Source organism: Triturus cristatus, chromosome 7 (assembly GCF_964204655.1).
Source record: "Triturus cristatus chromosome 7, aTriCri1.1, whole genome shotgun sequence".
NCBI classification, from domain to species: domain Eukaryota; kingdom Metazoa; phylum Chordata; class Amphibia; order Caudata; family Salamandridae; genus Triturus; species Triturus cristatus.
Genome location: NC_140590.1, coordinates 1,178,169,829 through 1,178,458,186, shown reverse-complemented (window position 1 = coordinate 1,178,458,186; position 288,358 = coordinate 1,178,169,829). Strand labels below are relative to the sequence as shown.

Here is a 288,358-nt window from a genome sequence, read left to right as displayed (position 1 = left end):
CTGGCAAACGGGGATCACAGAAATGGGCAGCAGTCTCAATCAGGTCGGATTGTTCAGACAATGGCCCCAACAGTCTCAGTGGCTCCCTATAGGCATATGGGAGTCACAGGGGCATAACGCAAGTGCCTGTAGCACCTGCAGGGCAAGGGGACCCCAAAATCCTCCACCCCACGGCCAATGATTATTTGTGCAGTATGGAGACTCTGGGACCCCTGTTCGCATACGCCCTATCCTTTTACGTCACGCCACTCGAGGGGAGGGGGCTGGGGTCACAGGCACAGGTGACAGCCCACAGTCTATGTTGCACAGGTGTCGGCCTGACAGTCACAGTGGCATCGGACAACGCTTCCCAGTAGTCCCAGTGGCCCTTCCTGGCACACAGGAGTCAGGCAATGGCCTCCAACTTCATAGTAGCTCCTATGGGGGCTGCTGACTTCCGCAAGGCAGCCGGCAGGTCTCTCGCAACACTGGTCCCGACCGGAACGGGCACCTCACACTCTGCTTGCCAGGATCCACCTGTCAGAATCTCAACTGGGTCTTGCCCCACACAGGCTCTCACCCCCTTAAAGGGCAAGCTGGTCTTGGCAGGCCGCCAGGCAGAAGGTTGGTGCTTCAAGCACACTGCAAGTGTTCTTGGCTTCTGTTTGATGGCCCTTACTGAGATGGAAGACTGGCAGAACTTGGTCACCAGTCCTGGTTCCAGTAGAAAGAACGCTTGGCCATCTTCCCTTTCCTGATGAGATGGTGATATTCATCAAAGTATGGGGCTTATGCTCCCACCTTTAAGGTCCAAATCCACATGCATATGTGATTTAGTGTCTGGCCTGTGAAATTCGTGTTGGGGGTGTCAGCTCCTTTGATGTGCACTCTCTTCTGCAAGGCCCTTTGTCAAAGGACAGCCTGCCAAAACGGTAATAGCTCCAGTTCTGAGTGACCCACAACACAGGCCAAGGGAGTAACTGGGGATCTCAGCATGCCCTCAATAATCACTGAAATAAGCCCTATAAAGGTTCGAAGAACTAAGCCTTCCTCTCTATCAAGATTCCCCGGTAGTCCCAACCTTATCAGTCCCACCATCTCCCTGACAATGAGCCCAGGCCCCACTGAACTGTAACTCTTCCTCGAATGAAAGACACTTTTGTTGTGCACAGAGGATGCTCTACACCTCTCCCTTCACTGTGTGTGTTCCACCCCAGTTCCTAGGAATGTCAGTAATACACATCTCCAGTTGAGGGGGGGAGGGGGGGGGGTGAAGTCCTCACCTCTCCAGCCTTTCCAGGACCTGAAGCATCCAAAATGGAACCCACAGGTCTCCATGTTATGTTCCAATTACATGCACACAAATGCAGCCCAGCACACACATGCAAGTGTCATGCAGTGTCCGGCGGTACATGCAATCAGTGCAGGCCAAGAGTAAGTTAAGTATGCAGGTGGTAGGATTTGGAACCTCTGGAACTACAGATGGCCGTGCATGCAAAAGCTACGGGTAGCAGAAATGAAATCGAGTCACCCCTAGAGAACACTGTCCTCTCAAGAGGAGAGAAAACTATACTGAGATCAATTAATGCACCTCGTGAAAAGTCGGAACAGAAATTCAATCAAATAGAAGTTGCTAGGAATAGTGGAGAGAAAGTTTGAAGGCCTAGCTGACCGAGTGTACAAACTGGAGCAGGCAACAGCACACAATTGTGAGCAATTTAGTCCGTGATAGTGGAAACGGTAGAGTTTAAACAGAGTGCCATTTCTGGACTGGTGTGCTGGAACTCAGCATTTGACAGTATTGTTGCCGGATGACTAAAAACCTTTAAAAATGAAAAGACACAGACTCCTCTTTGACAGTGTAAAGACAGCTCTTTACTATCGCGACAGGGAGACTGACCCTTCCTCACACAGGCAGCTCAGTTTATGCACAGTTGAACAATGAGGGTTAGAGGAGACCAGAAGTAGATCATTTAATCAGTTACAGATTAATATATGCCAATGGTAAGAAAGATGAAGTCCCCCTGTGATCCTTGACTTTAGCCTAATTCAATACATAGCCTTTATTGCGGTTTCTAACAATGCTTAAAAACGTAGCCATTCTTTATTCGTGAATGTATGTGTGCTCGTGGTAAATGCTGCTTTAGGGTGTGTGTGCTTTATCATTGTGCACCTATGACCTCCGTGTGTTCTAAGCTAATTGGATTTCCTGCACCAATTGTCTAATAATGTTACAGTTTATTGGCAAACATGAAGGCCGTACCGGTGAGCCTGTGTGGTAAAGACATTAATTCTTTCATGCTTGCTGAACACGAGTTGGACATTAACTGAAGCACTTTCAAGTTACTCATTCCATTGTGTCCTCAAGTGAATTCTTCACCTTTCTCTCGTAAGCACACGATTTGCGCCTACGATAGTCTTTAACCATGGACAGCTGTGTGCTTTCTGCTGGTATCTGTTGTCGCGCTATCATTTTTTACATTTTCTACTGTGTTCATATTTGACATTTCCTACAACAATATGCTATGGGGACATCACCTTAGGATACTGGGACTTCCTATGACAGGGAAGGAGATCCTTTGAAAAATGATGGGGTATTTAGAGTATGGACCAATGGGGACAATACGCAAAGCCTATAGGTTACCAGTGAGAAGAGTATAGTCGACTGTAAGAAGCCCGGTGATGGCTGTCTTGTATTCCCCAGCGAGCCGAGAGACTTCTAACAGCAGTGCTGAGCGTAAAGAGTGTGGAGTTTGCTAATCGTTGACTACTATTCTTCAGGAGCGGCTCCTCCCCAATGGCGGAGGAGCGTCGCCCCACTGTCTCAGACCCAGCAGTAAAAAAATAAAACAATACTTCATTATTGTTTTAATTTTAATCCGCTGGCTCAGCCAGCATGTGTAGAGAGGGGTGGGGCCAGGGCATAGGGGGCGGGGGAGGAGTGCTATATGCACTCTCTGTGTTCATGTGTGTTTAGCCAGCTGTCTCAGGCTGACCAAAACACACATGCGCACTTAGATTTCTCTAACCCAGCTGTATTGAACAGCCGGGTTAGAGAAACCCCACAGACTCCCTGACCTGAGCAGAGCGTCCTTCCAGCCCGCTCAGGAAAATCCCCGTGCTGCTCTGCAGCGCGGAGATTGGACAGGGAGTTTGTGATGTAGTCACAGTGTCTGCTGTGACAAGGAAGTCCCAGCACCGAGGCACGACACGGGAGGCAGCCGGCAGCAGGTAAGTTACATTTTTTGAATTTAAAAAAAATATATTGTTATTGTCCCCTCTTCCCCGTGCCCCCTCCGTGCTTCCCCTCTCCCATGCTCGCCCTCGCACCCACAAGCGCACCCCTCGCCCGACCACTTTTAGTATGTGGCAGCCTCCAATGCTCTTCTTTCCTGACATGAGCCCCTTCACCCTAGTAAGGAAGCGAGAGCCTAAGGAAGATCGTAGGGCTGTCGCAGTTAAAGGCATCCAAGCATCTGTTGTGTTCCCAATACAGCTTAGGATGACCCACCTGAGCAAAAGATATGTGTTTTGCCTGTCGTCTGTGGAGGGTCTAGCGGGGAATGGCGAACAAGGAGTTGAGTATATTGTTTACAGGGGTAGTAGAACTTTCTTAGGTGGGTAATGGTGTGATTGGCCGACCTTTGTTTGTTTGGGTAGTATTTCTCAAGTGGGAGTGATAAGAATGTTGGGTCTAGAACTGCGATCAATTTAATTATGATGTCACTCTGCTGCCCTTAGTCTTCCCCTCTTTAGGGTCTCTTTGAGCCTCTGAGTTTTGTTTGTTTTATGTAGTGGTAAAGTGACTTTGTTTTAATCTTTCTGTGACGGTCACTATTGTTTTCTAGGGTCAACTTTCTCCATGAATGGCAATGTACTGTTATTTGCTGCTGAGACTATATTGATTAGGCATGGCTCTGAGCTCCTGTTTCTAATTAAAACAAGCATTGGCAAAGACAATAGGTCTTGCCTATGTGAGAGCTATTGACTTGGCAATGTATTTTAGCCATTATGTACACCAGTGTTGCTGATGTTCAGCATGGCAAAATGTTAGTGGTGTGGAGTGGGGTAGATTGGGGTAGAGTGGAATGGGGTAGATTGCAAAAGCGTGTAGTAGGGTAGATTAGAGTAGAGTGGAGTGGGGGTAGAGTGCGATAGAATGGAGTGGGATGGACTGGAGTAGACTGGAGTGGGGTAGAGTGGAGCGGGGAATTGGCTAGATTAATGGGGTAGATTGGATTGGAGTGGGGTAGATTGTAGTAGAGTAGATTGGAGTGCGGTAGATAGGAGTAGGGTAGATTGGGATGTATTGGGTAGATTAGAGTGGAGTGGGGTAGTTTGGGGAAGAGTGGAGTTGGGTAGAATGGAGTGGAGTCAGGCAGATTAGAGTGGAGTGGGGTAGATTAAATTGGGCTAGATTGGATGGATTGTAGCAGGGTAAAATGGAATTCAGTTGGCGTAGATTGGGGTAGTTTGGAGTGGGGTAGATTGGGCTGGAGGGAGTGGGGTAGATTGGAGTGGTGTGGGGTAGAGTGAGGAAGATTGAAGTGGAGTGGAGTAGATTGGAGTCAGGTACATTGAATTGGGTTAGGCGGGGATGAAGTGGGGTAGGTTGGAGTGGAGTGGGGTAGGTTGTATTGGAGTGGGGTAGATTGGATTGGAGTGGGGTAGATCAGGGTAGTATGGAGTGGGATATACTGGGGTAGATTGGGGAAGTGGAGAGTGCAGTAAATTGGGGTAGATTGGAGTGGGGTAGATTGAAGTGGAGAGGAGTAGATTGGAGTGGGGTAGATTAGAGTTGAGTGGGTTAGAGTTGAGTGGGGTAGATTGGAGTGGGATAGATTGGGTGGGTTATGGTAGGGTAGTTTGGAGTGAAGTGGGGCAGACTGGAGTGAGATAGATAGGAGTGGGGTAGTTTGGAGTGAGGTAGATTGGAGTGGAGTCAGGTAGATTGGAGTGGAGTGGAGTTGGATAGAGTGCTGTGGAGTAGATAGCGATGGGGTGGGGCAGATTGGAGTGGGGTAGATTGGGTTAAGGTGGGGTAGATTGGAGTGAAGTAGATTGGGGTATATTGGAGAGGGGTGAATTGGAGTAGGGAAGTTTGGGGTGGAGTGGGGTAGGGAAGATTGGACTGGAGTGGGGAAATTTAGGTGACATGTGGTAGACTGGAGTGAAGGGGAGTGGGGTAAACTGGGAGGAGTGGAATGGAGTGTGGTAGAATGGGTAGAGTGGAGTGGGGTAAATTGGGTGGATTGCAGTAGGGTAGCATGGGTAAACTGGGTAGAGTGGGTAAACTAGGCAGAGTAGAATGGAGTGTGGTAGATAGGGTAGAGTGGAGTGGGGTAAATTGGGTGTATTGGAGTAGAGTGGAGTGGAGTAGATTGGAGTGGAGTGGAGTTGGATAGATTGGAGTGGAGTCGAGAATGGAGTGAAGTGAGATTGCGGAAGAGTGGAGTACACAGGAGTATGGAGTGTAGCGGGGTAGATTAGGGTGGAGTGAAGTGGGGTAGATTGAGTGGATTAGAGTAGAGTAGATTGAAATGATTAGGATAGATCATAATGGGTAAGATTGGAGTGGGGAAGATTGAAGAGGGATGATTGGAGTGGGATAGTCTGAAGTGGGGTAAATTGGAGGGGAGCAGAGTAGATTGGAGTGTGGTATAATGGAGTGAAGAGGGATGATTGGATAGGGGTTGACTGGGGTAGCTTGGACCAGAGTGGGGTAGATTTGAGTGGAGTGGGTTAAATTGGAGTGGGGTAGAGTGAAGTGGGGTAGACTGGGGTGGCATGGAGTAGGGTGGGACTGGTAAATTGGGGTGGGATAGAGTGGAGTGGGGTAGATTGGAGTGGGGTAGAGTGGAGTGGGGTAAGTGCCATGGAGTGGAGGGGCAAAGAGTGGAGTGGTGTGTTGTGTTGTGCAGTGAGTGGTGTAGATTAGAGTGGTGTGGACTCACCTGGCGTGTCATAGAGTGTCTTAGAGTGGAAGGGCGTAGAGTAGAGTGGCATGTTGTAGAGTGGAATATCATAGAATGGATTGGCGTGACATAGATTGGAGTGGAGTGGCATATTGTGGAGTATGCATGGTGTGGTAGCGCACTGCCATTACAGACAACATATTTTCTGTTGATATGACCATTAAATTTGTACCGAAAAACAGTTTTACCTTACACAAACGATAATGTGTTCAAAGGTCATCACCTAGTGTATTGATGTGTTTGGATCGTTTTCAATATCTGTTACCACCGTACTTCAGAATTATAAAAAAAAAGTGCTTCATTTGTACTCATTCTGATATATTCTGAAACATCAGCACAGTTCATTTTTTTGTGTGGCAAAAAAAAACATCCTGCACCCTCTCCTCTTACAATGATACTCAGCAGAATTGTCACATAAATTCTCTCTCATTAAAGTCAGACAAAGAAAAGTAAGCACCAAGTTCCCTAGGAAGAGAGAGTTTGACATTTAACCTCTGTCTTTCAATGCACAGCAAATGTGACAAGAACAAGATTCAAAGGCCTGTTTGCAGAAAGCGAGTTCGTGGAAGAATACAGTAAACAAGTTGTGAACAATAGGAGGTACAAACTCAAGCTGGACAGCCAAAAGCAAATAAAGCCAGCAAATAGAAAGCCAGAAAGTGCGAGTTACAAAGTCAATGGTATGCAACGGGAAGAATGCATTCTTAGGTCATCTTTCTGAGTGTCCCCAAGATGTCTTTAGCAAACCAGGCAGCTGCGCTGTCTTGTAGGCTTTGACCTGATGATTTAAACCTAAAAGTAGGTCTCCAGAATTCACTGATATATAGAATTGTATAGTCAAAGGACATGATTATGAGTTTAGATGTTATTTTCACACATAATACATAACGATATCACGGGGTATGTTATTTATCATGTGTGATAAATAACACTTATCACAAGTTTGTGGGGAATAACATGCAGATGTTGGTGTTTAATGCACCAAAATCGGCATGGTGCAGTAAATAACGTACAATTTTCCCTACTAAATTTCAGTAGGTTTAACCTACCGAAATGTAATGGCAACTGAGGTATTTAATGCATCTGATAATTATAGGATGAATTAAATACAGCCAAAGTCGTAATTCCAGCCCATGAGTGAACAGGGTTTTGCCCAAGGATCAGAATTTGCAGGCCCACTCGAAATAAAGACCGAAGTGCCAGATGTACGACCCTACCAATTTGCGAGTCACAAATTTGTGACTTGCAATTTGTAACTCGCAAATAGGAATGTACAACAGTGTCTCGGACACTGTTTGCGATTCCTAATGGGGTCGCAAATTGCCTGCCTAATTAATATTCATGAGGCAGGTGCAATTTGCGACCCCATTAGGAATGACTAGCACTCCCAGGGATGGTGGCCTGCTGGAAAACGGGATGTTCTTAAAAAAGAAAAATTAAACGTTACTGTTTCATTTTTAAGAGTAGGCAGTGGTCCGTGGGACCACTGGCTGCTCTTAAAAAATATTTCCAATGCCAGTTACAAAGGGGAAGGGGACCCCTTCCTATTTGTGAGTGGGTTACCACCTATTTGAAATGGGTGGTAAACTGCGAGTATTTTGCGGCTGCAAAACAATTTTACATTGAAGTGCGAGTTGCTATTAGGAAGGGACGCCCTTGGCACGCCCCTTCCTAAAAGTGAGTCGCAAACCCTATTTTGCGAGTCGCTAATAGGTTAGCGACTAGAAAAATAGCGTTCGTAAATAGGGCAGACCTATTTTGCTATCACAAACAGGCCGATTTCCCGTTAGCGAGTGCAATAAATAATCACACATCTGGCCCAAAGACTGTTAGCCGCAGATTTCTTGATGGGTTCATATTGTACAAATTGGTTTTTTATTGTAAAATGCCTACATTTTCCTACAAGTTGCCTGAGGATCTTAAAATGTATAGTGAGGTAGGTGCAGTTAATTGTATGTTCCTTCTTTAAAAACAAACGAAGCAAAATCAACCGAAACACTATTGATTTTAAGAATGAGTATCCTTAAAATCAATAGTGTTTTGGTTAATACTGTTTTTTTTTGTTTTTAAATGAAAAATTATTATTTTTAATTTTACTGTCCTAGCAATCGCAAACTTCAGTACATTTAGAAGACATTCAGGCTTTGCCAAAATGCTTCTATTGTGGGTGACACAAGTACTAAATTATCAGCATAAAAGTGCCTCTTAGGGCCAGATCTAGAGTTTGGCGGACAGTACTCCATCCGTAAATGTTTTTAGGTCTCGCTGAGCCAGCGCATGCGCTGCTCTGTGAGACATTTAGTAGGTGGGTTTTGAAAGTGCTACCCCATGCTTTGGCTGGTCTAGCGCTTGCGTTCACCCGAGTGTGCACGCGCGCAGCCGCCATCTGTCTTTCACGGGTCATTAAGTGTGTGGACGCTGCAGCTGCTTTCACTTTTGGAGCCGCCGTCCACTCGCTCCGCCCTGTCCGTGTCTAGACCCTCTCTCTGCTCAGGCACTCAGCGCATCGCTCGCGGGCACACAGAAAGCGTGTGGACGCTGCAGCTGCTTTCACTTTTGCAGCCGCGCGCCCAGTTACTCCGCCCTGTCCGTGTCCATGTTGAAGTTCGCTTGTTTATTTTGAAAGAGAGTAACAGCACTTCTCATGAGAGACATACTACTTTTAAATGGAGAGTACCGGCACTTTTCAGTAACAAGCGGTACTCTGGTACCTGCAATTCTAATCTTCCATTTCAGTCACCGCATGGTGTTGATCTGAGCTGCCTCTGGGAATGGAACCGCGAGCCCCGCGTTTCAAAAGTAGCCGCTTTGGCCGCTGCGCCACAATGCAGCACCAAGGATGTTTCGTTTAGCTGTTCTGATGGTACTGTATGGAAGGTAGAGCTGGATGTGCAGGGTTTCACGTTCGTGACCTGTCGATTATCCCAAAGGGCACTAAGTCATGGATGCCTGAAAGAAGCTGTCAACAGAAAGGTGCGCTCCATGCATAACGCTTTCCACCTGCATGTTAATAAGTAAATACATGCCCGGTAGATGGCAGTGTTGCCTTTCTCTTCGTTATGCAACGGAGGCGCTCCCAAGAAACGTCAGCCTCCATTTGTAAATGACAATGTATCTCACTGTTTGCCAGCAGGAGCAGAGGTGCCAAACTCTGCAACTGTAGGAGGCACCCGACTGCTGCATGCCAATAGAGGTGAGACTCGCTGGCGCCTCCCCTCCTACACACCCGGCCGCTATCAGAGGTGTCACCTCCTCAACAGGAGGCAGGCGGAGAGCATGACAATACAGCGCGCTGCCGGGGAGGGGCAGCGCATGCAAGGCCCGCTTCCACGGGAAGACCCCACATCACAGGAAGTCCGGGGCGCTTCACCTGCATCCAGGCGCGCAACACCCATTGGACTCAAAGGGCTTCAGCCCCCCCCCCCGTCGTGTGTGGCAGCCCGGGATGAGACACTGTTGTATATATATGAATAGTACTGTAAGTGTAGCGTGACCTTCACGAGCGGTTCTTTCACGCTCGTGGAGATCACGCGGTCTGTGTTGTTTCAAGTATGAGGGTGGAGAGTGTGAACATTAGAATCGTTGGTGAGCATTAATGCTATGAGCCTTGGAGAGTGATGACTTGGAATAAACCTCGCTCCTACTACAATCAAGTTGTCTTGTCTTACTTATGCATTTAAGTGGATAACAGGATACTTCCCTACACTGGCGACGAGCGGGCACGAACCGGGTCAAATTCGGAAGGATTTGGAGATTTAAAGTGATTTCGGGAAAAAAAAAGAAGGAGGAACCTGTATGTCCACTCATCGTGATGTGATATGATCAGAGTAATAAGGGTGGAAACGGAACAAGTTAAGACGGCAATCTTGATTTGGTAAATCTTGACGGATTATAAATAAAGAAATTAATGAATCGCGTGGAAAAGACGGAAAAAAAAATTGGGAGTGAGATACATTACAAGGAAAGATACAGCAGCAGTTTTGTGCAACATCTACCGTGAATTGGAAGAACACAGCTGCAGCCTGTATTGATTTGAATCAAGCGATCGGAGTTCTTGGAGGATTTCTACGAGTCCCTACCACGTAAGGTCGTGTTGCGATCACGTGAAGTAACGCGGAAAAGGTCATTCCGTGTTGCCATCACAACACGTTGCAAACCTCATTTTTGATTGGAGCACTTTGCAGCCCTTGGTGAGCCTCCGCCCCGTAAGGTCAAGTTGCGATCACGTGATCTAACGCGTCAATGTCATTCCGCGTTACCATCACGACGCGTTACAAATATTTCCCTTGATCCTCTGCACCTGGAATAATATACTCCGAGGGAGAGAGGGAAACGACTGACTCGCACGAAGACAGGCAAACACATGGAAGCAATCGTCCTCATTTCATTAAAAAAAAAAAAGAGGTAAAAATGATATCGTGTGTGTGGGAAGGAGCAGTTTAAAGAAGCACCTTACAATAGTTGCCTGGAGGGGAATTTGACTCGTATTTATTTTATTTATTTTTTTGAAGACATTGCTTTGCAGTGTAAAAAAGCATGTCAGGCATTGTACCGCCCCCTTCCTTTCTATCATCGTCAGGTGACCCTCCCATGCCATGGGAGGTCTGGAAACCTGTATTTTTGGCTTATGTTGAGGTTCTTGAAGGGGATGATTGTGAACCAGAAAGGAAATTATCTTTATTGAAACATTGTCTTGGGGGTTTTGGTCTAAAGGAATTTACTACACTTCCTGCTTTAATCAATCCTGGCAGAATAAATGTATACCAGTATGCTTCATCTCAATTAAATATTCGTTTTGGAAAAAAAAAAACGTAGTAATGGAAAGATTAATCTTCTATTCACGGAAACAACGTCCTGATGAGTCAATTGAGGATTATGTTTCTGCCCTAAGGTCACTGGCAAGCTCATGTGCTTTTGAACGTATTTCATATGAACAAGTTTTGAGAGACCAAATCCTTATGCAAACCAATAGTAAGAAGGTTCAAGAGAAATTATGGTCCACTTCTGATTTATCGTTAAATGCTGCCATTGATATTGCTAAATCCATAGAACACTCAGAAGAATTCGTAAAAGAGATCAGAGGTAATGAAAAAGGAGATATATTCAGTATCAACAAAGATTCAAAGGAACATGTCAAACAGAAAAAAAATTTAAGTCAGAGAAGTGACCATACAAATAAGTATGAGAACAAAAATAAGAGCCAAAGCACCGGTCCAGATAAAAGGAATTCTTCTCTACAATGTTTTAGGTGTGGGAGTTCAAATCATTTAGCAAATTTTAAGGGTTGTCCAGCTTGTGACAAAGTGTGTTCAAAATGTAATAAGAAGGGGGATTTCGGTAAATATTGCAAAACTTATATGAGGAAAGTAAACCACATACAGTGGTTAGATGATGAATATAACTCTCACAGTAATGATGAAAATGAAAATGAGATCAATACGGTGATCAATATTTGTAGTGAGGATGGGAAATCGAAGTTTCCATCGAGTATAATTAATGTTGATGGGAAAAGTTTGAAATTTCTTGTTGATTCATGTGCTTTGTACTCAATTATTTCAGCGACAATATTCAATGAGAATTGGCCTAATAGGCTACTTATCCATCCTGATGTATCTCCAGGAGGTTACACTGGTCATAAAATTGATCTGATAGGTTATTTCAATGCAGACATAGCGTTTTCAGGACAACGTACTTTTGGAAAAATTTATGTAGCAAAGTCAGGAGAATCTTTATTAGGGTGGCCACATCAATATGAATTGGGAATTAAACTTGATCCGAGAGCAAATCCTCCTGTTTTTGCAATAGAGTCTGGCTCCCGGTGTGGGTCAGATGTGGTGGATAAATTGACTAGTGAATTTCCGAGTGTTTTTAGCGGGAAACTGGGGAAATACATAGGTTTTGAACATGTGATAAAACTTCATGAGAATACAGTTCCCATTAGACATAAAGTAAGGAATGTTCCACTTTCTTACAGGAATAAATTGAGTGTCATGTGAAAAAAATCTCTGTAATGATGGTATCATAGAACCCATAGAGTCTTCCCCATGGGTTTCTCCCATAGTCATTTCGTTAAAATCTTCCGGGGAACTCCGTTTGTGTGTTGTCTTACGCAGTCTAAATCGCGTAATTTGGGTAGATGCTCATCCTCTTCCCAATTTACATGAAATGGTATCCAGCTTAGGCAATGCACAAGTATTTTCGTGCATTGACTTAGCGAGTGCTTACCATCAGGTAAGTCTTTCAGAGGACTCTAAGAATTTCACAGCATTTATTACCCCGGATGGGTTATTTAGATACTGTCGCATGCCATTTGGATTAGCTAGTGCAGCCTCAGTTTTCCAGAGATTAATGAAGGAAACCTTGGAGGGATTATCAGGAGCAATAGCTTTTCAGGACGATATTCTGGTTTATGGGAAGAATGATGTGGAACATGATAGAAATCTCTATAATGTAATAGCGGCACTAGCTAGGAAAGGTCTTACTCTGCGATTGGACAAATGCAAGTTGAAAGCGAGGGAAGTAGAGTATTTTGGACACACGATTAGCGGAAAGGGTATTAAACCAAAGCAGAAACATATTCAAAGTATCATTAATGCACCAGTACCGTCATCAAAAGAACAGTTAGTTGCCTTCCTTGGGCTGACCGAATTTTATGCTAAATTTATTCCAAATTATTCAGTTAAGGTTGACCCTTTCAGATGTTTACTAAAAAAAAATGCAAAGTTCATATGGTCAGAAAACATGACTCACGCATTTGAGAATCTGAAAAAGTTCATAGTAAATGCACCTTGTTTGAAACCTTTTGTTCCGGGGGAAAAGTGCATAGTCATGGTAGATGCAAGTAACTTGGGACTAGGAGGTGTTTTGATACAAAAGGACAATTGTAATGAATGGATTGTAGCCTACGCATCTAGAGCATTAAGAGATGCAGAAAAAAAATATTCTGTGATTGAGAGAGAGCTTCTTGCTTGTGTATGGGGTGCAGAACATTTTAGAAGTTTTCTGTGGGGGACCGAGTTTATTATCAAAACTGACCATAAGCCCCTTGTGTTCTTAATGTCCCCTGGAGGTGGTAGATCAATGTCAGCACGATTAGCAAGATTATCCTCAAGATTACAATCATTTCGGTTCAGTATTGAGTACGTTCAAGGGAAAGCAAATATGCATGCAGATTGTATGTCAAGGCTACCTATTGATGGTGAGGAAAATTACCAAGATGATGACTGTGAGGTGGCATTCACTACACATGATTTGAATTTAATACATGGTATGGGGGAGAATTTAAGAGAGGAGGATTGGATGTTGGAAATGGAGAAAGACAATGAATTGAAAGTGGTAAAGAGATACATTGTGCAAGGTTGGCCAGAAGTAAGGAAAGTGTCGGGTGACATGATGAGTTTTGCAAAAATTCAAGAAGAATTAGCACTTGAAAATGGATTGGTCATGAGGGGGGACAAAATGGTTCCACCTTTTGGTCTCAGGAATACAATCATGGAGATCGGTCACGAGGGCCATCTTGGAATTTCATTCACTAGAAGACGTGTTAGGGAAGCATTTTGGTGGCCTGGTATAGATTCATCCATCGAACAATTCGTAAGCAAATGCAGTAATTGTTCCAGTAGTGACAAATCTGCTGTTCCCTTACGGGTGGAATCTCATCCTGTTTCTTATCCCGGTGGTCGATGGAGGAAATTGGGTCTTGATATTATTGGTCCTTTTCAAGTTTTGCCTAAGGATAAATGTTTTGGTATTGTACTTATTGATTATTTTTCGAAGTGGCCAGAAGTTAAGATGGTTAAAGAAGTCACCACACAGAGTGTTATTGAATTTTTAGATGAGACATTTTGTAGGGAAGGCATTCCGCAAGAAATAGTCACGGACAATGGGCCTCAATTTATCAGTAAGGAGATGGAGGCATTTTTGGAGAAATGTAACGTAAAACATAGGAGAATAGCCGTTTTCCATCCAGAAGCAAATGGTCAGGTGGAACGGTTTAATCGTGTTGTTAAGGAAGCGATACAGTTGTCTTTAAAAGGGGGCTTGAATTGGAGCAATGCATTGCAATCCATGTTATTGTCTTACAGGACGTCTCCAAATTCGGTAACGCTGGCTAGTCCATTCGAATTGTTGAGGGGACGTAAACCAAGTACTAGTTTGGTACCATGGTGGTTGAGAAAAAATTGGGATGATAAGAAATTCAATGCCATTGATTATGAAGTTGTTAAGCAAAGGGTTGAAGAGCAAAAAGGAAGAATGAAATCTTTTATGGATAAGAAAAGAGGCACCTGTAGTAAAGCAAAAGTTGTAGTTGGCGATTTTGTTCGGGTGAAGAGGAAGGAAAGTGTTCCTAAAGGTTCACAGTGTTGGTCAGATCCAAAGAGGGTAATAAAAGTGTTTAACAGTGCTGTACGTATAGAGGGAGGAAGTGTCTGGAATTTGAATAGGATTTCGTTGTTTAAGGGTGTTTCTCATTCAGCTAAAAGTGTTGGCAGGGCACAAGTCCTAAAAAAAGAAGTGGTGGGACGCTCCAAGTTAGGTGGTGTCACCGGAAGTGACCTCACAGCCGGAAGTGACGTCACGAGATGGAGTCCCCACTAATTAACAAAGGTTAGAAGGCGATGGGGGCAGGTTCAAAGGGAAAAGGAGAATGTTTATGTTGGAATTAGTCACCGTATTGACACTCAAAGGAGCGGGGAAATTAAAGATGCGCTTGTTCGGTGCGTATTTATTGCCCACAGTAAATTTGCCGGTCTCCGTCTGAAATGCATAAACACATACTGACCTTTTCTAATATACGGCCACGAGCGCCCGTCTGTCATACTGAACAGCTCCATCAACGTGAAACAACTTAAAGAGCTCTGTTCGCCCCCTCTCGACAATAGAAGGTTAGGTTTGGTGAGTGCTGAGCGCGCGCGCAGGCTCGGGTACCGGCTCCATCTTTTGGGCAGGGTGGACGGCGTCCACCCGGTAAAAACCCGGTAAAATAAGTGGGGGGACGCCGTCCACCCGCGTGGTACCCCGACTCGAGCCCTGAGTGTTGGGATGAGCCGACATGTAATTGAAGATCACAATGAACAACAACCTCATTGTTCAAATTGGGGTGGTGAATCAAGGGGAAAAAGAGAACATCGTTACCCAGGAAGATTCAAGGATTATGCCATGTGTTAGTTAGAAAGGAAAAAAAAAAGAAAAGGGGGAAGATGTGTTGTGTATATATATGAATAGTACTGAAAGTGTAGTGTGACCTTCACGAGCGGTTCTTTCACGCTCGTGGAGATCACGCGGTCTGTGTTGTTTCAAGTATGAGGGTGGAGAGTGTGAACGTTGGAATCGTTGGTGAGCATTAATGTTATGAGCCTTGGAGAGTGATGACTTGGAATAAACCTCGCTCCTACTACAATCAAGTTGTCTTGTCTTACTTATGCATTTAAGTGGATAACAGGATACTTCCCTACAGACACCTTCCCGGGCAAAAAAGCAGCCGCACCCGAGCACTTCACAGGTCTTTAAAAGACTATTTGCATGTTAATGAGGCCTTGCTGTTGTTTCACCCCTTCTAAGAGCCCCTGCAGCTCCACTCAAAGTTCAGCCCCCCCCCCCCGAAATTTTTGCTCAGCCCCCCCCCCCGAAATTTGGCTCTAGTTGCGCCTCTGCCTGCATCCAGGGGCTGCAGGCATGGGCATGACAATGAGCGCCTGCCTGTCAAATGCATGACGCCCTCCACACCCCTTTTCAGCAGCATCAAACAATTACCTTTTCCGTGCCCTCGAAGCACGCTTTTTTTTTAGTAGAAAGCACCTGCTCCATTGAAGTCCTGGGTGACTCTCCGTGCAATTTTCTCAGTGACTCTTTGAAATTGCAACCGCTTCCGTTTACATGCACATAGTTTGGCATCACTTCCACTATTTGTGCTTACGTCACCGAATGATATGCGTAACCGCAGGCGCCCATTCATTCGCCTTTAAAACTTTTTTTTTTGCATTTACGTTCTCTGTAATGTCTTCAGTTCCAATTTTCTAGGAATAAATAGTAGAAACCCCTGCTTAAGCCAGATATACAATTGAAGCGCTCAATTTATTTTTTGTGAGCGTACGCTCGGGTTGGTTTGTTCTATTTATTACTTTATGATTTTTTCACAGGCAGGAGAAAAATAATAGTCACAAAATAAGTAACATTTTAAAAAAGGTCCTTGTTATTGAATGTATTAAAGTAAATGTTTTAGCGAATATAAGTTTAATTATAATTTTATATGTTTTATTGTTGATGGTTAAGAGGGGCATATCGATGTTTTTGTGGGTATTAAACTGCCTAATAAACTATAATGTTGAAATTAGAATACGCAGAGGGGAACTAAATGTCATCGTTACACGTGTCAATCATTTCCTGCCGTGGTACTTCAGTCTGTTTAAGAGATGCGTGAAAACATGTGTTCTGTGCAGAATTAACAGCAATGTTTTATTTCTGTTTACAAACGTTTACAGACTGTCGTCCTTTGTTCAAAGCGAAATCATTTTGTCAGCTGCCCTGGGCTTCTTATCACTGTGTCCTGGCAGGCTCAGGCAGGTTTTCCAGCAGAAATATAAGGCCCCAATTGTGTGAGAGCAGTGACAGGGCAGCCAGCAGATCCGGTGTGACTGAATGCTGCAAACACACAGCGAACGAGGACACATTTTTGCTGTATCACTAGACTGTGCTTTCCAGGACTTTCTGTACTCACCTCAGCAGGTTAATGCGCATGCTGCAGCGACTCAACGCTAGCCTTTAGGTAGTGGGTTATATTAAATGCGTGCATCCGTTATTAGAACTATGTTAAAAGAACAGTTATTGTTATATGTGGCCGCCTCCTGGCATTACTTCCGGACTCACATTAATGGCGGCTGTTTACCTCCACCTAGATTTTCATCCCCTGCTTAGAGGTATTTGTATAGTGTATACACACGCGCAGGCTATGTGCTCCCCGACACACAGTGGAGAGACCAGTATTACAATTGCAGCTTCCTTTTAAAATCTCTGAAATTTGGTAATTGCCCGACTCCATCTTTGCATAATTCAGGTCGACTGAAACACACAGGCAGCCTGTAAAATGAAACCATGAGTCCCACAGCAAGCGTGACTACACAGAAAATAAAGCTGAGACAGACCCGTGAAATGCAACCTAGCACTGCGAGTGAATGTTTTGTAATGACATTTGCGCCACATCAAAATAGCAAAAAAGACATTTGCACCAACTGACCACAACAAAAACAGCATTTTGAACTGGCTAGTCTGTGATCATTTTACTGCAAATTTTGGCATCAAAGGCGTTGGCACCCATGAAGGAAATCAAATGGCCGCTGCTTTTGGATAAGAATGATACACTTAGGGCCTGATTACAAGTTTGGCGGTGCAGCAGCGGGTCGGCCCTACCACAGCACCGCCAAACCCATGTTCGGGCCGCTTGCAAGATTCCGAGTGTTTCTCGTGTCTGGCGGGCTTATTTTTTTGATGATCTCACAGCGGTGCCCTGAAAATGAGCACCGCTATTGCAACGTCAAAAACAGTTCCTGTACCGCATGGACTGTAAAGTTTGCAGGAACTGTGGTGCATGCACATAGGGGGGCATATGTTGTGCTCCCCTGCATGCACCCCAGGGTGCAGAGGCACTTTTGTTTCCTCTCTGCCACGGTTTTAGTGGAGGAGGAACTGCCATGAAAACCGTACGGAGATGAAACTCGTAATATGCTTGGCAGAACCTCGGCAGCCCCGCCAAGCATATGGCGGCCTCCTGACTGCTGCAATACCACCAGGGAATGGCGGGTGCAGCGAGGCAAAGGCGGCCTGACCGCCCAAATTGTAATAGGGCGGTCGGAGGACCACCACTGCCATGCCCCCATGAGTTGGCGGTCCTCGGACCGCCAGGCTCAGCAGTAAAATGTGTAAAAAGCAGCACATTGATTCACTGACACGTCAATAGGGTACAAATCAGCCATGTTATGAACACAGCAGTGCAGGCTTAATTTGTGGCCAACACCTGTTCCTGAGCGTGACATCGAAGCCAGTCAGCTCCAAAAATAGGCTGCTAATTGGTTGATAAACATGGCCATGCATTTGTACCATCACCACCATGCTGGTCTGAAGACAGACATGCCTGTCCTTTCCTTTATCCACTGTCTGACCTGTGAGCTGTCGGTGTACAATGAGCGCAGGTTTCACCACATGCCCTCACCTCTGGGGACGTGCTACCACTGTAGTCATTTTTAACACACTCTATATATCAAACAAGTAAGATAAAAGGATAATGTTAGCATTCTGCTGCAAAAAACGCTACTCATTTGAACCGTTTGACACACTGAAGACTTCTCTGTCATGCAGGTATCGGCGCTGCCCAGATGCTGTGAACACATATTGGCTGAATGGCTGATGGAGTGGGGTCCAGAAGGAGGCACAATGACCTTGTGCCAATGGCGTGAAATGTGGAACCCTACGTATACAGTGCTCATGTGCTATAATCTGTTCCTTAAATTGAAAACATTCTGGAACCCCACTGTCCTCTTTTACCCCACAACACATATCATGGACCTAAGCAGAGACAGTCCAATTCTGAGGTGAAGTGTGTTAAATTCTTCAGAAATGTTTTCTTATTTTTGTGGGAAAATAGGGCAGAATCTGAACGAATCACTATGAAAAATAATATTAATGTTTTGTAGATCAGTGTCAAAAATAATGATTAAAGTAGGCCAATCTGTGCTCACCATATTTATTTGTAACCTTCATCAGTTTTTAGAAGACAAGCTAACTGGAGTATATAGAGTTTCTGTCTGCATGCCCCCTTCCACGCCCACCCATTGCTTATCCCAGCCTGCAACCCTGCTGAGCGCCTATTAAAATTAATGAATGTCTCAGTAAGTGCTGCAGTTTTGCTGTTCAATGTTAATAGCTGCCCCTCCCCCTGCTCTGTCTCTATTGCCCCAGCACTTCCTCCTTCCTCTCTACATGCACGCCCTCTGTTTCTTAATACACACAGAGACAGAAAGCTTCAAAATAAGCAGACATGTTTCAAATTGTATTTAGAATGCGTGAGAAACTACAAAAATAGCTTTTTCATAGAAAAATGCCTGTCACGGGTAAGACATAGACACGAGACCACAAGCCAATGCACAGATAGATGTCCAAAAAGATGAAAGTCTAGGTAACAAAGTGAAAACAAGCATTGGCATAGCCAATAGGTCTCGCTTTTGGGACTTTATATAAGTTGATGTTGATGTTGTTGCACCAAGCATATTGTGCTGCATAACTAAATACTTATAAGGTCCCAAAAGCGAGACCTATTGGCTATGCCAATGCTTGTTTTCTTGAGCCAGCAGGACCAATTGCTTCATTTATTTTCCTTATTGCATTTATTATTTTTAGATGTTTATTTAAATCTGTAGAAACCTTAAAATGGTCTATTAGAAAAGATAATTTGCGTTTTAAGGAAAAATATTTTTTTGTTCTTGTTATTTCTACTTAATAGATGACAGGTGGGAATATTTTTTAACTGGGATTTAAAAACGACCCTCTCTTTCCACAGTCATGCACGGCCAGATGCCTCACATCATGGCTTCGGAGTCCAAAATCTTTCTTGCAGCCCAACAACGTCTCTTGCCCATCTGTGAATTTTATAATCTGTATTACCTCAGAATGATTGTTCTGCTAATGATAGATTCTGATGAGTTACATATATGCCAGAATCGGAATAAATTAAGCCTAGAAGTGCTTGCATGTTTGCGCCACATTCCCAGCGCTGCCGACACACCCATGGGCTTCAAACATGGTATAGATTAGCACAATTAAAAAAAAAAACGTGCGTTTCCTTGATTGCATCATGTAGCCATAATGCCATTTTTGGAAGCCCAAGGTTGATTTTACAAGTAGAATGGTTTATTGGTTCATGCAAAATGAGGTTATGATTTTATTAAAAATAATTTTCTCACTGATGGACGTCTGTATTCTTTCATTTAGACTAGCACCGAAGAGTTTCCATATTGTGCTACTCGGAATAGGGGATTTGGACCTATATAATACAGTACTAAGGGCAGACCATTGCATTTTCCATTTGCTTCAGTTTTTAGGTTTTTTATTGCTAGAGCTATTAGATAATCAAGTACTGTATGCAATCTTTTTTATGCGCTGTTGTAGTGTATTTAAGTTTGACATTTGTGATCCCTGGTTTTTGGGGACTCGCCTAGCAAATTCCCTGAAGCGTGTTTGCCATCTATTGCCACAGCTGAGGTCCAGCTGTCTTTTTATGTATGCATTTTACTGTTGCGAATTTTACTTTTACCTCAAACTATTTACTTGTGTACAGATACAAGAGGTGTTAGACGGGAGCTGCTGTATTAGAACTCTGGTAGGAAAAATAAATCTGCTTTCACAAACATCTGTCCTGCACTGCCCTCTTATGGACAAAAATGAGCATAGCACCCTGTTCAGCGTTTTGTTTAAAGGTCTCTCCTGCAGAAGAGCTTTTGTTGTTTGTCGAAGACCTATTGTGTATTTGTGGAGAATACTAATACTTACAGTGGGTTTTAGGTCAGTCCGTTCCTTTCTATTGGTTGGCCTTATTCTCAATCTCAGTCGCTTGCTTCTTATTCAATGTTTTTCTTTCCTCTTCTTCTGTTGGTTCCTCCTCTGGAGCACAACTTCTTAACTCTCCTGTTGATTGGATATTTTTTATCTTTCCTCTGCTTATATTTCGTGAACTTCTTTTTCTTTCAGCTCTCATGCAAGGGCATTTTTTCTTGTTCTCTTCCTCATGCGCTGCTTCCCCTCTAAAATCCCTTTGTTGATCACTCCTCCCCATAACACATTCCCACCCCATCACTGCATTGGGCTTCTTTTTTTTCTATTTCTATTTCATATAGCTCCTTCCCTGCACACAGCTCTTTTGTTGCTCTCCCCATTGCTGCCAACAGTCACGCCTCCCCATGTTGCTTATCTTTCCATGTCCCACTTACAAGCCAATTAAATAAATAAAAATCTAGTTTTGAGTGATCAACAGTTGTAACCTAAAGCCAGGCCGCTCCGCCATTCCTTTCCGAAAAACAGCACAGTGGCTCACTTTTTATGCTTTTTGTGTTATTTACCATTCCAAGATGGGCATCCACCATCCATCATCTTGGAATGGTAAATAAAAACAAAAATCAAAATGGCCACCACATCAGGACAGATGCGTAGATGTTGACAATAGGGTCGTGGTAGCATCATGACGAATACATCTGCATGCATGGTGTTGCATATATGTGTATGCCTCATTGTAGGGAGTTTTTAAAAATATTTTGTATTATTTGTTTTTGTTTATGTAGCCTCCTGGGCTCTGCGCCACTCCCCATGCTGTCGCTGCCCAGCACCTCATGACTGCTGCTAACTAGCAGCCTGAGGCCGCCAGTTCAGTCCCGCTGTCGGCTGGCCAGGTTTTTTGGTATTTTGCATTTTGTTGCTGTTATTTCCTGTAATTTTGGTTTTATCTGCTTTGCAGTTCATTGCTCTATTTTAGTTCTGTATTTTCTGCTTCTGTATTTTGCTTTCAGTATTATGCACTCTGTTTTTTGTACCTTGCCCTGCATTCTGTCCAGTGTCAGCTCCCGCTGTTTTTCTCCCACTCAATGCCCTCACACCTCCCTGCTAGCCCTTCCCACCTCCCAGGACTACTTATGCAGTCCACAGTGCAGCTGTGCCGCCGGGACGGCGAAGGTACACTAAAGGCAAGCCCGTCTGCGCCCAGCGTCCCTGGATCGCACCCAGTGACAGGAAGTCTGCCCCTTCGCAGTCCCATAGATACTCCATCGCAGATCTCCGTGCCCTGGACGCAACAACAACTGCTGCCTTGCATTGCCTCGCTCCACAGCCTGACCTGTCACCTGCATCCACTGCTGATTCACCTCCACACCAGCACCGGCCACCATCGCATCTACCAGCGCCACGCCAACCCCGGAAGCCGAAACCTCCATGGGACAACTCAGCTGCCTCCTGGTCAACGCTAGATCAAACTGCAAACACGCCACCAAAGCCTGGGACATCATATGCACCTGTGCCCCCAATGTGACCTTCATTACAGAGATCTGGCTCACCACCACATCAGTTCCATCTCCACAGCAATACCCATCGGCTACAAGATGAAACATTGTGACCACACCAGACACTGAGGTGGCATCACCATCGTACACAAGGAATCAATCCCCTGCACCATCACCGATGACAACATCACAGCCATTATAGAACACATGAACTTTCACTTAAACACCAACGACAAAACCACCATCAAAGGCTCCCTCACACACAGACCACCAGGACTGCAAACCGGCCTCAGCAACGCCATTGCTGAATTCATTGCCACGCTCGCCCTCAAATCTGAACGCTACAGCCTCCTGGAAGACCTCAATTTCCACCTGGACGACCCCACTGGCACCAACTCCACTGATCTCCTGGAAGGATTGAACAACATTGGCCTCAAGAAGCTGGTCACAGACCCCATGCACAAAGCAGGAAACATGCTGGACCCCATCTTCATGTCCAGCAACAGAATCAGATACAGCCACATCTTGGAACTCACCTGGTCGGAAACACTCTATTGTACACTTCACCCTCGCTGGACCTCCCCACACCACCCCCAAATGCCTCAGCGCCCCCTTTCACAACTGGACCAAGGTCACGCATCACCAATGGACTGACACCCTCAGCATCACAGAGCCCTACGTCACTACCAATGTGGACCAGGCAGTAGAGAACTTCAACACCTGGAACACTAGTGCTGCTGATCGATTCGCTCCCACCATACCTGCCAAAACACACAGACCTACCAAACGAGCCACCTGGTATACCCTGTAACTTAGCACGTCAAAGCGCAGATGCAAACAACTGGAAAGAAAATGGCGCACCAGCAGGAACCACACCGACCGGGCCACCTTTAAGTCAGCCCTCAACACCTACCACTGCCAGCTCAAAGCTACCAAAAAAGGAGGCCCTGACTCACCGGTTCGAAACCAACACCAACCAAACCAAAGCTACCAAAAAAGGAGGCCCTGACTCACCAGTTCGAAACCAACACCAACCAAACCAAAGAATTCTTCAGCATTGTCAGAGAGTTCACCTGCCCGTCAGTCACTGAAAACTCGATCCCCTCCTCACAGTAATTCTGCGACATACTCACAGACCACTTCCACAACAATATAGAAACCATCTACAGAAACTTTGATCCCCAACCCACCGACCTCCTCAGCATCCCATCGACCACCAGCGCCGACCACCCACTTACTACATGGTAACAGCTCAGCACACCGAACACAAACACTCTAAGGAACTCCATCCTCTTAGGAGCACCCACCAATCCATGCCCCAATGGACTTTTTAACCTCGGAAGAGAGAGATCAGCCTCCAGCTCACCACCATCCTCAACTCCTCCCTCCATTACCACAGCCACCTTTCCCGATGCCTGGAAACACACAGAGGTGAGACCCCTCCTCAAGAAACCCTCTGCAGAACATAGCAAGCTCCAGAACTACCGTCCCATCTCACTGCTCCCATTTTACACCAAAGATCTGGAGAAGGCCATCAACCACCAACTCACCAAACATGTGGAGCACTGCGGAGTGAATCAATGGTTCCACCAGGAAGTATACATTAACTCAGTTAACATTATGTAAACATATAACATCAACACATAAAACAACCTTTCACATATCCATAACCTAAAGAAAGTCCTTACCAAACTAAAGCTAAGATTTGCTTTCACCACTGGCATAGTCCTTTAGCATTAACTTCCATCCAATGCAACCCTTGCGATAAAATCCTAATTTGTCCAAAATATAGGGGCCTAGTCACAAACTGCATTTTGTAGTACATAGTACTAGTACTGCAAAATACTATTAACAAACCTTGCAGTGGAGGTCTAAGCCTCAACCCTCCTATCTTTTATGTATGGAAATCTGTGCCCCGACTGCAGAAATCTCTGCACACATAAGTATACACTTTAGTAGTAAATGGGAAGGTGACAGAGGGGAATAGCTGGAAAATGGGAAATATTTACTACTAAAGATAGCTGGAAAATTGGGAATATTTACTACTAAAGGAAAGGGGGCAAAAGAGGATAAGGAGTGGTTAAGAGAGGGTTAGAGAGGGACATAACACCCACAAGAGAGTAAGCCCAATGCTATTCACACACTTTCCTTCTATAATTACTACAGCCAAAAAGGACCCAAAAAAGTTGTAAATGTACACCAGCTAATAGCTGGAGTAGGTCCAACACCACACATGGCCAACCACTGGCACAGCAACACCTTTTGATAGTAAATAACGAATGTGGGGCCTTAAAATAAAACTCCATAGGTAGTAATGTTAAAAGAAATTACATTGTTTAAACTATTTAGCTATTTACGATTGACTGTAATTCTAATTTATATCAAAATAATTAAATTACTTATAATTATATACTTCACTTTTAATAGCTTTTAATACAAAATAAACAGATATATTTTGTGAGTTTGTGGAGGAACTATTATCTCAATTTAAACTACACAGAAATTAAGGTATTTTCATTTACTATAGTCTAAATATTTAAATATTTTATTTAAAATGAAGTTATTAAGGCTATCACAATGTTAATATTGATATGCCTTTAAAATAAATAAATACGATTAACATTAATAATTAAACAAATATATTTTTATCAATTTTTTAAACCTTCAATAAACTTTGAAACTTTTCCCCATTCTTCTCTATATGGAGATGTCCACCTTGATTGTGGAGGTCTTTGCCAAATGTGCAGAGCATCAAATATGGTTGTACACTCACTAGTGGTACCTGTGCAGTCATATTTGATGTTTTTACTGATGCCACTCCCATTTCAGGATGTAGGAACATACAAGTCAACACTTGTAATTAACTGTACACTCATAAATAGTGAATAGCCAGAAGAAGTACGTTTACTCAAAAATGTAAGAGCAAATTTGCTTGCAGTACATTTGCACATGCAAATGTACCTTTGTGAATAGGTTTAATAATTTTTAAACAACATAATCCTCATTCTTTTTCTGTTTTTCCATGCAACTCCTAGACTGCTGCTGTGCAGCTCTACTAGAACTGCTGTCCCTGGTATACCCAATGTTTGCAAACATTCCAAGGAAAAAACAGCCCATCAAATAATCTGACGCTGCATGGCGCATAAGTGGGTGAGCATTGGGCTCACCCGCTTTTAGAAATCTCCCTCTGGCCTATCACAAATGCTGAGAAACGACCATTTGAGAAAATACCTTCATCGCCACACACACTGGCCTGGCCTCAACCAGTAGAGATTAGTAGCACACCCTGGCCTGGAGTGTTATAAAAACTACCCAAACGTGCCAAACTACTGGGAGGAATATGTGGACTCCCTCTCACATGATTAAAAAAACTCTCCCTCTTTCCCCAAGGGTAGAGTAGAATTAAGATTTAATGTCCCCCATTCCACATTGGCAAAGGAGTGAGTAGGACATTTGGACTCCGGTCTGGCTTTGTCCAAATGTGGTTGTTTACGTGTCTCCAGCCCCTTCCTGTACTGCGCAAGTGCAATACGGAGGGGGTAATTGCTACATACTTGTAAGCTCCCCCCTCATGTGTTATCTAAATGCTAGGTGAGGGTAATTGCCTTGTCAAAGGTGTATCCTTTAGTTTGTGCATAAAGCCCCTCCTCCTTGGGCAAGGATGAGGTGTTGGGTTTCCAAAAAAGAAAGGCAGAACACCAGATGCTATATGACACAGCAGCTGTCTGGGGCACATACCAGCCGCCCTGATCCCAGTTTGTAATTGCAGTCAGGCCACAGGGGACACTGATGAGCCCTCCAAAGCTTCCCAGGCCCTCATTTCTTGCCTTGGTGCCTGATCCTCCCTGGACACAGCATTCTGAGGACCACATAACTCCACGATCAGTTAATGTAACTCCCCCGAGGCAGAAAAGTGTAGGGGCACATATCTTTTAAATGGCTGGCCACAGTTGGGATTTCGATCTGTGGGGCCTCCACGGGATCCGTGAAACCCACGGGTTCCCAGTTTAACTCAGGACTGGGATTTGGATTTAGGATCCAACTGAGAATCAGAACTACAATGTGTCCAGTAAACGGAATGCTAGAAAGATGGGGTCACCTGTTTCTAAACCACTCTGAGCATCCGTATGCAACTGTGAATTATCCTAAGACATGGGTAAGAAAGGAAACACCAAGCCCCTGTAAGCTTGGTGCAGGCCCATGCACAGAGTGAGCGATAGTGTGAGGCGGGTAGTATTGAGGTGGGTTATGGTTGTTGATATCAGTGCGTGTGGAGTGGATGTCGTGTCGTACGCCAATGATGCTCATTTGATACTTGGGCTTGATACATCTCCTGTCCAGAGTCAGGGTATCGACATTCTTGCCTAGAGGCCTCCCAGGCGAGGAGGCGGAATAACTTTCAGAGACTGAATGTTTTTAAGATGGAAGTGAATGGTCTGGGTCATGTACCCCCTCTCGCTCTGGCCTGTGGTATGGGAGGTGCTCCACTATCCGCCCTCAAGGTTTAGAGCTTCAGTGTCCTTCTAGATACTAAATTGAGTGTAAGAGGACTTGTCAATATAGTTGGCTCTCAAGCTCCCATTCGATGATATTTACGATTCGTTCCCCAACATCTGAGGTCGGCAGGGGTGAGGGCTCGAATTCTTTCTAGGATTGGTAATGCCCAAGCGTGTTATTTGGATCTCCCTTTCTCTGCTATTTAGTAACTGGGAGGAGTCCACAATATGGCAGTTTGGTTATTCCATCATTTCTGGAAATTTGGATGGGTGTCTGAAGCACATAGAGGTGTTCACTGCCACCTAGTATTACAATAAACTAGTTTATGTTCCTATATGTTGCCCACAGAGCCTTCTATAGACGTTGCCCCATGGCATCCAAGATACATTCCAAAGATACACCCCTATGACTCCATCTTGTTGTTCCACAGTTCAGGTATAGCAGTGGAGTGGCAGATCAATTTCTGTCATGGTTCCACAACTCTGCTGCAGGCTACCATTGAGATACATGAAACTGCTACCCATGAATCAGTCCGCACAGCATTTAAGACATATCACGTTTCCTGGAGCTTTTGCCATATGGGTTTGCCCTTGAGCTGGGAAACATTTTTATCACAAAGATGCCATTGGGTGAATCTGCAGTTTCAAAACGTCTTCGCTCACTTAGAGTAATAAAGGAGCCCCCTCTCGCAATGTATAAGGTCTCTTCCAGGTCTTGAACACTCTTTCAAAGCAGATGTCTTTGGACCAGTTCAGGCCACTTGGGCTGCAAGGCCTTCCTGGCTCCTGGGCAGTTTACCCCTAACAAACCATATCTATGCAAGCTTCATTCTATTGGGCAGGCTTTGTTCCTGTGGTCAATTGTCAGCTCTTCTTCTTGCAGTGGGCAGTACAGCTGCCCCTCCTTTTAGGCAGGTCACAGGCAGCAGGGTTTCTTTCGGACTCCTTGACTTGGTCTTAGACTTGAAAGAAACAGCAACCCATAGATTCTGGCTCCTCTTAAACATTCCTGTGTATTTGTGCAGCAGAGCTTCTACTTGAACCTGAAACAAAATACAACCAGTATTTACCTAAAATTGGTGGTATTGGCGGGAAGTTAAGGTGCATCTCCTCTAACGTTGGCAAGAGAGAAAAGGAAACAAGCACCAACAGATATGGGAAAGTGGTTCCCGTAATAAATCGACCAGACACTCTAGACAATGGGCCAATTGTACGTAGCAAAGAAAACAGTCAGAACACCGCGGCCTCAGCCACGCGTGTTCCGACATCGCAAGCCCTACCACGCTTGACTTAACCATGCATATGCCATAACCACGCATATGCGTGGTCAAGGCATATGCGTGGTCACGTTGCTGGCTGGTGGAAGGGCAGGAAGAGGAAGGATCGTGATGCGAGGTGGTGAGGTAAGTGGGGTTTTGGGGGGTGAGGGGTAGTTTTGGGAGCTGGGGGTCGGGTCGTTTTTAGGGCTTGGGGGTCAGAAATTTTAGGGCTCAGGGCAGGGGATGGGGTGGGGGGTAGTTTGTTTGGGTTGGGCAGTTTTGGGGGCTGGGGGGTCGGAGTAGTTTGGGGGTAGTTTGTTTGGGTTGGGGTAGTTTTAGGGGCTGGGGGGGTCGGGGTAGTTTTCAGGGCTGGGGAGGTCAGGAGTGTTAGGGCTCAAGGCAGAGGCCAGAAAAGGGACAGTTTTGAGGCTGCGGGGGCAGGGGGTAGGTGGGGTAGTGTTTAGGGGTGGGGGCTGGTTTTAGGGCTCAAGGAGGGGGGCTGGGGTTGGAGTACTTTTTAGGAAGCTGAGTTTTAGGGCTTAGGGCAGGGGACAGAGGAATTGTCAGCTTACAGGTCGAGGGGACAGTTGGGCTGGGGCAGGGGGTGGTGCATGTTCTCCACAGGCTGTATTATACATGCCCAGCCTCCCAGCCCCTGTCTGAGCGCCGAGCCGTGGTGCTCAGACCAGTCACAGAGCTGCTTAAGGCAGCGTTGCGATTGGTAAGGAGATTCTGGGAGGCTCAGTGCTTCCTGGTGGAGGAGAAGCAGCGTTTGCGAAGGCAACTCCAGTACGTTTGCTTTTCTTTCTTTCGTTTTCTTTCCTGACTTGCCCCTACCCCAATCATCCTTTTGCAACGCTGAGAAGGGGTACCAGGAACAGGGCTCAAGCTAGCAGACACCCTACCCAGCACAGAGATCCCATGCCGCATGGTGCTCGAACACATACATGGTCATTTGGATAGGCCAAAGGGCTCCTCTTCTTGAATAGGGATTGGATGAGGGAGTAAAAAAAGGTCGAGCAATCTGGCTTTAGCTTGCAAGATAAACATTCCATACCTGCATTATTGTAGCTTTTGTGTGATTAGCATTTTTATGCTCTCCCCGAAAAAAAAAACAGAATTCATAAATCTTGTGCAGAAATTGGTGAAGTAACAAGAGTTCCGAAATATATTCCCCATTTCAAATGTTTAAAAATGCTATAATACTAGCAGATATCAGTAACATTAGATGGGATATTACCACGCTTTTTTCCCCAGGCCTGTCGTTATAAGGGCCGTAGTGCTCCGAGCTGTCTGTTCTGCAAGAGTATGATCTTCCTTGCTGAAGAGGTTAATGTTTGCTTAATACTGTAGAATCTGGTGAGTTGCTTTCAGTACTGCTTGGGTGTTATGGGTGATAGGCTTTGCTATATACAGTGTTTCTGTTTCATTCACTTAGGTGTGACGTTTCCCTTGGCTTGATGGGTGACCGCTGTTGTATCTGGGCTCACTTTGAGCTGTTTTGGTCTTTTAGATGTGTGTGTCTACACGTGTGTGCCCGTGTACCCGTTCCCATTTAGCTTCTTGTTCAGCTAAGACATTAACCACTGCCCACTATGGTTTGAAGAGTTGTAATGTTGGGGGATAGGGCCGGACTGGCCGTAGTGGGCACCAGGCATTTCCCCGGTGGGCCGGAAGGGTAGGGGCCTGTTTTGGACCGGTGGGGGCCGTTTTTGTTACTGGAGGCCAGTTTTGCAGCAGTGTTGCAAAATTGGCCCCCAGTGACAAAAGCGCACGCAGCAGCAGGATTCCCGCCAGTACACCCGCACCCCCCTGCTACTCCCCCCACCCAGGGTCGGTCGGACCTAATTGCCGGGGCTGGTTTGCAATCCCAGTACGGCCCTGTTGGGGGACCATCTCTTTGTCTACTAAATAAGGTTTTAGTGCCGTGGTGTACTCGTGAGGGTGTGGGATGGGCTGTTTAATGCATTTTGTTGGATCTGTGAACACAAGTGGAGAGCAGTGGTTTGTATTAATGGAAGCATGGTTGCCAAGCATTTGGCTTTTGTGCTGCAGACTGCCAGGCTCTAGTGCACTGCTGGATCTGTGAATTGATTATGGACTGGGTGAAGTTTGCTTCCAGGGAACAGGCTATTTTGGGGGGAAACGTGCTTGATGTCAGCCAAAAATAAAAATTCTAAGGGGCATATTACCAAGGACAAGCGATAATTATCGCTAAACGCACTTAGCGCGATTTAAATTATCGCCGGCTATCACTGCATCGCCGTGTCAGCGGCGTATTAGCAACGCTTAGCTGACAGGCGATGTGAAATCCTGCGATAGACTGCGATAATGAGCATTAACGTGTGAAATCCTGTGATGATTTCACAGCGCTAATGCCAAGCTTGGTAATGGGGGAGTGTGGACTCAGCCTTACAATCCACCTCCCATAGGCATAAATTGTAAGTCAGGTTTTTTTCTGGCATTGGAATCATGCGATAATGGGGGCTTAGCGCGCGTTTTGTTATCGCTTCGCAGTCCAGGGGCAGCGTTGTTGATACAGCGATGTTGGTTTTGCGAGCATTTTACATGTTGACTTAGGAGGGAACGCCTGCTTTGCATCTCATTAGCGATATTTATCGCTGTCATGAGAAGCGTTACAAAATCGGCTGCTAACATGCGCTGAAGCATGTTACCGCCGCCTTGTTAATAGGGTGATAAGAATATCGCCGCTTTAACGGCAAAAGGTGCTGCTAAAGCGGCGATAATGCCCTTGATAATATTCCCCTTAATTCCATATTTGTAAAGCACGACTTGTCACCCCTAAGGGTAAGCTATTGCCCAGAGTCACATGATGCTGAGCTGCGCTGCTGCTGGCTTTAAAACGCGAGCCCCATGCTCCAGAGTCAGTCACTCTGGCCACTGCGCCACACCTCTGGTGTGATGGATCTGGAAATAGTAACTATAACAAGTAGGTTGTGCAGTTGTTGTGCATCACGTTGCTAGTTATTTGGCTTCATGGTAGGCTGTGTCTAAAATGCTGTTGGGTTTGTAAGCATTTGTTAACCTTTAGCCAGTGGCGCCTTCTCCGCTAAGGTGGAGGAGCGTCACCCCACTAGTATCGCCCCACTGCCCTCTGAGCAATTAATTAACGAAAAATAAAATGAGAATAATGCATTGATACTATCATTTTATTTTTCTGTACTTGCTGAGTTCTCGGGCGGGGCTGTGCAAAGCAGGGGGAGGAGTGGTGATCACTTAAGTACGCTTGACGGTTTGGCTGGCCGTCTTGGGCCGGCCAAACAGTCATGCGCACTTTGCATGTTCTCCACCGGGTTGTAATGCAGAGTCTGGGTGGAGAACATGCACAGGCTCATAGTCCCCATCTGGGCGCTGAACCATGGCGCTCAGACCAATCACAACGCTGCTGTCGTGGTGACAGCAGCGTTACAATTTGCTTAGGGGAAGCCTGTGTGCTTCCTGCTTCCATTCCGGGTTTCAGAAGAGATGAGGAGAGGCGGCGTACCGGAGACCTTACCCAGGTAAGTGATTTTTTTTATTCCTTCCCCCAGCCCCGCTTCACCACCCCCGTTCAGTTGTAGCCGCCACTGCCTTTAGCTATGATTTATCAACATTAGGTTTTGCGGAACTCCACTATTTCATATATTTGTAGGGCTGTATTGGTTTTGTGGAGAACACATTGTGCTGTTTGGTAGTGTCACACTGTCAGGTACATGGCTTCGATGTGGTGCTGTGTGTCTGCTTAAAGTGTTCTGCTGATTTTGACCCTTAGTGTGTGTTATCTTGGCTGAGGTGGCGAGCACTGAGATATGGCTCTGCAGGATTCAGTGTGCTAAAGCATTTGGCGTTTTTCAAGTCGCAGGTTGAGGTATGACATGCAATGCATTACTTTCTTTTGGAGTATCTCCATGAATAAATACTTGCTAGGAATCAATACGTTAGCGCCTTTCACATGAGGAAACAGCGGATGGTGCTGTGTTCGTAGCAATGGGATGCTCCAAAGAGTACCAACCAATATGATAGGAGGAGAGAGATGATGGGTTTGGTGGGCCGGAGATCCGACAGATGTTCATTATGAAGAAATAGGGTACACCTGATCTGAAACACAGGGTGTCCTTCTTCTGGTTTGAATTTGTAAATGTTTGATATCCATGTTGTAACAGCTCTATGGTTTTTCAGAACTTTTGCCCGTGCACTATTTTGTGCAGTGGAAAGGGTGTGCAGTTGCTGCTTCTGCTCCCACCAGTTCTTCATGTGCAATGCAGACTTGGACTGTTGCTGCTGAGATTCAAGACTCGGGGGCATATTTACAAGCCCCTAACGCCACCAGAGCGTCACTTTTTCTGACTTTTTTTGCTCTCAACCTAATATTTACAAGGTGGCGTTAAGCCACCTAACATGGCTTAACGCCACTTTGTAAATATTCCCCTTTCCGTAGCAGTCTGGTGCGGAAAGGGGCAGGCAATGGGCGTCCGCCACAACACCCATTGCGTTTGGACACTGCCCTATATTTGCAAGGTATGGGCCAGCGCCAAAAATAAGATCTGGTAATACCTGGTCTTAAACAGGCGATACAGGCAAAAATGGTGTATTTTGTTCTTTCCATGTGTGCTAGAATGCAGCACACAAAGAAACAGCAAATCACCTGTGAAGATTGTTTATGTGCAGGAAGGTGTCCCTTCCTGCACATAAACAATGCCCCAGCAGCACAGGCAACATGGCGCAAGAGTGCCTGCGGTGGCGCTAGGCAGCTTTTTCAGCGCCAGCACTAGGAGAAATGCAGGGATGCTCTGTATTTTTGTAAATACAGCGCATCCCTGCATTTAAAAAATGTTGGAGAGAGCCTTTAGCAATTTTGGAGCACCACGGCACTCCATAATGTTTTTGTAAATATCCCCCTCGGTGAGTTACTCAAAACAAGGCCCTCAAGAAGCAGGCTCAGGAAGAGGGCCCCTGAAAGGATAAAGTAGTCCGAGAGGGAGGGTGAGGGTTATGAGAAGCAAGTGGCAAAGGAAACACTGGCATGTCTTCTCTTCCAGGCCTTAAGGAACATAAGATGGCGGACGGTAATCTGAGGGTTCAGTAGGAAAAGGTGTAGTTCCGGATTCACATCTCCATTAATAAGTCCGTGAGGCCCACGGAGTTGCAGCTCGACCAAGAAGGATCCTGGGCAGAAGAACATGTGTAGTAATCCTCTTACTCCACAGACAATGTCAGATTTTTTTTTTTTTTTAAACAAATTTTATTGTGTCCATTTAGCCATCACCTTGCAGAGCTCTGTAATCCAGAAACGTCTGCCATATCCTTTATACATTTACATACAGGCAACAGACGATTGTATATTCAAAAACCCCCAACTACCCTTCCCGAATCTCCCCCCTCCTCCCCAACACCCTGTGATCGCACTTCCTCCAATTTCAGATTATTTTATAGTGTAGATTTATAGTGACAATATCATTTCATTTGCATCACTATTTTTTCTGACAAGTCTAGACCGAAGTTCACAACTTTGCGTACTATGTACCCAATCTACTCTATAGCTCCCAATGATGTGGGACTTGAGCCTCTGGCTCCCGGAGACGATTTTCTTGAGTGAGAGGGAGTGGTAGGAATAAAAGACCAGATGCACTATCATAGTTGTCACAAAAGTGGATGCAAATTGTGCACCTAATTTGTCGCCAATAGCAAGGGATTGCAGAACAACATGCCTAATGAATATTAATTTGGTAGGTTGCTATGTTGGGATCCCCTGTGAATGGATACAAGCACAGTAATGGTGGCCAGGAATGGTTTGCAGATGGAATTGCGGTCACAAACCATTGATGCACTGCACACCGAATTGTAATTTGGAAGGAACAACCCTTTTATGCCCCTTCCAAATAGAGAATTAGTGCGGGTCGCAAAACCCATTTTACAAGTTCGAAAAACTTTTCAGACTCATAAAATCGGTTTTGTACAGAAGAAACAGCCATTTTGTAGTTACAAACCCTGAGATTTTGCAAACCACGGGGTTGCAAGGGCAAAATTGCTGTGTGCATTTGGCTCGAAGTTCTCAACAGCAGGTCAAGGCAACTAGAGAATCATAACAATATTGGATGCCAGTCAAAGCCAGGTCTCTAATCCTCCTACACGTCACCAGTCTTAAGCCAGTTAGCATGTTGTATGGAATGTACGTTTTCTCGCACATGATGACATTTCTCCTCCTGATCTCCTCTCTGACACAGTCCAAAGTCAACAGGACACTCCGCGATCCTGAAGGTACATGAGAAAATATATTCATGTCACAAGGAGGATGACAGCCGATAGAAAGTGATCTCAAAAACACTTTTTTTGCAGTATAAATAGCCACTCACCGGTACGGTGTTCAAATTACCCTGTCACTGGAGAACAAAGGGCCCGATTCACAGAACTAACTTAAGACAAAATTCTAAACTTACTACTTTTGGTATTCACAGAAGTTAGGATTTTGTCTTAAGTTTGTCTTAAGACAAACTTAAGACAGACTTAAGACAGTCTTAAGACAGACTTAAGACAGACTTAAGACAGACCTAAGTTAGGATTTTGTCTTAAGTTTGTCTTAAGTCTGTCTTAAGTCTGTCTTAAGTCTGTCTTAAGACTGTCTTAAGTCTGTCTTAAGTTTGTCTTAAGACAAACTTAAGACAAAATCCTAACTTCTGTGAATACCAAAAGTAGTAAGTTTAGGATTTTGTCTTAAGTTGGTTCTGTGAATCGGCCCCAAAGTTTCCAGTCCTAGTAAAAAAAAAAAAATGAAGTATGAGGCCCGCAGTCATGGCTTACCTCAGTTCAAACAACCAGAAATTGATGCTTTTGTTCTGTTTGTTGACCATGTCACCATTAAAATCTTAAAGGTTCAAACCTGCCCTGATTTTCATAGACTTGACAATAGTCACATAGTACTCATTTTGCTGGTGGTGCCCGGGCCCCAATCATGAGGTGGGAGCGTACAATCTCTGTGCAAGCATGCACCCTAAGGCACTGAGAGAGCTTGAAGCCAACCTGCATATAGCGTCACACAAGGAAGGATTCAAGTCAAAATCCAAATCTGATATCCCTTCCAAGGTAAGATACCTTATGATGTTAAATATACCCTTATGTAGTTGATCTCCCCTTAGGGAGGAATACCTATGGTGTCTGCACCATTGCTTCTCATCAAAACCAATACAGTAAACACAACAAAAAGGGCTTTCAAGCAGAGTGGTTGGAAGTCCTCTTCTGTACTTAAACCCATTTTGCAAAAACTATAGCTGTCTAAGACAAATTTACCCTCCGTGAGTTACTGCTGAAGCTCTAAACCTCTAACGGACCTCCAAAAGGTTCTTTGGTGGGGATGGTGCCATCCGACTCAGAGGTGGTGCTGGCCATCTTGGCCCCAGGCAAGTGCACTCTACCTTTGTCTCTGGCTTGATCATGCCACTGGAGTTAACACTATTTAGGTCTGAGAGGCTACCCACCTAGGTTTCACCGTCCACTGCATCGGCCATGGTCCCTCATAGCACTGCTACTCATATCTGCCTGTTAGGGCTGGGTATAGATTACATAGCAAACTACATACAATTACGCACAGGGGAACCCTGAAATGCACTGTTGCAAATCACATGCCGAATATTTCAACTCCAGATACTGAGCCCTATCAAATCCGGTTTCATAACCGTCAACATAGAATTCTTCTGACTTGCATGAGAGTGATCACAGTGCATCGCTTGGTTGCTTTCCCTAAACCTTTGCTTTATATTACCCATTGCTTGTGTGTTCGTGATTCTTGTTCTTGACAATCGACGATTCATTTTCTGATCTTTTTCAAATTTTATGTGCTCATTGGGAGGTGATATTTGGTTCCCATTTTGAGAAGTGATAATGTTCGGCAATGCAGGCAAGAATTGATTTTCATTTAATTGCTGCCGTCAGTTCAGGTGAGTTGGGATGGTGTAAAGATCATCCAAACTGTGATAAGAATGAGAAAGGATTTATTATAATTGAATCAATTCATGTTGATGAATTGTTTGATATCCCTGCCTACTACTGTTTCTTGTCCTGACAACCTTGTTTTTATATATAGCCATTGATTAACGTGGTTTTTGTAATGTGTACCATGATTTTAAGTGAATGCTGAGAGTTTTATACATTATTCTTTATTATGTATTTATTTCTTTTATGGTGAAAAGTTTTAAATGAATAAAGAACTTTATACGATACGACTCTCCCATGCATAAATCGCTGTCAGTCTGACACTACAATATAGGAACTTACCACCGACCTTTAAATGGCAACAGTAATTCCAGGTTCTGAGACAGTCCATCAGACATTGACCTTAAAGAACTCCTGATCGAGGTGAAAACCAGACTCAAATATATCGATCCTCACCTCCTGATTGGACCGTATAAAACAACATGTAGATAAACATGAGGATAGACTTGACCATTAAGAAACTAGAGTCTCCAATGTGGACAACGTCCAATCTGAGTCCAAGGAACACATGCTGAGAATAGATAAAGGCCTGGATATTTTAAAGGCTAAATATGAGGAGTTGGAAGTGCTGTCGTGCCGGAGTAACCTCCGAATTGTTGGCCTTCCAGAATCCACTGCCATCAACAAAATGGAGGACTTTGTGGAAACCCTACTGCGTGAATTTTTCGGTGAGGCCTTGTTCCTGGCCTTCATAGTGGAACAAGCACATTGTTGTTGGGGCCGCGCCACGTCCCATTGTGGTAAAACTACTGAATTACAGAGACTGTGACACCATCCTGCACCTCTCCCATGACAGATGAACTATTGCCTATCAAGGAAGCGAGCTATCATTCTATCCCAACTTCACCTTATCTGTCCAGGCTGCATGTCGGGAATTCCTCCCAGCCAAAAGGATCCTTCAAAAGACAAACATACCCTACGCTCTCATGTACTCGGCAAAACTATGCATTTTGTTCGAAGAGAAGCCACACCACTTCACAGATGCCAAGTCCGCCCCCTAAAGTTCACCAAGCACATCCAGAGGATCTCCCTGTGAATCTTCAGGCAATCCTCTCGGCAAAAATTACGGTGGGACACTTCACGAGCTTCCCAGAGAGCCAGCCTGGTTGACATGCCTGGAGGCAGGCGGCGATGGACGGTTCCCTTACACCCGAGCCGCTGGACTGTGGGATGTCTCCCTCCTTGTTTTTCTATTGTAACGTTGGGATGAAGGGAGGGAATGTTCTTCTTAACCTGGGACTTGGGTTGGAGTGGGCGGTGGGAGGGTTTGGGTTGTTAATTTCTTTGCTGTCTGCAATTGTATTGTTCTTCCCCCCTTTCCCCAGCACAATCTACTGCGCCACCTTCCTCCCCTCACAGAGTATGCTTCTAAAGATATAGCTATGCCCGACTCCAGCATCCTATCCCTCCAGGGCCATGACCTCCACTAAGTGCCTTACATGGAACATCCGTGGCCTGAATGACTACAGAAAAGCCCACTTGGTACATGTGTACCTCAAACAACACCAAGTAGATACCTGTTTCCTTCCGGAACTACACCTCACTCAGCCCCTAGCATGGGGCTATGCGCACGCTGGTGCGGGGAGATACACACTTTTTTATATTCCATTAATGCTAGAGGTATTGCCATATTGCAACGTAGAGGCCTGCAGTGGTAGATTCGCTGTGCCATCTGTGGAGATAGTGGTAGGAACGTGCTGATTGCCAGTACTCTGCACCGCCAACCAGTTATATTAGCCGCTGTCTATAGCCCTAACACGGATGACCCGGAAGGTTTTAAGTGAGATCTGGCGATTGCTATCCAGTCTTGGACCTGGAGCAATTATATGGTGAGGTGACTTCAATGTTGCACTGGATGAGCAGCTCGACAGGTTCGGAACCTCTAGATATTCACACCCTCGTGCTGCGTTGACCCTTAACACTCTTATACACGGCAACTGCTTACATGACATCTGGTGACACATGCATACTACCACTACAGAGGGCACCTGTATCACGGCCCACCATAATGCATGGTCCAGGATTGACTATTGGCTGGTCTCGCGGGATGACCAGAACTGGGTCGCACACATATCACATCTCCGTCACACTCTCTCCGACCATGCCCCTGCTATGCTGGAGATCCCGATCCCCCTATCGGTTCCCTGTGCTCTTTACTTGGCATCTATCCTCTGGAGCGCTTCGCGACGCAGCTTTCAGCAAGGATATCCACACCGCCCTAACAGAATTCTGCACACACAATGTGGGCTCCGTGGATTTCTCATCCACACTCTAGGAGGCATTTAAGGTGGTCGTCCGAGGTGTGTGCATCGCTAAGCAATCTGGGGTGCTCAAGGCTATATGCGGACAACTCGCCCTCTTGGAATGGGAAGCCCTGGCCTTAGAATAGGAATATTTCTGCTCCCACAGCATGGCTACGCTGGCTGAGAAATTGGGGGCAGATTGGAGGAATTCTCTGATGAAGCCACGTGAGACACACACTATCTAGACAGCGAGGCGTGCACTCATCATTACGGGGAGGGCGATCACCCATGTAGGAAACTTGCTGGCTTATTGTGCAAGCCGCAAGATTCTACATATGTGGCTGAACTGCAAGATGATCATCAAGTCCTCCAGTCCAAAACAAACAAAAAAAGGCATTCCAGGTTAGGTGAAATCACCCCCCACACTCTCTGTGTGCGCCACGCCCCAAGCAGTGCACCCCAGACCTTTCCAGCACTGTTTCTCAGCAAACACCCATCCCTTGTGCACGGGTCCTACTCATCGCAATCTTTTCCCGGCCAACCCACTGTGTGCACTGGTCATCCTACACTAGTGGACTCCCCCAGTGGTATACTCCAGAATCCTGACCTCCAATAGTGTGTGCCCTCTCCACTCATCCATCCGTGAGGTATGCCGGAGCAGTCAGATTAGCTAGTGGTCCTGCAAGCGTCAGCTGTTGTAGGGGCTTGGAAGATGAGGAGGCCTTCCAGTGGGAGTTTGGTGTTGCACTGCTGAAAGAGCCTCTGGGTGCCAGTTGCTACTGTTTGCATAGCACGGATGGTTATTGATGAAGGTAACAATCCCTACTTGCAAGTGAGTTTTCATGGGGAGAGTTGTTTGCTGTACCACTTTGGTGTAGGGTGCAAAGATTTACGTTGAGAGGTGATGCGACATAAAAAAAGAATCCACCAATCAGTGCCCCTGACAACAGAGGATAAAGGAAAGCCCGATGGGCTGGGAACCTACAACATGGTAGCAGAAAAGTGGTGGTACACACCCGGGGAGTAGGAAAACTACTACTGCTTACATTATTTAATATCTAAGAGGCTCTGGGTGAGCTGGGACACACCACTGTAACGAAGCCTGAGTCACATCACGCGAATTCTCGTACATATTCCCATAGTAGAAAGTCAATACATCCTTTAAACAGAAAGATTCAAATACAGCTGAATAATAGGTCCTTCAAAAACCATACTACCTTCAAAATAATAAGTCTGATAAGTGGTAATTGTCTCACAACCCTTTAAACAGAGTCTACCTCCAGCCATACTAGATTCAAATCAACAAACGTCATTCTGTACCGGACTATAAGTGGTTTTCTAATCAGTCCTCAAACTTGCTTCACAGTTTTCGAATAGTTCCCCTCAAGTCATTCTTATCAAGATGGAGGATGAGCTTGTGTAAACACTGTCAAGGCATGCACAGAGAAAAGATATACTTTCTCCCATCTGACCGATGCTGCAGGGTCAAAATATTTTACACCTATAAATGTAATACAAGACGTTTACAGAAATAAAAAAAGACATTACATTGGTATTATAGAATCTACACAGCAAGGAAGCGTGTACAGCGACATACCTGACAATTGACTTCAAGCACAGAAGATTGCAGCTGTAGAGGAACGTATAATGATTTTGTCACTGCAGCACCACCTCAGCCCCAGCACAGCACCACTTTAACATCAGCACAGCCTCACCTCAGCACCAGCATAGGCCCACCTCAGCAGCAACTCCATACCAATGCAGCACCACCTCAGCACCAGCGCAGCACCACCTTAACATCAGCACAGCCTCATCTCAGCACCAGCATAGCCCCACCTCAGCAGCAACTCCATACCAATGCAGCACCTACTCAGCATCAGCACAGCATCACCTCAGCACGGCACCAACTCAGCATCACTCATCACCACCAGAGCATCACTAAGCACCACCGGAGCATCACTCACACAGCACCTTCTAAGGATCAGCACAGCACCACCGGAGCATCAGTGCATCACCAGTGCAGTCCCACCTCAGCAGCAACTCTGCACCAATGGAGCACCATCTCAGCATCAGCACAGCATCACCTCAGCGCGGCACCAACTCAGCATCACTCATCACCACATGAGCATAAGCGCAGCACCACCACCTCAACATGACTCAGCACCACCAGAGCATCACTCAGCACCACCGGAGCATCACTCAGCACCACCACTGCATCACTCACACAGCGCCATCTCAGGATCAGCACAGCACCACCTCCTCATCAGTGCATCACCAGTGCAGTCCCACCTCAGCAGCAACTCTGCACCAACGGAACAACATCTCAGCATCACCTCAGCACAGCACCAACTCAGCATCACTCATAACCACCTGAGCACGAGGGCAGCACCACCACCTGAACATGAGTGAGCAGCACGACATCAACATGACTCAGCACCACCACAGCATCAGCACAGTACAACCACCTCAGCATCAGCACAGCATCACCTCCTCATCAGTGCAGCACCACCTCGGCAGCAGTGCAGCACCACCTCAACAACAGCACAGCACCATCTCAGCATCAGCACAGCACCACCTTCACATCAGTGCACCGCCAGGAGCTCAGCCCCACCTGAGCACCAGCACAGCCTCAGTAGCAACTCAGCATTACTTCAGCATCAGAGCAACACCACCTCAGCATCACTCAGCCCCAGCGCAGCATCACCTCAGCCCCAGCACAGCACTACCTCAGCACCAGCTCAGGCCCACCGCACTACCTCAGCACCAGAACGGCACCACCTCTGCACCAGCACTCCCTCACTACCAGTGCAGCACTACCTCAGCATCAGTGCATCATCACCACCTCAGCATCAGTGTAGCACCTACACAGAATCACTCAGCGCCACCACAGCATCATTCAGCACCACCACAGCACCAGCACAGCATCTCCTCAGCATCACACACCACCTGAGCATCAGCACAGCATCACCTCTGCAACAGCGCACCACCACCAGCGCAGTATCAACTCAGTATCACTTAGCACCACCTGAGCACCAGCACAGTACCACCTGAGCACCACCAGAGCATCACTCAGCACCACCTCAGTATCACTCAGCACCACCTCAGCACCAGTGCAGCACCACTTCAGCATCAGCACAGTACAACCACCTCAGCATCAGCACAGCATCACCTCCTCATCAGTGCAGCACCACCTCAGCAGCAGTGCAGCACCACCTCACCAACAGCACAGCACCATCTCAGCATCAGTACAGCACCACCTTCACATCAGTGCACCGCCAGGAGCTCAGCCCCACCTGAGCACCAGCACAGCCTCAGTAGCAACTCAGCATTACTTCAGCATCAGAGCAACACCACCTCAGCATCACTCAGCCCCAGCGCAGCATCACCTCAGCCCCAGCACAGCACTACCTCGGCACCAGCTCAGGCCCACCGCACTACCTCAGCACCAGAACGGCACCACCTCTGCACCAGCACTCCCTCACTACCAGTGCAGCACTACCTCAGCATCAGAGCATCATCACCACCTCAGCATCAGTGTAGCACCTACACAGCATCACTCAGCGCCACCACAGCATCACTCAGCACCACCACAGCATCTCCTCAGCATCACACACCACCTGAGCATCAGCACAGCATCACCTCTGCAACAGCGCACCACCACCAGCGCAGTATCAACTCAGTATCACTTAGCACCACCTGAGCACCAGCACAGTACCACCTGAGCACCACCAGAGCATCACTCAGCACCACCTCAGTATCACTCAGCACCACCTCAGCACCAGTGCAGCACCACTTCAGCATCAGCACAGCACCACCTCAGCAGCAGAAAAGCATCACCTCAACATCAGTACAGCACCATCTCAGCATCAGCACAGCACCATCACCACATCAGTACGCCACCACTAGCGCAGCCCCACCTCAGCACCAGGGCAGCCCTACATCAGCAGCAATTCAGCGTCAACACAGCACCACTTGAGCATCGTCTAAGCACAGCACCAACTCTGCATCACTCAGCACCACCTAAGCACCACCGCCTCAGCATGACTCAGCACAACCCCAGCATGACTCAGCACAACCTCCGCATCAGTGCACCACCACCAGTGCAGTCCCACCTCAGCAACAGCACTGCACCACCTCAGCACAACTCCACACAACCTCAGCATCAGATGCACCACCTCAGCACAACTCCACACAACCTCAGCATCAGCGGAGCATCACCTCAGCACCACTCATCACCACCTGATCACGAGTGCAGCACCACTACCTCAACATGACTCAGGAGCACCACCTCAACCTGACTCAGCACCACTACAGCATCACTCAGCACCGCCACAGCAACACCTCACCAGCAGCACAGCATCACCACCTCATCAGTTCACCACCAGTGCAGCACCACCTCAGCAGCAGTGCAGCACCAGCAGAGCATCACTCAGCACCAGCACAGCATCTCCTCAGCATCAGCACAGAACCACCTCTGCAACAGTGCACCACCACCAGTGCAGCATCAACTCAACATCACTTAACACCACCTGAGCACCAGTACAGCACCAGCTGAGCACCACCAAAGCATCACTCAGCACCACCTCAGTATCATTCATCACACCTGAGCACCACCTCTGCACAAGCACACTACCACCTCATTATCACTCCGCACCACCTCAGCACCAGCTCAGCACCATCTCATCATCAGCTCAGCTCCACCTCAGCACCACCACAGTATAAGCACAGCACCACCTCCTGATCAGAACACCACCACCATTGCGGCACCACCTCAGCACCAGTGCAGCACCATCTCAGCATCAACAAAGCATCACCTCAACATCAGCACTGCACCATCTCAGCACCAGCACAGCACCACCCCCACATCAGTGACCCACCACCTGTGCAGCCCTACCTGAGCACCAGCGCAGCCCTACCTCTGCAGCAATTCATCACCAATGCAGCACCACTTCAGCACCACTTCAGCAACATCTCAGCACAGCACCAACTTGGCATCACTCAGCACCTCCTGAGCACCAGCGAAGCACCACCACCTCAGCATGACTCAGCACCACCCCGTCATCACTCAGCATCACCTGAGCTCCATCACAGCACCACATTAGCATCGGCACAGCACACCTCCTCAATAGTGCACCACCACCGATGGAGCTCCAAATCTGAATCAGCTCTGCACACCTCAGCACCACCTCAACATCAGCACTGCACCATCTTAGCATCAGCACAGCACCACCATCCACACCACTGCACTAGCAGTAGCACAGCCCCACCTCAGCACCAGCGCAGCACCACCTAAGCAGCAACTCAGCATCAAGGCAGCACCAGTACACCATCACCACAGTATCAGCATGGCATTGCCTCTGCAGAGCATCAACTCAGAATCATTCAGCACCACCTGAGAAACAGCGCAGCACCACCACCTCAGCATGACTCAGCTCCAGCACAGCATCACACAGCCCCACCTCAGCTTCACTCAGTACCTCCTCATCATCTCCTCGGCATCACTGAACACTACCACACCACCACCTCAGCATCAGCACAGCACCACCTCCACATCAGTATATAACCATCAGCACATCAACTCCGCATCAGTGCACCAACGCCTCAGTATCAGCACAGCACCACTTCAGCATTAGCAGAGCACCTCATCACCAGTGCAGCACCAACTCAGCACCACTGAGCACCACCTGAGCACCAGTACAGCACTACCTGACCACCACCAATGCATCACTCAGCACCACCTGAGCACCCCCTCCGCACAAGCACACCACCAACTCAGAAACCACCTCAGTATCACTCAGCACAAGTGCAGCATCAGTAGCACAGCATCAGCACAGCACCACCTCAGCATCAGTGCAACACCACTTGAGCACCACCACAGCACAAAGTTATCCTAACAGCTAGGGCGGTCGACCTCGAATCTGGGGAACTGGGTTTGAGTCTCGGTAATGAAGCTGAACATCCTGTGATTCCGGGCAAATCACTTAATCCCCCTGTGCCTAACAAAAATGAATGTGTGTCCTCATGTAATGTAACTGCTGCTATGTAAAGCGCTCTGATACCCGATTCGGGTCAAGTTCGCGCTATATAAAACTCTGCCACCTCCTCATCATTGCACCAACACTAGTGCAGCACCAGTTCAGCATCAGCGCAGCACCACCTCAGAACCAGTGCAGCACCACCTCAACACCAGCACAGCACCATCTCCGCATCAGCACAGCACCACCTTAGCATCCACCCAGCACCACCTCAACATCAGCACAGCACCATCTCAGCACAGCACCACATCAGCATCCACACAGCACCACCTCCTCATCAGTACACCACCACCTCGACATCAGCACAGAACCACCTCCGCATCAGTGCACAAACACCAGCGCAGCCCCAACTCAACACCAGCACAGCACCATCTCAGCATCCGCAAAGCACCACCTCAGCATCCACACAGCACCACCTCTGCATCAGTGCACCACCTCAACGCCAGCACAGCACCATCTCAGCATCAGCACAACACCACCTCAGCATCCGCACAGCACCACCTTTGCATCAGTGCACCCCCTCAACATCAGCACACCACCATCTCAGCATCAGCATAGCACCAGCACAGCCCTACCTCAGCAGCAATTTACCAACGCAGCACCACTTTGGCATCAGCGCAGCACCACCTCAGCGTCTGCGCAGCATCACCTCAGGTCAGCACCAACTCAGCATTAGTCAGCACCACCTGAGCACCAGTGCAACAACAACGCATAACTCAGCACAACGTCAGCATCACTCTGCACCACCTAAGTATCACTCAGCATCACCTCGGTACCAGTACACCACCACCTTAGCATCACTCAGTATCACCTGAGTAGCATTCAGCATCACCTGATCATCAGCTCTGCACCAGCATACTACCACCTCAGCACCACCTCAGTCTGCCCTCGGAATATGACATCTGTTGATTCTTCCCTAGTGTCTGTCTGCTGCTCATGTTGTAATTCAGGTACTGTATCCCAACCTCCACCCATAACAAAAAAAGTATAACAAACAAACATTAGAACAGGCAGGAAGAAGTTGCCAGCATTGCAAAGGGTTATGTCTCTTTTTTGTTTGTACCCATGATCTCCACTCAATAAAGAAATTAAATAAAAAAAATAAAAAAAGACAAAAAAACAGAATACATTTTTTATGTTAATTCTTTTTTAATAGGGTCGTTCAGTTGTACATAATGTCTTCTTGGTTATATATAAGGTAACAAAAATCCTTATAACTTTTCAACAAGCTGCACAGCAGCCACACTGCTCTACACCATAGCTTAAAGACATTGGCTAAGCCAATAGCTCTGGCTAAACACTTCAAAGGTCCCAAAGGCGAGACCTACTGGCTACAACAATGCTTGTTTGACTGCACGCAACTACATGGAAGTCTTTAGCTTACTGACTCATTGAAATATAAAAGCCATAGCAAGATTCCAGTTGAGCCCGTTGAACCACAGGACAGAGAGTCCAACACAACCTTACACCAGAGGGAAATGGTATTACGTTTGGGAAATGAGGAACAGGGACCACAACTTCAGTTTCTTGATCACAAACTGCAAGAAGGGTTCAAATGAATTTAAATCAAGGAAATAATAATTTAGTTTCTAATATTGTAAGGCATTCATCTCCTTTTTAGATTCTACCCTCAGCTATAATCACAATCAATATTAGGCGACGACTAAACTGTTTTCAATAGTAAAAGTGTTACTTTGCTAAATGACAATTTGTTACATTGTATATGGTGACACCAATCCTGTTTTTACATACAATATTAGCACTCATAATTGTTAGAATACCTCTACCAACATATTAGCTAGTAAGATCTCATTTATTTCACACCACCTTAAATAAACAAGGGAACAAGGGATTCAGTATGCGACAAACCCATTTCAGTACAAAGCTCCAAAAGGCAAAAATTAAATTAGTTAGCCAATTTTTAAAACATTCTACGCAAAAAGCAAAAATAATTAAGGGCAAAGTTGTGATGGCATATTTTTGGGAAAGAAAGTATTCGTTTTTTTACTTCACACGCCAATGTCTGGAGATGACAAAGTAACTAAGAAAAGTACCATTCCCAAATTAAAAAAAATAACTGTTATGTCTATTTATCATATTTGTGAACGTTCCTCTGAAGAGGTAGTGGAAATTTGTTCTTCAACAACATACAGAGGAGAAAGCAATTGAGAAAACTCAGGACCATGTAGAAAAATATAATTGTTAAGCGAACAGGTAGTGCCAGAGAAAGTTTGGTCTCCAGAATTACAATTGCTTACAGAACTATCTTTTAACACTTTAATGTAGCGTACACAGACAGAGACACAGGAAATACGGCATCAGGAAAAACTAAAGATCTTACTCCAGACACAATTACAAAACAAAATATAATCTATGGTTTTAGGAAAAACAATATTGAATAATCAGGGAAATTTCATTGAGAATAACTAATACCAACATTTTAAAGAGAGCGAGGGGAAGGGTAAAGTAAGCAATAATGCATCTGGAGAGAGTGTGCAAAGTGACGTTTCATATAGAGGGTACCGCAGAAGAACACAAAGATTAAATCAGTTTAATCGATTCCTGACAGTTCATAGGAATTTAGACAAAAGGCACGCTAGCTTCTTAACTCACAAGCAATAGGAAGAAAATACAGATAAAAAAACAGAAAAATCGAATTTCTTATTTAGGTGTACAGAATCAGCATTTCTTGGACTTGAAAGTAAGAGATGCTAAAACGTAAGTACCAAAATTGTTGTCCTTCTTATCACCCGCCCAACTACGTAGAACCCACCTTCCAAAAATGATTTGGGAAAACAATGTACACCGTTATCACACAAAGATTTATATCAAAGCGCAAAACGATTTCTAACAGATATAACTTAACAAAAGACGGCAACTACAACAAAGATGGATATGAAATTTCCAAACACATAAAAATATATTTGTGCCTACAACCCTATTAAGCTTGAAAGAGACCAATCAAAGGTTAATTCTAGGAGCACAAACAAAGAACGTCAGCAGTTTGGATATGTAACTGTCTCTTTGCACCGATTGCATGCTAATCTTTGCACCTAATTATAAAAGCTATGGCCTCCATGACACTGTGAATAGAGAAACAATGTTAAAACTACTAAAGAACTAGCATTAGCACACATACAATCTATGGATACATTGTCTGTTGAATTTATATCACAATTAAACCCCTCAACAGAGTTGGAAAATGGTCTTGCTCTGAGAATATGGAACGCTCTTCTATCCTGAAATCAGATCTAACCCTTCGACCTCCTCATTCAAAAAATAAGTTAAAAGGTTGCTCCTGAAAAACTACCTGAAACAATAGACTTGTAGTCACTGAGTCTGACTTTTATTTCTTGCTTACAGCCCTGGTCTACTTTTCTACTAAAAAAACAAGCACAATCCTGGGGTCTGGAGAGAACACACAAAAGAATAGAAGAAGACACTGACAATATCACACAGATCTAACTGTGGGATAATTCCTTTTTAGGACGAAATTCCTCACCCACCAAAGGTGGCATGCTTCATCATTTGGGATTCTCCTCTCAGACGAAACCTAGTTCCTCTGAGGGCTACAACCCCCTCTCTGAGAGGGAGGAGCACAGGGATGTTTTCAGATCTGCTCAACTTGGATTTACTAAATCCACTAAATGAGAGAAAAAGTATGAGTGAGGGCACACTATCACACATTCACACATTCAATAACAGCTCTTGTAATAATTGTTAAGAAAATCTTGCATTCATACGCTGGTAACAAGGAGTGGGTTTCACTGTACGTTTTCTGATACCATGTAGTTGGGTTGGCTACATATAGCTGAACAATAAAGTAGGCACTCTCTATGGTATCTGCACCACACATCCAATAACAACATGAGCCACAATGTTATTAATATTTTACATCCAGACTTTATTAACAAGAAATTAGGTGGAGGGTATATTGGCAATATGGCATCCATATCCTCTCACATATTCGATACCTTTGTATGCCATTTTTTGTTGGAAAAAACAGGCTTTTGAAGGACTCGTTTTTCCTTGCTGGCCCCCGTTTTTACAAACTGGTAGTGGTATGTTTAGATGTAGGCATCGTTTATCACTGCACATCAGGCTTTACAAGTTTTAGCCCGTCTTTTTGTTGCTAACGAGCAGTCGGTATCCACGTCAGTTTGCTTGATGGCATTATATTAAACTGTGGTTCACATTGAAAAGATACAGTATTCTAACCACATAACGTTAAGGAGTAGGTTTTACTACATATCCCGGCAGGCTCTGTACGTTTCACGCATGCATGTAAGATTAGTATGACAGCGTCACGGTTCCGAGTTAAGCTTCACGGAGATCGTATTTAAACTGTGACCCTACTGGCGTCTTTCACCTCCGGTCGCTGGCTCTGTACCACTTGGGGTATCGACGGATAGGTGAGTGTTGTAGGACTAAACGCTTGTAGTTAGAATTCATTGTTCCCTTCACTGTAGTTTGAATGAACTTGGAGTTTATTTTATATGGATTTATCTCTCTTTATGACTCATGTTTGCTCACTTTTCTAATTGTCGTGTGATAATACACGCTTGAACAGCGCTTCGTTTGACACGTGCACCCTACTCACTTCTTTATAGAGCGGTGCCCCCTATACTGAGCTGTCGCCAGGTTAAGGTGAAACCTTCTACCCAGTTGTTACGGGTAAGGAATTGATGTTTATATAATTGTCTACACACATATAGGGTGTATGATGTAAGGAGAGGAATCTTGTTGATCCCACTTGCATTCTAAGTGTTCTTTCTTTGTAGGCCACTGACTTTATTACATATGTGTCTATATCTCTTCCCACTAGGTACAGTCACCTTTCTGAGAACAAGAACCAGAAGTGCCTTTGGTTCCGTATTTGATTTAATTCTATTTTTCTTTTGAAAACACATCACTTAGCAGCTGCATCAATAGGGTCCTGACGAAAGCCTTGACACAATTATGCGTTGTTATGGCTAACATGTTGACCACACCAATTCATCTGACACATGCGGTTTAAATCCATACCGCAGGTGCACTGTTTTTAATCCTGGCAGCGAAAATATATGAATTAATGATGTATTGTATTCTCTCTAGCTAGTTTTAACATCACTTCCTTCACGTTACTTTTTCTTTCGCGCTGCGCTCTCACTCATACTTTTTCTCTCATTTAGTGGATTTAGTAAATCCAAGTTGAGTAGATCTGAAAACATCCCTGTGCTCCATCCCTGTACTGAATTGGGGATGTAATCCTGTGCAGGTCTTAAAACTTTCCCTAGGACCCTCCTTCCACATTTTCCTCTGTTTATTCTACTTTTCTACTATACAATTTTGTTACTTTATATCTATTATGCTGCTGGCTGTTCTTTATCGCATTTTGTACGTTTAACTTCTTGTATGTATAGTATTTACACCTTAACCTGCTTATTTTGTCTGCTTCTCTTTACAGCGCTCTGATAGCCTGACGGGTCATGTTCGTGCTATATAAAACTTTTCAAATAAATAAATAAATGACAATTGGTTAAAAAGTTACGTTTGCTACAGGAACATAAAATCACATTCACAAAGTTGGTAATTAGTATGTTAGAAATTGAGCCTGCAAACTATTCTGCACTTCTAAGGAGGGAGTCTCCAAATATAAAACAGAGCAAATGAATTGAAGGAAGATACTGCTACATTATAAAATCCTCAAGGCCTTGCATATAATAAAGATCGCATGAGAAAATTGCATTCAGCTATCTCAACCACTCACAATAAGCAGAATTTACAAAAATGATGATTGGTCTTTGATAGTTGGGACACTGACAAACCCCAAAATAAAATCAGAACTACACAAACTAAATCAACAAATTTAAAAACAAATCTTAATGAAAGGCGATGTACATCTGCAACAACTTAATTTTTTCCTCTCTCGTGGAATGTAGCTGGGATACATACATTAACTGAAAGTATAGCAGCAATACCTTTTATTCAAATGTTAGAGCTGATTTGTCTTTACAGCTGTGGCCCAAAGAACAGTTTGTACTTCCTCAACACAACTCATGGATTAAACATGCCATAGAATTAAGTGACACAGAAGACTGTTGGGGGCCTAGAAATTCTAATATCATGCCTGAAATATAACTGACATTTAATATCTGTTGATTCAGATTACATCATGGCACTCAAAATACAACTCCACAAAACCACAAAGAACATCATGAACTTCATATTGTATAATGCCTATATTCCTCTAGACAAGGTACATTAGCAATAATGCAAACACTCTTACTAAAACATATTATAAAACAATTAGTTAGTCAAGACGATCTTAATCAGGTAGCGACGTAATTGAAATGAAGTGTCAGGCCTACGAAATAATATTCTAGAAGTTTTTGAAGTACTTAGAATAGAATGAGACATCCAAGAAATTAGTTCAATGTTCACAGACAAAAGAAATAGAAGTGCACAATTCTTGACCAAAATGCTTTTAACCACAAATGTAAATATTAATGGTCAGATACCCAAGCAAAAGCAATGCATTTAGTAGAGTCTAAGGAAACCACCTAGATTATAACTTAGTTACACCGTCTTTACAAAAAACAAGTTAAGTAAGAACTCTATAAGAGGATAGGGGGTGACTGTCATCCTCAATCAGTCAAATTTGAGCAGGAAATAAATGAAACACAACCATATAACGCTAAAGGGTTGGTGGAAGAATCAATTGCTATGAGGAGGCTTAAATGGACAAAGGATGCCAGTGAATAATATATGCAAGGTGGGAGGCAAATCAAAGAGTACAGATGGACAAGAATATCGATTACTGAAACAGGAAGGGAGAAAAGCAAATCTGGGAAAACATACTAGCATCATTATTGAATGACCCTTTAAAAGAAAATCTTGAGAAAAGAATACTAAAGAAAGATCTTAATGAGAGAGGAACAAACCGATGGTATACACCAGAATTGAATCTTCAGAAAACAATTTTAAATTGACTAATAAGAGGGCGGAAAGTATGTAATCAAGGGGACTTAAATAGAGACCTCATCAAAATTAAAAGTGCTATAAAAAAGAATGCTGGGAGGCAAAAAGTAATTTTTAAATAAAAAGCTGGGATGCTATAAGAAGGTGGTCTAAAAACTCATGATTCAATGAGCTTCTAGCATTTAACAGCTAAACTGTACAACATTGAAAGCAATTATGATGCTAATGCAACCCATGCGGTGACAAGGACAGCATAGGTAACACATCTGCCCTATGATGCATCAGCAAACGTTTGGAAACTCAGTATGGATTGTAGCGCAACTACTGGGATAAGGGAAAATATGGTCTCTCAGAAAGTAAAACTGTAAGGAACCACAGGGTACGAGGCCAGAACAGAATTTCCTACAAAATAATAAATATTTTGGGTGAGGCCTCTTCCAGCACTGTTTGGACTTGCCTAGAATCTGAAGTGATACTGGATTCATGGAAAGGGTCAATTGTACATTTCCTCTAAAGAAAATGAAACTGAGAACAGCTAAAAGATTATAGAACTATAGTTCAACTAGATTTTAAAGCTAATGGTCTGCCAAAATTGTTCTTGAATTAGAGGAATGGTTGTGTCAAGCAAATTTATAACCAATTTTTCAAATAGATTTTAGAAGACGATCTGAGACTAAGGAGAACATTGTGACAATAAATGTAGGCACGGAAAGCTGTAGAAAAAAGCCTGACGTTTATGCAGAGCTCTGGTTGCAACTTACACCTTGGGGAATTTCCCCTTTTGTTTTAAAGGTTAGTCAGCTGTTATGTACTGAAACTTGGGTGAGGATTAAATACAGATATGGTAAAAGAGTTAGCAAAAAGCATCCAACGAACAGAGGCTTCAAACAAGGATGTGTTTAAATCGGCCTTGGCTGTCAGTGCTTCCAGACGCTATGTTTCTAAGCGCCTGCCCCAGAGTTTTTTTAGCACATTGCATGATTGAGAGAGGAAAGAGATATTGGAGAGTAAGCAATAGGGCAGGAGAGAGAAAATGAGATGCGGCCGATGAAGATGGCTGGTATTTAGGTAGAGAATGGGAATAGAACGATACAGGTTACAGTCTGGTGGCGGGAAGTTAGAGAACAGGGGTCAAAGAAAAGAAAGAGATGGGTGTGGAAAAGAAGACAGTGTGCGATGAAAAGGTGAGAGAACAGAGTATATGAGATAGAGTGTTGAGTGAGACAAAAGGGTGTGGGAAGAATGTGTATTTGAGGAGAACAGTGGATGAATGCTTACGAAAGTTAGAGAGACAGCGTGTGGCAGACACATTTCGGTGGAAAGAAATACTAGGAGATTGCCTATGGCATTGCCAGCAGGATATGTCATATTACCTCTACAAGCATATATGTGGCACCAATGAGAGAGGGGTCATACAGAAAATGCCCCTTAATCTATTTTGGCAAACATCCTTCAGTTTGGGTTTATAAGGCACATGGGACTAGGAAACAGCACCCTGGCAATGTGGGCTCCAAACGGCGCAAATGTGTGTAATTAATACTAACTCTGTTTCCTCCAACTCTCTACTTTTGTGACCCCATTGCCCGGAGGCCACCCCACACAAGGCCAAGAAATAACAAATGAAAAGGAGCGTTCAATTCTATACAGGATTATCTGTTACAAAATCAACAGATGGTTAAACTGTTCTTTCTATACAGGATTATTTGTTACAAAATCAACAGATGGTTAAACTGTTCTTTCTATACAGGATTGTTAGTTACAAAATCAACAGATGGTTAAACTGTTCTTTCTATACAGGATTATTTGTTACAAAATCAACAGATGGTTAAACTGTTCTCCAGCAATAGATCAAGTAGTCATAATGTAACAGATAATCCTGTATAGAACTGAACACTCCTTTTCACAAGGCATATGGGTAGTCTTCCTGTGCATGGACAGCACTGCTCAGAGCTGGCCACTACTCTCCACAGTGGCTTGTGCAGCGCTGTCCAAGTCTTGTGATACCTGCCTGACTATGAACGCTGCATACAATCACTTGTCCTGTACCCTTTAAGTTGAGCTGTGTTCACGGGCTCTGGGGAGCATACCTCCACCCACTCCCTTTGGTGTCTGCTTCCTGTAACCAGTCCTGTGGGGTGGCAGCAGTGCTAATGAAAGCTGCTCTTAAAGGGAATGGTAGCATTCTGGGTGATGGGCAGAGAGAGCAGCAGGACTAGCATGGCATAACAGCAACACGAGTTACACCAGTGACAGCTCGACTCACAGGGAAGCTTGTGCAGGTGTTGTTCTGCTACACCGATTCTCTATAGAAAGGAAGCTTGCACTGCTGCTGCTTAATATGTACCTTTACTGTGAGGGAGGAAAGCATACCCTGATTTAGTTGTACTGTAGGACTGTGATTTAATCTTGCACTGTTGCAGCAACCACGAGTACATGTTGTTTACTGACACAATAGCTTGCACTGCTTCTGTCCCTGCTATGCATGTCCTCTGAAGACGGTCTCTTTGCTTGCCAGGCATCCCAATGACAAGAGATAGAGGATCTGTAACAGACCAAAACAAGCATTGGCATAGCCAATAGGTCTCGCCTTTGGGACCATATAAGTGGTTAGCCATGCAGCACACAAGCCGCGAGTTTACAAACATCAGAAAGAAGACAGAGCAACCAGTCACATTTCGTTTAATAGTGGTAGTTGCGCTGGACAATTTTTCAACCACGTGTGCTTGAGGCTTTGCGCTTATAAATTGATTTAAATTTTAATTATAACATATTCAGCCTGTTCTAACGCAATTTATCTCCACGAGGTCTGACACTGCTTGGGAAGCCTAGGTGGAAGGAAGGAAGGAGCGAAGATAATACTAACTGGTGCTCATGTACATCTTTGGGTGGAGTTCGCAATAAATACGAGCAATATAAAACTGCAAGCTGATCAAGTGCCCTTAGGACGTCTTTGTTGGCATGTGTGTACTACACACACGTTACATATATATGTGCATACCGACATTACATTGAGCGACTGAATAAATATAAACTTCAGTTGTGAGAACACATGACTGCCCTTGTAGGCAATCAACCCAGCTCCCGTATCTCGAAATGTGCAGCATCCTCAGATCCCGAGGGAAGCCCCTTACCACAAGAGATCATGCACGATAGCGCCTAGGTAGGGACAGGGAAGAACGGGTGTGAAGAGGGGAAGAAGAAAGGAAGACTGGGAGTGAGGGGAGAAAGAAGACGAGAAAGAGAGCGCGAAAAGGCGAACCGGGGAGAGAGCGTGGGTGTGGGAGAAGGAGAGGAGGGAAAGGAGTCCATATAGTGGTGAGAGGAAGAAGAGAAGGAAAAAGAGTGAAGGTGATGCAGTGGGTGTTAGAGAAGAGAGGGGAGCAAAAGAAAGAGGAAAGGGACAAAATGTGGGTATGAGAGAGAGTAGCAGGGAAACAGAAAGGGCAAGAAACGGGGCGACTGAAAAGAGAGGAGAGAGGCAGAGGAAAGAGAAGAAAGACAGATTACCCTGGTCACTACAAGTACAATAAAGGCAGTGGGAGAGGGAAACAGTGGGAAGGAGGAGAACGCAGGAGAGAGGATGCAAGAAGGGTGTCCCATAAAACTACATTTCTCGTCACATTGTGAGTATTCCTTTAACCGTCAGCTTCCCCCACAGCCCTTTGCACAACACGTGAATCGTTCTAAAGTGGCAGACTGCCATCAGGTGTTGGCGCTAATTCAGTTAATTGATTTCTGATGTGTGCCATTTCCCACGCTCACAGCAGGCAAGGCCAAGCCCTGGAAAGCAGAGTTTAGAGGTGAAGCGCAACAGTGTAAGAAGCACAACTATAATGAAACAAGCATTGGAATAGCCAATAGGTCTCGCCTTTGGGACCTTATAAATATTTGGTTATCCAGCATAACATCCTTGGTGCAACAACATCAACTGTTGCATGGCTAAACACTTATAAGGTCCCAAAGGCAAGACTTATTGGCTATGCCAATGCTTTTTAAATGGAAGGTTTCATGTTTTTAGCCAAATAGAATCATAGGGTTGGCAAGGAAGTATGTGGAGACTGTTGTCTGTTTCAGAAGAGAAGCACCTTATTGTATAGTTGATGTTCTTTGTTCTGCATTCGATAAGTTGAATGTGTGTAATTGAACCCTGGAGGGGCAGGTGGTAGAAGCAGCTGCACCACTGGATGAGTGGACCTGCATCAACCAACCACTGGAATTATATTAAGACTTTACAGAGGTCATCGTTCTCCTGTATACAACAGAGACCCTAAGTATTGAGAGTGAGACGTTTAACGTGCAGGAGACACAAAGCAAATCCTTTTTTTTTAAACGATGCGAGTTGTACAGGAAATTACAAGAATATTCACGCATCTCGTTTGTGCCACCCCTCCCCCAACCACTTGCGATTTAAATAAACACAAAAGCCATCTAGCCTAGGTTGCACACCCGTCAATCTGTTGACATTGAAATGAAGGTAAAATCAGACGTTTAAATTGGTCCCCATTAAGGTCTATGGAGACATTTTGCTGGTCAGAAAGGGTGAATATAAGCGAGGAGGGTGACTCTCACTAATTAGGGTGAGTTGACAGGTCTATAATGTCATGTACAGGCTGGCTAATAGAGCATCATGTGTACTGACCCTCCGCGGGTGCAAATGGACCACGGTATACCCTCGAACCTTCCAGGATTAACGTGGTGTGGGCAAGCCTGCTGGCCAGGTGCTGGGTTGAACAGCAGATCAGTATCCAGTAACTCTAGACATAAACAAAAGGACTATACCACTACGTCCTACTCACTACAGTAAAGCCGTGCAGATGCCAGCGCCATTTTAAGAAGAAACGCTTTTCATCTTAATTGGGCTAACACTGAAGAAAACCACTCATACACTACTACTTCATGTTTTCTTTTATCAATTTTGAATTTGTTTTATTAATATACGGCTACGTAGTACAAAAAGAACCTAATACCTAATATTTAGTGAACAAGTATAAACAATATTGAACTACTTTAAAAAAAGTGTTGTCTGTTTTCTAAATTGATATATTACGCCACATTTTATGTATCCCTGTGTATTACATTCTATGAAAATAGGCATGAGATGGCTGCACCTTTCGCTCTGCTGCAAATTACCTGGGTTCTGTGACGAAAACACGTCTGTGCGAGCCATGGCGCATTCTCAGATATTACTTTGAAAGAGTGGCAGCGCACAGATTCGTCGAAGGAGAAGCTGCTGCTCCTCTGGCATGTTGATCTAAAGGACTTGAGCTGCCCCAGACATGGATGTCACAGGGCGTGACCGGGGGACAATTCTACAAGGTGAAGTAGTAATTTTCTGTGAATTTAAGAGGTATGGTTGAGAGTGCGTTGCAGAGTGAAAAAAGACAAGCTGATCTCGAGAGGCTTAAAGGCTGAAAGGGAGACACAATACACCGTTTTAAATCTACTGTTCGCATTACAAACACACACGTTGTTTCAGTCTTTCTGATTGTGTAACACACTTATTACCACGATGTTTCAGCTATTATAGACTACATAATGGAAGAAAGACTCCGAGGATGGAGAAGAGGTACCTGGAAGGAAAGGGTATACGACAATCTTTTGAGTTTAATGGCATAAGAACTCAAATTTTCATTATAGCTTGGGTGATGAAAACGAATTCTGTGAAACACTCGGAGTCTGTGATACTTAAGGGCACAGTGAGCTTGTGCCACAACGCAGATGTGCATTACTGCCCACCATCTAAGCCCGGGAGTTGTGTGCGCGCGCTAAAAGAACAAAAAGGATGCGAGTGGTGCGCGTGCGCGATGGGAAAAGTGAAAGCAGGCTGGCGAGTGATGTGCGATGTGCGCGCACCATGATGAGGGAGGAAAGCCAGATGGTGCCTCCGCTCATCATTGTGGGCGTAACCGCACACTCTATGCCACCCGGTCGGACTTTTGAAACCCACTCACTAAATGTCTCGCCAGAGCAGCGCATGCGCTAGCTCAGGCGAGACCTATAAAGCAAGGAAAGCACCTACCTTATACGCACTTTAACTTTTCCATGTACAATCATAATTTAACTGAAGTGCCTCTTTAAATAAGACCATCCCATCCTGAGGAAATATATTAACTTAACAACAGTGAGGAAACTGATTATGTAACCGTTATCGTAACAGAAATAAGATTCAAATACATTAAATAAAATCTTTAGTTCGGGGCATTCTTTACAAATTTGACAAACAGATGTCAGTTGTCTGAGGTCAGTTGAGATAAGATTAATCGGAATTAACAACCACTTGAGAAACACGAGACATCTAGAAATGCACAACTGAAAAAGGTCAAGTGTTCAAGTATAAAATCAAAACCACAACCTGAACTGTAGCACCTTAGTCGGGTTTCTAAATGGACTCCTTCACCGATGTTAAGCGTGGCTGCATTGAAATAACACAAGCATTGCACTGCCAATAGGTTTCGACTATGTGAGACCTACTGGCGTTGAAATATTTTTTTCGACATGTTGCTCGTGCACGATGCTCTGCAACATGGCATAAAGTAAACAAAAAAAGCAGCACTTTTTGTTTACGTCAAGGTATGTTACACATCAGCTAGCGCTGCTCTAAAAATAATCGAAAAAAACACACTGACAACGCCAATTGGTCTCTCATAGGTGAAACCTACTGGCTATACCAAAGCTTGTTCATGTTTAGTAAGGTCTGTCTTCTTAAACGTTGGTGTCACGTTTATTATTTTCCGAAAGGTCTGCTAATTAATATATCCTACTATTTTCAGGCTACTTGCCATTATTTTGTCACATACTACGATAATGAGAATATAGATAGCAATTCAAGATAATGCGAGGCAACACAGCATCTCCCAGAAGCTTTCTCTTCCTTGACTGCGACTAGTACTTGAGGCCACGGCTTCAGGGCCTACGAAGAACCAAGAGGCGTGGGACAAGGATGCTGGGACGCCAGTTCTCGGTTACTACCCGCACGCCTCCACTGTGAAGTACTTACCGTCAGTGACTGCCCCCATGTTGACGGCATCCAGCGAGCATCAGGGGAACCCGGTACCCACAATTCAGTGGTACACGAGAGCAGCGAAGTCTCTGAGTCCCGCCCCCGCGATGCTCCTCCTCTTCGAGCCCTGGCACCACCCCTCTTACTTCCAAGCAGTTCACCGCGAGCACTATGAACCTGTGTGTGGTAGAGTTAAGTGGGACTAGTTATAAGAAGTTCGAGTTAGCTTAGAGGATTACTGTGCCTCCTAAGGAGGATTGTGTATAATGCATAGCCCAAAGTCTTGAATTTTATGAGACCTGTTTGTGGTAATAAGCATTTATAATGGACCAGAATCACGCTTGTTTTGCGAAAATGGTCACAATTAGACATGCCTGATGTGCCCAGAAAGGAATCAGAAGCCTGCACATGTTACAAGGGCTTAGTTAACTACTCGCTATATCAGTTTAAGGGGGGTGCTACAGAAGCAGATTCTATTGTTTTATGGCACTTCCTAACTTTTATCTTGAGCCCGCAGGTCAACGTAAGTCAGAAGTAGAAAGGGTGACAGAGAGGAAGAAAAAGATTAAAATGGCAAAGAAAACATAGGATAGAGGCAAATGAAGTGAGACAGCATAAAGGAAAGAAAGTACAATGCAAATAATGAACAAAGGAAGGAAATAGAAGCATGCGGGAAAGAGAGTAGAAGAGTACATAGGGAATAAGAAAACAATGTAAAAGAAGAAAAAAGAAGGAAAAGTGCAAACTAAAACAAGCATTGGCTGCGCGGCCGTGAAAGCGATCGCGCTAAGAAGCAGCAGCTGTTTTCAAGCACACTCGTGCTTGTGGCACCATCCGCCTTGCGGAAGCAAGCAACAGCCAATTAGCATGCGTGCCGCTGCTCGCTCCCGCAAGGTGGATGCCGCCACAAGCATGAGTGTGTGCTTGAAAATGAGCAGAGCGACGGCTAAAGGCCCTCCTATGCAGCGCATGCGCACTGTGTAGGCGAGACCTGAAAAGCTGCATGTTGACAGTGGCGGCTGGTTAACTTTTAAAGCAGTGATCATAAATCGGTCCCAAACCACAAAGAAGCAGATTTACCGAGGCAAATATGCCTAAAATCCTTCAGAATTTCTTCCTCCTACATCAGAAAAATTGTGGAATAAAATTGAACAAAGCGGTCCACTTTACAGCATATCTCTCAAATACAATGGTTGACACATCATTAATTTAACAGGCACACCTGTAACATCCCAGCGCTTTCATCATTGTCAAGTAAGACTGACCTTCTCCAAGGGTGTACAGGTAAAGGAAGGATAGATCCCTCCTCACGAACACAGAACGTTATAGAAAACTGAGCTGAACAGGCTTTAACAGCACGATTTTTCTTAGAGATTTGTTTTTAAACATATGTACTGTGAGCATATATAGAATCCTTCCTCACTTCCACATTTCACTTTCTTTCCTTTTCCCCATTCTGGCTGTTCCTATCAGACTGTTGCCCTCTGACCATCTACTTGGAAGGGGCAGGATGGGAAAATGCAAAAATAACCATATCGGGTAATGAATGCTCTCTGGCACCAGAGAATCGCAACTCACCATGAAGCGTCACTGAAATACTTCATTTTCTCAAAGTTGTTCCTTTCTCATGATGCTATCACGGCTCAGTTGGTGCCTCAAAGCACTATCAAGGGAGCGAGGAGATAGAGGAAGAGAAAGAAAATAATCGGCTAACATAGTGTCTACAGTGAAAGCAACAGACCACAGGAGCTTAAGTAAGCAGCAGTAAACAGGTCAAAATCTTGTCTAATGAGTTAGGACTTGAGAGATGTCCTGAATTTTAGAAACCTATCTTCATTGCATGGGGGTAAGGAGCAAAGTCCAGAGGCACGAGCCCTCATAATGTAATAAATTATCCTCAAAACATTTGTATCTCATCTGATGTATGAAAAAACTGCTTTGTGCAGCTGACCATAGGCATCTAGTCAGCCAGTTGGACAACAGCAAATTGGAGAAATAGGGTATGCAGATTTGTAGAGTGCACTATCACCCGGGAGGGTATCCCGGTGCTGAGGAATGTGCTCGGCCTTTGAGGACCATGGGCTCTTGAACTCGATTCTTGTTTGACTGATATTCAACAAGGGATTATCAGTCAAGGAGCTATAGGAGTGGTGTCATCAGATACTCATATTCAGTATTAGCCCCAATGGTCTGATGCTGCTGTAACGCAGCGTGAGTCAGCACCTCCACGCTGTGATGCATACATGCATGCTGTGACCTTGCTTTGGGGGACAGAGTGGGTGGAAAACTCTGCAACAGTGGGCCGATATTGTAGCACTGCTGCAAAACCGGCACCCTGTACCAAAAATGCCCCTCACCATTCCAAAACCGTCCCTCACCCTTCTGGCCCACCGAGAAAACGCACGGTGCCCGCTATGGTCGGTCCGGCCCTGACCCTGAATAATGCAATAATAGCAATAGTTTAACGTATATATGGAATGAATATATGATGTTACAACGCAAATAATTACAACGCATGCTTTTACAATGCAGTTTTTACATTGTAACTACCATTACATCGCATGATTTTACAACGCATGTCATTACAACGCATTTTTTAAAACTACCATTACAACGCATACCATTACAACGCATACCATTACAATGCATACCATTACAACGCATAAACTTTTAGGGCAACAGTAGGGTAAGTGTTGGATAGTGTAGGGGTAAAAATTACTATTTCCACTCCAGTGAGTGCAACAGTAGGGAAAGTGTTGGATAGTGTAGGGGTAAAAATGACTATTACCATGTACCCCAAAACCCATACCCACCCTAAAACTAAAAAAATCTCCATTACTTACCTTACAATGCATTGCAATGGCATGCGCTGTAATGGTATGCTTTGTAATAGCATGCGTTGTAGTGACATGCATTGTAATGGCATGTGTTGTAATGGCATGCGATGTAAAGGCAGTCGCAATATAACAGTTGCGTTGTAAAGGTAGTGCGTTGTAATGACTGCATTGTAATGGATGTTTCCCATCTGAAACCCCGCCGCCATCCCTCAATAACATGCTGAGTTACTTCAAGTGTCTGGGAATGCACCTTGCATTCAGACAACTCACTCCTCATTCTCGCCCCCTAACTTTCACACTCACCCTGCACTCACAGTGATCACCATGCATTACCACCATTCACCCTGAACTTACAGCGATCACAATGCACTCACACTGATCACCCTGCACTCACAGTGACCACACTGCACTTATGCCACTCGCAGTGAACTCACACCGTTCTTCCTCCACTTACCCTGTGGTCACATGAGCACACTGTTCACTCTGCACTCAAAATGATCACTCTGCACTCACAATGCACTTGCGCTGTTCACCCTGTACCTCACCCTGCAGTCACACGAATAGCGCCGCTGCTACCGGATGAGGTGGTACGTCAGGGGGCAGGGCGGAGAGGAATCCAATAAAAAAAAAGACTTACCTTTAACGATTGGATGGCTGCCGCCTCTCCTCCGTCCTCTTCATCTTCCTGTTCTGGCAATGCAGCACTGTGATTGGTATGAGTCCCGTGGATCTGCACTCAGACTGGAACAGGTAGCCTGTGCATGTTCCTCATCAGGATGTGTAATGCAGCCTGGTAGGAACTTGCAAAGTGCGCATGATCTACTGTTTGGTCAGCCCAAGAGGGCCTGCCAAACAGTTCATGCGCACTTAGGGAGTGCACACCACTCCTCCCCTGCTCTGGCCAGCCGCGCCCTGCCCCACCACTGACTTCAATAGGGAAAATAAAATGATAATAACGATACGTTATAAATTTATTTTTCCGTTTGAGCAGTGGGGCGACGTTCATCTGCCTTAACAGAGGAGCCGCCACTGCTGCCCTCATGTGACACTTTACTCACCTGTCCCCCTCACTGCTCACTTTGCAATCTCCCTCAAACAAGCCCGTCACTAACCATACATTCATTCATCCCACTCTGCACTTACATCTGCACCCAAATTGATATGGTCACTCACCCTGCAGTCACTCCTCTCACCCTACTCTCACACTTGCATCGCTCACCGGGCACTAATGTGCCTGCTACAAAGAACAAGTACCATGCAGATCACAGAAATGAGTGTGAGTAAATTAAGAGTGGTCCTATAAAACAAATGAAATGTTTGTCAGAAAGGGGCTATAGAGAGATGAGGAGCATTGTTGGTGAGTGGTAGTGATGAAATTCATGGAGGAGGAGCGCCAAAAAAGACTGTTGCACCGTGCACAACCAGTGCTCGGGCCAGCCCTGGCTTGGAGTCTGTGCCCCCCCCCCCCCACCGAAGTTTGGTTCTAGTTGCGCCTCTGCTGGCAACAAGGACAGATCCGGACCCACAATATGGTCTCCTCGACTTTCTGCCACCTGTTTGTCCAGTACAGCCTGCGCCACAAGCCCCACATCGCGCTGCCCTCATCTCATCTATGTGAGTGTGTGCTCTGTGCTTACAAACGCTTGTGCCTTCACCATATTAAACTGTACAGGCTGGCGTGTGCAGCATCGGGTGCAAGCGCCGCTCTCAACATGGGCACCCTCACTCCGATGACCCGGCGACGCCCACCTCCATAGCCTAGCACGACCCCTCTTCTAACCCTGAGTTTGCATCTTTCTGTACACTCTACCAGTATTCCAGCCTTCCTGCCCGGCACTCTTCGCCGTACCCCTGCTGCGCAATCTCCAGCTCTTTATCCTATGCCACCATGAGTGCCAACCTCCAAGGCAATGCGCAGGCCTCATCTCCGCCCGTGCTGTGGGTATCACAGTGCTTGATTGGTAAAAAAAAATAAGTGCAAGGGCCCTCGTCAAGAGGCCACTGAAGCTAGCACCTCGCACTGCCTCTGCCAGCGCTTCTAACAGTACCAACTCAACTACTAACCATCTCCGCCTACAAGTCAGACCCCCCGGCATATTGCGGCATGGATTAGCTAATTTAGCAGCACAAATATGGAAATTTAGCGGCACAAATATTGAAATTTAGCGGCATGTTTGCGGCACTTTATTTTATTTTCAGCCTGCAATCAATGGAAACTGTTTTAGCAGAGTATTGCACTTTGAAATAGGCATGTTTAAAGTGTCTGCAGCTCTACGGAAGCACAGCTCCAGGCCTAACCTCGTGGGAGGGAGTTGTATTTCTCCCTGGGATGTTCTAGTGCCCATGTATCCACCCCTGCAGGGGTAACAAGCGCTATATAAATGCAAACCTTTTTCCCTCTTCCATCCCTCTGCTATCCTTCTGAAACCAAATAACTGACTAACCTATCCACCACTCAAATTACTTTCATATTTCACTATACTAATTCAACAGTAATCCTTCTTGGGTTCCGGAGTAGCGTGCTATTTGCCGAAAAAGCGCTTTTATGCCTCATCAGGGTTAGTAACCGCTATATAAATGCAATTACAAAACTATGACCTCCCTTGCGTAAGGTTTTGGGAGACAGTGCACCCTGGCAACCCATTAAGGGGAACACTATGTAACTTTTTTTGTAGGCCAGGGCAGTTCTTTTGTCGCTCTGACATAAAAACTAACAATTGTGCTCCCGGTGTGGGTAGAAAGCCATTGTCTGTATTCCTGAATGTATGGCGAGAGCAGAGGGGTGCTGTTAATGAGCTGAAGTGGATCCAGAGCGCAGGGAGTATGCATTCCCCAAGCCCCATAGGTCATCAAGCCATTCCTAATTAGCCCCATCACCTTGTGTCATTTCTGTCTGGGTGGTGTCGCATCTGGGGGGATTGGCAAGGAATTTAAAAACCTGTGCTGTCCCCCAGGTAATCCTCTTTTGTCCTCTTCACCTCTGGATCAGAAGAAAAAAAGGAGAGGTAGAGGACACGCCGGTCTCCACTTATGACTCTGCTTGATGTTATCAAGTGACTGTCTATGTTCTGTGTGCTCAAGGGTGACTCTCCTTGTAACCGGAGGCAGGGCACTTTCTTTTACTATGAGACACTGACATTTGTAGTTGGCCTAGGTAGAATTCTTCAGAGTTGGAGAACAATTCCCTGAATTATAGGATCAACCAGTAGACCGTTTGGTGGGGGTGTGTTGGGGAGGGGGGGTTTGCCCGTGTCAAAAGAGATCATTTTTATGCCATAAACCCCCTTCATTTGAAGTTTCTTTTCAATATCCATGAAGGTTTGAGCTAGGCACAGGGACTGGTTGTAGAGTGAGGTGGGTGTTGAATAGCATTTCAGGCCTACCCTGGGGATGCCCACACTACATGACCTCGTACAGATGATTCCGGAAGCGGTTTCCTGGTTACTGGTTCTGTAACTGTACAAACTGTATTCAACTGCAGGTAATGTGCTTGTCTGAGTAAATCTTATGGAAATATTTCATGGCGGTGGGAATCTGACCCGTGGGGGGAGGGTGTAAATATTGTACATTTGTCAAATGCTATGTCATCATTATGTGCATCGTCACGATATGTAACGTGTTTTTCATTCCTTATGCCTGTGGTTTCATTTGGCTGGCCTGCAGCATTTCACATAAAACCAGGCCACACTATTTTTGTAGATCTGAATTTCTGTCAAAAGGTGTTTGCTCTGGCGTAACAGTAGTAAATTACTTGTTGGTTGTTTTCTTATTGAAACTTTTTATTTTTCTGGTGCAACCCAAGAAAACGACAGACGTGCGCCACTCCTGTTGTATAAACGTACCCAATATTGCTATTAAATGGAACCGCTATTCACCACTTCGCCACGGGGTGATAGGCTTAGCCTTTTTGCTTAACCATAGATTATTATTGTATGAAATACCACAAAAAGTGGTATTTCATAATAATAATCTATTCCAGGCACATTCCTTCAATTTCGCGGGCACCTTTGTAAAAATCACGGCATTTTTACAAAAGTGCCGATGTCACGGCAAATCGCGAAATTCTGGAGGGTCTGTGAAAATGTAGACTATTTAAGGCCACCCAAAGCTATAAGAATAGCTTGCGTGGTCAGGTATTAGTCATTTTTTAATGTATGTTGAATTACTAAACAACTGTTGTAGAACACATAACAAAATTAGGCTATAAGCGCCGCCATGTAGCGGGGTGTCATAAAATCGGCAAATCGTGAAATTCTGGAGGGTCTGACAAGTGTGAAAATGTAGACTTTTTAAGGCCACCCAAAGCTATAAGAATAGCTTGGGTGGTCAGGTATTAGTCATTTTTTAATGTATGGTAAATTACAAAACAACTGTTGTAGAACACATCACAAAATTAGGCTATCAGCGCCGCCATGTGGTGGGGTGTCATAAAATCCGGTGTTGACAGTTAAGAGCCGGTGCCAAGCACCAGAAACCACCGGCTCAAATTAAGCACTGGGTAGAACGTCCAACCCACTACCCTCCTTCAGTGAACTCTGCGACTCAATCCCCACCGTGCCTCGGTGGCTCACCTTGAAGACAATTTCAAAGCCACCAAGGAAGCCAATGGCAAGACAAAACACTTCCTCCTGCTACACTATGCTGGGGAAGAGATCTTCAAGTTGTTTTGCAACCTACCCAACACCGGTGCTGACGATGACTACAACTGCACTATCACTGCCCTAAATGCGCCCTTTGACCCTCAGATTAACCCTGATTTTGAGTGATTTAAGTTGCATCAAGCTCGCCAGCAGGAATGCGAATCCATCAACCTCTTCTACGCTCACCTGTGTGAGATGTCAAGCACGACCATGGAGGATCATCCCCAGAAGAAAGTGCGCGCCCAGATCATACAGGGTTGACGGTTGGCTACGTTGAGACGTCACATCCTCCGCCAGCCCAGCCTGTCCCTTGATGACATCCTCACGCTCGCTTGCTCTCATGAGCTCTCCAACGATCGTGCTGAACATATTGAGTTGATGTTTCAAAAGCTTTCCACCACACCAGAGCCAGCCCACGGCCCATCAAAGTCAAAACGGCCGCTGCCCTCACCAGAGGACCTCCCCGCTAGCCCAAATCCTGAGCTAAGTTCAGGTAACTGCCTGCAAGACCAATGACTGTGGTCTCCTTACCCGCTTCACAACTGCCCAGGCAGGGGCAAGACCTGCTCCACGTGCCTTCGGCCAAACCATTTTGCCAAAGTCTGCAGAGGGGATGCCGGTTGTTCGCTCCCCGAGGCTCCAGCATGCCATGCCCACAAGGAGTGAGAACAGTCACCCATGACCTTATGCCCGCTCTGGAAAGCCTACTACCCACCTTCGGGTCAGGGCAGGATGATGTCTAAGTCGAGGAAGAGTACAACATCTTCCTCATCTCCTTTTCTCTGATGACAGGACACCCACTGCGCCAAATCCAATCCACCTGCCAGGTCCTCATCAAGGACACTCCTATCCACTGGCTCATCACACAGGTGCCTCTGAAAACATTACCAAACAATGGCACTTTAACACCCTGGTCCATGACCCTTACCTATGGCCCACTTCAGCACGCATCTTTGCATATGGGAGCAAGGTTGGGTGGCATTTTCACCTGTGTAATGTCTTATGGTGCTCACTCATTCCCAGCCACGTTCTTCGTCACCTCCACAGACTCGGAAATACTCATCAGTTGCAACACAGCTTATCAACTTCAATGTATTAATTTTACCACAGCCCTGGGCAACTTCTCAGAAGAAGTAGATAGACTCCTCCTTGAGTTTCCCCGTCTGTCCACCGGCCTCGGCTGCCAAAAGAGTCCACCCAGCTCACTTCGCATTGACCCCCAATCGCCTGATTGCACTCCGCCAACACAGAATTGCTTTCCATCTCTGTCCAGCAGTGGAGGCAGAGCTTCAGAAACTGGAATAGATGGGGGTCAATAAAAAGGTGTCTGGACCCACCCCATGGGTGTCTCCCATGAGTGTCGTCAACAAGCCCAAGCAACCAGGCTGCATCCGGGTCAGCATAGACATGCGCCTGCCCAACACGGCAATTAAAAGAGAACAGCATATATCACTCACTACTGATGACCTCATAGCTCACATCAACAAATCAACCTGATTCTCTAAATTAGAACTGAACTCAGGCTAACACCAGCTTGAGCTCCACGAGAACAGCAGGTATATTACCATTTTCTACACTCATGTTGGCCTCTGCCTCTACCGCTGGCTCAACTTTGGGATATCCTCAGCTGCAGAAGTATTCCACAATGCTATCCATGACATTTTGACAGGCCTCAATGGCGTCATGAACGCTAGCGATGACATCCTCATCCATGCACTCACTCATGACAGCCACCGGCACCGCCTACATGCTGCCCTCTCCAAGATAGAATCTGCAGGCCTCATCCTCAACCAGCCAAAATGCCAGTTCTTCCAACAAGAGATGGGGCTCTTCAGCTATATCTTTTCCTAAGACGGTGCCAAGGTCAACCTGTCCAAGTGCATCGACATAAAAGAGGCTGCAACTCTATCATCAATAGCTGAAGTTCAAAGTTCTTGGGCCTTGCAACCTATTGCGGTAGATTCATCCCCAACTTAGCAACACTGGCAGGCCTGCTGAAACACCTTACCAAAGCATCACTATCATGGGGGTGGATCTAACAGAGGAAAATGCTTTCCAAGCAATCAAGGAGGCACTCCTCCAAGACACTGTTACTGTTTGCTTTGACCTTGCCAAAGGCTCAGAGCTGTTAGTTGATGCCAGCCCCATTGGTCTGGGAGCCGTACTCATGAAACACCCGAGGCGACCGCTGGGCCCCGGTCTCCTTCGCCAGAATAGTTCTCACAGAGATGGAAAAACACTATGCACACATCGAAAAAGAAGCCCTCGCCCTCAAGGGGAGCTGTCATAATTTCTACCTTTATTTGTATGGCTGCCCCTTCAGAGTCATCACAGACCACAAGCTGCTGCTGTCTCTGTTTGCTGGGACTGCCTCACATCTGCCGCCCAGGATCGAGAAATGGGCCTGCAGCTTCAAAAGTACCAATTCGCAGTGGAATACAAACACGGGTGTGGCAACTCAGCCAGCTGCCTTTCTAGACATCTATGACAGGCAGCGAGGAATCAAACCGCCCTTACGCTTGAAGCAGATGAATACGCCTGCTGGGTGGCGAGCTCGCCTGTCCTAACACCATCTCTCTTCAAGGTATTGTTGAAGCCACCACACTGGATCATGCACTCAAAAAAGGTGCAGGAGGCTGCGCACTCTAGGAAGCGGAAGAACTTCCTCCAGGATCTCAGGAAGTATGACGACATCACCCAAGAGGAGTTGACTGCCCTCTGGAAGGTCCTCCAAGAGCTGAGTGCTGCGGCATCAGGCCCCTTCGTGCGTGTACACAGAATCATTGTCCCTTGGTCACTGCAACCGACAATGTTAACTCTAGCACACAGCAGGGGCGAGGCCGAACTGTCGACTGTCATGGCCACACTGGGATGAAGCTCTGGAAGCAACAGCCCATACTGAGGGCAGCGGCATCCATCACAGCCTCAACTGACCAATAATGGGGAGATTTTGTGTCCACATAACCCAGGGAATGCAGCGATCCTGTTACCCATGACTGGGACCCCCTCCGGTCGCCTAATGTTGCAGCGGTGAGGGCGTGGTCCAGTCCGTCTCAGAGGCCCTGCTGCAATAGGAGCAGCGGGTGAGCCTGAGGCTGGTGCTATGGTGCCTCACTGGGCTCCTCCCTACCTTTCTACAGTACCTCCAGACCTGCAGAGTGGGTTGCGGCAGCTCGGAAGCCATCACGACCCACTTCGGAAGCACCGTGACAACAGGGGCCATAGGTGAGCCTGAAGCGGTATCAAAGATGTACCACTGTCCCCCCTGCTGGGCCGGGATCACTAGCGGCTCTTGCACCTGACGGACCCTTCTATGCTGAGACCTGTAGAGGCCTGAGTGAGCGCGTCCACATGCTCGGCCAATGGGGCTGGGCGCGGCCTGTGTCTCCATCTGCCATGGCTGGCCTCCCTCTGCATGGTAAGGCCTGGTGCACAGAATCCAGCTTCTCCCTATCTGCAGGGCAACACCGCCCTGACACATGCCTGCCGCAGGGTTTTTGCCGCTGACCGTGGCCCCCGCAGGGGGCCACTAGAGCGGTCGGCGCCCTAGTGTCGCCTGGGCACCGGTCACCCCTCCCCGCCCCCTCCTGGGGGGCAGGGACTCCGGCCGGTGTCCCCCCCCTCTCTTACCTGCCCGGAAGTGACGCGAGGAGCGTCACTTCCGGGACTCCTCTGGGCGTGGGGGGAGGCTATATAGCCCTCCCCCACCATGCCGGTGACCTCTTGTTGCCCCGCACGCCTCATGGAGGGGCCGCTTGTCGTCCTGTCCCGTCTCATCGTCATCCTCGGACTGGTAGTGCCTCGTGCGCCTTTGCGCGACATCGCTCACGGTGAGTGCGGCTCCACCCCCCCCCGCCCCGTCCCTGGGCCTGTCCCAGGTGGTTCAGGGGCCATGGTACGTCCTGCCATGGGCGGGGTGCGAGCTCGCTGCAGGCGCGCGTGGCGGGGATGTGGGCACTTTATTTGTGCCAGGCGAGTGCCCCTCGTAGAGCAGTGCTGGGCGGTGCGTGGCTGCTCGAGGTGTCCTCCGGAGCGGCCCTTGGTATTTGGCGGCAGTGTGGGGGTTAATCAGTTTTGCAGCGGGGCCCCCCCCCCCCTCCCGAGCTGCGGATGGCGGCCGTGTCCCAGGGCCTTCCCAGAACAAGAGGACATGGCTGGGGCTCTGGGAACTTTGCCAATGTCCGGCGCATTGAATCCTTGCATACCCTGCCGGCATCGGAGCTGTACCGGGTGCTCGCGGGGGTGCTGGGAGGGACAGGGATGGAAACAACAGATGTGGTTAGGTGGTAACGGGCTGACCCTGGTCCCCCCCCCCCTGTTGGGCCCCGACTTCGGCATATTACCACTAGAACGTGTAGGATGGGACAAACTGTAATTTGCCAGTCCCTTACGTTCTTGGGCCCCCGCCGGTGGGGTATTACCGGGGCTGCGCGGTCGGGGGCTCCTCTCACCGCTCTTCCATTATCGGGCACTGGAAGCTCTAGAGGCGATGCAGCACGGAGCGGGCCTGACCGCCAGGCGACGAACCGCACCTGGGAGCCGGCCTCAGCTGCCATGCTGAGAGCCCGGCGCGGCGCTACCCGTGTGGCGGGGCTCCTTGTTCATAGCGAGGTTCCTGATGCGGGTGTTTCATAGCTGGACCCTTTGGGAGGGAACGCCTGGCGTGGGGGCGATGGTAAGCCCGGGGTTATGCCTTTAGCAGGGGTAGGCCTGTGGCCAGCCTCCACAAATACGCACTCCTTCGCCAGTGCACTCGGTACAACTCACAAGGAGCTGTTGTGAAGGTAAAAGGCTGGCAGAGTGCCAGCCGTCCAGGCTGTATAACCAGCTGAACTGGTTCGGAGCTGGTCTTCGTCTCCTCCATTCACGAGGTGGAAGGCGTTGGGCCCGATTATTCCCCCCCCCCATTTCATCCTGCCCCCGGCCAGGAACCGTACAGACCGGGGGCAGGGGGCACGGGTCAGAGCGAGGGAGAGAGGATGGCATGAACCAGTGTGGCAATTGTTTTTAGGTCGTGTCATCCTCGGCTGGCATTGTGGAGATCTAGCGCCGAAGCCACATCTTTGCCTAGCAAGCGCGACTTTGGTGCAGGAAACCAGGGTTAGAGCCTCGAGGTCGCGTCCTGCGATTTTGGGAAAATCACTTAATCTCCCCGTGTCTGAATATGTAATGTAAATACTGTCCTCATGCGCAGCCGAAGACTTTAGTGCAGGAAACCAGGGTTAGAGCCTCGAGGTCGCGTCCTGTGATCCCGGGCTAATCACTTATCTCCACGTGCCTGCATATGTAATATAAATACGGTACTCATGTGCAGCCGTCGACTCTGGTGCAGGAAACCAGGTTTCGAGCCTCGAGGTCGCGTCCTGTGATCATGGGCAAATCACTTAATCTCCCCGTGCCTGAATAGGTAATGTAAATACGGTGCTCAATGTGCAACTGCTCACTTTGGTGCAGGAAACCAGGGTTCGAGACTCGAGGTCGCGTCCTGTGATTCTAGGCAAATCACTTAATCTCCCCCCGTGCCTGAATATGTAATGTAAATGCGGTACTCATGTACAGCGCACCAATACCTTCGGGTCGAGTCCACGCTATATAAAAGATGCACGAGCAACATTGTAAATGTTGAGAGCAACATTCCCGGCAGCAGTTGGGCAAGTGACCGGAGAAGAGAGGCATTTTGCCACGTGATTTGCAACGGTGCCTGATCTTGAGCACCACCTGCGGCTTGATTCACTACTTTATAAGAGGGAGTTTGTGATGCACATTTAAGGATGCCTTGCAGACTGAATGTCTAATCTAGAATGTGTTGCTTCTAGTACAGAAGACAGTCACTAGTTCTAGGCTTGCTTATGTTGCAAATGGTACGCCACCGGTTGGCACGGTGGCTATGTTGTACCATCACTAAGCCTGAAAGAAGTGGAAATATGGAGGAGATATGATGGAATTAATTTCCGTCGTCGTGTACTGCACTGTTTGACTAATATTAGGCCATAGATGAGCATGTCTATTTAACAACAGTCCCACGTGTTTGAGCAGCCACGACATGAACCATGCTTCGCAGACGCCTTCACACATGCACACAATTTGTTAAAATTCGTTATAGGACCACTCAATGCAAATACAGTTAGGGGTACAGACCGAGAGGGAGTTCTTTCCAAATTATGGGGTTGACTGTGGGAGCCATCGAGAGAATTCGAACTATACCGGCAGATTGCATCACAGGTCCCGCTGCCCTAACCTTTTTCTGAAATGTGCATGGGTAGGCTGTTATTGTTATTGTTTTCTCGGCATCCAAACACCCAATGCTTAAGGCCTCACGCTCCCAATCGCATTAGCCTTGGGCAGGGCGGACCATAGTGGGGATAGCCCTAACATAGAACGGTCATTGGGCTATGTGAGGAAACAGTTAAACATGGAACGCTGCTCACAGTCCAAAAGAGGTTTGCTATAAGTCCGCAAATCTGCCCCTGCAATGTGCGTATGTTGGCCTTTATCTGAGCACGGTGTTAAGATGGGATTGACACATAAAGGAGCAATTTACAGCTGTTTTGTCCTTTTGTGTGCATGTGTGGCTCATGGGGGGTGTCCATGAACCCGGGGTGTGGCAAGTGGCGCAGTCTGTGGGCTACTGCTAGCCAGGCCTTTCAGTAACGGTCACCATTGTCCAACTAGTCAGAGCTACGAATTGTATGGCATATAGACTACCGTTCATGGGTATGTTTGTGTAATTACTGATATCGATAGGTCTTCTGCATCTGCATGGTTTGGTTTTGCTCGCAAGAAAGTGCCAGTCATAGGCCCTTAACTGTCACTCATAGTTGCACAGATATGGTGAAAATCACACATAGCAAACTGAAACCTAGCCACCCAGGTGGGTGGCTAGCTCTTGGAGGGCAACACAACCGAGCTAGAATGGTGGTTTATTATCTAATGCAAATGGAAGCATTGATTAAGCCAAAAGATGGGTGTAGCTTAGGGTCCCAATCGTATTGAATACAGGGATGCATTGACATAGCGGCAAAAGACTAAGTTGCCACTAAATAGCGCAAACTAAGGCCAATATCACAGGACAAAGTTTACCGGTGGAATTTGACCAAGTGGTTGCTGGTGCGCCGCACGTGAGCGAATTGCAAACTGGCGCTGGGGACAGCCTGCCACGAGTTGGTGCTGTCTGTCTATTGTAGAGATGACCCAACAGGTATGGATCAATGCACTTGGCATTAAAATCGCTTTTTCCAGCTGAACAAGCCATTCGTATAGTTTTGGAGGGCTTGGAATAGGCGCAAGTATCATGCTTGCACGAGTATCAGGGTTGGTTGTGGTGTTACTATGATGGACAGCATGGCAGGAGCAAGGTGTGGTGCGATAGGAAGTGGCCGCCTGCCATGAGTCCTGGCATGTAGACGCACAATTGTCAGATGTTCTGTAGAACTGCCTTGCGGTATGAAGCGGGCGCGTATGCCAATTTCTAGTTTTTCGCAATTGGGTTCTCTAGGTACATTTTGCCGTGAATAGCTCTAGGTCGGAGATTGTGTGTTACTCTGCCTACAGTTGGCATTGCGGTACGTCTGCCTTGGTGGTAACCAGACAGGGTATTTGACCTTGACTTTGAGGAGCGATTCATTCAATGCTTTTCTTCATAGAACTATTCTCACCGATGTTATTTCAGTGTTTTGGAGGGTACCTCGGTCTCCAACCCACCAATAGTTCATTGTTAATCCGATGACTTGCTGTCCACCGGTCCTTGTTCAAGACCGCCTCATGGCGCCCGAGTTAAATCATGGACCATGTAGGTTTCAATTGTTCAATACCAGTTCTGTCTGGGCAATCAACCCGATCGGGTCGCAAGTGATCACTCAGTTGGTCATTGTTTCCCAGAACCCCCGCCCCAGCATCTGTGCAGGTCAGTGGGAACAAGAGGGGCCTCCAGAGAGGTACACCTTCTCTTTAGTTGTGTGGGTCCCAAAAAAGGCAGGGACTGTACATCTCCCATCAGGGGGCCTTAAACCATAGCGGGTTCTCCTTGGAAGTGGCACGGCTGTGTTCAGCTGTCCGTTTGTTTGCAATATATCGAGGTGTGCATTTAAACGCAAGGTGCTCGCTCGCATTAATGGTGGCCGTCGCACACGTGATGTGCGTGTGAGGGGAACCACCACGGCCTGGCGGCAACCCACAAATGTATTTGGCTGGGTGGTTTGTCCAAGCAATGCAGCGAGAAGCAGGGCGGGGCCTGTGCTTGGCCCTGCGCAGGCCTGATGTTGCGGGACGGGGAGGGCCGTGCCGCCCCACCCCCTCCTACCACGTTTATTTCTGTGGAATTGGCTGCGCCGCCGGGGCAGGTGTCACTGCACTTCCCGTGCTTTGCTGACCCGGTGGCCTTACGATTACTCTGCGACGCTCCGTCACTGGGGAACATGTTTCCGGGGGCTTGCCATGCAGACGGTTCATGCGCGGGCAAACGATTTGCCTACAGCCTCGGCATCATAAGAGGGCCCCCATTCCCACACTTGGTAGTGTAAGCGGAATCGACCGAACACTAGATTAACCGGGAATCCAAGTATCACTGCATGCCAAGAGGGGTCTCGCGGTAGGAGCAGTGGGCACTGCGTGACTAACTTCTGTCTAGGATGCGGCCTGGAATTTTAGAAGGCACAACATTGCACAGTGTAGGCTGTTTGTACAGCGCTCTGTGGGGTGTCAGGCAGAGAACATTAACATGGTACTACCTACATGCCACGTTATTTAGTATAACGTCAGTTGCATAGCAACGCAGTGCCCAATGCACAAGCCATGGGCGAGCTTGCTATACATTGAAGGGAGACACTTAAGGCTTATTCAACACAGAAAGGGGACAGTCCCACCATTTCAGAATGGAAGCATTTTCGAAATGCTACGCGGCAAAGTCAAAATTGTGGCTTCGGTCATCTTCTACAACCAACAAGCCTTGTTAAGCCATTGGTACTGGGGTGTTGTAGGTGTAGTGTGGTCTTGTAATATACATTTGGAGGCCATGTAAGAAGCCGCAAAATACCAGCCGGCAGCCCACTGAGCTTAGCACCAAACCAAGGATTAGGCCTTTATGAGGAACATCCGCTGGCACCATATAGAAACAGGTCCAGATGTACACTGGGGGGGGGCATTCCCCTGCAACCAAAGGCAGGTTTCGGGTTGCTTCAGTTAAGACCTATCCACCCGCGCTTTAGCCAGGGCGGCATGTGGGTGGTGTAGTTGTCATATAACAAGTGTGCGGTGGTTCAAAAAGTTGGGTAAACACTACGTTAGAGCCTTATGGCGACAGGGCATTATTGACCATTCAGCATTCCCAACATTCAGGATAGGGCCGGTATTTGCACTTGTCTGCCCCCAAGGTTATCCTTCTATGGGTTAGAACCTGAGACTTGAAGGGGCATCTCCTGCTCCGGTGTCCCAAATATGTTGATAATCTACGCTGGGGTGGAGGTACCATGAAGGTCCGGACTACGACTGGGTTTCCCCCAAGCGATGGGATCAATCTAGGTGGGACCACGAAGTCTACAGTTCTTGGGAAGCATCCAGCTGTAGGGCAGTTAGCGATAGATAAGTATCAGCGAGTGGGTAACAGACACCAGCTCTTCAGCAACACCGTGCCCTGGGAGCACGCGCGCTGCGCAAACACAGAGCTCCAACCATAAGGGGGCCGAGTAGCAAAAAACAAGTAAATAGGTTTAATAGGCGGGCCTCTGGCCTTACAGCTGTGTGAAATCACTATCATTCAGAGGTAGGCCCAGGTGAGAATGGGGCGTTTCTTAATGTCCGGATGACCATTGCGGTTTGTGGTATCTCCCAGCGGAGCCACTGGTCGTGTACTGCAGCTGCAGGAAAATGGGAACCTGGGATACAGAGACTTTTACCTCGCTTGGCGGGATGCGGTCAGCCAACATATTGTGCTGCCGTCCCAATAACTGGGGTATCAGCCGGTCAAACACAAGGGGACATTATGTCAATAGAACATTTGGCACGCCCAGTGTGTAACTAGAACTAAAAACTTCAACGGAGCAGGAATTTGGCACCGCTGGGGATGCTCCGGGTTGGCGGTGGGCACCCCTCTGCCACCCTCCTACCTGGGAGCATGCTAGGAGGGGGTGAAGTAGGACTTAGTCAATCCTTAATGCTTGAACCATACCGCAGATAGTGCGCACTGCTTAAACCAGACAGATTCCCGAAACTGGGATGCCTAGGGGGTTTCACCACAGAGGGAACTGAAGGGGCATAATTCCCATAAGGAATAAGGGATGCATGGCAAGGGCAAGAGGGCCCCTTGCCCATGGTTACGCGCTGTCAGCTATGAACACTCCTGTGCGTCAGGATTTAGCAAATAAAGGGGACGGTTCAAAGGTTAAGCAAAACCCTTCTCGCCATAATAGCCAAAGCAGGCAGGCGGGTGGGGGAGTGGTCACCTAGCAAGTGGGCTGCTGTCCCATGGATGGGCACGCAGGTTCAGGCACACTTGGTGCTAGGAGGGCGGCAGCTAGGTGAGATCATCAAATAGATGGGGCTTTGTGAGCTTGGGTGCCGGCATCCACCCGCCCAGATTTGGCTCGGGGCGGAGGCAAGTGAAGCGGTGTAACTTTCCCGCATGGGGTGAACAGTTCTTGGCACAACTTCTCAGGCCTAACGGGTCCTTTGTTCAGCAGACACTATCTGACCCAGGATAGCGTCTAGGGATTTGGGATATAGATGGGGCCATCTATAACCAGCAGGGACGGTTCTCTTTTATCTGGAGTGCAGGAAGCTCTAGACAGGAGAGGTTGCAGGTAAGACTATAGCGGTTTTGGTGGGGGCTCTGGCGGCGACGGTAGCCGCCTCCAGAGCTGTGGCGGAGTTACAGGGCGATCTGGAAGCAGGCCGGTACCAAGGGTACCTCTGCGCGGCACCATAGGGGGTGCCAGAGCCAAATCCGAGGAGCCTCATGGGAGGGTCCCGGAAGCCGTGTCGGCGCCCCGCTAGTCCTTCGGGTGGTTGTGGGCCTGAACAACTGGGGGGTTTGCTATGCTACGCTCCGCCCCGGGGAGGGGCGTGAGTAGAAGTTACCAACGGTCATGTGATCCTGGAAGAGAATCACTTGGACGGCAGCAAAGGCGGGGTTCGCCCCAGTGCTGCCCGGCTCATCAGGCGGGCAGGCGGCCCAGTTGGTTGCCTGCCCTTGGATCGCCCGTAAGATAACCCACCTATTACATAACGGTGTATGTAATAAACCTGCAGCATTTTGTACCCAACCAAGCAGTCTGAGTGTGTGTTATTATTGGGTAATGTATTTTGTTGGAGGGGGGACTGAGGGGTGCCAATGGCGATACTATGGTGGCTTGCAGCTGGGGTGCCTGATCGTTCCACCGCAGTGAGTACACATCTTCAGCACTCCCCCTGCTTCCACTGGCTGCACAACTTGTTGCTCGCTCTATTGTCGTGCCTCTCTGCCCGCGCTGATCGCAGCAGCGCATTCGACCCCGCCGACAGCCTCCTGCACAAGCCCCACCTGCCGACTTCTGTCAGCCGGGGAAGGAGGTGCTTGAGGACATCAAAGGGGAGAGGTCCGCGAGGGAGAAGCGCTTTGTGTTCCGTTATGGACCCTCGCCAGGCCTCCCTTGGATTCACTGTTTCGTTCCCTGTACTTACCTCCATTCCTGCACAAGTCACTTTTTCTTTTGTAACGTATCGTTTGCTACCTCTTGTATTTTATTTGCTCTTGATACTTGCACAATTGTCACTATTGCCTCTTGTAACGTAAAGTTTGTTTTTGTAACATGCTCACTTGTAATTTTTCTCCTTATGTATCATTACTTTGCCTATTGTGAAGCGCTCTGACACCTTCGGGTAAAGTCCGTGCTATATAAAAACGCATTAAATAAATAAATAAATAAAAAATCAGCGCCAGGGAGTAGAGACGTCTTTGGCGTTCCTCTCCTGGCGTCTTCAGGTATCTGTTGATTCCGGTTTGCTGCTCCTTCTTCCAGGGCATAGTTTCAGCGTCGGCGCTTCTTTGCCGGCCAGCCTCATTCTTTTCTCACTTTGAGCAGCTTTCTCTAACGCTGCCATTATGATACCTGCATGTTTAAAAATACAAGAAAAGGCGGTATTTTAAGAATTATGGTTCTTGGCTAAGGTAGGAGAAAAGCTATTTAAGTGTTCTGTGGCAACCAATATACTTATCTGAGTTTTTACTCCGTCATTGTTGTGGAGTGTATTCTCTGCCCTGAACTTGTTTTGCTTCATCACTGCTTCATCTCTCTTGCTGCAAAACAAAAAAAGAGATTGATTTTAACCACTTATTCCTGATTGTACTTACCCATTCTGACCCTGCACCTTTTTTGTGCAACATTTTTTCCTTCTCCTGACTAGGAAAATAATTTTGTTTTTTTTCCTAGTTCTCAGGCGATATATGTATTTTTTCTTGGGTCTGATGAGTCCGAATGGTGGTTGCCGTTAAGGTTAGTATGTTTCACGCTTATCATTGTTTAAAGTTTGAATTCTGAAGTCCATATAAATAATAAGGGTATGTTTACTTTTAGATACTCTCTGTGAGTCTGACGTTTTAGTTGTTCAATGTCTCCTTAATACTACTGGTAGAACATTCAACAGGTGGATCCCTAGAGTAGCCAAAATGTCTTTATAATAGTCTCATAGTTCTAAACTCATACTTACGTTTGTGTCTTTTCCCATTAGGAAACATTGCGACACCACACCAGACAGACCCATGGATTCTACTCCTTTTCGCTTTCCTTGTTTTGTTTCCCTCTCTTCTCTTCTTTTGCTTTGACTCTGTTGGGCGAAGGAGGTGGGTGAGGGAAGTTGGGACCCAGTATCTGTTCCGTCCACTTCGCTCCTGCGGAAAACCCAGGTGAGCCTCACATCCATAATACCCAGGGGTGTGAAGCAGCACCATCACCACTGCTTTGCTGCCCCTTGGCTGTTTCATGAACTGCATCAGCAGCTACGTCATCACCCTGCTTGCCTCCTCATTGACACTGCCTCCTGGGGGCACCCCATATGTGGTCCCCTCCCTTGCCGTTCAGGGTCTGAGCAGGGAGCATTTTCTGCAGTAGTGTTTCAAGCCACCTCTCCTTGCACCGCCCTCCTGTTCGTCACCTGGCGCTCCTCACCTGCAATTCCTGGTATCTCTCCAGGAACTTCTCAGTCATTGGTCGCGGAGACCCTAAATAGCGCAGGCTTACATTTGATCGGGCTAAATCAACGGGCCGTCCTGGACCCTCGAGGACGACAATGACTCGGTTGGTCACGCTGACCCCCACCAAGGGTATGCCCTCAATCCTGGTGGAATGAAGGTCGGCTTCCGTGCCATCGATGCACGTTTTGACATCCTCTGTCCCGGCTCGACAGTGTGGGGGAGCTCCTAGACTGCATGGCACTCGTATTGATGCCACGTAGGAGCGGGTCTCCATCCTGGAGGACACCACAGCTTTTTTGACTCGTAGGCAGGAGAAAACAGAATGTCTCTTAAAAGATGTTACCATTAAAAATGAGGATTTGGAGGCACGCTCGCACCGGAACAATATCCGCATCTTTGGCCAGGTGGATTCGACCAATATAGGACGCCCTGAAAATTTTGTGGAATCTTTGCTTACCAAACTATTTTGCGCCCAACACTTCTCCTCCACCTTTATAGTGGAAAGTGCCCACAGATCCTTAGGCCCACGTCCACCCCCAGGAGCATCTCCTTGGGGCATGTCTCTTAAATTACAGAGACCGGGATACTGCACTTCGACTGGCCCAAGAGAAAACTCCTTTGTAGTACCAGGAGCCGTAATTTCAATGTATCCCGACTTCACCCTTGCTGTGCAGGAGGCACAACGGAAATTCACAGGCACAAAGCCACTGCTTAGGAAGCATGGACTGAAATACAGTATGTTATACCCAGCTAGATTCAGGTTGGTGACGGAAGGTAAACCATGCTTCTTTGACTCTCCGGACGATGTCCTCACTTTCTGCAAGCGGCTGGGTCACCGCAGTCCCTCACTGACCCGCACCACCCCGGAGTTCTCCTCCCCAGATGTTAACAGCTCTGCCAGTGCCGACCTTTTCAATCCCGGCTGAACAGCTTTGACGCCCTTGTGTGGGGTGTGCCACTTTGCTGCTGATGTTTTGCAATGTGCTATCGCTAATGTATAATTTATGCCTTACCTCTCCCTGCATGCCACTGGCTGCTACCCTTCACTATATAGTTAAACATTGCATTTCAAAATGGGCACCAAGTTCTGATGCATTGTCCCACCCCCCAAGGATGTTTTCACATTTCGATCGGTTGGGTACCTTCTACACAGGATGGGTCTTGTTGGGATTCACATGGATCTTTTTACCTAGTGTGGGTGGGTCACCTGGGGTTTCAGTATGATTGTTTGCGTTCTGACTTCTCTTTTCCTTTTTCTATTTCTCTTTTGTATCAGATGAGATGGGGACAAGTAACAATTACTGTATTAGACTAGGCATGACTTCTCAATACCGTGATGAGGGTCACTAACCGCTCTGTGGACCTGTGTCTAAAAGCGGGGTCATTTATATAAGACAGACTCTATTTTCAGTTTTTTTATATGTTCATTTATTTTCCACACATCTAAAGACTGTCCTCCCAACTAATATTCTCCTCCTCGTTCTTTCTTCTTTCCATGTGACAGGGAGTTAGGGACCACAGGATCTTTCTTCGGCCATCGGAACAAAATATAAAGGCAATTGATAAGCGTACAAATCTTATGCCTTCAATTATTTGGGTTTTCAAGGGGAAGATGTTGTTAATGTGGAGAGTTCTCCTAGAAAGAAAATGTACTTCCTATCCCTTCACGTCCACCACGTGATAAGGTTTTTTCCAACGGTAGAAACACTGACAGAGAAAAAAAACAGACAATGCAGTCCATTAAGTTTTAAAAGAAAACTCTGACTACCTTCTAGGTACAATTGTTAACCCTTTAATTAATCACTCATTGGGTTCACAACAATATCTCTTAAAAATAATAAAGAAATGAGGACTGTCTTAATTCCCTCACCATAGCGATCAGAGAGAGATGTTTCATCACGAAGAATGGCTATGAGAAAAAAATATATATATATATTTTCTTAAAGCAAAGTAAACCCACTTCCCCACAACTCATGTAAATTTAGGCTTTTCCTAGTGGGAGTCCTCTCCCCTCCCGTTTGCTATGCCTCCCCAGGAATTGCGACCGTACCTAGCTGAGCCACGCTCCTCCTAGTGCACGGTTGGGCAAAGCGTATGTCCAGTGGCCTCCTGTGGTGGTTTCCCCTCGTCGGGTCTTCAACCGGGTCAGTCTTCTTGTAGGCCTGGCAATTCGGTGTCGTTCTCTCAAGCAAGACTTGTTGATCTGGTCCCTCTGTAACGTATTTGATTTCTTGCAACAATTTCTCTTCCTTTCTTTCTCTTGTTTCTCTTCCGGCTGTCTCCAGGCCGGCGTCTGACATTTGCCTTGAAGTTGATGGGGATTTAAAGGGTCTGCGTCCCGTATCGTCTATGGGAGTTACTTCCCACTTCTTGTCTGTAGTACCAATGGTGGCATTTCCTTCCTAATTTCTTGTTTTTTCTGCCTGACCTTTCACAGCATTCTGCAGATGAGGGATTTAGAGTCCGGTACAGTTCAACCCATCCAGGGCCATGATGGGTCATTCTCCAACTCTTCAGGGGGATTCACATAATCCTTACCCTTGTGACAACCTGAAACTTCTCATCTGGAACATCCGTGGGTTGAATAAACCTCGGAAGGGCATACTGGTACTATCATATCTTACCAGACACTGTATCAAAAAGGCATTGCTGCAGGAGACGCAGCCCCTGTCATCTCACTCCTTTGCCACATCCTGGGGACCAGACTGATACTTTGCTAGCTATAGCTTACTTCAGAGGATTCTGCATACTCATACATAAAACACTCCCATGTATGCACCATATCGCTATAGCTGACGATCAAGGCCGCTATCTTTTGGTGACGGGGACAATTCTGGGGCGGACGCTTCTTTTCCTAAACCTGTATGCCCCCAATATCAAAGACACTCTTTTCTACAAAAGCATATCTGCTATTTAAGACAAGTTTGAGGCGGATGTCATCATCATGGGTGGTGACCTGAACCTACTTCTAGACCCTGCCCTGGACTCTTCCAGTACCTGCCCCGGTGGCAATCCCCACTCTCTAAGGACTCTTCAAGACACAATCCATAACTATGCTCTTAAGGACATCTGGTGTTTTCACCATCCCACCACTCCAGGCTATATATTTTACTGCGCGCCACACGCACTTTGGATGCAGTTGGACTATTGGTTCGTCTCGGCCGGGGGTACCCCTTGGCCTTGGGATATACAAGTACTACCGCACACTCTCAGACCACGCACCAGTTTGGTTGCTAATCACTCTTCTGTATGTTGGGGGTTGGGAGCATCGTTGGTCCTTTCCCTCGTCCGCTCTGCTGGATGAAGTTTTCCGCTCCGACCTACAGGATGCCATAACTGAGTACTTTGAGATCAACACAGGCTCTATCAACTGATACACTGCCCTCTGAGATGCCTTCAATGTATATATTCGCTGTATTTGAATTTCGAAACCCACTGGGGTGCTGCATGATATTTGTGGCAACCTGGCACATGTGAAGGCCATGCTTGGGGACATCGATAGAGAGAATATCCCTCAACCCTCCCCGGCATCTCTACATAAACACTCAGTCCTGCTAGAGGAATTCCGTGTTCTGGCCGATAGAGAGGTCTCCTTCCATGGCAAATACCCAGCAGCATGATGTTATGGTGAGGGCGAACGCTGACTCACCTCCTGTGCCCTTCTCGAGGTACGGGACACATTGCGGAACTTGTCCTTGATGACGGCACCAGAATCACAAATAATGAGAGTATAATACACTAAATAGTCTCATATTATACATCTTTATATACTTCCCGCCTGTTGTCCGAGCCTGCGGAGCGCCAGTCCTACCTTAAGGAGATTTCCATGGTCTGGCTTACTACTGGCCAATCGGAGTTTCCGAGTGAACCAGTCTCTGCTGAGGAAATAGCCCAGGCGATTGACTCTTTGGATGGCTCTGAGGCCCTCGGCCTTGATGGCCTCACTGGCGCCTTCTACAAAGCATACAAAAACATCTTGATCCCACATCTAGTGGAGGTTTACACAGCGGTCCTTGAGAACGGGATACTCCCGCCCACTATGTGAGAGGGGGCAATCTCCCTGTTGCTCAAACCCGGAAAATACCCCACACGCTGTTCATCCTACAGGCTACTCTCATTAGTCAATTTTGACAATAAAATCCTGGTTAAAGCAAAGGCTCACAGATTATCGTTCCTGCCTGAACAAGTGCTTTCTCCTGTGCAGTCTGGTTTTATACCTCACAGGTCCACCTCACTCATTCTTCATGCTGTCTTCTCCGTTCTGAATAGGGTGTCTCCGGACACATCGGCTGTGGTCGCACTTTTGAATGCGGAGAAAGGCATTCAACTTCATAGAATGGCTTTTCCTTCTTGGGACATTGCGGAAACGTGCCATTCTTGACAGATTCACGGCCCTCATTTCATTGTTATATTCCAACTCTACAGCTCGTATTCATATCAATGGCTCCATTTTGAAGCCTTTTACTATATCAGGCAGGGCCGCCCGTTCTCACCTTTATTATTATAGCCATGGACCCCTTAATACACCACCTACAGGAGCACCATATGCATCGGGGTCTCTAATTTAAACCCGAACCGCTACTTATTTCAATGTATGCTGATGACATTCGGTTGTTCATTCGGCACCCCTCTGACAACCTGACCCCTATAGTGCGAGAAATTGTCCAGTTTAGAGACCTATCTGGCCTACTCATCTATTGGGTGAAATCTGAACTGTTTCCCCTCACTGACACTACCACTTCCCCCATTCGTGAATACCCTATTGAATGGCTCACGACTCCACTAAATACCTGAGTATTGTCTTACATAAAGACAGGAAACAAGCCATTTGTTTAAATTATGGTCCTGCCATGGACAGACTCTCGACACAAGTAGATCGCTGGATACAACTCCCCCTTTTCATGGCGGGCCACATCGCTAACATAAAAATGATGGTCCTCCCTCACTTTTTATATTTATTTGCACATATCCCTCCCTATTCCTTTGATGAATTATTTCTTTCTGATGCTGCATAACCTACTTCTGAAGTTGGTATGGGCGGGCCACAGACCCCGGGTTGCCTGGGGCACCCTCACTCTCCCATATGATTGTGGCAGCTTTGCCATTCCAGATTTCCACATCTATTTCTTAGTCGCCCAAGCTCATTTTGCATATTATTAGTTTCACCCACATGCCCGACTGCCCTACGCCAGACCGGAACAAAATCTAACGGATCCTACACCCTGAAATACCCTGCTGCCGCAGGGTCTTAAGCTGGACCCCACGAATATCCGAACTTTGTCAACCACCTGCTGGGCATGGAAAAGGTTTTGGGTGGTACGCTGGGCTTTAACTTTCTATATTCTCCTGAACTCCCCATGTTTCCAAATCCTTGGCCACCACTAACATCTGAAAAGCTAGTACAATGCACCTTGACCCAGCATGGTCTTCACACCTTTGGGGATCTGTTCCCCGACGGACACGCCTTATCACTCACCACTGATGCTACTTTTACTGACATTACATTCATGGATAGATTTATCTTTAATAAATGTAATGGTACATTACGATCTTGCATGCCTTCATACCCCTTTGCCCCAGACAACTTTCTCCCTCTCACTCTCTTGATAGAGGGCCCGGACAGGTCACACCTGATCACCAATCTCTACCGTGCGTGCATGGCTTTAAAACACACTAACTATGGGGGGGGGGTGCAACGACGCTGGGAGGAAGACCTGGGTCAACCATTACCCAAAAAGATTGGGCCTTCTGCTGTGTGCAGATTAAATTAGCATCCCTCAATCACCGCCACAAACTGCTCCGTTTCCGATTCTTCACCACTCCTGCTGGATTTACCAAGAATGTCCCCTCCAGGTCATCCCTATGTCTTATATGCCGATTCCCCGGAGCGGATTTCCCCCACTTGACTTCGACCTGTCCAGCTATCACAACATACTGGTCTGAATTGTTCAGTGCCCTCTCTCACATGATCTCCCTAACATTAAACCCCTTGCCTTCTTTAGAATTGTTGGGCAATGTTTAACCCGTCCCTAAAACAGATTACAGCTTTACTGCCATTGCTTAATTAGTAGCGAAACAAGAGATCACAATTCGCTGGGGCAATGCCTGGATATGAAGCATGACATACTGTGACCTAACTAGCGAGGTCTACACCATATTACAACCTCCCTCTGCCAGAGCCAAGGACATAAGGAGCCTCTTCATTCATACCTGGTTCACTCTGACTCCACGGTGTCTACACCTCTAGCACTCATGCGTGCCCTATCCACAGGTCACACCAGCCAAGATACGGCTACATGACTACCTACCTACTATCACATCTTCTTTCCTCTCTGTGGGCCTCCCCACTATCCCCCTATTTAAACTCCGATCTTGTTTTTTCCTTTCTCTTTTAGCAATGTAATGTAGCTACAATTGATGGTGAAGTCGAGATATGCTTATAGAAAAACACCATGATGTCTTGGACCTAGTCTCCTACTCTTTTCTTGAATAGTAACTCTGAGAAATTGTTAAATAAAGCTTTAATAAAAACAACTCTAGCACATAGTGGCCATCAAGGTGCCACGTAGACCAAATGAGGCAGAAATTATGGTTCCCTGCCTTAGATGCTGAGGATGATCAAATGGTTGCACGGTGTCCCTGGTGCAGGCCTGAAAGCTACCGGACAAACCTCTCCCGAATCCTGACAGCGGTGTACGGGGCCATGGTGTTAAATCACCATGGATTTTGGGAGTCTAACGGCCAGCCAGCACATGCTGCTCAGACACTTTCTCCAAACTCTCCATTGTTGAGATCTTACAAGCGATGTCATTGTCCACACCAGGAGCCTCGACAAGGTCTTCGCCATCTTTGGCGTCCTCACACTTTTAAGAGCGATAATGAGGCCCCATTTTATAGTTTGGATTTGAAGGAATACCTACAAGTCTTAGCCAATGAACACAGGAAGATCATGGACTGGTGGCAGCAAGCCAACGGAGAGGTGGCAAAGCTATACGCACCCTCAACCATCCGGATCGGGTGTGCACAGCAAGTCGACATTGAGGAAGCACTCCACAAAGCCCTTAGAGGATACAGACGAACTCACAATAGCAGAACTCACAGAGCACCAGCCGACACCATGTTTAGATATGCCGTCTGGGACAACATACTCCATGCATCAACATGGACCCCAGAACTGGTTGATGTTGTAGCCACACAGTTAAGGAGAACGAAGAACAATGACAGAGTCAGCCAAGCATGCCACGCCAAAACTTCAGACATCTGTGAGGGAGACTGGGTCTTGGTGCGAGTCCGACATCCTTGAGGGAAGTGCTGACTCCCCTTTGAAGTCCACCCACTTCTTGTGGTCGCCTGAAAGGGCACAATGGTGACTGCCAGAAACAACTCAGGCTGCATCACAAGAAATATATCCGCTATCACCAAATGGCGCCATCCAATTGCATGCCACAAAGATCGTCGATCCCCCTAAAACACTCAGGTGACCAGAGAAGAATCGCACAACAATGAAGTTGATCAACCAAGTCACAGTCCTGAGCCACCTACCGTAAGCCCACCTACCAAAGGGAAACACCATCTGCTGAAACACCCAAGCCCACTAGGATGTCTCCACCGACCAGGAATCACCCCTACAACCTGAGGCACCAGATCACAAGACCTAAATGACTTGAGGACTGCATGTGTGAGGAGAGCCTGCAAAGCCTAGTGAAGTGTATACATTTCTTTAAAGTATTTCTTTGAAGTCTTCTCCTACGTGTGTTTACATTCTAGAATAGTTTGTCCTCGCAGATGGTACCTGCCATGATAAACATGTATGAATGTTTAGCCCAAGCCTGTGTTCTCGTTCAGTGGGATAGGAATGCTTCTGCCTGGCAGTTGCAGTTGGATTCTCCTTGAACGAGGACGCACTCCCGTGGGTTACTGCTTCTGGAAATAAACGAAGTTGAAGAAAAGTATTCAAGTTTCCGGATTTTTCATTTCGACTCACTTTACATCTAGTTATCATCACGACTGGCCCGCAGAACCCAAGGGGTTCCACGCACAATGCTTGGACTATATCATCTTGTCTTGGTTGAAAGTTTTGGAGGAATGTCACAGCGTGAGGCTGCGCCTCCATGCTGTGAAGCATACGCGCACTCATGCCCTGACCTCGCGTTGGAGGTCAGGGTGAGTTAATAAAGAGAGATGAACCCCGCCCATATGCGTGTTCTAAAATCGGACTTAAACCAGCACTTTGGCCTACCGTTTCAATTATTTAGCGCAAGCGCCCCAAGCCTGACGGCTGGGCCTGGGCCATTACCACAGCTGCCTCGCATCCAAACACCAAGATTGTTAAAAGTGACTACCGGCTAGCCTGTGAATGCCAGAAAAGCCAATATAACGACAAGCACCCTCAGCAGATACCTGTTTTATTCTGTAGGAATAGTCACCAAATACCAGAATTGCCAGTCAATACTTTGACTTGCCTGTTGTGGGTGTATGGACTTTATTCCATGTTTTTGACCCAGCCCACGGCATCACTCTCCGATCATTGTGTATGATCAGTGTCACTCATAACAAACTACAAGTGATAAAAGGGCACAAACCAGAGCTGATGACAAGGGAAGATAAGGCTGGACACGTTGCACGATAAACCTCAAAACGAAGCTCCGCTCTATTGTTTTCCTCTCTTCTTAGTACTGGCAGCAACCATTCCCATCTTATCGGAAACTGGATCAGCCAATGGAAATGTCACACTTTGCCTATGACGCGAAAGGCTGGGCACTTAGATTTAGACGGGAGCGTCTCCTGCTGCGGGCTGGGGCTGCGGCTGCTTGTGAGTTGGTGGAGGGCCACTGAACTCGAGAGGATAGAAAGTCTAGTTAGCCCACACTGGATAATGTGTTCGTCGGAGAAATGTCAACTAAAGTTCGTCCTCCTTCACACATACAGCAGTCGCCCGAAGCGAAACGCTGCCGCCACCTCTCCTACTGCCTCCCTTACTCCCATGCACCTGGAGCCCCTACGCCGACACGACGCAGCTAACTTATTCCAAGTCCGTAATTAGCTCAATTTTTATTACCCGCCCGATGAGCCCACCCCCCAATTTTGCCAGTTTGCAGGCTGGGCGGCTCTAAGACAATGTTTACAAACCCTAGAAGCACGTGCGGAATCAACAACCAATGAGCGCTTCGATATAATTGTGTAGCGTACTAGGATTGGATGAAGTGTCGCCAGCGTTCCAATCCCGGGTCACCATACATATGACCACTCCCTCCGATTTCCAGAACACGATCAGGCATGGCATTGGCTGTTATGCGACCCGGAAGTACTGTCTTTACGGAGCACGGACATTGGGCTGTATGTACGTGCGGTCCGTGTAAGTGGTGGCCATGTGGTTATCTTGGTGAAAAAGACCCGTCCATTTGAATAGAAGGAATTCTTAAGCGGAGCCAAAATGAAGCTGGTCAGCAAGGACATCGAGAAAGACAATACCGGGTGAGGGATCGCGTCCATAGAACCCTAAAAGATGCAAATGTCAAAAGTGTTGTCAGTCTCCTACACCACTGGATTGCAGTTTGGCACCGTGAATGATGTTGGGCGATCATTATACTTCCAGCATGGGTGCCAGACTTCCTATCGAAGGTTTTCTCGATGCTGGCATGATGTGCACAGCTGCCACGTTTTCAGTTTTCTTCTGCGTGACGTTTCCTTAATTTCGATGTGCTCATATATGGTTTTGAGTTTGCTTATGTGTGACCTTTTCATATCTTTACTCTGCCAGTTATTTACATTTTCTGGCCTATGTGTGACACTTTGTAGCTAACTCAGTTTTTAGCATCCATCATAAAAATGCAACCCGACGACGACAGGTATCGTATATTCCGTAGCCACTTCTAGCATCGCGATTTCCATGCGAACATCGCTTCCATGTCCCGTACTAGTATCCCCTCATGGCTGCACTGATACCCTCCTGGTTCTAAACAAACACAACGTCATCCAGTTGCCTTGCAAATATTGGCTTCCTACCGGCTTGCCTGCAGGTACGAGCTGCCACGTAAAAAGTTTGCAGGATTTGGCGCCACTGGCTGAATTCTTGTTTTGAAACACAGATCATCCAATGTTGTGAATTGCTGCTTTGGGGACTACCTATAGTAAATCAGAAGTTTACCTTGCAGATGTCACTGAGGGGTGCAGTTCTCCTATAGTTCCACAACCTCCTTCATTAGAGTTTTATAAATGTAACTGTTATGTTATATTGATTTGTATAGCGCACTAATCACCTGACAGGGTATCCAGGTGCTTGGGTGGGCGAAGAGCCAAGTAGGTCTTCAGCTTCTTGTGGAACTCAAGAAGTGACGAGGAAGCTCTTATGTGGTGAGGTAGGTCGTTCCATGTCTTTGGGTGTGATGTAGGAGAATGAGCGACCTCCAGTTTTACTTTTGCGGATGCAGGTTTGTGTGACAGTGAGGCAGAATGTAGGTGTCTAGTGGGTTGGTGAAAGTGTATGCGTCTGTTTAGGTATTTCGGTCCTGTGTTGTGTAGGACTTTGGAATGTGTTCGTCAGAAGTTTGAATTGGCTGCACTTGTGAATGGGAGCCAGTAAAGCTTCCTGAGGTGCAGTATGATGTGGGTGTGGCGTGGAAAGTAGGGTATGAGTCTTGCACAGTGTTCTGGATGGTCTGGAGTCTGTGTAGGAGTTGTTTGGAGAATCCGGCATAGAAGGTGTTGCCGTAGTCCAGCCTGCTTGTGATGAGTGCTTGTGTGACAGTCCGTCTGGTGTTCTGAGGCAATCATTTGAAGATCTTTTGCAGCATGCGTAGGATGTGGAAGGCGTAGGCGCACACTGCGTTAATTAATGTCCTACAATAGTATGTTATCTAGTTAGTACTTTGCAGATACATTATGGTACTTGTAGACCTTTAGATTTGCTAAAACCAGATTTGGAGAACACAATATTGACAAAATATATTTTTAATGTTCGTAATTTGAGTCTAGAGGTTCAACTGACGGATACTTTCCATCTTAAACAATGTATTTTGTGTGCAATCCTGCTCCTAAAGAAATATGATTTGTATGTATGATAGTCACTTCGCTCCATATCACAACATGGTTGATAAAATAAATACAGGAACTAGAAACACAATGCCTAGATGATACAGAGTGAGGAGTTTCCCTACATGTGATATTGATCAAACCAGCATGTAAACTGCACAGACAACTGGGAAGTTGGTGCTGGAGGCACTTGCTTTGAGTGTCAAATTTCATGCTACAGGGACGGCTGGTAACCTTTTGGGCCAAAGTTAGATTTGCCAGTGGTTCAGCGTTTCAATTTTTATGACTCCCTCATACATACTTTGTGACACAGATGATAGGTTTTAGGTCGAGCCTAGCAGCCGCGCACATGCGCTGCTCGCTCTGCGAGGCATGCTCTAGTAGAGTATGCACTGGAAACCCCTCCCACTCACCGCCCATATTTTAATTAGCTTGTGTCATTGTCCTTCATAAACGCTGGCTTCCAATTTATCATGAGGCTTGTTAGTCCCGCCTTGGTACCACCTTATCTCCATTTGTTCCTGCCCATAAGGACGGGACCTTGGCTCGTTACACGGTCTGCTTTATCTAGTAGGTGAGCACTATTTAGGTCTCGCCTGAGCGCTAGCGCATGCACTAGCTCAGGCGAGACCTTTAGTAAGCAGGTTTTCAAAGTGCTACTAGAGTGGCCTAAAGCCTGCGTGCATGTGAGCGTGAATGTGCACAGGCCTCTCCTTTTGTGCGCACCACTTGCGTGTTGTTGTTTTTTTGCGCGTACACGCGCATACAACTCCCGGGCTTGTTGCTCGCGCTTCTTGTTTTATAAGCGTCTTAAGGCTTCATGAAATCCAATTTGAGAGGCCCGTCACTCTGTCATTTGATCTCGTCACTTAGTCAAGTCTTGCTCACGAGCCCGCGACAGGGCAGCTGAGCCTTCTCATGAAGCTGTCGTCATCCCTGAAGTGTCACCACGGGCCGCTCGAATCAGATGTTGCATGTTTTTTAAGAACTGGAAAAGCAGCTCCGCCACATCAATCGTTGAGTATGAACTAAATAGACTTGTACCCCTTAAAATATATTATCCCCTTTTTTTATTGCTTCGATCCCTAACGGCTTTATCATTGACAGTCGTAAAAGGAAAATATTCACCAAACTCTCAAAGGGCAAGTACAAAATTAAATTATATTTGGGCAGCTGTAACCTTTTAAAACGATCAGATTCCAGTTAATGTATTTCTTCCTGTTCCGAGTGCTGCCATGGTGTTTGATGGTGGGAAGCGGTCCAAAGGCCATTGAGAGATAATAAATTCACTTGAAATTTCACCCTCAGGCAGGCATTGATGCACCGGAGGCCCTCATTTACCGCGGCTGACCCGAGAACCTTGTCGCATACAACGGTCACTTCTGGTTGAGCATGGCGTGCGCCGTCTATCTTCTCTGATGCATGGAGTGACAGCTAAAACATGGCGCTGCACATAAACAATCATCTGAGTATAAACAAGCATTTGCAATGCAATAGGTGGCGGAGAACATGGCGGCCGCGAGTTAAGCGGTCGCTGCTGCGTCTGTGGTTTCTCCCGCTCTTGCTGCTGCTTGGCGCTTAATGTGCCCACAAGGGAGTGGAAATGCCCTAAAGTAAATCAGCATACTTTTCCTACCTGGTGAGCGTCCAGGGATGTGTGTTGATGCCGCGATTGCCTTCCCTCGCTGCTGCTCCGGATCTAAGGAGGGGCTGGAGATCGGCAGCGCGTCGGCTGCTCTGCGGCGGTTTCCCCCGAGGTGTATCCGGGGGTAGGAGTGGCAGAGTCAGCACCTGGAGGGCAGCGGGAGCATTCAAACTGGAGGCAGAGGTGGTGGCAAATTGCGAGGGCATCAAAACATGCTGGCGTGCCCCTGAAGGTTTGGAGGAAGCTTTGGCAGGGGGTGGCAAGATGAGGGCAGTTATAATTGAACTGGGGGAGGGAGTGTGTGAGGGCGAGGGGAGCAAAGGTATTAAAAGCATTAAAGGCAGCAAAAAAAGTAAAACTAAGGCTGAAGGTTCACGTCTGGAAAAACATGACCGCTCCCTCTCTGCTCCATATTATTTGAGACGAAAGGGTTTCCCCCCCCCGTTCCGCCTCCCACCCACATAAAAAACAGTAATAAAGGAAATAAGGGGAAGGAGTCAAGGCAGATGGAAGCAAAGCTTGACAGTGGCATTGAGGTGAGCAAGTTTGATAAAACAAGCAGACCACAAAAAAATTTGAGGGCCAAATCGGATTTATTCATCAAACGTGGTACCCCATGCAAGCTGGACCCACAAGTGGACGTACACGCGGGTAAAGAGGGAGGGGTATTAAGAGATAACATCAAAATACCCCCTGGCAACAAGGAGATCCCTGTTGGGAAGTCTGCGGAGAACATTGAGGATAGTTCTGCTCCCTATCGGGTACATAAGGGAAAAGGCCTAAAAAATATAAGGAAAAAAGGTCCTCTCTCAGATGCTAAAATTAAAGTGACCCCCTCGTTGAGGTCATACTTTAAGGTTTTGCCTCAAGTTTTAGACGTGGCAATGCAGGGGAAAGCTCTTAGGGCTGACAGCGCCTCGCCAGTCTTGGAGATACAGCCTCAGTCCCTGTCTCACCTCCATTCTAAAATGGCAGCAGAGACTTCGTTCTTGATTGACCTTCACCCTTTGTTAAATACGGGCACAGATCTTTTGTCCATCTCTGGTCTGCCCCCAAATTTACCGGTTGCACATATTGAGTTGAAAGACAAACCGCAGGGGGGTCAGCTCCCTCAGCCGAATGAATCCGTTGCGCCAGATACACCAGTAACCTCTGGAATCCACGAGATTTTGGCCTCAAATCATCGCCCAGTAGATGAAGTTGCTGTTACTGATGCCATTTTTGGAGGAGTAGTAGCGACAGCGGAAGAGGCAAATGTGGGCGCGGAAATGCCCCTAAGTGATAAACCCTCTCCAGAAACCTCATTAGAACGACTATTTTATGCAATGGCTTCCGACATCAAAAAAGGTTTTGCTACTTCAGAGTCTAACCAGGGAGACATCGGAATCTTTTGTGAGACTCTGGAGAAAAAATGAGACATCTTAAACTCCAGGACGGGGGTACTAGAAAATACGGTGGAAGAACTTAAAACTGACCTGGGAGCAGCCAAAGAGGACATTTCCTTACTTAAAATAGAGGAGGCGGCACTTGGCGACCGAATGGAGTCTTTAGAAAACTACTCCAGGCGCAATAATTTACGCCTTTTGAAGGTGCCGGAAGGAAAAGAGGGGGAGGACTTAAAATCTTTTATTGTGTCCCTCATCAAGGAAGTGGTACAGATTGACGCATCAGAAAAAGAGCTGAGGCGAGATATACAGAGAGTACACAGACCCTTTTAGGAGGAATCCTCAACGGACGAAGCCAAGAAAAATTCTTATAAACTTCCTCACCTTTGAATTAAAAGAAAAAATATTATCTGCCGCCCTGAAATTGAAATCACTGAAATCTAGAGACTTTATTTTTGAGATTAGATCTGACCTTTCGCGTGTTACTCTGGATCGTCAATGGGAGTTGGGAAAGAGAATGGAAGACTTTAAAAAGCTGGGGGCTGTTGTCCAACTCAAATTCCCAGCTCAATTAAGGATTATGCTTAATAATAAGATGCACAACGCTCGAACAGTGTAGGAGGCGGATGATCTTTTAGAAAGTTTAAAATAAACTCTCTACATGCTAAAGAATGTAGTTATGCCTTACATTTGCCGGCTTCCCTATGATTGAGGCACTATAGGTTTTATACGAGTGCAGCAAAAATTAAGATTGGGTTTATGCCTAACCACTTGGGTTCTCACCGGGTATATACATTTGAGTTATATTAATTTTTCCTTTTTGGATATACTTATTCATTTAGCACTAGCATTTTCACAAATTAAAAGTAAAAATTTAGGCAGAGCGGGGGTTCACCGGCGGGTAGAGCCTGGGTTCCAGGTAAATGGGGTTTGGGTTCTCCAAGGGGGGAGGGATAGGGGTAGCACGGGTTAGGGAGCAGAGGGGCATTAAAAAAGAAAAAATAATCCTCATTCGTCTTTTAGGCTTATCATACTATTGTCTCCGTTTTAGGTCAGGCATTAATTTCCTGCAGGTGGAGGTAGAGTTGCATGATGGTCTCCTCAATCCTCCATGAAATTGCTTCAAATCTTATCATGGAATGTGAATGGCCTCCGAGTTGAGAACCGGAGAGAATTTTTTTTGCAATACCTGAGAGATTCACCTGCACAAATAATTGTCCTACAAGAAACCCATCTCACAAAAAAGAAATTACTGATCTATGCCAAAAACTTAGATGGGTGGAACACTGCTTCTGTTCTGAGCAATCGGCCAATGTTAGAGGGGTTGCCATATTGGTTAAAAGACAAGCCAACGTTAGCCCCTTAGATGTTAAGACAGATTCTAGTGGTAGATGGGTTATAGTAACGATCTTGGTGGAAGGTACTCCCATTAATATAGTTGGCTATTACGGTCCTAATCAGGATGATCCTTCAATTTTTTCAAATCTATTGGGGCTCCCGGATAAGAAAAACTTTGCTGGGGACTTTAATATAGTTTTGAATCCGTTATTGGATAAATCCCAAAATAGCAGAGCTAATGCCCTGTCCAAATCCAGAGCCTTTTTAAAAATAATTATGAAACAACATGCGCTAATAGATGTCTGGAGGGAGAGGTCGGGTAACTAACTGGGTGTATCCTTTTACAACAAAAAATATAGCCATAAATCCAGGATAGACTACATCTTGATTAGCCATGAGTTAAGAAGTCATGACTCCTCACCTATCGGATCATGCAGCCATTTGGATGATTTGCAATTTTGTGGGGAAAGCTCAGCAAAAGGTCTGGTCATTTGACCGCACAATCCTTTTAGATAAAGAGATTAGTTATCTATCTCAGGAGATAAAAATCTTTTTGGATACCAATGTTGGTTCAGCTGATGTTACTCTGGTTTGGGACACCTTAAAATCTCTCGTCTAAAAATAGGATGTATAGGGAGGAAATTTCACTCATAGAGTCCCAAATGAAGGAGGTAGAAAAAGGTATCAGGGAAGAGTTAGATCAGGAGAGTAATCAAATACTAATAGCTAAATTGGAATCCTTGAAAGCGCTTCTGGACAGTATAGTTCAGGTTAGAATTTCTAACAGGTGGGAGGTGAGCAGGCTTGCCCACTTTGAGTATGGTGAGGGAGCTGGCAAATTACTTGCCTGGAAGGCCAAATCAGATTGGGCGCGACATCACATACAAGAAATAAACGTTGCAGATTCTAACACACCAACAAGCAATGAAGATAGGATAGAGGATGCCTTCCACACCTTCTTTAGGGAACTGTATGACGAAGATAATAACATAGATATTATTACGGCTAGAGACTGGTTGAATTCGGTCCACCTCCCAACCCTGAAATCTACTCAACAGGATAGCCTAAAGGTGGAAATTTCACAACAGGAGGTGAGGAAGGCACTCTTCGCCTGTAAAACTGGCAAGGCGGCCGGACCGGATGGCCTTCCGGCTGATGTTTACAAATCTCTGGGCGAAGAGATAATTCCATTCTTGACCATACTCTTCAATAATATTCTAGTAGACGGGGTAAAACCACCAACGTCGTGGGGAGATGCTAACATCACTTTAATCTTAAAATCAGGTAAACCCCCCCCCCCCCCCACTAATTGTGAGTCATACAGACCCATATCACTCCTTAACTCTGATTATAAGATCTTTACTAGGATCTTGACTGATAGGTTAGGAGTAGTGGCAGGAGACCTGCTGCATACCGACCAGAAGGGCTTTTTAGAAGGTAGAAATCTCTTCGATCTTACGCACGACCTGATAGGTGCGATTGATTTCTGCTCAAATTTCACTGTACCACTGGCTGCTATGACGCTTGACGCAACAAAAGCCTTCGATAGGGTGAGTTGGATTTATCTGGCTGCCGTCCTCGAGAAATTTAACTTTGGCCCAAGATTTTGCCGAATCATTAAACTTATATATACCAACCCTTCGGCAAGGCTGATAGTGAATAATAAACTAACCAAGCCTTTCAGCATAAAGAGAGGAACAAGACAGGGCTGCCCCCTTTCCCCTGCCCCCTTTCCCCCCCTCCTATTCAATCTGTATATAGAGCCATTTGCTAAAAGTCTCGGGGAGGAATCGGGCCATATTACCATTCAAAAGTCTCATATGGGAGAGGAAGGTGGCCCTGTATGCAGACAACATTTTAATCTTGTCGTCCGACTTAGAAACATCATTTCCTCAAGTCATCAGGCTAGCCGAGAAGTTTGGTAGAATTTATGACTTGGAACTTGCCAAAGGGTCGATATCATACCACGGATGAGATGAGGTATCTGGGAGTTAAAATCGTCCCAAAAATTGAGGTGATAGCCAGAGTGAATCTTCTTAACATCCTTAAAGAGAGTCAAAAACAAATGAGATCATGGGCTCACCTCCCTTTGACCATTTTAGGAAGGGTTAACCTGATTAAAATGGTAATTCTACCAAGGGTAACCTTTCTGTTTAATAACATCCCATTACATTTTGAAAAACATCTGATAGATAGATTCCAGCAGGCAATAGATTCATTTGTGTGGGCTTATAAAGCAACCAGGATCTCCTGGAAAAAACTAAGACAGAGAAGAGAAAAGGGTGGTCTCGCTCTCCCTGATGTCCAGTATTATGCGTGGGCTTTTCAATTAACCCACTCAAGAATGCTGTTGAAATCCCCAGATTCATCAGATAGAGGAAAGATGTTCACAGCAATGTTACATCAGGCAGGGCTTCCCTATGAAGGTTTTCTTTTTAAATATGGAGACAAAAAATTCTTCAAAAAGTTAGGCTGAAGGTTCTTTGGGGCGCAGTTCAAATTTGGACCAGAATTAAAATCCTAACTGGTCTGGAGTATTACTTAAGATTCGCTCCACTATGGGATAGTCCGGGGACCCCAAGTTGTCTTAAAGACATGTTGGCCATACCATTAAAATCTGCAGGTCTATCAACATGGGGAGACTTAACGGAGGATGGTTCTCTCCTTTCTTGGGCGACCCTTGATGATAAATTGGAAGGTAGAATCTCCAGATTTAAATATTTACAGTTAAACAGTTGGGTTCAAAATTGTAAAAAATCGATAGGGTGCGGGAGTGACCTTGAAGAACATCTTGTTAAAAAGCCACCAGCCAAAAAGGAGGTAGCCTTTTTTTTATTGGGCAATTGAGGAGTCTATAGACGGGGACTTCAGACTAGCAGGCGAGCTATGGGAAGAATTGATTCCGGAGGAGAATTGGGTGGAATTAAGGCGGGTCTCTTATAGCACCTTGTTTTTAGTTGTGAAACCAGCCTGGCTAAGAAGAAATCATTATTTCCCCACACATAGGGCCTATTTGTCCCCGGCTAGGCTTACAAAGATGTCCAACGGTCCACCGGCCAGATGTAAAAAATGCAGTATGGAAAGGGCCCCCGACACACACATGTTCTGGACTTGCCTTGCTATTTCTGAATTCTGGCAAAAAGTGAGCTCTACTTTAAAATCCATTCTAGGCTACCCAGTACATATAACTCTTAGTCTAATAATTTTAGGCATTCAATCTGATATCACTGGCCATACCAGAGGGTTTCTTTTTTTGCCATTTTGCTGGCCAGACGAGAAATTTGCAAGAAATGGGCTGCAGTCCTGCCTCTCACACATTCAGAATGGCTCTCATCTGTGTATAAAACATCTAAAATAGACTTGATCAGATTAAAAAATAGTAAGAAGAGTGCCATATGGGACTGCCTGTTAAATTGGTCTTCGGCCTAGTTCTCCACAAAACCAATTGGTCTCTTTCCTATGATTAAGCCTTTTGGGAAGCTCTCAGATTGAGTCGTAGTCCTCAGTCTTTTGAATTCCTTGGAGAGCATGACTCACCCTCTCACTAATCAACGAGAGGTTAACAACGAGTACGAAGCAGAGGAACCACTGGTAGGTGGACAATATAGAGATGGGGCAGTACCCCTTAAAACCTACCTCTCTAAAATGAGAAGCAGTGGCGACCTGTGGACTACCGGTTTGTTGGGTTCTGAGGCGAATGAAAAAAAAAAAAACAATGCAATAGGTCTCGCATTTACGCAAGTTTGAGCTGTTGACATTGCAAATAACAATGCCTTTTATTTTTGTTTTCTTTTAAAAAACCTAAATAAAAGGCATTGTTATTTACAATGCCAATAGCTTAAACTCGCATAACTGCGAGACCTATTGCATTGCAAATGCTTGTTTTGTTATTGATACTGATGGGGACAGTGGCAAACGCTTGCTTGTAATTGCATTGTGCCAGGCGTGCTTTCACTTTGAAGCTAGTACTGTAAGGGACAGCAGCTATTCTTTTAAGTGAGAGCGCGCATGGTGCACTGCAAATACAAACAAGTAGCCGTCAAAACAACAAAGGCGCGAAACAACGCAACACTGACTTCAGCAATGGCGTCTACTTGTTTGTATTTGGAGCATGCCATGTGCGCTTTCACTTAAAAGAATAGCTGCCGTCTCTCGCCGTACTCTCCTCAAAGTGAAAGCATGCCTGGCACACTGTAAATACAAATAAGCGGCCGTCAATGCCGGTGTTCACACTTTAGCCACGCTTCTGTTTTGCAGATATTTCTTTATTTTTCATGACTTATGTAGCAAGGATTTGTAGAGATCAAAAAGTTTTGGAACCGTTGTAAACTGCTGGGGTAACACAAGTGTATAACTACATTGATTGCGCCGATGCTTGCAGCCATGGCCTCCTCTAAATTTCCTGGTGGATATGGGGGGAATGTTGCTGATCTTGCCACCTTTTCCGGGTCTCAACTGAGCTGTGGGGGTAGAGGAGAGGTGGGTTCTTAAAAGCTGCGCGCTGTGCCTGGTCGGGTCTTTAAAAATCCAAGACAGCCAGGGAAGGAGCAGGTCCTGGAGCACCACTTTGGGCCGCTTTCTCCTGCAGTCATCTTGTTCCTCCCAGGGCTGCGTGGAGACCGAAAGGGGCAGAGATTGTGGCTGTGTCTCTGTTGGTTGCACAGTTCCACTGTGGTATGTGGTGCTTCTCGCTGATCTCAGAGAATGAAAGCAGCGCTGGAGCTCAGGAGGGTGGCAGGAAGTGAGGTATAATAAAAGTAATAAAAGACCCAGGAACCTTTGCTAATTTGATCAACTATAAATATAAAAATGGAATAAATTGTGATTTAAAGCCCACTGTGCTATGATCGGGGCTTTTATTTAAAAGATTGAGCTGCATCTTTCCTGCAAATTTATTTGTCCTCCATTTTTTTTTCCTGTAAGAATTAAAAACACACCCTGTTGTGCTTTAGTTGAATCCGTGCAAGTGCTTGCATCTTAGACCTCTTGTTTATAAAGACGTGTTTCACTGTTTGTAATGATTATGTGCTAGAAAAAAGGGATGGCGTCCTAATCCCTTGGAGGGTTGTCATCTTTTTTTAGAGACCCATTAATAGTTCAGATAAATATGCTCTCTGAAATAACCCACACATATGCTGATGTTGCCACCTTTTCCGGGTTGCTTTTACGCAAATTTAAGCTATTGGGATTGTAAATGCCAATGCCTTTTATTTATGTTTTAAAAACGAAAATAAAAGGCATTGTCATTTACAATGCCAATAGCTCAAACTCTCGTAAGTGCGAGACCTATTGCATTGCAAATGCTTGTTGTGTTTTTAGAATGGGTTTCTTTATATTCCCCTCCAATGGCCCAGCAGAGACTCAACTCCTGGTATATTGGACAGAGCACAGACAATATAAAATCCATTATGTCTGGACAATCAGAACAACAGCCTATGCTAGTCTCCATGGAAACTTCTCACTTCTCAAACCCGGTCTCTGCAGGGCAACCCCGTAGGTCTCGAGATGACAGCTTGCACTGGCTGTAAATTACACTGCTGTATTAGAGCACCTCGAGCTGTGTCTAGTTTGCATGACTAATGCCTTTCAGTGCGGTGATGCAGTGTCAGGCACTGAAATGTGTTTGTCTGACCCATAATGCATGGTACTTGGCTGGACTGTACAAAGTGGCCAACTTTCAATTACCACTTTGCAGAACACTGTGCATGTGCGCATTAAGTAGAAGACGTTTGTTGCGGAGCCAGTGTGACTGCGTATCATGGGGCATTTTCCTGGAGTTTCACTCCGTTACCACTTCCATTTAGTCAGCCCCTTTGTTATGAAGGTTCATGGTCAATGAAGGCAGTAACTATGTGATAATAACGTTTCAGTAAGGTATAACAGAACAAAATTAAGAAGATAAAATCTGAAAAACAATTATAATTAGTAAGGGATAAAATCATTGACTTCTGCAGGGACCTCTAATGACCAATTGCATTTAAATATGGGACACAAGATCCTTGCAAAAGATGATTGGCATCACTAACAGTGATGGCATCAGAACATACAAGGAGACTAACATCGTCATAACATATATCAGAACTCCCGGGTGCATTTGATGAACTCAAGGTACTAACTTCAGCACTACTGTCAACCGGACAATAGTCTAACCAAAAATAAGTTCCAGCTTGCTCCACTATTTTAGATTTCTTGAGGATGTCCTTTTGCTGTGGGTTGAGCACAATTGAACCTTGATACCACCATACACTTTCCATCGGATAATTTACCACATTCAAATTTGGTGCTAAAGCAGATTGTATGCTTTCTTTCGAGACTCGTTAGTGCGCTCAATTTGGTCATTGAAATATGGACAATATAAGAGTACCTCTACTTAAACCCATAATATTTAATAAGCACAAAATACCTCCACACCAGTTGCCCCATTGTCTGACACCAGTTGTTTTAGAACACCTTCAATGCAAAATATTTTTAACCAAAAATTCAAAAACGGCACCTGAGGTTGGACTGTCCCAAGAACAAATGTTGCACGTTTTTTTAAAAGTAATCTGTTAAAACAGTCAGCTTCCTCTTATCATATGCTAAAGAGTTGTAACATTTAACTAAGTCAATATAAATATACCATGACCTTTGTGGGAGCCGATCCCTAATATTTTGAACTACCCAATTTTTTACAAAATCAATTTGACTCCAAAATCTCCAATAGATTTAGCCGTACAATACTCTTCAGAAAAATATATACTTTAATAGGATAAAACAGAATAAATGTGGAAGCATCAATTGCCAAGTTCTAGAATAAAAATAAGAGCTGCTGACTCAAGAGCTGGGGATCCCAGTTCGAGTCTCGGTCGCGCAACATCCTCTTATGCTATGCAAATCACTTAATCTCTCTGGGTGATAAATTGTTATATAAATATACTGCAATAGTAAAAGGCAAATCTTTATGAAAGTATATTTCCACCAAGCGGGTGTTAACAGTATTTTAGCAGTGGGAAACTCATCAGAGAAGCAATTGAGGAACAAGCATTAGTAAATGCAGGAAAAAATGCAACAGCCAATAGAAATGGAGGAAAGGTAAGTGGCATACACAGGAACCAATGAGAATCCAGGAAAGAGAGGAGGCTGGATGCGAGTCCTTTTTAAGTTTATATTTAAACAATAGATTTCTCAAGCAAAGAGCAAGTGAAATCTAATGACCCACATGGTTTTAAAACCCAGGCGTTTTATACGCAATTCACTCAAGCTATTAATAGTTTGGAAATTCAGCATGGTATGATCATGGTTAGGGTTGAATTAGCAAATCAGAAACAGCCACGTTATGTTTTAAAAACTTTAGTACTGACCCATTTCTTAAGGTAAGAGAAGTCCTCCACCTACCCCCTCAGCAACTGCGATCCGGAGATGTTCAGCACAAAATGAATCATTTCTTGCACAAACGCTCATAGAATTAGTACATCTACAACAAAACCTCCAGCAAAAGTCCTTGAAAATTAAACTATGGGTACATGATGGAAACTTCATTCACAATACACACTTTCTAACGTGGTTGTTCATCTTTAATCTTTAACGTCATTTACTAGGTCCTCCACAGAAAAAAAGAGGAGTAATGGTTTGCAGTACGACACCGATTGGAAGGGTGAAAGAGCAGGAGTAAGATAAGCAGAACACCAGAAACTGCATCCATATTGAAATAAATGTTGTCTCGCATAAAAATGTGGCATAACTACTTAACAGAATTAATTACATTTCAAAGCAATCTTGTAAATGTTTTCAAGTGCAATACCAATAATTCATTGGTTACGACTTTGTGCATCATAGAAAATCATTAATTTTCATCCAATATTTACACATTTGTAAAAAAAAAAAAGCTACACCTACCAGGAAAAGTTGGCAAATCCATTGATTCTTTGATTAATTTCCAATGTTTATTGGAAAGTACACTTTAATTACATTTAATAACACCCGCATCCCCGTTAACATTCATTAATGGCCACCAATAGTGACTTCTGATGAGTTTGTTGGCCGTGGTCATCCAGGGTGTCCACTCTGAGCTTTTTTATTTAGTTTTTTACTGAGTGCATCAGGCGCTACAAATAAGAACACATGCTCTATGCCCATGCATTATGTACATCGAGGGCTTTTGATCGGTTAGTAACTTAATGTTTTTGACCTAAAAGCAACATTTAAGCCCTTCCACGGCCCACACACAAGCAGTTGCTTCTCTCTCATTCGTACTGTAATGAACTTCTGAGCCGCTAAGCATACGAGAAAAAAAGCCACTGTATGCTCTTGTTTACCAACTAAGCACAGCCCCAAAGCCTATTGAACTGTCAACTGTGACATCAAAAGTTTTGAGCGCAAGCGTATTTGCAGTCATGCACTGAACAGGATTAAAAGCTTGATCTTGCTCTATTCCCAAATGAAATGCTGTAGCTTCCTCTGTAACTTTCTCAGACGTTCAACTTAATGAGGATAGTCTTGAACAAACCTCACATAGTTTTCTGTTAAGCCTAAGAAGATCTAACAACATCTTTATCATGTTGGTTGTCTGCCATTTTAGTGGCATCAGTGCCATCTGTCTTGGGTATTATGCCATTTTCAATTATGGTATGATTCAAATGATCTAACTCTTATTTCTTAAATTTGCATTTATCAATGCTAACTGCCATTCTTTCATCTTTCAATAATTTTAAAATGTTGTCTAATAATTTGTGTCTCAAGATTGTAGCATAAACTAATTAAGAATCCTGAAAGATTTAAGTTAATTCCTTGCATGCCCCAAAGTAATATATCTGTAAGTTGCTGGAAAATGATGGCTGCTGAGGCCAGCCTAGGAGGTAATCGGAGATATCTTTACACCTCAAGACTCTGGCTAATTCCGCCTGATGGTAGGCTCATTTTAATACACTACCTCACTCAAGGATTTAAAAAAGAAATGGCGATGCCAAGAGAGAATCTGGAGGTCTGAATACAACGCAGTCACGAAAAGGAAATGTAAAGAACTGATACAGAAGTACAAATCCCTAATAATCATAAAGACCAGATACTTCACAGACGGGATCAGGTCTGTAGCAAATTCATCAAGGTAGCGGTTGCAAACTGTTCACAAACTTTCTCCCCCATGCCCCCCCCGTTCCCCACAAACAATTCCTCCATCCCAGGGGATGTGTGAAAGCCTTGCCAAATTCTTTAAGAATAAAGTAGAGATTGTTTATCAAGATACTACTCCTATGAGACTGGGCTATTTTTCCACACCACATGCAACACCTCATGAAGTGGAATATCCTGTGCTTGAGGAATTCCCAACGATCTCTAAAGATAACTTGGGTAGCCTCCTAGGTCGCACAAAGTCAGGCACCCCTACAGATCCCTGTCCTGCTACTATCTTCCTTGTGTTAGGTGACTACTTCGAACCATATCTTATACAACTGTTTAATACAGTTTTAGCATCAGGTGTGTTTCCTACAGACTGGTAGAAAGCCTCCAATCGGCCTCTCCTGAAAAACCCACACTTGATTACTTGGAGGAAAAGAATTATTGGCCCATTGCTAGACTGCCTAGCCTATCCAAAATGTTAGAAGAACACCTGAATACTGACCTCACCATCCACCTGGAGCAGAATCGCATTCTTTTTTTTTTAAAAAACATCTTTTTATTGATTCTAATAAACAAACAGTCGGCAAGTCATCAATAGTTGAGATATGGCATGATTGTGTACATTCTTTCTCAGGGATATAGAACAAATGCAGTAGGCAATATTTGTGATGGTTCAGATATTCAAGGTGACAGGGTTACATTGTCGCGGGGAGCAGTTGGTGCAACACATCTCTCCTCTATAGGCATTCCACTTAGCCCAGACTCTGGACCATTTTTGGGGGCACCCTCTTGCGACATAGACCGTTTTCTCACAGAACATGCACCAGTCAATGTTTCGCTTCCAAGCTACAATAGTAGGGGGTACCAGTCCTCCCCATAATTGAGCTATGTCTCTTTTGACCACAATAGCTCCTAGTGTGACCCACAGCTGCTCCGCCCCTCCCAGATCAGTGGGTTCCCAGACATTAAGGAGACCTCGTTTGGCCTTGGGGCGGACAGATTTGTGCAAAACCTCACTCGCTCACTCGTGATCCCATGTATCCCCCTCCAATACCTTTGAATTTTCTCACACTCCCAAAGGATGTGCATAAATGTGGCCACTTGTCCACAGCCTCGCCTGCAGTGTGCGCCGTCGCCCCGCCCCATGCGGACCATCTGCGGTCCCGTGATGTATACCCTGTGTAGTATTTTCAACTGTACCAAACGGAGTCGCACAGAGACCGCGATCTCTCGGGGGGGGGGGGGGACGGGGAGGCCACTGCTTCCCTCCACTCCTCATCATGCAACAGGAGACCATCCGCCTCCCACGACTCCCGCAGCTTGGCCAGGGGAACCGGCATGTTGTTTACCAGTTTTTTGTAGGTCAATGAAATTGCCTTCTGTGGCAACAGCCCATCCAATAGCCTATCCTCCAGGGGGGAGGGGTCAGGGAGGGTGGAGTCCCCAGTGATTACGGTGGTTAACGCATGTCCGATTTGTAAGTATCGGAAAAATTCAGAGTCTGCTAGTTCGTATTGCTGTTTCAACTGGCAACTGAGTATCAGAATCACATTCTTGACGCATGCCAATTTGGCTTTAGGAAAGGAGACAGTACTGAGACTGCGCTGGTCACTGTCTCAGAAGAGGTTAGGGAAGTCCTGGACCGTGGAAGAAAGGCAGACGGTGGTCTTGTTGGACCTATCCACAGCTTTTGACGCGGTATGTCATGATAACTTAAAGCAGACTGTGTGACATAGGAATTCACAGTCTGGCTCTAAGCCTATTCTCGTTCCTAGATAATAGAGAGCAAACCATTAGCATGGCGACTCATACCTCAGAACCTTTCACCCTACCATGTGGTGATCCACAGGGATCATTGCTGAGTCTGACACTTTTTAATAGTTATATGACTCCCCTGATGAAACAAATTCAATCTTTTGGCTTCTCCACGGTATCCTACGCAATTGACACTCAAATTGTGATCTCTGTGGAGGAGAACTGGGAGAAAGTCTCTGCTAGATTAAATGCATCCATGACTGCAGCAACAGGCTGGATGGGCTCCCAGGCCCTGAAAGTGGGTGCCGATAAAACTGAGGTTCTTCTATTCGTACAAGACCCCTCCTTTTGGAATTCATCCTGGTGGCCGCAATCTTTAGGATCCTTGCCATGCCCAGTCACCAAAGTTACCTCAATGCCAATCTCGCATTTAGGGACCAGGCAAACCATCTCACATCATCCCTTCTTCTTGATCCTGAAAATTCTCAAGAAATTCCTCTCTTCAGTGGTCGTTGCACTTGTCCTATCAAGGTTAGACTATTGAAACACCCAGTACAGGGGAGCTCAGCGAAGGCATCCTAACAAGACTGCAGAGGCTACAGGATGCCACTGTCCGTCCTTTTACCAAGTCAATAGGTTTGATCACGTTCTCAAAGACAGACAAAACCTGCACTAGCTCCCTGTTAAAAAGAGGGTAGCCTTTAAGGCACTCTGTTTAACACTCAGAGCTCTCCATCAGCAAGGCCCAGAGTTTTTCAGAAAGAAACTCTCTTGGTACACCCCTACAAGAGTACTGAGGTAATCATCGGCCAATAAAGTACAGATCCCTTTTATCAAGAAAGTGTCTTGGGGAGTTTGGTCTACAGTGCTGCTAAGTTATGGAACCGGAATTCGAGGACCCAAGGCAACCACTCTACATTTAGCAAATCATTTAAGACTTGGCTCTTCACTCTCCCCTTATAGTTTTATTCCATTGTTACCCTTAAGAAATTCAGGGCCAAGACGCCCAAGGGCAGACACTGCGCTCTATACATTTAAAATCAAATTAATCAAATCAAATTGCCTAATAGAGAAAACATGTGCAACATCCACAGCTGACCGAACTTCATGGATTTTTGAGAGAGGATGCCAATCCATAACTATTTTCTCATTAAGAGAATGCAAATCCACACAGATTGATCTTGGCAGTTTTTTTGTTGTTGTTTTTAAAAATAAAATTTTTGGGCTGAACCCATTCTGAAGAATCTGTGGATTCAATGATCCCTTCTTCAAATATGGTATCGGGAGCTTTTTAAGGTTCCCCTTCACTCTTAAAGGTGCTGACCGAACCTTATGAATGACTGTACAGCTCACTTTAAGCTACATTTTCTGCTTACGGCCACTTACATGCACAACACGAGTTTCAAATACTTCCTTGTGTTTCTCCAGAATGTACTTATTTTATATCATTTACCATGAGTATTGAAATGGGGAAATCCATTTTCCCAAGGGTCCGAGCAGTCAGTACCTGGCCTCAGTATGATGCTGAATCTCCCCAAATATTGCAATCCTACAATATCTCTACTCCTTTTGCAACATAATTTTTTTGTTGAAATAGAATGACCCATGAATTCAGGACTGTTTGCAAAATAACCAAGCATAGCTATGTTAGCAGTTTGTAGAGCGCATGGTTACTCCATTACGGAGTGTCCCAGGGCTTAATTCCAGTAGATCAAGAGGGGGACTGGGCTGCCTCTACTGGTGGTTTGACCTTCTCTTAAACAGCCAGGTTTTTAGGCGTTTTCGGAAGGACGCTTATAAAGGCTCTAGTCTGAGATGCAAAGCAAGTAAGTTCCACTGTTTGGCTGCCAGGTGCCTAAAAGAACTACCACCATCATATCACATCACAAGGTGAGCGTGATCATCGGCCTCAAGTTATAACAATTCTTGCCAACACCCCGCGTCATCAGGAGCTTGCCTACACCCACGTAGGTTGCTATACGGAGAATTTAAAACAAATGAAATGGTCAGTTGATGCGGCACCCCTCTTGATGATAAAATGCAGAACATTATTAAGCCAACTTTCAGATATTGAATTCTCTCCTACTAGCAGCTGGGCTAGTTTTACCAACCAACTACTAGAAGCAGTTCCATTAAAGAGGAGCACTGAGCAGCACATATCTCGACCACACATTTCACCTGCATTAAAAAAACGAAAGTTACGTAGAAACCATGCCCTTCGGGAATCCAGGAAGAGCCCAGGTAATAAAATCAACTTTAACAATTACAAGCAAGCTCAAGCTGCCTTCAAGCTCGCAGTACGCAGAGTAAAACAAGTGGCTTGGATCAATTTTGGCTGATTCTTCTCTACCAAAGTAAGAAACCAAACTCCAAGCAATTCTGGTCTCTTGTAAATAGGGGGCAGCGAGGTGGAAGTAGCTATGGCAGTGCAAACATCAGTGCTAAGGAATGGTCATCCTTTTTATCATCTCATTTTAAGATCAACATCAACAAAATCGCCAGCCCCAAATTACCTAGTATAGCAAACGTAAATGTATCCTCCACGGAGACTACGAAGCCAACTTGCCCGGCCCTAGCCTCTGTCATTAGTCCTCTTGAAGAACCAGTAAATGGGGCTTGTGGGGACAACATCGACTCACCCTTTGAGTCCACCGTGACACCGGAAGAACTAAACCACAAGATTCTACGTTTAATAAAGAAAGCCAGAGCTGATGGTGCACCTGGGCCAAACGGTCTCCCCCAGGCCTTGTTTAAATCGGAAGCTGAATTCTGGACAGTCCATCTGACCCCCTTGTTTTCTTACTGCAGGCTAAACAACACTGTTCCTGAGTCCTGGAGAGGTGCTATCATTCATCCCATCCACAAGAGCGGGAAGAGAAACAACCCCAGTAACTATCGAATGATTGCACTCTTAGATGTTGAGTCTAAATATTATGCCAGCATCTTGTTAGAAGAGCTGCTGGCCTGGGCCACCGAAACAAAGCGCCTCCCCTTAAATCAGACTGGTTTCGTGGCCTACTCTGGCACAACAACCAACCTACTAACCCTGTCTGTTTTGATAGAGAAAGCATCAGTCCAACAAACCCAACTGCACTGCTGTTTCGTAGATTTTAAAGCAGCCTTCGACCGAGTACCCCGGGGTTTACTGTGGAAAAAATGAAGGTCCTGGGGCGTACCCCGGCCTCTGCTTCTCGCAATAGTTGAACTCTATTCTGATACATGGATTAGAATCAAGCTGGGTGAAGGCTCCCATGTCTCTAGGAAGATCGAGACGAGTAGCGGAGTAAAACAAGGCTGCGTGCTGGCTCCACTCCATTTTAACCTGTTTATATGGGATCTCTCGCAAATTCTTGATAGTGTTAACTGCCTCCCACCTCAATTGGACGGAGTACGTATCAGCAACCTCCTATACGCTGATGACCTGGTGCTGCTTAGCCATACGAAAGTGGGCCTACAGAGGCTACTTGATGAACTGCTTGCTCCCTTATACTACAAGCAACTTCTTAGAGTTGAACAAAAACTATTTCATTTGGGAAGCTAAAGAAGATGCGTGGGGGGTGGCACTTTAACAACGAAAAAATTGACTCGACACCACACTACAAATACCTGGGAATGTTTCTTGACACCAGAAGCTCATTTGTCAAAAAGAAAGAAGCACTGAGGACCAAAGCCTTGACCCTTGAAGTTGCTGCCACGAAATTGTCTAAAAAAACTGCTTGGTCCTAGTTTAATTCCAATGTTAAAAGTGATGAAGGTGAAGATAATTAACACATTGACGTATGGCCATGAGATCACGAAGGGTACGACATAAACTAATAATCAACATTTGTTAACGTGCATTTCATCTGCCAAAGTCTGCATCGCCAGCACAAGTTCGCCTCGAACTAGGTCTATCTGACCATCACGGCGTACAGGCCGGCAAATTTATTAAGTTTTGCAACAGATTGCGCAATGCCCAGGAGAGTTCCTTGGAGGCCAGACTCTGGCAAGAAATCCAGAACAGCCACGCCAATCACAAATATCGGCTTCACCTGAATCATAGTTTACAACTACTCGGTGTCAAGGAATTTTGGGGAACAAATCCCTCCCAGTCTGCATTGAAAGCAGTCATCAAGAAGAGCATCAGGTTGTGGTCCTTTCACTCGGATAAGGCAATATTGTCAAAAAGGAAACACGCCTGGGCAGTGATTACACATTTTAAACCAGGAGTTGTACTTTTTTATTTATCAAGGACGTTCGCACTTTATTGGAAAAGAAAGTTCCTGGCTCTAAGGATGGGTGAATGGCCTTTTTTAAAGAACCTCCAAGAATGGCGCATACCAGATAATCACACCCAATGCAGGCTGTGCGGCTACCATACTGAAGGAATGGAACACATAGTTTGCCTATGTCCCGCAACGCTCACTGTCAGACGACTTCACTGCGAGATGAATAGATTAGGCTCGGAATTCGATCATGCCGCTAAGCCGTAATAGCAGCCCTAAACCCGGACAACACGAAGCTGAATATAGGGTTAACAAAACTTGTCACCAAGGCACAAAAACTGCTGGAAGTCATTGGCGCTTCCAACCACTCCTCATTATGGCAGTGTGGCACTCCATCCCTGGGTCAAGTAACTTCTTTCCAACCACCATCAATCTGCTGACCCCAACCGGGTACCCGAGTCGATCACTAACTGCCAAGTAGCTCTGTATAGTTTTAAGTAAAACGTTAACTTTGTACCTTTTTGCAATTTTATACAGTGCTTGTTTTTTAAAGAATGTGCTACAAGTGTTTTTATATTGTAAGGGTTTTAATTAACCAACAATAAAGTTATTATATATACAAAAAAAAAAAAAACTACCACCAAGGCGCTTTCCATTGAATTTGGGAACGCCAACCAATCCTGCACCAGCTGATCTTAGACAGCGTTTTGGGTGATATGGTAAGATCATAAGAAGAAGATTACTTGGGCCTTTGCTCTGCAGGATTTTGTGAACATAGCATAGGGCTTTAAAGCATTGACCTATCCAACCAACCAAAAATCTGATATAATCGTAGTGAGTCCAAATCTATCATAACAGTCATGCCTACACTATCAATTTGAACCGGTCATAAGGGACACTTAAACCTATTAACTGGCTTGTTCATACATTCATCTTCAACAGTAAATACCAAATTGTAAATTAAAATGTGTTTAGCATCTTTAACTGCGTTAACATTTACACACATAGTACATCACCCACTCCTACAGAAACCCTGAAAAAGTCAGTCTATCTTACACCAGTTACATCCTTTTCCAATTTCAGGACAATTGCAAATATTTATTAAGTGCAGCTTAGATGAACAATTATAGCACATACATTTTTCTTGCCATTGTTTATGCTTGTCTCTGTCCTATACAGCACATACTGAAGTTGTTGCAAATGAGTCCTCCGTTCCTAATGCCTTTAAAGACACTCTCTCTTTCCATCCCTTTAGCTGTGGTTAAAACGTCTGCTAAAGTAGGATTACAACATAGTAAAAGTCGCTTTTGGATCTTTTTGAGGCATGATTAATAGAAATTGGTTACAAATGTAAATGTCAACAATATCTCCAAATTCACAAGATGCTGCCGGGGTTCTCAAAGTGTTATGTATTTCTCAATTGATCGTCAAAAGATTGTCAAAAATCTCCTGTCCTACATCTACTAACAGTCCAAACAACAAAACCTTTTTACTTTCAGATACAAATACTTTGCCATTAATAGATATTAAATACTTCTCAGATGCACATTGCTACTATTTCCATTTGTGACTAGGTGTGCCAGGATTTTATTGCAAAGAATTTGGTTGGTTAAAACTGTGTCCTATCCATGTCCATCTCAGTAATAGATTAATAATACAAATACGGACTACGCATGCTGCTACTGTGGTACTCTTTTCTTTATTTTTTATTTATAGTCGACACATGGTGCCTGCCAGAAGGTGCATGGATGTTTGGGGGGGCTCCACAGATGTCCCCCATGCCTTTTAGTGGAGAGAGTGGGCCCTGCTAGGGGACCCCCAATGTCAGTTTCCCTCTGCCTTTCTATGGCAGTCAGACCACCATAGAAAGGCAGACCAAAAGGGACATCGTAATCTCCACTGTGGTGTCTGCGAAGGCATCTCTCTTATTGTAGGGATTGCATTCCGTCAGGCTCCTTGAGTCCGTCTGAACAGCAGTGGTCGGTCCCTCCGCACACTGCCTCCAACTGCAGCATCATAATGCAGCGGGTGGAACGCAGGGGCAGATGTCGGTTAGATCTCCGACTGACATCGTAATCAGACCATATATTTCTTTTACACTTGTCAGGCCACATTATACAGCCACAGGTTCAACCACAAGGGGTCCCTGTACCTTTATGATGAAGAACAAATGACTCAATTTTAGGAATGCTTATAAACACCATAAGTTTCCTCAGGTCACGTTGTATACACACTAGGAAACATAGGGTTATTTTGAATAACTTATGTTTGGGGGGCTGCCGGTAAACCTGCAGCTCCCCACAACACTTGTGTAACAAGTTGGTGGTACCCCTGCCCGGATTGGGGCACAATAAGCTGGAAAGAATATGTAAATTAGCCACAAAGGGCATTTAGGGAGCAGTGAATAATAAATGACCTGCTCTGGCTGCTTATTTATTAAACCTTTTGGCAGCCTTGCACCACTTTTTTTATTTTATTATTTATTTATTTATTGTTTTTTGATACCAAAATCCCACTCTGGACACACCACTGCAACATCTTTCTTTGGGGGGACCTTGGAGGGTGCCCCAAGCCCTGTCATCTCCCAGCACACAGCCCCTATCCCCTGCGAGCCGGCAACCAATTTGTTTGTGCTCCTACTGGGCGGGAGTTGCCTTCTTTCTTTCTTGTTTTATGGGGCTATATTGCAGATGTTTGCTTTTCTGGGTAAGGTTTGGCTGGGGGCCTGAGCTAATCGACCTCCTGAGTTAGACTTACTAGCTCTGCCCATCATATCCTTTGAAATACTGTCTTTGCTGTAGAGTATCAGCGAGACTTCTGAAGATGGTCTGTGTGTGGGGTTGGGGTTGCCTTCTCAACTTTCGAAATCGTTTAACAGCGGTTAGTAAGGTTGAGAAATGGTGAGGTTGTCTTCTGCTTTTCCCAAGTCTAGCTCGTGGGTGAGTTTCGCCAAGCTGTTGTCTTCACGGCTCACTTCATGCACTGCCTCTTTCCATGTGGCTCTTTAAACTTTCTTTGGCTGCGTTTCGATTTGTTTGAATTTTTTTTTTACAGCCCACGCTGGGATGTGAACCGGTCACTGTAGAGGAGGAGGGAGATCTGCTCTCTCTCTGCTAGAATCGCCTGTAGGTGTACAGTGGAGTTCCCCGTGGGTCTTTGCATGCTTTGAACGAAAGCTTTAATGAACTAAATGAAATGATCCCCTGTGGTTTTGAGGGGACCAAGCCTTAATTCCAGAGTATTGCTCTTGTTGTTTTGGGTCGCAACAATAATGTTAACCTTTCCTTTCAGGGCATTCAAGCAAAAAACAACTTCTTGTGGTAATTTACATGCTAAAGCCTAGGGCTATAACCCCTGCCTCTTACCCCTCTATGTAGCCGAAGCCCCTAATTCCCTCCACACAAACTATTTCTCCTTCTCAGATGCAAAATAAGTGCAGATAAGCCTGACAATGCTTCAATCCATGGCAGCACAGCACCTAGGATAATATGCTGCATTACTAACCACTTATAAGATCCCAAAGGCGAGACCTGTTGGCTATGCCAATGCTTGTTTAGTTTCTCCCCCGGTCTTTAGGTTGTCCCGCAGGTCCTCAAATAAACGTGGATATTACATTTTGACCACAGGTAGGGTCCCTCTGAGACCCCTCCCACAAGGCCTAGGTGTCGGGTTATCTCTACCATGCCCCCTTATTTCTTTTTTGTTCGACAATTTCCTGACATGAGACACAATCCCCAAGTCATATAATTGCCTCTGCAACCTTTCTGGTAATTTTGAGGCCAGCCACTCAGAGCACTCGCTCAACCAACCAGGAGACTTGAATTTTTGGACTGCTGCTTAATTGTCAAAATATCTAAAACTGTTACACCATAATTTCTCAAACTACTGTACGGATTCTCAACGAATTATAAAAAGTACAGTTTCTGGTTAGAGATCTAGCTTTGCGCCAAATTTGGTGTAATTCCATTCAGCCATTTTGGCTGTAGTGCTGTCAAAATTCCCTATTGAAATTGCATGGTGGAAAACCGTGTTTTGGGACATCTCTTTTTCTCATTCCATCTCATCTCACCACAAAACTTTCCCAGAAGAAGCTGAAGTGGATGAACTATATTCTGGAAACTTTCATGAAGATTCGTCAAATAGCAACAAATTATTAGAAAAACAAAATGCGCTCTTCCTATAGAAAGTCGGATCTAACTGTAACTACACAGTGGCGTGGCGACTGCCACTGTGCGATAGAAATATAATTTTTACTTGCCACCAGGGTGCCTCTCATGATGAATAATGAGATTACAGTTTGTTCTCTCTCATTTAAGGAGAAAGGTTAAAACGGGGTAACAAAATGTTAGAAGCCCTATGAAGTGTTTTGTTGACTGTTTAAAACACATGGTAGTAATGTACACATGGGAAGGTGCAAAGCTTTTGCTCTTATATAGAGTTCAAATCACTTGTATGTTGTCAGCTATTGGGTAAAAAATATTTGCTTTCATTGTCTGACCTACCTTTATTTCATCGGTTGGTATATCTAGACTCTGGTTGTACTGTAAATCATGTAAATTAAACTACACAGAGGGTACAAAGGGTTTCCCATCACTTACTGCTGCAGGTTTTAATAATAGAAAATATGACTCGCCATACTGAGACTAACTTTTTTTTCTTTTTTTTGGTTATTCTCTTCTCTCCCCCCTTTTCTGGTCATCGCCAGACAAGTGACGTTGATCCCAGATGAAGCTGAAGACATGTGGCACACATACAACCTGCTGCAAGTGGGCGACAGCCTGCGTGCCTCCACCATCCGGTATGTTGAGAGCATTTTGAGGGGAGAGACTAATGACCAGCATTGCTCCACTATCGCATAAGGTTTGGGGGGAGGCAGCATCAACAACTGCACCATCAGATGTGAAATAACCAATAACTCCACCCTGATCTCAGATCTGTCAGAGACTCTGATGCCATTCTTTCTAAACTGAGCTTTTCTTTGCCACTGACCTTCTGATAGTAGGATGCCTTTTAAAACTCATTTGATTTCCACAATGCAGAATCATGCCTCCATGTTCTGCTCAGGGCAACAATTAGAAAAAGTGATTTGTTGATTAGAACGACGCTGGTATACAACTAAAATCCAGGAAATAAGGCAAATTATCATACTCGGAACAAATTCCTAAGCCCAACAACGTAAACTAAGCTTTTTGTCTGCTTCTAGAGAAGTGTATTTTGGGTTTTCTATAAACTTTTCAACCATGTATCTGGAGAATCCTTTTCCCCTTCTCAGGCATCATGAGATGGGCGGAATTAATGTTTATTCAGAAAACCCTGGATAGCAGAACCATTTATTCAGTTTCACTTCACAGTGGTCTTGGACTGGCCCAAATCTGCTGCTCTCTGCTTTCAGCCAGTATCTCAAATGACCAGTTGTTTTCTTATTAAAAAGAGCTGTTCGGGCTCCTCTTTGGATAGCTGCCCTGGTTGACTACTCAAGCAGCTACCTGAGATAATTGCCTCTCTTGTACCCGCTACTAATTAATTCAGCGTTAGCTCTGGGTAAAGTTACCTTCTCCAGTATTTGGGGTGTCTTTCATAGATTCACATGCTTGAATATTCCCCGTCGTCGAAGTGGGAGTCCCACGGTTTATATAAAAAGCAATAAGTATCATGTATATATATATATATACATACATAACCACATAAGAGTATATACATATCCAAATAAACTTTATATATATATAGTTCAAATAACATATCAAGTTAAAATACCATAGGATAGCATTGAGACATAAGAAAGCATTGAGAAAAAAGAATCACTATACTGACATATCACTGTCATTTTATAGTCCAAACTCCAGCCAATCAGGCGCTAGCACCCTCTAGAACCTTCTCCTCAGAGGCTCAGACCCTCAGATTTTCTACCGCACGTCGTGTGAAGGGAGTCTCCCTGAGCTCTGCTCAGTTCTTGATCTGGTTTGAGGTTTTTTGTCTCTCATCATGTCTACAAGTAAGAAATCTCTTTTCCGTCCATGTTCATCTTGCGGAAAGTCAAGACTTTTCTCTGAGGATCCCCATGAGAAATGTATTTATTGTCTGTATCCTGATCATAAGGTGGCCAACTGTAAGATCTGCAGAACCTTCTCTCAAAAAACTTTGAAAGATAGAGAAGGTCGCCTTTTAATATGGCTTCAAAAACTAAAGGAGACAGATAACCCCCTTTCTGAGGTGGAGAGTGTAGCCTCTATCAAGACAGGAGTCTCTTCAAAGCGTAGAAGTGTCCAGGACTTGCCATCTCCTTTTCTAAAAAAGAAGAGACTTCATCTTGAGGAAGTGTCTACAGGCAAAGTCTCTGTTACCACGCCAGCGCCCCCGAGACTTAGCTCTCAGGCGTCTATGACTCCGTCAGTACATGTTTCCAGTCAGAAACGTTCAAAACCGTCGACGGGCCCGTCGACGGCTCCTCCGTCGACGAGATCGGCTACTTCATCAGCCTCGTCGACGACGGTGACGACGGTATCGAGCAGATATCCTTCGTCGACGACGATGACTTCGTCGACGTCTTCACCGTCGACGGTAGTATGTGTTTCCCTGAAAACTATCTCGTCGACGATACCACTCACCTCTTCGTCGACGACTGGGAAGCTGGAGCTTCCGTCGACGTTTACAACTCCGTCGACGATGGTTAAAAAGAAGAAGAGGAAGTCTTCATCGTCGACGACAGCCTCGTCGACGGCAGCCACCCCGTCGACGGTAGCCACCCCGTCGACGGTAGCCACCCCGTCGACGGTAGCCACCCCGTCGACGGCAGCCACCCCGTCGACGGCAGCCACCCTGTCGATGGCAGCCTCCTCGTCGACGGCAGCCTCCTCGTCGACGGCAGCTCCGTCGTCGACTACTTCGTCGACGATCGCCTCGACGACGGTGGGGTCAAATTTTGCGACAATGCCATTGGTGCCAATGTCAACGCCAGCACCGGGGTCTGTGGACGGCTCCTTGCTGCTACGTCGTAAGGCTGTACTAGACCCAGTTATGTTGCCACCGGGACCTCGACCACCCCGTCAACTATTTCCTTTGGGGGATGAGGACGATTCTGATTCGGATGAGGGCGATCAGTCTGCTTTTCCGGATGCTCATAGTCCCTCTGAGCTCCATATAAAGTGCCAAGACTTTGAGGAGGATGACTACTACGATCAGGAACAAGAGCAACATCCCCCTGCTCCGGTTCCTATGGTGCAGCTTCCTGTGCGGCTTATTTCCAACCTCCAATACATGTTGGAAGATTATAATCGTCGCTTTCCAGCATCCTCTCAAAGTTCTCCACGTGAAGCGCCATCTGAGGTTCCACCTCCTCCTATATTGCCGACGATACCTACGCCCTCCACACCTGCACTGCCTTCCAATGCAGCGGATGATAATATGGATAATCTAGATACGGAAGAGGGTGAGCTTCCGGAGGACGACTCTATGGCGGACTGGGATGACTACCAAATCAATTCGCCCGCATCACCGCCAAGGTCGCCAGTCAACTCGCCACCTGTCGACATAACAGGGTTCCATCAGCTGATGGAAAGAGCAGCGCAACGCTTTCACCTTCCCATGGTGGTTAGGGAAGAGGACTGTTTCTTGTACGATTTCAAGTCCCAGCCTCAGAAACAAGTACGAGCTGTGCCCATTATAGACTTCATATGGAATGAAGGTATAAAGTTAATGAAAACGCCTAATTCTATTCCGGCGGTGCTCCCACGCCTGGAGAAAAAGTACAAAGCTCCGGATTCTTCCCCAGCCTGCTTGGTGTCTCAACCTAAGCCGGACTCAGTGATTACACAAGCGGCACAGCGCCGCTCCAAAAATCCATCATCTCCAATGTCGGCGCCTCCGGATCGCGACGGCCGTCGCCTGGATGCCATCGGCAAGAAGTTCTCAACCATGGCGTCAACAACGGTCCGGGCTGCGAATTCTTTGGCAATCCTCGGCCGTTACGATAGACAGATGTGGTCGGACATGGCTGCTCTGGTCAAGCTTATACCGGAAGATTCTAGAGCGGAAGCTCAAAAGATCCTGCAAGAGGGTGAGAGGGCGTCATCCGAGATCATTGACTGCTCTGTTGACATCGCATCCACCGGTTTCCGTCAATTGGCGGGAGCAGCTGTCCTAAGAAGACAGGGTTGGCTTCGATCAACCTCATTTCGGCAAGAGGTCCAGGCTAAGATTTTGGACATGCCGTATGACGGAGAGTCATTATTCGGCCAGCATGTGGAAGATGCTTTGCAAACCATAAAAAAGGACACGGATACGGCTCGTTCCCTCGGCACTCTTCAGTTTAGGAAGCAGCCCTTTCGAGGTGCGCGCGGCCGCGGCACCTCCTCATCTTTTCGTGGGTCCTCTTCCCAGTACCGCTCCTACAACCAAGGGCAACAGCGGTACTCTTCACAACCACAGCAGTCCTACAGACAGCAAGCTGGCAAATCATATAGAGGGAAGTCAAATTACAGGGGGAATTCAACCAAAAAACAGTGACTGTGTACGGCAGAAGTTCCCTTTTCCCAGTTGTCCTCTAGTTCCTGTTGGAGGAAAAATCTCCCAGTTCTTTTCAACTTGGTCCTCAATCACTTCGGACCGCTGGGTTCTGGATATTATTTCAAGGGGCCACGCCCTAGAGTTTGTGAAGGTTCCTCCACGCACCCCTCCATCCGGACCTCCTCCCGCCCATCTCAAAGAACTTTTCAATCAGATCCAGATAATGTTAAACAAGGGTGCCATCGAAGTGGTTCCGAAATATCAAAGAGGGTTGGGGTTCTATTCCCGTTTTTTCCTCATACTAAAGAAATCAGGGGAGTGGCGTCCCATCCTCGATCTAAGGTTGCTCAACAAATTTCTCAAGACCCAGTCCTTCCGAATGCTCACATTAAAGGACATCCTCCAATTCTTCTCTCAGGAGGATTTCATGACAACGATCGATCTGCAGGATGCATATTTCCATGTGCCCATTCTGCCACGCCACAGGAAATACCTACGATTTCGAGTGGGTCACAAAGATTACCAATTCAAAGTCCTACCCTTCGGACTCTGCTCAGCCCCACAGGTCTTTACAAAATTCCTGGCCCCGGTGGTGGCTCATTTACGGCAAGCGGGTATTCAAATATACCCTTACCTGGACGATTGTCTCATCAAATCTCAATCCTCCCACCAAGCGGCCCTCGATACCCAGCGCTGTCTCGATCTGTTCCAGTCCCTGGGTTTGTCGATCAATGTGCGAAAATCTCAACTCACGCCGACTACGTGCAAGACTTTTCTCGGCGCTTCTATCAATACGAGCACAGCCATGGCTTTCGCTTCAGCAGAGCGTCAAGAACGGATTCAACAGCTTGCAAGCTCCATCGCAGCAAAGCAGTCAGTTTCAGTCCGCACATTGAAATCCTTTCTGGGAATGGCATCCTCCTGCATCGCTTTGATCCCTCATTGCAGACTAAAGAGTCGTATCATTCAGGAGGAATTAGACAAGCAGTGGCGCCAGGTTTCCGGTTCCTTCAACGATCAGCTCGTGGTGTCACCCCGCATGGCTCAAGCGCTGCATTGGTGGACCCGTCCTGCCAACATCGCAGCAGGAACCTCTTTTCTGTTGACAACCCCAGAACTCGTCCTTACCACGGACGCATCCATGGAGGGTTGGGGCGCACATTTTCAAGATCTATCCGTCAAGGGCCAATGGTCAACGGCTCAACGTTGCTGGCACATCAACAGATTGGAACTGATGGCCATTTTCTTGGCGTTGAAATCCTTCCGCCTCTAGTTCCAGGGGAAGTCAGTCCTCATTCAGACGGACAACACCACTTGCATGCACTACCTGAACAAACAGGGCGGGACAAGATCTCCACTGCTCTCCCGTCTGGCGCAGAGGATTTGGAGTTGGGCCATACTCCATCAGATAACGTTACAGGCAATTCATCTGCCCGGCATTTCCAATACTCTGGCGGATGCACTCAGTCGGTCAGCATCATCAACCCACGAGTGGGAGTTACATCAACCGACTCTGGAATTTGTCTTCAACCTCTGGGGTCACCCGACAATCGACCTCTTCGCAACCCCTCAGAATACAAAATGCCGGTCCTACGCAAGCTGGTTTCCCCACAAAGGGTCATGCGGAAATGCCCTTTCGATCAATTGGTACGGGATATTTGCGTACGCTTTTCCGCCGATTCCTCTGATTCTGCGAGTGTTGCGGAAGATGAGACAACAACCGTGCCATGTACTCCTCATAGCTCCACGGTGGCCTCGGCAAGCATGGTTTTCGGAGTTGCTTCTCCTATCCCAATGCGAGCCCATCCTTCTTCACCTGAAGCCGGATCTGCTGACAATGAACAATGGTCGGATATGCCATCCGAATCCCAGCTCTCTCAGCTTGTCGGCTTGGAACCTGAGCACCTTGAATTTGCTCATTTGAACATTCCTCCAGCCTGCAGGGAGGTGTTAGCTAAAGCAAGAGCTCCATCCACAGTGAAAACGTATAAGCTCAAATGGAAGCGATTTTGTCTTTGGTGTGCTTCCGCCCACATACATCCTGTGCACGCTCCCCCAGAACACATTCTGCCGTTCTTCCTACAACTAGCGCAGTCTGGATTATCGCATTCTACCTTAAAGGTCTTTCTAGCGGCAATATCTCGCTTCCGACAAGACGGCTCGTCCTCTCTCTATTCATCCAGAGTCATACAGCAATTTTTCAAGGGTCTCTTCCGAATGTTCCCGCCCATCCGGCGTCCTCCACCCACGTGGCGCCTGAACATCGTGCTGGCTCAGCTCATGAAGGCGCCCTTCGAACCTATCCACTCAGCGGATGTCAAATTTTTAACTTGGAAAGTGGCCCTCCTCCTTGCTCTGACCTCTTCCCGCAGAGTCAGTGACATTCACGCCTTTACAATAAAACCTCCGTTCCTTCAATTCAGATCGGACTGTGTCATTCTCCGCACTAATCCGGTTTTTATACCTAAAGTGCCATCCGATTTCCATCTTAACGAACCAGTGCTCTTAAAAACTTTTTTCCCGCATCCACAAACTCCGGCGGAGCAAAGCTTACACTCTCTGGACTTGAAGAGATGTCTTAAATTCTACATTAGCAGAACTCAATCCTTTCGCAAATCTGACCAGTTGTTTGTGGCCTACGGGCGTGCTTGCAAAGGGCAATCGGTCACCAAACCCACGATTGCCCGTTGGGTTTCATCAGCAATCTCTTTTTGCCATCAAAGGGCTGGTAAGCCTCTGTCTTCGGGAGTGAGAGCTCATTCAACGAGGGCTATATCATCTTCCACTGCCCTGTTCGCTGGTGTGCCCATCCATCAGATATGCCGGGCGGCTACGTGGTCCAGCAGGCACACGTTTACGAAGCACTACTGTCTGGAATCCATTAATGAAGCAGACACGGCTGTGGGACAGGCAGTTCTACGGAATCTGTTTAAATAAGGTGAGCCTCTGCTACTTCCCACCTCCTGGGATATTCTTAATTGCGTTCTAAATACATTGTCATTGTATTTCATGCAATATCAATACGGCTTGGTCAGCCGAATACTGTTTTACTGCTTACTATTCTATTCAAGCATGTGAATCTATGAAAGACACCCCAAATACTGGAGAAGAACAAATGTTACTTACCTGTAAACTGTGGTTCTCCAGTATTGGTGTCTTTCATAGATTCACATGCGACCCACCCTCCTCCCCTCAGAGGCTCTCTTCTCCTCTTTCGGCTCTTTGGTCACTCTCGTGCTCGAAAATCTGAGGGTCTGAGCCTCTGAGGAGAAGGTTCTAGAGGGTGCTAGCGCCTGATTGGCTGGAGTTTGGACTATAAAATGACAGTGATATGTCAGTAAAGTGATTCTTTTTTCTCAATGCTTTCTTATGTCTCAATGCTATCCTATGGTATTTTAACTTGATATGTTATTTGAACTATATATATATATAAAGTTTATTTGGATATGCATATACTCTTATGTGGTTATGTATGTATATATATATACATGATACTTATTGCTTTTTATATATACCGTGGGACTCCCACTTCGACGACGGGGAATATTCAAGCATGTGAATCTATGAAAGACACCAATACTGGAGAACTACAGTTTACAGGTAAGTAACATTTGTTCTTACGGTATAAAGGCAATAGTATACCAGCCTCTTAAAAAATCTTCAGAATGCAGACAGTTTTGCTGATTTCGAATTTCCCCTCCCATGGAAAGGTCATTGAAAGTAACAACAATTTGTGGATTCACATAGTCTCCTTCACGCTTGTCAAACTACTTTAGGCCAAAGCACAATATTAAATAAGTTCTTCTGACCTGCCAATGAGCTGTGTTAGGATGACCTGCTACAAAACTGTACAGATGTTTGCCCTTTCTTCTAATAAATAGTTGGACAGTGAGTTTTGAGAATGGTGGAGGTCTGTGCTGCCTTAGTCGGGGGCTGGACAGGTGAGTATGTCTCCTTGGTACATCATGGGCGGTGGGAGAATACCTTCCTAATTACTTTACTCAAATAGTAAATGACATACAGGTTTGCACAGGAACAAAGCCAGGTTCATGCCGACCCAACTGTCTCTGATACATAACCTCAAATAGATTAAAAGGTTGAGCATGGGGTGAACTGGAAAACAAAGTTCTCCTATGCTGTTTTGTCGGAAGATTATGTGATAGCCCTAATGAGATTGATTGAAGTTCTTAGAAGGTCTTTGTGAACTGTGTGTGTTTGTGGAATGAGAGGAGGCTAAGGGACTTAGTAATGTCATGTTGTATAATTGCAAAGTAATTATACACCCTAGGTATATTCACAGTGCTCCTAGTAATTGAAGAGAATTTCTGGGGAGGTAACCTGTTGTGTTTTCGTGCCCCTTACACCATAAGGATGCTTTAAATGCCTATGGGGGACTGAGGGAAGGAGATGGCTCCATTAACTGACCACTTTAGTATGCTGTCTTATCCTCTTACGTGCCCATGGCTATTTGTGTTTTTGTGTGGGGGAAAAAAGTCAGGTTTTTGCTATTCAAAATCAAAACTATAGATTTTGCAGAAGTTGTTCCTCTAGAGCAGTGATTCTTAACCTTATGACTTCTGTGGACCCACACTTAAGCATTACTGGAATCCTGAGACCCCAAATGAATAATTATAGGAATCCGGGGACCCCAGCCTAAGACATTACATTTGAACCGCAAAACACAAAATTACAGAAATAAGCTTTCATCGTGCAAATGATGACATTTTGTATTTAATTCACAATTAAATATAGAAAACAAATCCAAATTTTAATTCCATTTGGTACGTTGGAGCTTTTCTAAATTCAATTAAGGCTACCCATCGTCCATTCTGTATTCTATTTGATGCAGTTGTACTGCTCCCACAAATGAATCTGAGGAAACCAACTTAATTTTTAGCCTCCAATTTCAAATTCCTCCACATTTACAGAACATTTTAACATTTCCAATATAAAATGTTGCTACTTTATTTATGTGCACTTTATTAGTCTGTTAATAGCCTTTTAGTTTTCAAGCAGTGTGTGAACAGGCGTCGTGGACCCCCAGGGGTCCCTGGACCACAGGTTAAGAACCACTGCTCTAGAGGGATTTAGAGAGCAGACTACCCATGCTTCCATCACTCATAGTACAGGTGTCGCCCATACAGCTGCAGTACAATCTTTTCTCTTTCTCTGACACGCACATGCACACACACACACACACCACACACACACCACTCACTCCCCCCCCCCCACACACACACCCTACCGCCCCCTCCCCCCCCCACACCAGAATGGAACAAAACTGTTCTTGCCAAATACCTTGGTACCTATTCAAAAATCAATGGGGGGGTGTGAAGCTTTTAGGCGTTCCACTCCGCTTCCCTCGTAACGCAACACCGAATCAAGGAGAGTGGAATATAACAATTTGAAAATGAGGATTCCCAACTGGTTCTCTAGTAGGATACTCAACAGTGATGTTTGGTCGGTTGTGTGTTTTTCACTGACGTACTAATGACTGAAAGTAACAGTTTCCTGTATTAAGCATCTGTCCGCGTCTAGAAAAGCGCGGCCGGGAAGGGCTTTTCGAGACGCGACCAGATCCTTAATACGGAAACCGCTAACTTTCCATCTACCGCTAGGACCCCATCCATCTACCATTAGGAAAAAGACATAATGTCCAAAAAGACTCTCCATGTAAGAAAGTACTCCTGAAATCTGGAAAATATCCTGTATCCTAAAAGAGAGATCCGGAGAACTTGTTCATGGTCCTGACGAAAGCCAATGACCCAAGAGGGCGCAAATATGGCTGAAACATGTTGACCAGTTTCTTTCCCTTTTTTTTAAACCGATGTGAGGGATACCTAATCACTCCCCATAACAGATCGCATATCGTTTTTAACCTTGCCCCTATCTCAAATATATCTTTGAATAAATTGTTTAAAGATGGTAGGCAATTTTTAAGTACCTTTTTTGGAAAGGATCCCTCAAATGTCTCGGACACAAGTCGTCTGCCCCTGGTGCAGGAGAGACCCAATGATGTTACTTCCAGTTATTAGTACATCAGTGGAAAACACCACCAACCGAACATCACTGTTGAGGGTCTTACTAGAGAACCAGTTTGGGATCCTCATTTTCATATGGTTTTCTTCCACTCTCCTTGATTCGGTGTTGCAAATACCTTAGTACACTATAGCAAGCAGCAATGAACATGTAACTCGCACACAAAACAAGGGCAGCAACAATGAAAGCTCCTCATGCGCATATCATACAGGTACAATAATGGCAGCAGTTCAATCAACCCTCACTTATAGTAGAAGTACAGAACAGGCAGGAGAAATGCCAGCTTCTTGAAATCACAAAAGGGCCATCATGATAGTAGGCCTCCTAAGTTTCCCTCACAAAGAAACAGCATGTATAATTTTCTGCACAATTTTCACCCACCAACCAGCTACAGCTCGAGAAGCAGTCATGCGCACTTCCCTCACAGAGAATGTGTAGAGTAGTTATACTCCAAGTACGGCACGGGGGCTGCATGTGCCCCTCCGAATCTTTACATGTGGCCCTCCGGACCTTTACATGTGGCCCCTCTGGTAAACAACAGCGCTGGGCTGCTGTTTCATTGAGGGAGCACTAATATTCCAGAAGATGTTAAAGGGACAAGCATTTATTTCCAACTAAACTAACTTATTAACTAAAGTAAAAGAAAAGAAGTAGAGGTGTCCTGCAACACCTAACTTTAGGACCACATTCTTTTTTTAAAGACCTCTTGCAACAAACATGAAAAAAATGTGAAAGTCTCGAATAAAATCCCTTAAAGTGCATTTCTTTAACATGCAGAAACGTTTCACCTTAGTATATAAGGGCATTGAGAAGTATATATATATTTTTTTACACAATAGTTAGCAAACATGAATTTAGAAGCATTCATGCTCCCTCCCCCCAAACCTTGGCATCAATGCAAATAGTGAACTAAGAGGTAAGTCAGTTGTTATATTCACCGTGTGAGTGGCCTGGGTTGCTATTATACGTCGCCAATACCTGCCACCCTGCTGGCATCAATGCAGGCCTCGTCACACAACAGGCCAAACTAGAGAGGTGGCCCCACAATCAAAGGGAACAGGGCACTACTCGACAGTAGAGGAAACATCTTTTCCCTTTGAGGACTGAAGTTTTTATACACAATCATTCACCATCACCACATGGTTGCATTCCACTACACTGGGCTAGATATACTTATTCGAACCCCCAACTAGTTACCAATATACCACCAAATTAGAGCTATAACATCACCAATTTAAAAAAATATATATAATTTTCTTATAATATCATAAATTCAATTTATACACATTGCTTAAAAACAAGACACATGAAAATAAAACAATTCAACTATAACATATACACTAAAAACCTATATACTCAACAAGTAAATATAAAAGAGACAATTGATGTAATAAAGAAGACCACGAGTCCTAACAGGGAGTCCCTATTGCACATTTGTTAAAGTGTTGTTGCATAATCTGATCTGACTTTGAGCATACACTTAGTATCCTGGTGAATACAAAACTTCATTCATCCCAGTGATTCCTCGTGATCGGATCCAGTTTATCTTTGCGTTGACACGTTTCGGTTGATGTTATTAAATTAATCTCACCTTCTTCAGGACAACTAGATAAGGTTTTTTTTCACTCCCATATCGAAGTAGTACATGTATAAATAATCACTATTGGTGGTGTCCACCCAGATATTAATATAATAAATAGTGTGACTTTATAGTCTGGGTCATCGACCTCACCACCTTGCAGAAGGACCTCTCTTTTGTTTCTTCATAAAAATTGAATTGAATGAGGTATTTATAAAGCGCTAACTGCCACTCCGAAGGCGCATTCTGGCGATGGTTTGGAGGTGAGAAGAAGCTCAGGCGATCTTAAATGTGTGAAAGACAGAATTCATCTGAGGATCCGAATATCCAAGTTTTCAGTGCCTTCCTATATTGTGTTTCAGTTTTTAAACAATCTCAGAGGAATTGTCAACAAGTTCCAGGCTTTGGTACCCAAGACGGCCATTGTTTTGCCTTCCTTTGTTTTGCATCTAAAACTGGGTGGTTTGAGGAGGTTAGCTGACGAGGACCTAAGGGTCCTGGTTGTAATGTAGGGGGTGAACCTTGACGAGAGGTACTTTGGTCCCAGTTTAAGTGAGGCTCTAAAGGTGATTAGGAGCATCTTAGAGTACTCTCTTATGCAGCGGAAGCCAATGAAGGGTTTTTAAGGCTGCAGATGCAGAGGACCTCTCCAAGTTTTGGGCCACGTGTTCTCTGTAATCCAAAGAGTGTAATTTTTACACTTGACGGTTTTATTGGGATACCCCTAGATGGGGGTTTGTAATATTTCCTCCTCCTGCCCACATACGGTTCCAGGTGAATATCATCAAATATTAGGAACAAGTCCCTTCCATCTGTGCAACCGCGGCTCCTCCGATAAAAATTGAAAATGTTTGTGAGTACCTATGTTGTAGATCATGTATAGATTGTGTATACTTTACTCCTAAGCAGAGCCATGACAGCTTCTTTTTACTCTCTTGCGTGCAGTAGTAGCACAACAATCTATCACACATGGCATGTCTAGTGTTCAGTGATGTGGCATGATTTGAATAGAGGTTATCTATGAAATCTTGAGGCTCAAGGCCTTGCCCTGCAATCTTGATTGAGTGGTTAATTTGAATTTTCCTTTCTTTTGCCTCTTGTGTTCTAGAAAGGTGCAAACCGAATCGGTGACAGGTAGCGTGGGCAGCAACCGGGTGCGGACAACATTGACTATCTGCGTAGAGACTATAGACTTTGACACACAGGCCTGTCAGCTACGGGTGAAGGGTACCAACATTCAGGAGAACGACTATGTGAAGGTGAGCAATGGACATTTGGATGCCCAATGGGAGAGGCACCAACAACCAGTGGATGGATTGAGGTCAGGGAGGCCAGTAAGCTATCGTCGTGTATCCAAGTGAGTCCATGGTGGGGATGGCATTAGAAGTATAGAAAGGAGATAGTACTTTTGTGAGAACACATTTTGTGTCAGTAACTGAGCTCGGATTAGATGTGGGGGAAGTTGCCATTAGAGGTGAGCTTGCCTTGCAGTATCACTTTGACTCACTATTGGCAACAACAAATTATTGGGGTTGAATGCATTGACCGTTTTACTTGACCCCGCTGGCAAGTAAATTTTACTGTTGCAGGGATTGTACCTTTGAAAGTCAGAAGTCCGTGACATGGTCCTGACCTCTCTGGTGTGTTTTTCGTGTGCTGAGATCAAAACCAGTCATTCTGAATCCTAGCATTCAAATGCTGTGTTTCAAATCTCTATTTGTGTAACTTTAGCGATTACCTAAGCGAACTTGTGTGACTAGTCAAACTGTTATCTGTACTTTATCATTTGCATGTTTGCCTCTGACTGTTCCCCAGCAATACAAACCATTCAGTCACATATCTGCCTAAAGGCCCAATGCCAAGGGTAAACCCCTCAGCCAATTCTTGATTATTAGCAAACAGCACTTCACTTGCTGAAATGTTTAAGACCAACTTGTAATGGAGAAAAGCAAATCTGTCAAAAGGCAGTGCGCTGTGAGTAAACAGCCTGAACTGTGTTACTGTGTCACACATGGGATATGGCTACTTAGCAGTACTGCAGTCACCTGTCCGAATCATCTCTGAAAAGTCAGCAGAGTGTAGCATGTGATGGTATGGCCATTGATAGGATGGCAGGAGTGATGCATTGATGATCACATGCCAGGATCACCCTTAAGATGCGAGTAGGGAAAGAGTAGCAATCCTTGCATGTGAAAGGCTAGAAGACCTTGTTCAGATTCAAATATATGACACAAAGTTTAATAGGATGAGGCACAGTCAGTCATGTGTTAGAACCATCTCTGAAAGGCTGACTGAACCATGGATGAATTTATCCCATGTCGGCCTTGCAATAGAAATGGCGATAGAGTTCAGGCAGGGTCTGGTGTGTCTCATGCACTCTCACACATCTAGATCCCTGTGCCCCAGGACTATACTGCATTACATGTTTAAAAAATAAAGCAATACATGTACTCAGAGTCATGCCTACCTGACTAGCTCACCGGCTTAGTAGTGCTAATCAGTAGGTCATCCTGATCGAGGGGGTGTTAACACCCTCTACCCGTGCAGTCTTTGTTTCTGACCTCCTGAGGGCAAAGGCCCTCACCCTGGGAGATCAGAAATCTTTCTCGGGTGGCGGGCTGGCAGAGACCAGTCAGCCTACACACACCTCTAAGGTGCCCTCTGTGTGCACGTATTCACAAATTCACCACTGTAATCACGGTGGGTTTGTGAATACGAGATGTTTGAATCCATTCTCTGTGAACCCATCATATAACTGGTGAACTCCATTTTCACCAGTGCCCAGCACATTTTCTAAAATGGCTTCCTTGTTCACTTGTACTGGCAGTAATCAAACAGACCAGTTCAGGGGCATATCTGCTCAGGCAGGTATGCCCTCACATGTAGTATTAAGCACCCTGCCTTTTGTCTGCAAAGCCTGCTGTAGGAGTGACTTACAAATACTATATGCCGTGCTATGGGACATGACACACAGGGAAGTGTGTCATGCCATGTTTTCACTTTTGTCAGCACCAAAACACACAGCCTGTGATGGCAGGCAAGCATGAGTTTGGTGAGTGGTCCCTAAGGGAGCCACAATTCGTGCTGCAGCCCTTGCGGGACACTCTTTAGTACCCCAGACCCTCGGTACCCGGAGTACCACTTACTAGGGACTTGCAGGGGGTGCTAAAGGTATTGCCAATTAGGGAAAACAATTGTACCGTTTTGGAAAAGAGAGCAGGCCCTGGGGACCAGGTTAACAGGAACCCAGTGCACTTTCAGTAGAAATCACATCATGTATGAGGCAAAATGTGGGGGTGACCATGTCACAGAGGAGTACTTTCCTACAAGTAACAATTAGAATTTTATACTTTGCACATCTGCATATATGGTTTACACTAAGGTAACTTTTCATGTGTATTTATTTTAACAAAGGGTATTTCACCAAAACCAAGATAGACAAAGTAATATTTCTGCAGCATGGTAAAATCACATTGACCGTCTGACTATTATAAGAGTTGTTTCCTGTGTAAAGTAATTTGTATATGCAATATCTGAGGTAGTAAAAAGTGTTTTTCTCCTTTTGGTTTTACAGTACTGAGGTACTAAACGTGAATGTACTGTGGTAATAAACTTGAAATTGACCTTTACACTGTAGTAATAAATGTGGGAATGTACGTGACGTGTATGTGTAGAGAGAGAGAGATAGATAGTAAAGGTTACGTTGAAAATTGAAAAGCGCCCTTAGAATCTGCATTTAGGATATGCAATGCATGATGTGCACCTTAATGCGTACCCCGTGGCATGTTATCCTATTGGTTGACCTTCTTTTTAGATCTGGCTTGAACGTGACAATGCAGCAATCACCACACTTTGTGATCTACAGAAAAAGAGCTTTCAGAAGCACTGCTGAGAGCAGGGCTTTGGCTCCATCACAATGTTAATTAACTCTAGTATATATTTGATTGTAGAGGAATTGTATGCTTCAGCTGAAAGTCCTTTTACTATGCCACTTTTGCCTTGTGGGAATGTGTATGTTCAACACAGCAGTACTGAGTTTGTTATGGAAACAAGCTATTGATCAATGCTATTGGCCTGATTTTGTTTATTATAAAATGCTCCAATCAAGACAGTAGGGGACACACCACCCTCCTCCTTCTCTTCCTTCTTCCTTCTTTCTTCTTCCTCTTCCAGAGATAGTATGGGTGCCAACAGGAAGAATACAATCAAATAGGGCAAATAGAGACTCGCCCTAAAAAGTTAATTTATTGCAAAAATATATTTTATTCAGTGTAATGTTAGATTACAAACCCGCTGTAGCACAAAATGTGTACAAACATGCAGAGAGATTTCTATCTTTTCTGTAATGGCCCACAGCATGCAAAGACAAACTTTGCCATCAATATCTCCTTTCTGCTGATTTACCGCTCCTTTTTTTTAGACAAAATCAGAAGAAAAAGTAAGATTTTTTTTTTCTTTGTTTAAACTGCAGCCGTAAATATGCTGTCACATGCCTTTCACCTTGGCCACTGTCAACAGTCCATTTGATATTACACCTCGAATGTAATAAGGAAATTGGAGACCGGATTTAATACAGGGATTGCAGGCTCCCTTGTATGCTATACAGTAAAATACAACCCTATACAGGCACACTTAACATACTCCTTAAGAAAACAGAGACATTCAGACCCCTTAATAATGCAGGCACACACAGACTCATTATGAATTAGGTTGACTGGAGGCCTGTTGGGCCTAGTAACTTTATTAAATTACTGGACTAGTAGGTCTAATGGCATTGTTATTGTTTTTTTCCCCCCCTCAGGCCTGGGTCAAGCCAGCCAGTTCATAATAGTAGTGGAGCGAGGCGTCTGGGTTGGCCCTAAAAGTCAAACTTTGAGTCATCAGAAGAATCGTAGTGTAAACAGCATAGTCTGTTTATTTAACGTTTGTAAATGGGTCATTAAGTTATATTATTCCACTGAGCAACATTTGTTAAAACAAGTATTGGTAAAGCCAATTGATCTTGCTTTAATGTCCCAGTTGATCTAAACATAGGCCTTGACAAATGCTGTTTGCATGCATTGTATGCATGAATGCCATAAACATGTTAAAACAAGCCCTGCTCACTTTGCCAAGGCTGGCTAAAAAAATAATAAAAGATTAGTTTCTGTAATTGATGTATAGAGGAGATAAGAAGAAGAAGACTATTTATTGTATGCTTAGTTAATAAAAAACCATTGCATTAAAAGGTACATTAAAATAGAGCAAACAATCTGTATATAACTAAATAAAACAGACCGTGTTTCCACGTCATTATCTCGTTCATGTAAGATGCTGAGTCCGTCTGTAAATTTTCTTCATTCCGGACCTGTAAAATCAAGTCTCTTATAAAAGTTCTATGTGTATATAATCACAATCTCTGGTAGAGTTATTTTTCCGTTGTACGTAATTTGTTTCAATTTAAATTTACAGTGGGCGAAGGACTTTGTACTTATGATAGTCAGATGAAAATATTAAAACAATCAATTAGCACTTTCCAGTAAAAAAACGCTTAAAAATATATATAAAAGTTCACAGGAGGTTATTAGTTGCTGTCCTTTATCTCGATGTTGTATTCCTTGTCTGTCGCCTTTAGTTTCTTTCTCGCCGCATCCAGGAAGCGAATTAGACAGCAGGCCAGCTGGAGCCAGAGGAGATAAGGAATTGAATGTGACCAAAAGCGTGATGATTGAGCGTACTTTTCAGATGTAAAATAGTTCGTAATCTATTCCAATGGAAGCATTCCTATGCACAATTTAAATAAGCAATATTATAATTTTGGAGTGATATAGTCTTTGAACATACACTGATTGGTTGCCTTTGAAATGCTGAATAAGTACAGGGTTCAATCAAGTTAACTTGGAAAATAAATGCTTGCACATGTCAAATCGAGCAGACCTTATTTATAAATTTGTTGGAAATATAAGGTAGACAACATTAAACAGAGCACTGTATGTCCATCCAGTACAACTTGGAGATGCAATCTAGTTGAACCTCAGAGTTCACAACTACATCTGATTCTTCTGAAACAATATTCCACACCACAATAAAACACACCAAACTAACACCCACTCAACACTACTAATGTCTACAAGACATATGATCAAACATACACATGAAAGTATCCTTTTCTTCCATGTGCACTACTGATTATCCATCTTAACATACCAGAAATTGGACTCCAGGCTGTGACGGGATCCCCAGGTGTGAAGATATCTGACCTCCATACAGCACAGCATGGCCTTCCAAATGGCTGACTGTACACAGTCCTAGTCTCAATAATAGAACTGTGATGATACTCTTCAGAGGGGAGAAAAGCACAAGAGAGAATGCAAAGCATAAAGCAATCTAGCAAACTGTTTGAATAAAAAAATCCAATTGTGTTGTTTCGTTTCCATGGTGTAAAGTTAGTTGCAGGTAAGACTGAGCAGCCTCTTCACGTTTTATTATCAATTGTCCCCTCTAAATTAAACAAAACGTTTTCAGGAGATCTTCTACACCTCAAAGGCGACAATTAAATACATCAGTAAATGAAAGTGGCCAGAGGTGCCAAAGCACTAGCTGCCTGCTGATAGTCATTCAGTGTGGCAGATCTGTGAAATGCGTTAGTTATGCCATACGGTTGTTCAATATTTAAACTGGAGTGGGACTTGATGAAGTTCAAAGAAAACACACGTATTTTGGAATTGACTTTACCAAGTATCACATACTTTCCATTTTTGATTTGTTTAACAGACTTGCTTTCTTTCCAAAACTCAAAACTTCTCTAGGTACTGCAGGTATTATTCAGTACCCAAGATGCTGGATTTAGATTTGAAGTTGGTCAGCAGTTCCAAGGGACTGAGGAAGAGGTAGACATTTGGCCCAAGCCAGACTCAGCCTTTGTGCATCAAGAAAACTCAGTTAGGTTGAGGCTCATGGGGTCTTGTGGACTGATCTGTTTTTCAGGGACCAGATTAGGGGCACATGGGGCATAACCAATTTTATCAAGGTCATGCAGCAAGTTGATGATAGAGCCAGGGTTAGGGGCACAAGAGGGATGGGGCTTGTCTGAAGTCACTCGAGGTTTGAAGAGAGAGGACAGGCCCTGCAACCCCTATTCACTAGGTATATTTGTGCAATGGAAGAGGCTTCTGCATGCAAGTGCCTTAGTCTGGAACAAGGAACCTTAAGGATAATATTTCCAGTAAAAATAGGGTGAGAGTGACAGTCAGCTATGATCTGTACTTCTGTTCCATCAATGCATGTTCCCATTGTGCCATTTTCAGATGGGGGCTTACCACACAATTGAGCTGGAGCCCAACCGCAAGTTCACTCTGGCCAAGAAGCAGTGGGACAGTGTGGTGCTGGAGCGGATAGGTGAGTGTGACCGAAGCGTTGTGAATACACCAATATATGGCACGTGTAGCTGAGTGATGTGTGGGGCAGCAGAGTACAGCCGAGCATGGCACACACTATTGAGTTTGTCGCAGTGTGGGATTGCTGCAGGTTGGTGAGAGTAGCAGCACATGGATAACTGTTAAAGAAATTATTTTGAGCCTACTGCTGGAGTGGGGTAGACACATCCTAGTAGTAACTACTGAATAATGCAGCCTCCTATTAATCTTTTTAATATCTGTATCCTTCCTTTCCTGTCACTTGTTGCTTATTCTCCTTTACGTCCTCTGCCTTTACTTTCCGTCACCTTGCTCCATTGCCCCATTCGTTCTTTTACCTCCATTGATTCCCAATATACATGTTTCTTCCCGCTCCTTTCCACCAACCTAGACATGTTTAGATTCCAATGACTCCCCACAGGGCGTGAGATTAGAACCTGTCACCATTGTGGTCACCTGCCTGTTCTCTGGCTTCTTTTAGAGCTGTCCTTCAGGGCTGAATATCATGCTCTCGATTCTGTTTCTAAAAGAGGGCCCACTTGTCAGGCTTCTGCCTCCAGAGCTTCATTCAGTATTGCACTTGTGAACATCAGAGCAGGGCATGTTTCACTACTTGGTCTTTGAAAACATTGAAATGCATTGCAGTTTTCTGGCATAGTGTGGCTGGTTCAGTGAATTATTTCAGATGTTATGAAACGTTGTCTACTCCTTCAGAGGTCTGCATTCAATCAAATGTGAATGAATGTGCCTGGAAACGTATTCAGTTTTGATCTCAACATGCAACAAGAACTTTTCTGATTCCACCCACCATCTCTCTATGGAACTGGTTTTAATGGCCCCAGTTGTCAGACCGATTCTACACATCTTTTCATCAATTAGTTATGAATTCATGTTCAACCATCAGTCAGGGAACCGCCTTCCAAAGGGAAGTTTTATCTTGCATCTAACTAAATGGACGGGTTGGCTCCGAGTACACTCTTTACAAAAATGATGATTCTTTTATTACTTGTGAATAGTTCTCACTTTATTAGGGTATCCCAGGGTAGGGTATTACAATGCAAGATGGAACCAACTGGCCCAACTGGAACTGTTATTCAAACTAAGTGATGCCAATAATAACAGTCTTATAACCTTCTGGCTACAATTAAAGTAACCAGGAAGAATCTGTTAGAGAGAGGCTCAAGAGAACTAGCTATTTATGTTTACATTGGGTTTTAGAGTCAAGAGTGCATCATTTAAGATTCTCTTTGATAAAAATTCTTTTTTTAGGTCGAGCCTAGAGCAGCGCATGCGCTGCTTGCTCGACTTTTAGTTAAGGGGTAAAAGAAAATGCTGCTATGGAGCTAGAGCTTGAGTGCATGTGCGCGGCCGCGCGCTTTGCGTATCTCTCTTTGCGCTTCAATTCCCTCCCCCACCACAGATCTCGTCACTCTGCTGGCCTCATTAAGTGCATCGCGATCACTTTCACACACAACTCCCGGGCTTCTCTTGTTGCATTAGTTTGTCAGATCAAGGGTCAGATTAAAAATTACCCTAACCAATGCAAACTTGTTTTATCTTGTCCCAGGTGAAGACATGGCTTGGCAGTTCGGGCTGGACTGTTCCCATGAGGCACAGGGTCAGACTGATTTGCATATGGCCATGTCTGAACTGGGGTGGCAGAGTGGGCTAAAGAACGGTGATGGATTAAACCCAGATCAGTTGACTGGGGGTGAGTGCTTGCAATGTTCAACACTCCGTCCATCATTTCCTTTGGTTTTTGCTTTGTTCGCGGGTATGCTCAGACGTGAGTCCCTTGCTCACTTTGCCACTGGATTCAAGCAAGCCTGGCTGAAGACGGCTGAAATGCCAGAAACCGGTCCTAGGAAGCTTGTTTCCGGTCCAGGGAAGACATGGCCTGGCAGTTCGGGCTGGACTGTTCCCATGAGGCACAGGGTCAGACTGATTTGCATATGGCCATGTCTGAACTGGGGTGGCAGAGTGGGCTAAAGAACGGTGATGGATTAAACCCAGATCAGTTGACTGGGGGTGAGTGCTTGCAATGTTCAACACTCCGTCCATCATTTCCTTTGGTTTTTGCTGCGGTATACTCTACCCATCCACTGGGTGTTATGTAAGATAAGGCTGCCAGCTGACTGGCTCTTCTCAAACCCCGGCTGTTCTTCATTTCGGGTAATCAAGAAGCTTTCACACTTTCTTACCGACGAGTCTAACATCTGAGCTCAGAGTCTGCAGACCCCCCTGTCCCGTTTGGAGCTCCCAAGCCTTAGATAGGCAGTTATGTCTGCCTGGGCCCTGCCTGTCAACGGAGATACGGTCTCGTGCACCTCCCTCCGCCTGCTGGCTCTGCTCTGTTTCTTCCACACACATTGCCTGTTGTGTGTGAGAGGGAGCCCTCGCCAGGACACTGGCTGTTCTGCTTTCAAGAAAAGGCTTCTCTAAACAGGTTTATATATTTACGGTTATACTATCTGTTTCATTTTATTTGTATGGATGCGCACTCCAATGAGAAGTCGCTAAACATAGGACCAGAAACGGCAAATTTAAGTTAGTTATTATGGTAAGTTCATGGGAAATACATATTTTGTCGCTTTAACAGCAAACATATTGGAATTAACATCTTCCTGATGCTCTTTGGCTTTTTCTTGGGATATATAAGTTTTCTGTAGCATTACTCTATTTCTTTAAAGGCGCCATTTAGTGAATGATTTCCCAAAAAGTCTTACACCCCAAATGAGCTTCATCAAACCTAGACATTTCAGAGCCTTTACTGTTGGACATTGTGGATGATGTAGATTTGGTTTAGGAGAGATTCAGCCTCTTAGGAATCTGGTTCCAGGCAGAGGGCAGGCTTCCACTAATGATGCAAGAACAGCCCTTTATAGGTCTCGCCTGAGACAGTGCATGCTCTGTCTCTTGCAAGACGTTTTTGTTATCTTACAGGACGGAGAGGTGCGGGGGGGGGGCTTAGAGGCCTCCCGTTGCTTACCAGTGGCTGGTTTTATTGTTACTCTCATTTTGTTTTTTATTATTGGTCAGCTTCCATAGGCTTCCTTCCTCATCCTCTTTGACTTTGTCCCTCCCCTGGAGCATTGATGTATTACTTGTATCCTTCCACTGCATATTTTCTCAGGTGCTATTTTTATAATTTTGTTAAACACTCTACTGTGTTTTTCAGCTATCTCCCTTTTGTACTTCTCCCCCCGTACTCCTCTTGCCTGCTGACCCGCCTTTGTCCATCTGCTTGCCCCAGCTCCTCTCTCCCAACTTCCATTGTCCATCTACTTGCCCCCGACTCTCCCTCCCATTCTCCGTTGTCCCTCTGCGTGCCCACTGTCCTTCCCCTCCACCTTCCATTGTCCGTCTACCATCTACCTACCACCAGCCCCGCCAGCTCACCCTTTGTTGTGTGTGTGCTACCTTCATTGCCCATCGCTTGCCCGGAGTTACTCCGACACACACTCCATTGCCCATATGCCCGCGACCTTGCCTCCCGCCTTTAGTGTTGCCTCCCTCTCTCTGTGATGCCTCGGGGGAGCAATAAAAAATGCTATGGTGTGGCTAGTTCTGGTCCCATCATAGCACTTTTTAAAATTATGTTTAGCCATGCTGAACAGCAGATGCACTGCTGTACAACATGGCTAGAAAGCATTAACAAAGACAATAGTATTGGTTGGCGTGACCTAATGGCTTTGCCAAAGCTTTTTTCATTCTGACCAAATACCCACAGAGTGTCTTGTGTATTGATTTTTACTACAGTATAGCTCAGAAGGGGAACAAGAAACTCTGTGAGTGTCTAAGAAGGTTTAGAAAGAAATGTATGTGTAATATCAATAATATTAATAACAATAAAAACAGTAATGCTATTAATCATTATTACACGGGATTCCACAAACTGACTTGAATGTCTTCTCTTAATTGACTGATGATACAATTAGCCTACTAAATGAGACTTGTTTTATCAACCTCTATTTGGACAAAGTGGAAGTGAGCTCTGCTGGGATTTCAATCTCTGACCTTCCATACCACATATGTTTCTGCAGTGGTTTAGGAACCATCCATGGGAACTGTGCAGAGAGGAGAAACATTAAGGAGGCTAAAATTTGGGAACCCGAGACCCAATGAAGTGAGCAGCAATGTCGCCATGGCGCGAGTCCTGATGCAACTCACTAAAAAAATCATACTACCCATAGAATTATGAATAAGTGTTTGCGCAAGCCCTCTGAATGTATTACAACACCTGAGAACAGCTTTCCAACTAAATAAGCAAAGAAACCAAAGTGGGAAAACATTACTTACGTTATAAAAAGTAATGCATATGATGCGTGCTGATTTGCCACGGCCAGAGAGACTCCAATTTAAGAATTTGGAGCGAGGACAGCAACTATCAAACGTTTATCAATATGGGAAGTCTTCAAAACTTTAAAAATGCACTCCTTATGCCTGAGAAAAGCTTTATGAGTTTGTCACTTAGGGCCTTAGTTTGAAATTGGCAGGCAGGCTACTCCATCAAATATTTGGTGGTTATTCCTCCCCTGTAGTATAAATCCAATGTAGCCTATGGCACGTATATTAAGGTGGACAGGATATCTGCTAGTTTGTGACACCGTATTCCATCTGCCAAACTTAAAACAAGCATTGGCGTAGCCAATAGGTCTCACCTTTGGGACCTTATAAGTTTTTAGCCATGCAACAGTTGATGTTGTTGCACCAAGGATATTGTACTGCATAACTAAATACTTATAAGGTTCCAAAAGCGAGACCTATTGGCTATGCCGATGCTTGTTTTCTTTACAAAATGCATCCTTAAGTATGTAGTCCAGTAGTTTTCAGAGAATCATTGATGCAATGAATACAGTCCTTTTTTAAATTCCGCAGCTACGTTAAAGTTCTTTTGAAAGAAGAAATGTATGTGTGTTTCATTCCGACTTCACTTTTGACATAGCAAGACTTCATCATATTTTTTAATTTGAATGTATGAAAGTGCCCTCTGGTTTAATGAGTGAACCTGAGACCCATCCTGCCTCTGAAAAAGTGTTTCTCACCTCTCACTAACACTGTCTACCTCCCCACAACTCTAACATTGCTTTCATCTGCCACCACATGAGCAGATGTGTGGCTAGTGTGTTATTTGTAACTCTTAGGTACCATTCTACTCATAACCATCCCCTTATTTGTCATTTCCTCTTTAATCAGAGCAAGCCTGTGACCCAGCCTTCGGTGCGGATGTAGCTGCTGTGGTGATGCAGGAAGGTCTCGCCAACATCTGTTTGGTGACGCCCAGCATGACGCTGCTGCGGGCCAAAGTGGAGACCACCATCCCTAGAAAACGGAGGGGAAATTGCACGCAGCATGATAAGGTAAAGGAGATTGTTGTTAGGGAGCCTTCCCTGGGGGATATATTTGGGCAAGCATCCCTCATAGCGTGGTGAGGAAGAGCTTTTGCTCTGTATTGTCTGAGGTGGGGTATGTGTTGCACACTGAGGCTGGAGAAAAGATGTGATAGATAGCTTTATTGTACCTGGTTCCAGAAGCCTCCATCCTTAATGCTAAGTTCTGTTAATTGGGTTTCCGCAGATAGCAGTGGCTATAGTAGTACCTCACTAGCCAGTTATATTAAAATGTAGTTCTTTTCTAAAGCAAACTATGTTGCTGAAAAGCAGAAATGTAAGAATAACATGAGCATAATGCATTAAGCTGGAAGACAGGAAGTGGATCATAAACAGTTATGAATGAAATATCTAGCACCTTGCTTCCGCCTCTCCTGCCACAAAAATACTAAGTATGTAATTCAGTGGCATTCAATCCATCAGCAACTGATGCTTTGTCAACTGAATCTGCAGCAAGATCTGGTAGCGGCCTCAAATTCTACACATTTTGCAGAGCAGGGTTGGCATTTGGAGGAGTGCTTGGCTAGGTGATGCACCAGGTGAAGTAACACCCGCCACAGCCTTTCTTGAGTGCATGAAACCAACAGAGCAGCCAGTGATGCTACTACTAGGATGGACATGATTCTGGGAGAGTGGAGCTTGGAAAAGGTGGCAGCGGTGTGCTCCGAGGCTCTACCAAAGTGTGATGTATCCTGTGCATGATTACATCTAAAGACAAGCTGGCACTAGGGTGTGGGCACTAAACCAGACCTTGAGTGACTGTTGCTGCATCTGAGCTTGGTCTTCCTTGATATTCCTGCTGTCCAGACCCTTTGGTGGAATAGTACTGTGCAGTTGCAGCTTCAAGGCATTAATAGGTATACTGCAGGTTGAAGAGTTGCTCTGATGCACTGCCAGATGTGACTTGGATGATTCTGATTTCGATAATCTCTTCCCAATGCCCCACAAGTCCCTAACTATCACCTAACGCCACCAAAGGGGTGCTTGGCTGCACACCATTGATTTGTGTGCAGTATGGTGTAAACCCAACATCACTGAATCACAGGCCTAATCTAATTGGTTTTAACCCAGCAGGCATGATTTAGGAAAGTTATCCACTCTAGCCACAAGGATAACTCGGAATGCTTTACGCCAGTTGCTCTGAAGAAGTGAAGTGACCTGATGATATTTGCTTAGTAAAGGCCTGTGATCCAGTGGCCAATCCCGCATACCCCTGAGGCAGATAAAGAACAGTCTTATAAGTAAGCAAGCATGCATTGGCAAAGCTAATAGATTTCGCCTTTCAATGACATTACATGACCTTTTGACTTTGCCACCGTTTGCCGATGTGGAAGAGCAACTGGGAACATAGGTCTGGGAGGCAGTGAAGAAGTTGGAATTGGAGGGTTTGACAAATATGTTTTTTTTTAAGCCACCTAAAGAGGGAGGGGGAATGCAACATACCAGCTTGAAGAGATGTGGGGAGCAACACAGAGAGCAAGGGGGAAGAGGTATTTGAACGGAAGCAGCACAAGACAATGCATGCACTCTGATTAGTGCTGAAATCAAAAGAAAACTCTACTTTTCTAAATGTGAACTGGGAAAGGATACAAGTCAGCCCATCAAAGGCATGGTAAAGAATGTGCTCCCAGGGAAGGACAAATGCAAGAAATAACATTGATTAAGAAGCAAGCTATTGTTATTGAGTTCTCTTGCATTCTGTTTCCCTGATATTGTACCCTACGTTGTGTTAGTTTGTAATATAACAACAAATGCTGAAGGCATGCAGGTGTTTCAAGAGCTGTTGTAAAAGTACCTTCGCACAGTGCAAAACCAGTAGTATTTTTCAGGCTCATAGTATTGCAGTTAGATAACACCTCATGTTGTGGTACAATACAATCGCTGTGAAAAGGATCTAGGCAGGCTTTTTGATTGGTTTTTAAAAAGAAATGTGAATGCAGGAGAGTGAAGAAGCGGCAGTAGCAGAGGCTCATCTGCAAAACCAATGTGCTTGTGAAAAATAAATCGGGGGCGTGGGCCTCTTCTAAGTGTAGAACATGGTAGTCTTCTTCCCCTCCATTTTACTCTGTGTTTACAGGAACAAACACGCTTTGGAAAAGTCAATAGGTTCACAATGCTTGCTTGTTCCTGTAAACAGGTTCTGTTGTGTTATTGTATGTTCTGTTCTGATATTTGTTATATGGTATGTTATATGATCTATGATATGTTATATAAGTTATATTATATGAAATATGTTATGGTATGTGGTCTAGTGGAACAAATTATCCATGAGGGTATCCAAGCTTAAGACTGAAGGTTTTGAGTGTCCTCTCCGGTGAGTTACTCAAAGAGATGGATCTTCAACTTCTTGTGGTATTCAAGAAGTGAGGAGGAGGCCCTGTAGTGTGGAAGGAGGTTGTTATAGGTCGTGGGTACAATTTAGGACAAAGCTATACTTTTCTGCTTTTGAGGATAAGGGGCGGGTAAGTGAGATAGATGTTAAGCATAGGCATCTGATGGGTTGGTGGAAGTGAAGGCGGTGAAAACTGGGGGACTCCGCAGATCAGATTCTTGGGTTCCAAAGTGTAGGGTGGTAGTTTGACTCCCTATGTTCTTCCTGTGAGGAATGAGCTTATCCAGTTGAGGGCCAGTCCTTGGATGCCTCTGTTGCATAGTTTGCTGTTGGGTGTGTGGTGGGAGACTGTATCAAAAGCGTTTGAGTAGGATGAGCGCTGCGGTTTCTCCACGGTCCAGTATTGTGCCAATGTCATCTGTGGCCTCTATGTGTGATGTTTTTGTGCTGTAGTGGCTCTGGAAACCTGACTGGGTATGGTATAGTAGGTTGTGTCGTTCAAGGTGCTTGGTGAGTTCTTTATTGATGGCCTTCTCCATCACTTTGGCTGGGTATGGGAGCAAGGAGATGGGTCAATCGTTGCTCAGTTCTCTGGGGTCGGCTTATGGTTTTTTGAGGAGTTTTTTGTGGGGGGGAATTTTATATAGCGCAAACTCAACCTGATGGTGTCAAAACGCTTTACATGAGCACCATTTGCGTTACAGATGGACACATTCATTTTGTTAGGCACGGGGAGATTATATGATTTGCCCAGAATCACAAGATGTTGAGCGTCCCTTCCGAGACTCAAACCTGATTCCCCAGCTTCGAGGTCGACCGTTCTAGCCGTTAGGCCACATTCTCTCCAAACTTGCAACATGCCTTACTGCTCTGGATCCTCTGCAGTTTGTTGAGAATTACCTAAGGGAGGCAAGGATAAATAGCGTTAATTGTAATTGCCTCCAAACCGAAGAATGGCTCTGAAGAAGAAAGAGCCAAGACTAGAGGTACATGGAAATAAACTACACTAGTAGCCTGCTATACATCACTCTCAAACACCGTTTGTCAGCACAAGGCCTGAGAGATACGGCACAACACCATGTTGTGTTATCAATACATCTAATGCTCATAGAAAGATACACACATGGATGAATGAGTTAGCTGAAGGCATCATGGGATCTGAACAAAGAATTGAATTGCACATGAGCGGAGGTAACTGACCATCACATTCAGTAACCTGTTTCAAGACATCAAACTCTCCACCGCTGGGGGGGGGGAGGGGAGTCTCAAACATTTATGAGTATGTGAACGAATACTACAGGTAAAGTATAAATCCCTAGGCAATATAATCAAAAAGTATATAATCTGTCGATATATATGCGCCCCTCTGGTGCACTTTTATTTCCAAAATTCAGAGTGCAACAAAACCTAAACAACACTTACTAAATTTAAAAACAATCATTTAATGACATGTTAAAAAACATTTAAAAATACATTAAAAAATATATATAAATGTTAAAACAAATTATAACTCTTTTTCATCCATAAACACAATTACATAAGTAACAATTCTTGGTGGCAGACAGGTTGAATCTTTTTTTGACGCGCGTTTCGACGCAAACTGCATCTTCATCAGGAAAAAGCCACACGTACACTTTAATTATATCTCCTCTGTGATTCTCAACAATGAAAGACTGTATTTCCTTCAGTTTGTAATTCGATATGTATTGGTTAAACACTGATGAGGGTCTTTAGTCGCGAGGATTATAGATCTATTCCTTTATTTTCTAGTGTCCCAACGAAAGATTTTGTTTATTAAAACCCAGAATACGATTCAATGGATAAGGGTTACTGTTTATTTAGTCCGTCTTTGAATGATAGATAACTTTATATTCAATTTATGAGGAACGATGTTTTCTTATTAGAAAGCAATCATTTCTATACGGCTATGTCCGGGTTATTTCAGACCATACATCCAGACTCTGGTCAGCCTCCAAAGTAGCAACTCATCGACAGCCGGTCCGATAAATCCGTTCATGAACTAATACTACAGGACCACTCCTTTAACAGACTATTACATGAATTTGTGAATCGGCCAATGGTGGCATTTGTAAGTGATGGGGCATAAATTTACGTATGACTTTTATAAAGTGAGCGACGCGAGCAGGCTTAATGAACAAACACGGGGCCCAGAGTGGATCCTCCTGCCCAGAAAAAATTGAAAGAAGATAGGCAAATAGTGAATTTTAAAGCAAATTAATTTAATGATAAAGCAAGGCTTATAAAGCAGTGGGAACTTATAGTCTTGAAATATTAAACACATTAAAATCTGCCCCATATCACACTGAATTAATATGCTCAACAGTTACTGTAATTTGCTAATTAAACAGCGCGACAATTTCAGCCCTTTAAAATGTGTGGTTGCCCAGTGTCTTGCACTGCATGCGGCATCAATTTTGGAAAAAATGCTCTAACCAGGTTTAGCAAAGTATCCACAGCTGCTGGCTGCAATCTGTCATATAGAAGTATGCCCCGACCAGTCTTTAAGTGGGATAAAAATAGTGGGGGCTCTCTAAAAGTTAACATGTAAAATACATTTCTGTGATTCCCATAGTGTGGCACCCGACTATTATTTTGGTCTGAGATGTAATTGCATCCAGATATACACTTAAAACCTGTCAGTACGTTTGACTTTGTCAATGGTTGTTAGCTATTTAGGGTGAATGATTAAAACAATAATTTGTTATAAAAAAATTTACATTGGAAAGGTTTCCATTCTGAAATTGTGAGTGTGAATTAAATAGTATTAAGGGCTGTGGAAGGAGTTTTGACCCTCAGGTATGTGCGCTTTATTAGATATGTATGCTCTTTTTCTCTCCATATCTAGTACATTTGCACATCTCCAACCACCTTTGTTTCCTCTTCAGCATGCTCTTTTCACTCTTCCTCGAATGCATTTCCTCGCATCTCCCTCACTTCACCACGTCCAAGCACACACTGCACTCACTCACATTTAAACATTTTTTTTTCCTTTTGCCTTGTAAATATTTTGACATCTGTGTATCCCCTTCACACACATTTCCACAGAATTTAAATTGCAACTGGAATTCATGACCATTGTTATGTGTGCTTTGCAGAGAGGCCAGCCCACTGACAGGCACGTTGCTATGGCTTCTGCCTCAGCATGCGAGCTCTCAATCAAAACCCCTTACACAGCTCAAAGTATGCATGGAAGAAAATGCAGAAACACAACATGATAAAATAGCTAACTCTTGGGGAAATGCAAAATTAAGTAAACCATAAGAGAGGAACTAAATTGCTGACGTGCATTGCCTTAACGTTTTTAACATTCATTGTTAGTAAATCAATCCATGTTTTTGGCATTAATGTTAAGGGCATGAAATTGGGCCAGTTTTATCTTCATACAGCAGGTACCTGTCTTTACTATAAGCACATATATCTCCCTTTGCGCTTGACTCTGATATTTGGATCAACTTCACAAGGGAATCCTGCTTGTCTTTTGGATTATTTCCCTGGGGAACAAATATAGCAGCTCCCCTTCTAAAAGGGCCAGCAATGTGCAACCAGGGCCTGGTGTGTCACAGTGAGGGAGGTTAGCGTGACCAGGGGCTCTCAGCACAATTTACATAACACAGTATTAGCTTTATAACTCTTACCATTGCTATCAAAATGCATGTGCCTGCACCCACTCCTATGTGTGACAAATGGAAAAGGGTGGGATCCATGCCTGCGAATGACGGAACGGCTGCCCTCACGCAGGGACGGAGCCTCTGACCCCCAAAACAGTGACATTGAAAGCGTCCATGTCCTATAGTGGATACTACCACAGACTACAATGGCAATGAAGGGCTTTAGAACGGTAAGCCAGGCATTGTGCGTCACAGTGCAGAAGGTTGATTTGCTGCTTGGCTTCCATCTCCTGCTCCAGAGCGAGGCAGGGAGGCAGCCTGGGACAGACAACCCAGATTTAGATTTGTTTAGAGATAACGATTGCATCTTTAAATAAATCGATCTATTTAATTGTGTGCAGGAATGTGTAGAAATTTCAGTGGGGCACAGCCCCAGAGCCTCAATAAAGAAACGTCTCCATAGAGCCTATGTCTTCATGCATACTGGAGTTAAAGGGCACAGCATGAAACAGCTATTTGCTCAGAAAAGCTGTATTAGATTGTAGGAATCCAGATTTCACAGCTCAGTCTGCCATCCTTATCGCGATTGCTTCAGCTGTGGAGCAGAACTTTTGTTAGCAAAATTCCTCAATTACAGATATGGGGTGATGATCTGAAAGCAGCCAGAGCAATTGGTTACATTTTTCAACATGAATCTAAAAACTCACCACGCCTAAATTTCAGTGTGGTGAGATGCAATTGACCCAGCATAACCTGCTCTAGAAGAAAAATAACTATATGTGGATTTTTGTATTCTAGAAAGTGTGATAGTAATAAAAGCGGGGACACGTTCCTTAACTGATCTGGAATAAAATATGCTTTAGAGCGAGCACCGGCAAAGGAACCATAGTAACAAAAATCAAATGGTTTGAGAGCAATGAAGTGGGTTTGAGTGAAAGATTAGGTCTTTAGGAAGAGAGATGCAAGAACCATTGCTGGTGGTGATGGATGGACAGAAAGCAGAGTTGTTTCTTTGCAATATAATGTTATTGGGATGGTAGCCGTTAACTGTCTTGGGTAAAGCTGAAGAAATGTGTTGAGCTAAACGCAGTGTGTGAGGTGTATTATATGGTGTGGTGGTGCAACTTCAATGTGTAATACACTTCAATCTCTTTAGGATGCTTAGGTTTTGTCTGTCAAACCCTCAGCTCAACCCTGGGCAGCTGTGGCACTGAGGAGCAAGGCTTGCACATAGGAACATGTGTAAAGCATTTAAACTGCAGCAAAACAAAGAAAAAATCGACAAAACACTCAAGAAATCCAACGCTAATTTAAGAAAATAGATTGTATTTTGATAAGAATTTTGATACTAGAACAAATAAGATCCACCAGAGGGTCCCAGAAATGTGGATTTTGCAAGTAATAATAAATCAAAGCAATTTCACTCAACCACGAACAAGCCTTGGCAAAGTCTATGAATTGGACACTTAGACACTTTTTCAAGAAAACTTAGGTAAGTGTGTCTGCGGTTGGTTAGAAGTACTTGTGGTGACCAACTCCAGCAGGGAGCTAGTCACGGGGACCAGCAAGGTCCTTATGAACAGTTACATTTACAGAAGTAGTCCTTCAGCAGTTCCGGACATTTTATCCACGTTGCAATGGATTCCTATGGAGTGGTCCTGATGCAAGGGATGTCTCTGTGCTGTGACCAGGAGGCCAGTCGGTTGGCCCTTGGAGTCTCTTGGCTTGACTGGGTTCTGGGGACAACTCCTTCCTTGAGCAGGACATGGCAGGTGCAGGACATGGCAGGCACAGTCCCTCTCTTCGCTAGCCACCAGGTGCAGTCTTCGTTGGTGCAGCCTCTCTTTGTTGGTCTCTCGGGCAGCATGTCAGACCTCCTTCGGTCCTTCTTCCAAGTTGGTCGAGATGTGAGGTCTGGGTGCCAGAAGTGCCACCGTTACGCCCTGTAAGTGCCCTCAGGACTGGATGCGTTTGGTAGTTAATGGGCTTCCAGGTTATCTCCCACCTGGTTACCACTTCCTGTGGAGTGTGGCATCTGGCTATCCCAGGATGCACCACTCTGCCCACTCCCAAGACCTCTCTCTATCTGTTCAGGCCTCATTAGATCCCCCCCTCCCTCCTCCGGGGTGTGGCTATCTCAGAGCAACACGCCCTTGGGGAAACCAGTATGGCAACTGGTTTCCCCTTTCTACTCCCCAAGCCACCCTGTCTACCTCAACCGTGGGGCAGCCCTCCCTCCCTGCTGTTGCACATCTGCCCTTCAAAGGCAGCTTCACCTATGAAGCCTGCCATTTGGGGCTCACACCCAAGGAGGGCGGTGATATCTCCCTGGTCTGCAATCCCTCATTGTTCTTCTGTCTGAGAGCTTTTGGCACATCTCTCCAGGAGGGCAGAAATATGTCTTGTGGTACTGGCTTCATGTGTGCCTTGGAAGGCACAGAAGTTTTAAAAGCAACAAAGTGACAGCTTTGCGAAAGCTGCACAGTGCAACAAGTTACATTAATTTTGAATTGAAATACAAGTCTGGTTTAAGTAGCAGTTGTTTGATACCTTGGAGTGCCCACTTTGGTCGCACTGTTTAGGAGTTAGCACAGCTGAGGGGTCTGCAGACAACCCTGTACATGCAAATTTGTCAACCAAGTATTTCCACAATAAATATTTTAGTTTTGTGTGTAAGATACATGTCCTGCTGTGTCATGTGTTGCACCATGCCTTTAGGACTTGATATTTATTATAGGAAAACAATGGTTCTGTCGGGTATGGGTAAAACAATCGCTTTGTTGAAAGAATGAATCAAGGAAAAAAGGAGAATCAATCAAGTTGACCACACAATCTCAAAGTACAAATCAAGATCAGGCTTGTTTTGAAAGATGTAATGTCATTCTTTATATATAAATTGCATCATTTATATGAAGAAGCACAAATGACATTGGAAATGCAGGATTACCAAGGTAGTAGACTGTAAAGTGAGTCAGTGAATTTGTGACAAGGTGACATAAGTGACCAAATTGTGCATAATATATACAGTGAACGAATGCAGGAAAGACTTTTTATATACACAATATACAAGAGGAGGGCCAGTATCGAGGACAAACAATGACTCTGTTTCATGGATAAATCAAAAATTGTATGAAAAACAGGTCTCGCACTGGTCCTAACAATTTTCGTCGACGTTTCAACCCAATATAAGCGACTTTGAATCGTCATGCAGGGTCTTCATCAGGACATTAAAATAAACGATGGCAACCTGCAAGAGCAAGTAAAGTGCGTGTCAAAAGTGTGTTGTGATTATTTAATTGTGTGATCCCGAATGATAAGGGCCATCACTCACCTAGCCAGTGATCTAGGATGGCCTGGCAGACAAACGTTCATGCGTAGAGAAACAGAGCGCCTCATCAAATGTGGTCTCTGTAAGTCAAAGTAAAAACGCGTGTTGCCGTCAGTAAACAACATAAGGTCTGAGCCTATTCAGTTGTGAGGCTAAGAATAATGGTTAACAGTAATGGCCTCTATGTAGACCGGTTCAAGAAATTAAGCGATTCAATCATCCGTTTACGGAAGTTGTGAGGCTAAGATTAATGGTTAAAAGTAATGGCCTCTAAGTGGACCGGTTCAAGAAATTAAGCTATTCAATCATCCGTTTAAGGAAGAGGAAAACAACTTCAGTGCTAAAAGAGACGCTCACCTTAGACGGCGTAGTTCATTTAAATGAGGCCGACTCCAGTGAATAAATCGCGTCGGAACCGATCCGAGTTCTACTTCCTATTTTAATCTGAAAGGATAAATATTCAATCAGGATTGTTCACGAACGGGCAGGGCCGGGGGCACTGGTTATGGGGACGATGTCTTACTTGGGAAGAAAAGCGGTAACGACTCACGCTGCAGCTACTCCTGTCTCAGTCGGGAGAAGCCGCAACTGACAGGCAGGCTGCTACATAAAGGTGAGCCGGGCTGTCCTGTCTGACGTCGACATGGTGACGTGTAAGGGGCGTTGCCTAGCAACCATGGTCGCATCAGGGAAATACGGCAGCTGGGGCGAGGCGCGCGCTATGCTGACGTAGACTGACAAACATGTCAATCAGCATAATTACTAAGCGAATGAACAGATCGTGTGTTACTAGCATGGAAACTAAGCGAATAGACAGATCGTGTGCTATAGAAATAGTTATGTCGAATTGTGTAGTAATGCGGGCTACTCTCTCGCTATCGGAAGTCAGCAGAGTGGTGTGTCAGTAGGGTTGCGTAGCAACCACGGTCGCATCGGTGAGCCGAGGCAGCTGAGGCAGAGCGCGCGCTATACTGACGTGGACCGACAAACAACGTGTCCAACAGCAGGGTTAGCAAGATTACAAAGTGAACGGATCGTGTGCTTTTGTGCAGTATTGCGGGCTGCTCTCTCACGTGGGAGGTGATGAGGCAATTGGAAGTAAAGCGGTATGCCGAAGGAGTTTGGCAACTTAGATCATACGTAGCCAACGCAACAAATGTGTACAGACGCATGTATGCATCGAGATGCAATTGGTACAGAATGACAAACACATAAGTTATTATTTACAACACATGTGCCTAATAGGGCAGGTATGAAGACATAAATCGAGCACAATTTAAACACAATTTGAGATCTGTCTTAAAGTCCCATGTGAGAGTGCCAGTAAATCACAAGGTAAGGTACAAAATGAAAACATGAACAACTCATATATACACACTGCAGATGAGCCTAGGGTTGTGCGACATGGGGTGCAAGGAGAAGTGTCATAGTTGCCCCATCTCCCTGGATGTTTCCTCGAGGCTGTTAAGCCCTTGCTGGACAGTATTGAGGAAATGGATCCATCTACACTCTTTTCTCTTCAGATTCACAGCTATTGATCCCCCTCTTGGCGCAAGATTGACCTTCTCTAGCACCCACCATTTCAATTCTTCAGGTAGATGGCTTAGTGCCAAAAAATGATCCACCATGGGGGCCCCTTGCGTTCTGCATCTGATACGGCTCATGTGTTGTAGAATCCTCACTTTTATTTTTTGTGTTGTTTGTCCCGCGTATAAGAGATCACAAGGACATCTTATCACATATATTAAATTGGAGCTGTTGCAATTCGTGAAAGTTCTGTCATTATGGGTGAAGGAACTTGATAGGCCTGCCAGAGGGGTGACTTGCACACATATACAGGGGAAGTGGTGGCTTTTCCATTGCTTTCAATGGCAAAGTCGGGCTAACAGTGCACGACTACTTTACCAGCCGGCAGTGGTGGACTGGGGGACCTGTTTACTTGGGGACCTCCAGGGTAGCACAATCAGGGCTGCAAGCCCTGGGTACCCTTCCAACTTACTTGCCCTGGGTTCCAGGGTACGACTTACTAGGGACTTCTAGATAAGTTAGCCCTTTCCAGTTGGATATAGCGCATTCGACATACACTTTAGGGTCATGGCACTGAGGGCTGGTTAGAAGGCCTCCGTGCACTCCCAGATTTGATAAACCAGCAGCATCAGTCGAAAAACTTGGGGATGACCATACAAAAAGATGCATTTCCTTACAGTGTTTTTTTATTCCCAAAAAATGCAAGCCGAGCTGATATTTTTCATGTTCATGCAACTCTTTGGGATTTAAACATGATTCAATAGCTGGTTTAATTGTCTATGTAAGTACATCAGCACAGTGTATGGCGCGAAACCAGTGCTTCTCAACTTTTTTTGTAGAACCTAGAACCAATTTTTAGAACGAAACGTTTGCGGCCCACCTAGCTTTAATCAACATGAGGAGAGCAATTTTTTCAATGTAAGTAAACCACTATGTGGTAGCTCACTGTCATTTACAGACAGCACATTTTCAATTGAAATGGATACCTAATATGCACAGACAAACAGATTTACTGATAAAACTATATTGCACACAAATGATAATGTGTGGAAATCGGCTTTCAGTTACTATTTATCATTTGTGTCTTGATTTGTTTTGATCCTATTAAAATCTTTGTTTCCATCACACTTCAGAATTACAAAACATTGTTCATTTTTGCTTTCCTAACTTCTGAATGTGTACAGTTCATTTACAGTTATTTACATTTTGTTATGCGTTACAAAAAATGACATCCTACAGCCTTTCCTCTTACACTTCTGTGCCACAAGCAAGATTGGCACATAATTCCCTTCACTTTTCTTTCTTTCACTGCAAATTGAGAGTAGTTTGTAAAGGATACTCCCCATGTTAAAAATAAGCAGCAGTTTGTCAGAAGACATAGCATGGCATATGGCCTCTGTCTGTGAAGCACATCAAATGTGAGAAGATAAATACAGAATTTAAAGATATCTTTATTTCTTGCTTGGGTTTCGCAACTCACCAAAAATCAGCTCACGAACTGCCCTAAATAATACCTGTTTTCTGAATGTCAATGATCCTGACAAAGCAACTAGATGAGTTCAGGTATTATATACCTGTCTAGTACACCAAGTGATAAGATGTGGTCTAGTCCTTAACTCAACATCATGTGATTGTGGTCAAATTACTTAATCTCCTTCTGCCTAAATGTTTGTAAAGAGATGTTTATGTCATCCCTGCTTGATATACATGATCTTGTAGATCGACTCTAAACCTCTCATGCAATGTACAGTGATGCATTGCGTCACAGCCAGTTTTGCACTATATAAATATCAGTACATGCAAACATGTACGGGCCTCAACTTCAACAGGCCAAATTGTAGAACAGGATTCAACTCTTTAACACCTGCTCAACAAAAAATGGCCTATCACTTTAGTCTTGTGGCTTTGGGATATCACTTCCACCCCAATGTTTAGTAATGTTTTTTTCTTCACCATGGGAACATCTTGGACTGTCAGTAACAAACAAAATATTCCTTCCTCTGGGAAGGATCTGAGGAGACCGATACAATTTTCATATCTGGATTTTGATCTTGTAAAGAAATCATGCATATAGGAAACATTTGATCTTTTTTTATTTAATACATCCATTTGGGGCTGAAAGTCACCATTAATTAAAATTTGCCTTGCAAGTCCCACTTTAATTCTATCCCGAAGGGAGAAACAAAGATGGAAATGGTGCTTATAGGAAATGGTATTTATCGGTATTGCACTTTAATGACAAAATATTGATGCAGACTCATTAATGGATGTAGTAGCCACACTGTCCCAAAATGCATTTGATTTTGAACCACATTTTTGCTTTAGGATGTCCAATCTCCTTTAATCCTTTCTAATAAGATCAGGAATATATATCTGAAATATATATCTGAAAATTCTATTGTTTTCCTAGCCGCAATGCTGCTGTACTGATGGCCTGCGTGGTCTATATTTCTTTAGAGCAGCATAGAGACATGGAAAAATATCCTTACCAAGCTGCATATTGTACTTTATCATGAATATTGCCACTTGAGGGTCAAGGGGACTTTGACGAATTTGAAGAGGCTATGAAGATAGAAACAAGATTCAAACCTAATGTTAGTGTAGCTTTAGACAGATACAGCCTCTGTTCTAGGGCACAATGAGAGGGTGAATCATTTGATTGATGTTTGACCTCATTGAGAATCTTGTCAATGCCATTAATTTTGGTAGTGTGGTAGATGAAATATGTGGGGACTAGATTGTTGATAATGTCATTAGTAAAATAAAAAAAGCAACTACAAAAAAGAGCAATTGTAGGTCTGGAGAGATTCTAAATTACAAGAAACCATAGCAACAGCTAAAGCCGTTGAACAGTCAGAGAAGTGGATGCAAACTACTGAGGAGGGGAAGAATGCATTAAACGAACAGAAATTTGCAGTGTGGGTGGGACTTATAATCACTTAGAGTATAACAAATCTAAGGGGGGGGGCAAAGGATTGATATGCTAAAAGTGTGGAAGAAACAGCCATTTAGCGATTTCTAAATTTTTTCCTGCAGTTGATAAAGAATTCAAGTTACGTGGGAGATTCAGACATTTTGCCACAGTATGTAGGGAATAGAAAAATCCTAAAATGAGGAAAGGAAATGTGGCTTGCATGAGTTTAAATGATGAAAGTAAAAATATTTGCAGTTCTATCTGATGTGAATGTCTATTTGAAGAGGCAAATGGTATTGTCAGCAAGTGAGTGAGAAGTCAGCAAGTGTGTGAGTGCCGATTTGTTCTCCACCGAAATAAACTTTGGAACTCCTAGCAGATTTTGGTTCTCTGTGGACCATTATTACAAGGGAGACCTGATTCTAGAATATCATATTGAACCATCTGATATTTTAGCAGAATCCTAAATAGTACCAAGATTGATATGGTAGGAATCCCTAGAGTTAGTTTGATATTCAAGGAAATGAGTGCTGACCGAAAATTATATGTAGCGAGCAAAGAGATTATTGTGCTGTGTTAGAAAGATCTGTGTAAATTGGGCATTGTATTAAACACCAGGAACACAGCACAATTGCTTGTGGTTAATGATTCAGACAAGGGAAATTGGATGACAGCAATTTCCAAATGTTGATTTTTGGAGAATTTGGGATTATTAAAAGGGTTTTCGCACCAAATGAAACTGAGAAGACACTATGTCTACAAAACAGAAGTGCCTGTGAATGCCAGCAATGACTTGAAAATCCTTTAGAAAAATGTTATCAAGGAAGGTATGATTGAAGGGATATACTCATCACAAAGGGTATCTCCTAAAACTCTAGCTAGAAAAAAGGATAAAAGCTTGAGTTTTTGTGTGGACCTTAGAGTAACCAAAGCAAATATTATTACTAATTGTAATCATCTGCCAAATATAAATGTGTTAATTTTCTACTTTGAAAGGAGCCAAGTGGTTTTTCGACATTGGATCCGCGCTCTGCATACCATCAAGCTTTATTGACTCCTGAGCCCAGGAATCTTCATGTTTTTCTAATACCATTTGGCTTGTATCAATTTAAAAGGATGCCTTTTGGGTTAGCCTTGGCTGCCTCAGTTTTTCAAAGAGCTGTGTTCCACATTTTCAAGACAATATCATTATTTACTGTAGTTCTGAAAAACACATTAACCTCATGAAGGAAGTGTACAAATGTCTAAAAAGACATGGTTATTTCACAACAAAGTCGAATGTTTGGGACACGGTTTGTCTGGAAATGAGATGGCACCAACATCTTCTCTGGTTGATTCTATTAAAGGACGTCCCACCTCCTAACAATAAGGAGAAAATGCTTTCCCTTCACAGGTCTTTGTGAATATTCTAGTACATTTGTCAGTAATTTTGCAGAAAGAACGGAGCCTATCAAGTAGTTACTAGTGAAGAATATTGAGATTTTGTGGTGAGATACACAACAAAAGGCATTCTAACAAGCAAAAAAGAATATTATTGAGGCACCAATCCTTAAACTTTTCAGTGTGGGAAAGCAATGTGTATAAACTCTGGGTGTAAGTTTGTATGGAGTTGGGACTGTCCTATCACAAAGAGCAGGGAAGCAGAAGTAGAATGTGGGTCCAGGAATTTGAATACTGCAGAGAGGAGATATATGGTAATTGAAAAAGAATTGTTGGCATGTGCATGGACAATGGAGAATTTTCAAAACTATGTGCGTGGTACTTGGTTCCTTTGAAGTGTGAATCACAAGCCGCTAGTTCCCATTTCTTGTCCAGGAAGCAGGTGGAATGCAACTACTAAATTAGGATCTTTGTTGCAAGCGTATTGTTTCGCTGTGGAGTATGTGCCTTGTAAAATAAGTGTGACACCTGATTGTCTTTCAGTATTACCTTTAGAAGTTTCTAGCATAGATGGCAAATTTGACAATAAAAAGGATGTCGAAGTATTGGAAACATTATGAGAAATAATTTCTCCAGTTGTGAGAGCTGTCTGTAAAGAAGACTGAAAAATAAGGAGGATGAATTGAGTTGCAAAGTTAAGGATCGCGGTGTGGAAGGTTGGCCAGAATGAAAATATATTACTACAGAAACTTGTTGCTCCATTAAGTATGTGACAAAGAATTCTTCAAGTGGCCTATGAAGTACATTCAGGTGTGCATTCCTTTAAAAGAAGACTTGGAGAACTTTTTTGGTGGCCTTGCATTGATAAGAACAGCTGTGTAAGAGAATGTCCAGAGTGTGTAAGTGGTGACAGGATGGTTAAACCTAACTCTCTGCCCCTCAATCCAACCTGGGAAGAAATTGCATTTGATATTTCAGGTCCATGCCATAATTTGCCAGCTAATGCCAGATTTGCAATAGTATTAGTAGATCAGCGTTCCAAATGGCCTGAAGTAAAAATTTGTAGGAAAGGCCACAACTAGTGTCATATTGAATTTCTTTAAAGACATCTTCAGTAGAGAAGGACACCTAGGTTCCCTAGTTACAGATAATGGCATATAACGTAAGTCGCAAATGAGATGGAAGAGTTCCTGATGTGGAATGAAACATGTTACTACTGCCTTACATCTGTGTAACCATCCAGGGGAAAGACTTGACGGGGTTCTCAAAGATTGCATAGAATGGGCACACACTTTTGAGCATGAGTGAAAGGATTTAGGAAGAGAAAAATTGTGGTTTTACAGAATTACCCCTCATACCGTCACTTAAATAAGTCCCTTCCAATTACTGAACAGTAGAGAGCCAGTCACCAAATTGAAACTCTAGTGGTTCAGGGAGATGAGCTCTAAAAGTTCTGTTAGTTGCAACCAGGATGTAGTAGCTAAGAAAATAGCAACAAGACTGGAATGGATTAAAACAAGTTTGACTGTGGTAATCATATGAGAACTCCAGATGTTGAAGTGGTAGACTGGGTAAGAATTTTAAAACCAAGTTGGGTCAAAATAGGAGATTCTAAATGTGATACTTAATTTAGGACTGTGAAGGTGAATCCTCACAAAGGTGTGACTCAAGATAGTTATTTATGGAATGTCAGGTGTATTATGAAGAGTGAAATGAAGGAGTTTCCCAGTAAAACCATGGAAGGGTCCTTCTTGTTGAGGATTGATTTTTAGCTGAGTCCTTATACACGAGATAATAGGACTGGTAATGATGTTCATGACTGAGATTCCAGTGCTGCTTTGCTTGATGAAAATACCAGTTTCCCTGGGGAATGTACCAGTCATCAAAAGGACATTTTAGCTCTGGATAAGGATGCAGTGGCCAACAAAGTTAAGCGTGATGGCAGAGTTAAGACTTGGTTGGTAAAACTTAGTTGGTATTATCCATTTTTTTGTACATTTTTCACCATACACATTTTTATTGATTTTTAATTCATATTTTGTATTGGTTTTATTGTTACTAGTTTCATACATTGTTTCTTCATTTAGAAAGGGAGATGTGTTTTATACTGAGTGTTAGTTATTCTTCTATATTAACTACTGAGGAATATATTTCTTTAATAACTTTTTATTGCTTTTTGATTGCACAAGACCTACCAAAAGGTACGTCTAGCACAAAACATGCCCATAGTGTTAGCAATTTGGCATCATCCCTCCACATTGCCACCCAAAGCCATATGACCATATCCCAAGGATCAGGGAGCTGTGTCGTTTGCAGAGGTCAGTAGGTCAAGAAACCTGTTTGTCAACCTATTGTGTCGTAACAGGTTGTGGGCGCGAAATAGCGTATCTTATTGTCCATAATCCAGGACCTAAATGGGCAAGGTTTTAAGTAGATCCTTCAGATGATCTGCTCAGTTTTTCCAGATTTTGACATACTCTAGCCTAATATACCGTGCGCTCTAGGCCCATACAGAAGTCCATGCCCTTCGCCCATCCTTACCAGGACGGAGCTCCACATTTTTCCACGACTTCGCAATGTCTTGCTTAGCTGCAAGCAATCCCAGCAACACCCTCTGATACCTGTTGCCCTCCTCTGCCTCCACAATATGTAACAGGATGAACTTCGCTTCCCTGGCGAGCCTTCAGCCCAACATTATCCCCAAAGTCTGCAACACTCCCTCCAGAAGTGAGATAGGATGGGATCACTCCAGAAGGTTAGTAATAGATCCCAGTCATCGTCGCCACAGAGCAAACAGTTCCTGGAGCTAATCAGTCCCATAGGAGATAGACTCGTCCAAGTAAGGTACATATAATATAGCAGTAGATCCGGAGTGGAGAGGCCCCCCTCAAAAGCGGGTTTTGCAAGAGTGATGCGGGGCATCCCCCAGTTCCACAGTAGCTCTTGTAGTAGAGCACTAGCTCTTGCGAAGAAGCTTTTCTTCACTAGAAATGAGAAATGCTGGAATTTATATAGAAGTTTCGGTAGTGAGACCATAATTGAAAAGGATGAGTGGCCGAGCCACGACCGTGGAAGGGAATTCCAAAATGTAATGTCGCCAGCCAGTCGCTCGAGCTGGGAATGGAAATTTTAGATTGTAGCCAAGGCCTTACCTTCTGGGATGTACACCTCAAGGTACTTGAACTCCTGTGAGAACACCTGTATCTCCGGGACCCACGACATGACCATTGTGGAATGAGAAATGGGATATATAGACCATTTAGCTGTATCAATCTGCAGGCCTGATTAGGTCTTGAAAATATTCAAGATTTGTGAAGCTCATGGCCTGAGCAGGGGGGGGGGGGGTCGTCTAAGAAAAACAGCTCGTCATCTGCGTATTGTGAGATTCTGTTGCTCACTGTTGAATACCTTTAGAAGCTGCGGAGCAATGTATCTACCTTCACCCATACTGCCAGCGACTGTATCACAAGGGAAAATAGCAGGGGAGAAAGCGGGCATTCCTGTCAGGTGCCCCTCCCAATGGGGAACCAGAGGGAGACCACGCCAATCCATACTCTGGCTTGGAAGTGGGTTTAAAGCAGTCTAACATAACTAATGAGCTTGTGGCCAAACTGTAGGTGTGTTCATAGTGCGAAGGGATAGTCCCAATCTACTGAGTCAAATGCTTTTTGGAAGTCAACCATAAGTAAGGCTTGGTGTTCCAATAAGCCAGATCTCATTTCAGTAGCATTGTTAACTGCCTGGTAGCTCTGCGAGACATGAACCCTGACTGATCCGGGTGGACCAATTTCTCCGGACAGCCTATTGGCCAGTACTTTAGACTAGACCTTAACCGCAATGTTTATCAGTGTGATTGAATGGTATTCCTTACAGCTTTGTCACCTTGACCTGCACTCGGGATCACCACCATGTCCGCTGCCTAGATGTCCCTAGGCAGCAAGCCTCTCTGTAGGGCCCCCTGAAATGTCTGCAGCAGGTGCTGTCCCACCTGGGGCCAAAGCACTTTTCAAAACTCTGCCGGGTACTCTTTGGGCCCCGGCGCCTTTCCCGGTTGAAGCTGTGCCAGGGCTGCCCCTAGCTCCTCCGGGGTGACTTCTGCTTCTAACATTTCCATATCTGCTAATTCCACCTTGGTCACCTGGAGGTCCGCTACGAATTGCTGCAAGTCCGGATGCCTCCCCACCCGGTTGGGGCTATACAATTGTTGATAATATAAGGCAAAGGCGTGTGCCATGTCTGCACTACCAATGACTGGAAATCTTGGTGAGTGTGTCAATGTAGGATATGGGGTTACTGGCAGTGTGGTGTGTGCGCAGTCAGTAAAGGGTCTTACTAGCCTTGTCTCCCCGTTGGTATATGTGACTGCTGGTAGCCAGCCGTGCCACCTGCATATGCTCCTGGCGCACGAGTGTCAGGGCATGTCTACTGACCCTCTGTTTCCTTTTAGATATCTTTCTCCCATTTTCTGGCAGGATTTACGAATGTCCTGGTCTTGAAGGCACCAGAGACTCTGGCGCCATTGCGCTGTGGCCTCCTGAGCACACGCAAGTGAGAGTGAGCTGCACAGGCGAGTGGTCCGATAGACCCCGAGCTAGAATTTGTGCACTGAGTACCCTGTGGCTCTCTTCTCATGGGATTAGAAAATGACCCAGACGGGAGAAAGTCCTGTGTGCATCGGGAAAGAAAGTATATCATCTCTCTATTGAATGTTGGGTCCTCCACACATCTAGGAGAGTTCTATTGTGCAGGAATGTGGCTAGAGCAGTTGGCTGCTGCGCCGCTACGGACGTGCGGTCTAGATCATGGACTCGGTTGAGGTCGACACCTAAAATCCAAGGAGCTGCTGGGAGGTCCAGAAAAGCCGGCATTGTCCCGATTACTGCCACGTAGCATCCTAACTTATCAATCCATATTTCAACACCACGAAAGGGACGTGTCACATAGGGACGTGTCACAATATCTAAACAGAAACTACCCTCGAGCCACGGTTGAACCCCGCATGGAGTACCAGTAAAAACCCTCTACTTGCCAGGAAGGGAACGTTATTGCCCACTAAGTGTGTTATCTGTAAAAGGAGTATGTCTGGGTTGTATCTATGTGATGCCTTCAGCACAGCCCCTCTTTTTATATTATCTAGGAGACCATTGACGTTCCACAAGAGACTACATGTCCTAGCATGCAACACATGTTGTACTCACATGTGAAGCTCATTAATTGGAATAAATCACATGCTGGCAGAAAGCCTTTCAAGCAACACTGCGCAGCCTCATGAAAAGCCTGTAACCAAGGGGTTGCTGCCCCGAAACGCATAAGGCTTTAAAAAAGATTTATTAAAGCAAATCGGCATTCTTAATTTTAGATATTTTTCAGGTTGCGTCTCCAAACAGAGGATAATTTGCAAGTGTATATATATATATCAGTACATATATGTGTAATTAAATACAGTAAACCTTTACAAATTTTTATATCCTAATGATATTTTGGCCCTCGATGTTTTGCCCACGATAGTCTGGCAGCACAATATATTTTCGCGTTACTGGACCAATCGGAATTAGCAGGCCACTAGTAATGAGGACCTGTGAAGGCTCTTCTTTTGCCTGCCTTTTTTTTTACAGGATTATGGTTGTGAATATCCTTTATGGCCTCTGCATATATTTAATTTAAGTGATACAGCAAACAAATGATGGACGGAATGCAAACATTTTCCCCCAGTCAAAAGATCTGGGTTAAATCCATCGTTCCTTTGCCCACTCCACCACCCCAGTTTGGACCCAGCCATATGCAAATCAGTCTTGACCCTGTGCCTCATGGGAACAGTCCAGACCGAACTGCCAGGCCAGGTCCTCCCTGGACCGGAAACAAGCATCCTGGGGCCGGTTTCAGGGTATATCACCCTTCTTCAGCCAGGCTAGCTTGAATCCAGTGGCACAGTGAGCAAGGGACCCACGTCTGGGCATACCCATCCCACTTAGGGTGAAAGGTGATAAAGCAAACAAATTATTTAGGCCCAGATCTCTGTACTGGGATGAATGTACGACATTGTTCTGCATTATGTCCATCAACTGTTGTTTTTGCATATATTTAATTTAAGTCAATTTAAGTTCCATTTGGAGTTGCAAACCTCTGGTGCCTTCTCTGTTTTCTCTGTGGGGCTCCCTGTGTGGTTTGTCCAAGGGGCAGGGTGGTGGTTAATTGTAACTTCTTTTGCCAGCGATGGAACCTGTGCCAAGGAGTAGAATCCTGTGCCACTGCCCATTGACCTACTCTACTGGTTTTTGCCGCCCAGTCCTGGCCTTCCAGTACACTGCTGTTTGTGAGTTTGACACAGCAGAATACCCTTCTTTACTTCAGCAGTTCAGAAAAACCACTGCACTATGAGTAGTTCTTATCCAAATTTAGACCATTTAACTGCCTTTTACATTGATGTACATAAATGTGTATTTTAAAATGCTTGCAATGTGCTTATGGTTGGTTCCAGGCCTAGAACAAAAGTCATTTGAGGTTTTTCTGTGCATGCGGCCATCTACTCTAATTCCCTCTTATGTCCCTGTCAGAAAATGCATCAGTCATTTGAGTGGGGTGGGAGGAGCGCCACTTACTTTGTCTGCTCCTCAGAAGTTGGCTTCTGCCTGGTGTTCTTGTGATACTGTTACAGTAACTTTCACATGGAACCAACATTGATAAATCTCTTTTCTCTGCAGGCTTTGGAGCGGTTTTATGAACAGGTGATGCAAGGGATCCTCCGACATATAAACTTTGAGGGTGAGCTTCTCTGCAAAAAATCGTCTTCTGTAAACTGATCAAGTGGGTCTGCCTTACTCCTTCCTTATGAAAAAAGAGCCTTACGGTTTTAGTCTCAGACACTAGGACCGTCTCTCTGGTTTCACAGGTGCCCGTACTACGAAATATTTTAGGTTACACATCTTTGTATGCCTTGGTAGCAGACTTATCGTTTCTTTTATGCAAATCAAGGCCTCCACAGGAGAGTTATCAGTTATCACTTGTGTTAACGGTTCCTACAGGCTCAGATCGCAGAGATATGTCTTCAGTTGTTCAGATTTTAGAGGACTCAGGCAATAATGCTAACTTTATGGGTGGAAAGGTTTTACAGTCTAAGACTGAGCAGCTATCCCTTAGATTATGAAGTCGTTCTGTTACAGCAGCATTTCTAACTCCTAGGTTACATAGATTTTACAGAATCAGAACTGCTTTTGTGGTATAACAGTATGTTGGAAAAACTTCACTTGCACATTGATGAAAATTGAATTTTAGATACTGACCTGCATCTCACACCCTTCCTTCCCTGTTTCCTTCGTCTCTTCACACTCTTCCATCTCTCCTTTGTTTATTTTCCTCTTGTTCTGTCTCTTCACCTCCCCCGTCTTCCTTGCTCTTGTCATTCTACCATCCTGCTCCGCTTCTTCATATTTCTCCTCTCCTTCATCCTTCTTTCACTTTTCATGTTCCACCATTCTGTTGTCTCCTCATTCCTTCACCCTGTCCTGTACTCCCACTTTATTCCAATTCTTCTACTTTCTATAACTCTTCCCCACACCCACTCATTTCCCCACACAATTTTTTCCAATCCTCCCTTCACCCTCTCCTTTTTCACCCTGTATTTCTCCATGTCTCCTTCCAATTCTCACTCATATCTTCCTTCCTGTAATCCCTTTCTTTAACTCCTCTTGCTCCTCCACTCCACCCGTCCTACTGAATTTTTTTTTCGTCTTCTGCCTCTCCTCCATTTCTCTACTTTTCTTCTCCCCTTCGGATCTTCCCCTTCCACACTTTCTCTCTATCCGCCAAACCTTCTTCACTCTCTCCTTTCTTTTTTCTATCCTGTTCTCTTCTTCTCCCTCTATTCTGTCTCTTTCCCCTCGCCCCATCTTTCCATTGTTTTCTTCCTTCCACCTCCACTTTCTCTTGTCAGTACCTTCCCTTCTCCTCCTTCCTAACTCCACTTGCCTCTGATGTCCACAGTGGTGAAGTGTGTGCTCATAGCCAGCCCAGGCTTTGTGCGTGATCAATTCTTCGACTACATGTTCCAGCAGGCCGTGAAGATGGACAACAAACTGCTGCTGGAGAACAGGTCAAAGTTTATGCAGGTGCATGCCTCGTCTGGGCACAAGTACTCTCTAAAAGGTGAGATTCCTCACTATCTATCATATCTTTGCTCCCATGATGTCCCGTCTGGAAAAATAGTTCTCCCTTACAAATTAAGATCTTTCTCATTATCCTCCCTGAGCCCAAGCACTTCCTCAAAGGTGATACCCCACCCTTTAACATCTTTAACATTCATGCCAAAGCAAGGTTGAAAAGTGAAGCCCCCCCACCCCACACCTTACACATGTACTCCCTAAGGTAAGATGTCAGCCACCCCATGTCAATGTCCCTTACCCATATTGTCCTCCCAGCCCTTCTGCTGCACGTTGACTTGTAGGCAGGTTCTCGCTTCTTATTTCTGTCATGCAGCCAACAGGCAGGTGATTGTTAGTGATTTATTTGACTATCTTACTCCTCTGTCAGAGACTAATGGACTGTGTTGTGAAGATGCCTTCTCTCTTCCATTTCTGATGGCCTCTTTCTTTGCCCTTCCTAGAGGTCCTGTCTGACCCAGCTGTCACTAGTCGCCTAGCAGATACCAAGGTAAGCCTGCAGACTGTATTGGCACTTTTTTGCCCTTAGAGCAGGCATATTCATATGTGGCACACTTTATCACAGGCAGATCCACAACTTTCCTTTTGCATGTAATCAGTGATTTGTGCTTTCTCTCTATCCTTCTGGAAGGAGCAACTGTAGGCCTTTTTATACCCAAAATAATGGGCATCAGAGTCTTTTCACTTCTTCTAGCAGTGTCGGCTGTGGTAGCAGGACTCACTTATTGGCTTCAGGCCTTCATACCTGCAGTTGGACATGGAATCAACTGACTCACACTATTAGGAACATACTGAAAAACATGTTTACAAGCTGTAAGTTCCCTGCATCCTGGATAGGATTACTTCACTACCAACCCTCAAACCTTTCCAGGTGCCAAGTTACTTACGTCAATGATTTTATACTTTTTATCCTTGATAAGCGACAGACCAAATTAAGCCGGCTAAGCAAAGATTCATATTCACTTTCTTGAAATGCAAAGAAATAAGAAATCTGCTAACACTTTGTAGAAGAAAGCCAAATCAGGCTGTACCTAAACTTTAAAAAAAACTATGCTTCAGAAAGATCATACGGAAAGGTACTACTATATTTGAAAAGACTGGATGTGAATAACCAAAGTGCCATATATGTACCAATTCTATTCTGAGTTTTCACAATATCCTGTTCTGAAAAGTTGATCTTGTGGCCACTAAAAAGGCATTAAAAATCAGTCTTGATCATATGTGCAAGAAACAATCTGGCTGTTACTCTGAAAGTCTTTAGAATTGCCTACTAGTCTTAGAGTGAATACATCTCTTTGTTAAGAAAGTGCAGGCCGCTGCTGTCCATTCTCTTGTTGTAGCGGTCTGTCTTGCTTGGTTGCCACACTTTAGACCTGTATGTGAACAGATTTTAGTACTTGGGGATTGGGACGAGTGTTTGGAAGAGACAGAGGTTTTCCTGTGCTGTTTATTTTCCTTTTTTTGTAGCGCAAAATGCTTCCTCGCGTCAAAGTAGTGCTAGGATGCATTTTGCGCTAAACTTGGAGCTAAATAATGAATTTGCATATCGAATAATTTTCCTTACATTTTGCGTACATTAGCAAGTTTCACACACCCTACAGAATACCTGCTTACAGGCTTTAGCACAGTAAAATAACAATCCCCCTGTAAAAAGTCAATTGTCTTTAACATATGCTTTTCACAATAAATAAGACCCGCCTGCTTTGTCAAAACCTTTCATTATAAACAGAATACTCCTAAGGAATCTGACATTAACTTTTTCTAACAAACCAGTAAGTAATATAGCCTTTACTGTTATCTTGATGCTATACCCAACAAAGGCCACTGAAATGTGCATAAACTGGCAACCATCACGCATAGTTCTAAAAATACAGATGTACAGTGGACAAAACAATATCCAGACCCTATTAATAGGGCCTAACAAGTATCATCACAGTGAAACTTCTCTCCCAGGGCTTTCCAGAGTGGGTAAACCGCACCGGAGCACTTTACTACTATCGTATCCTATGGGATTACATGTAACCAAATACCGGTCTACAGCTTGTAATAGTGTGATAATAACCCACTGTTAGAGGCCTATTGGCGTTAACAAATGCTTTTCACAAACATAAGCCAGACCTACTGGCTTTGCCATAACGTTTAGTACTAAACAAATCAGACCTATGGCATTTGGTATAGGATTTCAGCGCATCCCAACCAGGCTTATAGTTGTGAACACTGTCTTGTCATCATAATCAGCGCAGGCCTACTGTACTGAGTGTAGGTTTCTCATAAGGCAACCACCAGGCATACAGTCATAAATTACAAATGTGTACGAAAGTACAGTTGGCAAGGCAAAATATTCTCTCCCAAGAGGCTTTCACAATTATTCGCTCTGTATGTATCTTCTATCCCAATGGTTGCTCAGGGTGAGTCACAACCACCCTTGCCTATGATGGTAATGTGCGAGATTCCATGTATCAAAACACCTGCCTACAGGCTTTAGCACATTGTAATAACAATACATCCTTCAAAGCAAATTGCTTTTTAACACAGGGTTTTCACAATAAAGAGGTCAGGCCCACTGGTTGTGTCATAACCCTATGATAACCTTGAATCAAACCTATGGACCCTGGCATGATCTTTCCCAATTAAGCCTATAACCTTTGCCATTCGTTTTACACCTTAACCAACACATTTCTATTCAAGTGGACGTGTATCGGCAACCATCTATCATACAGTGATAAAGTTACAAATATGTAGAAAAATACAGTTTGCAAAACAATAAATAGTCCTTCTCAGTAGGGCCTATGAGAATCATCCAACCAATAATCCCTAATATTTGTCAGAGTGAGTGGCCAACACCAAAGCCCTTGTCTACTGTGGTAATCTATTATATTACATTAAACAAAATAATTGTATATCTCCTACAACGCAATGTTATAACTACCAACCGTTAAAAGTCTACTGGTTTTAACACAAGCTTTTCACTATAAATTAGCGAGGCCTACTGCTTTTCTCATAACTTTTCTTAATTAGAAGATCAGATCTATGGCATCGTACATGAGGTTTTCCAATGCACCAACCAGCCCTAAACTTGTCACCATAACCAATTCAGGCCTACTGTTTTGATGTCATATTTTCTACAACACAACAATTGGGCACACAGTAATGCGGTTAGAAAGGTATACACACGTACAGTTAGTAAAGCAAAATACTATCTCTTCGAAGGGGGCCTAACCAGCATCCTCACAGAGCAAATCTTTTATATCTACGGTTTGTCACAGGGTCACCAACACCAAAACCCTTGTCTTCGACGATAATCTGTAAGAGTCCATGTACAAAAACACTGTAGCTTTAATATAGAGTAATAATAATCTGCTTTTACATGCCTGTTGACCGTAACATTTGATTTTCATAGTAAATACATCATAACTACTGCCTTTTTCATAACATTTCATAATAAACCAATAAGTCCAAGTACCATGATAATTTGCTTCACTGAGTATAAGATTTGCCACAAGCCAAAAAGTGCAATACAAGCACTTGTTTTAGTGGAAGCATATAATTTCTTCCTAAGCAAATCCTCTACTCCGGGAAACCAACATTTGGGTGGACCCTGAGCCTCGCTCTCTCAATAGCTTTTGTTGATCACATAAGGTCCTGTGACAGCTGCCCTGTCAAGGCAGACATAAAAATGCATCTAGATTAGTGTACCCCTGGGCATCCCATGCTGATCACAAGTACATAACTCTACACTGACGTCTAAAGGCAATGAAGGAAAGGGAAGGAGATCTGTGCCGCTGCCAGAGAAAAATAAAACACCTTCCATTCTGTACTTCTCTAGACACTCACAACAGCCTTACAGTGCCAATCGCGCGACCCAGAAAGTTCATGCTCTATCCCATGGTAGCTTGATACTTTATCTGTGTTAGTGAACCTTCTCTGGGCAGCCAAACTACTGCTGGCCCATGCAGCTGGATAAATAAACAATTCAATCATTGCCACCCAGAGGGCATGCACATTTTCACAAGATGTACTCCTGTTCATCAGTGCTTAATTTGAGCCGGTGGTTTCCAGAGCTCGGCACCGGCACTTAAATGTCAACACAAGCTAAGCTTTTTCACCCAGAGTGAATAATATACTGTATTTACACTTAACATAGTTTTAAAATATTCCAATTTATTTTTCAGTGCAATTATTAATTTATTTTATGTTTCTGTTGACATTGCATCAGTAAAGTTGCTTCATGCAAAATCGCTTCGACAACGCCATAGGATTAAGTCAATGTATAGTATTAATGTGATGTCACACCATATGGAAATTAGGGGGGCCTCTCCCATTCCCTTTCTGCCCAGGGCCCCAAACATCCTAGGACCGGCCCTGGTTGGAGGGGGTTCCATCCTAGAAGGAACATAAGTGGCAGTTTCCTATTTGGTTACTGGTATGTCCCACTCCTGTCCTCTCGGCTTGAGTCCAGGTATTGCCGCTCCTCCTTTTCCACTAGGGGGAGTCGTGCGCATTTTGTGTATCCTTACTCATTCACGGCTTTCCCTGAAAAAGAAAGCAATTGCATAGGTACTTCTTACATCTAAAAATATCTTGCAGAGAAGCAACAATTGCTCTTACGCCGTGTGTCGTATGTGTGAGCCTTTTTCACATGTCACATCATAAGACCCCTGCAGTGTATTGAGGCCACCATCTCATTCCATATTTAAGTGGTCACATTGTGCATACCTAGGAAGATAGATGCTTTGATGGTGAAAACATTGCTTGCTTGTCCGAGCAGTTGCAGAAACGACTCGCCCCAACAGCCATGCAGTTTACTCACTTACAGAAGTTATTGGATTGTACCCCGGGGCTTGGGGGGAGGAGGGGGGCAGGGAGGGGGGGGGTGCGTGTAGATTCTCGCAGCTGATTTAAGAAGCAGCAGCTTTTCCCGCCCCGTTCTTCTTCTCATTGCAGGCTGCTGGAGAAGTCAAAGCCTTGGAAGAGTTCTACAAAATGCTCCAGCACGAGCCGGACCGAGCTTTCTATGGGTGGGTTAAACAGGGGCGCGTGCTGGGGGAGGGGGTGGGCGGGTAGGACAGAGCGATGTGTGAAAATAGCAATGAAGAGCAGGTGGCGGGCCATGCCTTAGAAACGGGAGGCAGACTCACCCTCCGATCAGTTCAAAACGACACACTAAGGGGGGAGGTGGGGAGTGCGGGGTGTCACACCTGGCGTGTGTGTGGAGAAAGACGGGGCTCCTGCACTGTTCTGCTTCCAAATAATTCTGTAACTGATTTATTCGAAATGTGCCTTCCGTGCCACACCCTTAGCCCCGCAGAGCTGAGCAGGTAACGTTAATCATACATAATTGTCCCTTGCCCCCGGCTGACTGGGAACGATTCCTGTGATCAGTAGCTCCTGGGTGTGCATTAGAGTGCTGTGCAGGGCTTCAGAGCTGAAGTGAGGTGGTGCCGTTGGAAAGTGAGAAACTGACGTGACTAATGCGGGTAGGGAGCTCGTGAGTTTGATAGTGGAGTGCCCGAGATGGATTTATTGACATACAGAGGTCAGGGAGTTAAGTTGTGCACACCCTTGCATGCGCCTCCTCAACACAATCACAAAACCTTGTTCCTGTGTGTGTGTGTGTGTGTGTGTGTATATATGTATATATGTATATATATATATATATATATATATATATATATATATATATATATATATATATATATATATCTTGCTGGAAAACTTGTGCCCAGACTTGAGGCTTCTGTCTTTGTGTGGGGGAGGTCGGAGGAAGCATATTAAGCCACTTGTGGCCTACTTCCTGCATGTATTTGTGAGGATGAGTCTTAGAGGTTGTCTAGTAAACAGTTGCTCTTGTGTGTGTATGTCTCTGCCTATGCATGTGTGGGAGATGTTCAAGTAGGTCAACACACAATCCTGTAACCTTATGCCTGTGCTTTCTCCCCTTCCCTGCAGAATTAAGCATGTAGAGAAAGCAAACGAAGCGATGGCGGTGGACACCTTGATGATCAGCGACTCCCTCTTCAGGTACAACCTGTCGCAGTTTGGTCTGTCATGCGTCTTTCAGAACGATTTCTGGCTCGGCTGCATGAGCTTGGATAGTATGCCTGCTTTAGCCAAGAGCATGGGAGAAATCCACAACTGATTCTCCTGCCAAATACCCACAAAGCAGCAGTGCCTTGGTTTTCTGTGCGTGCACACCTTTCAGGCTTCACCCGCAAGAAGTACAAAAGAGTTCATACAGGCAATGAGACATTCGAGAATAAAAAGCTTGGATCTTCAATACTGAGCATTGGTACATTTGCTTCCAGAGGGAATTACATTAGGAACAGCACGCACATGCACTCTAGGTCCCAGTGATAGTGTAGCCAGTAGTTTGCCATTGAGCTACGCGTGTCTCCTGACGGTTGTTTGCAGTTTCAGCTTAGCCTGAGGATCTTTGCGAAAAGGCAAAGTTTATCCAGGAAGAGCAAACAGAGGTTTCCTCTGAGGAAGACACCAACATCCAGAAATCGGTCATCAAGTTCCTGTCTTCTTTGGAGTTTACATGGTCTCCCTGTAATGTTTTGCTTTTAGACTTCATATGAAGAGAAACTGCTTTACCTCTGCGTCTGTAACAGCCGATGTCTAATGATGAAGTCCAGAATCGTTAGCAATGCGTCAGCCTTTAGGAATACTCACCCCTGACTTTTAACACCATCCTAATGAATTTCAGAGGTAGATGCTTCCAAATCAGTGCTGTCATTCGATATCATGGTCGAAACACGAGTTTTTATGCGTGTCAAGACCATTAAATGGTGAATCTCTCTCTTGAAATGTGGAACCATACCCACAAGTCGAACCACATGGGAAACTACTTGAACAACAAAGCACACTTATGCGTTATTGCTTGATTTAGAGTCTAACAGTCCATATTCTTTTAAATTAGCTATACTATATCAGGGCACTTGTTTTTTTGTCTTCTATTCTCAAATCAACTGAGCACTGCCAATTCCTTCTTGGCACCAGCATCTATTTAGATTTACTTGAACGATTGCTTCTCAAATAGCAACTGCTAGTCTTCAGCTTGAACTCCTTATTTGACAATTTAACTCTAACTCTGCATTGACTGACCGTCAACAACAGGATGGCATACAAATCTGATTGCATTGTCCACAGATCGTTCCAATTTAACGATCCCCGCTTTAGCCGAAGGAAATGCCATCGCTGTCAAACAAGCTTTCCAGCAGCCGAAAGAACCAAGGCTGTTCGCTGGCCATTCCATCTACAGGCTTCAAACCTTGTAACCCATCGAAAACTATTTTTTGCAGAGGAAACGGCTATCTACAATTGTGTAAAGCATTTAGTATGTGGATCTTTTGGCAATATCGGCAGTTTCTCAATCCTCCTACCTATCCCAACATAAAATAGAACCAAAAGACCCACGGGTTTGTCTGATCTGTAAGTGCTCATAACATGACCGCGGGAAAGAAGGAGGAAGAGCTATAAGACCTGCTGCTCCCTTCGTAATGTCTTTTGGGCAGTCTCTCAGACTGTACCTTTAAGAGCGACATGGTGTGGCAGCGCCTAAAGGAATGCTTGCATTCACAGTGTAGGAAATCCATGTGCCTAGTGTGTTCCCTTAGTTCATTCCAATTGAGATTTCTGGACTTTTGACCCTTGCTCGACGGGCTGATGGCCGTGTCCTCTGTTTGAATATTCGGTTTTCTTCCTCTCTCGTTGGAGCCTCTGCAAACGCAGGCCTGTCCTGGTTCTGTGTCTGGACACTAGGGTGTCAGTGGGAGATCTACACATACGAATAAGTAGACAAATAAATGTATGAAAGGAGTAAGGGTTCGGGTCTCTTTTTTGTTATGTGTCAGTTGGACCAGTTATGAAGCTGTAAAACAAAGAGGGGTATTTCAAGAGCCAAACATGAATGTAAGGCAGCTAACTGCTCAGCACTTCCAACCAGCAGCCCCTTGCTGTGCCCTGTCGCCTAAGGGTAAAATATAGTTGAGCTCTTTAATTGGGTTGTGAGTTTGGTGGCAATAAATGTTTTTCAATTTGAATACTTTTGGTGACTTAGCTTGAAATACCCCGATGTGCAGTCACACTTGTCCTAAATATTGTGTTCATTCTGGATATGGAACTCTGCTTGATTAGTGCCAGCTGGGGGCATTTCTTAATGACCCAGCCTACAATCCGTCAGACTCGGAAGGATATGAATCCTAGTAAATGGTTAGGCATGGACAGGGGGTTATAAATCAGCGATCTGGTGCTCTCATAGGCCTTTCTGCAAAAGCTGGTACATCTTCGACACTTCTCTGCCCTGTGTATTCTGACTAAGTAACAAAGATGAGGCAAAATTACTTTCAGGGGGTCTCGCTGACCTGGTGGTGATGGTGTTGGTGGAGGCTGCGCCGGGGTAGAAAGAGGGGGGACACTGCGTCGTATTTTGGAGAATAACTTTCTGTGGGGGTTTCTCGGAAATAGAATAGACAGACACCTTTTTTAAAGAACTGGGCTTGGTTTGAGTCCCAATGCTTATTCTGTTGAACCTTCTGGACTCACCTTTACTTTTTGTGAATTAGCCCAGTTGGCTAGCAGAACACCCTGTACACATTTATGCTTCTTTTTGCCTAAGGGTGGCAAATAAATTAAGGCAAATAATGCCTAGCTCACCTAACAAGAGTCTTCAGAGCTATTGGCACTAGACTGCTTCCTTTCTACAGTCTGAAATGGAATGCACAAGACAACAAAGGGCTGGTTCTACCTCTCCCTAAAAGAGCGTCTTTGCTGTCACTAAGGCAGTATTTATCTTCAGTAGAGAGTGTATTTGAAAAAAAGTTGTGACGACCAGTTTCCTAGGCTACCAGGGCATGCAGGGGTACAGGGCTCCAGTTGCATCAATTGGACTCACTCACCAGAACTGTTTGACTCTTAACTGGACAACCAAATACTCCTCTTCAACTATTGACTCTCTCTATAAATAGAAAGACTTAGTAGTCCAAGGTTTACTCGGGGAGGTGAGTTGGGTTTGACTTTCAGAATAAAATTTACACTATAATACCAGCCATTAAGATCAATGTCCAGTCAGCGTTCTACTTTATAAAAGAAAAGTACTTTAATACACCCAAGAAAAATATACTACATTTAAAAATAAAAAACACAGTGAAAACCAGAAGTCTACAACTCTCTGGGCCAGAGTTCTGACCCCCAATAGTATTAAGGCACACCGACGCAAAGCACTACATAAAAATGGTAACATTGCAATATACAGATCAGGTTGCACAGGGTTACTCTTTAAAGATAGAGCAACAGTAACAGTACTTGCACTGCAATGATGTGGCTTCAGTAGTTGATTTGAAGTCAAATGTCCCTGGTCTTCCCACTGTCCCACCACCCAAAGGACTGAAGTGGCCACCCTTCCTTGGAGAGGACACCGCTCGTGTGGTGTCAGAGGTCCAGTTAAGGGCGCCTGGTGTCTGGCAAAGTCACTGCATCCCCTCTAGCCCAATAGCCATTGGGCTAGTTGTAGGAGGGTAGTGGCTGGTCAGGGTGCCTTTAAACCCTCATACTTTCAGATGCCACAAGAAGTGGTGGGGACATGTACCACAGAGCACATTGGTCACAGCCTAGGGTTTCTAGTAGCACTGTACCCACTTGGGCGATGCTGCTTGTTACTAGTGCAGGGCAAGGAAGGACAAAGCTAAGGACGGTGCAAGTCCCGGGCAGGGACTATGGGTCCAAATGGTATAAGTTCTTCACAGGGCAGTCTTCCCCAGCAACAGATACTAACTGGAAGCACCCTCAGCACAGGGGAGGTCAGTGGCAAAGTAGTCTCACTTGCAGTAACAGTAAGGCGTTTCCCTGTCTCCCTGGATGTTGATATGCATCAAGTTTCCTTATCTTGAGCAGCTCCATGGAGTTTTTGTGTGCTTCCAAAGCTTCAGCCCCCTCCACAATCCTTGCTTATAGATTATTTCTGGGATTCCGTCTGATCAGCTGAAGTCCAGTTCCTTCAGTTAGACTGGTCAATTCCTTTCCACAGGCAATCGTTCAGAGAGACACATTTCAAGCCCAGACTCTGTTCTCGAGTCTAACAGAGAGAGTAACAATCCAAGGGATCCCACTCCTGGATCTCTGCTTACTCCATAATTCTGAGTATGGCTGGTCAGAAACTGAATACAGTGTGGAACAATTCACTGGCCGATGATGCCAATTTTATAACGTTCCCTGATGGACAGGCTCATCCATTTAGGGGGTCTGCTACTTTTGAATTCTGGGTGCCCCTCCAATCCTGGGGCATATTTCCTGCATGTTCACTGATTGATCATCAGTGCATGAGGAAAGCCTTTCATCCTCCTCACCGATCTCATGATATCTGTTTGGGCTTTCCCATTGTCAATTAACTTCAGACCAGGAGTCCTTGACCCATCAGAAAGGGAGGGATTTGTCACAGCACACGGGGTCTGAGCTAAGTGCTGATGAGCTGTCTCCTTCCCCAAGCCAACAAGCCTCTACAGGGACTAAGGAGTGTCGGGGGAAGATGAACTGTCCAGCAGATCAGATAAAAACTCAGCTTACATAAAAAACAATGTCTTGCCAGTCCATCCTCACCTAGTGCACACCCTCTCTCAACACCCATTCCAGCCACGATGGAGGTGAAAAGAACCGAGATAAGTGGAGTTCAAACCCCTTACCAGGAGGGAGCTGGTAGGCAACTCTTCTTATGGGATATAGGTACCCCCAAGTATAGATTAATGCTACCACCTCTGTCATCCTACCACAGCCTGGGCAGAAAGGGCAGTAGCTACTCTCTCTAAAAACGGTTGCACTGTCGACCTAAGAGCCAAGATCTAGAGTCGCAATCCATGTAAACAGGGAGAACTTAGTGTGCATGCATGATTATCATTTTCACTGAGCTAAAATTCAAAAATCCTACCGGAAATTTCTAGTGACTTGCCAGGATATCTATATAGGGCAGAGGAGCACACTTTCCAGAGCCATGCTGAAGACTTCCACCCCACAATTATCATAAGTTATGGCTTAGTAGATTTAAACATCTTTTTAACATAATGGATATGTCTATGGCCCGTCACAAATGTATTCTGTAGGTATTGAGATGTTAGTGTTATTAAACCTGGGCGTTTTCTTATCTATGAAAGGCGAGCCAGCTTTTCAGGATTTCATCCTCTGAGGCCATTTTGATTGCATACTGATATCTGCAGCAAGTGCATTAATTAACAATGATGATTTTCACTCGCTAGCAACAAATATTTTGATTAAACTAAGTCCTATGTATATTCACTGAGAAAAACAAAGGTTAAAGGAATGTTATAGTTAGTTGAAATTGTCAGTTAAAATATACGGTTCTTAACTAATAAAACCACTTAAATTCACCAGTTATAGTTCTGTCAAGTAAATATAACTCCTGCCCCTGCCATTCTCAGTTTTGTCATCAATGTTGTAATTGCAAATGTTGCAGTGATATTATCAAACATGTCATGAGTGATGTAATATGTGGGGTAATTGGCTGTGCATGGCGAAGGCATTCATTACCATAGGGCACGAGTTATAGTTACTTGAATAACCATAACTGTTGAATGATTGTTTATTTAAAACCGTGCATTTTAACTGACATTAAATGTGATGTCATCAGTGATGTCACTGACCATGTCATTAGTGATGTAATATGTGAGGTCTTAAGCAGTGCATTGCGGGAGCGTAAATTATAGTTAGCTCAGGTACCTATAACTGCTGAATTTCTATGGTTATGTAGGAGTGAAATCTGAGCCTAACTATGGTGTCCCTGTAACCTTTGTTTTTTTCAGTGAATGTCAAAGGTTTTTTTGATTCTATTTCCTAACTATAATGTCCCTGTAACCTTTGTGTTTTTTCAGTGAATTTCGAAGGGTTTTTTAATGATATTTCCTAACTAGTGACGAAAGAGGCGGGCCTCCCACGAGCTCTCAGCAATCCCGCTGTGTGGGACTTACTGGAGTTAACAGGAGGGGTTGTTGGCCACCAAGGCCCCTCAGCCTCTCATGGGACTTAATCCCCCAAACAGTAGTGCACCAGGAGGCACGCTTGCAGAGTGGTTGAGATAGGGGGCAGGGCCTCCGACGACTTCTCCCAGGGCCGGCCTTTTCTTTTTTCTTTGATTAAGGGAGGGGGCCACGTGGCCCCCTTCCCAGGCCAATTTCAGCCCCTGGGGACGGGCCTTTTTGCAATGTGTTGAGGGGGGCCACGTGCCCCCCCCCCCCCTTTCCCAGGCTGATTTCGGCTGTGGGGTCCCCATCCCCCAGTGCTCACCCTATTTGTAATAGGGAAGGGGGAGCTGCGCGGCACCCCTCCCCGGACCAATTTCAGCCCCTGAGACCCCATCCCCCAAGGCCCGGCCAGTTACAAATGGGAAAGGGGGACTGCACGCCCCCATCCCACAGGCCGATTTTGGCCCTCGGGACCCCATACCCTGGAGCATTGCCCTATGTTCTGGTTGGCCCCATTGCACCCAGTCTGTATTGGGACCGTGCGGCTGACCTCCTGTGAGAGCCGTCATTGATTTCAGACACAGGGAGTGCTAAACCTGCAGCTCCCTGTGTCTGAAAACAATCTGTCTGTTTCCCTGCTCGCTTGACAGCAGGCAGGGAAACAAACGAATTCTCCTCTTCCAGCAAGTGAGAGCATTTTTACTGCTCTCGCTTGCTGGAAGCCGAGTGTTTGCTGTGCTTGGCGGAGCAATTAAAGCTTGCACCAAGCCACAACAAACATCTATGTCCCGGGGTGGGCACCCCGGGACGTAGCAGGAGCCAGCCCTGGGGGTTGACGGTCCCAATGGCCATCTATGGCTCCAGGAGGGGGGCCGTGCAGTCCCCCTTCATTGCAGTACACAGCCTCGGGGAGATGGTGGTCCATGAGGCTGCAGGGGGGCCGCACGCACCTCTCTCCTTTAATTTGAAAGAATTGCTCCAGGGATGTCGTCGTCACCGGGGTTGCCCTACGGGCCCCGCATTGATTTCATGTTTAGCTTCGTGTGGTGGTGGTCCGCGGGACTGCAGGCGGGCGCGCAAGCCCTCCGCATTCATTTAATTACTTTCACCCTGTGGAGTGGCGGTCCTTGGGGAGCGGACGGGCCGCTTGGGCCCGCCCACATCGGTTATAAGCCGTGCCCCAGGGACATGGCCGTCCCCAGGGCTGTGATAAGCCCTTAGGAGAGGGGGCCTCGTATACCCTCCTCGTATTTTTAAGGTATGTCCCCAGAACCTGGCCCACCCGGAAGGGGGGCTTAATTAAAAACAAGCTCAGGAGCTGGCCCTCCCCCTTCAAATCTGCTGCAATTTTTTAAAATAAAAACAAAAATGCTTTTTTGGCCTCTGGGACCCCAGGACCAACTTTAGGGGGCCAGGATAGTTCTACCCTGCCCCCTTTTCATTTTTTTTAACAATTTTATTTTTTTGTGAGACTCGGCTGAAGCAGAGTCCCAATCAGAGCTCTGCATTTCCCTGCACAAGCTCGTTATTTTTTGCAAAGTTGCCTCAGATATCACTAACTATATTTTCTTAAATTTCTCTTCAACGACTGAATGGATTTACACCAAACATTTTTATTTTGCCGCGGATTTGCGGATCCACTCGCCAGTCCGTGGCAAGATTTTTTTTAAAAAGAAAAAAAGAAATGCTTTTACCCCTGGCAGGATCCCTAAGGTACCTCCCCACCGTATCTGGGGGTTTAGGGTATTCATACCCTGCCCCCTTTTCTTTATTTTTTTCTTTGTTTTTCAAGCCGAGTCCCAAGATGGCTGCCTGGAAGCTGCTGTCCACCTAAAACTTGGATAGTACCCAGGGATGGAGATGATGTTTCCATTGAAAAAGCGTTTTTTGACTGCCCGTATCTTTGGCACTGTTTGACAAATCTTCACAAAATTTCCCCCCAAAAAGTGCCATAGTGAGTCATGTTGTGCATGGAAAGTTCCGGGTTGATCCGTTAAGCGGGGACCGAGAAATAGGAGTGTGAAAAAGTGAGTTTTCCCATGTTAATTCACATAGGACCTTTGAACACGACTACAGCCTAAACTTCTGAGAGGAATTACACCAAATTTGTCAGGCAGCTAGATGTTGGTACAGAAAGGGTGCTTTTTAGGTCGAGCCTGGGCAGCGCATGCGCTGTTCTGCAAGGCATGCTGTATTTGAGTATGGACTGAAAGCTCGGCCCACTCTCCACCCATATTTTTCATTGGCTTGTGTCATTGTCTTTTGTAAATGCTGGCTTCTTATTCGTTATTAGGCTTGTTACCCCCCTTAGTACCGCCTTGTCTTCTTTTGTAACCTCCTATGAGGGCTGGCCCTTTTACTTCAGTTGTTACCTGGTATGTCTTATTTAGTCTGTAAGCACTATTTTCTTTAATGAGTTTCTCCTACTGCAGGCACGACTTGCTTTCCTGCAACATTCAGGGCGCCATGCGCGCTTTCACTTTTCAAGCAGCCCGGGACAATGGCAGCTGCTTCTTTAAAATGAAATAAGTCTCGCATTTACAAGAGTTTATGCTATTGACAATGCCAATAGTTTAAACTCTTGCAAATGCTAGACCTATTGCATTGCAAATGCTTGTTAGTCACATGCCCTCTAGTGGACACGTTTGAGATAAGATGTTGAGGATTTTTAGTAACACAGCAGAATACTTTTTTTTTTACTCCTATTCACCTTTATTTCCTGAACGTTTTTTTTCATATTTTCATCACAACTATTGACTTCCTAAACCATTTTTTTCATTTTTCCATTTGTAGTATTTTGTTTTGCTCTTACTACTCAAGTTGACGTCCGAAGTTTTATTTTTGGATTATTGTTGGTGTTTGGTTAATTGTTATGCACACCAACGCCTTTCTCCGTTTGTGCTGTTTTGACCAAAAATGTTCAGATGTTCCCTTGTTTGCTTCTGTGGAGTGTTCTCTCTTTTGCAGTGTGAAAGCTCACCCACTCCGTGTCCTTAGTCCCTCCTGGCTCGTCATGGTTGTGTTCTATATGCAGTCTGCAGTGTAAAGTCCCAGTCCCTTGGCTATAAAGGTCCCACTGAAGAGCTTTTTGACAGAGAAACTCAATCTCCCAGCTGGTTCTTGACTTAAACATGCAGCTGATAAGTGAAAATTGTCTTCTTGACATTGACTCATGTGTGTGAACTTGCGTCCCTGGTGCTTCGATGGTACCGCTGGAGACGCTGTATTTTGGGTGCACTCTCCGCATCTATGACAGGAGATAATAATTGACCGCAAATCCATTGTTATTATCAATGGAGGTGGAACAGCCAACACCTCCGTGTTCGTGCTTGGTATAGAAAGAAGTAGAAGGACATTTTACTTCCTTTATTAGAGATGTGATCCATCCATTGGTGAGGCATTGGGTTCAAGTGGCCATTCCATCAATCACCAAGTGCTTCAACCTGAAACATGCCCCCCATTAAATAAGTGGCCTCTCACTGGAACAATATTTGTCTCAGCAGAGATCAGCAAGGCCTTGCAGAAGTTGCGGTGGCGCAACAAACCCCGAGCACATCATGCAATTGTGTCTCTTCATTTGCCGAGCTGGTTGGCCAACAAATCTAGGTTTTTGAATGCTTTGCATCATAAACGAGTTCACGTAACCACTTTGTGGCAATCATCCAGAGGGACTCTGCACTCACCTGTGCCTGCCTGTGTCTGCCCTTGTCTCCCTCCCGCCGCCGCATTCCACATTCTCGTGGCCGCCGTGTGGAGGGAGACTTCATCTCCCAGGCTCCCCAGCACCGGAAGCCGTCATCGCATCATCCGCGCCTGGAGGTGCTTTAAAAATCATCATTGCCCCCGCGTCGTGGGACAGCGCGCGGGCAGTTCAGTCTGTGGCCGTCTGGGGCCGGAAGAGGCCGGGCCGGGCTATCCCTCAAAGATTTGAACTCACTTTTTGGATTATATACATATTTACAAGGTACTGTGGGATGCTAAGGGAAGAAGGGTGTCCTTATAGTTTATATTATTCCACAGTATAATCGCCTTTATCCCTACATTTCATATTTGGTTTGCAAAATTTGTTCTATATTTTAGGTACTGAGGGGACATTTGTGGACCGATATTTGCTTGACCATATAAGTTTATCTGTATCAACGGTTGCAATGGGAAAAAATAGCAACAAATCTTACCCAATGACTAGGCAGCACGCTGCCGTGACTCAACCCCTCCCGAGTTTAACAGCAATTGATAAGATGCTCCAAAAAATGATAGGGGTGGTTGCGACAGCAATAGAAAATACGGAGAGGCGATTATCGATCACTCCAGTTGGCCCTCCACTACAGCAAGAGGGGGATTTTTCTATAGCCACAGCTAATCCCCTTGACTATAGCTTTCTCCGTACGTCATCTTTTTCTGAGTTACCCTGCGCCCAGCCAGTCATTACTATTGCCACCAATCCAACATCGCCCAAATGTGTTTCACAAGTTTTGGTGGAAAAGGGAGCCAACTCTCGCCCTGGAAGTAAGAAAAGTAAAACTCAAAAGAAACAAAATAAAAAAAACTACAACCCTGATTGTACCGGTACAGGTTGCCGATGGTCCATCTACAGCCTCAGTAGGAACCCCTACTTGGGTTACTCATCTATTACTAGATTTTCAGTCCCATATTGAACAGACTATCGTCTCCCTTATTAAACCACTGGTATGCAAAGTGGATAGATTGGTCTCTACGTTTAACAATATAGACCAGGGGAAGCTGAAAATTGTGAGCCAAACATCAAAAGAAACGAATGGATTGAACCAGAGTATTAGCAACTCTATTACACGAGTTGCTAATGGTGTAGAAGGGCACTTTTCTGCTGGGCTAACTCCGGATAACCTAGAACTAACTGGTGGCGCCCGGGTTTTGCCCAGCAATAATATTAACAGCAATACTAACAGCACAGTTCCAGCAGTCACACAGATAGTAGGAAATAGAACCCCGGGTCCGGCCCTGTTATTGCCTAACGATGGGAAAGGAATGGGTGGCTCCAGCATAGTGCCAAGGGGTGGATTTAGCACTGGGACACGAAACCGGGATCGACAAGTCCTAGGAAATAGAAATAGTTCAGCAAGGGGCCATTCCACCAAATTGCCCATTATTAATCTACCCCCGAAGTCCTTGCCATATGTTGTGGTTCTTACTGGGGTCCCCCCCTTGGCCTATGGGAAAAGTGAGGATCACAGTGACCTTAAAAATAAATGTATACACTGGCTAAGGACTAATAGACCTTCACCACCCAGTCACTCTGGAGAAATTCTGACAGTTAGAAGAATTGATTGGATTGGGCCTGGACCTAAAATTCTCACAGGAAACTGTGTGATCATAAATTTTAGACTCAAAAGTGCAGTGAAATTTATATGTAATGGGCTGCCTGTCTGGTCGAATACCCAAATCTTCCCCCTGCCCCTCTCTTACTTCTACCCAAATGTCCAGAGGAGACTAGGCTGGGACTCGAGCTGTCGACAACGGGGGGCTTATGATAATCCTCCCTACAGTATCCACCAGGGGATAGCAGCTGGGGAGGATATAAGTTTATGCTCTCCCTTGCTTTCTCTATTTCCCCCAAAAAATAGGTTTAGCCCCCTTGAGTTGGTCGATTGACGCCCAGAGGGATATTATTCTATATCCCCCATGGCTAGTGGTATAGATAAACAAATTGGTGAGGCAAAGGGAAAGGTTTTTTCTCCCCCCCCCCCCCCAATGAATTTAAGCATAAATCATCCTTGAACCACCGAAGACATGATGCAACGGGGGGCATTAAAACAACTTCCTGAGATTAGTGCCCTTAACGATCCACTACCTTCTAATAAGATTAATGCAGGCAAATTTGACTCTAGAAACCCGACCTTGGAAGTTGAGACTTACATCGGTATGGAAAGAGTACAAAGCAATCCACCAAGAACCGAGGGCTATATAAAAATCCTGTCTTGGAATGTGGCTGGATTGAAAAATAAATTGCCATTACCCGAGTGGGGCTCCTTCATGGCTCTCCACGATATCTGTCTGATGCAGGAAACCTGGACATTGTAGGAGAGTGCTATGCCAGGGTATGCTACTTTTCATACCCCTGCTATAATTGGGGCCAGGGGTAGGCCATCGGGCGGGCTCACAACATGGGTGGCTACGCACTTGGGCGTCAGGGCTGTACAAATGCACACTAATTCCCCAGACGTCCAGTGTGTACTCCTGACCCCAGAAAATATGCCACAGTTGGCTATATTGAATATTTATTCAAGAACCACAAAGTGTGGGCGGGAGTCTGTCGCAATTGATGTACTAAAAAATTGTATCCAGTCACTTGACCCAACAACGGTGTTTGTGATTGGAGGAGACTTCAACTGCCAGTTTGAGCCTTTGGTGAGCTCTGAGTGGGGAGAACAGAATGACGAAGACCAGTTGTGGCACGTCCCTGAACCACAGATTACCCCTGTCAAGGCTTGGACTCCACTGGTCCTGCAACTACAATCATTTACTCTTTCAACTTCTATGCGGGCGTGTAATGGACGGGTGGCGCCCGATAGACCTGGGACAGCTACGTTCAACAGACTACACCAAACTTCCATCATTGATTATATAATGATGGAAACAAAATACTGGGATAGACTGTTGGAGTTTAGGGTTGTCCCAAGACACGATAGTGATCATAATGCCCTTGTATTAACACTAAAACCTGGAAGTTTTGGGTTGACAAACTTATCGCCTGATGCAACCAGTGTTATTCCTCCCTATATAATAACCAACAACAGACGGAGGGTTAAATGGCCACATTTACAGGAGTCCCCTATTATATTGGCGAAAATTTATAATATAGCCATACCTTCGATTCTTGAAATGGGGGATGGTGCCCACAAGGGCAGAGCAGTGAAAATCCATGAGCAATTGGCAGAGAAGCTAGTGGATATGCTCTGCCCTGTGGTTGCGGTCAAACCGCCACGGGCCAGGTCACATCCCTGGTATGACGCCCCATGTAGAAAGGCAAAAAAAGATTTACTGGTTGCCATTAAAGCCCAAGATAGAGTATGTATAAAGGAATCTCGACTTCTCTATAAAAAGGCAATTATAAGGGGTAAGAAGGATTGGGAGGATAAAATATGGGAAGAGATGGGATCCGCGCTTACGCGCAGGGATACCAAATCATTTTGGGCTACCGTTGCAACAGCCACGAACGGGGGTGATAGGGCATGTGCCCCAAACATAGCATCATCAGTGTGGGAGGCACACTTCAGTGCTTTATATGCTAGTGTCGATTTGGATACTATAACTGAACCAAGTAGCAAACCCCCGAAGGAATCCGGATTGAAGTGGTCGGTTGTTTTGCCATATGGGGTAGATGGGGTGCTTTATCCGTTGACCTCCCGGGGCTCCCGCCATGAGTATCGTTTGGAGGGGGCCTTGGGTGAACAGCGGAAGAAGACCCGAAATGATATTGGGGATGGGAGTTATCCTGAATGCCTTGAAGTTATTACTTTGAAGGAGGTTGAGTCAGCAATGGGAAGGCTACCTCCTAACAAGGCCCCAGGCTTGGATAAACTCCCAGGAGATTTATTTTGTACGCAGCCAAAAATTTGGGCACCGTATTTGGCTGTTTTGTTCAATGAGATCTTATTTGGAACTGATTTTCCGGGGTCATGGTTAGGTGCTGAGGTGGTCCCCATTTATAAAAAGGGTTGCCCGTTAACCCCATCCAACTACAGGCCAATTAGCCTTATAGATACAACACAAAAGCTAATGGGCAGGATTATCCTGGATCGGATCCTGGGTTGGATGGAGGAAAACAAAATACTAACAACACTCCAGGCAGGTTTTAGGTCAGGCATTTCTACCTTGGACCAAATATTCCGTCTGCAGGTCTTATTTTGGAAAACTGCAAGGGTGGAGGGTGGGAGCCTCTACCTTGTGTTTGTTGACTTGCGGACGGCTTTCGATCTTGTTCCCAGCGCAAAGCTATGGGAGGTTCTGGCAGATTTGGGTCTCCCGCCCTACCTCCTGGCAGCATTAATAAGATTACACACTAACAATTATGCTCGGGTTAGGTGCGGGAGACAAGGGGACCTATCTAAATGCTTTCCTGTCCTGAGGGGAGTACTCCAGGGTTGCGTTTTGGCTCCAACGCTATTTAGTTTATATATAAATGGTCTGGTTGATCATTTGTCTGGTATTCCGGATAATGATTCTCCCAGACTAGCGACTGGGAGAGTGCCCGCTCTGATGTTTGCGGATGACACTTTGTTGTTATCCAAAACATCATTGGGCCTCCAGCGCACCCTGGATGGCTTCGTGGCGTTTTGCGCCTCGCGGGGATTGGTGCTAAACTTGGATAAAACCAAGTTTATGATCTTCAATCCCCCGAGGCGGACTCGACCGAACCCTGTCCTTAACGGGACTCCTTTGGAGCGGGTCAAGATATTTGTCTATCTTGGCATAACTATAACAGAGAATTTTGAATGGGGCCCCCAAATTTCCAAATCTGCCCTCAAATTAACACAAATGAGTGGAGGTGTTAGCAAAGTCCACAGGATATCCGATCTTAAACCGGTAGCCCCGGCTCTTGAAATCTACCGACTTCAAGTTAGGATGGCCTCAATCTATGGTGCTGAATTTTGGGGCCACAAAAACACCTCCAACCTTTTGAGGGTGGAACAGAATTTTATGAGGAATTTGCTAGGATTACCATCAAGCACACCACTCATTCCCCTACGTTTCGATCTGGGGCTGGAGCCGATAGATGAGCTTGTAGCCACAAGACCCATGTTATATTGGAAGAGGTTGTGGTCCGTTCTTGAACTGGCCCCTTATAGAGCTGAGTTTTTGGAGATCTGGCCCCAACTAAAAAACCAAAATATCCCATGGTTGCTTCATATCAAGGCTTCTAGTAAGAGGCTAGGTATCCCACAGATTTGGGAGACTCCCGAGCTGTCCTGTTCGGGGATGACGAAATCAGACCTTCAAACTAAGATGAGGAGACCAGAATCTGTTAAATCTGCAGAGATCGGCAACTCTGGGTAGGCTGTCAGCTGAGTTCCTCCTAGTAAAAATGGAACCCCGATTTGAGGAACTTATAGACGTAATACAACCGCCTCTAGCGAGGAAGTTGTATCTTCAACTAAGGCATGGTAGCCTGCCCACCAGGCTTTTCACCTCAAAATGGTATAAATTAGAAGGGGAAGCCTGCCCTATATGCAATTACAAAAGTGAAGATGTTTCTCATGTTTTGTGTTTTTTGCCCTGCATACGCTAGAATTACGTAATGCTGGTTAATCCCGATATGCAGGAACCTTGGATTTTGCCATTCTGCACAGGCCTGTCGGGTTTTGATTTATGATACCCATCCCCTCATTGTTTTTGCTGTATCCCGCTTTTCATTTGGTATGTGGCGCAGAAGACAAACTCTTTTGCAAATGTGTGATCGATAAGGTTTCTTTTCTTTATTTTTTACTTTTGATAACTTTTGAATGTAATCTTTTTTAACCCCTTCGATGCGCGTGACGGAGTGGTTCCGTCACGCGCGTCGGTCGCGCTGTGTGGGTGACGGAACCACTCCGTCACGGCCCCGCCCGCGCAAGAACCCTTCAGCACAGCGCGGTAATCCGCGCTGCGCTGAAGGGGTTAACATTGTCTTTTCTTGTTGTTTTTAATTTCTTGTGCTTTGTATGCATTTTATCTGCACTTTTATGGTCTTTGACCGAAATAAAGTTATCAAATGAATGAATGATTGTAAAGTATATGAATGGAGTTTGCAATTTCTAGTCCAAAACATCACATTTGTGAGAGGTGGAAATATGACCGTTCTAAGGAGTTAACTTTAGGAATCAAGCTAGTGTCTGCAGTTCTCACCAAATGTCCCGTTGCTCCAAGGCGCATAAAGTCATTCACGCACACACTTCCCAGGAGGGTGGTATGATGACAGGATCCTTACGGGGATATGTCATCAATCCACAGAGAAGACTCTTGTACCTCTATGTACCTTTTTAATTTGATAAAAAATTGAGGAAAATCTGACCACTTAGATGCGCAGAACATCACATTCAAAAAGGCATGAAGGTTTTCTTAAAACGGGAAATGGAGGCACATAATACGCCATGAATAGCAAGCAGTTAACCGAATATTTGAATAATTGTTTTTTTTATTTGTCCAAAACCTATTTCATCTAAATATTTTACAAAATAGCCTGAATTATTTTAAAACAAAAGGTCAGTCAGCATTTTCCTTTTCTACTACATTCCTTTTTTCTTTGTTATAACTTTAATTTTACGACTCCGTTCAACATAGCAAAAACCGTTTTCACTCCAGCAGTTTGGCAACTAGAAAGGGAAAAAAAATGCTCACCGTCTGCTTCCAATACAGTACCCCTCACATATTCCTGTCAAAGCCATCGTTATAATATAGACAACCTCCTGGGCTAGCAACACAAGAAGTCTTTAAAAAATCATCTATCAAAAACTTTGGGGGCCTGACAATCCCGCATAATGTTTTTCATGTCCCTATCCAGGCTTTACACTGCAAACAGCTTCTTACGGAAGTTAGGAAGTGAAGAGGACGTTCTTATGTGTAGTGGCAAGTCGTTCCACGCTTTGGGAGTGATGTAGAAGAATGTTCGACCGCCAGATCTGGTTTTCCGTATACGTGGGATGTATGCAAGTAGGAGTCCGGAGGGATGTTTATGAAAGCAGATGCAATTGTTGAGGTTAGCTGGGCCAGTGTGATGTGGTACCTTGAAAGTGTGGGTGAGGAGTTTAAATTTGGCACGTCTGTGTGTGGGGAGCAAGCGGAGCGCTTAAGGTGTGGTGTGATGGGAGTGCGGCGTGGGAGGATCTGAGATTAAGCCATCGTGGATATAGTCACATCTTTTATATTTAAATATCGAGTCAACCCCCAAAAATAGTTGACCCCGACTTGCTGCATTGAAGAAATTTACAAAAAAAGTTACCTTTTTCAAGCAAGAAATGTCTTGAGCTGTTATTAACAATTATAATCATCAAGTATTTCTCTAAATATTGCACTCTTATAATTTCTCGGATGACTATCCTAATTTCTGTTCCTCGGATTGTGTGACGTCAGCTGCAGTCTTTTGATTTTTAAGTTTTAATAGTTGTGAAACGAATTGCTGACGGTCACAGTTTCCTAGTTTTTAATGCAGGAATACAGGCTCTGGGCTGTTATTAATAATTTCAGTTTCATGCTGTCTGCTGCTGATTGGTGCTCTGTATGCTAGAGGGAGCAGTCACTCGTGCATTCCAGTTTACCTGCTGGACCCCTGCTCCTAACAACAGTATCCTGCTAGAAGTGCGTAACATCTAAAGTTGCAAGGCTTACAGGCTAAAGTTACTCTGAATGCTAATAAACAGTCTGCTCCTGCCCCTACTCTTCCCATTAGTCACCCTCCCACTTAGCCCTACTGCCCCCCATGTGCTCCGGAGGTTTTAAAAGCTCTTCTTATCTTGTCCCCTTTTCCTTACACCTGCTGGACTTCCAACCTCCCCTGTACTTATCTAGCTATCATTTTCAAGTTTTTGAACATAACTTTCCTGCCTGCCATTTCACTGGACTGTTTCTACTCGTTCTTCCGCAAAACCCCCTAACATTCATTTGTCCCACTCCCTTGGACCTAGGGGTGCTCCATAGCCTGCTGGCTTCTCCCCTTAGTACCCCCCTATCTGGCCTGTGTGCTCGGTGAATAACAGCAGGAGAGCAGACCTAAAACAGCTGCACCCTTAAATGCCCTCTCCCAGGGCTTAATTTGGCTCTGTGCTTGCAGGTGATGGGGGCAGGGGTGTAACACAAGCCCCTGCGGTGCAAGGGGGCCCCATCCCTCCAGACCCCATTTATCCCAAGACCAATGAATAGCTGTGAGATATGAGAGACTCGGAGGAGGGGGAGAGAGGGGGCCCTCAGCACATTTTGCAGGGGCCCCCATAATTTTGCGTTACGCCACTGGATGGCCAGATGAAACAGAAAGAAGAGAAAGGTAGGAAGACTGTGACAAAGCAAGAAAGACAGGAAATGTAGGGTGAAGGGAGAAAAGAGGCATGAGCTCTTTGTATTTTGTTAACTTGACATTCAACAGGCTCCTAAGAAACACTTTGTACTCTTACGTTTTTTTTGTTGTTTTTTTTTTTTTACAAACTAGTGACTAGTTTAAAACCCACTAGGGCTTTATTTGGGATGAAAAAAGTGTGGGGTTGAGGTCCTTAAAAAATATATAATTATGGGCGGGCTTAAACATGTAAAGTCAAATTTTGTGATTCCCATAGTGTGCCACCAAACCGGCATTTTTGATTCCTCTCTGAGCTTGTTGTTACTACATCCAGCTATATAACACAACTGACTTGTGCCTATTATTCATGGACAGGACATCGGTTTGTGTACAGCAGTATTTCCAGCGAACAGTGGTATAGTGTCCCGAGCGCCCGTTCCCAGGTCGAGTCCATGCAAGCTGTCCAAACTCGACACCAGGCTGTAGCGTTTAGAGACCCATCCAGTAGTGTCGGCTGATGTAATAAAGTGTGTTACAGGTAGAAATTCCACTGGCTCCTGCGGGAACCCTGGCCAGGCCTTTCTTACTGTGTCACGTAAATGGGCATTTATTAAAATGGCCAGGGCAGTAGCATTGCCACATGGGCGAAATTGGTCTAGAGGCATAAAGGTGCCTATGGTATAGAGGTGGCCTATCTGCGCCATGACCATCTTCGACAAAGTATTCTGCGCCATGCGTTAGAGCGTGAGTAGGAGAACGGGATTGGAGTCCAGTTTAATGGCCAGAGAGTGTAGACTGGGAAATGCCGGCGTTATAACATGGGGATCTCCAGATCTATCCAGAGGTTGTGACGTTGTGACTCTCCTTCTTTGGTCTGGGCAAACCCAGTGGCACAAGAGAGGCTAAAGTGAATCTGCTGGCTTGGGCACGCTCCAGAACAAGGTATGCGCCCATCGCGGTCATACCAAACTTTAGCAAAATGACTTTGCACCACAAAAGAATATATTTGGGGTTGGGAATCTCAAAGCCACGTGGTCAAATGGCAAGCCCAACATGTCCTGGGTAATCTGTGCTGGTTTAGTCACCCATAGTAACTTTATCAGGAGAGCATGATGCGTGGTAAGGAATTGTTTATTTAGAGATGTAAGGATATTCATAAAAAACATAATAATTTAGGTAGCAGCATAATTTTACTCGGGGCGCCCTACGAGAGAGTGGAAGTCGGAGCCGCCTTGTCAATATTTTCACACGTGTCTCCTTCACACACATTTGCACAGAATCACAACTACAACTGGAATATGAAAACATTGCTCTGTGCCCTCTGGAGAGAGGCCAAGAATTGGATGACCATATATCCTGAACATCTTTTTGACCCACTGACAGGTACTGTGATAAACTTGCATTGCCTTCAGCGACAACGCTAAGCCTTTCAATCATGGCCCTTTAATATATACCTGGGGCCGTAGTATACATTGTGCCCTGGTGCGCAACAGGCATGCAAGCCCACTTTGTGTGCCCCCTGGGACATAAAGGTATTACAGAAGGGGCTGCAGATTCATGTGTGTCCACTTCCGTGATAATGATAGCGCTGGCTCACATGTAATGCCAATGCTATCATGACAGGACAGTTCCTCATTTGCATGGGGGTGTGGCTACAGGCAAATGAGGATTTGCATGGGGGTGTGGCCACAGGCAAATGAGGGAATCCCTTTGCTTGTGCGCCTGTATTATGAACGTGAGCGTTGAGGCAAACAAGATCTTCGTAGGCGCACCGTCACAAAAATGTGGTGCGCTTTCAGTCCGCGTCTTAAACACAGCCATCTATAGGGGAAAAAGTGGCTCCCATGGACCCCCCGCCCCGACGTACTCCTGCTGGCGGGTGCAGTCACTCACTGCATCTGACTACAAGGGGATCTCTCCCCTTCCTTCAAAGTGATGCTACCTGCACTGTGAAACACATAGCGGCTTTGAAACAGCCTCTCCCTATTTCAATTGAATGCGCTGCCACTAGGGCAGTGCGAGTTCGCTGCTGCCCTGAGGAAAGCACACACTGCATAATATGGGGTACTGTCCCTGTTTGAACCCTGCGCACCTTTTGAATAGTGCGCCGTGGCGCAAACAGTGAAAGTGCACTGTATGCATAATACGGCCGGTGGAAGCGACTCCGATTTTTATGATTTTCCTGAGTGAGTTACATATTTTTGCATGAAAATACTGACAGGCCGGTAAAATACTGGTCAGGTGGCAGCCCTGCACTCCCGGGTCATGTGTGAACACTGGCAGTTCTAGCACAGCTGGTTTCATGTCGCTCATATATTAACCCCTTGGGCCCAGCCCTCCTGTGCGCCCCCTACCTCCAGACCCCACATAGATTTCTCCTCTCAGCAGTGTCTCTCGTAGCCAGGTTTGCATCTTCTCCCCTTTATCCCGCCTCCAAATATTGTATGGTTTTCCGCTTTTTGTCCTTTAATTTCAAAACTGTCTAAAACTATTCCAGATCCAGCCTCGAGGTGGTTGGTAGCAGCGTGCATTAAGTAATGTGCCCACTCTACAAATAAAGCGTTGAAAACCCAGGCCCACGCTAGGAGTCTTTACAGTCCCAGTCCCCAAGGGCCATGGTCTAAAAGCCTGCATTAGGCGTAAAGGGCCAGCCAATATTCCTAATACAACTTGCCACCAGACGAAAAACAATCTTGTTTTCTCAACTTCTGACCGCTTCAATATACCGGATCATTCACAGCCTCTTTCTTTCATTTCTTCGTACCTTTGTCCTCTTTTACTGTTTAAAGAGGCGCCACTTTGCCTTGACTGGCCACTGGGTGTCACTCCAAGCCTGAACCCCTGCCATCCTGTCTCTGTTCGCTGGGTGTCACTGCTCACCAATGTCTATTTGGGTCCAGTCCAAAGGAATTTTCTAAAATGGTATAAAGTCCGAAGACATCTAAGCGCAGTATCAAAGACCATCAGAACTAAAATAAACCTAGGGAGAGAGGCTCCGCCTTTCTGCAAGAAATCATATGCTCCGTAATTGTTCTAATGGTCAGGTAGACCACCTCAAAGCCTAGCAGTTTATACAAAAAGCTGAGGCAATCCTGCTTTAGTTGTATACAACTCCGTAACAGCGGTAGAGCCTTCTTTAGCAATCCAAGCAATTGAATAAGGGCCTGCAGAAGCTGGGACAGAACTATATATAGCCTTGTAGACATGATTTTAAAAGAAATACCAGCAGAGACATGTAGCCTGTGCAGCTGTTGCAGAAAGGAGTAAACATCTGTCACCGAATAGGAGTAACATCTGTGGTCCAGTATCCTCCTGTGACTGTGTAACCAGGTGCCACTGCCACCACAGCACAGGACTTCATCCAGTGCCATACTGTGGCGAGGAACCACTGCTGCACAGGTGTTTATGTACCTACTGCAGGACCTACGCTAACGTTGTAGTGTAAAGGACCACTGGGCTGTACTGCTTCACTGGTGTCTGCCTGGTCCCTCCTGCATCCCAGCCCAGTTCTTCTCGCGCGCTGATTAGCCACAAGTGTTTCTGTGTCCACTCCAAGGCCTCAGCCAGATTCATACTGGCACTGGCCACGAGTGTGACTCTTAGACCTCTCCGCTAATTCATGCTGTGACGGGGGCAGCCTCTGCTGCACTGGCGTCTGTACCGAGGCCCCAGTGCCACACCTTGACTGGCCAGGATGGGCCTTCTTTTGCCTGCATCTCGGCCAGTTCCACTCCTTAGCAAGTGGCTGTTGCACCAGGGCAGGATAGCGGTGAATTGACAAAGCTGTGAGTGAAGGCCTCGCTGCTGGTAGCAGAAGAGAGCAGCAGCTGGTGAGAGGTTGGGGTGCATTGGCGGAGCTGTGAGTGAAGGTCTCGCTGCTGGTATAGCAGGAGAGAGCAGCGGCTGGTGAGGGGTTGGGGTGCATTGGCGAAGCTGTGAGGGAAGGTCTCGCTGGTAGCAAAAGAGAGCAGCGGCCGGTGAGGGGTTGGGTGCATTGGCGGAGCTGTGAGGGATGGTCTCGCTGCTGGTAGCAGAAGAGAGCAGCGGCTGGTGAGGGGTTGGGATGCATTGGCGGAGCTGTGAGTGAAGGTCTCGCTGCTGGTAACAAAAGAGAGAAGCGGCTGGTGAGGGGTTGGGTGCATTGGCGGAGCTGTGAGGGATGGTCTCACAGCTGGTAGCACAAGAGAGCAGCGGCTGGTGAGGGGTTGGGGTGCATTGGCGGAGCTGTGAGGGATGATCTCGCTGGTAGCAGAAGGGAGCAGCGGCTGGTGAGGGGTTGGGTGCATTGGCGGAGCTGTGAGGGATGGTCTCGCTGCTGGTAGCACAAGAGCAGCGGCTGGTGAGGGGTTGGGTGCATTGGCGGAGCTGTGAGGGATGGTCTCGCTGCTGGTAGCACAAGCGAGCAGCGGCTGGTGAGGGGTCGGAGTGCATTGGCGGAGCTGTGAGTGAAGGTCTCGCTGGTAGCAGAAGGGAGCAGCGGCTGGTGAGGGGTTGGGGTGCATTGGCGGAGCTGTAAGTGAAGGGCTCGCTGCTGGTAGCAGAAGAGAGCAGCGGCTGGTGAGGGGTTGGGGTGCATTGGCGGAGCTGTGAGTGAAGGTCTCGCTGCTTGTATAGCAGAAGAGAGCAGCGGCTGGTGAGGGGTTGGGATGCATTGGCGGAGCTGTGAGTGAAGGTCTCGCTGCTGGTATAGCAGAAGAGAGCAGAGGCTGGTTAGGGGTTGGGGTGCATTGGCAGAGCTGTTGGTGAAGGTCTCGCTGCTGGTAGGAGAAGACAGCCGCGCTGGTGATGGGTTGTGGTGCATTGGCGGAGCTGTGAGTGACGGTCTCGCTGCTGGTATAGCAGAAGAGAGCAGCTGCTGGTGAGGGGTTGTGGTGCATTGGTGGAGCTGTGAGTGAAGGTCTCGTTGCCTGTAGCAGAAGAGAGCAGCGGCTGGTGAGGGGTTGGGTGCATTGGCGGAGCTGTGAGTGAAGGTCTCGCTGCAGGTAGCAAGAAGAGAGCAGCGGCTGATGAGGGGCTGGGGTGCATTGGCAGAGCTGTGAGTGACGGTCTCGCTGCTGGTAGCAGAAGAGAGCAGCTGCTGGTGAGGGGTTGTGGTGCATTGGTGGAGCTGTGAGTGAAGGTCTCGCTGGTAGCAGAAGATAGCAGCGGCTGGTGAGGGGTTGGGGTGCATTGACGGAGCTGTGAGTGAAGGTCTCGCTGCTGGTAGCAGAAGAGAGCAGCGGCTGGTGAGGGGTTGGGGTGCATTGGCGGAGCTGTGAGTGAAGGTCTCGCTGCTGGTAGCAGAAGAGAGCAGCGGCTGGTGAGGGGTTGGGGTGCATTGGCGGAGCTGTGAGTGAAGGTCTCGCTCCTTGTATAGCAGAAGAGAGCAGCGGCTGGTTAGGGGTTGTGATGCATTGGCAGAGCTGTGAGTGAAGGTCTCGCTGCTGGTATAGCAGAAGAGAGCAGCGGCTGGTGAGGGGTTGGGGTGCATTGGCAGAGCTGTGGGTGAAGGTCTCGCTGCTGGTACCAGAAAAGAGCAGCGCTGGTGATGGGTTGTGGTGCATTGGCGGAGCTGTGAGTGACGGTCTCGCTGCTGGTATAGCAGAACAGAGCAGCTGCTGGTGAGGAGTTGTGGTGCATTGGCGGAGCTGTGAGTGAAGGTCTCGCTGCAGGTAGCAAGAAGAGCAGCTGCTGGTGAGGGCTTGGGGTGCATTGGCGGAGCTGTGAGTGAAGGAATCGCTGCTGAGGGGTTGTGGTGCATTGGCGGAGCTGTGAGGGAAGGTCTCGCTGCTGGTAGCAGAAGAGAGCAGCAGCTGGTGAGGGGTTGGGGTGCATTGGCGGAGCTGTGAGTGAAGGTTTCCCTGCTGGTAGCAGAAGAGAGCAGCGGCTGGTGAGGGGTTGGGGTGCAGTGGCGGACCTGTGAGGGATGGTCTCACTGCTGGTAGCAGAAGAGAGCAGCAGCTGGTGAGGGGTTGGGGTGCATTGGCGGAGCTGTGAGTGAAGGTCTCGCTGCTTGTATAGCAGAAGAGAGCAGCGGCTGGTGAGGGGTAGTGATGCATTGGCGGAGCTGTGAGTGAAGGTCTCGCTGCTGGTATAGCAGAAGAGAGCAGCGGCTGGTGAGGGGTTGGGTGCATTGGCGGAGCTGTGAGGGAAGGTCTAGCTGCTGGTATAGCAGAAGAGAGCAGCGGCTGGTGAGGGGTTGGGTGCATTGGCAGAGCTGTGAGTGACGGTCTCGCTGCTGAGGGGTTGTGGTGCATTGGCGGAGCTGTGAGTGAAGGTCTCGCTGGTAGCAGAAGAGAACAGCGGCTGGTGAGGGGTTAGGGTGCATTGGCGGAGCTGTGAGTGAAGGTCTCGCTGCTGGTAGCAGCAGAGAGCAGCAGGTGGTGAGGGGTTGGGGTGCATTGGCGGAGCTGTGAGTGAAGGTCTCGCTGCTTGTATAGCAGAAGAGAGCAGCGGTTGGTGAGGGGTTGAGATGCATTGGCGGAGCTGTGAGTGAAGGTCTCGCTGCTGGTATAGCAGAAGAGAACAGCGGCTGGTGAGGGGTTAGAGTGCATTGGCGGAGCTGTGAGTGAAGGTCTCGCTGCTGGTAGCAGAAGAGAGCAGCGGCTGGTGAGGGGTTGGGGTGCATTGGCAGAGCTGTGGGTGAAGGTCTCGCTGCTGGTAGCAGAAGAGAGCAGCGCTGGTTATGGGTTGTGGTGCATTGGCGGAGCTGTGAGTGACGGTCTCGCTGCTGGTATAGCAGAAGAGAGCAGCTGCTGGTGAGGGGTTGTGGTGCATTGGTGGAGCTGTGAGTGAAGGTCTCGCTGCTTGGAGCAGAAGAGAGCAGCGGCTGGTGAGGAGTTGGGTGCATTGGCTGAGCTGTGAGTGAAGGTCTCGCTGCAGGTAGCAAGAAGAGCAGCGGCTGGTGAGGGGCTGGGGTGCATTGGCGGAGCTGTGAGTGAAGGTCTCGCTGCTGAGGGGTTGGGTGCATTGGAGGAGCTGTGAGGGAAAGTCTAGCTGCTGGTATAGCAGAAGAGAGCAGCGGCTGGTGAGGGGTTGGGGTGCATTGGCAGAGCTGTGGGTGAAGGTCTCGCTGCTGGTAGCAGAAGAGAGCAGCGGCTGGTGAGGGGTTGGTTGCATTGGCGGAGCTGTGAGGGAAGGTCTCGCTGCAGGTAGCAAGAAGAGCAGCGGCTGGTGAGGGGCTGGGGTGCATTGGCGGAGCTGTGAGTGAAGGTCTCGCTGCTGAGGGGTTGGATGCATTGGCGGAGCTGTGAGGGAAGGTCTAGCTGCTGAGGGGTTGGGTGCATTGGCGGAGCTGTGAGGGAAAGTCTAGCTGCTGGTATAGCAGAAGAGAGCAGCGGCTGGTGAGGGGTTGGGGTGCATTGGCAGAGCTGTGGGTGAGGGTCTCGCTGCTGGTAGCAGAAGACAGCCGCGCTGGTGATGGGTTGTGGTGCATTGGCGGAGCTGTGAGTGACGGTCTCGCTGCTGGTATAGCAGAAGAGAGCAGCGGCTGGTGAGGGGTTGGGGTGCATTGGCTGAGCTGTGGGTGAAGGTCTCGCTGCTGGTAGCAGAAGAGAGCAGCGGCTGGTGAGGGGTTGGGGTGCATTGGCGGAGCTGTGAGTGACGGTCTCGCTGCTGGTATAGCAGAAGAGCGCAGCGGCTGGTGAGGGGTTGGGGTGCAGTGGCGGAGCTGTGAGTGACGGTCTCGCTGCTGGTATAGCAGAAGAGAACAGCTGCTGGTGAGGGGTTGTGGTGCATTGGCGGAGCTGTGAGTGAAGGTCTCGCTGCTGGTATAGCAGAAGAGAGCAGCGGCTGGTGAGGGGTTGGGGTGCATTGGCGGAGCTGTGTGTGAAGGTCTCGCTGCTGGTATAGCAGAAGAGAGCAGCGGCTGGTGAGGGGTTGGGGTGCATTGGCGGAGCTGTGAGTGAAGGTCTCGCTGCTTGTAGCAGAAGAGAGCAGCGGCTGGTGAGGGGTTGGGTGCATTGGCGGAGCTGTGAGTGAAGGTCTCGCTGCAGGTAGCAAGAGCAGCGGCTGGTGAGGGGCTGTGGTGTATTGGCAGAGCTGTGAGTGACGGTCTCGCTGCTGGTAGCAGAAGAGAGCAGCTGCTGGTGAGGGGTTGTGGTGCATTGGCGGAGCTGTGAGTGAAGGTCTCGCTGCTGAGGGGTTGTGGTGCATTGGAGCTGTGAGTGAAGGTCTCGCTGGTAGCAGAAGAGAGCAGCGGCTGGTGAGGGGTTAGGTGCATTGGCGGAGCTGTGAGGGAAGGTCTAGCTGCTGGTATAGCAGAAGAGAGCAGCGGCTGGTGAGGGGTTGGGGTGCATTGGCAGAGCTGTGGGTGAAGGTCTCGCTGTTGGTAGCAGAAGAGAGCAGATGCTGGTGAGGGATTGTGGTGCATTGGTGGAGCTGTGAGTGAAGGTCTCGCTGCTTGTAGCAGAAGAGAGCAGCGGCTGGTGAGGAGTTGGGTGCATTGGCGGAGCTGTGAGTGAAGGTCTCGCTGCAGGTAGCAAGAAGAGCAGCGGCTGGTGAGGGGCTGGGGTGCATTGGCGGAGCTGTGAGTGAAGGTCTCGCTGCTGAGGGGTTGGGTGCATTGGCGGAGCTGTGAGGGAAAGTCTAGCTGCTGGTATAGCAGAAGAGAGCAGCGGCTGGTGAGGGGTTGGGTGCATTGGTGGAGCTGTGAGGGAAGGTCTCGCTGCAGGTAGCAAGAAGAGCAGCGGCTGGTGAGGGGTTGGGGTGCATTGGCGGAGCTGTGAGTGAAGGTCTCGCTGCTGGTATAGCAGAAGAGAGCAGAGGCTGGTGAGGGGTTGGGGTGCATTGGCAGAGCTGTGGGTGAAGGTCTCGCTGCTGGTAGCAGAAGACAGCCGTGCTGGTGATGGGTTGTGGTGCATTGGCGGAGCTGTGAGTGACGGTCTCGCTGCTGGTATAGCAGAAGAGAGCAGCTGCTGGTGAGGGTTGTGGTGCATTGGTGGAGCTGTGAGTGAAGGTCTCGCTGCTGGTAGCAGAAGAGAGCAGCGGCTGGTGAGGGGTTGGGGTGCATTGGCGGAGCTGTGAGTGAAGGTCTCGCTGCTTGTATAGCAGAAGAGAGCAGCGGCTGGTGAGGGGTTGGGATGCATTGGCGGAGCTGTGAGTGAAGGTCTCGCTGCTGGTATAGCAGAAGAGAGCAGAGGCTGGTGAGGGGTTGGGGTGCATTGGCAGAGCTGTGGGTGAAGGTCTCGCTGCTGGTAGCAGAAGACAGCCGCGCTGGTGATGGGTTGTGGTGCATTGGTGGAGCTGTGAGTGAAGGTCTCGCTGCTTGGAGCAGAAGAGAGCAGCGGCTGGTGAGGAGTTGGGTGCATTGGCGGAGCTGTGAGTGAAGGTCTCGCTGCAGGTAGCAAGAAGAGCAGCGGCTGGTGAGGGGCTGGGGTGCATTGGCGGAGCTGTGAGTGAACGTCTCGCTGCTGAGGGGTTGGGTGCATTGGCGGAGCTGTGAGGGAAAGTCTAGCTGCTGGTATAGCAGAAGAGAGCAGCGGCTGGTGAGGGGTTGGGGTGCATTGGCAGAGCTGTGGGTGAAGGTCTCGCTGCTGGTAGCAGAAGAGAGCAGCGGCTGGTGAGGGGTTGGTTGCATTGGCGGAGCTGTGAGGGAAGGTCTCGCTGCAGGTAGCAAGAAGAGCAGCGGCTGGTGAGGGGCTGGGGTGCATTGGCGGAGCTGTGAGTGAAGGTCTTGCTGCTGAGGGGTTGGATGCATTGGCGGAGCTGTGCGGGAAGGTCTAGCTGCTGGTATAGCAGAAGAGAGCAGCGGCTGGCGAGGGGTTGGGGTGCATTGGCTGAGCTGTGGGTGAAGGTCTCGCTGCTGGTAGCAAAAGAGAGCAGCGCTGCTGATGGGTTGTGTTGCATTGGCGGAGCTGTGAGTGACGGTCTCGCTGCTGGTATAGCAGAAGAGAGCAGCGGCTGGTGAGGGGTTGGGGTGCATTGGCGGAGCTGTGTGTGAAGGTCTCGCTGCTGGTATAGAAGAGAGCAGCGGCTGGTGAGGGGTTGGGGTGCATTGGCGGAGCTGTGAGTGACGGTCTCGCTGCTGGTATAGCAGAAGAGAGCAGCGGCTGGTGAGGGGTTGGGGTGCATTGGCGGAGCTGTGTGTGAAGGTCTCGCTGCTGGTATAGAAGAAGAGTGCAGCGGCTGGTGAGGGGTTGGGGTGCATTGGCGGAGCTGTGAGTGACGGTCTCGCTGCTGGTATAGCAGAAGAGTGCAGCTGCTGGTGAGGGGTTGTGGTGCATTGGTGGAGCTGTGAGTGAAGGTCTCGCTGCTTGTAGCAGAAGAGAGCAGCGGCTGGTGAGGGGTTGGGTGCATTGGCGGAGCTGTGAGTGAAGGTCTCGCTGCAGGTAGCAAGAGCAGCGGCTGGTGAGGGGCTGTGGTGTATTGGCAGAGCTGTGAGTGACGGTCTCGCTGCTGGTAGCAGAAGAGAGCAGCTGCTGGTGAGGGGTTGTGGTGCATTGGCGGAGCTGTGAGTGAAGGTCTCGCTGCTGAGGGGTTGTGGTGCATTGGAGCTGTGAGTGAAGGTCTCGCTGGTAGCAGAAGAGAGCAGCGGCTGGTGAGGGGTTGGGTGCATTGGCGGAGCTGTGAGGGAAGGTCTAGCTGCTGGTATAGCAGAAGAGAGCAGCGGCTCGTGAGGGTGCATTGGCAGAGCTGTGGGTGAAGGTCTCGCTGCTGGTAGCAGAAGAGAGCAGCTGCTGGTGAGGGATTGTGGTGCATTGGTGGAGCTGTGAGTGAAGGTCTCGCTGCTTGTAGCAGAAGAGAGCAGCGGCTGGTGAGGAGTTGGGTGCATTGGCGGAGCTGTGAGGGAAGGTCTCGCTGCAGGTAGCAAGAAGAGCAGCGGCTGGTAAGGGGCTGGGGTGCATTGGCGGAGCTGTGAGTGAAGGTCTCGCTGCTGAGGGGTTGGGTGCATTGGCGGAGCTGTGAGGGAAGGTCTAGCTGCTGGTATAGCAGAAGAGAGCAGCAGCTGGTGAGGGGTTGGGGTGCATTGGCGGAGCTGTGAGTGAAGGTCTCGCTGCTGGTAGCAGAAGAGAGCAGCGGCTGGTGAGGGGTTGGGGTGCATTGGTGGAGCTGTGAGTGACGGTCTCGCTGCTGGTATAGCAGAAGAGAGCAGCGGCTGGTGAGGGGTTGGGGTGCAGTGGCGGAGCTGTGAGGGATGGTCTCGCTGATGGTAGCAGAAGAGAGCAGCGGCTGGTGAGGGGTTGGGGTGCATTGGTGGAGCTGTGAGTGAAGGTCTCGCTGCTGGTAGCAGAAGAGAGCAGCGCTGGTGATGGATTGTGGTGCATTGGCGGAGCTGTGAGTGAAGGTCTCGCTGCTGGTATAGCAGAAGAGAGCAGCTGCTGGTGAGGGGTTGTGGTGCATTGGCGGAGCTGTGAGTGAAGGTCTCGCTGCTGGTATAGCAGAAGAGAGCAGCGGCTGGTGAGGGGTTGGGGTGCATTGGCGGAGCTGTGAGTGAAGGTCTCGCTGCTGGTATAGAAGAAGAGAGCAGCGGCTGGTGAGGTGTTGGGGTGCATTGGCGGAGCTGTGAGTGACGGTCTCGCTGCTGGTATAGCAGAAGAGAGCAGCGGCTGGTGAGGGGCTGGGGTGCATTGGCGGAGCTGTGAGTGAAGGTCTCGCTGCAGGTAGCAAGAGGAGCAGCCGCTGGTGAGGGGTTGGGGTGCATTGGCGGAGCACAGTCAGGGTTCCAGTACTGAGATAGAAGGTCCTGGCTGCAGTAAAGACTGAGATGCATCAGGAGGTCAAGACTGATCTGCTTTGCAAAGCTGCATGTGAGGGCCCCATACTGGTCCAGGGTGGGGTAAGGGCAACTGCCGGATAAGGATTGAGGTGCATTGGCTGAGCTGTGTGGGCACCCCAGTAATGAAGCAGAAAGTACTGGCTGGAGATGCTTTGGCAGATCGGGGTTTGAGTGTCCCTATAGCGGTATAAGGGTGGGGGGGCTGTAGGATTGAGGTGCCTCGGCAGAGCGGAGTGTCCCAGTAGCGGTATAGGTGGAGGGGCGGGGGGGTGTGGGATGGAGGTGAGTCGCCAGAGCAGTGTTTTAGTGTCCCAGTAGCGGTATAAGTGGAGGGCAGGGGGTGTAGGATTGGGGTGCACTGAGTGGCGGCGCGCCGTGAAGGGGGCATGGAAAGTTGTGTCGGTAACAGCCATCTCGAGAGCAATCATGCTATATACCTGGGTGTGTCTGTGGTGAACACTTGAAAGTGTAATATCAAAGGCACTGTGATCAAAGCGCCCAGAGCGCCTCCTGCTAATCGACTCCCCCCCCCCCCCCCCCACACACACACACTTTAAAAGCTATTCCCACACTTTACAGACACCCCCTCCTCGCCTGGTTAATCCAGGTGAGGAACAGACGTTTTTAAGCCCTCAGCAGCCCGCTCCCGTACAGGTGTGGAGAGATCACCCAAGGGCAGTCTGTGCGGGGAGGGGGTAGTTATTAGACTCCTTTGGTCTTTTCCTTTCTGCATAGCTGGGGGTGGGATGCTTGGTGCGGGGAGGGCCAGGCGTGTCTAACACCTGCCCTCTCAGACACACTTTTAACGTGACGGAAATTTTGGGGAGGTTTGAGGCAGTATTCGATAATCCCACTTCCAGTGTCTGGAGATTAAAGACGTCCACCCTAAAATGTCTGGATTCCTTGCTCCCTTTCCTCTCTGCTACTGCGTTTATCCTCTCTAGGTATTTGAATGGTTCTCGCAGCTTCCCTTTTCCTGCTTTATTTATACCCCTGAGGTGTTTGTGTGTGTCTCATATTTCCCCTCTCCCTTCTGTGTGTAAGCGCATGTTGTGTTGAAAGGTCTCCTTCATATCTTCCCTCATACTACATGAGCGAGATAATATTTTATGTATTTAGGTGTAAAGACACTCAACTGTACACTCGAGCTATATATGTGTGTACCATAGTAAACATCAGGGGTTTATTTATTTTATTTTCCAGTTCTTATATAGCGCATGGCTACCCAGAGCGGATTTCCCAGCGCTTTGAGAAGTCATGAAAGGATGAGGTACTACTTAGAAAAACAAATGAGTCTTCAGTTGCTGTCTAAATCTAAGCACATTTCTGTGAGCTCTTGGATCAATTGGAATAGAGTTCCAGAGTTTGGATGTCAAGTAGGCGAAAGATCGCCCTCCACTTCTCGCCCTGATTATTCTAGGAGTGGCCAGAAGGAAGTGGCTATTGGACCCGAGGACACACGCTTTATTATGTGGAACAATAAGTTGACTCGTGCTATGTGGTCTCTGGGCATATTTTCCTTTATGTGCGATAGAGAGAGTTTTGAATTCAATTATTTTCCTAACAGGTAGCTAGGAAGACTGGTCAGAGCAGAACGCGCCGATAGGGGTTCTTATGCTGTTGCCCCCAGTTTAGAAATCTGCAGAATCCATTACTTCAACCCTATAAATCCTAATGAGCGCCATACTCCCCAAACCTCCAGGATTCTCAGACAAGATTGCCCAGTGACCGCAGGCCGAGGCGCCTACACGCCTCACTTCAGTCATCGTTTTTCGAACCACCACCACTCTTTTCAAACACTACCATTCAAAGTTGCACTTTTTTCCAAATGTGTTTCTACTTAATACTTCATTCTGGTCATATTAATGCAGAACCTTGTGACAGTTTACGGCGACCAAAGCTGGTCATCAGAAGATCACGACGCGTACTGTATCACTGGTGCATCTGATTTGTAGAGGGTTACGACTGAGGACCAGGGCATGTAGTGCATATTATATATCCTGGTCCTAAGGTGTAAAATAGACATGTAATAAAAGAGATTACCTTCAGACGGATGACATGTTTGGGATTTACGGACAAATCCACAATTGTTTGATCAGGAAATTCCTTCTGAGAAATGTCAAGTTGTAGTTATGTCTGCCATATCTTGGGTGTTGTATTCCAATGAGATGTCTTTGCTACACGTAGTCGATGAACCCCAGGTGTTTCAAACGGAAACTTATAATTTCTGTTCTCATTGCGCAGTAAGATGGCTTTACATCGTATTCTACCATCCATATATTAGCGGTGGATCCAGTTACCTGCACGAGGCAATGTACAGCCATGCGGGCAGTGGGAATGTGGATAGTCATCACTATGAGAAATCTATTCCCCAAATACACAAGTAAGCACACCCAGTGGCATTATTAGACCAAAGATGCCCTTTTAGAAGGACAAGGATTCCTTCCAGAAAGGTTCTATTGTCATCGTATATATAACACGGCTAAAACTTCCCAGGCCTGTATCCTGAATTAATTCTGAGAAGGCTTCACCCTGCCTTTCAGATGAATTAAACCTTTGGGGGATATGTTATATATCCCTTGAGGCTATTTGCAGTGCTGTAATTCAACCAACTGCTACCCTAGTTGTGTCCTATTACCCTAAATCTTCCTTCTCAAGTCTGTCCAAGAGGTTACTAACTTGGACTTATTGTATGTTGCGCTATACTGTGTTATATGGCATTTGTTAAGTGCACCACAGCGACTAATTTGGCATTGTGACACTATTTACACCTATTTCCAGCGGACCTGCATGTTTGAATGGAGAGGTGTGTTTGTAGTGCAGCATAGGTGGGAAGATTTGTTTGAGGGGCATGAGGTCCTGATGTGAGCCTGTCATGGCGGGGTGAAGTTTTCACTGCTATGTGTTACACATGATAGGTTGCGCCTTATGCAGCTTTATTTTAACTCAAATTGTCGAGTTTGTCCCTGCAGAGTGTATTATCCTGTTTTTCATGATGTTCACCAGTTTCTTTGTTGATGGGCGTTTTCTTGGGTTGTGTGTCAATCACTGAAAGGTCTGAAAATACGAAGAGCCAAGTTTTCATGGCTTTCTGGATTGTGAAATGGTTTTCTAGTTTATTTGTCTTCATTATGATGGGAGTTTTATGGCGTGGACGTAGAAACCGCGCCCTCCATATGTGGTTTAGTTGGAAAGTAGCACTTTGAAGGAGTGTATTGGGCGGAGGGTTCACCTAGGACTGTTAGTGTGAAATATTTGCCGTACTGTGGTCCAGTTCTGTGCAGTGCATGATGCATTATGCACAACACTTTGATAGAGATTTGGCAAAACACTATGAGCAAGGCTGGGGTGACGAGGTCACAAGTGTAGAAATAGCGTTATTTATTTTTTATTGTAAGGCATCTCTAGAGTGCGGCTATTATTTGAGGGGTATTTCATGGCACTGCAGTCGAGCTAATGTAACGTTCAGGGTCTAGGATTACTTATTTCTTGAAGAACAACATTTTGAGCGCTTTCCTGAACTTTTAACAGTTGGAGGATTATCCCTAATATCAATGGTAATAGATTTCCATGCATGACCACTGAGTTTTCTACCTGTAGTTGGTCAGGTTGTTTTTTTTTTTTTTTGGCCCCTCGTTATTATACCAGTATATAGACCAAGAGAGAGAGAGCACACGCTATGGCTGTGGCTTCAGTTATTTTTATGGGATTGGCAGCCTGGGTGGGGTTATCTCCATTTTAGCCTTCTGAGCATAGTTTTTGAGGATTTCACTACATTGTTCTTTTGTCATTCCAGAGTACAATCTGATTCTCGGATGAATCCTAGCTTTTTTTCTGGCGGTTTGAGGTTCTCCTAACCGAGCAGGTCGGGCTGGGGATCTTTTGTGTCAGTGGCCAGTTTCTACATCTAAGAATTTCGGTATTGTCCATGTTGAGCTTAAGGTGGTTGTGGGTCATCCAATCTTTCACTACAAGCAAGCATTATGGTAATACGGTGTTCTTGAGAATCTTGATCTTGAGGATGATCTGTGTGTCATCTGCGTAGTTCTACCATGACAGATCTTTGGTTTGAATCCGAGCAGGTATAGGGTTAAAGTGGATGTTGAAGAGGAGGGGAGAGCTAGCTGAGCCCCACTGATTCTGGTATCCAGGTGGGAGGGTTCAGAGGTGAAAGTTGAAAGGTAGATTATGTTGATCCGGTTGGAAAAGTAGGAATTGCAATCCAAGGCTTTTTCCGTGGATGCCCACACTCTGTAGTCTATTCAGTATTGTTGAGTGGACTGTGAATGATGCAGGTAAGGTCTAATTGCATCAAGTCGAGTGGCCTTTTTGCATTAGCCTATGTTTGTTAGTGCACCATAGTCTAGGACAGATTCCTTCACACTGGAGGGATGGAAACTGACCTGCCGATCTTTGTTCCGTAAATCCCTGGGTCTGGACATATGCCACCTCTTCTATTAGTTTACCCAAGATGCATCAATTTATTGTTGGTCTGTAGTTCTCGGGGTTATTTGCATCCAGACCAGGTTTCTTTAGAATCAGGTGATGCATGAGGATTTGACGATGTGTGCCCTTGGTTAGCATTTGTGCAGCAATCAATGTATGAAGGATAGCATTTCCTGGTGATCCAGGTTTATTTGCTCTGGGATGCTAGTTTTTTACAAAAATAATCCAAACCAATTTAATATAGTGGATAAGGTATCTTAGATGCTTCTTTAAGTTGTTTTGATTTGAGCGTCTTGTTAAAAGTATGTTGTTGTTTCTCGGTAACTTTGAGCTGAGGAGTGTATGTAGCTCTTTTGCTTTTCCTGTGAAATCAAAGGACAAAGAATCGCACAGTATTTGAGATGGAATCTGATGGGATGGGATGTTTCACTGCAAGATTTGCAAGCAAGCACTCCTGCGATGAGTTATCCACACATCTCTGGTGTATTTTCAACCTTTTTTAGCCTTGCCGCACACAGCGATCATGCATGCAAGTTGAGGACCTTTTTCAATCCGTGAAGCTGGCCTCTGCGGTGTGGAGGGGAGCACCGATGAGTGTGACTACCACTGTCTTGCAGATTACTAAAGATTGGCAGTAGTGACAGTAACTAATTAGTAGTTACTTCTGCTTGCTGATGGCCGAGCAACCTGCTGGCCTTGCTTTGGTAAATTCTACCCACCCTCATGTAACTGACTCCATCAGTACTTCCAACATGGATGCAGTGTATTTATGTAGTACTGGTGTGTGGTAGCATGAACCAGGTATAAGGACAGGGTGGAATCCATCTGGGATTGACACTAAAATATGATGTACACAATGAAGGTGGTGGGAACCTGCCAGACAAGCATAGTGTATTTCTTGTATTGGAGCCTTTGTGTGGCAGGAATGGAGACAGCTGCCTCCCTGGAAATGCAGGGGTAGGCACTTGGTCTGGCCTTTTGTTCATCTGTAACAACACCCCCAGCAAGCATGAGTAGAAGGTGCGGGGAACCAGAGACAGCAGTCTCTTTAGAAGTACAAGGCATATTCTGTGTCCTCCTCCCCCCCCCTTCCCCATACATTAAATTAACATAACAAAGGTTGTTTAGTGCTAGGTGCTAAGGTTGTCCTCTCCATTGAGCCTGTGTTTCGGGTGGCTGTAAGTAGATGGTTACTAATGTCACCTCTCCTTTCTCCCTTCACCCGAAAAAAAGTGACGACTAAAGATAGATACACTAAATGGCCGTTCTGGCCTAGTTCCGTTTGAAAGTGCAGATGAGGAATAAACAGTTCACATGGAATATGAGTACTAGAGAAAGACTGAAGCATGCAGTTACCATACCAGGACTTTTCATTGACCTTTATAGGCACTACCGGCAGGGTGATTTGGGAATCTCATCCTCTCAGTTAATGGGAGAGGACATCACCTTAGAAGTCTTCAACTAGTTCTGGTGAAACTGAGGTCCTGCTTGGATGAGGCGCACCCTGCTGGCTGAGGTGGACTTTGGTAGTGTCCATCCCAGTAGCATGTTCCAAGTGAAGAGCCCAGCTGTAGTCCGGGGCATAGGAGCTGTGCATAAGGAAGCAGATAGAACAAGCCTACCACTGACAACCACTTGTGCCTTAGGGAGGGCTGGAGTTGCCCAAGGTGTACAAAGCTCCCCTGTCCGTAAGCGTCTATCCCAATTTGCCCCCACTGGGCCTTGGAGTGATCGGCAAGGCTGTTAGTATGACTGCGAGGGGCTTCAAGTGTGCACCCAGCAGCTTTTGTGGATCCTTTCTGATCACCAAAGTGGACTGTGCAGAAGCAAGACTGAACTATATTCCATGATTGTGTTGAGAGACTAAACTATGCTTGCAAGTGTGCCTGTGACCTCTGACTGTCATGGACGAGAGGGATCCTTAATTGTAGGCTCCAGAAACAATTATAATCATCCAAGGAATGCCAATTATCCGCTACAAGAACATGTTGGTGGGTTGTACTCTTCGCTCAGGTAGGGGGTTGTAGGCTAGGTCTACAAAACTGAAACCTGCTGCCTCTCCCTGATCCAACTGCGACCTTCTGTGTTACTCCGCACGACGAGGAGGAGGGTTGAGTGTCTGGTTCTGGTAGCTACTCTAAATGGGGTGTTCCGCAACTAAAGCCACTGCACAAGTTGAAGATAAACCGTTGCCGCGTAAGTAGGGACTGGGCTCTAAACATTTCCAGGGTTATTTTGTAAAGGGCCAGAACACTATTGGAGAGAGGCTGACCTCCAGTTCACAGAAATGCAGAGAAGCTGCTCACCATATCGCACGTGAGCCTGCTCTTGGTTTAGATATCCCCAACTAGAGTTGCCTCCATTGAATTGAGTAGAATTGACCGATGTTACAGTGATTATACTTCCTTTACTTATTATTGGTTTGTGTTATATTAAGTAGTAGTGTAACAAAACTTTTTTTTTTTTAGTTTTGAATGAAAATCCCCTATTGAGTGTTCTTGTGCACACTGTTTAGTTCTGAGCCTCTCACCGAAAACTACCTTCTTGAGTAACCTTTGGACTGCTCACCTCGCTACCCTGAGAGTCAAGTGTTAAAAGGTTGTATGTGGTGCTTACATTTTAGGACACCAGTAGGTCCGCCTCAGCATACAGAGGTAATTGGACTTGGTCTTCTTGCTTGAGGCCTAGTAAACAGTGAGTGCCCTGTGGCCCCCAAACAGATTTGACTAGACCTTTTCATTTGTGATGGTTGTAGAGACTTTTAAATTCAGAGGTCGTTCTGAAAATCTCTCCTGCAGGGCCGATGCAATGGTCAGAAGAGTAGGATTTCTTTCTGTAGGTGTGACATTAAGGCAGCTTTAGCATCATGTTTTTCCAAAAATAATTATTAAAAATACATACTCCCGGTTTTTGATCAGCCTTCTTTATCCATTGTACTTTTCAAGTGGTATTAACACTTTGCAACATGCTGCATGCTGTGGTTGGTGGAAGCAATGTGTTAGGCCACCTCACCCATTGGCTGTCTTGCACTGTGAGTGACAGCATGTTTCCTTCTCAGATGTGTGCAGCCACCTGAAAAGGATCTCAGTTCATTCTGACCTGGTGTGCCTGGTTTTGGTGTTTGCACCTTTATTTTAGCTGTTGATGTTTGTCCTTTTATTTGCATATTGCCTTGCAAATGTCAGACCTTTTGGCTTTACCTTTGCTTGTCATGATAATGACCTCTCTCTAAATCTGTAGTTGATGCATGTATCAATTTTGATGGTGCTAGCTTAGTTTTTTTTCTCGATCTATGAGTGCTCTGTTGGTAGCTTTGAATGTTGCAAGCTTCTTGGTGAACCATGTTGCGGATGTGATACGAGTTGTTAGAATCCGGGTTTCTGGGGTGGGGGAGAGTGAGAACCCTTCCCTTGGGGATTACTTTGGGGCCTCTTCTGGAGCTCCCTCTGTTTACCCTTGTCCCCCCCGCTCTTCTGCTGGGGACCCTGCCCACCCTTGGCGGAGTCTCCCACGTGACCCTTGTGGACCCTGGTACTGACCCAGCGGTTCGCCTCCTCAGCAAGCTTCCTAGGGGTTAGTCAGCCTACTATCAATCCGGTGCTGGCGTAGCTCAGGAAAACAATTACTGGACAAGTGCTCCCATGCCATTAAATCAAGAAGCCCTTGAAAATTATCAACCTTGCTACCCTTCACCCAACCATCCAGTGCTCTGCAAAAAAAAGTCACATACTCCACATACGTACTATTGGTAATCTTAGTGCAACCCCATAACCTCTGCCTATACATTTTCAGGAGTTAACCCATACCTAGCCATTAAAGCATCCTTCATATGGGGGTAAGAGTTATACACATCTGAGGGCAAATCTAGCAGTGTGTCCCGCCCTTCACTAAAGAACCGCCCCCACAACCCCGCTCCCCAATCCTTCTCAGGGACCCGGTGGGAGGACATGGCTACTTCGTAGGCTTTGAACCACTGCCCTATGTCATCATTTAAAAAAAATTCCTTCACTACATCTTTGGGTATGTACACTCTGGACTCTACCTGCACTGGGGGTGTGCTGCCACCAGAGGGAGTGCTTCCCAAGCCCTGGGCTTTCAACTCCAGCTCCCTCAATTTCATCTCATGCTCCATTTGGCTTCTCCTCTCTTCCATCGCTAGCCTTTTTCTTTCCATTGCCAGTTGTCCATTTAGTTTCGCCATCTCTATCTCATTAGCTCTGGTTTCCTTCCTGTCGGCCAACTCCTCTGGCGACAGGCCTCTGCCCAAGCTAGCGATGCTCTCTGCCTGCTCAATTTCCTCCATCTCATCAGAGTCTTTTCTTGACTCCACCCAGGCCCTCAGCGCCTTGCAAAGATCTACTTTGAGCTTACATCCAACAGTGGGGACTTTGAATTTTCTGCAGAAGCCCTTCAGCTGGGCCTTGGTGTAGCTCTCTAATCTCTCTTCTTCCCATTCCACGTCTTCAGTTTCAGAGATGAGGGATGCTGCCCTTTCCACAACACTTGAACCAGGCATGATTCCTTTAACAACTGGCGATTTAAAAAAAAAATGCGAATTAAAAGTAAGTGGTTGCGCTATTGGTCTGCCTTCACTATGTGGTGTTCACCAATCACTGTGCATGTATCACAAATGCAAATTCGAAATCCTCACCGCTGACCACCAATGTTAGAATCCGGGTTCTCTGGTTGGCACAGGTAGGTACTTGTGTCAAGCAGGGAACCTTTCCTCTAGTCAGGGTAGGGGGGTACACTCCAACAATAACCCCTGCTCACCCTCTAGGTAGCTTGGCGCGAGCAGACGAGGCCTATCTCAGAGCGTTCAGGTTAAGCATTTGTGAACACACACATAGTAACTCAGTGACAACCCCACAAATGGACTCCACACTGGGGTATAGAAAAATAATACTTTATGTTCGAGGCATATGAGCTGCAGATTATACACTGTGCATAGATCGCCATCTGGTGTTGGGCCCGGATGTTTGCAGTTTGTTTTTCTTCTTGGACAATCTTTGGAAGTCACGAGTTTGGTGACTCCTCCTTCGGTCCGTACTGCGCATGGGCTTCGGCTCCATCCTCAGATTGTTTTTTTCCGCCATCGGGCTCGGATGTAATACTTCGTCCTCCGGCTTCGAACCTTTCCCGTTCGACCTTCGACGAAAAATCCTCGTCCATCGAGATTCTTAAGACAGAATCATCTTCTTCATCTCTCTCTTCGGCACTTCCTCGATTCCAGGCATCGGCAGCGGCCTTCGTGCCTATCTCGTCTCCGGTCTCGGCCGATGGAAAGGACTCCCTTCAAGAAGTGCCCAAAATGTGGGTCTAAGTTTCCCCACACCGATCTCCACCAGGTGTGCAACCTCTGCCTCTCTCCCGAACACGAGGCCCGAGACTGCCCCACCTGCAAGTCTTTTCGATCGAAAAAGACTATTCGGGATCGACGAGCTCGACGCACCATGGCGCACTCATCGACCTCGGCTCCACCTGACATCTTCGGAGAAGACACCGGAGCTCCGGGACATCAGCACACCGAACAGGAGGACGATGTCGTCAGCGCTTCCGAAGCCGACGACTCCGACGTGGAGGAGATCACACCGGCGCAGAGGGTCGTGAGTACTCTACCCCCTCCCACTCCCGCGCCCATACTGAAAGAGACTCCGGTTACACCTTCGCCTCCGGGCCTAGGGAAAACCAAGCATACCGCTTCCATCACCCCACCTTCGGGCCCGGTGAAGAGGCATCATAAGTCTCCCGGCGGCTCGGGCTCGAGCCAGCCTGCTAGCGGCGCCGAAAAACACCCGGCGGCACCGAAGAAAACCACACCAAGCTCCGTTCCGATGCCATCGGTGTCGAAACCTGGCCTCTCGGTGCAGACCAAACATAAATCCCTCGGCACCGACACTCCCGTGCCGAAGCCTGCCTCGGCACCGAACAAAAAATCGGAGGCCCCGAAAAAGCATGGCACGGTTAAACCAACGAAGCCGTTGGCTCCAAAAACATCGGCACCGACAGAGGATTCGGTGCCGGAGGAGCTCTTCACGCCAGATCCTCGTCAAAAGACTTTAACAAAGGATCCAAAGACTGGACATTTGACTTTGTCTTCAAAGAAAAGACATTTAGACAAGCCAGCTCCTCCTCCACCGCCAAAACGGAAGGACTCTGCCACATCCCCCTTCAGAGTACCCTCCCCACCACCTCCACCTCCTCCACTTCCCCCATCTCCACCTCCACCTTCTCCACCCTTGCCTCATCGCTCTTCAACCCCGTCTCCAGACCCTGATGACCAAGGGGATCCATATTAAGATCCAACAGATGCCCCACAGGACCCCACTCCTCCGGGAACACCAGACCCATGGGAGGATTATCACAATCCAGATGTCCCAGATGTGCCTCAGGATGATCTTTATCCATCCAGGCCATCTCCACCGGAGGATTCCCTGGGGTTCCACCACTTGTTGCAGCGGGCGGCACATTATCATGGGGTGGAGTTACACAGTGATCCAGTTGAGGAAGACTTCCTACTTGACTCTTTTGACAGCGCAGATAAATCTACTGCCATATTGCCCATGCTTAAAGGGGTGACCAAACATGCGGCAGAGGTTTTCAAAGACCCAGTCAGGGCTAGGGTCTTAAACCCCAGAATAGAGAAGAAATATAAGGCAGCCCCCACAGATCCTGCCTATATTAAAGGACCTGCTCCCTTAGACTCATTAGTGGTATCCACAGCTAGGAAGCGATCCAATTCTCAGTCATCAGGTGAGGCTCCACCACCCGATAAGGAGTCCAAGCTCTTGGATGCCTCAGGCAAACGCACTGCCTCGCAAGCTGCCAATATGTGGCGCATCGCCAACACGCAAGCGCTGCTGGCACGGTACGACAGAGCGCACTATGATGAGCTGGAGGCTCTCATGCAACATCTCCCAGAGAAATATAAAAATAAGGCTCATGAACTAATACAAGAGGGAAAGATCATTACCAACACCTCTATTAAATGTGCCCTTGACCGAGCAGACAAGGCTTCCAGGGCTATAAACACCAGTGTTCTGCTTCGCCGCCACGCCTGGCTCAGAATCTCAGGCTTTAAGCCGGAGGTCCAAGCATCTATATTGAACCACCCTTTTGACCAACAACACTTATTTGGCCCAAAAGTAGATGAAGCCCTGGAAAAAATGAAGAAGGCTACAGATAAGGCGAAGTCTATGGGGGCATTACAATCCCACACCCCTAGACGCTCCTTTCGCCGTTCCTCCTTTCGAGGCACTGGCAGAGGTTACTCTGCCGATAACGCCTCTACGTCCTACAAGTCCCCTCCTCAGACTACCTTCTCAAAGGGCTATCAAAGAGGTGGATATAGAGGGAACAATAATAAAGGCAGGGGCAAAACCAACACCGCCCGTTCTGCCACTCCGCCCACGCAATGACTTTCCCCCGCTCCCCCCAGACCATTCCACTCCAGTCGGGGGCAGACTACAAGACTTTTTTCAAACCTGGGAGACCATAACATCAGACAAATGGGTGACCCAAATTATTCGGTCAGGGTACTGTCTCGAACTAACATCTACCCCCCAAATATTCCACCCAGGCACCGTACAATGTCACAAGAACATACCACACTGCTGAAACAAGAGGTACTCTCCCTCCTGCAAAAACAAGCTATAGAGCAGGTCCCCGTCAATCAGCAAAATTTAGGGGTCTACTCTCTGTACTTTCTGATACCAAAGAGAGACGAGACCCTACGGCCTATTCTAGACCTCCGGCCTCTAAATGCATACATACATTCAGACCATTTTCACATGGTAACTCTCCAACAAGTTCTCCCACTCCTCTGTCAGGGCGACTTTCTCACTACACTGGACTTGAAAGACGCATACCTTCATATTCCAATACACCCTTCTCACAGAAAGTACCTCAGATTTGTGGTGGACGGCCAGCATTATCAGTTCAAGGTTCTCCCCTTCGGGGTCACAACCGCACCACGGGTGTTTACCAAATGCCTAGCGGTAGTGGCGGCACACCTCAGAAGACAACACATTCACGTCTTCCCCCTACTTGGACGACTGGCTCATAAAAGCCGCGTCCTACAACCAGTGTGTGCAACATACAAACACTACCATCCAACTACTCCACCAGCTAGGCTTCACGGTGAACCACCAAAAGTCCCAGCTGATACCGTCTCACACAAAGCAATACCTCGGTGCCACTATAGACACCTCAAAAGCTATAGCCTATCCCAATTCAGCCAGAATCGCAAGCATACAAGCCTTGCGCCAAAGATTCCTTCTTCAGCACTCTCTCCCAGCAAGAGTGTTCATGCAGCTAATAGGGATGATGGCATCTTGCATCTTCATAGTGCCTCATGCAAGACTCCACATGCGTCCACTCCAAGAGTGCCTAGCACGCCAGTGGAACCAGGCCCAGGGACAGCTGACGGATCTGGTGTTGGTGGACGGTCGCACCCATCGCTCTCTGCAGTGGTGGAACACCACAAACCTTTCCAAAGGGTGACCGTTCCTGGGCCCGGTTCCTCAGGTGATTCTAACAACGGACGCATCGCTCTCCGGCTGGGGAGCGCACCTATTAAACCTCACAGTGCAAGGTGTATGGACGCCACAACAGAGGTTACTCCACATCAACCATCTGGAGTTATTGGCGATCTTTCTATCCCTGAGATCGTTTCAGAAACAAATCTCAGCCAAAACAGTCCTCATTCGCACAGACAATATGACTGCAATGTATTATATTCAAAAACAGGGGGGACACACTCTCCTCAGCTCTCTCGCTTAGCACAGAGCATATGGAGATGGGCAATCCCCCCAAAAATCTTTCTCCGGGCACAACACGTCCCAGGTATACAAAACACCATGGCAGATCTGCTCAGCAGACAAACGCAGCAAATGCACGAATGGGAACTGCATCCACAAGTTCTTCACCCATTCTTTCACAAGTGGGGGCATCCTTAGATAGACCTCTTCGCCACCCACGAAAACAAAAAATGCCCAAGCTTCGCCGCCAGATACCCACACCCATTGTCCAAAGGCAATGCGATATGGATGAACTGGTCAGGCAAATTTGCATACGCCTTTCCATCTCTCCCGCTAATTCCATTAGCGGTAAGGAAGCTACAACAGCACTCCCTCACACTCATTCTGGTGGCTCCAACATGGGCCAGGTAGCCGTGGTACACCACACTACTACAGCTCTCGGTGGTACCACACCAAAAACTACACCTGTCTCCATGCCTCCTAACCCAGAACCATGGAGAAATGAGGCACCCGGACCCAGCTCAGCTCAACCTTGCGATCTGGCTCCTGAAATCTTAGAATTTGGATACCTTAACCTTCCCCCTGATTGCATGAACATTATCAGGGAAGCCAGACGTCCTACCACTCGAGCATGCTATGCCGCAAAGTGGAAGAGATTTGTTGTTTACTGCCGTAACGATACAATCAACCCTTTAGATGTATCCATTCAGCACATCATATGCTATCTGATCCATCTTCAAAGGTGTAACCTGGCGTACTCATCCATCCGTCTACACCTCGCAGCAATTGCTGCTTACCTGCAAAACCGACAGCATTTATCACTTTTCAGAGTGCCTGCTATTAAAGCCTTCATGGAAGGCCTTAAAAGAGTAATTCCGCCCAGGGCACCACCCTCACCTGTGTGGAATCTAAACGTAGTTCTTACAGGGCTAATGGGTCCGCCTTTCGAACCAATGCATAAATGTGAGCTACAGTTCCTTACTTGGAAAACAGCTTTCCTCGTAGCTATCACTTCCCTTAGAAGGGTTAGCGAAATACAAGCGTTCACTATACAAGAACCGTTTTTACAGATACATCACAGCAAGGTGATACTTCGCACAAATCCAAAATTTCTGCCCAAGGTCATTTCCCCCTTCCATCTCAATCAATCGGTGGAATTACCTGTTTTTTTCTCGCAACCTCAATCTGTTGCGGAAAGGGCTCTACATACACTTGATGTTAAAAGGGCTTTACTGTATTACATACAAAGAACGCAACCTTTCAGAAAGACTAAACAGTTGTTTGTCTCCTTCTCTCCACCGCATAAAGGCAACCCCATCTCAAAATCGGGGATAGCTAGGTGGATTGTAAAGTGCATACAAATTTGCTATCACAAAGCAAAAAGAACATTATCTGTTCCACCTAAAGCCCACTCTACGAGAAAGATAGGGGCTTCTATGGCGTTTCTAGGGAACATACCCTTAGATGACATCTGCAAAGCAGCCACATGGTCAACACCGCACACCTTCACAAAACATTACTGTGTAGACGTGCACTCCAAACAACAAGCTAGTGTGGGCCAGGCTGTACTAAAGACACTGTTTCAAACCACTGCAACGGATACCGGTGGTCGCCGCTAGGGTTGGGTACTGCTATATAATCTATGCACAGTGTATAATCTGCAGCTCATATGCCTCGAACGGAATATGCTACTTACCAGTATGCATCTGTTCTTGGCATGTAGAGCTGCAGATCTATACACGCCCACCCGCCTCCCCGGCTACCTGTATCCGTTCCAGTCTATCTTATTTAGATACAACACACATGGGTTTCTTTACTATTATCACTACGCTCCATCTTTTCCCTGCTGGCGAAAAACAATCTGAGGATGGAGTCGAAGCCCATGCGCAGTACGGACCGAAGGAGGAGTCACCAAACTCGTGACTTCCAAAGATTGTCCAAGAAGAAAAACAGACTGCAAACATCCGGGCCCAACACCAGATGGCGATCTATGCACAGTGTATAGATCTGCAGCTCTACATGCCAAGAACAGATGCATACTGGTAAGTAGCATATTCCATATATAGTTTAGGCTTCGCACAAGACCAGATAACGTAAAAACGGCCCACAATACTTATTAAACAAAGAGTTCTTGGTTTAGCGTAGTTTTAAAGTTCTGTGTGCTTCGTTCCTGTCCGTACGCTTCGTACGCGGTAAAAACTGCTTGGGAATGGGTCTCACACGCACTGTAGGCGCTTCGGGACGAAGCGTACACCCTACGGTGCGAACAGGCACAGTACCTTTACTTGGGAGTTCGTCACGGATGCTGCGCTGACATCAAGCGCGATGTACGGTGCGTTGTCCTCCTGATGCGATGCGTACTACGGTACGTTAGACCTTGGGCGTGCAGGGCTTCAGGGGACGGTGCGTAGGTACGGTGCGTTCAAAGTTCGTCGCAGCGTTCGTGCCGTACCATGAGAGCGGCAATCTTGATTCGGAGCGCTGGATACAAGCGAACAGTACGCTCCGTACAGGGGAGACTTACGCAACTACCGTACGCACCGCAGCCTTTCCAAAGCAGGGGAAAGGAGCGTACGCCGGCAGTACGGTTCGTAGGGGATAGTAGCAAGTACGGTTCGCAGTCCTTCCGTTACAGTGCGAGCTACGGCTCGTAGGGGCCTGTTAGTCGCGTTGCTCAGGCCGGATGATACCTTACTTTGCGGTGCGAGCTACGGCTCGTAGAGGGGCCTTAGTCACGTTGTTCGGGCCGGGCAGCGGGATACCAGCTTTCAGGGGGTACGCTGCGATTAGCGAGACGTACGCAGCAGTTCGAGTCGAAGATGCAGGGAAAACGGTCCGTTTTCCAAGGCGATCTCACGGCGGTGAAGTCCACTGGTCTTGGGACTTCGTTCAGGGGAGAAGCTCACTCACAAGCACTTGGAAATCTCTCAGCACAAGTCAAATAAAAGTTTCTTGAGTCTTTTCTTCCTCTTCTTCAGCAGCAAGGCAACCACTGCAGGCCAATCCCCCAGGTCAGGGACAGTACTCCTCCATGCAGCTATTCCAGTTCCTTCAGGTCGGATAGAGGTTTCTTCTTGGCAGGACAGGATCTAGTTTCTTAGGAGCAGGGCCCCTACATTTATACCACAAATCCTTTGTTCTCTCAGGCCAGGGGGGCCCTTGCCTAGTTCAGTCGAGTTCTGGAGCACTTTGTTGATGCGATGCAGGCTTCTTCTTTCAGGGTGCAGGGCAGAGCCATCATTGTGGTGGTAGAGCACAGCCCTATTCAGAGTCCAGGTGTACTCCTCCCACCCATCTACAGGTCATTCTTTCTATTCACCACCAGGCTACCTAGCCCTGCCCATCTGGGTTTCCCCAGCCCTGTCACTCACACAAGCCAGACAGCAGATACACATCACGCAGAGGCGGGCTGAAATGGTTAGGCAAGCAAAGGCCAACTTTCTGGCATTTGCAAACGCAGAATATTAAAATAAACCTTACTAAAAGATGTACCTTATTATTCTGAGTTCAGGCATACTAAACTCGATATTCTACCATGTTCCCTGGGTCTGTTAGGATCATAGGATGTAACAATCTTAACAACCCATTCTGGCCTATGAGAACAGACAGGTAGCCTTACAATAGTGAAAAACGAAAATGGCTGTAATTCACTATTAGGACATGCCACACACATCAGGGCTTGTCCTACCTTATGCTTACAATGCACCCTGCCCTTGGGCCTACCATAGGGGTGACTAACATGAAGTTAAGGGAAGGTTTAGGAACTGGCAAGTGGGTGCACTTGCCAGTCAGCATGTCAGTACCAGACTGCACGCAGGTTCTGCAATGGCAGACCTAGACACATTTTACCAGGCCGCTTCTGTGGGTGGCACAACCAGTGCTGCAAGACCATCAGCGGCATTTGTATTTACACGCCCTGGCACTCCTGGTGCACTTTACTAGGGTCTGATAGTAAACCAAATAAGCCAATCATGGAATCCAACCAACATATACATTTTACAAAGGGAGCACTTGCACTGGTTGGCAGTGGCACAGTGCTCTGAGCGGCCAACACCATAAAAACACACGAGGCACAGCGACAAAAAGTGGAAGGGAGGCTCACGCCAAGGTGCCAGGTCTAACACGAGTGTAGATGTTTTCTTCATGGGATGTTTGTATCTTGGTTTTGTGGCATTTGTACATGGAGTTAGGATTCGCTAATGCCAGGCTGTCAGTTCAGTTCAATTGTAAATTGTTTAATTGTTCACTTCGGAATAAAACCATAAAGAGTCATATGAATACCATACATCATAAAATACAGATTAAAAACAACAATACAATTCAAACGTATCATCTCGTGGCTAACAGTGCCTCAACAATCAACAACATAAAAAGACTTCATGTACCTGAATCGATAACACTAAAACATATTGTCAGTCTGGAAACCGACATCATATGTTAAGTGCCTCTGACAAAAAACTGGCAACAGAATGACACTCAAAATCATCTTCCGATAATTGCTAAAACATTAAGTCTGGCCATACTTTTTAAAAAGGGTAAAGATTCTTCAAAAGCGAGAGAATAAAAACTTTTGGGGATTTTACATAGAATTTGCAAAACATGGTGAAATTAAGTGTATTTTGCTCATACACTAAGTCACAGCCACACGGTCTAGAATTCATACTTTTACTCATTCCTGTCGGAAAGGCTGAAAGCCAAGGTAGTTGATCCAATTTAAACCTCATAAACAGAAATGGATGGTTAGGTATGCTGACCATAGTACGATAAGGTTCCATCAACAGGACTGTCTTTAAGAAATAATCGACTCGAACTGAGGGATTTAGTCATTCTGAACCCTCTCCATAAAATTGGCGAGCTGAAATAAATACCTTCTGTGTCATGGCCAGATCCGTGTTTACTATTTGCTCACGTCTTTCAAACCACTCCGGGTGACCCAGAGTAGAAAATGAGGATCTCACATACTTAAACCATGGAATTCTCTCGGTATAATCAAGGGCTAAACAATCCCTTAAAATAAATCCTGCTTAACTGGGTCTCCGATCGTGATGTAGGTACCAAACCCCTAGCTCTTGATGAACGATAAAAGCAGGGCTACATTGTGGAACACCCTGAAGGCATCTAAGATAGTTATTTTCAATTAGCAGCAAGGAGGACCCTCCCTTGGATCTCCATATGTCACAGCCATACATGACAGCAGAGATGTTCTTAGCCTGATAGATCTTCAAGACAGTCTGAAGTTGCTTCTTGCCCAATCTTGTAACAAAATTCGACACAGCCATTATAGTTCTGGTGAACATTTTCCTCTTGGTGGAAACCATGGGAAGCCACAAACGGGCATCATCAAATTGGGCCCCTAAGTAAGAGAACAAGTGAACTTTAGCCAGCACAGCATAGATAGTTGTAGCTCTGGATAGCCCCGGTCCTTTTACCATCACATAGGACTTAATATAATTTATTGTCAAGTCCAGAAAGTTCATGAAGGATACAAAATAGTCTTCTGACCTTTGCAGGCCACTCTTGTTCTAGATAAAAGCACAGCACCATTTGCATGTAGAAACCGTTTCTTGCCATAGAGTGTCCTGACCATTTGATGTAAGGTGCTAATCAAGACCGTTAATGTATAAGGTGAACAAAATCAGAGCACAAAAGCACCCTGGTCGCTCCCCACGCTGCACCATAAAAGAATCCATACATGCTCCCTCCAAATTATAGCGCACAACAGCGAACAGAATTTGCTAATCTCAAAAAAAAAATCTACAATATTAGGATCCATCCCACGGCTAATAGCATTGACCATACTTTCACTTGGTTGACTCTATCAAAAGTTTGTCTCAAATCCGTAACGGCCATATTTATGGTACCTGATTTAGCAATCGCATACTTATCAATCAGAAGTTGTAGAGACACGCATTGGTCAATCTTGTTTAGTGCAGGCCTAAATCCTTCCTTAGATCTGATATGTGATTCTCTTCCGCCCAATTGTGTAGTCTGTTGAGGGCTACCTTCCCCAAGACTTTAATGGCAGAATCTATTCATGAAATGGGCGGAAAATATTTAGGATCCTCTTTATTGCCTTTTTTAAAAACAGGAACTACGGTCGAGGTAGTCCCTGAAGGAAGGGAGCCCACCTTGACAGCTGCATTCAATATCTAAGTGACAATAGGGACCTGATCCCTGGGCTCTCTCATGTTCAAGTCTGCCAGATTACCTTCCAGGCCAGGAGCCTTGTTTTTGAAGAGACCTGAAATATCGGCCTTTATTTCCTCTACTGTAAAAACCAAGGGTGAAAACTCAGGTGTTGCAATTGCAGTTAGACTGACCTATGCAAAGGCGCAGAATGAATGTCAGCAAAATAACTCGCCCAATTTTCGTCAGGAAGATGAGAACAAATCTCAGCTTGGACAGAAGGTGCAAACAAGGGTGGCTAATGATGTTCAAAAATACACTACTGTTAGCAAGACAACTGGCATTGTTGAATTGTTCCCAAGCCTCCTCCGTCAGGTACGACTTGCTCCTTTTAATCTCATGCTTCTAATCAGAGCAACAAGTTGCAATCAACTCCTAGTCCCTAGGAATGATAATTAATCTTCTATGGGCCCTAGAACATGAAAGGTGAAACCACCTATGAATACATTTATTAGCAATACTTGAAGCTGTAAAGGTAAAAATCTGATGCACACAATCTCCTATTTTACTAAATGCTGTTAGAACATCTGACTCTTCTACATTAGGCGTTAGACAGGTGGTGAGCTCGATGGCACACATATTAAACAATTGGACCTGTAAGTCCATCAAGACTATTTTTTTCTCGATTGAAATTGAGGAACAGATCAGCAATTAAAATGGCTCATGGGGAGAATACTTAGGTCAGGCAACTGTGGAATTAGGAATCCAAGATCCATGGGCCACTAGCATGGGAAAAGCTGCCTTTTTCAGAGTAACCAACTCCTCAACCCGATTTCGGTCTCATTTAATAGACAAAAATTCCTTCGTAACGAGCCGGCATGCCTGGATAGTTATCACCTCGTTCAAAAGACTGAGACCCCAGGAGTACCTGTCAGCCCATTTTCCCTGTGACTTAAAACAGCAGTTCATGTTATATATCGATTCGGGATTTTAGACATAAAAGATTTCATTCCAACTTGGAAGAACCCTTCGCAAAACTCAAGTTTGTCATCTATGCGGATATAGACAAGAGATATTATTACATATCCTTAGTCTATGCCCATGGGCCATGACTTATAGGAAAAAGTTGTTGAAGCCAATCTTTTTGAAACTTCAAATTCTCACCTGCAGGCAAGCAGTAATTTCCTGGCTAAGCAGCACCTCAATCCCTCTAGCCTGCCAGGGACTAAAATTCCTAAAACTCGGGGGCAATGGGCCAGCAAAGGAGTAAGTCCAGGTCAAACTTAAGGAACATTTTTTTACGAAAGTCACATGCACTTTAGAACCTGTTTTAAGGGGATCATTTTTGCACTAGTTAAACACACTTTATAACTGGAAATAATGTATATTTACAAAAACGTCTTCTTCCGCAAACCACATGGATGCCAAAGGAGCCATACAAGAATTGAGGAAATTGATGTTACTACACACATGTAGTCTCATTGCGTAAAGTTTTAAGCCGCTTATTTTACTGCTACGATTGTTTTTAGGCATCACTTTTAATCACATTTGAATGTGATAGACATTGATAGTTGTATGCAAGGGTTTTAATTAACTATGCAACTAAATAAACAATGAATGTTTTTGCCCATTTAATTTTCCTTCCCTGTGCCACTGCAAACACCTCTATGGCTTCTTTACTTTGACGTCTGTACTCGCCTGATCCCCTCCCAATACACTGCTAATGGGGTTATGAGCACTAAAAATGGAATTGTGCACTCTAAAATTGGTGCTAACCCTGAGCAAAACAAAAATATAATCAATAATAGATTTACAACCTCACCCTATGAATGGAGGAGGAATAGTCGTGGTCCCTTGATCAAAAATCAACTTTAGTTTGGGGACCAGATCAAATTAAGGAATTAATTCATTTACAAATTCACCTTGATGGTAGTGTTCCATTGGCAAATAATTCATACTCATGGGGCAGGTGAAACTAGAATTTGACACCCGCATTCTCCCCTTTGCATAAAAAAATATTAAAATCCCCTAACAAAAGACGGTAGAGAAAATGACTCCATAGAAGAAAGCATGGCCTGAAGATTACATGGCAACGCACTGACATTATGAATATTAATCAACAAAAAATTAACAGATTTTGAAAACCTACATAGAAGTTGAGAGCGCCTAAGTCTCCTGAAACTATATAATCTGAAATTAATGAAAAAGCTCAGGCCAAATCGGATCAGTTGGTTTTTAGACGGAAAGGCCCGCCATGTTCAAGGTAAGGATTTCAAAGTTAGCCCCACCTCCATCAACCCCAACCACAAAACCGCCTGAGGGCAGGACAGCTCTTTTTTATTAGAACAATCTCCATCACAATGGGCCATTGGGCTAATGGGGTCAAACCTATTATTTTGTTGGAGTAAATCCAATAAGCTAGGGTGTGAGGGATGACCTTGAGAGCATGGGAGAAAGGCATGTTGTTGGTATGTTTGGCTGCAGTGGCATAAGTCATCACAGGAGAGGCCTTCACTGGGAGCTGAGTGACACTTAACAGAATCAACATGAGGTTTATTAAAAAATATCCTAAAGGCATTACCTTGATGGACAAGCAACCCCTTCAGAGGTACTGCCTGTGCCTGTTTGTGAGCCGCCATACCAGGCATGTTGAAGTTAATTAAAATGCATTTACCTTTTCATCAGGCCCGATCCATCCCACCTTCCTAGCCATGATGGTGAGATGTGCTATTTGTTCCCCCGGATGTCTCCCCAACCAATGCATCACCTTATTTTTAAATTGGACAAAGTTCTCTCGTAATCCCCCCTCTAAAGGGGGAATGTTGCACAACACAACCACATATGGAAAACTGATAGTGGATTTAGCTTTGATACAGGTGTAGACATAGTGAGGCGGCCTATATATCAATGTACACCGCTCTCCTACAGGCTAGAAGGATCCTTACTCTGCCGCGAATAAGACAACAAGAAATTACTCGTACTCCGATGACTTCCCTTGTCTAAATATACCCTGCCCTGAGCCCTTATCACCTACTGCTCTTACCGTATCCACCAGTTCAATAGGGTTAGACGCCACACCCCCAACATTCGTTGGTATAGATGGACTTAAAAGTGTCCCCTGGACTGTAGTGGTAGAAGTAGTGACTAGACACAGCACATGATTTTTCGATTGCAGTACCTGGTCACACAGGGCTTTCTCCGCTGCCCCAGTTCCGACTTAGCAATCATTAAATGGCCTAGTAACCAAGCCCTGGATTTGAGAGTCCAAATCAGACAACAGTTTTTCAAAAAGTGTCTCAATCATTTTCCTTTGTTTCCTCTTAAGTGTCTTGGAAGAACCCAGCAGACACGCTAGTGCAGGAGAAAAGCACTTGGCAGTTTCTTTCCTTGTTTTATTTAGCTCTGGCAGGCCTAAATCAGATACATTTTTCTGACCTACCTAGGTGCTTTCAGAGGCAGTGGAATGAACTTCTGCCACCACAGTCTAATTTCTTGCACCGGGACGGCTTCCAGGATCACCCAAGATGTGCCCAGCACTGGAATTACCAAGTCAAGTATTTGGAATATTAGGGTCACCAGAAGACCTGAGGCTTTCTGTTGTAGCCCAAGTACGTATCTACTCAACTCCTGTTCCACTGTGCAAATTTCTTGAGATGCTGCTCTCTCCACCGAAACCAAGACGGACATAGTAGATGATTTGGGGGCAAGAACATTTACTTAGTGGCATGGAATTCTGAGAAATGGCAGAAGACTTAAGTTTTTCCATCTTACCCGAATATCATGGGGTAGGCGAAAGAGGGGTGGCCCGGCCTCGTCTGGCCACAGATGGGCACTGGCGGTCCCGTCTTGTTCCGGCATTCAATTGGGCGCATACCGCGCATCAGGGCAACAGGAAGAAATTCAGTGGGGCCTTCCTTTACACACAAACGTGCCTTCTTGTCTTGGAAGTTCACAGCGCTCCAAAGGCTTCTCTAGCGTCCTTCACCGTGGGGCAACAGGCAGGAATTTAAGTGCCTACGTGACACAGATCTCAATGTGGCCCCACCTCCACACACAAGCGCCTTCTGGTCCAGGAAGTCTACAGTACCCCAGCGGCTTCTCTGACGCCACAGTGCCAGGCAGTCAAAGGTTTTTGGAGTAGGTTTTGAGATCTTCACTATAGTTTCTAGGGTGTTCACATTCAAATTCTTTCTGGGAGGGCTTGCATGGGGTCCACTCCATCCTACAGTGTTCATCTGTGATCAGTTAGTGTTCCGATCCAAAGGGTAAGTTAAGGTTGTGTACCCCTCTACTCCCTCCCAATCTATAATTACCTGTAAGTCTTGGATTTCTGATGAATACTTCTCTTTGCAGATTCCTCACCTGGTGAATACCCCAAGGTGCCAGTCAGGATACAGAGATTTTTCAGAGCACTTCTTCCACGCACCAGCAGGTGGCTTTGTGTGGCTCTGTGTCGCCTTCATTCCACCTTGTAACTGATGCCAGAGCCACACATAATCTCCACCCCTGTGCGCTGATGTCCGTTTCTTTGTTTCTGCATCTTCTGACATGGATCTGGAGCTCAGCCGCAAACTTATACCTCCTTCTTTTAACAATTGTTTTCTCAAAAATATTTTTCACAGTGTTCAATGGGTACATGTCCCCACCTAAAATTGCAGGGTATAAGCCTTGTAGAGATTGCCACGAACCGATGTCTCTCTCTGCTGTTTAGGTCATGGCGCAATTTGAAGTCTTGTAAGAGGTGCGGGCCATCTAGGTGTCTCAGTCTCCTACTTTAGAACTGATTCCCCAACTTATCCCAATGCACTTCTAATTCCGTCCCTCGACAACATCACAACAGACAAACATTTAAAGAGTCCATTTTGTGAATGTTCTGCACCCTTGTACCTCCCTCTGGTGCGCCTTCAGGCTACACTGTTCTGAAGAGGCCTTCAGTCTGAGTAATACTGGCGGATCTGTCCTTAATGCGGTCTGCACCTGTCGACACTGCTGTAGGTTCCTCCCCCACTCAAGGTCTGATACGTACGGGCTGTTTTCTTCTGCCAGTCTTGCCCTTCATTTGGCAGGTGCCAGCTGCTTCTTAGGAAGATGCTCGCATGCATGGTGGGATATGTTCAGTGGATCTTGTCCACTGGCCCCCGTTAATCTCGCACCAATTCAGTGCAGATGATGTCATTAATAAATATACCAGTTGACTGCACCTGTCTCCTCAAAGGTAAGGCATAAGCGGCATTGAAGCGCTTCAAAGAAGGCAGGGCCACAACGCGCTCCAGAGGCCTTTCTGTGCCTACATAAGCCTAGGGCTCTCTAAACCTCTCAAAGTCCAAGGAAAAGTGGCTCGAACATCAGACAGTGTAGACTCCAGTTATTCACAGTAAAATCACTCTGGTATCACCCCTCTGCTCACTTCATCAGGGGTTCCATTGTCCTTTTTCATTCTCACTTTGTAAGCTGCAGCATTCATGAAATGTCCCACACTGAACATGAGAACCACATCGTCCTTGCTCAAACAAGTGATGTTGTAACATTGCTGAATAGGACTTTTAAGTTAGCGCTCTGGCTCTCCTTGTTCATCCGTAAAGGTCTTCTCAGGCTCTCTCCCTGTCGCTAATACAGGGTTGTATCTGTTCTCAAACTAACAAAGCGTGTGTGTGAACGCACCTGCAAGGAAAACATCATGTAAGCAGAAATGTAAAACCGTATTTTATGCAGAATGGAAAACAGGCCTAGTAAGGGCAAGTTTAAAATATTAAATCACTGGTGCACATTTGATACATGTGTTCATGTTTAAACAAAAATGATTATAATTTTGTCAGTACATTAGATTCATATTGGATGTGGCATACAGTGAATCTTTAATACATATGTCTAAGTATAGCTAAGAACTACATTTTATATGAAATATACGTGTAACATTAGTGCACACATTACATAAATCATTATTTTTTTTCTAGAGTAATCACGCTCTAAATATTTGAGGATGGTTTATTCATCAAGTCTCCAAAGAATATCTCACTTAATAAGGTTCAGGCACACAGTGTTTATGTATACATTCTCTAATTCTACAGTGAAGGCACTTCATGTGAGCTATCCTGAATATGGTGCAGTTTTGAGCTTTCCCTAGGGTTCATTCAGTCCAGGACATTCAGGCTATGCTCTTGAGCATTCAGTGCCAATCCTGGGTCTCAATGAGAGTGGATCTGAGATTTCATGGACTCTTGGCTCCTGCATCCTGCTTGGTGACTACACTGGATGGCCCATTAGGGCTCTGTAGTGGGATCTTAAGTCCCAAAAGAATCAGCACCAAGTGAACCTGTTATAATAAATCCAGGTGTTAAAGGAGATCTGCGGTAAGGGCTTCTTGACTGTAATTGGTCCAGTGGCAGACTTCTTCTCCCTACCCTACACAGAGCTGACAATAGTGACAAATGCATCTCTGCTGGGTTGTGGAGATCATCTGGTAGAGGTGGAGATCAACCTGTTATAGTTGTAGGCCCTTTGCTTGACGTTTACCTTCCTACCATCCATCAGAGAGAGGCAGGTTCAGGTCCTCCAAGAAAACACCATCATCATGTGGTACTGCAACAGACAGGATGGAGTGGGTTCTCGAGTCCAAGTTGCTCTGTGCCTCTAGAACTGGCTGAACCACCTGGCAGGATCATTAAACAGCAGGGCAGACAAACTCAGCTAGCGATGCTTAGGGGATCACGAATGGCGCTTACACCCTGTTGTGGCACAGGGCCACTTACAGCAATGGGGATTTCCCTGGCTCGTTCTCTTTGCCACTGCCAAGAATGCACAATGTCCACATTTTCTCACTGGAGTTTCCAAGAGGGCTTTCTCTTGTAGACACATTCTGCATAGAGTAGAGCTCGGGACTTCAGCATGCCTTACCACCTCTGCCACTCCTGCCTCAAGAAGATCAGAGCCCAAGTCATCCTATTTGATTAGGATAAAACTAATAGCCAGGACTTTTGGGCATGAGCGTCTGTCCGCTGATCAAGCTACTGCTTCAAGAAGATCTGCTATTGCAGCAGAAGGAGAGTGTCTTGCATCTGAGCCTGCGCAACCTGCACCTCCATGCAGTGAGATTGAGCGGCTTCAGTTGACTGTATTTGACCTACCTCCTGAAGTCATGGATGTCATTCTGGAGACCAGGCATCCGTCCACAAAATCTGTTTATGCTGGGAGAGGTTTTTTTTTTCCCTGGTGTAGCTCTCGGCATACAAACCCATTGCAAACAAAGTTGTTGGATGTTTTGCTTTTTTGTGTTGTCTGAAGCCCAACAATGATTGAGTTGGGCACTGTCAAGAGTTATTTGTAATTCCTCTAGGTCTTTTTATGTTTACCCGACCAACAATCCTTGCCTAACTCATCTAATTTGATGCCTTTTCTGAAAAGTTTGATCCATATGTTTCCTCCCAAGTACTTTGTGATGCTAGGGGGGCGCTAGGTGGCGCACAGCGGAATGGCTGCCTTCGGGTGAAGCTCCCGCAGCCCAGCGAAGAAATCCTTAATAATCCTTCCTGAAAGTCGAATTTGTCAGCCCACGCGGGCCTGTGTGGGTGGCCCAACATCCCCACCGCAGTCGGAGCGCTGTCTCATCCCTGGCGACCCGGTGATATCGGACTGCGAAGCCGCTGCAAGTTGTGCCGGCTGTGGGGGATGTTCCGCTGGAGCTGTGTCCGGGAGGCTGCTGCGACGCGAGTCCGGTGCGTCCCACGTGAGTGACGGGCCTCACCTCCGGATCCGCGGCTGCGGGCGGCGGCCCTGCGACGTGTCGGCTGGGGCTTGCTGGGGCCCACGTTGGATACCCCCGGCCGGGGGCAAGAGGACGGACTGGACTACGGCGTGATGCACAACGGGCGCGGGCGTTGGTGAGTGGCGCACCCGGCTGAGTCCCCGGCTGGGGTCGCCGCCTTCCCTGCCCGCGCCGGATCCTTACTGCTCGTACCGGCCTGCGCGGATCCCCCCCCCGGCTGCTACCCTACTGCTAGCCCACTGGGGGCGATTACACGTCCGACGGAGGGACAGATCGGAGGAGGTGCGGGGCCCGGAGAGACTGTTGCCTGATGCGCTGACCGCTGACCCTTCTGCGCTGTGGCCTCCGAGGTGGTGCCTACGCTGGGGAGAGACGAAACAGAGGAGGTAGCCACCGGACAGAGGGGGCTAGACGGCGGAGTGTGCCTGGCGCGCTCACGATCGCGAGGCCGGCGTGTGGGGCCCCGACTGGGATCCTCTTTGCCCCCATCTGCCGGACTCTCTTCTGCTGGCGCTCCGCGCGGAGATCATCCCGTTCACTCACGGAGGGTCGCTACTGGCCGTGGAGGTGAGAGGTGTGCTTGTGGGGTCGCGGGTGGCCCCGGGGGAGGCGGCTGGTCCCCAGCGAGATCCTGCGTGGCAGGTGGAGGGGGTTGCACGAGGTGCTGGTGGTTGATCCAGTGACCTGCTGCACGATCTGGCCGATCTCCCTCTTCCCTAGGCTGCCGCTCCCCCCCTCCTTGGCCGCTTGCCCCCGGGGCCCACCCGGGCGTCCCCCCTGATCCCGCCGCGGGCGACCTGGTGGCGCCGCCATGGGGAAGCCGGACAGCCGACAGCCTCGCCTTACTTTTGAGTCCAAAAAGCAGACCAGGCCGCAGCCGGAGGCTACTGCGGCGGGGTCGATGCCGGTGGAGGCCCCGCCGGGGGATGATGTCAAGTCCATTTTGCTGGACATGCGGCAAAGTCTTGCGACCATAGTCGACAAAATGGATTCCATGCAATCCCGCATGGACTCGATTGTACATAAGGTTGACAGCCATGGCGAACGCATCACGGAAACGGAGAGACGTATCTCGGACACCGAAGATCGCACAACGGAACTGTCCGCCGCTATGGCGCGCATGGACAAAGTCCTCCATGTAATAGCAGCCAAAAACGGCAATGCCTTCACCATCTTTCCGGACTTCACCCCGGTGGTTCAGGAGGAGCGAAAGAAATTTGTCCAGGTCAAGCATAAACTTCGCGCTGCACAAGTTGACTATGCGCTTCTTTACCCTGCCCGCCTGCGCATCACGCATCAAGGGAAACAAATCTTTTGCACTAAACCCCAACAGGCGGAGGAGTTTTTGAAACGACTCAAGAAACGTGATCAGGACTGCACCTCACCGCCGGCATCTGACTGATGGGTCTGGAGTGTTGACCTGTCGATTCTGAGACTGAGGCCTGTCAGCTGGTAAGGTGGTGCGAGTATCTGCTATTATGGGACTTGATACAGTGACCCATGGATCCGGCTTTGTCCACTGTGAGGGGCTGCTAGCGGGGTGTAGAAACTCTTTTGTTTGCACTAGACTCTCAGGCAATCATCGCCTCGCTGGGCACCCTCTTTGACCATGGGGAGGGCCCGGCCCAAGGGCGGGGAACTCTCTCCTGGATCGAGGGGTTTAATGTGTATTCACCTAGACTGTCCTCCCAAGGGTATTACCCAATTGACTTTAAGTTTTCATGTTGCTCCACTGTGGCCTTTGCTATGGACGGAGTTCGTTTGGGGGGGGGGGGGGAGGGGGGCTGCCCAGATAGCATGTTTGGGATGCTGCTGTGGGAGGGGGGAGGGGGGGGGCGTTGGGGATTTGCTATGTTTGTTAAGTTTGTATGGGATGTGGCGCTGTTGGCATGGTCTTCTACATACGGGTCGGGGGGTGGCGTTTGCACTATATTGCTGGGTGTGAGTCTTTTGGTCTTCCATGAGTGATCCGCAAACACATAGGGACTCTACTGGGCAGCTTAACTTTCTATCCTGGAATGTGAGGGGCTTGGGGGATCACAGGAAACGCAGGCACGTCCTAGCATACCTGGACAGGCATCACGTAGGAGTGGCCTTTCTTCAGGAGACACACCTAAATCCCTCCAGGCCGGTGCTATTTGCCTCGCGCTGGGCGGTGCACCGTACCTTCTCCTCCTACTCCACCTACTCACGTGGGGTGGCCATCCTCATTAGGAAACATACCCCGTTTGTGCACATGGGCGAGCGTATAGATCGGGAGGGCAGGTATTGTATAGTCTGGGGGCGCATGGGCACGGATACGCTCACTTTGGCGTGCTATTATGGTCCTAACACTGATGATCCGTCTTGTCTTCAAGCGCTGTGGGGAGAGATTCTGCGTGTCGGTTCTACCCACCTAGTGTGGGGGGGTGACTTTAACATAGCTGTTGACCCCGGGAGTGATAGGTCGAAGCCGAACCCACACCACTACTCCCGCTCGCAGGCATATGTGCATGACCTTCTTACTGAGCGTCATCTACTGGACACGTGGCGCTCTAGGCACCCGGTGACCAGGGAGGGCACGCACTGGACTGCCGCGCACTCCACATGGGCGAGACTGGACTATATCCTGGTTTCACCGGGGCTTTCCCCCACGATAGGCTGGGTAAAACACCTCGCTCGCACGTACTCCGATCACGCCCCGGTCCTGCTGAACTTTATTATGACTGACCTCGCCGGGTCCCCAATGTCGTGGAGATTGCAGCCCACTGCCCTGCTGGACGACGTCTTCAGATCCGAAATAGCGCAGGAAATTGAGAGCTTCTTCCAGCGCAACGGTGGCACGGTGGATAGTGTTGCCGTAGTGTGGGAGGCCTTTAAAGTCACGATTAGAGGACTATGCATCTCGAAGGGGGTGGGGGTCCTCAAGGTTTTACGTAGCACCCTTTGTAAACTCGAGACTGACCTGAAAGACTTGGAGAATGCCCCCACGTTTCATACTGATGCTGGGGCTCAGGCCCGTTTTCGGGAACTGCTGACAGAATATAAAGACACAGCGGACAGAGAGGTCCGGTTCAGGGGGAAACACTTTCAGGCTCGTAGATACGGGGAGGGGGAGCGCCCGGGTAAATACCTAGCTTGGGCAGTCCGACCGCCCCGCTTTAACAACCAAATCCTCGAGATTCAGGATGGGTCGGGGGAGCTCCACAGAGACACCCAGTCTATCATGCAAACATTCGTTACTCATTATACTGACCTGTACTCCTCCGCTCACACGGAACCGCCGGAGCTGGCTCCCTATTTGGGGGAGACCACATTGGGATGGCTATCTGATAAGCAGAGGAAGTTCCTCATGGCGCCGCTCGGGATTGACGAAATTCGAGAGGCCATCAAGCAAATGGCCTCGGGGAAAGCCCCTGGCCTCGACGGGCTCCCGATCGAGTTTTATAAGTCATACATAGATATCCTTGCCCCGATCTTGAAAGAGGTGTTTGAGGAGGCCCACACGCTGGGAAAGCTCCCCCCTACCATGAGAGAGGCATTGATTACTTCCCTTTTGAAGCCGGGTAAACCAGCGGCCTCCCCTGACTCCTACCGGCCTCTGTCCCTCCTTAACTGTGACGTAAAGATCCTCTCTAAAACTCTGGCTAACCGGCTGTCGCTCCTTATGCAGGGGCTAGTACTCCCGGATCAGTCTGGTTTCATACCGGGCAGGGCGACGTCGCACAACCTGCGCACGCTATTCGCCACTCTGCAGAACGTTGACCCCAGCCTCCAGATGGCGGCCGTCTTTTTGGACGCGACGAAAGCGTTCGACTCCCTGGAGTGGGATTACCTTGTGGCGGTGCTGACTAGTATGGGCTTCCCCCTAGTTTTCTGGGCTGGATAGCTATCCTTTACGGTGGCCCCCGTGCCAGGGTATTGATCAACGGTAGGACGTCGGAGCCCTTTGGAATCGCCCGGGGGACCAGGCAGGGGTGCCCCTTATCCCCTCTCTTGTTCGCACTGGCGTTAGAGCCCCTTGCTTCGCGGTTGCGACAGCGTCATCAACATCGGGCGCTGATCTGCGAGCAGAGGCAGCTTCTGCTGTCGCTCTATGCAGATGACATAACTTTGTATGTGCGAGACCCCCAAAACAACCTGAACCCGCTACTTAGGGAATTCATCACGTACGGGGAAATGTCAGGCGTGCGAATCAATTGGGCCAAGTCTCAGATCCTCCATTTGACGGATGGATGTCGGAGGTTCTCACTTGACTATCCCATAGAATGGTGTGAGTCTGACGTAAAATATCTAGGCATCAGGATATCTCGTGACAGGGAAGAACTGATGCGCTCCAACTATGGTACGGCGTTGACACAGGTCTCCTCCTGCGTGGACCGCTGGATAGCGCTCCCCCTCTCGATGGCAGGACGTGCTGCCTTGATTAAGATGGTGGTACTCCCCCGACTCTTGTATCTGTTTATGAACATTCCCTTCCCTCCGGGTCGGCACTTTTTCAATCGACTACGCTCGGAACTGATTCGGCTAGTTTGGGGCGGGAAGAGACCTCGGCTGAAGTGGGAGGTGATGACCTCTCCCTACTCCCGGGGGGGGTTTGGACATACCGGACCTGGAGTTGTAGTACTATTGCGCTCAAGCACACTATGCATATTACTGGTTCCACCCCATTGCATTTATGCCCCAACTCGCCGCGGAGGACTGGCTGGCGGCTCCTCTGCCTCTGCACGGTCTGCTGCATAGTACTCTCCCTCATAATACCTCGGACTATAATGCATTGCAGGGAACGGTGCGGGCATGGCTGGAGATATCTAAGCGAGTTGCGAGCCCGTTCTTGTACTCGCCCCTTCTCCCCATTGCCTACCACCCGCAGCTGCCCCTTCTACAGGAACGACTGTTTCAAGACTTGGTCCGCAAATTGGGGATTCACAGGTGGGGTGATCTATTCTCGGCTGGGCGCTTCCGAGATCGGGAACACTTCTTTGATGGGTACGCGCCTACCCCCTTGGAGCTATTCACCTACGTGAGACTGAGGCACGGCATGCGGTCCATATTGCAGACATTCCCGGTGGAACCCGAAATCACTGACCCATTGCACAGAGTCTTACAGGCGTCCTCGCCCTCCCACCTGGTCTCCATACTATACCACACAATTCGATCTGACGCTGCACTTGACGCCTCACGGGCTCGTGGGGAATGGGAGCGGGAGTTGGGGGCTAGAGCTGGGAGATGACAGGTGGTCATACTGTTGCATACAGACAGAGCAAATTTCTGCGAGCAGCAGACATCGTATCATACACTTTAAGTTCCTAAATCGTCTGTACTGCACACCGGTCACCAAACACAAATTCAAACTGCAAAACTCGGATAATTGCGAGAGATGTCATGCCCCACATGCGGACTTCCTGCACTTGTCCTGGGATTGCCCCGCAATTCAGACCTACTGGACCCAAGTGTTCTCCGCTGTCTCACAGATGGTGGACCTACTCCTTGAGCCCGACCCGGTGCAGGCCCTATTGGGGTATACCAAACACATTCCGCGGGCAAGCCGCAGGTTTGTCACGGCGGCGCTGCTGTTGGCGAAGCGACGGATAGCGTGCCGTTGGGGGCGGGGGAGAGCTCCGAAATTTAAGGAATGGCTTAAAGACCTTGTCTACTGCCAAGAACAGATACTGGCATACTCCGACCTGCTCCCGGCTCGATCCCGCCCCGCCGATATCTGGGGCCCACTACAATGTTACCTACTGCAATACCCGGAAGCCCTGACCGGGGATGCCCCCCCCGCGGCCCTTGATGGCGTTGCTTCTGCTGCTCATGATTCACAACTTACGCGGGGGGTCGGTTGAGCTGTTGCGGTGCTGTGGGGGCGGGAGTTCTGTTCATTTGTCCCCGGGCTTTCTCCTCTCCCTGCGTGGCCACTCTGCCCTTTCTTCCAAGATTGCCAGGCCGGGATGAGCGGGTTGCATACCTGTTACACGTGTCTTAAGGATTACGGTCATGCCCTGGGAAAGGTATACTGCATGGGGAAGGTCCGCTAAAGAACCCCTCAGGACTACACTGTTCGCTTGACTTGTGTGTGGCTCTGTTGCCGGCTGTTCCTGCCCACGGTCCCTGCGCTAAGACTCATGATAATGTCTGTTTTGCTGTTCTCGCCCCCCCCCGGACATGCATTGGAAATACTGCTGTAATGATTCAGACCTTGAAATGCCACTGAAGTTTGATTATGATAACTGTGTGATTGTATTGTTTTGATGCAAAATTCAATAAATAAAGTTTAAAAAAAAAAAAAAAAGTACTTTGTGATGCTACAATGGGATCTTAATTTGGTCCTCACTTTTCAGATGTGCAGCTTATTTAAGCCAATGCACAGCAGTCCTTTCCATCTTCTAGCACTCAAGACAGTCTTTATTATTGCAATAACTTCAGCTCGTCACCTTAGTGAGCTGCACGCTCTGTCTATTCAACTTACCTCCACCTCATTTTTTCCAGATAAATTATTGTTGCAGACCAGGATGGGTTTCCTCTCAAAGGTTGGGATGACCTTTCATTTCAAACAATCTATTGCTCTTCTCGCATTATTTGCTCCTCCTCACCCCAGAAAGAGGAGGGGAGACTCCATCATTTGGATCCCATAAAGCCTTGAGCTTTTACATCGATTGTACCAAGGGGCATCAAGAGGACGATCAGTTGTTTGTGGGATTGTCTGGGGCAAAGAAAGGTAAAGCGCTTCAGAAAATCGCCTTGCCTAGTTGGATAGCTCTGCTACGCGCTGGCCTAGAAGCAGCCTCCAGAGGTGTTTAGAGCTTATTTGATCAAAGCCATGGCTGCTACCACTGCTTTGGTACAAAAAGTGCTGGTTCTGGACATCTGTCAGGCCATGACATGGGCACCAGTGCACACGTTCACGGGGCTTTACTGTATAGATAACCAGGTTTGGTGGGAGGGGCATTTTGTCTGTTCGGTCCTGAAGGATATTTTGGTCTGTGCAATTCTACTTGGGAGGTACTGCTTTGGTATCAATGCACAAGGTAAGGAGTTTGTGGTTTAAATTATCCCACAGAAGAACAAGTTGGTAACACTCTTTAGAGTGGCCACTCTATCTAACCACAGATCCTTCACTACCTCACTATTCTGTGGATTGTTTCCATTTCCTGTGTCCTCTTTCTACCTCAATGCTTTCCCATAGCGTACATCCTCTGACACCCACTGTCCATCCCCTTGCCTTTCTGTCTGACAGTGTTGTTTCAGCTGTTCCCTGTGCTCTCTTGCAATTCGCCTGTGTCCTATTGCCCTTACCCACTATTCCACCACTGGTCTCCAGTAGTGGATTGCACTAATTTACCTTATGACTCTGGCCCGTCTTTATTCACACCAGCCCCTGTTCTTGGCATTGATTTGTTATGCAATCAACTTGTTCCCAAAGGAGGCCGGATGCCCTGCAGGAGCAAGACTTGAATATAAGTGTTGGATTTATCGGTTTCTTTCTTCTAGCCTAGCCAGGCTCTTAGACACCCTCCTCTATGTTGTTAGAAGCTGACCATCCGCTCACCTTTGTTCTTTCCTCAGACACCAAGACGTCGCATCCAGAGCTCGTTATGTACGCCTGGTGGACAGTGTGCGGGAAAATGCTGGTACAGTACGGTAAGACAAGCATGCAGACAGCAGAATACAGGGTGCAGTGGGGGTATAGAGATGGAGTACGTGGAACGGGAGAATGTGAACGCTATAAATGAGGGGTTGTATCTGTAGTTGAAAGGGTTTTGTGGTGTGGTTGAGTGGGGTGATTAGGAGTGTGTGGGAGGGGAAGAGAGGGAGCGTGGATTAGATGGGGAGACAGAGGATGAGACAAGGGTGGTGGAGGGTAAGGAGAACTGCCTAAGAAGGTGGTTGAAGAGAAGAGAGACTGGGATGAGGGAAACGGAAAGGGAGAAGGTAGCTTTGAGGAGAATGGCTGTGGAAGGGGAGGTGGTGAGAGAAATGGGAGGGGTCTTGAGAGAGCAGATACTGAGGTAAAAAAGATGGAGGTAGTTGGCTCTGGGAAGGAGAAAAAGAACGAAAGAGGGAGAGTGCACCGGGAGAAAAGAGGAGGAAGATGGACTGAGCATAAATGGTGTCTTAAAAAAGAGTATTGATGAGGAAGAAAACTCTGTGGGAGAGACAGGGTAACCAGGAGATCTAAGAAAACGGGCAAATGGGAACATGGGGAGATAGGGAAAGCTGGAGCAGGGTGGAAAGCACGAAATACTTGTTTGGGGGAATTGGACATAGTAATTTATGGTGACGGAAAGGATGATACAAAGGAAGATGAAGTATCGGCAACAGGACTGGGAACGAGGGATAACCTGGATAGAGAAAGAGGAAGGCTCTGGGAGAGATGAGGTCCAAAGAGAGAAGGGAGCTTTGAGAAGAATTAAACTAATGAGATGCGAACTAAGGTATAAGGAAACAAAGGGGTAGGTGAGAGGGAGGTGTAGGTGACTCACTCGGCAAACGTGAACTTGGGAAATGAAAAGGTAGAGGACTTCTGGGGAGAGAGGGAAACGATAAGGTACCATGAGAGGTTTGGGACAGAGAGGCTAGTGGAATAGGACGAGTAGCTTGAGGTCGGTATACATGGAGGGTACTGGTGGAGAGTATAAAAGGGGGCTCGAAGAAGGGCTTGGGAAGATGATTAATCGAGAAGCGAAGGAACTGGCGCAGAGTGTAGGGTGGTGAAGTCAGACTAGGGTAGATGAGGGCAAATAATAGATTGGGGGGTTTAAATGAAAGAAAGAGGGTATGGAGTAGAGAGTATGGGCCTGGGGAAGAGGGACACTCGCGTAAATGTGGAGGGATTACATTGCTGCCAGTTTCTAAATGTACCCGCTTCTCCTAGCTGAGAACTGGCCAAGGCTGAAAGAGAAGACTTGCAGGACTGGAGCTTCTTCGGCCTTCAATATCTGGGATTGATGTCCCATTCTGAGAGTTGGGGTGGTTCTCTCTTTCGCTTTCTCTTTTGAGCTGCAATATTTGGTGTCCTCTGATATCTGGGCTGTTATCTCCTTCCATGGATGGGTATGTCTGTCTCCTTGATGGGCTGGATGGGTCTGGCTGTGGAAGAGGCCCCCTTCTGGTAGCGACTCTCCTTCTGTTTGATGTGGGGAGCTTGGGGTTTCCAACAGTTGTTCCTCCCCACTATGTAGAATTGAAGGATGACGTTGGACGATTGATCGCATACAATTTTAAAACTCCAATATCAATGGAAATGCTATAGGTGTGGTTGTTGGTACCTTGGGTATTTTGGACCTAAAGTCTATTGGTTTATCATTGTTAGGAAATATTCATACCTACCAACACTCTTTAGTACAGGAACGAAGGGTAGTATGCCCAGGTAATATTCACATAACAATCATGTGATATTTAGCAGCATGGGCATCTAGAAATATAGGCCCCTAACGACTATGGGAGCAATACATTGATAAAAAGTTTAACATTTTTAATTAAGGATCGATCTGCAACAACCAGCTTTTGTCGGTCCTCAGTGTGCCTCCCCTTAATTAATAATAGGCGAACACCAATATTCGCTTAGAAAGATAGATTTGTTGTTGCTCTGAAGAAGGTGGTTCTCCTCTGTCAATCCACCGAAACGCGTTGAAGGCCCCCCCCCCCTGTTTTCTTGTTTAATTTGAGGAACAATTAATTATAAGTGGAATAATGCCTAGAAATTGCCCTGTTGATTCCTTCGAATTAACAAACTTTCAATGACAAATGTGTATGTCTTGCTTGTTGTGTCTCTCGATATAGCATATTTGTGCAATATTTTTATCAAAAGCCCAGAACTTTTTTGTAATATATGAATTTTATATAATTGTACAGCAATTGTTTTTTATCGAATGTTTCATTAAATTCATTTTTTATAATTGCCTTTTGGGTCCTTTTAAGACTGGCATTGAGGAGTGTTTGATTGTGAAAGAAGCGGCGTGTGGTATACCTGAATGTGTAGATTCCTTCAAGAGATTTATCTTGTTGATATATCTCCCCCCATGGGCCATACTTTGTGGATCAGCAAATACTTCTCACCCTCCCCTTAATTATTTTTAATTATATGACTTTTCATCTTTTTTTTTTTTCTCTCCACAGAATATTCTCCAGTCTGCACGTTTCTGGTGAACGTAAGTATAGTTTGATCTCCTTTCAACTCAGACCTTCTACGTCCTTTATGCCTGCGCGGCCCCTCCCCCTGCTATGGATACATCTTTCCCTGTGACCTAAGGGCACTGTCCTCCCCCCTAATGCCAGCCCTTCCTTGCTGGTGCCAGATCTCCTCTCCCAACCTCACAGTTCAACCATCTCACCCAGAGGTTTCTCACCCCAGTACTTCTCTCCATTCATCACCGGTTTCCCTCTTTCTGACCTACAGAGCTCCATGACACTGTACCCGCCATTTAATATATGTGTATGCAGCGATAGCAACTCTAGGTATGTTTAGATTTGTTAGTCCATTTGAAAAGCATATTTTTGTTTTGCTGGTAATGTTGGCACTAATTCACGAATGTGCAGTAAACTTTACCAGAAAAAGTTCTGAACTTTATTTGGCCCATGAAAATGTATGTATACATAGGGGTGGGTGTTTTGGGGTACGAGAAATATGTTTACTGTCCCAACCCGTTCTTTCACTTACTGTTTTCAGCTTTCTTCCCTTGTTAACAGAGTTCCTCTCTCGCATTTTAGTTCTCCCTATTTTCCAACCCATCAGATTCCCCAAAATGAAAATTAACCCTACCCAACATACATGTATATTGACCTTTAAATCAGTGAGAAAACCGAAAAATCTATATCTGTGGCAGCTTGAAAAATTTCAGAAACCATCACTCAATTGAAATATTTTGTTTTCCATGCTTGGATATTGTTCCCATTAATGGTTAGCTCAAGGTGACTCAGTAACAGGACATAGTTAGTGATTTTTAAATGAATCAGAACTTTCAGTAATGAGGAATGCCCATATATAATCTGAATATGTGACAGCTTCAAAGTTTAGCTCTGGGCATATTTCCCATAGAGCGAAAATTGGTGTGAATCATAGCTGGAATGTTATTAAATGTTAAAGGGATTTTAAACCGATTATTTGCAGGTCTGACGTAGAACAAAAAATAACGTATTAGGTAAATGCAAGTCTTTTTCATCCAAGAGAGTAAATGCAATCATGAAGCCTAAAGGTTGTCATGAAATCTTCAAACGGCCAAGCGTGTTATGTTAAATTTTTGATCTGGCTTAATCTCTTGTCTCGTATAGTTTTGTAGAATTAATTTAAAAGAGACTGTACATTATGTATGTTTTGCTGTTTATTGAACAGTGACAGAGTGGTTTAGTAGTTAGGTTTGTTCTAATTGTTTAGTCAAAGCTGCGGAAGGCCAAGACCTCAATACATAATCGAAACACTCTTCTGTTTGAATTCCTTCCCTCATTCGTGTTTCTGGACAGGGTGAGTTGTTGTGGGCGAATAGCGAAGCCTTTTGAATGACTACATATCTAGAAATGCCTGTTGTGGAGGCTGTATATGTCACTCAGGAGAATGTGTGTGGGGTGTCAAGGTAGTGGGTGTCTTTCACTCTTGTGGAGAGTTGTTTTTGTGAGCTTGTGTCTTCTTAGTGATCTTGAATTAGTGTCATATCTCTGTGTGCACATCTCATCTTATAATTACATCTCTCTGCATTACACCTATCTTGCTCACCTCTATGCACACCACCTCTTTGCCATTTCAATGTGCGTCATTTCTCGCCTCCACCTCAGTTTTCTCCACTGCTTTTCCCCACCTCTTACTTGTGCCTCACCACCCTTCATCTCTCCTCCTCACTACTATGTGCCTCTCCTCTTAGCCTCACCTTCTCACTTCTCTTGTACGTCTTCTTCTCTCCCCTCTACTGGGAAATGGTGTACGTCTCCATGTGACCCCCTTCTATGCTGCTTTTGCTCTCTCATCTGGCTTTTGTTTGCATCTCTTTTGTACCTCGTGCTTTTTGCGTGGCTGTGTCTGTCCTAGTGGTGATGTTTTTTTACTTTTTCTCCTTTCTTATTCTCCTTGTCACTTTTTCTCTCGTGCCTTAACTCATTCAGCTTGTTTTCTCTTCTAATTATTTCTCATCTTCCTCACCTCTCCCTCTCCACTTCTTTCATGCTCCTTCATTCCTCACCTCTTCCTACTTCATATCCCCTTTTCATCTGTTCTTAGCTTCTCTTGTCCATGACAGTCCCTTATTTACCTGGCTCGTCCATCATTGACTCTTCTCGCCTTCCTTCCTCTGCATTGCTACAGTTTTCTCCTTTACCATGTTTATTAAGTTCTCCATCTACTCCTCTCGGTTCGCCGCCACTTTCTATTCCATGCATCTAACAGGATTTTCCATAGTCAACGCAAAGCGCTAAGTGAACCTCAAACACAATTCACAGTAACAACACAAACCCCTATTAAATGAAGGCCGTAATTGCAGACACCCTTGTGGTACCCTTTGAAGTTAAAATTGTGAATGAAAGTTTATCTTTGGAAAAGGGGCCAGGATTAATCTCCGTAATCCTGCAGCAATGCTGCACTGAGGCCGAGTCGAGGAAGTATCTTCTCCTCTCAGATGTAGCCAGGCCAATGAAAGATGAGGGTGTCTAGACCCTCAAGGTTTAGCACCTGTGGTCCTTGACTAACCACATTGATCTGCTTCTCTTGCTGGAAGGCCTATTCCATTTGCCCCCAGACTCTTGCAGGTGAAATTTCATTGCCCAGAGGTTAAGAGCTGTGATTTCCCAAAGTCTTAACAGGATTTATAATGCCCCATTCAAAGCACAGGTTTAGCACAGACCCTTTTCAGAAGGAAGCCTTTTGTTCGAGGATTTTCTTAGACGGGTCCAGCCAAGTAACTTTGGCCAACAAGAATAGTGGAACCACATGCCTACAAACTGCAGCAAGTGGGGTACCGCTAGAGATTCCATATCTTCTCTAAACAAAATGCCTCCTTCCCAGTGTACTGACAGGATGGGAGTGGACGAGCGGGGGACAACCAAACCAGATCTGCTTGCGTATAGTGAGAGGAGATGGCAGACAGGCCCCTCGTCAGGAGACATGAAGTCAGAAGAGTAACCTTACCTGCTCCATCGTGGTCTGGGTAAAATAACATACGTGTCCTTGTGGAACACTTGGTCAGGGATCATGTAAAACATTTTGGTGAATCGACCTGGCTAGAAAGTAATTGTGGAAATTGCTTGCAAGTGGGCTCTTTATGTTCGGACAGAGTAATGTGCAGGAAAGATGGAGGTGATACTGAAAGCAAGAGTAGCGAATTGGAGAGTGCAGCCCTTTCCACAATCACTTCAGACCTACCCACCTCCATGCCAAGCTTAATGTTAAGGTTCCGTTAACAAAAAGGACGTACCCGCATCTGCTGTGAAGAAAGACTCTGGTACCATTTGAGCCTCCCCGTAGGGAAAGCAACAGTGTTATACATTGTAAACATTCTGGGATCTTACGCATTAGAAAAGCCCATAGGTATGTCTTTGGAAAGCCTGTATTGGGTAGATGCTAAATATGAATGACACTTAAATAGATCACTGGGTGAAGAAGGCTGAACGCAGAGCTTTAGATGTATGTCATATGTGGGTTGCGGGGGTGAATGAGCCGTGCGAGACTACCTGTACACCCAGACCCTAAGTACACCCCACAACAGCCCTTCAGTTTATGAAAAAGAATGAGCAAGGTAACACTGGAGTCTATAACACATCTACTAGTTTCTATAAGACTATGCAGTACTCCAGACTGTTCATTCTTTACTGTTGCTACTCTTTTGGCGGGCAAGGCCTGTTACTTAGTGTCCAAGAAAATTCAGTAGAAAATAAGGCTGCCTCACATTCTTTCTGATTACAGTGTGTTGGGATTCCTGTGGCTAGAAACAATCCAGATATTAAAATATCTGTGAACAGTGCAGGGACTGAAGATGATTCTCACAATTAACACAATGAAACACTCCTTTCTCGCTTCTCTCTCTTTCCCTTTCCTCTTTTCACTCCTCGCCACCTCTCACCTCACACATCCTTTGGATGTGGGAACTGCAGGTTCTGACTCGCCAGGAAAAACATCCCAGAAGGAAACAAATGGTGTCGAGTTCTCAGTCTGTGAAAAGCAGCTTCCTATCTGTTTAACCCGCCTGCTCTCTTTCTCCCAGTGCCTTTCCTGTCTCACCCCCCTGCACCTCACTCATATCCCCATGGTGCTTGCCTTACTCACCTTCCCCACGGTGCCTCATTTGCCCTCCCCCAGTGACGCACTCGCCTCCCCCCTCCTCAGTGCCTCAACTGCCGTGTCCTCCAGTGCTTCACTCGACTTTGCCTTACCATCCGGTGCCTCATCTCACTTACCTCCACCTGCCCCCTCACCTCATCCTACACCTAGCTATACCGTGCTCTTCACACCCTCACTCATTGCACCTCACTTCATGTAACACTGCACTCACTTCCCCTGTGGCTGGCTTCACTTTGCCATGTGTTCCATGTCCCCCATCCACTACACCTTGCTCCCCACTGCACCCTCATACACCTGCTCGACATTTCTTACAGACAGTGGTGTACCTCTATCTTTGACGAAACAATAGACTGTGTCTTTTCAGAACCACATGATAGGCCTTACTATGATTGCTGTATGTCTATGGGGGTCATTGTTATTACAGTCCGAGTGCCCCTGCGCCAACTCTTCACCCCCCCCTTCCCCGGAAGTAGACATTCACAGGCATGTGTGGAGTGGTTTAGGATTCTAGGAGTCATAGGGGACACAAATGATAATGATGTTTTTTTTCTCTCCTGCCCCTTGTAGAATTGAGTCAGTTGACGGGTGTGGCTGCCATCTTGCGTTTCCCTGTGGCGGATCTCTCCGAAGAGGAATCCAGCTCAGATGATGACTGAGAGCGTATGAGGTTGACTTTGGCAGACTGAGGGCCAGATGCAAGACTGGCTTTTACCGACTGCCTAACGGATGGAGGGCTGGCTGTCGTGAAGAGAGGAGCTGGCAGAGGACTAGCTGTTGTTGGATGATGCAGAGGACAACCCTCCTTCTGGACTCATGATAAACATTCTCACTCTGGGAGTGGAGCTAAATAAGAAAAAAACAAAAATTCAATCACGAGTCTTGTCGTAATTTCAGTGTATGGTTTCTCTGAAGTCACGCAAGTCTCCCAGGGGCACAGGGTGGTTTCTTCATCCACAAAGAGGGTTAGTCCACTGGGTGTTGCACAGCAGTCTGTGTTTAAGTTTATCGCATAAGGTGAGGCGGTTACAAACAACTGCACCCATTACTTTCTATTTTGTGAAGAGAGCTGGTGTGGCTGTAGTCTTGGTAGTGGTGATGTGTGTCACGCCCCCTTTCTGACTAAGCGCCTTGAGTGGCTGATTGATATTAATCCACTTTAAGAGGCTAGCAGTGAAGAACCAGAACTCAGCGGTGAATTGAGTGGACTAGTAGTGTTAAACCTCGTGTTGTGCATTGGCCTTGCCCAACTGCTGCTTTGCTATTTACCTAGATTTCAGAGCACAGGTCAACCTACGGCTACCAGTCAACTGGTCTGATGGATCAACAGTTCTAGGTTAATTTACATGCCGGCTAAGAAGGCAAAAGCACCACAAAACCTTTGTACACTGACGATGCAGAGCAGGGTCCATTGAGAAGAGAAACTTGGTACCTTGGACGCTTACATGGGCCAACAATCATAGACTGGTTGTTGTGATCACAGTGATATCCAGACTTACGATGGGATGTTGGGCCTTTTCTTCATGCCATAAGACCCTTGGCGTGCTGGAGAAGATCACTGTTTAACAATATTGTTTTTCCGCAGTTTGCCAAAAATACCCTTGCTTGCAAAGAATGTCCTAGACTCCCTTTACTTTCCGTAACTTACAATTTGCAGCCTGGTCGAGCTGGTGGGGCTTAAAGTGGACGACGGTTATGGTTTTTGCTCTTGGGTACAACTGAACAAAATATTTATCATCTCGATATCATTGTCCTGCAAGGGTATTTCTTTGAAAGAGCTCATCTCTTAAATATAACATTACAGGAATTGAGCAATTGCAGCAGACCACAAAGGTGAAAACTCCAAGTGCCAAACACTTTCCCTTATGGGGCTATGACTCCGAAAGAAATACTCTGTTGTTCTTTGGGGCTAAAATGCACTGCAGTGTAAGTCTGTGAGACTGCTTTTCTGATAGCTCTGCAGAGGGTTTAATTTGGGTTACTATTATTCCCGTTTTGGCATGCAGTGGGCATATTCCCTATATAATTCACCACTAATCCTCTTTGGGTTCCGGAGTAGCATGCTACTCGCAAAAAAGCGTTGTGACGCCTCATCAGGGGTAGTAAATGCTATATAAAAACAATACCAGAATGAATTGTGCTAGCCCTAAGTTTAACGTTAGAACTCGCGGAAGCTGAGCAGTGTGGGGAATGAGGACGAAAATCAGTTTGCTTCCCCTACTGGGAAAGACAGATATGGTAGTGGAACAGGGCTCTCTAGTCAGTATTTTTGACTGTCCACTGGTGCCATTTGGGCTTCCCTGGCCCACGGTTGCCAGTTAGGGCTACTCCATGGATTTCAGTGGCATCACCAGTCATGGTCCTTTTTCAGATGGTCCGGGACACATGCAATGATAGCTGAATAAGCAGCTTTCTGACGAATTCTTTCGATATCCCAAGGGTCTAGGAGTTCTGGCTGGGTGGCTGCTAATTGGTTGGCCAACATAGGAAAATATAAAGCTTAATGTCTCGTGAATCACCGCTCAGGGTGAAGAAAAAATATCTTCCACTGATGGATCACTTGAACTGGAGCACATTTTGAACAGGATCCTTTGTCTCTAAGGTCAAAGGAACCTGGAGTTACCAAAAGGATTCAAGAATTCTGTTGAGGCCAACATTGTTGAACCGTCTTCTTGCGAAATAGAAATCTGAAGAAGGAGCTATGTGTGTCTCCACGCACGATTGCGGCCACCCTGTGGCAATGTTGACTTAGGCGCATTGTTGAACTGAGACAGTGAGGGGGTTTGTGGCACATAACAGGTTGCCATGGGAGACAAAAGTTCTTTCATTGTTACAGCTGAGGAAGCCTGTCATGTCACTGCTGCAGGTTTGCTCTTGTGCACTTTTTTAGTCGTTCTTCAAGGACAATATGTTTCACCCCATCACCGTGGCTTGTCCTTCTATAGGATATGTTTAGGATCTCTGGCCTGAGCAAGCATGTGGTCCTTGGCAGAACATTGGCTTCTAGGAGTAGGGATTCATGTCATTCTAACCAGATAATCTTGATGAAAGCAGTCGCAGGAAGAGTTTTGTATTAATGTGCTCCAGACTGGTGTGAGACAGACAACATTTACTTGCACACCCAGATAGACGCTAGTCCCATAGGTTCGAGGTGACACGCTTCCTAGTGCGGTTCAGGTTTCTGGGAGCTGGGCAGGGCTCCCACTTTTATCCAGTGCTTAATTTGAGCCAGTGGTTTCCTGTGACCAGCACTTAATTGTCAACACCGGCTCTTATGATAAATTGCCACATGGTGGCGGTGTTTGTCTAATTTAAAGACGAGCACAACAGTTGTTTGTTAATTCAATATACCTTCAAAGGACTAATACCTGCCTCCCAAGCCATTCTTATAGTACTGGTGGCCTGGAATGGTCAGATATGTCACACTTGGAGTAGTCTGATGGTTAATAGTTGTGTTGGTACTGTCTTTGGCAGCGCTGAAGGGGGCAATTGGTGGTGCAAGTTGCAGTAGCCACCTGACAAGCTCCCTGGCTCTTTCACAAATTAAGCACTGCTTTTATCGTAAACTGTTATTATTTTCAAATTGTCTGGTTCTCTAGCAGTTGAGGGACATGGGTGGGGGGGGGGGGGTTGGCTAGGGGCGACTATCAGAGGTGTATGTTAGAGTCCTATACAGGTTTTTCCTAAACTAGCCCACCAGAACCAGTTTCATTTTTGGCGGAATGTTTTTATCTAGACTGTTGTGAAACAAATTAATTCCTGAATTGCGATGAGGGGCATGAAGGCTAATGAGCCCTTCCTGCGGTGAGCTCAGACACCAGTGGAATTAGCCATGGAGACCTAGGCACATCACAGGGACGCGCACACAGTGGAGACAGCGCCCTGCAGCAGGCATACGGTGTTAAGGGCACCTTGCTATTCTAGTTGCTGTTCCAGGAGTGAATTGAACAACTTGTACCACATATTCACGGCAGGTAAAGGTGTTTGCAGTAGCGATGCCTAGACTGGATGATATAGGGGGTGAGTTTGGAAGTGTCGATGCAGCTGACTGTGCTGTGGGATGAAAGAAGGAGCACTTTATATGCTCTTCAACTCGGCATAGTCATGCTCTGGCTACTGGTGTTTCAGAGGTGACACCTGTCTGGTTTCATTGACCAAATACTGATGAGTAAAAATACTGCAACAGGGGAAAGCGAAAAGTTACCGAGTGATTAGCTGGGAATGGAATTTTTGCACTTAACGTATATTTTGTGTGGTGTGTGTGTTTGTTTATGCATTGCAAGTAAAAATAAATGTGCCCAATTAGATGGTATTGGGCGGAATTTGCGTAGTCGCGCTATGCAAAGCTGCGTGAAACGGTAAAAAATCTCCGCGAGCACGCGGTAATTCCGCAAACACGTGGAATTGCTTGTTCCGCCCGTTCGCGATGCTTTTTTCCTGTTTGCGAACGTTGTTTGCGTGCTCGGGGGGAAATATCTTGCGAACACGCATTTTGATAGCGCGAACAAGCAAAAAAATCCGCAAAGCCGCGGATCGCGAAAGTTTTGGCAATTCCGCGGAACGCGAAATTACCCAAATTACGTGAGCGGAACGGAATTGACCGCCCAGGTCTAATTCAGAACAATTGTACTTATGAATGCACGTCTACACATTTATTACTACAAATTGCATGGTATTAGCACAGTGCTGAAAATCTGACTTGAGAAGAAAGCTGATAACTGCCTCACGGATTGCTTAGTACTATTACTTTACACAATGAATTAATTCTGCTAATAGGAGGCCTTTTAAGTGATATTTTACCTCACTGCATAAAGTTAACTCCTTGCATCCTGGTTTTGGTTAAATATAGTTTTTCTCAAAGCAAATTCAGATGAAAAAACAACAAGGTATGAATTGAATATGGAGTGTAATATGCTATGTATTACTGTTGTTCAAGAAGGGAAGGGGCTTCGGTACCCACTTGGGGATTCACCTCTGATTAGCCATTGTTCCCCCATTTTAAAAACTGGTAATAAATAGCATGTTACTGCGAAAAAACAAATATAAAGATATTATTTATATATATATATATATATATATATATATATATATATATATATATATCAAAACACAAGGTTGTCCCACTGGAGATGCCTCACATGAAGGGTGCAGACTCAAACATCGTCGGCGGCAGCAGAAACAGCATCCTCGCTCCCTTGATTAAAATATGCATGCCAAACGCGTTTTGAGCGATTTGACGCTCTTGATCACTGGCTTCACTCTGGCTTCAAGCACGGAAACACACAGCAATTGGGAACTGCTGATTTAATAGTTACACAAGTCCCGCCCCAGTGGGCGTTGACACGCAGGGCCTGATGGTCCCAGTAGTCCCATAATTTGCTGCCACAGAACTTGTAGTCCCCTGTACACCCCTGTGGGTGTCGCTGGCTCCGTGTTCACAATGGCTGCCAAAGTGCAATATTTGAAAATGATTATCCCAAGTGGGTGCAAGTAGTGCGGGAATCGGTGTCTGATGCCAATATATACCAACAACAAAGGTCCCCTTCATTCTATGACAGGCTTGTGGTTCCGAGCACTGAAGACCCGCCTTTCCGGCGGTGGGGCATCTCCGCGGCTGGACCCATTCGAAATTGTACTGTTTGATTACACAGCCTCACACGCAGTATGGCCAGTGGTTTCCCTCCCATTGCAATTCTTTTATTTTATTAACTAGGACTGTCATGGTTTCTTTTATCTGCACGTTGCGTCATTCTGCCTGGCAACTACCACTTAAAAGGCTCAGTCAAGATTGGTTGCCCTGCCTATCCTGGAGATTTGCACACAATGGTTTCTGTTTGAATGTTATCAGTGTAATGACCAGAAACCAATCTTTGTCTTTGCTTATTGGTGTCAAATTCCCTCTTTTTTTAAAACCCCGGCTATCAAAATACCATTTCTTGCCATGCCCCAGACTAAGGACTAATGTCACTTTTTTTTCTTTTACATACATTTAAGATCTTTTGTCCGACTCCTGCAGAAACTGCCTTTGGTAAGCCTACCAGAGGGGCACATCAAACATTAACATTATAGTTTTGCCGGAGACACATCACACCTACCACTTGGAGTTTTACTTTGACTCCCCCGTGCCCTTTGAAGCATTGACCTACGGTTTCTATCTGGGCTAATGCCAGGCCTCGCCAAGGCCACTCCTCCTTGCCTAAATCATGCCTGTGTTGCCTCTTACACCCTGTGGAATCTTTTCCAATACTACAACAAATACTTATTTTCACCTACCGTCTTTTCATTCTGTTTTTCTACTGGTGAGAGCACTGGGTTTGTCCACTAACTGGTCTACCTTTTGGGATCCTTTACTTAGCTACAACTGTAATTGTGGGTTCTGCATTTATTACAAGACTGTATCCCTGAATCATCTTGACATTTGAGTCGTAACCAGGACAGGGTTTCATACATAGCCACCTAGAAAATAGCCTTTTGAATAACTTTCTGTCCTTCAAAACTTTACTCTGGAGCCCCCTGTTCTGAACAGGGCAACTGGTGACGTGTCCAGTCTTTCCGTAGCAAACCTCATTCTCACAGAATTGGGTTCATTTTATTCCGAAATATGCTCTTATGATTGCAGACCCCGACCTGTTTATGACCATGTATTGGTCTGCAGTCGTTCATCTCACCAGGATGATATGCCCTTCATTTTTGGGCTTGAATGGCCCCCACTTAGTCAGCTTTTTAGTGGACATGCTGCATTATTCTCATAGGCAGCCCACGGCATTCACCACAGCCCTCATCCACTCTTGTGTTAGACCTCGCTATCACTGGCATGTTGCGTGATCCCTCTGCGTACTCTAGAGTACCACCTGTGCCCCCTGTGGTGCATCAGACATCTGCATGCCCTTGTCACCACTTCCATGCCTAGCTTCTGTGGTTTCATCTCTATAAGCTGTTTGTTGCTGATCTTTCCAAGCCTTTTGTTGACACCAGAAATCTCCATTAAATTATTATTTTTAGGCACTACTACCCAGAAGACCCTGGAGAAGCCTTTTAGGATTTGTGTCACAAGGTTTGTCCCCTTGGAAGTCCTTGCAAAGTAACAGCAGTTGTGTTGTGACTTAATTATTCCAATCGCTAGTATTTTGTGGTACCTTGCAACCACAGAGCCCTTGGCCTTGGGATTCCTTAGCTACATGTGGACAACCCTGATGCACGCTGAGTTCCACGGTTTGCTCTGGACTTTTGCTCTGGCCTAGCTGTTCGAACTGGACTGTTCCCATGAGGAGCAGGGTCAAGACTGATTTGCATATGGCTGGCTCCAAACTGGGGTGGTGTGGTGAGCAAAAAAAGATGGATTAAACCCAGATCTTTGTGACTGGGGGTGAATGTTAGCATTGTTCAACATTCCATCCATCATTTGTTCTTTTTGCATTGGTATTTTGCTTAGGCATCCTAGGTAGTACGATTAGCACCTTTGTTTCAAAAAGTTTGTTTTTTCCTTAAAATTGTGGGGCTAAACCGTTTCTGCTGTGCGGTGCCATTTCTCTGTCAGTGATTGTCTGAGAGTGTTCCCTTTTTTGATGTTTGGGTCAATTGTTTGTTAAGCCTTAGTTGTATGTATCCGCAAAAGGTATTCAAGTAAACTTTTGTCTACTTCTTTCCCCCATCTGCGGGATACTAAAAATACTCAGGGATTGGTTATTTCCCTAAATAGAAGCAAGAAAATAGCCAAAGTATAGCAACATTTTGGGTTTCTTTGGAGAATAAATGGAAAAAGTGCTATGTAAGACAGCATATTTTGTTTTCTAGAAATGGCAGCAACAAAATGTTTGCTGTGCTAAGATTACCACCCATCTTCGCTGATTCCAGAAACAAACAATTTTTAAACAGTTTTTGCATTTTCTATCTGAAAGAGACTATTAGTTATGGATTCCTTACCTTTGGATCTTGATAACTTTTTCAGCAGTACCCCTGTGCGTCAGTAGGTGGCTTCGGTCAACTCCACGTTCGTCGATGGCATCGTGGTTGCCGTTGTGACGTCGCGGTATCTACTTAGACGCCGCCCCTGCGCGCTGACGTCCGTTCCTTTTTTTTCCGGGCCAGCCAGCCCATCCGGAGAGAGCGGTACCCTTAGTCTTTTTTTGACAACATTTTTTTTAACTTTTGTCGACCTCTTTCTCCGAGTCTTCCGACTCCTGGTGCACATAGGGATGTCCTGTCCTGGGACCGGCTTCAAGCCTTGTTACTCCTGTCACAAATTAATGTCCATCACGGATCTGCACCTCTCCTCGTGTGTCTCTGGTGCCTGGAGCACGACCATGACCCGAAGTTGTGCTCCAACTGTCAGGCTATGGCCCTGAAGTCCTTGCGAGAGCGGTTCCGACAGCTTCTGGAGGCCCGGCAGTCTGCTCTGCGCCGTTCGACGTCACGGTCGAGATAGAGGTCGCGGGAGCAGTCGCGGAGGTACCACCACCACCATCACTCTTCACCAAAGTCTTTGTCTTCCGGTTAGTCGAAGCACAAGAAGAAGTCGAAGAAGCACTGTCGCTCTTCGCCTTCTCCCCATCCATCGGCCGACGCAACGTGGGATGCGGAAAATAGTCGTCCTGCTGCTCTGCCCGCAGAGCCTGCTGGGTCGGCTCCAAGTTTCTCCCCCTTTCCGGGACCCGGAGCAGCCCCTGACCAACTTCGTACATTTTACGAAGCACTCAACTCCATCTTTGGGCAGCCCAACTCCGCTAGCGCGCCTGAGGGCCCCCCGGAGTTGATTTGGGGCTCTAGGCCTTCGATGCCGGTGATTTCGGTCCCTGCGCCCCAGGGCCCCCAAGGATCCAGACCTGGATCGAGATCGGTGCCGGTCGACCTCACGACACCTCCTCCGGTACTGAATCTGTTGGCGACACCTTCGCTGGTGCCGGCCGCGCCCCCGGCCAGCGTCGTTCCCGACCCTCGACTCAGAAACGGAGCCTGACCGGCGTCGACCGACGCCAGATCCGATGCCGGCAGGCAATTTTGTGCCTATTTTCTATCCTGGTGTTCGGTTCACCCTGAGTGGCGGCCAGATGATGATGAGGAGGAGGATTGGGAGAGGTCTGGAGACCCTTTAACAGAATAATTTCAAGAGCCGGACTGGAGAGAGGAGTCGGGTGATGCCAGTGGTCTTGAGACGTCACCAGACCCTGGTATGCTTTCTCCTGTACCGTGGCTACGGAGGAGGGAGCTTCCTAACATGTGGTGTTGCATAGGGCGACTGAGGCCTGGGGCCTTGAGCTTCCTATGGTGGCGGTCAGGGCTAACCTCCTGACTGAGGTGCATCAGCCAGCGGCAGCCTTTTTGGAGCCCCTGCTGCTCTTTAACGAAGCCCTCCCAGACATCCTACTCGGCACTTGGTCCAAGCCCAGCACAGAGGCTCCTGTGGATAGGATGACTGCCCACCGCCACCGCCCGGGTCCAGGGGACCCACTTTTCCTCTACCAACAGCCTACTCCTGAGAGCTTGGTGGTCCAAGCCTCCACGTCCAAAGGCGAGTTCCCTTCTGCTCCCCCAGATAGGGAATCTAAGAAGCTGGACCATCTTGGGAAGAAAATGTTTTCTTCCGCCAACTTAGGACTGTGGTCAGTGAACACTGCATGTCTTTTGGGCTGTTATTACCACTCAGTGTGGGATTTGGTTGCGCAAGTGCTGCCACAGTGCCCAAAGAAGGCCCAGACTGCACTCTCCTGTGCGCTTGTCGAAAGGAAGGGACACATCAAAGATCGCTATCCGCTGTGGGCTGGACACCGCCGACTCGCTAGGCAGGACGATTTCAACTTCAGTTGCCCTGAGACGCTACTCCTGGCTGAGGTCCACTGGCTTTTCGGGGGATGTCCTATCGACACTTTTGGACATGCCCTTTGATAACCGTCGACTGTTTGGCGACAAGTAGACAACACGCTTGAGCGTTTCAAGGACTCTAGGGCTACAGCCAGATCCTTGGGCCTCGCTACCACCTTGTGCCTAATGCAGTCTGCCTTTCACCCCTTTGTTGCCTACGGAAGGGGTGCCCCGCCACGTTCAGCCCATTGCCACAGGCCTGCGCAAGCTACCCAGCCTCTGCGTGGCTGGGGACAAGGGACCCAGTGACGTGGGTCTGGGGGCCAGCGGGCGGGCCAGTCCTCCAATGCCCCCTCTGCAGCAGCCTCCAAACCTTCTTCCTAATCCGACCTTTCAGGGCCTCCAGTTGCCAGTGGGCGGAAGGATCTGCCATCACCTCCCCCACTGGCACAACATCACATCGGACATGGTTTTGCAAATAGTCCAAAGGAGCTACTCCCTCCCCTTTGAGATTACCCCCATCCATCCATGCCACCTACATCCCATTGCATGTTGGAGGATCACTTGGCCCTTCTCCATCAGGAAGGTATGACTCTTTTGGCCAAGGAAGCTATTGAGCGCGTCCCTGTCCCAGAAGTAGGTTGTGGTTGCTAATCCCACTACTTTCTGGTACCCAAGAAGGACAAAGGCCTGCGTCCTATCTTAGACCTCAGGGACGTCAAACGCTTCGTTCAGAAGGAGAAGTTCAAGATTAGACGTTGGCTCAGGTCCTGTCTGCCCTCGACCCTGGAGACTGGATGGTGGCATTGGACTTGCAGGACGTTTATTTTCACATCCCCGTCCCGCCTGCCCACCGGCGTTACCTACGGTTCACGGAACGCCACGAGCATTTTCAGTTTACCGTGCTCTCCTTTGGCCTTACAAGCGCACCTCGGGTGTTCACGAAAATGATGGCGGTGGTTGCAGCTAATCTGCGCAGATCAGGGGTTCCAGTCTTCCCCTATCTCGACGACTGGCTGTTAAAGGCGGGCTGGCCCCAGGCTGTCATCTCCCACCTCCTGACTATGGCGGACCCCTTGCATTCGCTGGGGTTCACAGTTAATGTGCCAAAGTTGCACCTGATCCCCCTCCCAGAAGCTTCTTTTTATCAGAGCCATTCTGGAGCGCAGTTTCGGGCCTAATCTCCCAAAAAGCGAGTCCTTGATTTTCAGACAATGAACTGATGTTCCAGCCTCTATCCCGGATTTCGATATGGATGACCCTGAGGCTACTGGGTCTCATGGCCTCCTGCATCCTACTGGTGGATCATGCCAGGTGGCATATGCGGGCTCTGCAGTGGGACCTGAAGTTCCAGTGGGCTCAGCATCAAGGAAATCTGTCCGATGTCGTTCAGATCTCGGCGGGGACTGCACATCTGTTGCAGTGGTGGCTTATGAACCAGGATTGGGTCAACGACGGATCCCTCTCCCTTCCCCAACCAGAATTTACACTGGTGACAGATGTGTCACTTCTGGGATGGGGCGGACACATGGGAAAGACAGCGATCAGAGGCCTTTGGTCTCTGACGGAGTCCATGCTCCACATCAACCTTCTTGAGCCCTGGCGATTCGTCTGGCACTGAAGGCATTCCTTTCCTCTGTCAAGGGAAAAGTAGTGCAGGTGTTCACAGACAACACTTCCGCCATGTGGTATTGCAACAAACAAGGCAAAGTGGGGTTGTGGACCCTATGTCAGAAGGCTCTTCACCTCTGGAAGTGGCTGGAACATCAGGGCATGTCCCTGGTGGTTCAACACCTGGCAGGTTCTCCGAACGCCGGGGCAGATGAACTCAGCCGCAGGTGCTTGATGGATCATGAATGGCGTCTTCACTCGGAGGTGGTGCAAGGTCTCTTTTAGCAGTGGGGTGAGCCTTGGTTCGATCTTTTCGCCACCGAAAGAACACGCAATGTCAGCAGTTTTGTGTGTTGTAATTTCCAAGCCGGCACTTGCTCAATGACGTTTTTCGTCGCTAGTGGAGTTGCGGTCTTCTATACGCCTTTCCGCCTATATAACTGCTGCCCAGAGTGCTGAAGAAGATCATGCGTGACCGGGCCCAAGTCATTCTTGTGGCTCCGGTCTGGGCACAAAGAGTCTGGTATCCCGCGCTCTTGAACTTGGCCATCGATCCTCCGATCAGACTGCCCCTTCGGGAGGATCTTCTGTCTCAGCAGCAGGAGACGGTCCTCCTCCTGAACCTGTCCAGCCTCCACCTCCTTGCGTGGAGATTAAGCAACATTTGACCGCTTTCGACCTTCCTCCCGGAGTCTGTAACGTTATTCTGGCAGCCAGGCGTCCCTCCACCAAAATGGTATACGCGTGGAGATGGAACAGATTTGTGGCATGGTGCGCAGCAAAGGCTGTGGATCCCCTTTCTGCCGCTCGTCTGGATCCAAAACATGCACTTTTATTTTATTTGGATCGCACAATACAATTCTGGGGGGATGATCAGATCTTTGTTGGATATGTGGGTGTCAAGAAAGGTCGGGCCATGCAATAGCGCGCCATCTCTTTTTGCATACAGATCTGCTATTCCTTAGCGAAAAAGTAACCTCCAGTAGGGTTGCACGCCCATTTCATCAGGGCGACGGTGGCCACTTCTGCTCTGGGATGTGTAGTCCCCCTTCATGATATCTGCCAGGCGGCCACGTGGGCTTCATTGCACACCTTCACTAAGCACTACTGCCTGGACAGTCAAATCCAAAGAGGCGGCTTCTTTGGCCACTCTGTTCTTCAGGACTTCCTGGTGTGAACCTGGTTCGCAGACCCACCTCTGGGGTTGGAATTGCTGGGGTATATATTCTAAGGTAAGGAATCCATAACTAATAGTCTCTTTCAGATGAACAAGTTACTTACCTTCAGCAACGATATATCTGTAAGAGACATGTAGGACTTATGGATTCCTTACCGCCCCACCCATCCTCCCCGTTCTGCAAACTGACTTCTAATGTTTGGGACTTCCTTGCAGGGCCCTAGTTTTGTGCACCAGTGGTCATTGTCTTGCATGGCATGGAATGTCGTGTAAAGAACTAATGTCAGCGGGCAGGGGCGGCGTCTAAGTTGATACCGTGACGTCACGACCACGATGCCATCAACGAACGCGGAGTTGACCAACGCCACCTACGGACGCTCAGGGGTACTGCTGAGAAAAAAATTCTCCTGCTCCAGTCTGACGCCTGGGGGTAATTCTAAGGTAAGGAATCCTTAACTAATATATGTCTCTTACAGATATGTCGTTGCCAAAGGTAAGTACCTTGTTCAACTTGTAGTCAAATGTTCCTGTTTTTGTGGTTGCAACCACTTGCAGTTTGAGGTGGAAACTGGCGTGAAAATCATGGGGGAAATTTTCCCAGAAATCTATACATTTCAGAAAATTCGACAAAATTCTAAATCAGCAAGCGGTCATTTTTGTAGATTGCTCATGGATTTCCCAAACACCGTAATAGCTGTAATGAAAAAAAACAATGAAAATAAGTAGGAAAATATAGCAATTGTTGATCACACTTTCTTCTGTAATTTTTTTGCCCAAACTGATGTATAAAGTTACATCTGTCAGATTGTTCGGGTCACAGGGATATATAGTGTTTGTTGGTTTTCCAAAAACGTGCAATACCCAGAGCCAACAGCTGAGCTGCAGTTTATAATGATTTTTTTTACCATGTACTGGCTGTGCAGTAATTTATATGGTAAAATATAATGAATAAAAAAATAGATATGAAGGAAACCTATGTATTTTTCAAATGTGCACAAGATACTAAGTTTAGGAATAGTGAGTTTTTTTTGCACACGTCTGAATTTGGGATTACCCATGGTATCCTACAAGTTAAAGAACATTTTGCAAAATGTGTCTTTCATGCGCATTGGCTTACATTTGCAGGCCAAAAATGGATGGAAATCAAAATGGTAATAACAAATGTTCTGCTATTCTGTAGAAATCAGTACCCCACTTGTGTGGCTGGGCCGAGCACACCTTGCAGGCCCCAAAACGTGATCAGGAAACCTCAACTTTTTGCCAAGAAAACCAACCCTTTTTGTGATCAATGTTGCTGTGAAATCTGTGCCAGCGCTGGGCCACTACCTCCGGAAATCTACCAAATCCAGATGTTTCTGATAACTGGACACCCAGGGTGGCGTGACTTGCATGGATTGCAGTATGTTTTCTTATCCTGAATGACCTGTAAATAATGCATTTTCCTCACATTCTGTAAGGCAAAGTATGGAATCTGCGAAGCCACATAATTAATACCATGCAGCTTTCCCACACTTCTCCCAATAAAAACCGTACCCCACTAATGAGGCTGGGCCTAGCACCCATAAAAGGACAGACCCCCATAAGGCAACATGGAGATATCACATTTTGGCATGAAAAACCACCATTTTTGATGATGTGGATAGCTGCAAAATTTGGGCTGGGCTTGGCCGCCTCCCATGGAAATCTACCACACCCAGATATTTCTGAAAAACAGCTAGTGGAGTCCAAGATGTTGTGAATTGTGTGGCTCCCACTACATGTTCTTACCCAGAATTCCCTGAAGACCTCACTCTTTAGCTAAAATCACACATTTTTGTCACATGAGGGATGGTTCTGGAATCTGCAGGGATATACAAAATTCCTACAATGCTGAGTTCCCAAACTTCTCAAAATAAAAATGATACACACATGTGTGGCTTCGTATGAAATTTTTCTGTCATTCTTGTAAATGCTGAACTTTTGTTACCCAGGATTCATCTGTAGTGTATTTGTTAACAAAATACCTTAAGGACAGTGTTTGTAGATGAGACTGGCATCGATGTGGGAAACCATTTTAGGATAGGACCAAAAATGTCTTTCTCACTTTGTCTTTTCATATCCTTGAAGATGACGTGCACAGTGGCAGTGAAAGTCTGAAAACAAAACTAAGGGGCATATTTACAAGGGCTTTATCTCTGCTTTTTTGGCTTACAAAGCCAAAAAAGCGGAGATAAAACCAGCGCCCTGTTTACAAGAGGGTGCTAACATGCATAATCGCATGTTAGCACCCTTTTTTCCCAACTCCTCCCTTTGCAGCCCACATGATTTTAGCAGACGTTAGATTTTGGCGAAAACATCCGTTTTCGCCAAAATCTAACGTCTGCTAAAATCCTGACTTAGCCATCCCTCACATAGGGGGTGGATTATGCTGATACGACCCTGTGGGTCGTATCAGCAAGCTTATCGCTGTTTTGCAGGGAACATCGCTGGAAAACCAGCGATGTTCCCTGCAAAAGGGCGATAGCCTCGCTATCTCTGGAATTGTTATCACCCTGGAGAAACGCGTTGTTGATAATGCGCTACCAGGGCGAAACATTCCAGAGATAGCCTGCGATAATGTTATTATCGCTAAGCACGGCCAGTGATGATTATCGCTGGCCGTTGTTAAGATGCCCCTAAGACCTCAGGGACCTTTCTATAGGTGCTGCTTCCTTTAACTCTGCAATGTTTGAGACGGCTAACAAGATCTCATGTGTATGGAATTTGTAATTCACAAGTGCGGGAGAAATCCTTTAACTAAGTTAATAGGCAGACATTTGAATTTCTATGAAGTATTTCCATTAACAAATGATCTCATTTAAATTAAAACGCAGACATCACTCGTAATAGGGCAATTTGAGCATCAGAGTAATGATCCTCTGAATTACTGCATCTAAATGCACACCAACCTTTTTACAGTCCATTCATAGGCATTTCATACACCACACAAAACCATTCACCCCGCCATCCACAGGCCCATCTCAACACTCACATCAAAAAACAATGCCATTCAAGCAAGGGCCCTTAAAGTTCATATGCCCAAAGCACTAAAACACCAATGTCCTTACCAGCCGACAGCCACACATACCGCCTGGCAACTGCCACACATACCACTGGGCAACTGCCACATCACTGTTGCTACCAATATACTGCCAGCTAAATACAATAGTGGCTCGTGCTTTCATCTGTACATCACTCCTAGCCTGACCATCTGCCTTTTTCCTACATATGATTCCTGTGAAAAGAAGTGTAAGCTTTGACTATCTAATAAGTGGGTGCCAGGCGAATATGTATTAAAGGCTCCCCAGGGTAGCCTGATTAGGCTCAGGGAGACTTGTCTTTAAGGCACCCTTTGGGTACTCACTGCACTAAATCCAAATCCTTTCAGTATGGGTAAGTAAGTTTGGGGGTGTCTGGGTATGCATCTGTGCCCCATTTCTTGGGCAGTGCAAGCCTGTCTACATTTGACCGCTGGCAGTAAACATCCTAGGACAAGTTCTCCCAAGACCTTTGCGTTTGGCGGACATAGTACTCAGTCAAAACATGGCAGATGTCCTGTCCACTGTTATAAGCAGTGCCTTGACTGTAATGTACCTGTAATACAGCAGGCAGAAAACTGTCATGTTTTGACAAGGATGGAGATGGCAAGCAGATTGCAAGCAAGACCAATTCATAGCTATTTACTAGAGCAAGTAAAGGCAGAGCATCTGAAATCTACCACCACAAAACTTCCTTTCTTAAGGAGTCTCCCAATATATCTCCTTTGTGTGATCCAAAATGAAACATTGGGAGTGGCGCTGTTCAGGATTTGAATGACACAGGGCAGTAGTACCTGCTTCCTCTCCCTTTCGGATGCATACCTGACACCTCTGGTAAGGTTGGTGTTTCTTCCCTGTTGGAAAGAAAAGATCAGAAAAGTGTTGCACAACCAACCTTGAAACACACACAAACTCAGTGGGAATAGCTCTAGCTTCAGTGAAAGCAAGGCTGTTGATAATTGCCTTTTCAGAGTTAAGAAAATGTATCTTGTGTCTAGGAGCTGAATGGCAATGCACAACATGTGCATTGAAGGTTGCCATTTGAAGCAGATGCACAGCCAGCTTGTTAGACCTGATGCAGATCTTGTATGCAGCATTGCAAGGCTGAAGCATCTGGTCACGCTTGTCAACCTTACTCATGTTTGTTGTAGTCCAGAATGCTATTAGGCTTTAGGGCTTCTGCCGTTTGACCATGAACGGAATGGTAATGTTGACTGATCATGAATGGTGTTCAAAAGATACACTTGCCAGCGATCTAGGAACTTGAGAGTTAGCAGTTTCTCACATTGGAAAGCACTGTGCTGCCCTTTTGCAAGCTTCTTAGTAATCTGCTCCACAGAAACCCAATTCATTTGCTCCTAAATGTACCACAAGCAAATGTGGCCACAGAAAACAACTCCCTGAAAAGTATTCCAGTAAATACAAGTGATACCCCTTTTTCAATAGAAGACACACAATATTCCAAACAATTTTCCACTTTTAGCTAAAGACTTCCGGCAACCAGGTGGGAGTCCTTCCATGTGTAGACTCGTAGGCAGTAGGTAAACTAGTAGAGCTTTCACAAAGTAGGTACAACTTGATACAATACAGTGCTCCCTTGCTTTTTATATACTGCTTCAACAGCGACCATCCCTTGTAAAACATCAAGTGCTCATCCACATCTGTGTTCTTTCTAGGTGTATACGTCTTTAAAATGCGCAGCAAAGTGGTCCAGCATAGGATGAACTTTGGCGAGACAATCCGAGTCTGGGTGGACTAGGATGCGCCTGTGCATTATCATTAAAATGCACCATGGAAGTGTGTCCGTAAAATCACGGAAGGGATGTTGAGTGCTTGCTTTATCATGACCAGAATAAAGAGGTAAAACATATCAACAGCTAAGAATGTATAGATTTCCTGTTCCGCACTCCACATCTATGCACCTTGAAGGTATATATACCTTCAAGGTACGTAGATGTGGATTTAAAAATTGTAAATCTATACCTCCCTCTGTGCATTTACCACCTCAGTATTTGGGTATTTGATATTTTGGTCACAATATTGTGGCCACTCGATATTCCAGACTAAACCATGCACAATATGCTTCAGAAGCAGAAAACGATCTATACTTGTGACAGAAGCGAACGATGATGTGCACCACACGGAGTCACAAGACCTTTAAGAGACTAGAGATGACTTGGGAATAATGCCCATCAGTATCGAAGACCCCAAAACATTCTCAACTCTTTGACACTGGTTGGAGTCCACTGGTGCACTTTTAAACGGGGCAGTTCCTGTGCTCCATCAAATACTTTGTGGCATAGGTATTTGTGTTTCTAATCATCTTGTAGAGAACCACATCATCTGCAAACTGAAGAACCAATGGTAGTGTATCTGTCACTACATTAAACTCTCCAGTAAAAGGTGGTAGAACAGGCTGGACTCCATCCAGAGCAACCCACATCAGCTGGTCCTCTGCCCTAACTCCAGCAGGCATAGGTCTAATAGACTGTGGGTAAGCTTGAGATTCTATCACCTTAGGCAGTTTCACTTCCTGCTCGATAGACAAAGAACTCCCCTCAGTAGGAACAGATCATTCGCCTTCATCAGAGAAATCGGGATCACCTCAGAATTCCTCTCTGATAGAGAAACCCCTGCCAGAGCTCTCTCCACCCTCAGTGGCCAATGCTGTGCGAGTATCTGAATCCTAAATCAGCTCCAGTTCTTAATTGATTTGCAGAATCCGCTCCAATGCTGCAGCAATAGACATCCTACTAGAGTTATATATGTAAAGTGAGAGCAAGAAATCTAAAACGGGAAACCCTGGCAAACAAAACTAGGGAAAAACTATCCGCTGAAGTGAAGAGTCATCTTCTTTGAAAAAAATAATAATACGGCTTCTCAGAAGTAATAGGGGTCTCTTGCTAACTTTGCCACTGGATTCAAGCTAGCCTGGCTGATGAGGGCTGTTAGCCCGAAACCGCTCCCAGAATGCTCGTTTCTGGTCCAGGGAAGACATGGCTTGGCAGTTTGAGCTGGACTGTTCCCATGAGGCATAGGGTCGAGACTGATTTGCCTATAGCTGTGTCTGAACTGGGGTGGAGAAGTGAGCTAAAGAACAATGATGGGTTCAACCCAGATCTGTGACTGGGGGTGAGTGTCTGAAAAGTTTCAGCTCTCCGTCCATCATTTCCTTGAGTTTGCAATAGTAAGCTTAGGAGCAAGTCAGTTTTTATGTGCACTCTTTGGGTGGCTTGGGTTCCTAGTATACATCAACAACATTATAGTTCATTAAATCAAACACAGGAGAAGGTTTGGAAAACAGCAAAACCTGAATTTATGTATGTGATGATGAAGAAAAAGGAGGGAAAGTGAAATAAAACTATTTCCTATGATCCATCAATTTAGTTAAGTGGAGAAGCTGGATTAATCCCATATTTTTGGGTTTCATATTGTGTAATTTAGTCCCTAGATGTATATGCTTTACTTCCCCTGCATTCATCTTACCGCTAACATCCCCAAATCCCCGACCAGGCATTAATGCAGCCCATGGTCACATCACAGATCAAACCTTTTGGCCCCTGGAAAAACGTTTGTGAGTACCCATGCACTAGTGCTTGGTGCCTTGATGAGACAGCCCCATTTACAGTGCACTCAGGATCACATCAATAGCACACAAATGGTTAAAGAAATACACGTTTTTTAATTTTAAAGAGGATTTGTGATATTTGTTTATGTTGTTTTGGGGCACAAATTTATGGCAGACGTTTTCATGGCTCAGCTCATGGGCTCTTGGAGCCAAACCAGACCCTTTGCTCTGCTCTGTCTTGACTCTACCTGTGCATTTGTTGCCTCACCTACCTCTAGTGACAGAACCAAGGCCACCAATGACTGGGACAGCTGCACGACAACAGGGCCTAAGAGCTCAAGGAAAGCCTTTGGTCTGAGGTATAAACCCTTTGACTCCTGGCCCACAATGCACCTTGATTCTGCCCAGTGTCCCTCCCACCGGAAGAGATGATGGACTGAAACACAAATCTTGTAGAACACTTCATAAAAAACAACATCAATGCAGAATCTTTGACACTGCCATCATCTTCTCCTAAGTAGTACACGTCCCTCCATGCTGGTAGGGTAACGTTTTTATTTGACAGAATGATGACTCTCCCCCAACTCTGTCAAGACCGATAACTCATTGGTTCTGCTAAACCAGGGGTCGCCAATCCTTTCACCAATGATAAGCAACTTTTGTTCAACAGAAATCATGCAGAGCTATCAAAATGATCAGTGCTGTACGCTCAGACAAGAGTACATTAGTGGCCACCCTATGCAAGATTACCAATCGTGATCTCCTCACTGCAGGATTGCTAGCAATAATGTAAAAAAGGCTTAGTCAGCTTGGAATACCTCTACAAGAGTAATACATAACAGCAGCAGCTGCAGTGCCCCCAGCACCAAGCGAATAATGTGAGTATTAAGTTTCCTAAAGCTGCGTGATTTATCAATATTAGTAAAACCAAAAAGTGTCTGGGTTAGAGTTGCTCCAAACCTGTATTTGCATACCATATATTATATTCATGGCGGTGCTCCAAGTACCGGACGGTGCCACTTAAACCCTACCAAAATTTGAGGACAAAATGCACAAAACATAAATCTCAAAATAGGCCCGAGCACCAATTCAATTCAAAGTGGGTAGTCCACACGATGTAATCGTTGTAATTCCGTCTTTATTTTCAAGCTTCTTATATGTCCAAGGAAATGCAACACCAACTTGTAGCCGACACAACACATTCAACTCACTATTTCTGTGAGTATCACAGTATCCTGTACAACAGTCTTGAAAATGGCATGAGCACCTGCCACTACACAAATAAATACTAATACTCACCTGGGTTCAGAATTAGAGAGAAATAGTAATGTTTAGATCTGTAAGCAGAGAAAAATGTTTGTTTTGTAGCCCTGATGAAGGCAACGGTTGAATTACCGTAGGACGAAACACGTATTGGGTACAGGATGGGGTTGTATTTCAATGGACATATATGAAGCTTGACAAATAAAGACGGAATTACAACCATTACATCGTGTGGACTACCCACTTCGAATTGAATTGGTGCTCGGGTCTATTTTGAGATGCTGCATGATTTATTATCAAATATCAGCTTTAAACAAACATATCTTGAAATTCCATTATCGCCTCAAATGCACACTTTTCAATGGAATACACATATTCCACCAATCAAAAGCGTCTCATTTAGTAGGCTGGGGTACACACAACAGAGCGACCCACGGACGGCTGGACCCGTAGCTCCCGAGCTACTCCTTGGAGAAGCCTTCAATAAACAGTGACAGTAATTCTTTGAACTGTATCTTATTTAGCTGTTTTAGGGTATACATTTATGTGTATAGGGTTCAGCGTGTGCATTTTCCAGTTGATATGTCCAGAGATTAATGACCCGTCTTCCAGTATCTGGCAAGATCTTCAGAAGTGAAGGTCTAATCTTCCAACTTTACTTATTGTCTCGACTCAAGAAACTCTCTCGAAGAACACTTAAGGTTTCGTCTTGCAGCGAGTGTAACATGCACCTCGGTGATCGAGGTCTCCCGTCCAATGCTTCCCGTAGCCCCGCGCTCTCGTCACCCAGCGGCTCTCTTTCATTCCAGGACCGAAGCGCCCTGCACCCTGCAGAGTTAAATCCCTAATTACAGGTTGTGGAGATGAAAGAACAACGTTCACACAGAAAACTACAACTGGTGATGGGCCCCGCAGGGAAGAACAAGAAATGTGACCCGGCTCCTGGGTGCAGGAGGAGGGGGCGCTGAAGTGCTGCCATCAGGTGCGGAGGGGGAGGGAGGGAGGGAGGGGCGGCTGCCTGTGCGGACAGGCCCGGACTGACTTCTCGGTTGTACCCGTCCGCAGCAGCGGGGAGAAGTCATACGTCTCGAGAGAGAGAGAGGGCGGTCGAGCCTGCGTTGCCAGGCCTGGAACAGCAGTGTTAGCTCGCGGGGTTTACGAGAGCTCAGCCGAGACAGCACAACCATCTCTCAAGAGTCAGACCCCCGAGATACCCGAGACGGTAAAGGCACCTGTCCGTATCAACTGACTCAGGCAGCAGAGCTCTCGCTTGAGACCGCAGTGGTACCAGAGACAGAGGGCCTATTTACAAGCCACTTGCGCCGCTGCTGCCTCACTTTTAATATCGGGAAAAATGTGACGTACCGGTGGCGCAAGAGGCTTGTAAATAAGTCCCAGCGTACCCACATAGCTACTGGCGACACAACTGAGACATCTGTGTCGACTTTACTATTTAATACCCGAGACAGCATAGCTCTCTGTCCTGAGACTCTTGGACAGTAATTGATTGCACCATCAACCCAGTGAGACAGCAGAGCTGTGTCTCCAAATCCCACAGCCCGTCAGCGGCATCTCTAGATGGAACTGGCAGGATCAGAGTTGTCGGTTCACTTCTTACACCTTGAGACATCAGAGCAAGCTTCTCATATTTATTTATTGCTGTTCCTGCTCTTCTACCTTATTGATCACGTCTACGCTTATGTCTTCTTCTCATTCCTGCTGCTTCACTTTATATAATGATTACCGTCGACGGTCTTCTAACTGTGTCTTCCCCTGAGGTTCCATCTTCACCGGTCTTTGATTCTTCAAGTGGTAGTCTGTTTTCCCAATCCCCCGTACACAATTTGTAGAGAATTGTTTCATCACCAAACCTCGATCACGGGTTTGTTAAGCCTTTAACTTCACACTCTTTATAAGAGAGTTTGTCTCAAATTTGCACATTAGAAGTAAACCACACTGATATCTGTCTGTCTTGCTGCACTACAGAAAATGCAAACAAAAAAGTTACTTACCTTGGGTAACGCTGTTTCTGGTGAATACTCTTTCTACTTGCAGATTCCTCACTTTCTAAATATCCCAGGTGCCAGTCTGGATCCAGAAACTCGTCAACACCAATGGAGTGCCTGCTTCACTCTGACATCATACGCAGCATCCCTGTGATGTCACTGGGGCAGTAAAGCACCCCTATCTGGATGCTGATGTGTTTTCATTAATTTTTTACATGCCTGCGAGACACAAAAGAACAATGGGTTGGAATGCTACCCGACGTTTGCCAGTGGTTAGACTTATTGCAAGCATTGCTCCGTCTCTTTTAGTGTGTTTCATGTCCCTCCTAAGGGGCAAGGGTATGCCCAGGCATGGGTCTCTTGCTCACTGTGCTGTCGGAACCAAGGTACACCTGACTGACCAGCCTCAATCAGGGCGAAACTAATCTTGGGTTGCTTGTGTTCTGGTTCAGGGAGGACCTGCTCTGGGAGTTCCAGCAGGACTGTTTCAATTGGAGAAGGGTCAAGACTGATTTGCATATGGCTGGGTCCAAATTGGGATGGTATGGCGGGCAAAAGAATGATGGGTTGAAATGCAACCCTGAGCAATTGCCAGTGGTTAGACTTATCACAAGCCTTCTTCCCAACATCTTTTGAGTAGCTTCTGAGATGGGCCGGACCCACCACCAGCACCTTCGTGAAGACTTGAGATGCAGAAGTGAGGCCACATGGAAGGACCGCAAACTGGTATTGTTCTGATCCAACTGTTAAATTAAACTACTTCCTCTGTAATCACAGAATAATGATGTGGAAATAGCTATCCTGCAGGTTGACATACACCAACCAATCTTCTGCTTCCAATGCCAACAGGACCTGAGCTAGGGACAGCTTCTTGAGCTTTTCCTTTTTAAGAAACCAATTCAGAACCCTGAGATCTAGGATCGTACGAAGACCACTATCCTTTTTGGAGGCCAGGAAGTAGACCTTTTACCCAAGTTCTGCTCTTGAACCAACTGACCTGCACTGTTTTAGAGCAAAGATAAAACTTTCTTCTGTAGGACATGTATGTAGTCTGAAGGTAGTGCATCAGTTCGGGGGGGGAAATGAAGGAGGGTGTTGCTGGAAGGGTAGATCACACCCCCTTTCCAAGACCCAAAGGTCTCATGTAATGGCCCTCCATGCTTGTGGAAATAAAGCAATCTGTCCTCCAACAGGCTGCTTGCGTTCTGAAGGAAACTAGGGCTGCTTGCCTGCAGTGGCTGGAAAGTAAGAGGAGGAGGTGAGAGGGAGAACACATGTTCGCCCTCTGCCTCGACCTCTGTACTGCTTGTACAGTGGGTTCCCGTTGCTGTTTATGCTGCTAGACATGTTGTTGTTGGACTAAAAAAAAAACAGAAAAGCCTCATAATTTCTAAAACTGCAGATAGTCTCTAACCTGGGTCTGGAGTTCAAATTATCTGGCACTGGCTTTAATATCTTGATATGTCTTTAAGGCTGAATCAGCTGTTGCCCTGAAAAGGCGGGAGCCATCGAAAAGGAAGGTCCATCAGCATTGTCTGTAAAGCCCTGTCCGAAACTTGGCTGGACGAAGAGTCTGGCCCCACTATACTGGCTGCTGTGCCTGATGGCTATGCCGCTGTCTGGGACAACAGACCAGCAGGTAAAAGAGGAGGTGGGGTAGCGTTCCTATTCAAAAAGCACTTGAACATGGAAAAAGTGTCTGGTGAATCTCTAGAAGGGGCAGACACTCTGACTATCAAGGTCTGTCACCACTCATCAAGTATTACGATCACCATGCAATATCGCCCTCCCAAATGTTCCCCACTCTTTATAGATCTCCTGACAGAATGCATATCCAATCTCCGTTCACGTTTCCAACATCTCCTGGTGGTGGGAGACTTCAGCTTCCACTGGGACCAACAAACAAAGGAGGCTCAGGCCCGTCAACTGGAGGAGACATTCACCAACCTGGGGCTCTCCCAACTAGTAACAACTCCCACTCATGTGCAAGGACATATCCTAGACCTGGTCTGGTCCACCACCCCCCTTATAACACTAAAAGACATCACCCCTTGCGCCTGGTCTGACCACTTCTGTATCAATTTGATACTTCCATTCACCAAACACATAGCTCCACCCCCCGCGGACTGGAAACGCGTGCGTATTTGGTCAAAAATAGAAGGCCCGCCACTTTTAAGCTCCCTCCGTGCCTGCCCACTCAAGAAGCCGGAGTCAGCTGACACTGAAGAGTGGGCCAAAGCCATTTTCTGCCGGCTTCGCTCGGCCATCAACATAATCGCCCCAGAAAATAAAATAAAAATTAGCAATAAAGGCAAAGGTGCCCCATGGTATACGGAAGAACTCAGGGCCTTAAAACGTGTGCTCCGCCATTACGAACGACAGTGTGAAGAACAAAACAAGCGCCAATGCTGTATGTATTTCACCTATAATTTACGTAGTGAACTGAATGAAACAAGGACACTAGCAACCACTTTGTCGTTGGAATTAATCCGAAAAAATGTTTACTATTTTATAAACACTGCATTTTTTTGTGTTTTTTTGTTAATAAATCAAGCTAATTACAACAAGGGGATAAATCAGAAAACAACACTAATGACATTTCAAATACATTTGATACAATTAGACACCTGTGCACAAAAAGGGGAAATCTGTTATACCTTACATACATCTCAAACATACAACACATTCAACCTTACTGGACGAAAAACACATTCTAATAATAATATATACAATATATATACAGGCCATCAGTATATAGCAATTGGCATAATCATAAATCAATATACTCTTTTCTTTAAGCAAAGATTGGCCAGAAGTGGAGAAAGGTCTACGCGTTTCGAATCCCACTGAATGCTGGGATTCTCATCAGGACCAACATGTGGCTAAAAATGTAGCAAGCCAACTTATTCTCTAGGGTGTTACTTCTTCAAAACCGAAACCTTATTTAAAGCGTTGAAATGAGCTGAAGGTCTGGGCCAGACAGATTCTTTGTCTTTATAGCTTAAACTTGGATCAACACCTGCCCCGGTGCGGCATTCACGTTATCTAGGTGCAGGGAGCAAGAGGAAAAGCGATTTCCGTGGAGTAGCGGAAAACTTAACCGACGGGTAAAATCAATCTCCGCGTCCGTTTTAATCTGGAGGAGCGTGGATGCCCGTGTTCTTTCTCTTCGGTGGCTGGCCTCAGAACTGGTGCAAGCTTACGAACGACAGTGGCGCAAAAACTATGAACCTCAGGCCCTTGCAGATTATAAAGTAAAATTAGTCTCCTACAAAAAAGCGCTGCTCTGCAGGAAGGCGGACTTTTATGAAAACAGGATATTGTTAGCAACCAACAAACAAAAAGAAACGTTTAAAATCCTGAAGGAACTAAGCCAAAAACAATCACTGTCAACACCATCCAGCCAAGAACAATGCAATCATTTCCTCTCATATTTCTCCAACAAAATCCAGGACATACTGACTGAGATTGACAACTCCCCATTTAAACTACCGCCAAACGTAGAGGAGGCCTCTCAGTGAAAAAGAGCTGAAATCCTCTCCTCCTTCCAACTCTTTGACATGGATACCCTCCGTTGCCTGGCCAAGAAGATAAAATCAGGCTCACCAGCCGACCCCTGCCCTCCTAGAATTTTCAACCTAGCTCTCCCAGAAATCGAAGAGGACATCCTCGCACTCCTGAACTTCTCCCTAGTGACTGGGGAGGTCCCAAGCTACTTTTAAGGAAGCCAGAATTATTCCCCTTCTCAAAAAACCTGGCGCAGACATTTCCGATATGAAAAATTATCGTCCAATCTCCCAACTCCCCTTTCTCGCAAAAATCTTAGAGCAACACGTCCTGCAAAACCTCTCCAGGTGCCTAGAGGATCATCACCTCCTGGGGGACAGGCAAGCCGGTTTCCGAGCTCACCATAGCAATGACCTGGTGATGCTATCAGTGCTGGCCAATATCAGACTGACTGCTGATAACAAAAAACCCTGTGTGCTGGTCCTCCTCGACCTTTCGGCAGCGTTTCGACACGGTCAACCACGCCTTACTCCTGGAAAGATTACGAACAATTGGAATTGGGGGATCTGTCTTACAATGGATCACCTCATTCCTGACCAACCGCGCCCAAAGAATTCAGATGGGCAACCGGGTCTCAGAGAAGGGATCTATTCCTTGCAGAGTCACACAAGGGTCTGCACTCTCACCCCTCCTATTTAACATTTACCTCAGTCCTTTAATCAATGCCCTCATGGCTATGGAGTGCCAAATCTTCAAGTATGCAGATGACACACAGATCATCCTTCATATTGATAACTCCCCTCAAGCACACGCCCGGGCAAAAGAAATCCTACGCTTCACGGTCAACTGGATGACGGCCAACTCACTTAAGATTAATCCTGACAAAACTGAGGTCCTAGCCATGACGGATGACCACAACCCCTGGCACTCCCTCTACTGGCCTCAGGAGCTGGGCGACACTCCAGTCCCGGTCCCAGTGGTTAAAAGTCTGGGAATCAAAGTGGACGCCAAACTTACATTGGCCAATCAAGTTTCCACGGTATTTGGTACCTGTGTGAGCCTACTCAGGCTACTAAGGAGACTCTCCCCTATCCTCTCATTCTCCACCATGAGAACTGTTGTGTCTGCCATGATCCTTGCGCGCCTTGACTATGCCATTTCACTTTACATTGGACTACCTGACTCCCTAGTGGGAAAACTCCAGATAGCTATGAATGACGCCGCCAGGCTCATCTTCAAACTACCTAGGCACACGTGAGCCTCGCCTCTCCTGCAACGCCTCCATTGGCTGCCCATAAAACAAAGGGCCAAATTTAAAGGCCTATGTATCGTTTATAAAGCTATATATGGCCAAGCCCCTACATACATCAAACAACGACTTGCGAAATACGTGCCAGGGCGCTCACTTAGGTCCTCCACAGGGAGCCTCCTACATTGCCCATGCTTCAACTACGTCACCAAAGGAGGGAGAGCTTTCTCCTCCCTCCTTCTTACTCTTTGGAACGGGCTGCCAAGCCAACTCCGCACGGAAAGCCGCCTTCTTCCCTTCAGAAAACAACTAAAAACCATTCTGTTCACAGAAGCCAGGGCGCAACTGTCACTGTACTGCCTGGATCCATCGCTACTCTTCTTGCAGCGCTTAGAGACCTTCCGGTATTAAGCGCTCAACAAATCCAAATTAACATAACATTCAGTGATCTTGCCCAATGGTTCCCCACCAGGAAAATTCGGTGGCGCTCCAGTCACATCCAAAGGCACATGGCCTGCAGGGTCTGGATCTGTGTTCCCACCCTGCGTGTTTGCCACATGGCAGTGGTGTTGTCCGTGAGCAACTGAACCAGCCTCCCTTGACTGATGGAAGGAAGGAAGGCTTCCAGCGCCAAGCAAATGGCCCTTATCCCCAGAAGGTTGATATGAAGCTGAGACTCTGCCAGACATCAGAGGCCTGTGATCTCCACATCTGTCAACGTGCTAAATCCTCAGGATCGGTTTGGTGCTCAGAATGGTCCACCCCTTGATAGTCCCAAGTTTGTAATGGTATAATAGCACAGATCAGTGAGATGATCAAGTGAGGGAAGGATAGGAATGAGAACTGCGGGGAAGAGATCTGTAATGACACAATGAAGATATAATGAACACTCTCGCCCCTTAACTCACTGTTTATTACTACATAGGTATATATATATATATATATATATATATATATATATATATCAATCATCTCATCGATTGCATTCTACCTGTATAGGAAATAAGAAACAATACTGCTTCCACATGCAGACTGTGGTTCAAATGGTGTACACACATAATGAAATTCTTTACATTCCGTTGTAGAAAGAAAAAACACATACGAACATCACAATCTCTCTTACTCTATTCTACAGTCATAATATATTTAGCATTCCGAACCATATGACTAACCATTCTTGCATCTGTTTAACATCACAGGGGTTTAATGTAACTCTCCTAACACTTTCTCGGTCAATCCTGTGAAAAGCCGCAAAAGAAAGAAAATAATAGATATTTCCAAGCCTGTGCACATCTAATATGTATCCTTAAGTGAGGTCGATTACTTGAATGCATCAGAAACAAAATATTGAGAGGAACCCTAAGTGTTTCTTAGGACTTTCACATTGTCGTGTTTCCAATGTCACAAGAATATTGTCACTGAAATGTATAAACTCTGGAATCCTTTCCAGAAAATGAATGAGTGCCTTAATACAGCTGGAGTCTCCACCTCTGCTCGTAATTGCAAACACTTAACCTCCCCCTCTGCATGAGCATTCGAAATGAAGCTCACCAATGGAAGAAAGATGGGACCCCAAGTCAGCAATGTGCAAAGTAATGGCAATGTTTTAACATCCAGCAGGAGAACTTGACATGTGGTGCGAAACACACCATCACCTGACTGTGAATTTTGCCATAGATGGGACTCAAACAATCTCCCGCTTCGCAGAATCTCCGACGGCGTTTCCTAAGAAGGAAACATTTATGTAGGCGGCGCCTCCCCCATGTGTAGCGTGTAGGCTCTGCCTAGACTCTTGAGACGGGTAGTCCCTTTCTCGCACACTCAACACTTCTGCCGTAGATCACCTCTGCAGCAACGACACCAGATCGCATCTGGTGAGACCCAGGTAGGAAGTAAGTTATTGTTATTACCATGTCTGACACTCGATCGTTACCCTCCGTGACAAAATCTCCCAGGTGGATGTCCCAGCCCAGAAGGGACGCATCGGTCACTACTGTCAGCTCTGGGTGAGGACTCGAGAGGGGTCTGCCGCTGACCCAATTGCAGTCCAGCAACCACCACTGCAGATCCCTTGCTATGTCCTCTGAAATGTGAATGTGGTCGATGAGGTCCCCTTGATGTTGGGCCCACTGGACCTCAGATCCCACTGCAGAGCCTGCATGTGCCACATGGCATTCCTGTGGAGCAGGATGCATAAGGCCATCAGTCCCAGTAGCCTCAGAGTCGATCACACTCTCATCCTGGACTAAAGGTGAAAATTTGGGTCATGGCCTGAAAGTCCCAGACTCTCTTTTCTAAGGGAAAGGCACAAAACTGAACCATGTGCAGAATGGCTCACACGAAGAGGAGCACCTGAGAAGGAGTTATGTGTGACTTTGGCACGTTGATAGTGGACCCTAAAGATGTTAGAAGATTTGTTTCAGTCTAGAGGTGACTGACGACTGCCTGGAGCGAGCTCACCTTCAACTGCCAGTCATCAAGGCAGGGGAGACAGGCCCCCCTTAAATTGGAAGATGTGCCACAGCCTCTGCCATCACTTTTGTGAACATCTGAGGGGTGCTTGGGGGACTAAAGGAAAGTACAGCAAACTGAAAATACCCATGCCCCACCACAAACAGCAGGTAACGCTGGTGGCCCGGCAGAACAGTATGGGGAAATAGGCGGCCTGCAGGTCTAGCTGCACCATCCAGTCTCCAGGATTTCAGGGCGGACAAGACCTGGGCTAATGAGAGCATTTAACATTTTTCCTTATGGAGGAAGGCATTGAGAGGGCACAGGTCTAAAATATGCAAAAGTCCTCCATCCTTTTTGGTCACCGTCAACTAGCGGGAATAGCAACCACATCCTACATCTGGTGCAGGCATCTTTCTTTTTAGCCCTTTTGACTCAATAGGACTGCACTTCCTTCCGCAAAACAGAAAGATGGTCCTCCATCACTTGATGAGGAGATGGTGAAAGCTGCAGCGGTGTGGAAAAGAAGGGGCGTGCATAGCTCTTCTGAACAATTTGCAGGACCCAACTGTCTTATGTTATGGCCGGCCAACCCGGTGAGAATCATCGGACCCTGCCTCCCACCGGGTGCTGTGCTCCACTAAGGGCCCGCTAAAGTGGTTTTGCAGGTGGGGCTGTGGAGGTGAAAGGTGTGGTAGCAAATCCTGGGCAACCCATTAACATTGGCCACAAGGCAGTGAGCACAATGGTCGTCGTTAACGAATTGGGGTAGATAAGCCCAAGGAGCATGCCATAGCCCTGCTCTCCTTGAGCTGTTCGAGAGCAGAATCTGCCTTGTCTCCAAACAGGCAAGTTCTATGGAATGGCATATCCATAAGGGACGGAACATCGCCTGAAGAAATGGTGGATTGCAGCCAGGCGTGACGACGCATGGCAACACTGGTGCCGATGGCCTGCATGTTAGAATCAGTGGTGTCCAAGGTACATCGAATTGTGAACTTGGCAGCATCACAGCCATCCAGATTGACTTGGGCAAGAACAGGCCTGATATCTCCGGGGACACCCGGGAGGACTCGAGTCACCAAGTCTCAAAGGACAACCCAGCAGGCAGGTGGCTTTCACACACCTTAGCAGCAAGCTGACAGATTAAAAAATGCTCATTTATCAAAGGTTTCAACACATTTATACTATCTACCCAGGAGAGTAGCTGGAAACGTATTGGGATTGGTCTTACTTGAGGACGCTTGTAGCACCAACTTTCAGGGGAGAGGTGCTGCAATAGGAAAGTGGGATCACCCAGGGTGATGCAATGGTGTCGCTCAATCTGGCAGTTGATTGGTGAGCCAGAACAAGGTGTGGCGCATGCCCCTAACAAGATGTCTGTTAAGGCTTTGTTAAATGGCAGGAGGGGCGCAGAAGATGTTTTCCCCGGCTGGAGAACTTCTGTCAAATGTTAGTCTTGACGTCCAAGGTGGGTTGCTGGAGGTCAAGAACTTTAGCTACCTTATCCATCGCCATGGCATACGAAGCGGATTCATCTGCAGCTGGTCCAGAAGGTGACAGAAGGCCATTTCAGGGGAGCTATTGAGACCACTAACCTCTTGCAAGTCAGCATACCAATTGGATTTATGAAAGGGCTGAGCGAACTTATCACCCGCATCATATACATTGTCTCAGACCATACCGAAAAAAGAATGCAAATTATGTTGTCATCTTTGTGATGGTGGTAAAGCAAGTAGCTCCTCAACTGCCGTTGGGTGCAGCGTCGGGCGAGGTCAGACCAACAGTGTCTCGGAGTCAGACAGGATTATTGGAAGCTACTTGTCTGGAATCAATAGATTCAGTATCAGTGTCGAAGTCTCAGGGACCGGCGTGGATTAAGGCATTGGAGGCAGAGTCTGATCTGGGGCAAGAGTCATTGGGACAGACTTGGAGGGTCCAGCTCGTACCAAGGGGGAACGCGCCCGCAGTACTCCAGGTGAAAGGCCTCTCGGTTGCTTGGGCATGAAGGCACGCCAGAGGGAGTCAGTAAAGAGCCATAGAGCCTGAGCAGGACTGTGTGGACCTCTTCAGTCTGCTGCCTTGTGGAAAGCCGACCCCAAAACTCAGGTTGTGCAAGAACCAGTTGTGGAATCGCCCCCCAAGTTGACCAACTGCGAGAGTATGATCTAGATCAGTGGCACTGCCCCTGCGCCTACTCAGCTGAATGTGAGTGGCAAGAGGTGGGCGAGTCCTGCGTAGATTTCTCCTGCTTTTTTTTTTACTTAGTGGACGATTTGGATTGCGATGAACACTAGCCTTGCAAGTGGCTTCGGCGACTCTAGCAACAGGACCAAATCTTGAACTTGGGCCGCAACTTAGAGCTGTCTTGGTGAGGAGACTTCTTGTGCATTGTGATATAAAGTTTCACTTCATGGTCTCAGATGACCTCAGATTCATCGATGCACAGTCACTGCAGACCTTCAAGTCGTGGCTGGACCACAGCCACCAAAGGCACAGAGGATGAAGGTCGTTCACAAATATTTGCTTGCGGCAGTCCCTACAGGACTTAAAACCTGTAATTGTAGGGAGAGACATCTCTTGCACACTGCAAAAGTTTAAAAGAAAAATTGAGGTATAGAGTCTCTGAGAGGTGAGAGGGAGCTCCAAATCTGCATCAGGAGGCATGGAAATAAAGGAACTGACATGGTGCCTATATAGGCTCTGCAGGTCATTTCTGGAGCGGAACAGCATCGTTCTGGAGCCTTATGTGACCACCTACTGGTGTGCAGAGGTTCTGCAGAAAAGTTTCCAGATCCAGTTTGAGGCCTGGGGAATATTCAAGAGGTGAGGAATGGGCAGCTAGAAATCTCTATCAGAGAAAGGAGAGAAATACCTCTTTAGATCTCAACAGCAAAGGCAAATAAAAACTGACTCCATGTCTTAAATGCTGAGTGATCTAAAATCGATCTCCAGATACATCAGATCCCCTGAAACAGCAGACTTCTCTGCCCAATGGTTTTAAAATTATATACTCAGAAAAGGTTATTGTGTTTTTCTATGAATTTTCATACTTCCTCGGGAAGGTCTAACTTTATATTTGACAGACAGACAGCAGAGCCATATCTAGGCATCACACTAGCTGAAAGATTATATTTATCTCTCATTATCCCCCAGGCTAACATCTGATACTTTGTAAATATGAAGAGGGCAGACCCAGATCATTCTGTACAGTTCCTAAATTGTCCTTTACAAGACGCAGAGAGACAAACTAAGGAAGGAGAACATCATATTCTCATTTGTGGGCCCCACAAGATTCAGAATGAGTGACAAAGGAAGAACGCACGTCTTCGAAGATCCAAGAGAGCTGAGCAGATATCTACAAGGGCCGTCGCAACAGGAAATGGAAACCTCACAAGCAGGAACAAGCAAGAGGAGAGCATCGCTGGACCCAAGAGTGGAGTGATCAGGTGGAACAAAAGAGCCAAAAGGCACACACAGGAGCAAAAACCGTATCTACCTCAGAACATACAAGACTACCTCAGGACTAAACAAAATGACTTGGCGTAACTACCTCAGACCAACAACTTTTTATCAAATAGACTAAAACATTATCTACCTCATGGTGCTGAGAGGAGAACAGAGACAAGGGCGAGCTGTACGCCACATGACAGGAGAAAAGAGAGACCTTAATAGCTTTATATCCTTTTTGTTTATATAGAAGAGGACATCTGGAGGGTTGCTTAGGGGGAGAAGGAACAGGGGGAAGCAATATGCAAAGGGACAAAAAAAAAAAAAAAAGATAAAAAACATACGCTATGTAGGGCCAGCTGAAAGGGAAGCAGAAATGGGGGGAGGGGAACAGTATTATTGAAACTAGCATACTAAGTTAAAGGCTCCCAGGGGGGATGGATTGGGGATCTTACCGTCGCACGACCAGAGTACAAAGGTTTGGGGGTAGGGAGGCAGGGGATAAAGGGGGGGAGGGAATGTCTGTTTTGTCTTTCTTGTCTGTCTTGGCTATATACTCTGATTCTATCCACTGTCTTCTATCCTATCTTCATCCTTATATCTACATACCTACATAAAAGAAGTAACATGAAACCAAGATCTGGTGGGAAGAACAACAGACCCAACAGGGGGAGACATAGGTACACACCACACGGGGGTAAGGGATAACGGTGAGCACACACTATAGCCAATGTCACAAAATAGCATGACCTCCTTGGCATCTAACCTAAAGATTGTCTCCCTCAATGTCAAAGGCCTCAACCACCCAGTCAAGAGGAAAAAAATCCTAGACTACCTAGCAAAGACCAAAGGGGACGTGATCCTGCTGCAGGAAACCAAGCTATCTCTCGAAGACGCCGAGCGTGTGAGAGCGAGATGGATAGGTCAGGTAGCCTGCTCTCCGGCTACAGGGAAAAAGTGGGGGGTGTTCACTCTGATAAATAAGAACTTCAAGAACTCCAAGATAACAATAGAGGACCAACAACACGACGAAGCAGGGAGGATACTGGTAACGCAACTGAAAAGGGGAGAAGAACATCTACGGCCCTAACACAGATGACACCGAATTCTGGGAGGGAGTCTCGAAGAGACTGGAAGCAATTCCCCAAAATGACCTAACAGTGATGGCAGGTGGCTCTAATATAGCACTAGACTACACACTTGACAGACAATCGCAGTGCCACTCCCTACCCCAAATGCACACAACATACTAAAGAACATATGCACCATATTCAACCTCAAAGACCCATGGCGACTACAACACCCTGACACTAGAGACTACACCTTCTACTCCAACCCGTACAACTCATACAGTAGGATAGATTACATATTAATCACAGGCACACACACTCACTTAATAGAACACACTGACATTGCGACTAGAACCCTCTCTGACCACTCGTGCATCATCCTACAGTTGTGCGGACGCCATAACGAGGACCTTCCACGTAGATGGAGGTTTAATAACGACGCCCTGGCAGATCAGGCTAACAAAAACAAAATAGAAGAAGCCATTAAAGAATACGTAAGGCATAATGACACACAGGACACTGACCCCAAGACCATATGGGACGCACTCAAGGCAACAGTCAGAGGCACAATAATAGAAATCAAGGCCAAAATGAAAAAAAGTTCTAACCAGCATCTGAGCTAACTAGAAAAGGACATTAAAAGACTAGAGACAATCCACATCACAGACACAAAGAACAGTAACCCCCTAACAGAGCTCACAAAGAAAAAATACGAATACAACAAAATCTTGAGCGAGATGACCGGGCTCTGGGTGAACAACTATAAGGCCATTAACCTCTGCGAGGCTAACAAAGCAGAGAAGCTCCTAGCCTCTTACCTGAAACACAAGCAAAGACAGCACACCATCTCATCAATCACCGACTCACAAAACAACACACACACAAGACATAAGGAAATCCTAAGAACATTCAAAGAGTTCTAGCAAGAACTCTACTGAAAAGACCAATCCTTAGACCAAGAAGGCTGTGCAGGATACCTGGACAGACTAAACCTCCCAACTGAATAAGCACAGACACTGGGACGGGAAATAAGCTCGGCATTAATAGAGATGGCGGTTAAGTCTCTCAAAGACAACAAGGCACCGGGACGAGATGGGTACACGCCCACTTTCTATAAAACGTTCCTAACGCACCTGCACTCAACCATGAAAAAAGTGTTCAACCACTGCGAGGGAGAGGGAGTGGTTTCCCAATCCATGTCAGAGGCAAACATAATAGTTATCCCGAAGAAAGGCAAAGACAAAGCTGTCCCAAAATTACAGGCCTATATCGCTAATCAATGTAGACTGCAAGGTGTACGCCAAAATCCTGGCCTCAAGACTAAACACGGTACTCCCAAAATGAATAAGCAACTCACAGGTAGGATTCCTAAAGACCCGCATGTCACATGATAACACCAGACTCCTATGCCACATACTGGAACGCGGCTCGAATAGTAGTTAATGGGGCGGTCTCTGAGCCCTTCGATCTACAACGCGGGACAAGACAGGGGTGCCCCTTGTCTCCCTCGTTGTTTCTGCTGGCCATGGAACCCCTGATCATGGATGTAGGGGCCAATGAGGAGGTGAGGGGGATCCCCATCAATGAGGTCACAGTCAAACTAGCCACGTACGCGGACGATATACTCATAGTTTCAAAGCGACCCAGAACCTCCATCACGGCCCTCATGGAGACCATAGGAACATATTCAAACCACTCAGCTTACAAGCTTAACAAGGATAAGTCGGAATGCAAACCGCTTAACATCCACACCACTAGAGTGTCGTAGGGAGAAAGGTGCCACTAACCTTTAAGCCGCATACAGCGGGAACGACAGTGATGCCACGTAACCCCTTCCCCTAGATGGCAAAACCCAGGAGTAATATGAGACACTGCAAGGATAAGGCCACCCCCGCGGAAAGGGAAAAAGAGGACAAAAGAAACAATAACACTGCAGCTGCTAGGCACGAATCAGGGATGTCGTCAGTAACTGTGAACCTCGCTTTCCTGCACTCCACCCCATCCGCCCTGTAAGGGAAACACACAACACACATAAGAGTGCCCTCCCTTAAACTTAGCACCCACAGGAGCCCCGTATGTGTAGAGTACTTACTTTAACAGACAACTGCTCCCTCCTATGTTAGCACCAGTGCATAAGAGTTACATAAAGAAAAAGTCTTGAGCAATACATAGTCCCACAGGACTCGAGGTACTTATCTGCCAGTCGATAATCCACAAGTGTTAAGAGTCCTTCGATCCACCTGGTTGCTCTGCTCCTGATAGTCTCCCAGGAAGAGCGTTCGGGTGCTTCTCCAAAGTGTATGCTCTCCAATACTTAGGGGTTAGGTTCTTAGCGAGGTAGCGCTTCCTCGCGCTTCCTCTCCCCTAATCCGAGGGAAATTAATGATATCCAAGAGTCCGGCGCTTCCGCATTCACCAGAGCGGAGAGCCGGCAGGCTATTACACAAACAACAAAGGAGCTCTCTTCGCGCTAGAGCGGGGCCGGTGTACACTTCAAACGCGACTTCAATGCCACGGCGCCGACAAAGGAGGATAGCGTCACCCGAGTAGAGCGTAGGGGACGCTACTCGGTCCTGGCACCTCCCTCGAAGCTCCTGGGTCGTGCACGTAGACCCGCGCCGAACCCGGAGAGGAGCTGGATGAGGCTGGAAAGGAGACGCCAAAGACAGACCAGCGGTGATCTTTGAACCCCGCACAGGGGGGGGGGCAGGAAGGCAGCCGTTCCAAAGTTGACGCTGCCAGAAGTCCAGGATACAGCGGGCTCTTCACGTAGCAAGGTATTCACGTTCTTCTCTGAGTGTGCGAGAAACCGCAAGTGACAAGCCCCGAGCCTAGCAAGGGCGGGGCTTAAGTACTCCAGTCAGGTGCTCTGTGCTGCTCTCCCTAAGGATTGTGGGAGAGATAGTTCCCCGTGTATCACTCATACGGGGTTGTGTGTTCCTAGTCTGCGTGCCTGCCTCCGTCTAGCCATGACAGTACCCCTGCCCAACGTCTGCCGTCTCGACGGACCACCGGGCTTGGTGGGGTAACGTGTGTGAAAAAGCCTCAACAGCCTGGTGCAATGTAAATTGGCCTTGGGTTCCCATGACCGGTCCTCTGGACTGTAGCCCTTCCAGTCTATCAGGTAGGGCACTCTACCCCGAAAGTGTTTTGAATCCAAAAGACTCTGTACTTCATATTCCTCCGCCCCATCGATCTCGATTGCTCGTGGTTTGACAGGTAGGCGGGTGCCCTGAAGGCAAGGTCTCAAAAGGGACACATGGAACACGGGATGTATGCACCAAGCAGAAGGGAGTGTGAGTTTCATAGCAACCGGATTCACCACCTTCTCTATGGGATATGGTCCTACGAATTTGGGCTGCAGCCTATTGCTTCCCCTGAATTTAAGGTGTTTGGAGCTAAGCCACACCCGGTCTCCTGTTTTATACAAGGGCTTAGGTGTTCTCTTTTTACCTGCCTGTCATTTGTCCCGTGTTTGTGCCTCTGCTAGGTGCGTTTTGGTGGTGTTTAGGACTGTTTTGATGTGTGCATGATGTTTTGAACAGACGGGAGATTAGACGACACTGGATGTTCAAAGGGTAACATATTGGGATGAAAACCATGGAGACAGTAGAAGGGGGAACATCCCAACGAAGCATGATTGGTGTTGTTGTAGGCAAACTCTGCCGTCCACAAGAGCGTGCTCCATTCATTTTCATGGGCCAACGTGAAGCATCGGAGATATTGCTCTAACGTCTGGTTTAATCTTTATGTTTTACCATCCGTTTGTGGGTGGTAACTTGTAGAGAGCCTGGCATCTATCTTCATGATCTCACATAGTGCCTTCCAGAACCTGGAAGTGAACTGGGTCCCTCTGTCTGTAATGATGACGGAAGGGATGCCATGTAGTCTGATGATGTGTTGTAAGAAGACAGAGGCCAATTCAGCGGATGTAGGCAGTTTGTTCAGTGTTATGAAGTGTCCCATTTTCGTGAGATGGTCTACAACCACCAGAATGGTATCACAACCGGAGATAGGAGGCATTTCAACAATAAAGTCCATAGACACGGTGTGCCAGGGTGCCGGTGGTGTGGGTATTGGTCTGAGTAACCCGCTGGGTTTCTGGTGTTGTGCCTTGGATTGTGCACATACTGAACATTCTGCCACGTACTTTTCGGTGTCTTTTCGGAGCGTCTCCCACCAGAAGTATCGGTTCATAGTCTGCAATGTTTTTTGTATTCCCATGTGACCCCCCACTGGGGTGCCATGAATCCTGTGTAGGGCTTTCTGCTGCAAAGGCCCTTCAGGGACGTATAGCCTATCGTCGCGGAACATCAGGTCTTCTTTCACGTACCGATGTAGTGCTTTCTTCAGCACCCAAGCTTGTGTATCTATCCCTGCGGTTTGTTTCTTTACTTCATTGAGGAAGGCATGTGTGGTGCTTAGGGCTGCGGATTCCGTAGGAAAGGACGCCTTCTGTAGAATGATAGGAGGCCCTTCTGTGGTATTGGTCTCTTCAGTAGGGGCCGGCAGTGGTCTGGAGAGTGCTTCAGCCTTTCCGTTCTGGGTGCCTGGTCTGTACTTGATCACAAAGTCGTAATCCGCAAAAAACAACGACCATCGTAGTTGTCTATGCGTTAATGCTCGTGCACTCTGTAAAAACAGTAAGTTTCGATGATCTGTGTAAATTTCCACCGTGTGTCTGGCCTCCAGGAGGTGGTGTCTCCATTCTTCACAGGCGCGTTTAATGGCCAATAACTCCTTATCGGAGATACTGTAATTCACTTCGCAACTGGATAACTTTTGTGAGAAGAAGGCTACCGGATGCAACTGACCTGTGTCAGGGTGTCGCTGGGAGAGGATCCCTCCTAAGGCGTAGTACGAGTCGTCTGTCTCGAGGATGAATGGTTGTGATGCGTCAGGTTGTCGCAGTTTGGGTGCACTGGTAAACCGACGTTTTAATGTTCGGAAGGCTTCCTCTGCTGCTGCTGTCCATCTGAAAATGGCTCCCTTCCGGAGAAGGAGTGTTAGAGGCTGTATGATACTAGAGAAATCCTTTATGAACCTCCTGTAGAAGTTTGCGAACCCCAAAAAGCTCTGTAGGGCCTTCACACATGACGGGGATTCCCACTCCCAGATAGCCTTTGTCTTCTTTGTGTCCATACACAATCCTTTGGGACCAATGACATATCCCAAGAATTCAACTTCCGGGGTATGGAAGAAACACTTCTCGGGTTTCGCGTATAGCGAATACCGTCGTAGCCGTTCCAACACTGCCACCACGTGAGGGACGTGTTCCTCCAAGGAAGACGAGTACACCAGTATATCATCTATATAAACGATGCATGACACGTCCAGTAAACCCCTCAATACCTCATCCATGAAGTATTGGAATGCGGCAGGGGCGTTACAGAGCCCAAAAGGCATTACTTGATATTCGTAAAGTCCGAACTTGGTCCTGAAGGTTGTCTTCCATTCATCCCCTTGCTGCATTCTTACTAAATGATATGCCCCACGGAGGTCTAGCTTAGTGAAAACCTTAGCGCCCTTCAATTGATCCAATAGGACAGGAATCAAGGGCAGGGGGTATCTGTTTTTCTTGGTGACCCGATTGATTGCCCTGTAATCAATACACGCCCTTAGGCCTCCTTCGCGTTTCGAAATAAAAAAGAGGGGCGAGGACGCCGGGGAAAAGGATGGCCGGATGAAACCGTTAGCCAATAGTTTTGTTAGGTATTGTTGTAAATAAGCGGTTTCAGCTTCTGTGAGGGCGTAAATGCGGCTACATGGAATACTGGCTCCGGCTTCTAGTTCAATTACACAATCATATGCCCTGTGAGGCGGTAGTTTGCTGGCTTCTTGTTCATCGAACACCTTATGGTATTCCTGGTATTCCTTGGGTATTGTGGTAGTGCATCCCACACCTGGTGTAAGACAGTTATTGGCGAGTAATCCCGCAGGGTTTGTTCGTTTTGGCTCCTCTCTCATTCTGTTCTGTGTACATTGTTCTTTGGAAAACGGAGAATTCAATGTCACGGTTCGTGCAGACCACTGCACGTATGGGTCATGCAGAGTAAGCCATGGCATGCCCAATATAAGAGTGAAATTGGGGGCGTCTATCAAATCGAATTGAATAAACTCATAATGGTGTGTGCCACTTTCATTTGAATCGCCTGAGTGTGATACTTGACGGGACCTGACGTTAGTTCTGTACTGTCTACGGCTTTTACCATTTCTGGGGTCTTTTTTCTTACACACAGTATTCCGATTTCTTGGGCAAATCTTTGGTCCATCAAATTGCCTGTGGCTCCTGAGTCTAATAAGGCATGTACGAATACCACTCCGGATTCAGGTATCTCCAATGACACGCACACATTCATGTGTGCAACGGCGTTTTGGACGGTATTCACCACCGCAGGACAGACCTCCTCCTCCTGTTGCCTCAAACAAGGGGTCTGGTTCTTGTTTGGGCCTTCTAGGTTTCCGGATGTTCCACCGAGTAATCCACCACTGGGACCTTCTGGACTCCTTTGACTTCTCGATACAGGTTGTTTGTCTTCGCTTTGCATTCATTGATGAAGTGCCCTGGTTTCCCACAATACATGCATAGCCGTTGTTTCTTTCTTCGGTCTCGTTCCTCTTGGTTTAGTGGTCCTCATATGCCACTGATCTGCATAGGTTTGGTTCCGTTTGGACTGGGAGAGGGTCCTTCTGGTACGGCTCTTAACCGAAGGGCCAGGTACTTGGTTTCAATGCGTTGTTTGTCTCCTCTCCTTTCCTGCAATCTACGGTCTAACTGTACAGTGAGATCGATTAGTTCATCACAGGTGGTTGGCATATGCACTACTTGAGCCAGTACGTCCTTTAACTCGCTTCGCAGTCCCTGGTAGTACAGTGAGGTTCTTTTTTCCATGGGCCAATCAGTTTCGGCTATGAGTCTATTGAAGGTGGTTATGTAGGAGAGTAGGTCCTGATTACCCTGTTTGAGTGTGAGTAATTCCCTGTCTAAGGAGAGTAAGTGGGCCTTCCTATCGAACAATTTGCGCATTTCATCGCAAAAGGTGTCGAAGTTACGTAAGGCAGGGTTGTCTCTTTCTATGAGGGGAAAAGACCAGCTAGCGGCATTACCCCCGAGGCAAGACATGACAAAAGCGGTTTTGGTCTGATCGTTGGGCAACACTGCCGGTTTACACATGAAGTGTAATTTACATTGTCCCAGAAATATACCAAATTTCTTTGGGTCCCCAAAGAATCTTTCTGGAGGAGCTAGTGGTAATTTTTGCGGGCTGTATGACCTGTACGGTGGAAGGACCTGAGCTCCCTCCCCCTGTCTATGTCGCATGCCCTGCTCCTGTGTCGTGCGATCCTGGTGGCGGAAGTGTCCAATTTCTGATGTATGAAGCCCCCGTGTAGTAGTATGGCTGGAGCGGGACAACCCTGCCACCTCACGTCTCATGGTACTCATTTTGTTACACAATTCTAAGTTTCCCCCCCGGAAGGCATCAAACTCTAGTCTTAGGGCAGTTAAAGTTTCCAGCACCGAGGTAAGTACGGTGTTGGTGTCCATCGTTCAGGCTGTAGTTAACCGTGGCCTTGTCACTCTGTCGCACAGAGAAAGGTGCCACTAACCTTTAAGCCGGATACAGTGGGAACGACAGTGATGCCACGTAACCTCTTCTCCTAAATGGCAATACCCAGGAGTAATATGAGACACTGCAAGGATAAGGCCACCCCCGGGGAAAGGGAAAAAGGGGACAAAAGAAACAATAACACTGCAGCTGCTAGGCATGAATCAGGGATGTCGTCAGTAGCTGTGAACCTCGCTTTCCTGCACTCCACCCCATCCGCTCTGTAAGGGAAACACACAACACACATAAGAGTGCCCTCCCTTAAACCTAGCACCCACAGGAGCCCCTTATGTGTAGGGTACTTACTTTAACAGACAACTGCTCCCTCCTATGTTAGCACCAGCACATAAGAGTTACATAAAGAAAAAGTCTTGAGCAATACATAGTCCCACAGGACTCGAGGTACTTATCTGCCAGTCGATAATCCGTAAGTGTTGAGAGTCCTTCGATCCACCTGGTTGCTCTGCTCCTGATAGTCTCCCAGGAAGAGCGTCCGGGTGCTTCTCCAAAGTGTATGCTCTCCAATACTTAGGGGTTAGGTTCTTAGCGAGGTAGCGCTGCCTCGCACTTCCTGTCCCCTAATACGAGGGAAATTAATGATATCCAAGAGTCCGGCGCTTCCGCGTTCACCAGAGCGGAGAGCCGGCAGGCTATTACACAAACAACAAAGGCGCTCTCTTCGCGCTAGAGCGGGGCCGGTGTACACTTCAAACGCGGCTTCAATGCCGCGGCCTTGACAAAGGAGGGTAGCGTCACCCGAGTAGAGCGTAGGGGACGCTACTCGGTCCTGGCGCCTCCCTCGAAGCTCCCGGGTCGCGCACGTAGACCTGTGCCGAACCCGGAGAGGAGCTGGATGAGGCTGGAAAGGATCCGAGTCGGGGAGGCGTAGGAGACGCCAAAGACAGGCCAGCGGTGATCTTTGAACCCCGCACAGGGGGGAGGGGCAAGAAGGCAGTCGTTCCAAAGTTGACGCTGCCAGAAGTCCAGGATACAGTGGGCTCTTCACGTAGCAAGGTATTCACGTTCTTCTCTGAGTGTGCGAGAAACCGCAAGTGACAAGCCCCGAGCCTAGCAAGGGTGGGGCTTAAGTATTCCAGTCAGGTGCTCTGTGCTGCTCTCCCTAAGGATTGTGGGAGAGATAGTTCCCCGTGTATCACTCATACGGGGTTGTGTGCTCCTAGTCTGCGTGCCTGCCTCCGTCTAGCCATGACATAGAGAGATTTTGGGGAACTTGGGCCTAGCATGGCAAACGGGTTTCATCAAATACCTAGGGATACATTTCGGTAAAGACCTCAAAACCATACTCGACTAAAATGAAAAGCTACTGTTAGAAAAGACAAGGAAGCTATTGGAATCCTGGTCGCCCAAATTTATAACAAGGTGGGGGAGGATAGAAACAGTAAAGATGATGATCACTCCGATGATCAACTACCTGTAGGGTATGCTCCCTCTTCTACTCACCGACGACTTCCACCGCAAGATCGACAAGATGATAAATAAATTCTTATGGTGTGACAAAAAAGCGAGAATAAGCCTAAAATATCTAAGACTAGACAAAAAACTGGGAGGACTAAATGTAGCAGACTTCAAAACATACCAAACTGCCTTTCTAGCGAAACAGGGGGCCTACTGGCTCCTGCCTAGCCAGGAGTACACGCCGGTATGGCTTACAATTGAGAGAGCCATCCTAAATAACCTTGAGCCAATAGCACTCCTCACAGCCAGCAAACAGACACAGGCTGCAAACCCAATATTCAAAAACACTAAAAATGCCCTGCTTAAAATAGACCAAAAAATGGAGTACAGCGTAAAAAACTCAATGTTGGAATCTCTGTGGGCAAACACAAAGATTAAATACAGGGGGAAACCTCTCTCCATAGATACATGGAAAAGACTAGGAATCTCCGACCCAGCGCAGCTGGAACAGGGGGGAAGCCCCTCCACCTTCACCATGCTAAAAACAAAGCATAATCTACCAGACATAGAACTGCACAACTTCCTTAAAATCAGAACAGCCCTGACTAAAGCGAAACTAACAAAGCACAAGCCTTCAAACATCCAATACATGACGAATCTCAACAGAATAGACCATCAAGTATCACATCTCTACAAGCTACTACGTCCCAGCTCCACCAAAATTAATGACAAAACAAACACATACTGGGAGAAACAACTCGGTACCTCACTCGGCGAGAAATAACTCCATCTCCTCTGGGCATCCACTCGCAAAACAAAATCTCCCCAGTATTAGCACAGACAAAATTCTGGCTCCTACACAAAACTTACTGGACCCCGGCACGCCTGGCGATACTGGGCCTCAGGGAAAATGACCGATGCTGGAATTGCGACAAGGAAAAGGGGGACCTGGCACACCTTATCTACTATTGTCCCAAAGTTAAAAAATTCTGGGAGAAAATATTCACCTTCATAAATAAAGCGTTAGGATGCACACTAAAATCAGACTTCTCTACCCTTACCACCGCGTTCATGACAACAGAGCTAGACTCACAACATGACAGAGACCTACTAGATCTCCTACTAACAGCGGCAGTTAAAATAGTACTCACCAAATGGAAAGGTACAACCAAGGCAACTTTCAAGGGTTGGCTCAACTGGGTTACGTACCTCAGAGGCGCTGACAGTACTGCCCTGCGAAACTCACCATGGAGAAAAACCTCCAGGGGAATGTGGGCGTCCCTGGACGAGCTCCTAGACCCCTACGAACCACCATGAGTAGAACTATCAAAGGGAATCAAATGGCTCTAAACTACACCCCCACAAGATCAAAACACGAACGAGAAGGAAGTAAACTTCTGGTATACTATCTCTTCTCTTTTCCTTAATCTCTAGCCTTTCCCCTTTCACTCATTCCTATTCTCTTAGTGGGACAGTGGATAGGGGGACAGCCAAACATGCATACAGTGTAACTGTATTATCAACAACACAGGTAGTTTGGGCTGCCACCCTGTAAGGACAACGTGTTTACGAATATATGTGTAAAAAAATCAATAAAAATATGTTGAAATAAAAAATAAAAAAACAAGACGCAGTGCTGAATTTGAGCCGGCGGGTGCCATCAGCACTAATGTTTGGGAACAAGCACTTATTTTTCCTCAGCAGACTTTTACAGAGTGCATGAGGAAGAAAAACTGACAAACTTGAGAATAAGAGTAAGATAAAGACGTAAAATGGGTACAAATGTAGAAATAAGGGATCAGCAAGAGTGGTGGAAGGGGCAGCAGCGTCTGGTACTGGATTAAAGAGGCCTGGGGAGAATGCAATAGTACAGAGCCTTGGTTTTTCACAGCCAATTTTTTTTGCCAGAGCAGAGGTTTGGGCACCAGTACTCTTTCTTTCACAAATTAAGCACTGCCAAAATGTCACTGAAAAGTGGCAACCTGCATTCATAGCTTTGAGAAAATTTTGAGCTAAGGAGGTAAAAGGGAGTTAAAGAGTGAAAATTGTATTATGTAAGAAAAAATCATACAATTGAATAAAATATTAGGTTACTATTGGAAGATCTTCCAAAAGCGGCATGATTTCATCTCATTCAGAGATGAGAAGGAGTGATGGCATCTTAGACCTGATCAGTTGGATCCACAGGACTTCACCATTATTGGTGGGTTTTAGAGGAACTGGGAAGCTCTCCAATGAATCTAGTCTTAGATGAAGGGAAAGTGTCATATTTCCATTTGTGCCAGTCAACCCACACTTGTGGTGAGGATGTTAGACCTGACAGCCTTAGGGTAGTCTTCCCTCAATTTGTTGCCTGCCTCCTCCATTTTTTTGTTGATCTTGTTTTTGTTGGCCTTAGGACTGTGCACTTTACCTCTGCTAACCAGTGCTAAAGTGTGTGTGTTCTCTCCTCTAAACATCGTAAAATTGTCTTACACCCAATTGGCACATTTAATTTACTTGTAAGTCGCTAGTAAAGTGGCACTATATGTACCCAGGGCCTGTAAATTAAATGCCACTAGTGAGCCTGCAGCACTGATTGTGCCATCCACTTAAGTAGCCTTTAAAGCAAGTCTCAGGTCTTCCACTGCAGTCTGTGTGTGCAGTTTTAAACTGGCATTTCCATCTAGCAAAATAAACCTTTGGCTAGGCCTAAACTTTCCTTCTTAACACAGAAAAGGCACCCCAAGGATAGGCCATAAACAGTCAAGAGGGAAGGGGGAAGTCTATTTAGAAAGTGTGATATTTACTTTTACGTTTTATATGTCCTGGTAATGAAAAGCTCTTAAATTCATTTTTCACTCATGTGAGGCCTACCTCTCCCATAGGATAACATTGGGTTAACTTATTACATTTAGTAAGTGATAACTATCAATTCGGAACAGGTAAGAATGTCTAAAGTATTGTAATTTAAAGCCCTCCTTATTGGTAAAGTCAGATTTTAAGTCACAATTCTGAAAAAGCCACGTTTAGAAAGTTACCATTTTCATGTCCTAGCCATTTGTTGTCTGCTGCCTGTATCCTGAGTCACATGACTAGGTGTAGCTGGAAGTTGGTTTTTGTGTATTGCTCCCACACACTGAGACAAAGGGCCCTAGCTGTTGGCAGGATGGGCCATCTCTGACTTAATGAGGGGGAGGAGCTGTCACCTACCACACTTGCACATCACAAAAGCTCTGCCCGAGAACACTCACAAAATGTTTGACACTAGTCTTTTGTGACTTCAGACAATCTAGGGCCAGGACAGGGAGGCCGGACATTTCACACACCTCTGGGGATGGAAACCTGCAGAACCTTCTCCTGCTTCAAAGTGGGCTCAAGGTATACATATTGGACCTTCAGATCCGACTCTTCAGTACACCTCTGGACCAGTGGAAGACTCAAAAAGAGTGCTGTGCTGCTCTGAAAGAGGGACAGCTACTCTGTTGCCCTGTTGTCCTGCTGCCTGAGTGAAGAAATGGACCTGTATCTTGAACCCAGGACCACCAGAGTGACTCCAAGGGCCAGCTGGCTTGCCTCTTGAACTGAAGCCTTATGGACAGACTAGGCTCCAACCATCTTGAACCCAGCACCTGGACTAAATCTGTTGTGAATCTTGTCCCCCCAAGTGGTGCCCTCCAGTTCTAATCTGGACCCTTGGAAGTGGACCTGAAAGTGCTCTGCCAGCCCATTAGCAGTCCTGTGGGCAGAACCAATGCAGCGCGACGCATCTCTACACAGCTACGCTTTGGAAACGCCGATGAACGATGCACACTCAACACAGGACTTCACATTTCAGCCCGCAGTCTCCTCCTCAGCAGCATCCTTGATGGTGATGCAGGGCCTCACATCTCAGCTCCCCTGGACCACCTCTGTGCAACGCATCCTCAACGTGGGATCAAGCAACCCTCCGCAATCAAGATTTAGGGTACTCTTGTTCAACGGGTTTAACTTGGTCCCTTTGTTTGACCTGTGCTTCATTGCTGTCAGCCTGAACTTATGACTTTGTCCCGGTCCGGTGCAGCCAGATAACCACAGTTGGCACTTTATGCTTCTAGACACTATTTTTACTTAAAACTTTGAAATTGCATAGCTCTGGTTCTACTCTTTGGATTTGTGTTGTTTTGGAGTCAAATACTTATATTTTTTATTTTGCATTACTTTCCTAGATTGGAGTGGGATTTTTCTTGTGGTGTTGTCAATGTATTACTCTTTGAGGTGCTGCATAGATACTTTATACATTGCCTCTAGGTTGAGCCTGACTGTTTGTGCCAAACTACCATAGATTTAAGCACAGGTTAATCTAGGGTTTGATTGTGACTTCACCCTAACAGAAATTGTGGTTCCTGCCTAAGTAGGGTTTCACCTTAATCAACCAGTAACCCAATTTCCAACAGAGGACATGTGATGTCCCACTTGTGTTGTCTTTCTCCGCCATCCTCATCAAAATGTGTAAGAATGCACATAGCAGTTCTCTTAGAGTATGTTGACAACATGGACTTCATACAAAGCCCAACATGAATCAGCACTTGTCACAATTTTCATTTATAGGTACAAGCACTTTTGCTAACTTGGACAACCTATGGCCTCCGTGTCATTATTGACATATGAGGTGCCACAAACATCTGCATTTTATGAGGTTAAGACATTTCATAATCTCTTAACCAAACTACATAGCCTGAGGTTCCATACCTGTGTTAATGATGCTTAATTAAATCAATGTCAATATAACAAGACATTGAACTCTCCACGCCTCCACTGCACCAGACTCTTTTCATCATCAAGATAGGCATGGGTGCAGCTAGTTGAGCCTCCAGTGTGTTGAGCTGGAGATTGTTGGTGGAGATCGAAAAACAATCTCACCAAACACACGCCCATAACCGTTTACAGTGTCCAATCAATGTTCAGTTTTGACCTAAAACTATGCATCGAAAATTAGATGAAGACATTGAGACACTCCCATAAAATCAATGTATAAGTTGCTTAATATGCAAAACAAACGCAACATCAACATTTACACCCGTTGCTGTTATTGTCAGAATTATTCTAGGGCACACTCCCAGTCCAGAAGCACAATATTACATGGTATCATTTTATGCCCTTCCTCTAGTCTCCTGTTCAACTAAGGTTTGAAAGTTCTGCAAAAGGAAAGAAAATATCACTTCTTGGTCTCACTCTGGAAGTCTGAAGGACGCAAAGCAACTAGGCCACCTGAAACTGCTTAAAAGCTGATCTTCTAAGAAGCACAGAATCATAGTGCAGCTCATAGGCAACCAAGCAAGAGGTGCTGACCCAGAGTCCTAACCAACACAGCACACTCATCCCATGGCATTGGTGCCATCCATGGCTATTTAAAAGGCAGTGATGTTACAATTTCAGGATTGTGGAGAAGATAATGCCACCTAAGAATCTCCAGGCTTCCTTCTGGCCAGGACATAACTCAGAGTTGGTTGTGTTTTCATTATTGAAAGATACCAGAAGGGAAGTGGATGATGGTGGCTTTAAACAACGATTTTATTAGATGCACCAGTCGCATTTGACACCATCGATCACCGACTCCGATAAAGAGATTGAGCGATTGTGGGTGAGGAGGAATGGTGCTGGACTGGCTGAGATCCTTCCTGACTGATGTGTCTCAAACCGTGATCTTACCGCCCTTTTCCTTTTCCCACACCTTGAAGTTGGACTATATGCCTCCGTTCTTGTACCCCTGTGCTGACTTTGTGCCCTGTGCCCCTTTGTTTTTGTACCCCTTTCGCTCCTCTGTGCCCCGTGCCGGTCTCCCGTCCTCCGTGCCCGCCGCTGCCTACCCTGCGGCCCTGCCCCCCCGCGCCCATTCGCCACACCCGTCCCTCGCCTCCCAGCTACTCCTCCCTCCCCACCTCCCCATATATGGCGGCCGCGCGCAGCGGGCGTGCCGCTGGCGCGCCGATGGTGCACCTAAGGCAAGCCTGTCTGCGCCCGTCCGCGCCTGGACCGCGCCCAGTGCCAGAACCCCTGGCTCCCGCACCTGCCAGGAAGACCACCTCCGCTACGATGCCAACACCCTTGTCGCTCTCAACCCAGGAAGGACCCACACCTGCTGCAAGGCCGCCCTGAGGCGCATCCACGGCCCCTTCACCTGCCGGAACTGCAGCTTCTCCTGCCTCGAAAACGCCAAGACACCTGCCACGACGGAACCCAACCAGCTTAGATGCATCCTGGTCTACACCCGCTCCGCACACAAACACGCCGTCGAACTCTGGGACCTCCTCGACACCACATCACCGGACTTCGCCTTCCTGACCTAAACTTGGATGAACGAAACCTCCTCACCAGACATCGCCATAGCCATCCCAGTCGGGTACAAGATAACCCGCAGAGACCGCACCAACAAGGCCGGAGGAGGAATCGCCATCGTCCACAAAAACACCATCAAGGTCTCAACTAACGCCAACGACGCCCTCAGCACCGCCGAACACATGCACTTCCAGATCCACACGGACCCCAAGACCACCCTAAGAGGCACCCTCATCTACAGACCGCCAGGACCCCGGCCTCCATCGCCGACCTCATCAGCATGCAAGCGCTGACCTCCACCGACTACATCCTCCTCGGAGACCTGAACTACCCCCTGGAGAACAACAACGACAACAACTCCTCCACCCTGATCGATAATCTCGCCAACCTCGGACTAAAACAGCTCATCACGATGCCGACCCACATCGCCGGCCACACGCTAGATGCCATCTTCTCCTCAAACCCCCACGTCACCTTCAGCCACGCCTCCGAACTCACCTGGACAGACCACCACTGCATCCACTTCTCCTTCCGGAAACCCCTCACACACCACCGCTCCCTACAGACCCCCTGCCGCTGCTGGAGCAAAGTCTCTCAAGAACAACTACAG

General features: G+C 46.2%; 1 protein-coding gene across 1 annotated transcript; it reads left to right on the top strand.

The window, feature by feature from the left end:
• The first annotated feature begins 87,375 nt into the window (after positions 1-87,375).
• Positions 87,376-239,095, top strand: PELO (pelota mRNA surveillance and ribosome rescue factor). The gene is made up of 13 exons (XM_085618496.1): positions 87,376-88,080; positions 113,764-113,856; positions 126,287-126,437; positions 132,465-132,555; positions 137,769-137,932; positions 159,774-159,834; positions 161,053-161,214; positions 161,672-161,718; positions 166,173-166,246; positions 167,178-167,249; positions 231,532-231,606; positions 234,085-234,116; positions 238,793-239,095. The coding sequence occupies exons 1-13, from the start codon at positions 88,040-88,042 to the stop codon at positions 238,879-238,881; spliced, it is 1,152 nt and encodes a 383-aa protein (XP_085474622.1). The 5' UTR covers positions 87,376-88,039; the 3' UTR covers positions 238,882-239,095.
• The last annotated feature ends 49,263 nt before the right edge of the window (positions 239,096-288,358 follow it).

What these genes read in the sequence shown, in the direction of transcription:
- PELO (XM_085618496.1), top strand. Translation starts at nt 88,040, where the DNA reads ATGAAGCTGGTCAGCAAGGACATCGAGAAAGACAATACCGG. An exon ending in CCGACATATAAACTTTGAGG is followed by an intron (nt 159,835 to 161,052) that starts GTGAGCTTCTCT and finishes TGATGTCCACAG; the next exon opens with TGGTGAAGTGTGTGCTCATA. An exon ending in GTCGCCTAGCAGATACCAAG is followed by an intron (nt 161,719 to 166,172) that starts GTAAGCCTGCAG and finishes TTCTCATTGCAG; the next exon opens with GCTGCTGGAGAAGTCAAAGC.